General features: G+C 40.9%; 2 protein-coding genes and 1 pseudogene across 6 annotated transcripts; 1 reads left to right on the forward strand and 2 right to left on the reverse strand.

The window, feature by feature from the left end:
* Positions 1-944: 944 nt before the first annotated feature.
* On the forward strand, positions 945-119,139 carry ARRB1 (arrestin beta 1). 5 transcript variants are annotated; one of them, XM_031961384.1, is made up of 17 exons: positions 945-1,091; positions 15,889-16,208; positions 82,389-82,419; positions 83,367-83,427; positions 88,073-88,117; positions 89,620-89,813; positions 93,196-93,255; positions 95,603-95,670; positions 97,687-97,822; positions 100,287-100,371; positions 100,778-100,850; positions 102,545-102,682; positions 103,749-103,835; positions 105,349-105,372; positions 108,774-108,844; positions 110,679-110,730; positions 113,130-119,139. In XM_031961384.1, the coding sequence occupies exons 2-17, from the start codon at positions 16,165-16,167 to the stop codon at positions 113,236-113,238; spliced, it is 1,278 nt and encodes a 425-aa protein (XP_031817244.1). In that variant the 5' UTR covers positions 945-1,091; positions 15,889-16,164; the 3' UTR covers positions 113,239-119,139. The 5 variants fall into 5 exon arrangements, with proteins under 5 accessions (XP_031817244.1, XP_031817246.1, XP_031817248.1 ...); XM_031961386.1 differs by lacking the exon at positions 105,349-105,372; XM_031961388.1 differs by lacking the exon at positions 105,349-105,372 and having other exon boundaries at positions 103,752-103,835.
* Positions 119,140-127,211: 8,072 nt separating this feature from the next.
* LOC116422592 lies at positions 127,212-129,781 on the reverse strand (annotated as a pseudogene).
* Positions 129,782-157,677: 27,896 nt separating this feature from the next.
* TPBGL (trophoblast glycoprotein like) lies at positions 157,678-159,561 on the reverse strand. The gene has a single exon (XM_012545336.2). It carries the CDS (start codon positions 159,490-159,492, stop codon positions 158,143-158,145), a length of 1,350 nt encoding a protein of 449 aa, XP_012400790.1. The 5' UTR covers positions 159,493-159,561; the 3' UTR covers positions 157,678-158,142.
* Between the last annotated feature and the right edge of the window lie 56,470 nt (positions 159,562-216,031).

Consider the following 216,031-nt stretch of genomic DNA (forward strand, 5'->3'; position numbering starts at 1 on the left):
AACCCAAGCCTTTGGACCCCTACCCAATCCAGTGTCTCACTCACCTTTTTTTCTCACAATCCCTCCCCAATCTCGCCCCAGAAAGGGGGGGACCTTAATCCCATTTCTCTCCACCTTTTTTCACACTTTTAGTCTCCCAGGCCCCCTCTTCTCCCAGGTTGTCTCCCGCACACAAACCCTGCCTGGGACGTTATCGAGCTTCGGGGAGCAGACCAGAAAGCGTACTCAGAGAAGTGGGGGGGTTATCTAGGGCGCTCCCCGCTCTGTTGGGCCAAAGGAGGGCGGGGAGGGAGGTGGCCAGGGCGGGAAGAAACTCCGCGCTCTGTCCCCGCCCCCGGCCCCAGCCCCAGCCCCAGCCCCCGCCCTCCTCGGCCGGCCCGGCCGGCAATTGGCCGAGGGGAGGGCAGGGCCGGGGAGTTTGGGCACCGGCCAGGACAGTTGGGTCTCAGATTCTCCAGCTCCCGGTCGCGACCCCTGACTCGGGTTGTCCTGGCTGGCGAGCGAGTGACGGAAGAGCTGGATCACACTCTCTCCCGACATCCCAGGTGTACACACAACAAAACTCTCCGCGGGCGCAGCGTCCACCCAAATGTCCTCCCGAGTCACCCAGCCCGCGCACCCAAATGCCCAAGCGCGAACATCCTCCTGTACACCTGTGTACAACACAGTCTGCACCCCGAGGTGCACACCGCCCCGTGCCCATACGCACGGACTCACGCACAGACAGACACACAGACACGGCGCGCGCGCGCACACACACACACACACCCAGACCAGACACGCACACCCACGCACCCACGCATGCACGCTTCCTGCCTGCCGGCCCCGGGCGGCTCAGAGCCCGAGCCCAAGCTGGGTCTGTGGCGGGGCCGGGCCCCGGGTGCTGGGCGAGGGAGGGGAGCGGGCGGGGGCGGGGCAGGGACGGAGGCGGGGGCGGAGGAGGAAGCGGAGGAGGAGGAGGAGGAGGAGGAGAAGAAGTAGGAGGAGGAGAGCGAGAACAGCGAGTGGCTCCTCCCGGTGCCCGCGCGGGGATTTTCCAGCCGTGGCTCTGACGCCGCCGCTACCGGGATCATGGGCGACCGAGGGACGCGGTGAGTGTGCCACGGCTGACGAGGGGGCCTGCGCTAGCCCGGAGTGGCACTGCGGGGGTGCGGGGGCGTCGGGGCCGGGCGGGGGCAACTGGGCAGCGGACGGGGAGGAGGCGCCCGGCCCTTCCTGGGGATTCCAGGATGCAGCCTGGACATCACCCCGGGCTCCGCTGGGGCTCTGGGCCGTCTGGTCAGCTCCGTTACTGGTGGAATGGAATTGGGGGAGGGGGGCACACATTCCTGCTCACACCTTCCGAACCGTGCATTGATTATAACGCTCCCACACTCGTTGCACACTGACGTGCACACCGCATTCACGAGTATCCCACCCTGCTCCCCCACACCGGGTCTCCGACTTCTCCCACATTTCTCCTATCCTCGGCTCAGATTCTGCCCGGGTTCTCCCCCTCCCCCAGACCGCCTTCCAGCATATGTAGCCCTTTCCGTACTGTGGTTTGCTGGCTAGATAATTAATTGGGTGGAAAGGTCCCATTCTGACTCAATTTCTTCTTCTCCCTCCACTCCCTAGGAGGGAAGCCCCAAGCAAGTGGGTGTCGCAGAGTGACAGTCCCCGATGCACCCCCTTCCCCTTGCTGAGATTGCCAGTGTATGCGGGGCTGGCAGCTTCCACTGCATCCTTCCAATCCCCCTTCTTCCTCGATGTCGCCGGGGGTGCCCTTTCCCTTTCTGGAGGCCCGGAAAAGGGCAGGGCTTGGGACTCAAACGGGGTAACTCGATGTGGGGGTGGGTGGGTCCGGCTTTCGTGACTGGACTTGCTGTCAGGGGAAAGATCTTGCTGTTAGTGGAATTCGAACTGGCCTAGAATCCTGGTCACTTACTACCTGTTTGACCTTGGACAAGACACCTGACATATGGTCTTCAGTGTCTTCATACGTTAAATGAGAGGTTTCATTCCAGGTAATCTCCAAGGTCTCTTCCCGTTCAAAACATAATGGTTCTATTACCCATCCCCTTACTCTTCCACAGAGACGCTGGGGGGGGGGGGGGGATATTATTGATGGGCATGGGGTAGAAAGTCTGGAACTAGGCTGAGCTCTGAGCTTTCCCAGTTCTGTACTGCCTTCTCTCCTTTTTAATAGGAATAATAGTCACATTTTAATGGTGCTTTAATATTTCTAAAGTGTTTTCTTGAAAACACACCTTTAAAGTAGCAGTAGTAATTTAGGATTTAGAGCTGCCTTGGAAATTATCTAGCTCAACCCTGTCATTTTATAGACCAGAATGGGAGTCAAGTGATTTATCTTTCATCTCAATAAAAGCAAATAAACAGACAAACCAAGGTCTACTCTATTACCATCCATATTTTAAGGTGAGGAACCTGAGGCCGAAAGAGTAAAAATAACTAAAATGAGTTGTAGAGCTAGTGTTAGAGTGGATTTGCACCCAAGTTTCCTGTCTGCAAGCAGATGGACTTTTCTAAGTATATTGTATTTCTCTGTTGCCCTTTATACACCTGACACCTACCTCGCTCTATGGTCTTTCAAAGGCCTTTTTCTTGACCTCAATTTCTTAAATCCCTTATCCTCATAAGATCTCTTTGGTCTTTTTCTTCTTATTCTCCCTTTTTTCTTCTCTTCAGTTCCTTCAACAAAACATTGCCTGACTTCTTAGACTTTTCAGGGCCTTGTAATGGAAATTAGAGGCTGCATAGAGATAGGGGATTGTTCAGGGGCCAGAGATAGATGAGATCAGGTTCCTGCTCTTCACTGAACTCACAGTGACAGTGGTGGGGGCCTGATAGCTAAACAATGACTTGTAGCAGCAGCTACAGTGGATCCTAAAATTCTAGGGTCCCTAAGATCCTATCAGGGGCTCCTTGAGGTCAAAATGATTTACCTTATCACAATAAAACATTTTAATTTTAAATACCATAAATATTGATAGACATGACTCATAAGTGAAAGCTCTATGAGAAGGATTTTCAACAATCTTTATGAGTATAAAGGGGCCTTGAGACCAAAATATTTGAGAACTTCGGATATAAAGCCCTTTGTGAGTATCTGGTGTTTTTGTTATTAATCTTTACTAATATTTATTTGTTGGTTATTAATAGTTAATTAGTTTGGATTGTTCTGGCATTGGGGAAAGAGTGCTGGTTTTGGAGTCAGGTAGATCTGAATTCAAATTCCAGTTCTAACACTTATCGTGTGACAATGGGCCAGTTTCTTCCTATCCCTGAAATGTCTGAATTTTAATCTATAAAAGGGAGATAATATCTATAGATATGTGAACTGTGATGGTTAGGGCTGGCATTTTTTTCAAGCACTTTGACTCTTATTGAAGGATTTTCTTAACCACTTTGGAAACAGGTAAGGAAAAGTTATTATTCCTATTTTATAGATGGGGAAAATAAAGCTCTTAAGCAGCTGAAATAAGTTGCTCAAGATAACAGATAAGAGAGCAGGAGGATCTGTGTCTTCTGATTTCAAATCCTGAGCTCTTTTTACCACTATTGAACTGTAACCCAAAGGACTTTGCAGTTGACAAATATCCCTTCATCCATTAGCGCTCACATTTTTCTGGTATTTCTTGGCAGCAGGCAAGTTGGCATGGCATTGCATAATGTAAGCTTGCTATAGTTCTAAGAAGCCCTATCCTTTTTGTATTTTACTGGCTGTAGGATGGTAGGGTAATAGATTTAGAACCACAAGTGATCATTTCTAATTTCTTCATTTACAGATGGGTAAATTGAGATCTGGAAAAATTGAATACTATGACCTTGTTTATATGTCCTTTTAACAAGACTAGAATTTGAATTTAGGTCCTTTGACCCCAAAGCCAGGATTTTCCATGCTTCCCACTTTGCCAAATCTGTTCTAGTCTTCCGTTTTAGAATGAAGAAACTGATACTTGAAGAGGAGACATGATTAGCCCAATGTTTCTCAGCTAGGCAAAGACTAGAAGTGAGGTTTCCTGATTCCCTTGCCCAGGCTCCTCCCTCTGCATTGTGCTATCTCAGACCCTAGCATTCACCATTTCTGAAGTCATGGTCTTTGGAACTGAGGAACTAGATTTTTTAAAATGTGGTCTAGTGGAAAGCACCTGTATTAGGAGCAAAGTTATCTGGGTTTTAGTTCTGGCTCTCTCCATGTTTGACTATATTACCTTCGAGAAGATATTTCCTCTCAGTCACTCAGTCAGCTAACAATTTATTAAAGGCCTACTATGTGCCTAGCATTGTGATGAGTTCTGAGGATGCCCAAAATAAGGGGGTGAAAAAACCCAATTCTTGCTCTTAAGGACCTCACAGCTTAATGATGGAGACAACATACAAACAACCACATACAAGCAAGATATATACAGATTAAATTGGACATAATCATCTGAGGGAAGACACTAAGATGAAGGAGGCCTGGGGTAGGTTTCTTGTAGAAGATGAGAAGTTAGCTGAATCTTGAAGGAAGTTGAGCAAGGAGAGAGTAGCCAGCCTGGCCAGCCTTTCAGTCTGTTTCCCTACTCAAATGAGTGACTATGTTAAAGTTTCCTAGATAGATACCAAATCTGTTATAAGCCTGATGTTCTTTCTGCCAAGGAAAAGGCCAGAGGCCTTGGTGTTTGTTACTATTCAACTCAATTTAGTTCAGTTTTATTGAATTCACTAATCTTGTACCGGGCAATGTTCTAGGTGGTGGGGATAACAAGGAAAAAGACAAAAATGAAACAATCCCTGCTAGGAGAAGACAGTATGTACACAGATAAATATAAAATATATGTACAATAATCTTGGGAGGGGAGAGGCTGGGCCTAGCACTAAGAAGTGGGCCTTATATAGGAAGGGTGCTGTGGACTGACTGGGCTTTGAAGGGAGTTAGGGACTGCAGCTAGCCCAATGGCTAAAGTGCCAAGTCTGGAGTCAGGAATATTCATCTTCCAGAGTTCAAATCTGGCCTCAGACACATAGTAGCTGTGTAACTTGAATAAGTCACTTCACCCTGTTCCTCTTAGTTTCCTCATTTCTTAAAATGAGCTGGAGAGGGAAATGGCAAACCACCAGCCCTGGAGTCAGGAGGACCTGACTGCAAATCTGATCTCAAATACTTACTAGCTATGTGATCCTGGGTAGTAGCTCAATTCTGATTGCCTCCCCCTAGCTTCCTTCAAAAAGGAACCCCTCGTTCTTGAAGTCACATGATTGAAACATCTAAACGACAATAAACAGGAACCACAAGAGGCAGAAGTGAGGAGAGAGAATATTCTAGGCAAGGGGAATAATATGGTTAGCCCAGAGGTGGGAGAATGCCATCTATGGGAAGCAAATAACCCCTTTCAGCAGAAATGTACACTATGTGATGGTCATATCAACAACAATTAATGTTAACAAGCATTTATTAAGTGCCTTCTTTGTGATAGATACTGTCCAAGGCACTAGAGATACAAAAAAGCATAAAACAAATCTTGCTTTCTAAGAGCTAATGGGGAAAACAACATATAAATAACGATGTACAAACAAGATATAGACAGGATCACTTAGAAATAATAAAAATTCAACTTAGAAAGAAAGGTTGAAGTCAGATTGTGAAGGATCTGAAATGTCAAGTGGTGGTTTTGTATTTTATCCCGGAGGCAAGAAGCCATAGGAGACACTTGGGGGAGTATATGTTTAAACTTTTGTTTTTGGAATGTTGATTTGGCAGTGGTCATGAAGTTATATAGAAAAGGGAATAGACAGTCAATAGGAAAACCTGTCGAATGTCTTTCTGTAGTCTAGGGAGATGATGAGGGCCTGAACTAGAGTGGCAGCTGTGTGAGTCCAGAAAACAGGACACATAGGAAAAATATTGAGAAGATGTGATTTGGCGGAGAGAGAGGGAGAGATGATTGAATTTTTGATAATGGGAAAGTTGACAGTGCCCTAGCAGAAGTGGGGAAGTTGGGAATAGGGGAGAGTTTTGGGAAGAAAATGATCAGTTCTGTTTTGGACATAGTGAGGTAGGATATATATCAAGAGAAGAGGCCTGGGGACAGAAAAGTCATGTCTCTAAGAGGGGATTTTTATTCTGGCTAAGTCTAAGAAGAGAATTGTGAACAGAGAGATAGCTCATGTAGGGAGGAGGTACTTTCTAACTCAGGCACCTAGTTGACTCCTTCTATCAAGAGGTGTGAGGGGCTCAGAGTTACTAGAGAAAGATAGGTTGAACTGAGACTTGTTGACTGAGGAGAACTCAACACATATATCTGGGCCATATTTATAAAATTCCAGCAAACAAAAATCCTCTATTGCTTTATTGTGTTGGAATCATTTTTAGATTATTCAATTCAACTAACATGTATTAAGTGCTTACTTTATGCAAGGTACTGTGGTAGATACTAGAGACAAAGACAGAATATAAAATAGTCCTTGGTCCCAAGGAGCTTGTATTCTATTGGAATCCTCTATTCTTTTGCTTTTCTCTTTCCCTCTTCTCTTCTTTCTTTCCCTCTTCTCCTCTTCTTTCTTTCCCTCTTCTCCTCTTCTTTCTTTCCCTCTTCTTTTTTTTCCTCCCTTCGCTCCTTCCTTTCCTTCCTTCCTCCCTCCCTTCTTTCCTCCCTCCTCCCTCCCTTCCTTCTTTCCTTCCTTCCTTTTCTCCCCTTCTTCCCTTCCTTCTTCCTTCCTTCCTTCTTAAAGATAATCTAAACCTATTTCCTCATTTTATAGAGGGAGGAAACTGAGGCTTATAAAGGGTGCATATCATTGGCAAGGGGTACAGATTTGGTATTTTCCAGCTGCTTTTTGCCCAACCTTGTTTTGGGTGCCAGAGAGGAGAGAGATGATGACTATGTTCCATCACATCAAGGCCTAGTAGAAAAAGCCATGGCCTTAGAATCAGAAGGGTGTTTGTGACCTTAATACTCGGTTTCTTTTCCTCCTCCCCCATTTAATATTATTTTATTTTTCCAATTACAAGTAAAGTTAGTTTTCAACATTCATTTTTGTAAGATTTTGAGTTCTATGTTTTTCTCCCTCCATCTCTTCCTTCCCCATTTCCCAAGACAGCAAGCAATCTGATATGTTATACATGTACAATCATGTTAAATTTATTTACACATTAGTGATGTTGTGAAAGAAAAATCAGGACAAAAAGAGAAAAACTGTGAGAAAGAAAAAATAACAAAAAAAACCAAAATGAAAATAGCATGCTATGATCTGCATTTGGACTCTATAATTCTCCCTCTGGATGTTGTCAGCATTTTTCATCATGAGTCTTCTGGAATTGTCTTGGATCATTGTGTTGCTGAGGAGGGCTAATCTGTCACAGCTGATCATTGCATAATGTTGCTATTACTGTGTACAATGTTTTCCTGGTTCTTCTCACTTTGCTCAGCATCAGTTCATGTAGGAGACTCAGTTTCTTTCTCCCTAAAAAGTGGGTGATGACCCTTGGACTCCCTACCTTGCCTAGCTGTTATGAGTTCTTTGCAAATCTCAGGTGTTGTGGGAAAATAAGCTACTTTTATTGGAGAGAGCCATTTTATGGAGCACTTTCAAATTCACTTGCAGTGAACCTCGAGTCAGCTCATGGAGATCTCGAGGCAGGATAGTGATTAATCTCCCTATTTTATAGAAGATGAAGCTGAGAGAGACCCCAATGAGAAGGAGTGACTTGTCCAGGTCACATACTTTGTTAGTGGCAGATTCAGTATTAAGGCCTAGATCTCTTAATCCCTGGAGCCAGCAACTCTTTCCATTACACCCTAAGTTCTTAGGTTTGCTCATGCTTTTCTCAAAACTTATGTCCTGGGACTGCCTATAGTATATGTGTTGCCTTTGACCCATGGTTTCCCCAATCTTGGGAAGGAAAAATGACTTTGTTGTATGATGCATTGAATTACATTTAGGCTACAGGAGGAACTTCTGAGGCTTTTAGGATAAAGTGACCTAAGTAGATGTTGGGGAATTTTTTATAGAATAGGAAACACATCTGTGTGTCAGTAGCCCTGCCTGGAGAATGGATTAGTAAGGAGTGGAGAAGGGGCTTCAAGGGTGGGGGTTTCTTCTGCTACTGATTTTGCTGACATCTTCTGGAGGATCTTCATTGCTAAAAGTTAGCCCAGGATGCAATGCTCCAGGAACCTTGGCTGCTGCTCTCTCCCTTGGCACTAGAGTCCGGTGTGACCTGGCTTGGCCAGGATCATGGGGAAGTCCTGTGGTTTTGGCTGGAGCACATCCCGGGGATGGACAGTGTTGAAGCTCAGAAGCAAAACTAATTTTGTCTGTCTCCACCTTGGGCCAACCAACTTTGGTGCATGACTCCCCACCTCTTCTGTGCTGAATTCTCTTTAGAGTGTCAGAATTGGAAAAGATCTTCCACAGAGAATGTAGAGCTGGAAGGGACTTTAGAATGCAGAATATTGGAGTTGGAAGAGAACTTAGATTAGAGAATGTCAGAGCTAGGAGAGACCTTAGGACACAGTCGGAGGTGGAAGGGAACTTATAACACTCAATGCCAGGTGGGAGGGACCTTAGAACATAGAATGTTAGAACTGGGAGAGGCCTTAGAAACTAGAATTGAAAGAAATCATAGAACATAAAATATCAGAGCTGGAAAGAATCTTGCAAGTTAGATTTTTCAACTTGTTGGAACCTAGAATGTTCATAAAAGGAAAGTGATTGCATCAAGATCACACAGTGTGATAATTACAAGATTCCTAGGTCGGTTCTGTTCCCACTGCACCATATTTTCTCTCCTCCACTTATCAAACTTCTTCATCATTTTCTTTTTCTCTTGACCTTTGTCTTTCTGGGGTGCAAGCCTTAGAGATGGCACAGATGAGACTCTCAAGGTCTCAGGTTCACAATGCCACTTATCAAGCAGAGTATGTCCCCTAAGAGTGCCTGGCTAGAGAAATTTGGGGGAGAAGACCCAAGTCAGTCACTTAGGAAGTGTTGAGTGGTGGTCTCCATTTAGTTCTGATATTTTAGGTTCTTCTGAGTGTCTAGCCATATATATGTTCAGCATTTTGGCAGACAGAAGAGAAGTCCAAGGTTTGGTCCCTGCTCTTACTGTATCACCTTGTAGAAGAGACCTGGACAAGTTGGAGCATGCTCAATTTGATGTGAAATAGTAATATCAGGTCAGTTTTCCATGAGCCTTTAAGCTTTACAAATCTGATAATGTAGGTATATAAGTGTTATTATCTCCACTTTACAGAGAAGAGGCCCAGAAGGTAAGAGGTGGAATCGGGATTGAATTGGATTTTTGACTCTTCCCACTATACCAGCCTGCCCAGTTAATGGAACTGGGGATGTAGCACTCAGAGAATAGATTTGGGGGTGAGACATCTTCTAGATAATGTCTTCAAGTCTTCAAAAGCCTGTCTTGGGGGGGAAAGGAATAGAATTAGTTCACGGTGACTCCAGAAAGAAAGACGATGACAAGTTAGGGAATTTACAGGGAGTTAGATTAAAGTCAATAAAAGGAACAACTTCCTAACAATCAGAGTTTTCTCACATTACACTGGGCTGCCTTGTGTGAGTGAGTTCCCTGTCATCAGAGAGATTCCAGCAAAGATTTCATACCATCTCACTAAGGGAGTTGTGTGGATTGGGACTAGATGACCCTGGAGATGTCTTCTAAGTTTGGGATTCTGAGACTCTCTGCTTCTCTGATCTGAAAGTTCTGTCACTCAGGGTTTGCAGATTCTATAGTTCTATTATCTAATTAGATTGTCTAGGATCAGGGGTCCTCAAACTTTTTAAATAGGGGGCCAGTTCACTGTCCCTCAGACTGTTGGAGGGCCGGACTGTAGTAAAAACAAAAACTTTGTTTTGTGGGCCTTTAAATAAAGAAACTTCATAGCCCTGGGTGAGGGGGATAAACGTCCTCAGCTGCTGCATCTGGCCCATGGGCCGCAGTTTGAGGACCCCTGGCTAGGTGGTGCAGTGGAGAGAGCACCAGGTTTGGAGCTAGGGAGACTCATTTTCCCCAGTTCAAATCTGGACTCAGACACTTACAAGCTGTGTGATCCGGGGCAAGTCACTTAATCTCATTTGCCTCAGTTTCCTCATCTACAAAATGAGCCAGAGAAGGAAATCTAATAACTTTGCCAAAAAAACCCAAATGGGGTTACAAAGAGTCAGACATGATTGAAGATGACTGAATAGCAACAGTAATCTAATTAGATATATGACACATCCACACATATCTTAAACAACCAGAAAATGAGAAACAACTTATTTTCATAAGCAACTTTAGATATCAGTAAAATGAAGTATTAAATCGATGAGTGCAGGCAACCGAAGAATAAACAATAAATAAATAAATAATGAACACCTGTTAGTTAATAAACATTTATTAAATGCTTACTATGTGCCAGACACTATGCTAAATACTGAATAAATTAACATCTAATAGGAGAGGCTGCATGACAATTCTTAGGTCAAATCATTTCAACCCCTCTGAACCTGAGTTTTTTAATTCAGGAAAAATAATGACTGCAGTGTCTACTTCTGAGGGTTGTAGTGAGACCCAAAGGGACTAATAAATAGAAATATATAAAAACTCTTTCAAAATATCAGCTATTAATGAGGGGCTAATTGTCTAAGTTATTTTTGTTGTTGTTGTTGTTGAAGCAATTGGGGTTAAGTGACTTGCCCAGGGTCACACAGCTAGGAAGTATTAAATGTCTGAGACCAGACTTGAATTCAGGTCCTTCAGGAATGGTGCTCTATCCACTGTGCTGCCTACCTGCCCCAATTGTCTAAGTTCTTTAGGAGCCCAGAGGAGGAGCTCAAATTGGTAAGGGATGAAATAGGCAATAGTCAGGCCTTCTGGAGGAGTCCCTGACTGGGGCTTAAAGGATAGGCAGGATTTGTATCAGTAGGGAAAACAACATGGATTGAGTTCTTGAGATTGGGATGAGCTGCGTGGGAAACTTTAGTGGGGAATGAGATAAAAAAGAATCATACAATAATTCAATTTGGGTATTGGAAGGGACCTTACTGATCATTTAGTCCAAAGCTCTCATTTTACAGATGAGGAAACTGAATCTCAGATTGATTTAAGTTAACTTGTAAGACTGAATTTTCATTAGACTAGTGAGTAAGAATGCCAATTTTTTTTTATGCTACAGCTAATATAGTATGCATTAGTAAGTGAATTTTAGAAGAAGAATCTGAGTGTGAGTGTGGAGGGGCATGGGAAATAAGATTGAAGAGGTCTATGATGGTCAGATGATGGAGAGTTGGCCAATCCCAAGGAACCCCTTTAACTTCCTTCAGGATCAAAGCAAGATATCTTTTTAGGGAATAGATAGGGCTGGGGGAGAGGGAAAGAGAAAATTTGGAACACAAAAACATTTTAATGAATGTTAAATAAGTCAGTGAGTCAAGGCAATTTCAATAGACTTGGGATGGAAAATGCCATCTGCAACCAGAGAGAGAACTGTGAAGGCTGAATATGGATTGAAGCATAGTATTTTCATTTGTTTGTTTATTTTTTCTTTCTCACATTTTTCCTCTTTTGGTCTGATTTTTCTTGCATAACATGACAAATATGTAAATATGTTTAAAAGAATTGCACATATTTAACATATATCAGATTACTTGCTATCTTGGGGAGGGGGAGAGAGAAATTTGGAACATAAAATCTTACAAAAATGAATGTTGGAAACTCTTTATATGTATTTAGGAAAAAAAATCATTGAAAACTAAAAAAATGAATGTTTAAAATTATCTTTACATTCCAATTCTTCTTTTCCTTTTCCTTTTACTATTCCAATTTTTTAATTGGAAAAAAACACTATTAAAAAGATCAAAGCAAGAAGCATAAAGATTAGACATAAGAAAGAACTTCCAAATTCTAAGTATTAGAAAATAGAAGAATGGTTTGGTAGTGACCTGGATTTTAAACCTCTTGAGGATGGGACTGTTTCTCCAACTCATTAGAATCATGAATTAGGCAGACAGTAAGTACATAAGACTTGCTAGGTGAATCTGTAGTATGTCAAGGAGCTATTCTTTTATCTTGTCCTGGATCAGGTAGGATCATAACATTTAAGAGTAGATCTGGTAGCGTGGAAGATGCCCTGGATTTGGAATCAGAGAATGTGGATTTCAGTTCTAGTTGCACCACTTCTTTGCTTGACCTTAAACCCAGTGATGCAACATTTTTTGGCTTCAGTTCTTTATCTATAAAATGAGAGGCTTGGACTAGATGGTCTCTGAGGTCCTTTCCAGTCTCAAATCCCTGATCCTATGATTTAGAGTTGGAAAAGGTCTTAGAGGTTATTAAGTCCATCTATCACACCTTACATGAAGAGCTACAGAGTTTTAAATGACATGTTCAAAGTTCCAGTCAAACCAGCAGGCTTTAATTAAGCACCTACTATGTGCTAGACACTGTTAGGTGCTGGAGATACTAAAAAAAGGTAAAAAAACAAACAAACAAACAAAAAAAAAAACAGTGTTCTCACTCTCAAGGAGCTTACAACTTAATGGTTAAGCAACATGAAAACATCTATGTAAAGTCACTTAACCCATTGCCTTGCCAAAAAAATAAAAACAAAAAACGAACAAAAAAACCCAGAAGGAAAAAAAAAAAAAAACTATGTAGAAATCAGCTATAGACAGGATAATTGGAGGTGATCCCTGAGAGAGAACCTTAACAAAGGTTAAGGAGGATTAGAAAGGCTTTTGGCAGAAGGCAGGATTTGAGATTTAAGGAAGCTAGAGTCACAGCTGGGAAGGGGAGAGGGGCAGCCCTCAGTGAAGACCTCCAAAGTTAGGAGATATGATGTGCTGTTCAAGGAATATTGAGGAGACCAGTGTTATTGGATCACAGTTTATATGTAGGGGAGTCAATTGTAAAAAGATTGGAAGGGTGTGGGGTGGGCTAGGCTATGAAGGATTTATAAAACAAAACAGAATTTTGTATTTGGTTCTGGATAGGGAGCCATTAGAGTTATTGAGTAGGTAGTAAGTCATATAGTCTAGAATGGAATCCTCTTTCTTCAAATCCAGTGTTCTTTCCTCTATCCTAACTTGCTCCAAATGAATTAAGATCACTCTATCAGTGAATGGAGAGGCAAAAGGAAGAGGAACAATACATCGTTTCTGCCCCGGGGGACTTACAATTTAGGTAGAGGTAAGATCTCACTCTGTCTCTCTCTCCCTCTTTTTTTTCTTTCATTCCCCCTTTCCTCCATTTTCCTTCTCTCCTTACCCTCCCCATCTCTGTCTCTCCCCGCTTTCTGTCCTTTTTCCTTCCTCCTTTCCTCTTCCCTTCCTCCCTTCCTCCCCTTCCTCCCCTTCCTCCCTTCCTCCCTTCCTCCCCTTCCTCCCCTTCCTCCCCTTCCTCCCCTTCCTCCCCTTCCTCCCCTTCCTCCCCTTCCTCCCCTTCCTCCCTTCCTCCCCTTCCTCCCTTCCTCCCCTTCCTTCCCTTCCTCCCTTCTTCCCTTCCTCCCTTCCTCTATTCCTCCCTTCCTCCCCTTCCTCCCCTTCCTCTTTCCCTTTCCTTCTCTCCCTCCCTCCCCCTTTCTTTCTTCCTTTCTTCCCCCCTCTCCTCTTCCTTCCTTTTCCTTCTCCCTCTCAGTTTCTGTCTTTTTCTCCCCTCTTTCACCACATACTCCCACAACCCATACTGCACAAGCAAGTCATCTCTGATCATAGACAATAAGCCAATGATGAAGACAATAATTATAGTAACTTTTCAGTTCTATATTGCTTTCAAAGCACTTTCCTCACAAAAATCCTGTGAGGTAGGGGATACAAGCATTTTAATATGTTTTTAGATGAAGTATCTGATTTGCCCCAATCAAAGGGATAGAGGACTCTATATTTCCTCTATATTGTGTTGCCTTCTCTCAGGAGCCTGCCCTGGTCACATCCCTCTACCCTCCATTGGCCAGTTCTTCAGCTTGGCATTATCTTGGCTCCATTCTCTTTCTTCAGAATTATTTTTCACTGTTTTTTCTTATATATCCTTCCGTCTAAGCAAACTGGATAACTTATTGTCTCTGAAATATCCCGGCCCTCTGAAATTTTCTTCTTGCCTTGGATGCCCTTTCTCTTTCTCTATTAAAATCTTGTAAATCCCAATACCACCAATGCTTCCTCCTCTAGGAAGCCTTTCCTGATTCCTGGAAGCTGGAAATGACCTTCCTTTCTCTCCTCGGAGTTCCCACAGCTGTGTGCCCTCTTAGGGCTCAGAATGCCATGTACTTTGTTTTCAGGTGTATGGCCCTATTTCTGACTTCCCCTTCTAGTTATGATATAGTTTCTGCCCTCAGGAACTCCCTTCTAGACTGGGAATTCCTGAGGCAGAAACTATATTGTGATCTTTACCCAGCACAGGGCCTTGCAATCAATCAATCAGTTTATCATCTGATATTTATTAAGTACTTACTATGTGCGAAGTGCTGAGGATAAAAAAAATATTAAAAAAAAGACAAACTAGAGCAGTCCCCTTTCTTTGAGGAGTTTACATTCTGTTAGGAGAAACAATAGGTACATCTACAAAATAGATACAAGGTTATTTTTGAGGGGGAGCACTGACAGCTACAAAGAAAGGGAAAAGTTTTTGCTGAACCTTGAAGGAAATAGTGCATTCATTTAAACATAAGTTTTTGTGAGATTTTTGAGTTCTAATTTTTTTCTCCTTCCTTCCCCTCTTCCCAAGATACAGACAATCTGATATTGGTTATATATGTATACTCATTTTAAACATATATCTATATTAATCCGAAAGAAAAGTCTGAACAAAAGGGAAAAAAAACTATGAGAGAATAAGAAAACAAACAAAGGTGAAAACAGTATGCTTCATTCTGCATTCAGTCTCCTTTGTTCTGCTTTCAGTCTCCATAGTTCTTTCTCCAAATGTGTATGGCATTTTCCATCCCAAGTCTATTGGATTTATTTTGGATCACTGTATTGCTGAGAAAAGCTAAGTCTATCATAGTTGATCATCACACAATCTTGCTGTTACTGTGTATAATGTTTTCCTGGTCCTCACTTCACTCAGCATCAATTCATGTAAATCTTTCCAGGCTTTTCTGAAATCAGTCCCTGGCTAGATTTCTCTCCTTACCTCCTCATCTTCATTTTCTGGCTTCCTTTAAGAACTAACTCCCATTCTACCTTCTTCACTAGTCCTTTCCTGTTTCCCAGTCTCCACTGAGATTACCTCCATATACGCTATGTCTTACACATAACTGGATATTTACATGTTGTCTCCCCTCAATATAAGCTCCTTAAAGCTCCCCTCCTTTCTTTGAATTCCTAGGGTTTAGGGCTCTACCTGACATATAGGAAGTACTTCATACATGCTTGTTGACTGACCCACTGATTGAATTGGAGAGTGTTGAGATGAGGCAAGGAGAGCAATTAGGAGACTATTTTATTATCTTAGACAAGAAGTAAGTAAACTTGTCTAGTGGTTGGATAAGTAGAGGGAATAAGGAGCATACAAAAAGTAATTTTACAGATGTTGCAGAAAGGCAAAGGACTGGTCCAAAATCCAGGTATTGGGTGTCAGAGAGAGAATTCTTTGATTCCCAGCTGCCTCCCTAGGCTTCCCATCAGCGCCAAGGCAACACAACAGGTCACTCCAACTCAGCAACTGGTACTCAAACAAACAAGAATTGACCTTGTGGGGGTGGTTCATACCATATTTAGGAAACGGGAAAGGGCAGGGAGGCTTATCTCTCTCCTCTAGAGGATAGAAGTGCAGGTGCTATATTATTTTACCCTGTTTCTAGCTCTTCATTTCCCTCTCTGTGTATTTCCATTTTTTATTCTTTCTTTTTTTCTGTCTTGCTGTATGTTTGTTTCAGTCTCCATCTTCCTGCCTCCTTTCTCTCACAGAATCTCAGAGTTGGAAGGGACCTCGGTGACCATCCTGTCCAAGCCGTACTTGAACAAGAATCCTCCACGATGTCCCTGCCGAGTCACCCAAGCTTTCCTTGAAGATCTTTAATGAGAGAGGAGCCCCCTGCCTCTGAGGGAAGCCCGTTCCACTCTGGGAGGCTCTAATTGTTAGGAAGCTCTTTCTCCTAGCAGCTCAAACCCGTTACTTCATAATTCTTGCCCATTGCTCCTATATCTGTCTTCTGGGTCCAAGCAGAACAAATCTAATCCTACATGGCAGCTTTTCAAGTTCTTGAAAACAGCTCTGCAGCTTCCTTGTAAGTCTGTTTTTTTTCCTCTAGGCTTAATGTCCAGCTCCTTCAACTGATGATCCTTACGGTATAATCTTATGATCCTATCACCATCTTGGTCATCCTCCTTTGGATGCTATCCAGCTTATCAGTATCTCTCTGAAAAAGTGGCCCCTCACACAATACTCCAGATGTGGTCTGACCAGGGCAGAAGATAGCAGGTCTCTGACTTTTTTATTCCTGGAATTTGGGCTCAAGATCATATTGGCTTGGTGGCAGCCATGTCATACTGTGGGCTCTCTGTCACTGTTTTTTTCTCTACATTTTTATCTTCATCTCCACTTCTTCATTTCTCTGACTCTAAATATTTTTCTTCCTTTCTACCTTGGTCTATTTCTTCTTTCTATTACTATCCCTCGCTTCCCCTTTCTCTCCTCTTTCCTTCTCTTCTACTTTCTTCCCTTCTCTTGTATTTTCTTTCCTCTTTCCCCCTCTCTCCATTTTTCCTTATCTCTCCCTCTTTTCCCCATGTCTTCTCTCTCCTTTCCCCTCCCCTTCTCTTCTTCTCTCCTTCCCCTTCTTTGTCTTTCTATCACTATCTGTTTCCCCCTTCTCTTCTGTCTCCTTTTCCCTCCCCTCTTCTTTCTTTTATTCTTCCTTCTCTTTTTGTCACTGTCTCTTCCCCCCATTCTCTCTCCTTTTCCCTCCCTTTTTTCCCCTTGCTCTATCCTTCCTTCTCTGTCTTTCTCCTCTTCCTTCTCTCTCCTTTCTCCTCTCCTCTCTCCCTTCTTTTCTCTTTCTTTCTTTGTCTTTATGTCACTGTCTGTTTTTCCCTCTCCTCCCTCTTCCTCATCTGGGTCAGGGCCATTATATAGATGATCTTTCATGAAAACCTAGCCCTATAAGAAGAGTCATAACACACTCAATAGAAACTGAGGCAGAAGTTCTCAAGAGCCTTCAAGCTGGAGAAGTCTGTAGAGAATAAAGAAAATCATACAGAATTTTAGTATTGAGATCATTCAGGGAAAGCTTTGTAAAAGAGAGAGGATTTATGAGATCATAGGCTTTAGAGGTTAAAAAGTACCTTAGTAATCATCTAGTTCAAAGTTTTACAGTACAGTACAAAGTTTTAATTTTACAGTTGTGGGAAGTAAGACCTAGAGAGAAGAATGGGTCAGTGTCAAAGCCAGGCTTTGACTTTGAACCCAGGCCTTCTGACCCCCAGGGAGGAGTGAGAAGTCAGGACTTCCTCAGTTGGGGTGCTGAGGACATTTCTGATTGTTTAAATGAGAAGCCCAAAGCCTTTAGAAGAAAATGCAGCTCTCTTTGCTTCCACTTTGAGGCTATCTCCACTCTGGCTCACTGTCTCCCTTGGAGTGAGTTAGCTGGGAGTGGGGCTGATGAGTTTCCTTCCCTGGAGACCTGTATGAAAAGAGAGTTATCTGATAACAGCTTGAAGGTTATGTGCTTAGGGAAAGAGGGGAGGGCTTGGAGTGACCTTCCAGGAGGCTTCTGGGCCTTGGGACCAAGGAATCTCTTCAGTTTTTAGGCCTGATATCCCAGCTGCATTTTTCTGAGAAAAGAGTCATGTGGGGACCCTTGATTTCTTTTCTTAGTTTGGCAGTTTTGAGACCTTTTTCTAATTAATTGGACTGCTGTAGGGCTTCTGGGCTTGCTGTTTGCCTGGCTCTCATATGTGTAACCCTTTCTCTGACTTTGACTTTTTCTTTGGGATAGGGAGGCAGGCTCCTATCTTGTCCTCGGACCAGGATCTTCCTGAACACAAGACCTATGTATGTCTCTCCAGTCAGGGATTTCATGAAGGCAGGGGCTGTGACCCCCTCCCCCACCTCCCATCAGCTAGGGGCTCCCTGAGGACAAGGGCCATGCTTCCAGTCCTCTTCCCCCTCCTTTTCTCAGGACAGATCTTTGCCCATGTTGCTCTGGTTAGGGGTTACTGGACTTAAACACTTTCAAGATGAGAACAGTTGGACTCTGTTATTTCTACTCCCTCCTCCCCAGAAAGCTCTGCCTTGGGGTCATCTCCCAGGGAACAGCTGCCTTCTGTCCTCCTGGGTTTTTCTTACCCTCTGTCCTACTCCAGAGAAACTTTTTGTTCTTTTCCAGAGAACACTGGGTGCCAGACAGATGGCCTCATGTGACTGGGTTTGAGGAGGGGGACCAGCTCAGCTGAATCCCTGGGTTCCCATTGGTACTTTTGTCAGTCAGGGCCGGGACCATGACACTAGGTTAGCCAGGAGCCCATCATATGAGCATCAGGTGTCAGAATCACCAGAAGGTCTAATGAAAATGACCTTAGAGATTATCTGTCTAGTCCAACTCTTCATCATTCAGAGGAAAAAACTGAAGCCTTGGGAGAAATGTTGTGATTTATTGAAGGCCACCCAACCAGAGGAAGGATGGAGATCAGGTACCAGATGGTCTGCCTCCAAATTCAGCTCCTTTTCTAACATACCACACTGCTTGTCCTTTGGAAGTGGCCTGAACCCAGGGCACAAGACCCTAAGCTCAGTGTTCTCTCTCTGTATCACCAAGCTTCCTCTTCCCCTCCCACAAACTTGCTGTGGCCCCAGAGACTCACTTACACAAAGATTGCATCTTGGACTTCATTCTCAAGGTTATGCAATGAGACAAGATGAATTAGCTTAAGGGAAAGAAAGGGAGAGAGGTTAGTGTTTCCCTTTATTTGGAGAAAGGGGTGGGATCTGGGAAGAGGAGGAAGAGAGTCCTAGCTTCTTGTGACAGATTATTGGACACTGCATGTGTGGATACATACATGTACATACGTGTGTGTGTGTGAGAGAGTGAGCTCAACTGCATTTCTTTTCAGTGATGAATTTTTAAAAACAACATTATTTTGAAGACGAGTCCATAGGCTTTGCTAGACTGCCACAAAGAATATTAAGAATCCGGGGCTAAATGAAAGCCGAAATGTGTTGTGTATATGTGTATGTGTCCCTTCCCCCCCATCATCTGTACCCTGAACTTCTTATATTCCATTTAGCAGTCACTAAACTGCTTCCTTACTTTCTTGTCTGAATTTGGGGTGGTTCATGAAACACTTCAGCTTTCTTTTAGCCCCTTGTGGCTGTCTAAACTTCTCCTCAAATAATAGTGTGTGTGTGTGTGTGTGTGTGTGTGTGTGTGTGTGTGTTTTAATTCATCATTGAAATGCTAAATTTCATTTACAGTTAAGTGAAAATAATGATGCAGTTTTGTCCCCCATTTAAGTCTTTGGACCTTCTGAAATCTCTCCCTAGACTCAATATTAAGAACCCTAGAGCCCTGGATCTGCAGTTGGGATGAGCTGAGGTCAAATATAGTCTCTGATATTTGTCAGCTATATGACCCTGGGATAGACTGGACAAAACCCTGGGTAACCTGTCTCAGCTACTTCAACTATAAAATAATGGCCCCTACCTCCAAGGTTGTTGTGAGCCTCAAATGAGATAATATTTGTAAAGAGCTTAACGTAGTGTCTAGCATATATAGACCCTACTTGATTCCTTCCTTCCTTCTTTTCCTTCTTTCTTTTCTTCTTTCTTTCTTTTCTTTTTCTCCTTCTTTTCTTGCTCCTCCTATTCTTCTTCCTTCTCCTTCATCATTTCCCTTTTCTTCTTCTTTCTTCTTTTTCTTCCTCTTCCTCCTCCTCTTTCTTCTTCCTCTTTATTCCATCTTATGAGGAAAGGGTGATCATTAAGAGTTATCACTGATTCATCAACAAACAAGACATACTAGAAAGCTTGCTTAATTTCCAGTTTTTTGTTTTTGCTTTTTTATTGCCATATTTACCAGATTACTAAATAGGGAGAATGCTATGTCCATAGAATCTCTGCATTTCAATTTTCTCATGTTATTTCTATGGATCATATGTAGGCTGCTTAAGAAGTAGAGGGTTCGGGAACTAGATGAAGACACAAAGAATATTATTTATAGAGCTATATTATCCTGGAGGAAGAAGCTCTGAGTTTACATTCTTCCATTTTTATCAGTAACTTGAATGAAAACATAGATTGACATAATGATTCAATTTATAGATTACACTAAGCTGGGAGATAACTAATATGATAAATGAGAGTCAAAGTACATATAGTCTAGAATGATAGACAATATCTTTATGACATTTAATAGGGATTACCATAAAGTTCAGTATTTTGGTATAAAAACATCAACTGGGAGGTGGGGTGGGGTGTATCTTGGGACAGTAGTCTGTGGAAAAGACAGAGGTTTTAGTACATTGAAAGGTCAATGTGAACCAATAGTGTTGCATGGTTGCCAAACAAACACACGAAATGTTATCATCCTGTTGTCCTCTGGCCCCAGCAGACCACTTTTAGGCTAGCTTGTTCGATTCTGAATACCTCATTTTAACAAGGACATTAGCAAACTAGTATATCCCAAGGAGGAAAGTGAAGATGGTGAAGGAACTGTAGCTCAATGTCATAAGATGATTGGTTGAAGGATCTGGGAATTTTTAATCTGAAGATTTAGGGGGATGTGATTTCTGTCTTCTAGTATGTGATGGATTGTTTTTGTGGAAGAGACATTATTAATTTTGTGCTGTGTAAGCCTAAAGGGCAAAAGTAGCTGTGGGTGGAAGTTCCATGGAAAGAGATTGGAATTCCATTTATAGCAAAACTTGTAATAATTAGAGCTGCCTACAATGGAAATAGGGAGATAGGAATAATGAGTTCATTCATTTACCAATCTTTTATTTATCAATTACTATATATAAAGCACTGAGCTAGGTGCTGAGCATTCAGTGACAAAAAGTCAAGAAAGTTAGATAAGTGATTAAAAACAAAGAAGAAGAAAAAGAAACAGAGAGAAAGGGAGAAGGGGAGGGAGAGGGGGAGGGAGGCAGGAAGGAAGGGGGAGGAAGGAAGGGAGGGAGGGAGACAGAGAGAGGAAAGAGAGAGACTGAGACAGAAACAGAGAGAGGTGGGGAAATGGAACAGGGAAAAGAAAGACATAAAAGAGGGAGAAGAGACAGAGATAGAGACAGAAACAGACAGATTCAGAGACAAAAAGAGATGGGGATCCAGCACTAATGATTAGTCTGGCATAGGAGGTAGCTCCTGGGTTGTGCTTTGAAGGGATTTAGGGCATCCATGAAGCACAGAAGAGATTACATTTTGGCCAATGGTGAATCTTTTGTGCAAAGTCTGAAGGTAGAGATGGAATGCCCTTCTCTGTAACATGTTGGGAATATTATAAAAGAGCACAGGCTTTGGGCAGTGTTTGAACTAGGTGGCCTCCAAGATGCTATCATTTTCTAATTCTATGATCATCTCTTTAATTTTATTTTCTGTGGCATTCCTTTCTGTAGGCTAAAGTTTCTGTCTTTCTAACCCAGAATGCTGAAATTCTTACCAGAAAGCCAGTCCAAAGCCAATAGTTGAAAGAATTCTGGAGACTTGCTCTTGTTTGAATCCCAGATCTTCCACTTACTGGCTGAGGGATGTTGGCAAATCACTCCCTTGTATGGGCTTCAGTTTCCTTCCCTGTAAAACCAAGGGGCAGGGGTCTATGCCTTCCAATTTCCCTTTCAGTTCTAAGTTTCTGTGACCCGGGGGGCCTCGTATGAGAGGCTCTAAAAAGCAAGAACTAGCTAACCCTGTGCATAATCAGCTAATTAGACCACCCAATAATTAGACCACCCAGTGGGCATGAGAAGGAGACATGGAGATAAAGGAGCATAAAAGAAGGAACAGAGAATGGGAATTAGAGACAGATGGAAGCAGGACCAGGAGAGAAGACAAGGGGCAGAGAGCATGGAGGGGCAGCCATAGAGTGGGCCAGACAAGGAAATGCGGTAGAGGGAAAACCAATGAGCTTGAAATTAGGTCTGGGTTCTAGTGCCAGCAGTGCTCTTGTTCTTGACCTTGGAAAAGTAGTTCACTTTCTCTGAATTTCAGTTTCCTTCTCTCTAATATGAGGGAATCAAGTCAGATGGATGGTAAGGTCTCTCCCAGATCTGGCGTACTTGGACTGAAGGAATGAGGAAATGAGGGAGAGGTTGGGGGCCAGGGGTGGGGTCAAATGGTGAGGAGGAAGAGAGGCTGCAGGGGGGCTGGGCAGGGCTAGCCAGGCTCCAAGATTGCTGATTTAAGGAAGGTGTGGGAGGGCTGGGTTTCAGTTAAAACTAATCTGGCTGGAGTTTTGCATTCCTAAATCCAAAGGTTATTCTGAGGTGAAGATAACAGGCATGAATGTCCCATTGGATTTCCCAAATATCCAAGACTTTAGAACTGAGGGCTCCTTGAACTAGAGAAGGAACAACACTCCATCTTTCATCCCCCTCTGTGTTTATGCGACTGTTACAGAATGGCAGCACTGGAAGGGCCCTTAGAAGAGCCCAGAGGAACCTCAGAAAAGAGAATGCCAAAGCTAGAAAGGACCTTAGAACACGGAACAGAGAACATTAGAGCTAGCAAAGATGATTGCTAGAATCCCTGATTTCCTTCAAATGGACAGGACCGTGGTGCGGTGGATAGAATACTGGGCTTGGAATCAGGAAGACTCAAATTCAGGAATTCAAATCTGACCTCAGACACTTAAATAGCTGTGTGCCCCTAGGTAAATCACTTAATCCTATTTGCCTCAGTTTCCTCATTTGTAAAATAAGCTAGAGAGATAAATGGCAAACAATCCATTATTTTTGCTAAGAAAACCACCGAATGGCATCACAGAGAGTGGAATGCGATTGAAACAACTGCACAGCCACAATTCCCCTCAATGTACAGCTCAAACTCGGCCCAGTGGATGAAACCTCTTTTGATTTTTCATCACCTTTCCATTCCAGCTCCTAGTGTCTGCTCCCCGCAGATACCTCATTTTACAGAACAAATGTTGCTGGAGCTCCCAGGAAGTAAAGCAATTAACCCATGCTCCCACAACTGGACTTTTGAGAGTTGAGATGAACATATTTGGTTTAGTCTTATTTCTGCAGTGCACACCTTGATTTTTCTGGCCTAGCTTTTCCCCCATCTCTCATTTTCTACATGCATTGCTCCCTATTTTCTTCCCCTCACATGGTGAGTTAGCAGAAGCAAGGCCAGATTTTAAAGTCTATTCAATTAAACAAACAATTGGCACTGGAGATTAGAAAAGGAGGAACTAACTCCTTAGGGGATTTATAGTCTAATGGGGAGATGCAGCATACAGCAAAAAGAAAAACAATGGTATGAGGCAGAATATGAGAAGTGTTAGAGAGGGATGAGAGATTTCAGGAAGGAAGAATCACTTCTAGATAGTGTGACCATGGAAGATAACCTGGGCAAAGTAGCACCTTGAGGGAAGGGATGGTTTTCAACAGGTAGAGAAATGGGTGGGGTCCACATGGTGTGTTTCAGGCCAGGCAGTCTATCTGTGCTAATGTTACCAAAATGGGAGGTAACGGGGTGAGACTGTAGAACAGCTAGGAGCCCAGTTTTGTTGAAATAAAGATTGTATAATAATTGTATAAAGATTGTAATAATAATGTAGTTAGCAGTTTTATAGTTTGTAAAACATCATACTATATGTTATTTCTTTTAATCCTCACACTAACCCTGGGAGGGAGGTCTATTATTATTCTCATTTTACAGATGGGGAAACTAAGGCAGGCAGAAGAAGTTACCGTTACTTGTTCTGGATCACATAGCTGGTAAAAATCCTGAGGCTGGATTTGAACTTGATCAAAGGATCAGTTTGATTCCTGACTAACTTGGTGGTGCAGTGAATAGAGAGCCTGGCCTGGAATCAGGAAGTCTCATCTTCTTGAGTTAGAATCTGGCCTTATACACGTAATGTTTGAGCCTGGGTAAGTCATTTAACCCTGCTTGCCTGTTTTCTTATCTATAAAATGAGGAAACCACTCTAGCATCTTTGCTAAGAAAACCTTTCATGGAATGTTCAATGGTACAGTGGATAGAGCACTCGGCTTGGAATCAGGAAGACTCATTTTCTTGACTTCAAATCTAACCTCAGATACTCAAATAGTTGTGTGACCCTAGGTGAGTCACTTAATCCTATTTGCCTCAGTTTCCTCATTTGTAAAATGAGTCAGACATGACTGAGCAAAATTCCTAATTCTAGGTGCAGTGCTCTATCCACTGTGTCCCCTGGCAGCCTATGGATTGGGGCCAGATTGTGGAGGGAGGGCATTGAATGGCAGTCTTCAGACTCCAGACAGAGCAATGCATTAGGAAGATTATTCTGTAATCTGTCAAAAAATAATCTGGAATCAAGAGACAGAGTGATTAAAAAAAACTCACTAGAAGTAAGTTACTTATTGGAAATAATTCATTTTCTTTATTGAATAGTGAAAAAGTATTGCATTTCTAATTGGAACTTGAGTTCAAATTTTAGCATTGCTTCTTCCCACCTTGGACACTTCCCTCGGATCTTAGTCTTTTCATCTATAAATTAAGGGATTGGATCAGATTATCTCTAAATTGGTTGTTGAATTATTGGTAGAGAAGGAAGCCAGAAAAACAGTAGCCAGGAAGGAAATGGAAGTATAGGGAATGGAAAATGAAGGTGGAAATGGTGATTCATTTGTTAGCTTGGGGTTGGACTGTTTCTTTAAGGGAAACTAGGGACATGGATCACTAACTCCCCCTTATCCCCAAGGTTCAGCTCTGGCCCACAGGGTGTGGATCTCAGAACCTTGGGGCTCTGCCAGGGAAGCTGACCGGCTGCTGGTTCACACAGTTGGAAAACAACAGCCAGTTCCCCATTCCCAAGCCCAGGCAGAGGGCTGCCCAGGGAGATGGCAGCCCCATATTCAGGAGCACTCAAGTCTGGGAGAATGATGGTGTATAGTAGTTGTAGGCACATTGTCAGCTTCTTAGTAGCTCTGGTGAAGGAGGGGGGTGGAGGAGAAGGGAACCCTTCTTCTGTGCCTCCTGTAGTCTCTCCCCTCTAGCTGAGAGAAAGGGACAAGCCAAGACTTTTGATTCTTTCTCCCTCCCCGCCCTCTCTATCCCCAATGATTTTCAGTCTGAGAGAGTCTTACTCTCTCTTTTTCCCCCATAATCTGTTGGATAGGTTTGTGTTAGCTTGCATGGGTCTCGGAGGCCCTCAGTGGGGTTGGGGGGTATCTTCCCCCCCAATCCTGAAAATGTTCCAGGCAGACAACATTGTCTATCCTCTCAGTTCCCTCACCCCTGCCAGGCTGAGGGGGAGGGAAGGTTCTTTTCTATCCAGCAGCATCTGTGTTTTGCTGAGCCCCCAAGCGCCCTAAGAACAAGTCTTTGTGTGGCTATAAAAATGAGAATTCTCATTAGAGGAAACAGACCATGGCCTGCATTAAATTGTCTGCAGGCTCCCAGCGCTTTTCTTAGTTACCAGAATCTCTTGGAGGGGAATCATAAAATTAAAGACTGTCAGAGGTGGAAGGGAATCTGACAGCAGAGAATGTCTGCGCCAGAAAGGACCTAAGAGTTAGGAGGGACCTTAGAGACCATCTTTTCCAACTCCCTCATTTTACTGAAGCCCAGAGAGGGAAATCACTTGGCTAAGGTCATACAGCACTAGATGGAAGCTAGGACCCCAGGCTGCCTCCATTACCCTAGAAAGTTTTAAGAATCATTGTCTTCACCTCCCTTTCTCTTATCTTCCAATAAATCTGGAATAGTTTAGGTGAAGGGATCTGGACAAAATATCCCCCCTAAATTTAACTGTCTCCGGGGCTGGAGAACAAACTTGAGGTGAATACCTGGAGAGCATGCTTTTTCCTTGCACCTTGCCTCAAGTTTCTCCTCAGCTTCCATGCTTTTCTCTCAAGCTCTTGCAGGAGTTAAGAGCCAGGCCACTCCTTTCTCTGTCCTGATTATCCTTGTGGTCCTACTGTCCTCAGAAATGCCCTTGCAAAGTTGAACAACTTTGTCTTATGTTAAAAAAAAAAAATTCCTAGTCATGCCTTTGCCCAGCATTTCAGTGGACTAGAAAGCCTGTACCACTGACACTGACTCCAGCCTTAGGGCTGAATAAAACATCAGAGGCTCAGCAGATAAAGCTTTGGACCTGGAGTCAGGAAGACCAGAATTCAAACCCAGCTTTACTAGCTGTGTAATCCCCAGGTAATCACTTAACTTTCTCAGTTTCCTCAACTGTAAAATCAAGATAACAACAGGACCAACCTCACAAAGTTATTGTGAAGATCAAATGAGATAAACTTTGTAAAACATTGAGTAACTGGCTCATTTAATAAATGCTTGTTCCTTGTCCTACTTCCCCTTTTTCTAAGGAATAGTCTGTGACTGAACCATCCCTGCTTTGGGTTTTCTATTTTGGAGGCATTTCCTGGGCGTAAGCCTTGAGTACCCAGCACCATAGGTGGGCAGACCCCTTCCAACATGTGCATCAGCAGCATTAATAACTCTTAGGCCTGAGACACAGGAGCAAGCGGAGTATAAGGTAGAGCTCGTCTCCATCACGCAGCCTCTCCTGACCATTCTAGTTAAAACTAATAAGAATGACGCTGACGTTGAAAAACCCAGGGTCTAATACCATATGTAATCAGATGCGCCACCCCATTCCTTTTTTGACCTGTTTCCTCTTCTGTTAAATGATTAGATTAGGCCCTTCATGGTTTTTAAAGTCCAATCCATCTTCTATGGGTTAAAAACCCTTCTCTGGTGCAGTGGTGCAGTAGACAGAGTGCTGGCCATGGAATCAGGAGGACCTGAATTCAAACTCAACCTCAGACACTCACTAGCTGTGTGATCCCTGGGCAAGTCTCTAGCCCAGCTTGCCTCAGTTTCCTCATCTGTAAAGTGAGCTGGAAAAGAAAATGGCGAACCATTCCAGTGTCTTTCCTAAGAAAACACCAAATGGGGTCATAGAGAGTTAGATATGACTGACTAAAAAAACAAAGGGGTGACAGTCTATGTTAAGGCTCTCTGGCCTTAACATTCTGTATTCTAAGCTTTGTTTACGTTTAACAGTCTGGACAGACTGTTCTCCAATCTAAAGTAGCGCTGCCATTCTGTGTTCTCTGTTCTTGTACTGGCTTAAGGCTACTTCCAGCTCTAACACTTTCAGCTTTATAGCCTAATATTTTATGTGCTAAGGGCCCTTCCAGTACTAACATTGTAGATTAAAAGCAACTGGGGGAGCCATAAATAGAATATTGGTCTTGAAATTAAAAAATGTTGGGGAGGGTTTGCTATTTCCTTTTCCAATTCATTTGACAGATAATGGAAACTGAGGCAAAGGGGGTTAAGTGACTTGGCCAGGGTCACAGCTAATGTCAGAGGCCAGATTTGATTCCAGGAAGAGAGTCTTTCTGATTCCAGGTTGGGCACTCTAGTCACTGTACCGCCTTGCTACTCCAGAAAACCTGAGATCAAATTTTGCCTCTGAAATTTAATAGTTGTGTGCTCTTGAGCACTTAGCTTCAGTTGCCTGCCTTATGTAGTGTTATTATATCAAAAGACGCGTGTAAAGCTTATTGCAAACCTCAAACTACTATATAAATATTAACTATTATTTTCTTCTCTTTTTCAAGCCCCTTCTGGTCCTAATATTTTATTCTTTGTGTTCCAATAATTTATGTTCTAAGAGCCCCTCCAGCTCTGGCATTCTGTGTTCTATGTTCTAAGATTTCCTCCAGCTTTATGATTTTGTATTTCAATACTCTGTGTTCTGAACATTCAGTATTTTAGGACCCCTCCCAACTCTGTCGTTCTCTGGGTCTGAGTTTTTTGTGTGTGCTAAAAAGACACATTATCAGGTTACCTGGCACCGGGGCCAGCAGCTTTGGGCTCCCTGGGTGTGATCCAGCTTCCTCATCTCCCAGAGTCTAGGGCGTTTCTCTGTTTGATTCCACTTTGCCCAGTGGGGAAGGAGGGGGAGCTTGGACTAAACAACGACAATTTGTCTCTTCATCCACCCTGTTCTAAAGTGGATTTGCCAGTTTTAGTTTAGAGTTTCCCCTTGGGGATCCCGTCTGACTTAATCCACCCACCTCAGCTAATCCTGGCTCAGTCAGACAGTGAAGGGGAGAGGCAGACATACTCCTAACTGAGCTGGGGTTGGCTTTGGGGGTAAGGGGGGGAGATCTGGGACTTGCTCCAGTCTGAGGTGGGGAGACACAGCCCTGGCTTTGTAGAATCATAAATTTAGAGTTTGATTGAGCCCACCCAGCTCCTCTCACTTTACAGATTAGTAAACTGAGGCATATGACTTGCCACAACTAGGAATGATTTGAATCTGGGCCAATCTGATTCCCAAGTCCAGTGGAGCATACCAGGCTGCCTCTGATGGGAACAGATTCAGCCTTTGCCCCTGGAAAGTCCCATGCTAACTAGTCAGAATCAAAGATCATAACAGACAGAAATAGAGACAAGGGAAACAAATTCTGAGAGTGACTCCCAGAGTAAATAACATAATAAACACTGGGTGTGGTCAGACCGGGAAGACTTCCTGGAGGAAGTGAGTCTTCAGCAGTTGATCCCCAAAGAGCATGGCTGGAGTCACAGAACTTGGATTTCCTTCCTGGCCCTAGGGACGACAGGAAACTGTTGAAATAGTCTTTGGAAAGGAAAGTAATTAGTAGTTTAACATTGGCCTGGCTGGCAGGCCCTCCTGCTCTGATACGACCCCAAGTTGGGATGCCCTGTGATAGTTCTGTCCAGAGGCAGGGAGATGACTCAATGATCTTTTAATTTAATTCAGTGTACTTTTGTCCAGCCCCTTGTGGGACCTTCAGAGGAGAGGAGAAAAGAATATTTAGGAAGGAGCCTTGGGCTAAGATTCAGGAGACTCAGTTCTGCTCTTAGCTGTGTGTCCTTCAACAAGTCACTTCATATCTCTGAGTAACAGTTTTCTTATCTGTTAAAAAGAAGGGGAAAAAAAGGGAGATGGCTTAGTTGACCATGAAGGTCTCTTCCAGCTTGAAATCCTATGAACTATATAAGGATCTTAACAAAAGTAGCAAATGAGAGGATGCAGTCTGGGGATGAATGATATGTTTATTTGGAACATGGAATAGTGAGAAATAAGGCTGGAAAGATAGAGTCCAGATTGTGGAGGGTCTGGAAGGTCAAGATTAGAAGTTTGGTCATTCCTTTGGGCAGTGGGGAATCAGTTTTTGAGTAGGGGAGTGATGTCATAATGATGCATGAGGGAGATGGCAGCTAGTGGGTAGATGATAGATGGCATCATGGAAGGCTCAAATTCTGACTCAGAACTTGCTAGTTATGTGGCCCCCTGGGCATGACACATAGCTTTGGTTACAGCCCCATCTGTAAAGTGAGGATATTAATAGCACTCATCTCACTGAATTGATGGTGATAATAAAAAGAGGAAAAAGGAAAGCCTGTGCAAATCGTAAGGGGCTATTAAAGTTTGTCATCAGGATCAAAGACTTCAGCTGGCCAGACTGGCCTCCTTAATTTATAGTATCAAACCTCCTACATCTATATTTATACCAATCTATATCTTGTTTCTACATTGTTTGCAGGTTGTCACCCACATTTAGCGATTTGTGGGCAGTGATTGATTTTTGCCTCTCTTTGTATCCCCTAGCACTTAGCACAGTGCCTGGCACATAGTAGGTGCTTTAAGTAAATGTTTATTGACTGAGCATCTTTGTACCAGCTGTCTCTCGTGTCTTTTCCCCTGGAATCTCTAGTTGCTTTAAAAACTCTAATGGGAGCTTTTCTGATCATCCTCTCCCTTTCCTATGATCTTGAATTTATTTTCTATGACTTTAGATGTTCATATTTGTTCCCCCTCTGGCTAGGTTATAAAGCTGTCCTCAAGGGCAGATCCTGTTTCACTTTTTGTCTTGGCAACCTGCTGCCTAGCACTGTGGCTGGCACAATCTAGGTTCTCAATAAAGACTTGTTGATTGATTAATGACTGAAGCTTGTTGTTGGACAGATTGGAGAGGGGAAGGCCTGGAATGTAGAAAGACCTGTTAGGAACCCATTACAATGGCCCAGGTGAGAAGTAGTAAGGGCTTGAACTCAGATATGGCCAGGGAAGGACTGAGTGGAAGTTGTGGAGGTTAGAATCCACTGTACTTCTTTTCCCCTTGAAAGTTGGAGGAGAAGAATTGTAAGGCGACAAAAGGAAGGGAGAGGGGATTCCAAAAACTGCCTGAAAGGAAGGGGGCAGTAGGCTTTCCTTGAAGGAAATCAACATATTAAATCAATAAATATTTGCTGAGACATACTATATGAGCTTCAAATTAAGCATTGGAGTGATGTGAGTTGTGATGATGATATTATTATTGTTAATCAACAATTTGTAAAATGAAAATATTTATCTAGGTAATCTCCAAGGTCCTTTCCAGTTTCACCATCCTATATTCTGTGTTCAAAGGTCCTGCCCAACTCTGACATTCTCTCATCTAAGTTGTAGCTGCTGTTATGGTCGCTATCAGCTTTGTCCCTTCGAGACTGCAGTTATGAATGTATCTCTGAAATAGCAGATAAGTTTTGTCAAGAGTAGAGGGCACAGATGGGAGAGGAGGAGAAATTAATGTAGTGAAGTCACTGTGGGGCCACCTGGGGAAGACTTTGAAGTCAAATGTAAGACCAAAAAAATGTGAGACTTAGAAAGATGAAGGTAGAAGGAAAGAATCTCTTAGTTCTTGAGGAAGGGGGATCCTGGACTTGGAAAAAGAAAGAGGTTTGGGAATAAACCCAAATCTATTCTCTTCCTCAACTAGCACCATCATTCAAATTCACATAGAAGGTCTCAGTAAATGTTTATTAATGTAACATGTTGATTTCCTACAAGGAAAGCCCATTGCCCTTTTCCTTCAAGGTAGTCTTAGAAAGTTCCTCTTTCCCTCCCTTCTATCTAGAGATAGAAATAGGCTCTGAATGGGATTGGTGACTTTTCTATCCTTGGGTTTCTGGGTGGTAGTTGGTTTGGGGTTTTAACCCTTCCCTATGTAGCAAACAATTCAGGCTTAAGATGATATCTAGATCTGAAATCTATCCAGTTCTGCTGCTTACCAGCTGAATGGCCTTGAGTGATCTGTCTGAATCTGTTTTTCTTCTAGCAAAGTGGGAATAATAATTATAACTTGTACAGTGAAGCCGGTAGCCTTGCAAAGAGGTTCTCTTTGCTAGCCTTAAATTAAGTCCTAATGTGAATTATAATTATGATTATTGTTATTTTACCTGGCCCTTTCCTATTACTAATCTTTTTTTAATGTTATGATCCTGTGAAAATGGATTCTTTGCTGTTCCTTGAAAAAGATACATGCTCCTGACTGAGCATTTTCATTGGCTGTTTCCCATGTGTCTTTCCTTCCTCATCTCTGCTCCCTGACTTTCTTCAAGCTCCAGTTAAAAATCTCACCTCCTAAAAGAAACCTTTTGTGAACCTCTTTTCTCTCCAATTACCTCCCATTTATCTTGTGTATATCTTGTATGTACATAGTTGCTTCCCCATTAGATTGAGATCCCCTTGAGGGAACAGCCCATCTTTTGTCATTCTTGTGCACATAGTAGGTGCAAAACCAATGCTTACTGACTTAACTTGGTTTTTATAGTGCCTAGATTTCACTGTGCATCCCTATAGTTATTATGATTGTTAATAATAATTATTAGGTATTGTGGCCCCAACTCTCTCAATCTCTCCAGTAAGCCTTCATAGTCTCAGCTCAGGGCTGAGGAAGTCCTGCTGAAGGGACTGTAGGATCTCAGAGCTGTTCTTTGGGGTGCCAGTTGGGCCACCCCAGGGAGTTCATAATAATGAGGCCACAGCTTTGAGCTTGGGTTTCAGGCTTCAAAGGCCCCTCCTCCTCTTGTCCTCCTGCAGAGATCTGGGAATGCAGGCCATCACTTATTTTCATTTGAGTCACTCATTAGCTGGTAGCTAGACGTGTCTCTCCCTTCCTCCTGTCAAAGGTGGGAGCTTGCTTTTAGAAGCGCCAATTTATGGGATCTTAGAGCGAGAAGGGCCCATCGATGTCAGACTCCCAGGGCAAAAACCTCTTCTAATAGCTGGCATTTGTATAGTGCTTTAAAGCTTACAAAAGCACTTTCCATGTTATTATTCCCCATTTTAATTGCACAGATTGTTCAGCCAAGCCTAAGAGAAGCTAAGTAATTTGCCTAAAGGTCACACAACTACTAAGCAAATAAAGCAAGATTTGAATTCAGGCCCTCCTGATCTGCTGTACCACCTAGCTACTCCTTCAGCCTTTCTGTCAGGAAGTCATCCAGCCGCTGCTGAAGCATCTTTAATTATGCAAAGCTCCCTACCTCCTAATTTTGGATTTAGGACTTGAAGGCACCTTGGAATACATCTTGATCAACTCTCCCTTTTTACCTATGGGTAAACTGAGTTCTAAAGAAGTTAAATGATCTAGATAAGGTCACATAGTAGCAGACTCAGACCCTTGGTCTTTAACTCCAAAATGTATATAAACCAGCCCAAAAGGAGGGAGAACTAGGAGGAGGAGATGAGGCTGTACCAGAATGTGGCGGCTATTAGAATGAGAGAAGGGGAAATATAACAGATTTTAAAATGACAAGGTGTGACAATAGATTGCATATGTGGGGAGAGTGATGGGGAGGAGAAAGCCACAGAGCTTGCAAAAGCTTGGTGGTGATTGAAAGGATTGTGGGGCCCCAGGTACTAGTAGAGAAGTTCAGAGGAGGGGTAGTTTGGTGGTAAGAGGAGAGGGATAGATAACAGGTTCTGCTTCTGAACATGTTGAGTTTAAGATACCTGAGGGCCATCTGTTTTAGAATGTTCAGTAGGTAGTCGGTGGTCTGGATTTTGGAGCTCGGGAGAGAGACTGGGTCTGGATATAGCTTATAATTGAATCCACAGGATCTGATGAAGTCACTCCATGAGAGCTTATAGAGAGAAATGAATTCAAGGCAGATCCTTCAGGAACTTATATTCTGCTGATAAAGAGAACACAGGCAGGAGGGAAGGGGTGCAAAATGTATCCAAGCAAGGAAATACAAAATTTTGATACAAAATAATTTCCCAAGAGAGAGTGCCAAAAGCTGTTTGGAACAGAAATTGCCAAGAGGTAGGCTGCATTGGACCCTAGAAAGCTAGGGGTTCTAGAAGACAGCCCTGATCATTATTCTGGAAATGAGGGACACTTGGGCAGACACAAATGGGTCTTCTGAGTGTCATGTACAAGGGAAGATAATTAGTAGCAACCCAGTGTCTGGAACAGTGCATAAAAGGGAATAATATGAGGCAGATCCTGGAGAGTTTCAAATGCCAGGTTGAGGTTTTTTTATTTTGTCCTAGAGACAATAGAGAGCTATTGAAGATTTTTTAAATGGGAGGTGGGGGGGCTTGTGATGTGGTGGCACATATTTTGGAAATTTCAGTTTGCCAATGATTGTGATTCCGTGGGCCAATGATTGGAAAAATTTTCTTTTACCATGTGGTTAGGCTTTCCTGTGTGATAATAATCATTGTTCTCAGCATGGCAATTAAGGTTTGCAGAATATTTTTATATCTTTTATAGTCTGATTTTAACAACTTTGTGAAGTGTTATTCTTTGTTACCTAAGGACCTCCAGGTTAAGTAGCATAAGTGACTTCAGCCTCCTAGACCCAGGACTCTTAAGTAGGTAACTGAATATGAATATATATATATATATGCATATGTGTGTATGTGTGTGTGTGTGTGTATATATATATATATATATGTGTGTGTGTGTGTGTGTATATATATATATATATATATATATATATATGTATATATGTATGTATATAGTTGCCTCCATTCCTGGAGAAAGTATTCAGAGCCTCACATACTGAGCATCAAATGTGTGTTTATTTTATGTATTCATTCAACAAACACCAGCTTCTGGGCTTAGAGCTGATGGGTTGCCAGATAAAAACTCATCCTGACCACAGGAAGGAGACACAGGGGAGCTAAGCCCTATAGGCTGATTATTGAATTATAAAACAGGGTGTGCTAAGGGTCAGAAAGGAAAGAGGGACACAGGGACCCAGAAGAAGTAAGGATCGGGGTAGGGAGAAATCTGAGATAGTTCCATCAAAAAGAATGATTGGATCATAGAATTTAGTTCTAAAGTAAGAGTTTTCATTGTTTGATAGTGGAAATTGTCTTGAGCTTGGAATCAGATGACTTAGGTGGAGGTACTTGAGTCCCAGCACCATCAATGACTAGATGTGTCTTAGGTAAATCCCTTAATCTTTCTGGGCCTCAATTTCCTTCTCTGTAAAATGGGTATATTGCAAAAAAAAAAAAAAAAAAAGATAAATTACAAAATATGTAGCAATGGAAACCCACCAATAATAATGAGCAGGGCTATTCCAAAAGCCATGAATTTTTCTTTGACTACTGAACTCTGTTATCAGAGATTATTTGTCTTGGGTAAGAGGTTAACATTTATAGTTTCTAAAATGGCTCTCAGCGCGGAGTTTCTGGGATGGGAGTAAGGTTGTGCTCGGAGCAGATCCTGCTTCCTCTTTGCGGGGGGGGGGGGGGGGGGACTCCCTCTGGGCCCGGTTACAAGGCCCTTCCTGAATCACAGGCAGAGAAGATCAGAGCTTAGAGATCTTCTAGGCTTCTCATTCCATTTTACAGAGGAAGAAACCGAGGCCCAGGGAGGGGAAGATTTTTTTTTGTCCATGATCATGTGGCTAGTGGTGGCCAGGTGGACACTTGAACCCTGGTCTTCTTTCCCTACTTCAGTACCCTCTCTCCAAGACCTCCAGGCCAAACCAGATGGAAGCCGGGGCTCTAGGAAGGGGAGAACATTCCATTCTTCAGGGACCCCTACTACTCCCCCATGGGACGCCTGCCCATTTGGAGGCCCATGTACTGTTTATACTTTCCATAGCACTCAGTTTATGGCCTGCCTGCTGCTCCTGCAATTAATTACAACCAAAGCAAATAACTTCTCCCCGGGAGGCTCAACTCCCTATAAACATTTATTTCCAAGGGGGGAGGGAGAGGGGAAAGGCAGAAGACATTTCACTTGAAGCTGGGGACTTTGGGAATGAAGGATTAACCCCCTTAGTGCTGGCAATCTAATTTGGAGGGATATGGAGTCAAGGCTGTCTCCAGGGATAAATAGGGAAAGAAAAAAATTGCTTTAGGAATTCTACAGAGGCTTCGATCATCTCTAGAGGGTGTGAAAGCACCGGGGTAGCCATGGAGAATTTGAAGGATGCAGGTTATTTGGGAGGTAAGGGGTTACAACATTCCCTAATGGTATTGGGAGGAGCCAGCGTATCCTTAGGACTGTGCTTGGATAAAATAATGCATTTTATCTGGTCTGGAAGATTTGGATTTGAATACCTTTTACATCTTTAGTAGGTGTAGGATCCTAAACAAAGCACTGAAAAATAATAGGGATAATAATAGCACCCATTACTCCTGGTCATTGAGAAGATCCAGTGAGCTAATGTATATCCAACACTTTGGTAAGCTTAAAGGACTGTGTGAAGATGAGCTATGATTATTTCCATCATCCTTTCTTCCCCTTCTTGGAAGGGGAGTAGCTTCTTGCCTTCAATTGCATTTATGCTGACTGTGGGGACTTCTTGAGTAGGAGAGAGGAGGAGGGGGAGGATCTGGGCTTTGCAGGGTTGGAGGGGAAACAGGATTTTATGGACTGATTAGTGAATCTGGGACAACCACTGCCCCCTCCCCTCCAGCCATCTCTCTTGTTCTTCACTGGCTGCTTCCCTGGGGCCCCACATTCCCATGGTTGATTCCAACCATCGGAATCAAATTGTCTCTGGTCATCCTCAAGCGCTGGCTGGTTTGCTGTGAGACAGGCTGCCTCTGGGGACTAATGTCTTTTTCATCTCTGGAGGTCTTCAGAGGAGGGCAGAAGGATCACTTGTTGGAACTGGTTGTTGTCTTGTTGGATCCTTGCTCAGGGACGGCTAGGGCTAGATGAGAATCTGTGCTTTATTTCCTGAGCCTGAAAGCCCTTTGCTAGGCAGTGAAGGAAGCAGCAGGAACAGCCCCGCCTGCCCTCCATCCCCAGGGGAACTCACCGTGTGGTCCAGGAGACCAGATTCACCCACAGGAAACAATTACAGACCAATTATTGGCTAAACTGTGTGGCTTCAGGAGCTTCGAGGAGGGAGAGCTCCATCTGTTGTGATCGAGGGTGGACAGGACAGGCTTCTGGAGGGAGAAGAAGGTCACTTCGATATGGGGAACAGCCTGATTGCCAGGCTGGAAAAGGTGAGGATGAAGTCTGTGGGGGGAGACATGGATGAGGGACAGAGAAGACTGGTATAACTCCCGTATCAGTGGCACTTTAAGGCTTGTTTTACATATATTATCTCATTACTAAGAACATCTTGTAAGGTAGCTAAGTACAAATGTGATCATTCCCATTTTACAAATGAAGAAACTGAGGCTTAGAGAGAGGAAGTGATCTGAACACCCTCCCTTACTACTTTGCTTCTTAAATTCCTTAACTTCCTTCAAGGTTCACCTCCTTCAGAAAGCCTTCCCAGATGAACCCAGTGATCAGTGCTCTTTCCTGCTCAAAAGATCTTGTATTTACTTTTCTGTTTAGTAAATAGAGAGTTCTAGGAAGGGGCAGACAGTATTGGAGGTTGTTCCATCTACAGGTACTCCTATTGCTCTCCTGTAGGACACCTGCTCATCTTGATTATTTCAAAAGCCTGACCTAGGTGATAAGTAGTGCTAAGATTCCTGGTAAGTGACCTTTCAAAAGTTCAGTGGAACAGGGGCTAATGGTATTCTATATTTTCCAGAGCATTCAGCATATGGCCTTATTGAATTCTCCCAAAAGAATTCTTTGAGGCCAAAAATTGCTTTTTATTTTTGACTTTGTATTTCTGATATTCAGGGCAGAGCATCTTAGTCATTGAAGTAAATTGAGTTGACTCACTCTGGCTCCACCTGGGACTTGAACTCAGGTCTCCGACTCTTAAGATCCTTTGCCAAGGGAGCCAAAGCAGGTATGTAAAGTAGGAATGTCTACTTCATATAGAGCAGAGGAGATGTATAAAAGAATGATGGGAGATAAGATAAGATAGAGAGGGACGTTGAAGCCTTCTAGACTAGAGAAGTTGAACAAAATGTTGAGGCACTGAACACAAAGATCATAACATCAGAGACTTTAAAGCACGAATTTAGCTAGATGGTTCAGTGGATAGAGCATCAGCCCTGGAGCTGGGAGAACCTGATCTCAAAGAAGCTAGAAAACACCTTAGGACATAGAATGTCAGAGTTGAAATTAATCTGAGACCACAAAATATAGAATAGTAGAGGTAGAAAGGAACTTAATCAATTAGACTAGCTGTGTGATCTTGGGCAAGTCACTTAACAATAATTGTCTCAACCATTCCCTCCTCCTCAAAAAACTAATCCATTAGAGTAAGAAAAACAGACTTTAAGCTGGAAGATTCCTCTGTCATGACTCTTTCTGGTTTTCTAGTGGACATATAATCCAAACAACCACTGCATTAAAATGAATGGAGATCTGTTCATTTAACAGTTGAGAAAAGGACTCTGGATTCCAGACTCTGACAGTGACTAGCATCCCCCTATCCTTGATTTCAGCCTGGCCTGTGACTAAAACTTCAGTAGTTGCCTCTTACTGAGATCATGGGATAATCATAGGATTTAAAGCTTAAAGGGAACATAGAACATAGAACATAGTATATAAAATCTGGAAGTGACCTTACTTTGAACATAGAACATAGTGTTACAGTTGGGAAGAACTTAAACCATTTTGGCTCGTCGTCTTCTCATTTTATAGATGAGGATGTGAGGAATAGTTTTCCAAGATAGGGAGGAGAGTTTTTTACTCCTCTTGTAGTTGATAGTAATATCTATGAAGATAGAAATAATTCTATGTGTTTTTAAAGAGAGAATTCTCTTTTGATGATGTCGTTAGACATTTGGTGGAGATTTATGGCTAGTAATCCCTCAAAAGCATGGTTTAGTGGAATAGAGGGCAGGTAAAGTATCCTATGCCCCAGATTATCTTATTCCTTTCCATGACTGTATGGATAATGGCCCTTCCCCTCATAGGGAGGGATGCAGTGTTATTGGAGGTTAGACTTTGGCAGAAAGTCTGGAATGTCATCCTTCCCTGGTCTCTGCCCTGGAACTGGATTGGACAGACCTTTGTAAGATTAATGGATACTTGCACTTCTTCCAGTTGGATTCGTTGCAAAAGAGGAAATCCTTAGTTCCTTCATTCCACCCACATCAGGGACAGTGCTTCCCTAGGCTTAGAAGCCATGTGAAGAAATATATTGTCCTGTTACTATATATTCAAACTTGTGTATGAATTACTGGGCAGCCCTGGAGTCAGGAGGATCAGAGTTTAAATCTGGCTGTAGACACGCATGCTGGGCAAGTCACTTTACCCTATTTGCCTCAGTTTCTTTATCTGTAAAATGAACTAGAGTAGGAAATGGCTCCCTATCTCTGCCAAGAAAATACCAAATAGGTTCACAGAGAGTTGGACACAATTGAAAAATGACTAGACACCAACAACGCATCTTATTGGACAATAAACCCTATAAGGGCATGGACATTGTTATATAAACTTTCATATTCCATAGTCTAGCACAGTGTTATATACTCTGTAGGCATAATAATAAATATTTCTTGAATTGAATTGATTTGTAGTTGGACTTGGGCCCATGGTAAATTTAGCTGATGATCCCCTTCCTTCAGATCCAGGCAATAGCTTCATGTATTTTGCTAACAGCACTTTGGGTTCAGTTCTCTCATAGATTTATAGAAAATTATAACTAAAAGGACCCCTAAAACATAGAATGTAGAATGTCATGACCCGAAGAGACCTTAAAACACATAATGTTAATACTAGAGGTTAATACTTAGAGTAGAGGTGCCCAACTCACTGCCTACAAAACTCCTGAATGCAATTTGCACCAGACAAAATAAATAAAAATATAAGGTTAATTTGTGTTTTTTGAGTCAATCTATTTGAATTTGACAACTGCCTTAGAACAGAGAATGCCAGAGCCAGAAAGTACCTTAGAACATAAAATGTCAGAGTTGAAATTAATCTGAGAACATAGAATGTAGAATATTAGAGGTAGAAAGGATCTTAATCAATAGTCATCATTATTATTTTATTTTATTTTAATTTTTAAAAATTATTTTATTTAATTTTATTATTATTAATTATTATTTTTAAGTGCCTGCTACATGTCAGACACTGTGCTAAGTGCTGGGGATACAAAGAAAGGCAAAGGACACTTGAGGAGCTCACAGTCTAGTATGACAGACAATATCTGGACAGTTTTGTGCAAAAAAAAAAAAAAAGCTTTAAACAAGATACTTTGGAAATAATCAAGTGAGGCATTAGAATTGAGAGATCAAGAAGGGCTTCTTGTAAAAGAAGAAATTTTAGGTGGGACTTTAAGGAAGTCAGGAGGTAAGAAGAGGAAGCAGAGCATTGTAGATATGGGGGACAGCCAGGAAAAATGTTTATGGGATAGCAAGGAGTCCAGTGTTGCTGTGTCAAAGAGTATGTGTTTGGGGCAGAAAAAAGAGCTTAAGATGTATTCAGCCTCGACATATGGGTTGGGGATCCTAAGTTATGAAAGGCTTTGAACACCAGAGCCTTTTATATTTGATATTGGAGGTCATAGGGAGTTAGAACATAGCATGTCAGACTTATAGGGGGGGGCCTTAGAATACTGACTCTCTGGGCTAGAAAAGGCCTTATTGTAGGCTCTGTGATTAATTGCCACAAAGAGAGGTGTAGATAGTAATGATGGTTGGAACTCAGGTGGAGGGAGGGATTCCTGTGGGCTGGGGTAGCCAGCTTCCCTCAGAAGGAGGGCCTAGAAGGATTGGGATGTCTTGAAGACTGTCCATTGAGGATTGAGGAGGACCTTCTCAGACCTGGGGCAAAGTTCTTTCACTGAGTTCTTCAGAGCAGCAGCTCTTCTGAACCCCACAGTTCCCCTGGTGCCTCTGCAGCTCTGGCTACTAATGAAAATCATTCATCACTTCCCATTTGTCCTGAGCAGATGAAATGGCTTCCTGGGAGGAAGCTGAGACTTGGCTGGGTCTCTGCTCCTGCTGCCTTCCTGACATGGGGCTGGGCCCTTCTTGGTTTCTTCTTCTGATCTCCAGGGCCCTTGGAATATGGGATTGCTTTTTAAACCCCCAAGCAGGACCTGAGACTCGCAGTGGAGGCTCCTGAAGGCCAGGTTGCCTCAGGGCACAGGGCTGTGTACCCCTCAAATTACTGCCTTCTTAGGTTTGGAGGAATGTGTCTCTCCCCACTCAGACCAAGGATAAGGGCAAATTATCTTCCCTATTTCTGTCTTAAGCCTGGGAGCTTTTTGTTGTTGCTATATTTATACAGGGGAAGCAAAAGGGGGTCCAAGGATTTCGAGCAAGGCAGGGAGTGGAGAGAGAGAACAGGGGAAAGATGTAAAACTGGAGAGAGAGCAAGGGAAAAAAGTAAAAGTGCCTCAGATAGTTCTAGCCTGCCTTGTTCCTCGGACTGCCTTTTTGCTTATGTTGAATTTTTAGTTAAAAAAGGAGAAGAGAGAACAAGTTCCTTCCTGGGCTGATATCCTGATCTCTTCCTCCTCCCTCCTCCCTCCCTCCCCCATTAGCAGATGCTTTGATAAAAAAACAGAGAGAAGAACTAAGAAAGTGGAGGATGGGAGCCCTGGGAGATTGAGAGTGTTGGGGAATGAGAGAATGGGGAGAATGAGAGGACTGGAGATGAAGATGTTGGAGGATGAGGATCTTAGGTGTGGGGATGGGAGGAGCATCAAGGCTAGAAGCTGGCTTTGTCATCCAGTTTAGGGTATGCCATTTCCTCCACATTTTCTGCCAATAGAATTTTCTATGGCCTAATGTTCTATAAATGGGGAGGGTGGTCATGAGCGTAGGTGCCCAAATATGGTGATCTCTGGGTCCCACTGGGTTGTATCACTGTCAGGCACCTAGGGACTTTGGGAAAACTAGCTTGGAACAGAAGGCAGGTTCATCTCTTACATGAGCAAAGACACAGTCTGATCTTCAACTGAAGATTCTGTGCTTCCATGTCTAAACTCTGTTATTCTAAAATTATGGTTCTTTCATCCTAAACTCTTGATTCAGAGATTCTGATGCTATGGTTCCCTGGTTATAGGAGTCTACATAGGTAACTACTTGATTTGAGGATTCTCCAGAGCTGTGTTCTAAACTGGAATTTTCTTCCAATCTGAAAGTCCACAGTTCTAGGAACCTAAGGTCTGTGATACTAAAATTCCCTGAGTCTAGGACTATAGTGAATCTAAAATTGAGGGTTCAAAGATTTCCTAGGGCTGTGATTCTCAAGTCTCTGATTCTGTGTGTGTGTGTGTTTTTAAGTTCTTTGAGAAGAGTCAGGGCGGAATCCCACTTGATCCTTGGCTAGCTGAGCTTGGGAGAATTGGAGGGAGGAGAGAGAAATGTGTGGAAGCTATACCACTATCAGCAAAATTGATTAGAGATATGAGCCATTGTCTCTAAGAGGTAATAATAGGGCTGGTGAGGTCTGACTTTACATATCTAGAGGGCTAGTTTGTGGAGAAGAGAAGGCTGGGAGAGGAGGAGGAGCAGAGGTAGAATGGATCATTGAGATGACTTGGTCATTGGCTTTGAGACAAAGAGGATATGAAGAAGATATATTTGAGTAAACATTTATTAAATTCCAAGTACAAGATTTTATGTTAGGAGATACAAAGATGAAAACAATTTAGTACCTTCCCTCAAGGTACTATACTCTAATTGGGAACATTATATGCTTGAACATACTAAGTATTTTATGCATAATAGGTGCTTGAGAAATACTTGCTGAATTGTTCTTGCATGAGGACCCAAGATGGCCATTCCAACAGGGAAAGATTACCTGCTGTTGACTGGGGGTTGGGGAAGATGTTCCAGGGAAGATTATTGAGAAAGACAGTATAAAATGCTATGTCTTGAACAAAGGAAATTATGTCAGCAGATGGAAAATGGGGCTAGGAATTGGGGATTCAATTCAATTTTTGATTCCATTTGGGGTTTTCTTGTCAAAGATACTGGAATAATTTGCTATTTCCTTCTCCAACTCATTTTACAAATGAGGAAACTGAAACAAACATGATTAAGTGACCAGCCCAGGGTCAATTAGGAAATGTCTGAGGCTGAATTTGAACTTGGAAAGATGAGTTTTCCTTAATTTAGGCCCACTGATCTCTGTGCCATCTCACTGCCTTTTAGTTCAATTGAGCCAAGATTTATTTGGTACCTCTTATGGACAATGGCTGAACAACAGTTAATAACAATAACTGGCATTTATATAATACTTTAAGGATTCCAAAGCACTTGCCAATTTTAGCTAATTTTATTCTCATGATAACTCTGGGAGTTAGGTGCTATTGTTACCCCATTTTACAGATGAGGAAATTGAGGCAGACAGAGATTAAGCAACTTGCCCAAAATTGTATCACAGCAGTCGAGGTATTATTATAAAAGTAGTGTATGTAGATCTCCAGGATCCTGAGTCACATTTCAAAAGTCATTGATGCAGTGGAAAGAATCTTGCATTTGGACTCAGATGATTTGCATTCGAATGTTACTTCTGCCACTTGAGTGACAAGGACAGGCCATTAGCCCTATTCTCCTGACCACCCCTAGGCTGGAGATATTTCTCTTCTTCTAAGCCATCCTTCTCTGTTCTTCCCTTTCAGTAATTTTCCATGGGTTTTGCTGGTAGATGGACAGCTACTTCAGACACTCTCAACTCATATGGAGTTTGCATTATTTTATGTTTTTCTAAAATCGTTCAGGTTACTCTTAACAATAAAGGACCCTCATCTTCTATATGACAACCCAAGTTCCAGTTAGAGGAAATAAATGACCTTGGGTCATTCAATTTTTAAAATCAACAAGAAAAAGGAGAGGCCCATTTTCATTATAGGTATCAATTCCCTACCTGGGTTGTTACAAAATTCTTAGAATAAATTAAGATTTGCCTTTTATAATTGTTTTGAAAAACCTTTACATTTTTGTCAGGTAATTTTCCCAAATTGTGGATACTGTCTGTTCAGACACATATGTGTATGTTATTCATTTTGTTTTTAAATTGAAAAAAAGTAAAAAGTGTGTATGAAAAAAATTGTAAATAAAATATTTTTAATCTTAAAAAAATCAGTTCCCTGTCCCAAGGGATAAGACAGAGCAAATAAATGTATTTAGGATAGGCACTAGACTTATGATTTATTGCTATAGGAAACTCTTTTTACCAATTCATGTTGACATCTTTTCTGCCAGTTAATCTTAGAGACTTGCACTGAAAGAGGAGGTGACTTATCCACTATCACCCAGCATGGGTCAGAAGTAACACTCTAGCCTGAGTCCTTCTGAGTTTGGGGGTGGCCCTCTATTCACTGCGTCACTTTTCTAATTCCGTTGAAGACATAGAAGAGGACCTGACATGAGGCTATGGGTATATGAGAGGATAGGAATGGGTAAGTGGGGCTGACTCCAAGGAAGGATTAGAGAAGGCCTTAAATGAGATGATTTATGTAAAGCACTTTGGAAGCCAGGAAACATAATATAAATGTTTGCTATTATTCTTATTCCTGGAGGCAATAGATGGGAAAGTGCTTCATAAGCTCTAAAGTGTGGGGTGTTGATGCTGATGTTGGCTTTTATAGCTGTGCAGTTATTTGATGCTTGGTTTCAATATTTCAACTGTGCCCTCACACCCCTCTTAGGGAGGCAAGAAGAAAACAAGATCTGAGAAGTAATGAGGTCCCCATCATCGGAGGAATTGAAGCAGAGATTAAAAAATGTATTTTTTTCTTCTTGAAAGGAAGCCAAGAAGCTAGGAGATGGAGATGAGGAAGGGTGATATTTTAGGCTTGAGGGCAGCCACAGAAAATGCTCAGTCAGAGGAAGAAGTGTTGAGTGTGGGAAGAACAGCACAAAGACCATTGTCTCTGGATTGTAGAGTAAGGATAGGGGGGAGAGTAAAATCTAAGAAGGCTGTAAGCATAGGAAGGGGGCAGGTATGAAGATTTTTTAAAAAGCCAAACAGAAGATCTCATATTTGTCCTGGAGGTAATAGGGAACCACTGTAGTTTTGATATGATGGGGAGGAAGGCAGTGACATGGTTAGAGCTGGATTTAGGGAGACCACTTTGACAGCTGAGTGGAGGATGGTTCGAGGGTGGTGAGAGACTTGAGGTAAAAAGACCAACCAGCAGGCTACTTACTGCACTAGTCCAGGCATATGGTGATGAGGACCCCCACAAAGATGGTGACAGTGTCAGAGGAGAGAAGGGACTGTTTTCGAGAGAGATCACAATAGAAATGACAGGATTTGGCATCACATCAGAAGTAGAACAGAAAGGGAAAATTGTAAGGGAAGCTGTGAATCTATTACAAAGAGCTTTTCTTTTTAAGTATTTAATACATTTAACCTATAACTTTCAGAGCTGTTCTGCTGGTCTGATGCCTTTTGGTCTTTTTGTTCTCTTCTGGGCATCTAAAAATGCTTCAATCACCCTCTTTTTTTGGGGGGGTGAGGGGGCGACCCTACCACCAGCCTCCCTCTTTCCTTTATTCTCTCCCAATTAAAGGAAAAATACAACCCAAGCCTTTGCAACAAATACATAGGCTCCCACTTCTTGGGGATGTTGTTGAGGGGAATCCTGTGCCATTTATGGTTGGACTGGTACTTCTTGAGGTACTTCTAATTGTGATTTAGAGAGAGGAAGAGATTAGGTCACTTATTGTGTTAGTAATCCCAGGTCACATGACATCCAAGCAAGGCTTCTCTCCCAATCTGTTCCCCCGAAGCAGGCCAGTAATCCTTGCTCAATACTCCATGTCAGTGGAGAGACCCAGTGGAAATGGTTTTCAATTACAGTAGCATGGACTTGAATTAGATTGGAGGAAGCACTGTCTCACAAGGCTCAAGAGAAGGTGAAATCATCTACAAGAGGAGGTTTGAGACTACCTGTACCCTTCTTTACCCAGTAGCTATTTTGACAAGAAAGAAAAGAAATAATTTTATCTTTATATCTTTTCCTGGTCGCCTCCCTTCCTTGCTCAAAAATCACTAGGGCTTTCCTACAATTAACAGGTTGAAGTCCAGATTCTTTAGCTTGGAATTTTCAAGACTCTCTCCATCACTGGCCTTCCCTGCTTCATTCATATTAATCCTTGACACAAACCAGACCTTCCTCTGTACAAGCCTTGTGTTTTCCCACTTCCTTGCCTTTGATCCCATTTTTCTCTCTGTTTGCAATGACTTTCCTTTTTGCCCACTCTCATTCCCCCCTCCTTTGAAGCCAAAATCAAATGCTACCTCCTCTGATAAGTCTGTCTGGATCCCTTCAATCTCCATGTTGAGGTTAACTCTGTCTATGTTATTATTATGCTGCACCTTCACTGTAAACTGAATGGGAAGTAGGATCAACTAATATTTTATGTTTCTATACTACACTATGCTACATTTTTTATATTAAAACATACTAAACTATGTTTCTATGATTTACAAAGTACATTCATTCCTCACTAAAATCTTGAGAGGTAAGTGGTATATATATTATCATTCCCTTTTTGGGGGGCACCCAAATCTGTGAAGGGAAATTCTGGGTGTGAAAAGTATCTATCTCACCATGCTGGTGGGTAACTTCTAGTCTTGGAGTTGCCTGATATCAAGAGATTAAGTGAGGTGCCCAAGTCACCTAGGGTTATGAGCAAGAGGCCAGACTTCAGGCTGAGTCTCCCTGGCTCCCAGATGGCATCTGGCTGCCTTTCCCCAAGTCTGGGGGAGATGGGCACCTACCCAGAATCACCCTAATGTTTGAAGCCAGCCTTCCTGTCTGAAGTCCTCAGACTCTCGCGGCTGCTTTGTACCTACCTCCAGTCTGTTCTGCACTTGGGATGTTCTTAATGTTTGCTGAATAAATGGATGAATTAATGAGTTAGTGAAGTTTTTGAGAGATTGTTCTATTGCCAGAGATTTTAACAGTTTCTCTTCATAGCTTGGAGCCAGGGGCATTGATTAGAGGCTATGAGGGGCAAGAGGGAGGGGAAGAGTTGAGGGAACCAGACTTGTGGAGTTCCTTCAGGGAAGAAGTTGTTTCCCTCTTGTATCAGTGATTCCTTGAGGACAAAAGTCTTATCTCCTCCTCATTCTCTTTTGGCAAGGGGTGATCCCTCCCCCTCAGATAGGGACCCTCTTTTTAGATCTGGGACTCCTTCAAGGTAAGGTATTCCTTCCTAAAGTTCAGAGTTGTGTCTCTCAGACTAGAAGTTCTCCGGAGAGGATCCATATGTGCTCCCCAGATTAGGAACTTCCTGAGTACAGGACTGTATCTGTCCTTCAGCTTTGGTGCTTCATGAAAATAGAGCTATCTCTCCCCCTATCTTTGCAGCATAAATGTTTGTTTTTTTTCTACCCATAGAATCAGCGGTGCTGAGTCTGTATTATTGAACATGACTGGACCCACATTGGCAGACAGTGATCCATACTGTTGCCAACCCCCTCCCCCCAACTGGCCCCAGCTTCTCCTCCCCACTGCCTCTTCCTGCCGTTCTTTGCTACTGTTCCCTTGGGGGACTTTGTTTTGGTTGGAAGGAGAAGGCTGAGGTGTTTCTGTGTCTAGTTCTCTCCCCTTATCCCTCCTCCCCCTTTCCTTTCCTCTCAAGATGCTTCCCTTGCCACTCTGGCTCCCATCCAGTCCAATCTGCTCGGCCAGCTTCACAGAGCACCTGTGGGATGTAAGTTTGTAGAACCCTTACTGTTTGCCAGCCTTGTGGTTCCCTGTTTTCCTTGTGAATTCTTCCACGACCTTCTGTTCCACTCTAGGGTCAGAAGGGCTTGCTGACTTCCATCTTCCATCCTTCAGGCTTCCTCAGGTTTCTGGGAGAGGGAACCCCCGGAGCTCTAGTTCCACCCTGCCATCAACCTTGCCATTGACTTTGGGGAAATAATCTTACCCCGTCTGAGCCCCATTCTCAAATTAGAGACTTAAGGTTCCTCTCAACTCTGATATTCCTATGTTCTAAGGTTCCTTTCAACTGACTTTTAATGTATGGTTCTCTAATTATTGACTGAATTGAACTTCTTGGTCATCAGAGGCTTTGTATAATAGCACTAGGTTGGGAGTCAGGAGACCTAGGTTCCAGCTTCTCCATTTTAGGCACGTCTTATTTCTTCTGTGGGTCTCATTTTTTTCTTCTGTAGAATAGAGATTTGACCCTTGAACTAAGATGATCTAAGATTGTTAGTTTTCCTGAGTGTAGCTGTGCCTGGAGTCCATAACAAGAGGGATTGGCTGGGAATCAGTCCAAGGATGGTGATCTAGTGTGTGCATATCATATTAGATATACAACATGTATCAAATACATATAATACATAAAATATATCTTATGTATATAATATGTATCACAATATGTTGCATACATAATATATATTTTAAAATACATAAAATGTATCTTATGTATGTAATATGTATCACAATATGTTCTATACATAATACATATTTTAAAATACATAAAATGTATCTTATGTATATAATATGTATCACACATATGTTGTATATATAATACATTTTAAAAATACATATATATGTATGTGTCACATATATCAACCAGGTGTGTAGAACAGTGGAAAGAATGCTGACCTGCAGTCAGGAAAATTGAGTTTAAAATTGATCTTACACATATACTAGTTGAGTGAACATGGCCAAGTCGCTTAACCACCATCTGCCTTAGTTTCTATATCTGTAAAATAGGATTAATATATCAGCCTCTCAAAATTATTGTGAGAATCAGATAAGATATTTGCAAAGTGCTTTGTAAATCTTAAATTGCCACAAATGCTATTATTTAAAAATGTATTTAGCATTTTATTTCCCCCCACTTACACGTAAAAATAATTTTTAATATTCGTTTGTAAAACTTTGAATTCCGAATTCTCTCTCTTCTTCCTACCCTATCCCCCTTTCCCCCAACCATTGAAAAGGCAAGTCATTTTATGTAGGTTATACATGTGTAGTCATGTAAAACATTTCCATAATAATCATGTTGTAAAAGAAAACAGACCAAAAAACATCCTCACAAAAAATAAATAAAATTTTAAAAGTATGCTTCAATATGTATTCAGACATCATCAGTTCTTTCTCTGGGCATGGATAGCATTTTTCATTATAAATCCCTCAAAATTGTCTTGGATTATTGTACTGCTGAGAATAGCCACGTCATTCACAGCCTATTATCTTACCCTTTTGTTGTAACTTTGTACATAGTACATTTCATTTTGCATTAGTGCTAGCTCTTGTTATCACAGGCATACCTCTATTAATAAAAGATAGAAAGTAGAAAAAGCCTGGGTTTGGAATTAAATCATCTGTTACTACTTATGTAACTTTGGGCATCTTACTCAACCTTGCAGGCCCTCAATTTCCCCTTCTGTAAAACAAGTACAAGGACTAGAAGTAAATGGTCCTTCCAGCCCTGACTTTCTTTGTTCTTTGTTTTAAGTCCTTTCTAGCTCTAACATTCAGGTTCTAAGATCTTCCAGCTCTAAATCTGATTATGCTGTAATGTGTTCCTGTATCACGTTTGTTGACAGAGGTCAAGGGATGACTTTCAGGAGGATAATTTCCATAAACCAGCCATCATCTATTTGGAGACCTTTCTCTTTTTGGTGAATTCAATGAAAGATGGATCCCAGTGAAAACGCCATTGTCTTCTCTTAGCTAGTCTCTGCTGGTCACATGTTTGACAGGTTTTGAATGGGAACTTATTGGGTATCTAGTCCCAAGATTGAAGTTGTGGGGAGATAGCGAGATATATAAGCTATAGACTTAGGATCTTAGGATCATGGATTTAGAACTCAAAAGAACTTTCAGAGGCCACCTATTTCCATCTTCTTGTTTTATGTTCCTATGTAACATATTTCATTCATTCTCATTCGTTCATTTATTCATTTGGTAAGTGCTTAACTTTCTGTAAGCTACTGTGCCTCCTTCTTCATTGAATCCTTAACTTTATAATTAAGGTTCAGTTTAGATCCCAACTTTTCCCAAAAGTCTTTTCCTGATTCTCTCTTTTTGTTTGGACTCTCTACTTCCTTAAATTATCTTGTATTCACTTCTCTGTGTACAATTGCATCCTCTTATAGAATAGAATTTCCTAGAGGCTAGGGATTGTGATTTGTGTTTTACCTTCCTATTTCCATTGCTTAGCACCAGGTCTTAATTAATGAATGTTCACTTGAATTGAATTCAGATCATGAATTCTCTATGACAAAGAACTGTGTTCTTCACCTTCCCCCAATCACTCTTTTCACTTTAGTACTGTCTTAATCTGCTCCTTCTGCTGAGGTTCCAGGTGTTCTCTGACCTTGGGGCTGGGTCTTGGGCAAAAGATTGAGGAGGCAGGTGGAAGCCTGGATTGAGGCCAGCCCTCTCTTTCCAGCTGTGTTAACAATTCCCTGGTCTGCATCTGCAGATGGTGTCATTAGATCCAGCTAAGGCTGGCTGATTGAAAGGGGAGGCAGGAAGAACAGCCTAGGAAGTGCCCCTGTGGCAGTGAGCAACAGTCCTGGGGCAAGCAGAGAAAACTTTGGGGGCAAGTCTGGCTCTTCTCCCCCTTTACCCAAAGCAGAACAGAGCACAGCAGGGTTGGACAGAGAACTTAGTATAATCTGAACTGATTTGATTTGAATTGAATTGAATCAAATTGACTTGGTTGTAAATACCTTTCCTGGAAACGTTATAGAAAAGGGTAGGGGGAAGGAGGGAGATCTGCTTTCTAGTTTGTGCTCCGCCATGAATTTGGTCAAATCTGAACTTTGGCCAGGTTTCTTTCTGTGTCTTCCTTATTTTCATTATCCATAATATAAAAGAATTGAACTAGATAATCTTCAAAGTCCCTCCTCGCTCAAGGATACTATAGTTTTGAAAGCTAAGATCCTCAAATTTCATGTTCCTGAGACTAAAATTCAAATTTCAGTTTTATTGTGGGACTATGGAAAAAATGTTGGATTTAGAACTGGATGACCTGGTTGTACATGTTGGCTTTGAGATTTACTACCTTGGGGACCTTGTGACTTGACCTCTGTTGGCCTCAGTTTCCTATTCTGTAAAATGAAGGAATTGGACTAGATGACCTTTAAATTCCCTCTAGTTCTAAGTCTGTGATCTGTGAGCCCTTTATTCTGATAGACTAAGATTCTTTGGTTCTTCTGTTCTAGGATTCTAGGATTTCTTACTAGTCAAAGGTCATTATAACACTCTTCCTGCTGCTGCCAGCACCCGCCTTTATGCTTCCTTCCTACAATCCATTTTTCTATCTTTGTGGAAATGAGTTTGGGTTCTTTGAAATTTCTATTCATTCTTCCTCTCTTGGTTTTTAGCATACTAGGACTGCCCTCCCTTCTTCCAGTACACACACACAAATGCATGCATGCACGCAGGCAATACACATGCATGTATACACACCACACACAGGAGGACATAAAGAAGTAAGCTGTGCCCCCACAGTGCCCACATAAGCCTACTTGTGTGATTGAGCTGTTAGGTAAGCTGGACACAATGTCCAACTATTTGTTCAGAGTCTCTGGTGCCAGGATTGCTTAAGTGAATCTCATTTTACCTCCCTGCATATCAAAGACTTGCCTAAAGTCACAGAGACTAGATTCAAGCTAAGGCTCAGGTGTTTCTGATTCTTAGCCTGGGGCTCTTTTCACATAGAATTTCTCAGTTAACATGGTTGTAGTAGAATCAAAGGGTGTGTGTGTGTCTGTCTCTCTCTCTGTGTGTGATCCTTTGGGGTCATTTAGAGTAGACCAAACCCTGTCTTCGAGAATTCATTTGAAGCAGGTGGATCTCTTCGTTTTTTTCTTCCTTGGGCCCCTCTCTAACTGTATTTTGACTTAGCAACATTTCTACTTGTGAGATTTGGATATTTGGGATCCTGGGAAGTGTGGGTTGGTGAAAAGAGATCTGAATCTGAGGACAGAAGACTGGGATTTTAATACTAGGCTAGGGAGAGAGACTGGACCTTTTATATCACTGATGCAGGAATCTCCCCAAGGAAAACCCCCTTACCAATACAGGTTGGCACTTTTCCTTAACTTAATCTTAGACAATTGCCTATCGGAGTGAGAAGTGAGATCACTTGGCCCAGAGCCCTACAGCTAGTATATGTAAGAAGTAGTGAGATCACTAGGCCCAGAGCCCTACACCTAGTATATGTAAGAAGTAATACTTGAACCCAGATTTTCTAAATTTTGTGACCAACTCTCTTATACTTTGCCTTTAATTCTTTTCACTTTGATACTTAATAATAGCTGACACAGATATTAAAGTTCTTTTATATTTAAAAAACACTTTTATGTGTTATCTCTTGATTTTCACAACAAAATCACAGCTATTATCCCCATTTTATGGATGGGAAAACTGAATTTGAAAGAATTGGGACCTTCTTAAGATTATCTAGCTGAACTTTTGTCTTCTATGAATCCAGGTCCAGCACTCTAGCCATGCATTGTGCCATCCACCTGTCTCATCTTCCTACCTTTCTTCTTCCTTCCCATTCCTATCCCTTTGTACGTATGAGTTCATAGATAGAACAGCGAGTTTTATAGTTAGAGAGCTTAATTTCCAGTCATGACTATGTTGCTTAGTACCTTGGACAGGTCCCTTCTCAGATCTCTGGATCTCAATGTTTCCTCATTTATGAAAGGAGGGCTTGGGCTTAGTGATGCCTAAGCTCCTTATTAGTACTAACTCTTTTGATCCCTCTTCCTCAATCAACCAATTAATTAACATTTATTGATCCTTCATCACTATGGTTCTTATTTTTCCTTTTCCTGTTTCCGTTCCCATTCAATCCCCTTCCACATTTATTAAGCATCAATTATGTGAGTGACATCTCCTCTCTTCCCCCATTTTTCCTGCTGTCCTGTTGAGTGCTGAGAATTTCTTTGGTGGACTGTTCTTTGAGCTCTCTGGAGGGAAGGTGAAGAAACTATTTAAATAATAAATAAGATAAACAATAATGGGCGCTTAGGCTCAGACCACAAAGCTAATCCCCTTGTGGGAAGGGCAGGTTTAATGGGGGTGGAAGATCACTGGAGTCAGATTTTTCTGCTTATTGGTATGGGTTTTTTTTTAATAGGGCCTATAGTGGGGGGAAAAGTGTGAGACTAGAAGAGAAGAAAGGATTAGGTAGGAACCCCTAAAGATGACAAAGAGGGAACACTATCCCTCTCACATCCAGTCCCTGCTTTCTTCCTTTGTTCTTATGCCTGTTCTAGATTTATCATCTGTAAAATGAAGAGAATGGTATCTGTATCACTTCCAGCACAGCCTTGATGTGAAGATCAAATGGAATAATAGACATAAAGAGCTTTGGAAAACTTTAAAATGTTTGCTTGTATCAGCAGTCATTAAGAGACAGTTATTGGTAGTGGATAGAATGCTAAGTTTGAATGTAAATTTGGATTTAAGTAATTCTTCAGCTACTCTCTTGACTGGCACAAATCACTTAACCTTGCTTTAGCTCAGTTTCTTCATTTGAAATATGAGGATAATACTGCCTATTGTTCCTACCAAAGGAAATGGATTCAAATCAAGGGTGTACTGAAACCAGCTTATCCAGGCTCCAAACCCATTATTAAATTTTTAGGATGAAAAAACCTAACCTCAAAAATTGGCAAAAGATACAAATCAGGCCTTAATTGACTGTTTGGCGGACTGTCTAGATTTAAGAAAATGTTAATAGTTCAGATTAAACCTGCAAGTTTGTTGTCTGTACATTTCCCCCCTGGAGAGCTGTTTAACATTTAGCATCACATTACCTTGGTTCAGATCTAAGATGTGCTACTGTGAGATCTTGGGTAAGTCACTTCTCCAAAAGTCTAGGTCTTAGTTTCTATACCTGTAAGATGAAGGAGTTCAACCAACTGACGTTTGAGGTCTAGTTATAAATTTCAGTGTGAAATATTTGTGTAACCTCAAGGAATTCACTACCCTCTCTCAGGGCTTCAGTTTTCTTCTCTATTAAATGAGGATTTTACAATAAATGATCTCCAATAATTTATCTACTTCCAGCTCTGAATCTTTGATCTTATGAAAGGGTTACCTTGAAAAGAAGTAAATTCTGCATCCCTGGAAGAGTTCAAGCAAAAACTTGGTGAACACTTGTCAGAGATGTTGTAGAAGATATTCCTGTTTAGGCTACTTCCAAATGTGAAGTCCTGTGGTTTTGGTGTTGGTTATTCTAAAATTCTCTGGAATCTCTTTCCATCAACTCTTCTGTGGCACTGATGAACTCTATATGATGCATGTACTTCCCACTACTCATTCTAGACTTTGCTAATGGTGGCAGATGGGGAGAAAGAGCAAAGAGAGGTGGTAAAGAGAAGGGAATGCTATTTTATGGATCCGGATTAAGGCACAACCATGTCTAGCTACCCTGGGCCCAGGACATTTGAAATAAAGGGAAGGGAAGAGACTGAGAGAAGCTAGGAAGCTTCACTGGAACTGGAGTCTGGGTTTGAGTTTCCTTCTCTGTAACCATGCTAGAGTTTGACATCTGAAGTCAAATCTCAGAACTGAGTTTGAATTCCAGGTCTGCATCTTTCAAGCTCTGTGATCTTATTTTATCTCTCTGTGACTTTATTTTACTTTATATTTTCTTTTTTCTGAAACTCTCCTTCCTCTGGCTTAGGGTTATATCAACAAATACCAATCACTGACTAAATTCCAATAGCACCAAGGCTGGGGGAGGATCAGGAAAGACTGTCAGGAATGAGTGACATTGAGATGGTGAAGCCAAGTGACTGGAAGGATGGTTGTGCTCCAGGCAGCAACAGGAAAGTTTGAGAGAGGGTTGGGTTTTGGGAAAAAATAATGAGCTCTGTTTTGGAATTTGAGTTTGAAATGTTTTCTGGCCATCCCATTTGCCCCTTTAAATCTTTGTGAATAGACTAGTCTTTCAAGAGCAGATTATGGGACTCTGCTAGCTCTAGGACAAGGGAAGGATAAACTGAGAAAAGGATTGTATAAGGAATTCCTTTAGACTGAAGGCTTAGAATAACTTTAAACATTTAAAAAAAATGTCAACCATTTGGAGAGCCAAATTTAGGACTGATTCTCTTTACTATGAAAGTCATCTAAAAGTAGAGTATAGTATCATGGGAGGAGAGTGGGTTTGCCCTCATTGGAGGTATTCCAACCCAAGGGGATTTCAAGTCTGTGGCAGATTAAATAGCCTCTGAAATCCTTTCTAATGCTGAAATTCAGTTGATTCTGTGGGATCTTCCTAAGATGTATTACATACATCTCTGCCTTTTTAAGTGCCAAATTTAGAACATACACATCCTTTTTGTGATGATTCAGAGGAATTGTTATGAATAGAATAGAGTAGTGCCCTCTAGGACACCTAAGATATATGCTACTGTTTTCTGCTTTTGTATTCCATGGCCCAACACTAAATTCTTTTGTGTGCCTCCCCTCCTCCAGATTTTCTCTTTTGCTAACAAAAAATGACAAGAATAACTAACATTCATTTAGAGTTTTAAGAGTTCATAAAATATTTTACATATTTTATCTCATTCAGGTGGTATTACCATCCCCCATTTTACAGAAGAGAAACTAGGCAGATTGAGATTTAGTATCTCATCCAGGATATACCTAATAAATACCTGAGGCAGGATTGGAACTCAAATCTTCCTGACTCCAAATTAAATATTACTATCTACTATACCACCTGTATCTTTTCCCTGTTGTCAGTATTCAGACCTTTCAGGGCCCCTTCCCCTTTTCTAGGTGGTTATGATCTGGTGTGTCAGGGATCATAGTTTTTTAGATTTGCAGTTAATATGAGTCAACCAGTTTCAGTATTGGCTTGTGAATGAATAACTTGCCTGACCTTAGATGCATAAAATTTGCAGTCTCTCTTTTGAATGTTCAGGAAACCTCTCTCACTAGGTTTCTAAGTCTTGGAGTTAGCACCCTAGAGGCTGTGACAGCTCAGTGAGATAGACAAGCATAGCAAGGAGAATCAAGTGGTACCAGCAGTCAGGAAGTTGAGTTCAAGGCCAGATTCGTTGCCAACTGGATGAGGCAGTTTTATGCCTCAGTAAATGGGGCAGTAATATGAACTCAGGATGAAGGGAGAAAATCCTGTTATATAGGTGTTTGATTCAGAAACCCTCAAGAGTTTTAATCAATCAATCAATAAGCATTTATATAGGCTGACTATGTATCAAACATCCTGTTTAGTGTAAAAGGTACAAAGATAAAAGTGAATGGAGAAAATGAACAATATGTATATGTGAATATGTGCAAAATACATAAAAATGAATACCAGGAACATTTGGAAATAACACCATTGGCTGGGGGAGGATCAGGAAAGACTGTCAGGAATGAGTGACATTGAGATGGTGAAGCCAAGTGACTGGAAGGATGGTTGTGCTCCAGGCAGCAACAGGAAAGTTTGAGAGAGGGTTGGGTTTTGGGAAAAAATAATGAGCTCTGTTTTGGAATTTGAGTTTGAAATGTTTTCTGGCCATCCCATTTAAAATGTCTTATACAGCCGGTAATGTAGGACTGGAGCTTGAGATCTAGATTAGGGCTGGAGACATCCATAGATCTTGAACTAATATGCTTAGAGATGATAATTGAACCCATGGGAACTTCTGAGGTCACTAAGTAAGAGAGTATAGGGAGGAAAGAGAAGAGGGCCCAGGACAGAGCTTGAGCTACATCCACGGTTAGAAGGCATCAAATGGCCCATGATCCAGCAAAGGAGATGGAGAAGGACCCTTTAGGCAGGTAGGAGGAGAGCCAGGACAAAGCAGTGTTATGAAAGCTGAGAGAAGAGAAAATCTTGGCAGGGGTACAATGAGGTTGAAGTGTCAGAGAAAAGTCAAGAAAGATGGGATTTGAGGAGTTAAATTTGGTTAGGAAAAGAGTGTTAGTGACTGTTAAAAGAACAGGTTCAGTTGAGTTATGAGTTTAGAATCCAGATGGCAGATGGAATCCAGAAGAGAGTGAGAGGAGAGGAAGTAGAGACAATGTGTGTAGACAGATTTTTCAAGGAGTTTGGAAAAAAAAGAAGAAATGTATAAGATAATAGCTATCAGGGATCATGGAACTTTTAAGGATGAGGGAGATTTGGGTGTGTTTTAGGCAGAAGGAAAGGAACCAGTAGATAAGAAGAGGTCAAGGATTAGAAAAGCAGGGTGCAATCTTCCAAAAAAAGATGGCAGAGTAGAATAGAATGAAGAGTCATATGGCCTTGGAGAGAAGAATTGTCTGTTCATTAGAGATTAAAAGATATTGTGGAGTATAATGTCAAGACTTTTTAAGGTGAGGAGGGGAGAAGAAGCCCCCATTTTCTCTGTAAAGGAAGGTTTGGAACAACTCTTGTGGTAAGTGGAATAGAAATGCAATTAGAGAGGCATGGAAGGCTCGCTTTATTGCAGTGAGTGTCCAGTTGAGATTAGATAACGCAGATTTGTAGAGACTGATCATTCTGGTTGTGTGACTCTCTCCTGTTCCACTTGGTAGCATGAGAGGAGGCAGGAGGGAGTAATCCAGGGCTGAGAATTTAGTGCAAATCAGCAGGAAGACAAAGGGACAAGAGATTTGAGAGTAGAGGATAGTGTAGAATTGAATTGATAAGAGATAGAGATTGGGAAGGGGTGAGAGTATAACCACTATGAAGGTGATAGCTTAGTAAAGAATTGAGGGATGGAGGGTGGAAGATGACTAATAGCTTTAGAAGGTACCATAATTACTTGCTCTCCAGGGGAGAGGGAAGGGAGAGAGGGAGAAAAATTTGGATTTTGCAAAGGTTGAATATTGAAAACTATCTTTGCATGTATTTTGAAAAATAAAAAAATATTATTATAGAAAAGTTTATTAAACTGAAAAACAAGGTACCATAGAGAGTCTATCTCCATAGAAAGAGCTGAAATAATGAGGTTACATTCAGATAAAGGAATTTTAGAGTTCTTGATCATAGGAAGGCAACCCTTGTGAACGATAACAAGATTGAGGGTATAACTGATCATTCTTGTGTATAGCTGAGCTGGCATAAAGTTATGGGAAATGAAATGATTGAGGAGCAAAATTAGAGCATTTGAGGGTGCATTATTACGTATGTTGATCAGTTGGGAGGGCAGGAGGTGGGGAAATTGCTGGAAGCTAAGAAAGAGGTGAAGAGGATAGCAGAGATGAGAGAAACTGATATTTGTCTGCTGAATGATCTTCATATGATCAGTGTTTTAGTTTAAAGATTTGTAGGAGTGTGTGTGTGTGTGTGTGTGACAGAGAGAGAGAGAGAAAGAAAGAGAGATGGAGACAGACACAGAGAGAGAGAGAGGAGAGGGAAGAAAGAAAGAGAGAGACAGAGAAAAACAGACAGACACACCGAGAGAGAGAGAGAGAGAGAGAGAGAGAGATTGAGAGAGAGAGAGAGAGAGAGAGAGAAACAGAGACAGTACTGTGTTGGGTATATACCTGGGCGTGACCATAACTGTATTTGAAAATGTGTGTACCAATGGATGTATGTTTGTGACCCTGTAAGGCTGTGTGACTTTGGGAGTATCTGTACCTGGGTATGTCTGTGAATATGTGTTTCTGTGCAAGAATAATAGTGAATAATAGTAACTTCCATTTTTATGCTACTTGGAGGTTTCTGCCAAATACTTTTTTCCTTGTGACCTGGAAGGGTAAAAAAACGAGAGAGTTAATATCCCTGTTTGACACGGGGAGGAAATGGAACCTGGGACAGATTAAGTGATTTCAGGAGATGAAATCTGAATTTGGGTTTCCTGATTCCAAGATGACTTGGATTGAAATTTTGTTTCAGAGACATAGAATTTCAAAATTTCCTCAATTTCCACATACATAAAATGGAAATCAAAATATGTTTCTTACCTAACTCACTGGGTTGTTGTCATGAAGTGCTTTGTAAACCTTGTAGTGTTTATGTGAATGTGAATTACTGTTAACAAGAGTTCCTGCTAGAACATATTGGACTAGTAGCATTTCTATCTTTGCTTAAAGACCTCAAGGGATGGGAAGTCCATCACTCCCATTCATCTGGGCAGGATAAATCTCTGAGAATTCCTTTTAATTCTGAGATTTTATAATCAGTAACTTTTCTGCACCTGTTACCTTAGGACAGATCTAATTGTCAGTAAGTTTTTCCTTATATCGAATCCAAATTGCCATCCTTGCGTTCCTTGCTAGTGCTTTCAACTGATGTTTTTATGGCATGAACAAAGAAGGGGAGGAAGCCTGGCATAGTGGATGGAGAGCTGGCCTTGCACCCAGGAAGGTCTGGATTTAAGTTTTGCTTCCAATACATCCTCTTCTGTAGCCCCAGGCAAGTTATTTTACCTGCAGGCAATTCTCTGAGACTTTGACTTGAAGAGAAAGTACCTTGTTGCATTAACTAAGAGAAATTCTTCACTGGAAATTCCCCTAACCCAAAGAAATCATGATTTCAGTGCTTTTCGAGTGAATGATTTCCAGGCCTTTCCTTATCTTGGTTCCCTTTAGGAAAGAGAGGTTCAGGAAGGGGTAGAGACTGGGATGGGATGCCAGAATTTCCTGGGGAAATGATTGTTTTCAAGGCCGTTAGGAGTTTTGGTAAGAAGGATGTGCTAATTGCCAGCGATCCTTCTCTGTTCTTCCATAAAGCTGATGAGGCAGGAAGGCCACTTGCCAGCCTCTTGTTAGCCAAGGCTGAGTGTCTGTGTGTTCTTGGAAGTAACGGAAATGTATTTCTTTCTGAGAACCACCTCTTTTCCCATCCATTATCTCATTCTCTCCTTAGGGAAGAATTCAATTCAATTCAGTTCAGCGGTTGTGTATTGAATACCTACTTTGTGGGAAGCAGTGCTCTAGGAGTGGAGGCACTTTATATTTTAAAGGGTCTATGATCCTACTGAGGTGACTCCCCTTCCCCAGCCAAGTCTTCAGACCACAGCCCACCTGTGTCTCCTTATCCAGGGTGACTCTTGTCCTCGTCTTCCCATAAAAGGGTCCTATCAATATTCTACGGGTTATTCTCTCAGTGTCTTACCATTGTATGGATTTCCATGGATACCAGTGGAAAAGAGGGCTGCCTATTGGTTATTCCTTGCTTTGACCCATCTACCTCCTTTATAAGTCATACATTTCTCTGGGAGATTGTGTGAAATAAAGAAAAGGGCACTGCTTTTGGAGTCAGGGACCTGGGTTCAGATTCTCTCTCTGCTATTTACTATCCTATTTGTGTAATTTTGAGCAGTTGAATTCACTTTCTAGTCCTCAATTTTCTTAGTTGTAAAAGGGAGGGAGAAGGGCATGTTTTTCCTTCTAATTTTGAATCTAGGATCTCTTACACAGTTGGGCAATTCTTGACTTAATGAAGTGAAAGGAGCTATCCAGGAGCCTACCTGGGTGCTCATTTCCTTAGAATTGCTCTGATTGATAGGAAAGTTTTCCAAAAAGCCCCACTCTCTCTAGAGCTCCCTAGAGCTAGAGAATTCTTTTCCCTTTATTTCACAGATGAAGAAACTGAGGTCCAGAAACCATAGGTCTAGAGCTAGAAGGACTTCAGTGGCTATTTAGACCTAATTCTTTCATTTTATAGATGAGGTAGTTGAGGTTCAGGAAGGTTAAATGATTTGCCATAAAGTCACATAGGTATGAAATATCAGAAAGGAGATTTGAGTCCAGGTCTTCTAAATCCACTCTTTCCATTAGTTTCCCTTTGGAGTGACATGGAGCAAACCTGCTTTCTCTGTCCCCTGGTATCCCTTCAGATATTTGAAGGAAGCCATCATGTTCTCCATTAAGACTTTGGAACCATAGAGCCTCATTCTCAAAGGGACCTTGGAAACCATCATCTTAGAGTGAAAAAAATAAAATCCACTGGGGACTGATGACTTATCCAATATCACACAGTAAGTAGAAGAGCTGTGTTTCATATTCAGCTCCTCTGATTCTCAATTCAGTACTCTTTCCACTGTGCCATGTTCTCTATCAATTTAGACAACCCCAGTCTCCACAAGCCATTCTCACTGGACATGATTTCCAGCTCTAAGATATGAGTCTCTGACTCTTGCCTGGAGTGATTGATTACAGGACTCAGCTCTTTTTGTCCAGAGGAAGATGGGGAACCTGACCTACTAGGACCTAATTTCTTTGCCCTTGAGAGCAAGAGGAATTGATTTAAAAAAACATATTTGAATCTTTTCAATCAAGTGCCCCTTGAGTATTAATCTTGGTTGTTTGTTTATGCCTCTGCTAAAGCGGGAGTATCATCTCTTAGGCTGCCCAAGGCTGTCTCTAACAGGCCAAGCTGTGGGACTGAACTGCATGGGTTCAGACTCTAGCTGCTTCTTTCCCTGCCTGGATAAGGACCCCCTGGGAATCCTTGCATATCTCATAGCCTCCATCCTGTAGCTCCCTGAGGGGATGTCATCCCTTAAAGGAGATCTGCTGCTTGTTTTCCTTCTGGCTACCTTCTGGGTAGCAGAACTGCTTTCCCTCCTAGGTCAGAAACAGAGCTTCTGTTAGAGATTTAGAAGAGAAAACTGGAGTCCAGCTTCCTTATCTGCAAGATGCTAGAAATGGGGAAGCCCAGAGACATGGGTTCACTTTCCTGGGCCCACGTCATACAAGTAACAAGAGACTGAATTTGAAACCATACTGTTGGACTCGAAGGCAAATTCTCTTTCTACCCTACTGAATGCTCTGCCATGCTCTGTCTGGAAAGCAGAGATCACCTAGCCAAAGTGTTCTGTGCAAAACATCCTGAGCTTGGAGTCTGGAGTCCAGGGTGGAGTCTTGGCTGCATCAGCCCAGCAAGCTGAACTTTGTGTTTTAATTTCCTTTTCTTTGAAATGAGTTTGATAATCCTCGTGGTACTGTCTCCTCCACAGGTTTATTGTGGGAAGCGTACTTTGTAAAACCTGAAAGGGCTATTGTAGGATATTATTATTGTCTGATTCACTCTCTGGCCTCAGACTGCTGACTCCTAACCTCATAGGTGCTATCACCCTCATATTGTTGCAGTTAGGACCAAGAAATACGATATCCTTTGTAAACTGTAGGAACATCAAAAAAGTGTCACTTATTTTTGTTATTCCTCTCTGTAGAAAGAGCTCAAAAGTCTAATAACCCCTTTGATTTATAAGGGACCTTAGAGATTATCCAGGTTAGGGATTCTTAACCCTTCTTGAGTCATGGATTCCTTGCCAGTCTGAGGAAGCCTGCAGATCCTCACTTTGAAAAAATGTTTCTGAATTCATCAAATAAAATACATAGGGATTACAAAGAAAAATAATTATGTTGAAATACATTTATCAAACTATATCAAAAACACAAAAAAATTTCTAGACCCTAAAGTTAAAAACTCTTGACCTAGTCTGACCCTTCCCTTTTACAGAAGAGAATACTAAGAGTTCTAGATGGGAAAAGATGTACTGAGGTCATGGCAGAATGGGATCTACAGTTGAATATTCCTGCTTGGTAGGTCTTTTTGCTTTTCTGTCAATATAGTTCAGAATCTGACCGGAATCTGACTCATGGCAACTAAATTAGGGATGTAGGAGATTGTCAAGATAGGAGATCGTTCTAGTGAGAGAGAATAAAATTCTGAGCTAGGATAGACATTGTGAGTGGAGTCTGGATTCTTAGAATCAATAAACTTTGATCAAGATATGGGAGATGTAGCAGAGGGAAAAATCGAAGTTGACTCTGGGTGACTAAGTGGATGCTTAGATCATCAATAGAAACAGGGAAGCTAGGGAATGGGCCCATTTTGGAGGAGAAAATGAACTCGGTTTTGGACTTGGGAGTCTGAGGTTTGGGTAGCATGCCTTTGTGAAATTTATCTGACTAGTTGTCACTGGAAGAACTGGAATTGAGGTAGGAAGAGCTTGCCATTGGAAATGTAGATCTAAGAATCCCTTACATTGGTTAAATTTCAATTCATCTCAGGAAACATTTAGGGAGAAGCTGGGAAGAAGATAAGCAGCTCATAGTCTAGGGGGACATTATGGCATAATAGAGTTCTGGTTCTGGAATTAAGGAGATGTGAATTCAAATCCCAACCTAGACATTTAGAATTTCTATGTCTCTGGATAGGTCACTTAAATTCTTATCTGCCTCTGCTTATTTATAAAAAAGAAGTAATAATAGCAACTGCTTCACAAAATTATTGTTGAGGCCAAATGAAGATTATGTGTTTGACATGATTTAAAAAGCTGTGAATATTTTATATTTATTTAAGAGATGAGATCTATATGAAATATATAACATATAAAATAATGAAGTGAGACTATCACAGTGCTATATGAAGTTGAGGAGAGGAAGATCATTACCGAGCTGGAGGGCCTGATGAAGCTCCCTGGAGGAGGCAGTATTTGAATTGGGCTTTAAGAGATGGACAGAAAAATGCAATTCAAAACTTCTTGATGCTTATGTAGTAAATATAGCTACGGGGAAGCCCCATTCCGTCCTGTGCCATAGGGACTGCTTGGATCCTTGCCTTAACTGGAAAATTCAACTCTGAGGAAGGGTTCTTATCCTAAAAATCATGAACTTTTTTTTTAAGCAAAAAAAGTAAGTATTATTGATTTCCTTTATAATCCCATGTAATATATGGTCAACTAGGTGGTTCAGTGGATAGAGCACCTGGCCAGGAGACAGATAGACCTGTAGCCTCAGACATTCACTAGCTCTGTGACTCTGGGCAAGTCATTAACCCTACTGGCCTCAGTTTTGATATCTGTAAAATGAGCTAGAGAGGAAAATTGCAAATGCTTTTAGTGTCTTTGCCAAGAAAATCCCAAATGAAGTCGGGAAGAGCTGATCACAACTTCTGATCACATCTTCTGAATCCGAGAAGAGTTACATAGATTTCCTCAAACTGCCAAAAGGGCCCATGATATAAAAAGGTGAGTAATTCCTTTCTACAGGTTATTTTGCTGTGGGTCACAAGAAGACAGACCCTGGTCTGTACCATGGCAACTAGGTGGACAGAGTGCTGACTCCTAGACCTGAGTTCAGATTCTGCCTCAGATTTCTACTAACTATACACAATGAGAGATTTGGATGAGATGGCCTTCGAAGCCCTTCTGGTTCTAAATCTATGATTTGATCTCTTCACCCCTCCCCACTCCTCAGCAAGGTGAGGCAGAATTCATAAAAAGGATGGCAAAGTACTTTGTGGATCAATGCTAAGTCATGGTGGGTCAGCAGGATCATCTTTAGCAGAAGATGCATTTAGCAGTAGCTGCCTGGAATGGGGACTGGGCAAAAAGCCATGGGGATGAGCCTGACCTGGGACGTGGGCCTGGATCTTCTCGAACACAGACTCTGTTTACCAACATCTTAGGGTAGGTTCTGAGTTTCTCAGAAGGGTCGAATCATTGAGTCTAAGCCAAGGCATCTGAGCATCATCATTATCTTGGGGGCTCTGAGCATCATTCTGGGTCCTCAGATGTGGCAGAACCTCGGGAGAGCAGCCATTCTGAGGGTCCCTGAAATGGAGCTAAAGGAGGGAGACCTTGGGCTTCTGGCCCTTAGCCTCTTCAGCTCAAATGAGGGAAGTTAGAGTATTTATTTGGAAAGTTGTATGGCTTTACTAGAGACCCTCAGAGTATGACCAGGATATAATTGGATTGTGGAGAGGGCAGGCTATATAGGGAGGGAAGGATAGATAGAGTACATAAAAGGTCTCTGAGGTCTTTTCTAGTTCTAAAGTTATCAACCTCTGACTTAGTCCAATTCCTTTTTTTTAAAAAAAGATTGTAATTTTTTTCTGTTAAGAAAAGATATTTTTGGCCATCTGATCTCTCCCTTCCCCCAAATTGGGGGGATGACAAAAAGAAAGACAAAGATCTTGAAATAAGTATGCATAATTGAGCAAAGGAATTCCCACTTTGGCCAGGGCCAAAAAGAGCCCATTCTGTAACTTAAGTGGTCAGTCAGCCTGGCAAGTGGTCATTCAGCCTTTTCTTGAAGATAAGGAAGAGGAGCTCTCATTGCCCCCTGGGGCAGCCCAGTCTGCTTTGGAACAATTAGGATATTTTTCCTTTTATGAAACCTCATGATGGCTTCCTCCCACTGTTTCTGGTCCTGGTCTCTGGGGCCAAATTGAACAAGTCGGCTCTCTCTTCCACATGTTGTTGTTCAGTCACATCTGACTCTTTGCGACCCCAATCTTCCACATGACAGCTTTGCAAATAATTTAAGACAGCTATTATGTCACCCAGAGACATCTCTCTTCATCCTTTGCCCCCTTCCCTTCTCCCCTAACAGATGCCTAGGAAAGATGGAATTTTCCCTGCCCTGGAACAGAGCCTCCTCTCCCCTTCCTCTTAGGAAGCAGGATGGGTATCGGCTGTGACACCTTGTAAGCCATGGAGTCAGGGAGGGGGAGTGTCATAGCCAGGTGAGGGAGGCTGGCGCTCTATCCTTTAGGAAGATGTGAGTCAGGTCGGTATGACTGGCTCCCTAGTGATACCCTATCCCCAAGGCTGATGCTTTTGTAGTCACGTTGCCTTTGTCCCCTCACCCGCCTGAAGCCATGGTGGTCAGAAGCAGACTGAGAAAGGTGAGAGGGACCCTGGAAGGGGGAGGCACCCCATTGGAGGGGAGGTAGGATGCTTAGGACCTTCCTGGACTTAAAGGGGACCTCAGAAAAGAATTGACAGCCCACGTGGCAAAGTGGGGCTATTGATGGTTGGCCTTTTGAAGGAAATACTCCATAGCTTAATTGGAGACAGGCAAACTTACAAGGAAGAATTTAGTTCAGTTGTTTTTCAGGTGTGTCTAATGAACTCTTTGTCACTCCTTTGGGGGCTTCTTGGTAAAGATACTGGAGTGGTTTGCCTTTTCCAGCTCGTTTTACAGATGAGAAAACTGAGGCAAACAGTTAAATGACTTGTCTAGAGTCACATGTCTAGTAAGTGCTAGGGTTAAAAAAAATGAACTAATTCTTCCCCTCAAGAAGATTATATTCTATGGAGGGAGACAACATGTATATGCAGATATATACAAAGTAGATACAAGAAGATTTTGGTGGGGAAGGCAATACTAGCTTGTGGGATCAGGAAAGTCCTTAATCAGTTAATCCATTTATAAGCATTTGTACTGTACTAAGCACTGGGAATACAAAGATGAAAAGGACACACAATTCCTGTCCCCAGAGAGCTTATGTTTTGATGGGGCAAACAACATATATATGGATGGAATAGATACAGCAAGCATTTATTAATCACTTACTATGTGCCAGACCAGGTATTCTATCCACTCTGCCACCTAACTGTCCCACAGGGAAGAAGAGACAGGATATATTTGGATCATAGTAAGATGAAAGATATAATTGGAGTATGGAGAGGACAGGCTACATAGAATTGGAGCCTTATGATGTGTGGGAATGATATTTTCAGGTATCTGTGGGAGGGCAGAGTCTATTATGGTACTTCAGGAAGTTCTCCCTGATGTAGCTCATTGAGCCACTGACCTCTCTTTTCTCTCTTTCAATGGTACTCCAGGCATCTGGGCAGCTCAGGAATAGTCCTCAGGTTGTCCTCCTGGGAAGGAGATGGCCTGTCACTCAGACACATGTGATTAGTTTCCTATCTTTCTTGTCCAAAGCATCGAGGAACCAATTCACAACATTATTTGGGGCATAAAAAACTCCAGGAAAGAAAGTGGGTTATAAAGCTGAGAAGCACCAAATCACACAGAATTTGAGAACTGGAAGGTACCTCAGTGGCCATCTGGACCAATTGGTACCTCAAGGGAATTCCCACTACTACATGATGCTCACAAATCATCATGGAGCCTCTGCTAATAGTCCTCTGAGAAAGGGCAATCTACCATTTCCCCATTGGAATGGCTTGAATTGTTAGGAAATTTTTTTCTGCTGTCAAGCCTAAACTGGTTTCTCCTGCTTCTGCCCACTTGGGCCAAATGTGATAAATATAATCCCCCTGTTCCATGATTAAGTGTGTGAAGATAGCAGTTGTTCAGTTAGTGACTCTCTTTAGCTCAATCATTTTTCAGTTGTGTCTAATTAACTCTTTGTGACCCCATTTGGGGTTTTCTTAGCAAATATAGTGGAGTGATTTGCCATTTCTTTCTCCAACTCATTTTACAGATGAGGAAACTAAGGTAAATAGAGTGAAATGACTCCCACAGCTAATAAGTGTCTGAGGCCAGATTTCAACTTAGAAAGATTAGTCTTCCTAATTTCCTTTTCTGATCTTCTGTCCTTCATCTTATTCTCTCCGGATCCTAAATGTCTCCAGAGGTAGTTGGTAGTACAGCCTCAATTGTAAAATGGGGATAATAACAGCACCCATCTTGTTATGAAAATCAAATAAGATAACATTTGTAAGTGCAATGCACAGAGTAAGCACTATAAAAATGCTTATGGACCTGAAAAATCAGAGGGTTTTCTTTTCTTCTGAGTCACCCTAGGAGGAGACATACCTTCTACCTGCAGAGGTGGAGAATGGGTATAAGAAGAAAAGAGAGCTTCAGGAGCGTACAGAGAAAAGCCTGGTACCAGAGAGAAACTGGAATACCCAAGTTCTTAGCACAGTGCCCGGCACATAGAAAGCATTTAATAAATGTTACTGAATTGGATGGAATTGGTGGAAGACATTGGTCTTGTAGACCATAGAAAGTTAAACTACTCTGAGGCTTTGAGTCCAGATGTCAAATCCTCCAGAGCAAATGAACACAGTACCTTCAGAGACCCAGAGAGCTTAGTTTTGATGGGACAAACAACATGTTCATAGATAGAATGGAGACAAGAAACATTTATTATGTGCCAGGTCATATGCTAAGTGTTAGGGATACAGATAAAAGTAAAAAGAAAGGCCCTGCCTGCCCCGAGAGCGTACATTTGAGTGGGGAACAACAACACAGAAAAGGAGCTCATGGGGTCAGGGTGGGAGTGAAGGCCTCAGGTGCAGGGGCCATGGTTTGAAGGCCAGAGAGTCAGAAGCAAGGTTGATACAAGAATGGAGGCTCCTCCACAGACTGGAGGCTCCAGGAGCCCATCGGGGGAGAAGTGGAAGCTTGCAGAAGGATGTTTCAGGCTGAGCAGGCTATAGGCACATAAGCTGTTCCAGGCTGAAGAGATATTTATAAGTGTATACATATGTATATGTACAAGTATGTATATATAGAATGTGCACAATATGAATGCGAGGTGGTTAGTGAAGAGAGGGTTCTAGCAGCTGCACTGAGAAGGATGCCCTTCAGCTCAGTCTGGAAGGGAAGCAGGGATTCCAAGGAGGAGGAAGAGGGGCTGCATTCCTGGCATGGGGGTAGGTGGGAGACAGGGTCATGTGGTCAGAACAGCAGCAGGAAGCCAATATGGCGGGATTGAAGAAAGGGAGGAAGAGAATAATGTCCAAGAAATCTGGAAAGGGAGGGGCCAGAGGATCCTTGAGAAGATGCTCTGAGAATATGGAATTCTTCCTGGTGGTTGGGGGCTAGCCACAATGACCTCCTAAGACACTGGATTCAGAAAGAAAAGGAAGAATTCTGGGTTGGGAAGAAGTAATCCTCCTTTTCTGCTTTTGTGGGATGGGGATCATCCAGACCTGGCCTGTGAGATGAATTTGCAGTTGTGACTCAGCCGCCAACCCACAAAGTAAAAATTTTATAAGACCTTTTGACTCCAGGAGCCTCGAGGGTTTGTGCTTGGCCAGAAAAAAGAAAAGGTTTCTATAAGAAATCCAATTCTTCCCTTTCTGTGTACTTCCTCTACTCCCCCTCCCTAGGCTTTCTCTTTCCTTATTAGCCCCCGAAAATCTTCAGAAATATGGATCGTGGCTTGTGGTAAGTTTGGCCAAAGAAATAATTTAATGACTGAATGAATGGGGGAGAGATTGAGAAGGAGGGATTGTTCTTACTCTTCGATGCCTTAGGGACCATCTAAATCAAGGAAGTTGCCTTGATGTGGAGCCCCTTTCCCTTAGTTTGCAAGGTTTCATGGAAGCTTTGCCCTTTAAAAATAGGATCATACATTGGGATCATCTTTTACTTATATAGGGACGGAGGTTGTTGGGTAGACTTCATATAATTCAAAACTTATATTTTAATTTTTTAAGAATGTAAACATCAACAAACATGAACTTTTCAATATAGCTTTATTATTATTCATAAGCAATCAAATTTCTTCCTTACTCCATACTCCATTCAAGAAACTCTCACTTGGAGGATGATTGGAAGGACTGGGAATCAGGTGACAAAACATCTAGCCATAGATTTTGAGATCATTTTAGATCCACTCCTTTGTTTTACAGATGAGGACCTGAGGCTGCCCTGGGAAGTTTAAGTGATTTATTTCCCCATGGCCACATGATTCTATTCAAACCCAGATCTCTGCTGATTCTGTCTGATATGTTCTCTCCAAAATATCACCCACTCCTATTTGCCAATAACTAGCCGTGTGACCATGAACCACTTCCCTTGTCTGGTTCTGTCACAAAGATCCCCTTTAGATCAGACATTGTATGGACTAAGGACCCTTCTGGGTCTGGCATTCTATTGTTTCATTCTTTGTATTTATCCTGACATCTAGCATACAGTAGGAGCTTAATAAATGCTTATCCATGGATTGATTCTCTAGGCTCTAAAGTCCAGCTCTGACATTCTGTGCTCCAAAGATGTTCCTAGCTCTGAGGTTCTCTGGTCTAAGGCTCCTTTCACCCCTGACATCCCATATTCTCAGGTTCCTCCCCAAGGGTCCTTTCAGCTCTGTCTTGATCTGACCCCCTTGGGTTTCTCTAATTCAGCACCATTTCTATAGGATTTTGTGAGGAAAGCTCCTTACCGTAAACCCTAAAGTCCTGTATAAAAGTGAGTGATGATGATGATGATGGTGTGATTAGGAAGAAGTAATGTTTGTGCCCTCCTTAAAAACCTTATTGCCTCCAATCCAAATTCTGGTATTCAAGGCCCTTTCCTCTATGGCCTAACTGATTCTTCCCCTGAATGCTTGCTCCATTTTGGCCAGGCTGGGCTGACAGGATCCCCAGCATGCACCAGAATCAGTCCCTTCTCCATTGTAGTTACTTGAGGAATTCCTCTGATCTCCATTATTTAATCATCAGAGACTTGCTGAAAACGAACTTTTTTTTTTTTTTATTGGTGGCCTTTGGCCATGTCTTACAACCTCTGAACATCTAGAATTGAGCAATAATTCAATGTGAAGAAAGAAGAACTTTTGCCTAAATAGGTTAGATGCTATGATGGGGGCATGGATTAGGAATTTTTTTTTTTAAGAGGAAGGTGTCTTTCCCTCTAGTGTAGATTAATAATCTCGCTCACATTTATGTAGCACTTTTTTAATTTGCAAAAATAAGCAGTTGTTCAGTTAGTGACTCTATCTCTTTAGTTCAGTCATTTTCCAGTTGCGTCTAACTAACTCTTTGTGATCCCATTTGGGGTTTTCTTGGCAAAGAAAGAATTTGCCATTTCCTTTGCCAGCTCATTTTACAGAGGAGGAAACTGAGGTAGAATGAAATGACTCCCACAGCTAATAAGTGTCTGAGGCTAGATTTCAACTTAGAAAGATGAGTCTTCCTAATTTCAGGCTTGGTGCTCTATCCACTGTGTCCCTAGCTGCCTCCTCCACAAACATCCAAACCCATGCATTTATCTGCATCTAGATATATACCATATAGTCCTGTTCAGTAGCACAGGATTGGTTAAAGACACTAGGGATGGTTAGAGGAAAAAGCTTGTGTTTGGGTGGAGCATAATTGTTGTATTCAAGTCTTCTCTTGTCACGGGACAGCTATTTCTGCCCAGCCTGTCCCCAGAGGGCCACGCTAAGAGCAGCAGGCTGAGCCACAGAGTGCCCTTGTAGGCTTGATGTAAAGAAAAGCTTTCTGCCCCTCGGAGCTGTCTAAATGTGGAATGAATGGCTCGCCTTAGGAGGTCATGGGTTCTGTTTGCTGAAACTCAAGGGGAGCCCAGGAAGCTGCTTGATGGGAAGGTCACGGTGGGCGTTCCTGCTCACACAGGGGTTGGTCAAGGTGAAGTCCCTTTAATTCTGAAATTACCAGATACTGAGAGAAGAATAGATGTGAGCAAAAATAGCCTCAACAAGCATGTACTGAATTTCTACTCTGTGTGGGGCCCTAGGTTTTGGGAGGTACACAGATACCAAAAAAGTCATGACTTTTGCAAGAAAATTATATTCGAGCGGCAGACACTAGCACAAGGCAGGCTGGGCAATGGCTTGAATTCAGAAGATTTCAGGCCCAGGTCTAGGCTCCTTAGCTGTATAGTCTCTAAGTGAAGAGAATGTTGGACCTTGGAGTTTAGAAGACCTATATTAAAGTCCAGCCTCAGCCATTTACTGGCTGTGTGACCTTGGGCACATTTCACTGCTGTCTGCCTCAGTTTCCACATCTATAAAGTGGGGATAAATAATAGCACTCCCCCTCTGAGTTGTTGTGAGGATCAAATGTGATAATATCTGCAAAGTACTTTCTTTTTTAATTTATTTTTTTAGCATATGCAATTCTTCCATGCATATTTCCACATTTATCCTGCTGCTCAAGAAAAATCAGATCAAAAAGGAAAAAAAGGGAGGAAAGAAAAAAACATGAAGCAAATAACAACAAAAAAGGTGAAAGTACTGTGTTAATGTCTTCTCTGTGGAGGCAGAAGGCTCTCCCCATCACAAGTCTATTGGAATTGGCCTGAATCACTTTGTTTTTGAAAAGAATCGCATTCATCACAGCATCATATAATCTCGTTTCTGTGTACAATGTTCTCTTGATTCTGCTCATTTTACTTAACATCAGTTCATGTAAGTCTCCAGGCTTTTCTGAAATCATCCTGCTGATTCTTTCTTATAGAACAATAATATTTTATAATATTCATAAAACATAAATTATTCTTCAATTGGTAGGCACCCCCTCACTTTCCAATTCCTTCCACTAAAACGGGGGCTGCTACAAACATTTTTGCACAAGGATCCTTTTTCTTCTTTTATGATCTTTTTGAAATACAGACCCTCTAGAGATGCAAAATACTTTCAAAATCTCTTAGGAATTATAGACTTTTAAAGCAATTATGAAATGGAGACAATTTATACATGCCCCCCACTTTCTGTTGTGAGAAAAGCACTTGAAAACTTTCAAATGCTCTGGAAATATGGCTTTCTTCATCTTGATTAAAAACTTAGAAACCTCTTCCTATTGGACCTTCAGGCTAGTCTCTTCCCTCTGCTGATTATCTCCAATTAAGTCTGTTTCTATCTTTTTTTATATGTGGTTGTTTGCGGATTGTCTCACCCCATTAGACTGGGAATTCCTTGAGAGCAAGGGGGCATCTTTTAGCTTTCTTTGCATCATCATCGATTAGCATTGCGTCTTGCATACAGAAGGCATAAAATAAATGTTTGTGGACTGGCTGAGTTCTTAAGGAGGAGAGGTGACATTCTTTTTTTTTTTTTTTTGGTAATTTTTTTTTCTGGTTATACATGTACATTCATTTTTTAAAATACATTTCTTAAGAATCACATTGGGAGAGAAAAATCAGAACAAAAGAGAAAAACCACGAGAGGAAAAAACCAAAACCAAAGAAAAAGGAAAAAAAGTGAACCTAATATATTGATTTATATTAAGTCTTTATAGTTCTCTCTCTGGATGTAGATGGTGTTTTACATCCAAAGTTTATTGGGATTGCCTTGGATCACTGAATTGCTGAGAAGAACCAAGTCTTTCATACTTGATCATCGCACAATTTTGCTGTTACTGTGTATACTGTATTTCTGGTTCTGCTTGTTTCACTTAGCATCAGTTCATATAAATCTTTCCAGGCCTTTCTAAAACCAGCTTGTTCATCATTTTTATAGACCAATGATATTTCATTCATATTCCATATACTATAACTTATTCAGCCATTCCCCAATTGATGGACATCTACTCATTTTCCAATTCCTTGCCATTACAAAAAGGGCTGCTATAAATATTTTTGCACATGTGGGCCCCTTTCCCTTCTTAAACTCTCGTTGAGATATAAGCCCAGTAGAAACACTGCTGGATCAAAGGAGATACACAGTTTGATAACCCTTCGGGCATAATTTCAGATTGCTCTCCAGAATGGTTGGACCCGTTCACAATTCCACCAACAATGCCTCAGTGTCCCAGTTTTCCCACATCCCTAACATTTGTCCTTATCGTTTCCTGTCATCTTACTGGCTGGAGATTTCAAGGAAGGCTTCATGGAAGAGAGGTAGCCCCTAATCCAGGCCTGGCTAGATAGGTAGGGAGTCAGCAATTCTGGAATTGGAGGGCCTAAATGCAAATCTTGGTTTTGCTGCTACTTAGCTTTGTCACTTCTTCTCTCTGAGTCTCGGCTTTCTCCTCTCATCAAATAAGGGAATTTATACAAGGGGATTCCCAGGGTTTCTCCTAGCTATAGACCCTGAAATTGGTCAGAGATTGGATATGGTGGTGGGCAGGTAATGAATTGCAGGTATGGGAAATACCCAGCCTGGTTCTAGAAGGTGGAATGGAGAGTCATGAGTTACCCATTTGGTCATGAGCAGAGACCCTGGGTGTTGGTGGAGAATGATAATGACATCATCTCTTTATCAAAATGAGATTTACAAGGTGCCCTTCCCACTATAACCCCTCAGGGTAGCTCTGCACAAGGATTGTTATCTCCATTTCACAGAGGGGGAAACTGAGTCTCTAAGATATCAGTTGAAATAGTGGTGGGGCCATAGTTTGGAGGCCCTTGAGGGACATGTTGGAGAGTTAGTTTCTCGAAATCCCTTCCTGAAAGAGCATTATGGGACATTGGAGATGAAAATAGAAGATAGTTTAGAAGCTCCACTCAGGGTAGAATATATAGAGTTTGGCAGCTCAGAACTGAAAGGGATTTTAAAGATCAGGAATTCCCCTCACAACTTCCTAGATAAGATAGAACAGGGATATTTGCTGACATTTTTATACTACCTTGCTTTACAAAGTGCTTTACAAATATTATCCCAGGTGATCTTTACAACAAGCCTGGGAAGGTGATAGATTCTGTTATTATCTGCATTTTACAGTTGAGGAAACTGAGTCAGATCAAGGTGAATTGAGTGCCCAGGGTCACATTATCTAGCAGGCGTCTGAAGCTGAATTTAAGCAAACACTTCTTGACTCCAGGTCCTCTCTGTCACCCAGCTACCTATAATCCCTGTCTGAATTTTCACTTGCAAATGGTGAAATGTGGTAGTATAAAGTGCATTTCAAGACATGGGGAAATACGCAAAAAAAAAAAAAAAAAAAATGCCTCTAATTTTTGCTTTAACTGCATAGGAACTAGCTCATATTCCTATAAAGTTTTATAGTGGTTATTAAAACTTTTTTCCTCATTTGGTCCTGTGATCATCACACTATCCTGGTGAAGGATGCGGGGCAGGAAATCAGGGAATCTCAGAGCTGGAGGGGACCAGCTAGTACAGGAATCTCTTGGACTCTCCTCCTGGAATCTCCCCAGTGAAAGTTTTCTCCAGCCTGGACTTGAAGACCTCCGGTGCTGGGCCATCCATTACCTTATTAGGCTATTCCCCAGCTCAGAAACTGTCAATGGTCTCCCCATTGCCAACTACTGGAGTTTAACTCCTGACTGTGACATTCAAGGTCTTTCACAAACCTCCCCAAGCTCATCTCAGAACACTCTTCTCAGCATTTTAATCCAAGGGAGTTACTTTCTGCCCCAATCTACTGTCTCTGGTCCTCTGAGATGGACTTTTCTTAGAAGATACCTTTCTTCCTTCAAACTTTAATTCTGATGCGACCCCCTTCACTTGTTGGTTGGGGACTGGAACTGTGTTAGCCCAGAAGATAGAAGGCCAGACTTGGAGTTCTAATCCTGTCCCAGAATTTACTGGCTGTGGGATCCTGGGAAAGTCATGTAATTTCTTTCAACATCTGTGAAATGGGGATAATTATAGCCCTTACCTTCCAGGTTGGTGTGAAGATCAATGAGATAATACATGTAAAGTACTTTGCATACTATAAAGCATTATATAAATGTTCATTATTATTATTGTTATTGAATTTTTCCCTTATTGATCCTCTAAGTGAAAAGTTTCTTTCTCTTCCTATTCAAGTTTCTCTGGATCTCTACTTATCCTCTGCAGATTTTATAGCATTTTACAGTGAAAAAATGCCTCTGGAGTCAGAGGATGTGGTTCAAATGCTACTTCCTCCTCTGTGACTCTGGGTAATTGATTGTACCCCTGCCTGCCTCAGTTTCCTCATCTGTAAAATGAGGGGGTTAGACTAGATTACCTCTGAGGTCCCTTCCATCCTGTTAAGTCTATGACTGTCATACTTATCTGTGTACATGTCATTTCTTTCCTTTTGGAATATAAACATGAAGTGGTCCCCTCCTTGGATTTAGGAATTATGTGATAACTTTCCAGCTCTCTCTCCCCAGCCCCATGCACACAATTGGTATTCAAAGAATAAACGTTTCACTGAGTTGAATTAATTTTACAGACGAAGGCACTGAGGTTCAGAAGGGGTGGGACAGGTCAGAGTCACTATCACACCTGAGCTGAGGTCCCAGGCTATGGAGGCAATCACCCCTCCCTCCTTCCTTTTTTCTCCTCCCTCCTCCCTCCCCGGTTCTTCTCTCTGGCTAAGAGAAAGCAGGTCAAGTCTCACCCCTCTCCCTAAGTGGGGCACCCTAGGGGGTTAACACCAATCCCTGTTTGTTCCAGGCAGTGTTTCCAAAGCTACCACCTCCTTCGGATGCCTTCACTATTCTCTCCCTCCTGGAGAACTAGGTCAGAATCTAGGGCAACAAGTCCCCATAGAGAAAGAACCTGGAGGCCCAGGGGTGTCGGAGCCCGCAGCCGAAGTCTGAGGACCAGGGGACCCTGGGGGAGCAATGGGGTGACCATCTTCTTCCACAGGGCCTTCTGTTTGCCCTGCTTCTTATGGGGTTGGACTCCGACACGGTGGGCTTTCATGGGAAGATTCACAAGACTCCTAGTTTCTAGGCCTGGCTCTGCCACTGATTATCTGGGTGACCCCTCAAAGCTATGATCTCCTCTCTACAAAATGGGCATGTGTGTTTTAGACCAGAATATTTATTTCTAAGTTTTCTTAGAAAAATCTGTTTATCTTAGAGTTGTAGAAAATGAACAATAGGATTCTCTAGAATTATAGAACAGTAGGGTGCTGAAAATCAGCCTGGAATCAGGAATACCATCTTCCTGAGATCAAATTTGGACTCAGACATTTACTAGCTGTATGGCTCTGGTCAAGTTGCTTACTCTTGTTAGCCTCAGTTTCCTCATCTGTAAAATGAGTTGGGGAAGGAAATGGCAAACTATTTTTAGTATCTTTAGATCATGGCTGAAAAACAACCGAGTAACCACAAGAGATTTGTAGAAACTAGAAAATTGGATCCAAGGACCTTAGAATCAGAATCCTAAAGGACTTGATGACTACTCCCTACCTCAAACTCCTGACATGGGAGTCTCCTCCACAATTTCCTTGATGGGGAAATCATCCAGACTTGGCTCTGCCCAAAGTCTCACAGTTATAAATGCCAGAGGAACCTTCCTGGCTGCAAAGCCAGGGTTCTCCCTACTTACTATACCACATTTGTCTCAGACATTATAGGGTCAGATAATAAGGGGACCCTAAGCCCCGTTTCCCAGCATCAGTAGAGAAAGTGAGGGGGCACCCTAGTGAATTTGAGAAAAAACTTCACTATGGTGATTATGTTGATTCTTATCCTCAGAATATCAAAATTGGGAAGGACTCTGGAAAAGCTAAAGTCCTAGCTGCTGGACCCAGACATGGGGAAAGACCCCGCTGAAGGGCTTCTCAGCCAGTTCTCCTAGTTCCTAGCCCTGACAGGAATCTCTGGCTTCCTCCTAGGCAGAAGGCTGCATTCGTGCGCAGTGCAGGCTGCAGAAGCCCCTTGCCAGGCCCAGAGCCAGCTCTGGAGCCGTCTCTCCTAAGGGATTCACACATCCTCTCTTTGTTTCTCACTTTCAGTGACGATCTCGCCAGCTTACCTCGCCAGGGCATCTTCTCGGCCCAAACAGGATATTAATAAATATTTATGCGGAGATGGAAGTACCGAGATTATTCGGGGGGGGGGGGAAGGGAGCAGTGTTTGTCTCTTACACAGAGAGTTCCCGAGACCCCCTTTACCTCCTGTGTGGTGTGTGCAGGTGCCTGTGCACTTGCATGGTACCTCTATGGGCCCATGTGTATTGTGAGGGAACATACGTATGCATGTGTGTGGTTTTTGGTGTGCGCTGGGCCTGCAGCTTCCCTGACGGGAGGAGGTGCAGGTGAGGGACCTGTTCTCATGAGGAGATCAGTATGGTTCTGCAACATTTACATTATGGCTGATGGAGAACAAACCTTATTTTGTGGAAATAGATGATCCCCTATCTGTTCTCTGCTGTTGGTCCTTATATTCCAAGAATGATTCTGGGACTTGGATCACCTTGTCCAGCCTTCCCATTCAACAAATAAACAACCTGGGACTAAGAGAAGGTGAAGGTCTTGTCCAGCCAGTGGGTACCCAGATCTCCCTTCTTGGAAACCAATTCTCCACTACAGGCAGTGTGCTTATTCACAGGAGTCATGTGTAGGATTTAGAACCAAAAATGAACCTTAGACACCAGCCCCCCTTCTTGGATTAATTTAAAAATTTTGGGGTTTTTTTGGAGGCAAAAGGCATAAAATGACTTGTTCAGTAAGTGTCTGAGGCCGATTCCAGGCCTGTGGCCCCTAACTGCCCCTTCTTGCTTTTATTATTACCACAGCTTTCTAACTAGGTTCCTGGCTTCCTATTTTGCCTTTCCCTAAAGTACCTTTCACACAGCTGCCAAAATCACAGGAGACAGAGCACTGGACCTGCAGTAGGAAGACGAGAGTTCTAATAGGGCCTTGGACAAGTGTCACACTAGCTGTGTGACCTGGGACAAATACCTGTCCTCTTAATGTCTCAGTTTCCTTATTTATAAAATGGGGATAATAATAATAATATCTGCTTCCCAGGGATAGTATAAAGATAAAATATTTATCGAGTGCTTTGCAAACTCTAAAGCATTTTTTATATATGCTGTGCCTTTGTTGCTGTTGTTATTAATTAGTATGGTACTCCAGCTCAAAAGCCTGTATATCCCTCTACCTCTGGGATAAAGTATAAGCCCCTCAGCTTCCCAGTATGTCTGACTCCAGGCTAGCTCTCTAAGGTTATTTCACTTGTTTCATGGATTTAGAACTGGAAGGGCCATTAAAGGCATCAAATCCAACCCCTTATTTATAGAGGAGGAAACCGAGGCTTAGGTTAAGTGACTTGCCTCTGACTAGTGTCTCTGGTGGGATTTGGGCTCTCGAGGAGTCAGTGCCATGCTCCCTTATCTTGTAGTTGAGCCATCTCCTCCCCGCGGGCTTTGAGCTGCTCACTGCATCTCCCTTTGCCCAGGCAGCCCCCACAGCCAGGGCACACTCGCCACCTCTGCAAGCCAGGCTCATGGAGCACCTCCAGTAGAGACCCCGTCCTCGTCCCCTCCTGGTCGGTCTGGCTCCTATCTTGTAAAATGATCTCTTTACGAGTTCATGCTCCCAGATGCTCCTCCTCACACAATGAGAGCACTTTGAGGGAAGGGGAGGAAGGAGAAGGAGTTCTCTCAGAAGTAGATGAGGTCTTGGAGATGACCCAGCCAAACCCACAAGGGACAGGGATCCTATCTTCTCTATTCCCCTTGATCCGTCATGGAGGTGGGACTGGGTGAAGGGCTGAGGGGATGAGAGTGGGGGGTTGTGGGGGCATCCTTCAGGTAACTAGGGGGTTTCAGTTTTTAAACAGGCTGTTACAGAGTCCATGCATTTACTGAGTGCCCACAATGTACTTAGTGTCAGCATTGAAACAGGATTCTTCCCAAGCCCTGAGCTTGGATTTCTGGGCCAGGAATCCAGAAGAACTGAGTTCAGATTCTATGTCAGACTCTTACTAGCTAATTGGGTGGCTCTGTGTATGTCACTTTACCTCTGTCTGCCTCAGTTTCTTTAACTCTGAAGTGGGGATGATTATAACACCTACTTCCAAGGGTGGTTGTGAGAATGGAATGAGATAATATTTGGGGGCACTTAGCACAGTACCTGCATATAGTAGGCACTTAATAACTATGCTCATTTCCTTCCTCCCTTTCCCCCTCTGCTTGAAGCTCTCTAGTGATCAGGATCTCACAACACAGCCCATTCCTGTAGGAAAAGCTCATTTTCTCGATTGCTAGGGAAGAGCCTTCCACTGCTGAAAGGCTCGCTCTTTTCCTCTCTGCCTCCTGGGCTTCCTGCAAGTCTCAGCTAAAATTGCACCTTTTACAGAAGCCTTTCCCACTTCCTTTTAATTATAGGGCCTTCCCTCTGTTAGCTCTTTCCTATCAGTCTTGTATGGAACTCGTTTGTACATGTTTGCTTGCTTTCTGTTGCTTTGTAAGCTCCTGGAGGACAGAAACCGATTTTGCCTTCCTTTGTATCCCAGTGCTTAGCACTTAGTAGGTGCTTAATAAATGTTTGCTAAATTGGAGTAATTTGAAAAGTGAATTCCATGAGTCCATGCTAGGAGAGAGATGGCAGATAGAAGTTGGTGTGAAAAGTCCCCAAGGATTGTCAGTGGATGGCATTTGCCCTTGCCATCGGTTTAAGTGGGGCACTGACAGAACAAAAGCTAATCTTATCCTCAGCTGAATGAACAAAGTCCTAGTGTCCAAAACAAGAGGGGCATCAGTTCCCTTATCCCGTGCCTGAGTCGGGGCTTGTCTGGGGGCCAGCTCGGTGGCCACTTTTTGGGAAGGACATTGACAAACTTCAGCCTAGTAAAAGGAGGGAGATGAGGAGGGGAGGGGGGATTGGAGACCTGCCACCCCTAGGAGAGCTGGGGAAGTTAGTCTGAAAAGAGAAGATTTGGGGCCAGAGGGTGAAGGACAAATTAATACATATGTGAGAGCTGTTTTCAACTATCCAATCAATCAACTAATAACATTTATTAAGCATCCAGTGTGTACCAGGCATCTCAGAACCTCCTGAGGGAGAAAACAGCATGTATGCAGAGAAGCATATGAACAGGATAAATTGGAAATAATTAACAGAGGACATCAGAGAGTGGCTTAAGGGTGGCCCTGTCAAAGAAGGGTTAGACTTGTTCTGTTTGGTCCCAGGAGGCAGAAATGGGAGGGAGAGGGCAGTCAGGAATCTGAATTCTTCTCAGGAAAGGACCCAAGCCTTTCTAGCAAGCCGCCTAGAGGAAGTGAGGGGCTCCCCTTATTGGACTTGTCCAAGCAGGCTGCTGGGGGATTCCTGCACCGCGTGGGAGGTGAGCCCATGTGCTCCAAGCATCCTCAGAACCTGCCATGGCATGAAACTCAAGGAACTGGAGACTTGTGTATTGCGTGGGCTTCTGGAGTTTCATGTCACTCAGATGTTTCTCTGGTGACATCAGGGCTTTTCTGGAATCATATGGAGGAGAAATCCAAGACAAGAAACAGCTAGTGCAGGCTTCTCTCTGTCTCTGTTCTTGTCTCTCTGTGTCTGTCTCTCCCTCCTTGCTCCCATATCTGTCTCTGTTTCTTTATCTTTGTCTCTTTCTCTGTTTCTGTCTCTCTCTTTCTGTCTCTATATATCTGTCTCTCTCCCTCTTCTTCTCTCCCTCCTTCTCTTTCTCCCTTCCCCTCTCTCCTGCTCGCTCCCTCCCTCTCTCTCTCTTCTCTCTCTCTTTCCCTCTATCTCATCCTTGTCCCTTTCTCTTTTTCTCCCTTTCTTTCCCTCTCCCTCCCTCCCTCCCTTCCTCCTTCCTTCTCTCCTTACCCCCTCTTTCTCTCTCTTTCCCTCGATCTCTCTCCCTCACTTTCTCTCTCTTGCTCTCTTCCTCACTCTCTCTTCACTCTCCCTTTTCCTCTTTCTCTCCCCTCTCCCTCTCTCTTTCCCTCCTCTTTCTCTGGCTCTCTGGCTCTCTCTCTTCTCTCTCCTTTTTCCTGCTTTTCTTCTCTTCTTTTTCTATATTTCTCCTTTGTTGTTCACTTTCTTTGTACCTTCCTTCCAGTTTGTTTCATGCCATTGGCCATTTAATCCAGCTTTTTAAAGTTTTATTGATTCTTGTAGGTACACTGAATAGCGACCTAGACCTCAAGAAGACTTGAGTTCAAATCTAGACTCAGATACTTATTAGCTGTATGATCGGGGGCATGTCCCTTACCCACTCCTAGCCCCACTTTCCTCATTTGGAAAGAGAGGATAATAATGGCACCCACTTCTTAAGAATTGTGAGGATCAAATGAGATATTTGTATCTTGAAGTGCTATATAAATAAATGCTAGTCATTATTGTTGTTGTTGCTGTTGTTATTTTACTGAAGTCATTTCCTGGAATAGGGCTGCCCCTGGCGCACTGCCCCCCCCCCTTTACTCCCCAGTCTCTTTCCAGTGACAAAGAAAGATAATTAAACAATATTGTCTGGAAACAAACTGATAGTGTAAGCAACTTTGTTCAGCTGTAGTTCATCACTTCTGCTGAGAGGAGTGGAATAGGTTTCAACATCTGTTTTTGAAAACCATAATTGGTCCTTGTATTTAAGTTGCATCCTCTCAGATTGCCTCTAGTGTTTTCATGTATGTTATCGTCTATGGAAGCAGCCTCTGAGCCCAGTAGATCACTGAGTGCTGACCTTGGAGCCAGGAAGATTTGGATTCAGATCCTGCCTCCAATACTTCCTTAGCTCTAGGACCCTCTCAGCCTTGATGTCCTCATCTGTAAAATGGGGCTAATAATAATTCCTGCCAAACAAGGTTATTGTTGAAAATCAAATTGGATAATATATATAAAAGTGCTCTTTAAACCTCAAAGCATTACATAAATGCTAGTTGCTATTGTTATTAGACAGCATATATATTGTTCTCCAAGTTCTTTCTGCTCTCTATGCCTGTTCATATTTTTCTGAGTTGCTCCTATTTATAAATTCTCACCATTCAATACTGTTCTATTATATTTACATACTATGATTTGTTTAGCCATTTCTTAGTTGATGGGCAGTCAACTGTGTTTTCATTTTGTTACTACTGCAAAAAGTGTCTCTTTGTGTATCCTGGTAGATTTAGAAATTTCCTTTCTGTCTTTGACCGCCTTGGGTTTATGCCCAGTTGTGGGATGGCGAGGTCCTGGCGCATAAAACCTTGGAGGGACTTCTCAAATAATTACAAGTTGTTTTCCAAATGGTCTGACCAGTTTACTGCTCTTCCCACAGCACATTAGTGTTTGCATCTTCTCACATTCCCCTCCAGCGTTGACTATTTCTGCCTTTCATCATCTTTGCCAATTTGCTGGGTGTGAGGAGAAACCTCAGTTGTTTTAATCTGTATTTCATCATTCCATTCAATCCAGTTCAACAAACATCTGTTCATTTCATGAAATGGTCTGGGCCCTGTGCCTGAAGCAGGAGGCAGAAAGGACCTTTTGGGTGGGAAAGGAAGGCCTTCAGGGCTGTTGAGTAGAAACATCCTGGACCCAGGAAACAGAAGATTAAGGGCTGACCTACCCAGCCTCAACCACTGACGGGCTGTGTGATTGATTACTGCACCTCTTCTGACCTCAGTTTACTTCTCTTGTCAAATGAGGAGACAATTCTCTAAATAGGGGAACAAGAATTTTCTAACTCTTGGACAATCTGTTTTGCTTGACTATGCATTTTGTTATAAGAGTTTTTTGTTTTTCTGTAGTAGGGGAGGTAAGAAAGAAAGAAAAGAGTTTTTGTTAAAAGAAAAAAGAAATGAAACAAAAGAAAAGAAAAACATAATAATATTTATATAAAAAATTTATAAGCAATTCAATTTCATTTTAGAACACTTGACACATGTTCTCTTATTTTACTTTCATAACAATCCTGGGATATAGGTACTATTATTAATCCCATTTTTCAAGTGAGGAAACTGAGTTTCAGAGTGATTAAGTATCTGCCCAGGGTTACACAGCTAGCAAGTGTCTGAAGCAAGATTTATTTTCATGCCCTTCTGACTCCTGGAACAGGACTGTATTTTCTGGGCCACCTACCTACCTAAATACCTTTTCAACAAGCCTATGTCCTCCTTCCTTCAGGTAGGCAGGGCTGCCCTTCACTTCCTTCATGCCCTGCTAACATATTATCCTTCTTTTCCCCTTTCTTACAGAGTGTTCAAGAAGGCAAGTCCAAATGGGAAGGTGAGTATAGTATATTAATCACCCTTTTCTCTCCTCTTCCTCACTGAAAAATAATAATAAAATTTCCCTTCCCTCTCTATCTCTCTCTCCCCACTGCCCTTAGCTTCTACCTGATTCCTATAAACTAGAAACAAATCTACATAGTAACCCATCTGAGAAAAAGGGTAGACTAGGGCTGGAAGAGGGAATTATATCCCCTGTTCTCAGGGACAGTCTCCAGTCCAGGGGGATACTGATAAATGTTTAACAACTAGTTTTCTGAGGGGAAAAAATGTAACCCCAATATACTTTTAAGTGTGACCTGCTTTATTAACATTTTCTCCATCAATTTCTTAAGTCAAGATAATCAGTAAAATAAGTCTTATTCCCGATGTACAGCATTTCCCTCTTTGTCTTCCCCCCGCCCAAGCCAGGCTACAGCTCACTACTGTCTTAGTCTGAGAGAAGGCTGAACAGAGTAGAGAGCTCTGTTCAGAAGGTTGAAGATCTCGTCCCAAGGGTCTCAAGGAGTGGATACACTCAAGGAGTGGAAGCTCCATCCCCAACGGTTCTGCCCTTCAGAATCTCCATCTATTTCTTTCCCTGTTTCCTGGACAGCTACACTGCTTGCTAGTCTACAGTTGTCCACTCCTAGGCTTGGGAGAGGGACAGCGAGGGTAGAGTTGGGCAGGAGAGTTGGGGGAGAGGGAAGAATGGGCTAGAAGATTCAGAAGGAGCCGTGAATGGGGGGGTCTGGGATTTAGTCCTAGTTTTCCCTCTAACTTTGGGAGGGTCACTGTTCTCAGTTGTAAAACAAGGGGCTTGGGTGGAGGAATCTCCAAGTTTTCTTTCAGCTCCAAGTGCTGAGAGCCAAAGGGATTCCACAGCTGGTTTAGGATTTGGTGAGGACCCCCAGGAAGCTGCCCTTCTTGGCCCGCCTCTAACTGTCCCATTGTCTTTTCCCCTAGCTCACAGTCTACTTGGGAAAGCGAGACTTTGTCGACCACATCGATATCGTCGACCCTGTCGGTAAATCCCTGTTGGTTGGGGTTGGGGGATGGAGACATGAGCAGGGAGGAAGTAGTCACTCCCAAAAAGATGAAGGTCAGAGACAGTAGGTGGTCATCCTTAGACTCTCTGAGGCCTCCATGTCAGGCTCGGACTCTGCTGAGCCCAACGTAGGAGAAAAGGAAGGGTCTCGTGCAGCTGAGGGCAGGCAACAGAAAAGACTCCCTGGGAGCACGGGGCTTCATGACAGCTGCCTAAGCCCAAGTGCACAGTATGGTGGAAAGAGTCTCCAATCTGCAGGTCTCTCCTGACCTGCCGTATAAACCTCGGCAAAACACTCCCCTTCTCTGAATTTGATTCTCATATAGGATTGAATTTGATGGGCAGTAGTAAGGTCCAATGGTGAGGACACTGGCTCTGGAGTCAGAAAATCAGGATTGAATCCATAGGACCTTGGAGATGATGGAGGTAACCCTCTGACGTTACCTGTGAGGAAACTCAGATCCTGGCAGGTTGTGGTCTGCCCTGGGTGGGAAGCTTCAGAGGTGGAATATGAACTCATCCCCCATGTTCCTCACTTTGGGGTGATTTCTGATATCTCTCTTTCCCAGACCTCTTTATCTGCAGTGCTACACAATATGTACATCTCCACGCCATCTCTTGCTGTAATAATGCTGAGGTGACAAGCAAAGGGTCCTGAAGCAAATTTGACTTCATAGGTATCATTAAGGCTTGGGAGGCTAAGCCACATAACATGCACCTTATTGAAAAGAAATAGGGTATATTAAAAGGGAGAGGGACAGGGAGTATAGCATAAAGTAGTATATTAAGAAGGCACTCTCAAGTAGTCATCTTTTTTAATTATATTGTGTTGTGGAAATGCTTATTTTATTCCACAAATTAAAAATAAATTTAATTAATTTTAAAAGAAAGACATGCTCAAATAATGAAAGCTAGGAATCGGACTGGGGAGAAGCATAAGGGGGAGAGTATGTAACTAAAGGTCAAAGGAGGGAGATAGAGAAGTTATTTTGTCATTGGAGCATATAATAAACCAGAGCCTTCCCTCTGATGCTTATTACTTGTATAGGCTTGAGAAAACCACTTATCTCCTCAAAGTTAGTTTCTTCAGCTGAAGAATCAGGAGTCCAAAAGACATGGCCTTGCTTCCAGCTCTAGGATCCTTCCATCCCTAAGGTTCTTTTCATCTCTGTGACCTTCTGTAAGGGTCTGTGACCGTGACAGAGATAGTGAGGAATAAAGGGATGGAATATGTGCATTGTGCACACACACATGCAGAGATAGAGGTTTAGACAGGAAAAGATTTGCATTTAATTTTTATTAATATGTAATAACATTTATACAGTAGTATTAACATATTGAAGGCAAATTTAGACAGAAAAAGTCTGAGGGAGATGTGGATGGGGAGAGAGAGAAAATATTACAAAAAGAAAGATGGTGACTAGGAGAGGACAGAGGGAGAGAAAGAAACAAGAACTATGAAGATGGATTCTCTCTCCCCCCCTCTTCTCTCCCCCACTTTCTTCCCTTTCTCTTTCCCCTTTCCTCCCTGCCTCTTTTTCTCTTTCCCTCTCTCTCTCTTCTTCTCTCCCCTCCCTCCCTCCCTCCCTCTCTCTCTCTCTCCCTCTCTCTCTTTTTGTTTCTCCGTCTCTGTCTCATTCTTCTCTCTTTCTCTTTCCCTCAGTCCATATGTCTATCTCCCCCTTTCTATTTCCCCCTATTTCTCTCTCTGTCTGTCTGTCTCTGTTTCTCTCTTCTCCCTCTTTCCCTCTCTCTGTCTCTTGCTCTCTCTACTCTTTCCCTCTGTCTCCCCCTACTTTCTCTCTCTTCCCCTCTTTTCCTCTCTCTTTCCCCCCTCTTTCTCTCCTTCTTCCCCCCTATTTATTTCTTTTTTCCTCTACTCTTTTTCTTTCCCTCCGTATATCCCCTTTCTCTCTCTCTGTTTCTCCATCTCTCTTTCTCTCCTACTCTCTTTCTCTCTCCTTTTGTTTCTCTCTTTTCTCTCTTCCTTTTTCCCTCCTTGCATAAACACACACACACACACACACACACACACACACACACACACACACTCACACTCACACACATCTATCTATAAGGCAGAGAGAAGAGAAGAGAGAACAGATAGAGTGACATACAGAGAAAAGGAAGACAAAGACAGGGTACATACCAAGGGAAAAGAAGGGGAGGGGAGGGACCTTGCTGCTGTATTATTTTCTGTCCCTGGGGATGTTTTGGAAACATATTTAATTACAAATTCTGCTGATTATACTTCTGCAAAAAGCTTTTCATTCTCTAATTTCTCTCCCTTGCAAGAGAAAGAGAGGCTGCTGCTGGCATGGAAGGAGCCTCAGCCTGGGGATCCTGAGTCAAGGTCCCAGGTTGACTGTGATCTCAGACAAGCCTCTTCCCCTTTCTGGACCCCAGTTTCCTCCTCTGTAAATTGAGATGATCTCGAAGGTTTCTTCTGGCCTTGAGACTTTGTGTGTTTTGTTCTAAGGCCTTCTTTCTCTCAGCCCTGACTTTCTGGGGTCAGCCCTAGTAGATCGGCTGCTATTTTTTGGTGTGGCAGAACTTGTCGTTCAGCCCACCGGTGACACATTCTGTTAGGTGGCATGGGGTGGATCTCTGTGAGACACATAGATGTAAAATGGGGATATTACTGTCTGTAGGGGTCACTATGAGAGCCTAATGAGATAATCACATACTTTGTAAACTTCCAGACCCTCCCGGAATGCCAGCTCTGATGCTCCCGTACCGTACAAATATTTTGGTGTCTCTCTCATGTCATGATCTTGATACTAAAGTGCATGCCTTTTGGAAGCTCCAAAGCTGGAGCCTCCCTGGGATGCACTAGATGGGGAAGCTGGCTTAGCCCAGGGAGCCAGAGAAAGCAGGCTGGGAGTACTGGAGAATGGCAGCCTTTCCTCCACACTCCCACTTCCCTTTCCCTGTGGGTTCTCTTGGCTGTGGCACTGTGGTTTCTGGGGAGCTCACTAGAGAGGCTCAGGGCTTGAGCATCAAGACGGGGAATTCTGCCATTAAGGAGAAAGGGTCCTGTCCATTCGGAGAGGTAGGGCAACACATGGAGGACCTCTCTGGGCTTTTAAGGATGCCCCAGGTAGTAAGCCCCAGGGTTGGGCTGAGAGTATGGGAGTCAGGCTGGTAGGTTCACGGTCCATTTGCTCATTCATTCATTCATTCATCCAACAAACATTCACTAAACATCTGCTCTGTGCATGGTCCCATGCTCACGGCCGGGGGACGTACTGAGATAAATGAGAAACCATCTGGTAGGGGGAGATAATACACATTCAGAAAAATAGAATGTGAATTAGAAAAGGACAGACACCTCAGGAGGGCTGTGAAATCCTATGAAAGCTGAAAGGGAGAGATTACTCGCTTATTGGAGAAGAGAGATGCTGGGAGACCTTCTGGAGGAGGTTACATCCAAGGTGGGCCTCGAGAGATGTCAGCAGGATCAAGGAAGGGTTTACTGATCCAGGGTAGCTTTGGTGGGGTTGGGGGGGGTACAGTTTTCAGGGTAGGATTGGAATAAAGTATAAAAAACAACCACAAGTTCTGGGTTGGAGTCTCGGGTCTTCCTGACGGCAGTTTAATTTCTTCTTTTCCAACACAGGATAGGGCTGCCCCACATGATCTCTTCAGAGCCCTCCTAGCTCTAGCATTCTGGGGTTCTGATGGTTTTAGGGTAAAGTTAGCAGGAGGGCAGGAATCAGTGTAAAATGAGAGGTTTGAGGCGAGAGGATGGAATGGAAGATTAATGGGTTGAAGTTTAGAGTAGAGATGATGGGTTTGTTATGGGGATTGAGCTCATGATGGGCTGGATGAGGTGTTTGTGATGGAATAGGTTTATGGGAATTGCATTTGGATGAGGATTGATGAGTTTAAAACTTTCTGGCTGTGTGACCCTGGGCAAGTCACTTAACCCCAATTGCCTCAGCAAAACAAACAAAAAGGATTGATGCATTTATGATGATATTGGTAGGATTGGGATGACTGGAATTTGTACCAGGGATGGTGGGCACAAGATGGGGTTGAGGTGGCTTTAGGATTGGGAGAAGGATTGGTGGAGTTTATTATTATTATTATTATTATTATTATTATTTAAAGATAGAATCGGTGAAGATGTAGTTATAGTCATATTGGTGAGAGTTCATCATTGGGTTAATAGGTTTTGGACCCAGAGTTGGATTGTTAGGTTTTTGGTAGAAGTGGCGAATGTAGGGTTAAATTAATTTTGGTGTAGATGGTATATTCAATTCAATGTAATTAAATATTTATGAATTATTTACCAAGTTATGTTCTAGGAATACAGAGGCAAGAATTAAGTCTTTGATGTCAAGGAGCTTTTATTATATGAGTTTGGGATTCAGCTAGTGGGATTGGGACCCAAATATAGACTGGTATTGATGAGTTAAAAATGAGGGTGATGGGTTTGGAGTTTGAATGAGTTCAGATTGGGGGTGATGAGTTTGGATTTTGAATGGTGAATTCAGGTTTGGAACGTTGTGCATGTAATTTTGGTAGTAGGTTTGGATTACAGAGTAGAGTTTGAAGGTTAGGGAGCACTTGGCTCTATAGTCTTCCCTCTTTCTCCTCTTCACTGTGTTATTTCTCTCAGATGGTGTGGTTCTGGTGGATCCTGAGTACCTCAAGGAGAGGAGAGGTGAGTCCCCTGCCCAGCCCTCCCCAAACCGATCATATGTGGATTCTTGTCTCTTCCTTCATTCCTTGGTCTGGCCCCACTCTTAGCCTTCTTCACGCTCTCCTTCTCTGTCTCAGGGAGACCACAGTATCAATCTGTCCCAATTCTTTTTCTCCTCTTTTCTTCCCTGCTCCTTGCTCCCATCCAGCTCCACAAATGAAGGAGAAAACAATCTTTATTATTACCTATTCTAGCCTTACCTCCCTTGGATCAGCCTATCTCCCCCTATCCTTTCTCTCTTAGCCTTTTTCAATCTCTCTCATTCAAGCTCAACCAAGAACTGCCCCTCAAACTAGCCTACCTCTCCTCCATTTTTTTAGCCCTTCCATCCCCATTCTTCCCTGAGGACCATCCAACTTCCTTTAAATGCAATCAAATCTCCTGAACAAACCCCACTTCCCTCAGGCTAACTAGTCTCCCACTTGATTCTTTTTTTTTTTTTTTTTTAAATTTAATAGCCTTTTATTTACAGGTTATATGCATGGGTAACTTTACAGCATTAACAATTGCCAAACCTCTTGTTCATGTTTTTCACCTCTTACCCCCACCCCCTCCCCCAAATGGCAGGATGACCAGTAGATGTTAAATATATTAAAATATAAATTAGGTACACAATAAGTATACATGACCAAACTGTTATTTTGCTGTACAAAAAGAATCAGACTCTGAAATATTGTACAATTAGCTTGTCCCACTTGATTCTACTAACCCTTCCTACCCCCCTTGGACTGTCCCAGAAGCTTCTAGCTTCTTGTAGCTTCAACCTTCCCAAACTCAGGCCCATTGTCTAGCTTTAGCCAGCTCACAAAAGCCCTCTAAATCTCTTCCCTCCTTAATTCTCATTAAAACCTTATGGATTCTCCACCTTTTTTTTTTTTTTTTAAGCTTGTAACCCCTTACTGAGGGACTCTCCCCAACTTCTCCCTGGATAAATAGACTTCATTTCCTCATCTGTAAAACGGTGATATTACTTTCTTTCAGCTGCCTGATCTCAGAAAAGTTCCATAAGCCTTCTCCAGATTAGATTGGTCCCGCTAACTCAGATTCCTTCACTCTCTGGGTCTCCCATTATTTCTGGTCTCCTTCATTCTCTACAAGAGCTCAGCTACTTCCCACTCCTGAACTCCCCTGTCCCTGTTATCTCAGGCTAGCTTTTAGGAGGGGAAAAAAGATCCTGTGTATAGGATATTAAGAGGACCCTTTACTCCCCCCCCCTCCCCCAGGAGCTCAGGCCTGGGCTGCTTTCCATTTTGGAAAGGACTAGGCTGTCTCCCCTGCCTCCCTCCTAACCTCCCTGCAGAGAAGGGCACCCTTAGGATGTGGCAGGGCGTGGGCACCCTTTGCTGGATCTCTTGCTGTGGTCTGCCAGGGAAGGGGCTGAGGGCTTTTATGGAAATGTGATGGCTGCTTTTTGAGAGAATCCACTCACTCTTTGACTCCTGACATTTCCTTTCCCCCCACAGTGTACGTAACTCTGACCTGCGCCTTCCGCTACGGCCGGGAGGACCTGGACGTGCTGGGCCTGACCTTCCGCAAGGACCTGTTTGTGGCCAACATCCAGTCCTTCCCACCTGCCCCTGAAGACAGGCCCCTCACACGGCTTCAAGAACGGCTCATCAGGAAACTGGGGGAGCATGCTTACCCCTTCACCTTTGAGGTGAGGGATCCCCAGGCCCTCTCATTTTTGCACTTTACCGTCTCCATGAATTTGTCCATTATTAATCCTACCCAGCCCATTGAAGAATAATTTTCAGATCTGGACTCTGTCTCCTTCAAACAAAGCGATATAAGCAATTACAGGGTCACCCCAACAAAGAGCTGTCCAGCTTTAGCTGCTGCTGTTACTTAATACTCAGAAGACTGTCTCTTTCATTTAAACATTTGGAAAGAAAGCAGTGATTTTGAAGCGACAACATGGTTTCCTCAAGAACAGATTATACCAGACTAACTACATTTTTTGTTCTGAAATAGGGTTACTAGACTGGGAGATCAGAGAAGTGTCTTAGATGTCTTATGTCCAGATTTCAGCAAGATATTCCACAAGGTTTCTCACAATGCCTTAGAATGTGAGGTTCCTGATTCTGTTTCATCTCTATCACGTGGCACAATTCTAGGCAGATATTAAGTGCTTAATATATGCTTGTTTATTAATTGGTTAGGTAAGGTAAAAAGCTGAGGTCTGAATGTTTATATACACATGTCCTCCTAGGGAGAGAGATGATGGATTGTGGGTGAGAAATATGGTAATTGGGAGGAGATAAGGGAAAAACAAGGAAGAAAACACCGTGCCTAATACATAGTTAGCAGTTAATAAATGCTTGTTTGCCAAGTGTTGAAGACAAAAATATAGGCAAAAAAGAAAAATATTACTTGCCCTCAATTTGAGGAGTTTACATTTTTTAAAACTTTAATTTTATTTTTATATTCACATTTTTCCCCATCTTCATCCTCAGATGAGAAAGCAAAAAAAAAACAACAAAATCACTGTTATAAATATGTACAGTCATGTAAAACAAATTCTTACATTGGCCATGTTCAAAGATATATCTTAATCTACACTATGAGTTTGTCACCTTTCTATCCTAAGATAAGTCATATTTCTTCTTAGTCCTTGAGTCAATTGGGCTTGGTTGTTGTATGTTATAGTTTTTAAGTCTTTCACAGGTGTTTGTCCTTTTAATATTGCTGTTACTACATAAATCGTTCTCCTGGTTCTGCTCACTTGCTTCATGTATGAACCATTAATTCATCCAAATTTAAGTTACTTACATTCTAATAAATTGTGGACAATCCACAAAGGGAACTACGTAGTGAGCAGGGATATGGTTTTAAAACACAGAGAAAGTCAGGACAGGGTTGAGAAGGGAATGAAAGCAGGTTAGTCTGGTAATTGTTGTCTGACTCTGTGACTTCACTTGGGGTTTTCTTGGGAAAAATACTGGAGTGATTTGTCGTTCCTTCTGTAACTCATTTTATAGACGGGAAACTGAGACAAACAGGGTTAAGTGACTTGCCCGAGATTACACAGCCAGTAAGTGTCTGAGGCCGGACTTGGACTCAAGAAATGACTTGCTCCAGGTCTGACACTATTCACTGAACCACCGAACTCCCCTCGGTTTGGCTCTCACAAAATGGCGGCTCTCACTAGTGGTAGGAGGGGGCAGGCCTTGTGGGGAGCTCTACCAGGATGAGCTGGCCACAGGAATGGGAGCCTTTTCCAGGGTGAGGAGGCCCCAAAGACTCCAGGAGAAACCAGCAGTAGAAGGGACATGATTTTAAAGTGTAAAGAAAACCATGAATAGAGCTGATGAGGAAATGAAGGTGAAGGAGAAGCAAGAGGAGGGAAGATGCAGTCTGGATGATTCAGTCAGCAAGGGGTATTGGAAGGGAGCACATTGAGGAAGCCCTGCATTTGAGTGCAGATGACCAACTCCATTATTATCTGTGTGAGGGCCAGATCCTTTCTCAGGACCTCATTTATCTGATCTGTAAAATAAAGTTTTAAAATGTTAAACCTGATGCTCTCTGAGGTCTCTTCTAGCTCTAACCCCCAGGGTGCTAGGAAGGCGAGCTCAGCTTGGGGCTGCTCACCATTTTTGGTTAGTGATTTGCCCGAAGATAAAAATGGCACCCAGGGCAGATTTGCAGATGATGCATCACTGAAAGGGAGCAGCTGATGATTTGGGTCGCTGAATTGTAATCTAGAAAGATCTTGATCAGCTGGAAGAGTAACCCAAGCTAACAGAAACGGGCACAAAGGCTGTACAGGGAGGAGGAAGCATGTCTGGACTACTAGAAGTTCATGTAAGAAAACCCTGGGGTTTTTCTGTTGGCCACAGACTCGAGATGAGTCACCAGTGCGGCTGGTATGATGGCTCTAAAAGCTAATGATCTTGTGCTGTGTGCTCAGATGCAGATTCGGGTCATAGATACAGAGAAGGGGCTAGATCAGAGAGATCCAGTCCTACTCTGCCTTTCTACAAGAGAGAGAACAAGAGTCCCAAGGAGCTTCCTCACCTGGATCGCTAGAACCATAGATTTAGAGCTAGAGAAAAAAATCAGACCATTTAGACCGTGACTTCATCTCACTGATGCTCAGGAGTTGGAAAGGACTTTAAAACATGGACTATAGAATGTTAGTCTTGGAAGGGATCTTAGGAATTGCTCCACAGTGTCTCAGTTACGAGAGTATATATAATATAGAGTATGTATTGTACTATATTATATATAGTATTTATATATAGTTTCATAATATATATATATTTATATGATACATATATATCATAATATATAGTTTCATAATAGAAAAAAGATATTAGAGACTAAGTAGAAAAACCCCATTTCATAGATGAGGAAACTGAGGCATTAGAGGGAAAAGTCAGGTCCATGTTAAACATGGTATCTTGGGGAGAGCCAGAAAGGTTTTATGGGTACATGACACTTTCCTAATTCACAGCCTGATTTCAGGGTCCTGTGGATGAGGGAAGCAGAGCAAGGGGAAAGGAAGAAAACAACTTTTAGCTCTGTGTTAGGCAGCTTTGCTGCCTAAAATTCGCCCCAGGGCCATCAACACCTTTCCTCCTGCTACCCTGGGGGCAAGCTGGTACCTCCTGAGGAATAGCTCCCTCCTGGGACCCAGCTATTCGCCACTTACAGAGCCCTCCTCCCAGCTGTGAGACCGAGCCCTATTCGCTCGGCAGGCCCCGCCGGCCAGTCAGGATGGGGAAAGGTCTGGAGGCAACTTCTCAGGAATTCAGGGAGTTGGGGGTGTTTAGCTAAGGGGACTGGGGAGAGATGTCTGTGTCCCCATCCTCCTCCCGCCAGTTTTTGTTCCCTGATGCTGGCTGGCCCCGGTGGGGGCATTCTGGAGTGAGCCACTGTCTGTTGGAGCACAGATGCTGTATGTTGTTCCCTCTCTCAGAAAGCACCTGGAGGGAGGGATGCAGCCCTCATTCTCAGACAGACCCAGGCGAGCCCTAGTCCGATGTGAGAGTTTGTGCTTCTAAACCCTTGCTGACCCTGAGCTCTTTTCTCTGCAGATCCCTCCCAACTTGCCCTGCTCAGTGACACTGCAGCCGGGGCCTGAGGACACGGGGAAGGTGAGTCTGGTTTTGCTCATTGCCTCCGGGTCTGACTTCTTCCCCTCTCCCACAAGGGGATGACGGGGAGTGAGATGGCCATGTCTGGGCAGAACAGTGTGGGAGTAATTCAGGCAGCCCCCAGCACCTTCAGAAGGGTGAAATATTCAGACAGATAGAGAGAAGTGAATCCCAGGGAGCATAGAACTAGCTCCTCGGGCTCCATCACTGAGGGCTGCAGGAGGAGGCTGGATGGACATTTGTTGGGGAGGTGGAGAAGTTTTCTTTTCTCATATCGGATGGAACTTTCTGAACCTTTCGGGCACAGAAATTCTAGGATCCTAGGAAGCAGAGGATCTTGAAAGCCTTTTCTTCCTCCACCACTCCACAATTCTGCGAAACATTTACAAAATGCTCTCTTGATTACGTTTGTTATCTTAAAATCAATTGCCCAAGGAAAAGATCAGTGAGGCATGAGTAGGCAACCATCCATGTGAGAAAGATCTGGCGTGTTTGGGGTATGGAAGCCCATACTGGGTGTGAGTCAACAGGCGAAGCCAAAAACGAAACAGCCCCCAAGCCCCTCATGAGAAAACGAACCCCAGAGAACCGGGTGCTAGAGAAAAGAAATAGAAAGCCAGTGTCCAGAGCAAGGTGAGTGATGGCCCCGTTGCCTTCTGGGCCAGAGTGAGGAAGGCTGCTGACATGCTAAAGTGTGTTTCTGGGCCGGCCAGTCAGGATGGGGAAGGGTCTGGAGGCAACTTCTCAGGAATTCAGGGCATTGGGGGTGGGTAGAGCCTTGGAGGGACTGGCCCAGGAAGAAGAGGATTTATCTCCCTCTGCCTCAGGAACAACGGAGAAAGGAGGGAGACATATATGAAGAGACATGGGATCTGAGCTGCCCACAGAAGAGACTGGCAAGAGGGTGGGTCTTCATCATTGGGAAAAGGGGAAGATTCTTTGAGCACAGGCTGGATGAGGGATTGTTTGTTGAGGATGTTGCAGGAGAAATTTCTATTCATTCGATTGTGTCCCCTTCTGACATTGAGGGCCTGTGGCTGAAGTTTTGGAAGAGTGGCTCCATAACTGTAGTACAGAAAAGGGTAGGAGCTATGTAGATTGAGGTGGTCAAGGAAGAGTTCTGAACCTTGAGGATTGGCAGGCTGGAGTATTTAGAAGGAAGGAAGAGAGGAAATCTTCAACATTTCTATCTTCCAAGAAATGATTGGGGAAGGCAGATTCATTCTGATGTGAGCCCAAGCCTGACAAAGTCAGGATGTGCTGTAAGCAAAAATTATTATAATCCATTCAAAAGTTAATAGACCTGATTTCACTTTTATTTATCAAGTGGTTTGTATTATTTGGGCTATTGTTCCCTTCCCTGCCTTTGGAGAACCAAGAGTATATGCAATTGTAGAAAGGAACCTGCTTTTAATTGGGCGACCTCCCTCTCCCCCACCTCAGTTTTTTCAGCTGTGAAATGAAGATGTCATATTCTAACTTTGCTTCGAGTTCTGACTTATATAGTTTCAAGTCTCTTCCAGGTGTAACATTTTGTGCCCAAGGGTCCCTTGTAATGATATCCTATGGTTCACAGTCTCATCTAACTCTGGCATTCTATATTCTTTGTTCCAACATTCAATGCCCTAATGTCTCTCCCAACTCAGATGTTTTGTGTTTCTAGGGTTCCTCCTGACTCTGACATTCTATGGTTCTGTAACTTGACCTTACATTTCCTGAAGTCCCTGGGAATAAAGGAAAGCAATGTCTTTTTTCCCCCCTTCTGATCTGTCACTTTCTTCATCTGTCAAATAACTACCAGCCTTCTTTTCTCCTAGCGGTAATGAAATAGCTTCTATATTTTCCAGCACATTAGAGCCGATTTTTGTAGCCTGAAATATGTTTCACGAAATTTCTGTGTCTAAAACAGCAGAATGAAATTAGGCAGTAAGTCTGGTCTCAGCTTGGGTGAACCCCGGGTTCTCTGAGGGGTAGAATTGGCATGAATATTGTCCATATGGAGATTACCTGCTCAGAGTTAACCCTGTGAGGGATCTTGGTTAAAAGAATAGGAATTCTTTTTATGGAACATAGGATGTCAAAACTGGAAGGAACCTTAGAACGTAGAATGTTAAACCCAGAAAGGAGCTCAGAGATGATCTTTTCTTTACAAATGAGGACATTGAGTCTCAGAGAGTGAATAGATACACATTGGACTAGAAACCAGTCCAGTCCAGTTCAGGACTGGAACTCTCGATTTTTCCCCTTTGAGTTCTTTGTGCTTTCTTTTCCTGTCTTTCCAATTCTTCCCATGTGGGAGGGATCTTTGTACCTATAGCTTGAGACACTGTACCCCATCTTCTTGCAGGCCTGTGGTGTGGATTATGAAGTCAAAGCCTTCTGTGCAGAAAATCTGGAGGAGAAAACTCACAAACGGTAACCAGAACTGAGTCCTCTTTGTTAGTCCTGCCTGGGGGAGGGAGAATGGGACATGGAGCAGAGCTCAGAACATTGTGAACATGGAGGTAATGGTGGTGGTGTAAAAATCCTGGGAAGGAGATAAGAGCAATAGGTTCTAATTTATCAATCACGGAAATGATTGTGGCTTTAAAGAGAACATTAGAAACTCAGTTTTCCCAATCTGTAACATGAGACTCTAAAGAGGAAATGAGAATATACATGATGGAAGCTCTCTAGTGGATTCTAGAGTGGATTTGCTATTCAGTTTATCTTTCAGATACCACCTAAATCTAGGGGGTGGTAGATACATTCCCAGCACTTTGGAAGCCTCTGATTTGAGGGAAAATACTTAGAGTCAGCCCTAAGGGTTTATCTGAGGAAGTGCAACATGGCCCTTTTCCTCAGGGAATGAAAAAGCCAGTGCTTAGGGTAGGTGGGGACTAAGCAGGGAAGAAACTTCTAATAGGAATCCTCCCATACATAATAAACAATATGGATAGAGAGGAAGTGGGACAGATGTGAACTCCATGCTAGAAATTACATTGTTAGTGAAAGGGTCAAGTAATGGGACCCGGAAGACAAAATAAAGTAAGGTTTGGGCAGTGAGGGAGGTCTTGTATTCTGAAGTTGTGAACCCCAAATAGGAGCAATTGGGTAACATTCCTGTGCAGCCCAGGTGGGTGGATGAGGGTGACATAAGTAAGGAAGCTGGAGACCCAGATGGGCTGGCTTTGCCATCTGGTGGACAATTCCCATACTGCAGGCAATTCTGTTGCCAGTATTAGTTGGAAAGAGCCAATTATTGACCCTCAGTTTCTTACTGAGCAGTTGACCCCTCACTGAGCACTTGTCTCTCTGACTGAGCGATCCTTCATCCCTGCTCATTAAGCCCTCATACTTGGCACTAAGTCACTCATATTTTCCTTGAGTTTTCACTTCCTTACAAGTACCCTATATCCTCTGCCAGCCTAAACCCCTCCCCCTTAATTAGTTCATCCATAACTGACCTCTCTATCCCCTTAAAAATCACAGAATCATAGACTTAGAGCTGAAAGGGGTGTTAAAGGGTTAATTATCCCAACCTCCTTATTTTTCGGATGAGGAAACGGTCCAGAGCAAGGTAAATTAATTAAACTACGATTATGTTGGAAAGAAGTGGTAGAACTGAAATTTCAACCCAGGATATCAGTATTCTTTCCAGTGTTCCTCTTCACTCACCCCCTCATTGAACCCTGTTTTCCTTCAGTGATTCCCCATTGTCACTCTTTTCCCCATATCCTTCCCTTTACTGAATTCTCACTCCACTCTCTTATTGAGACTCATCCCCTCAGCCACTAGTGCTGAATCCCCATGTCCTCCCTGAGACTACATCCCCTGTTCCTAATCCTGCATCTTCCACATGGAGCCTTCAACTCTCCCCACTCACTGAGCCATCAGCATCATCACCATCACTAGCAGTGTGTTCTTAGCCCTATGCTGGAGGGAATTCCCGCAGGAGAGAAGATTAGCTCCAGGGCAGATCATAGAGATCCAACTCCCTGGAATAAATGAGGGAAATGATTCCTATACTTTGTAGTAGGGATTGTCAGGACTGGAAAGGCCTGGAGTAGGGAGCTAGGTGATCCAGGAGAGAACTTCTTTGAGAAGACAGACCTTGAGTTGGGCCTAAAAAGACTACTGGGATTTGGAGAATTGGAAAGTGGGAATGTCCTGGGCAAGGGATTGTTATGATCAAAAGGACAGAAGGAGGAAGGGATGGTATATGTTCTGGGAAGCCCTAAGTTCCTAGAACAAAGGGAACATGGAGAGGAGCTAAAGTTGGAAAGTTAAGGAGGGTTCAGATCCTGGAAGGTCTTTAAACTAGACTGAGTTATTTGGTCTTGATCCTATGAGTAAGGGGGAGCTAGAAAGTGTCCTGGAGCAGAATTGGGGAAGGAGCCTGGGCTGTCTGTCCCCAATGACATTGTCTCTTCCTCTTGCTGACTTGTTCAGGAATTCTGTGCGCCTGGTTATCCGGAAGGTCCAGTATGCCCCAGAGAGACCTGGTCCCCAGCCCACAGCTGAGACAACTCGTCATTTCCTGATGTCTGACAAACCCCTGCATTTGGAGGCCTCTTTGGATAAGGAGGTAAGGGAGTGCTCCTAGCAGAGTTAGGATTTTTCCATAATCCTTTAGGGTTTTAAACTTAAGAATAAAAGATGATTTTTGTAGGGACAGAATGTTTGCCTTCAAATATCTGAAGCTTTGTTGCAAAGAAGAAAGCTTAGTTTTGTTTCGCTTGACTCCAGGAAACCCAACTAGAACCAGTTGGGGATGAAGGGGTATGGGGAGAGAGTGTAAACTCCTTAAGGGTGAGGATTATTTTCTTATGTGTATCTCTAGGGTCTAGCACCTGCTTAATAAAAACTTGTTGATTGGTTCAGTTCAATGTAGGGAACCAATGTGGAAACAGTGAGAGCTATCCATGGTACTATGCTGTGTTGGGGGAATAAACTCTCCATCACTGAAGGTCTTTAAATGAAGGGTAGATGACCATTTGTTAAGGATGTTGAAGAGAAGGGTCCTATATTCTGGCTGAAGGTGGATTAGCTGACCTCTCAATTCTCTTCCAAATCTTAGATTCTCAGCTTTGTCTGAGTGTGGGGTCTTGTTCCCTTCCTCTCTGCCCTTCATTTCCCTGTATGTAACAATCTCTCCAAAAGAGTATTGAGAATTTCCTCCTTAGACTGTATAGTTCAGAATAATCCACTGATGAAAGAAAGACTGCATCTCCCCTCATAGCCTTACGCTAGTAGCTAATTAGGACAACAAACTATGCTGAAGGATTGTAAGCTTCCCCCCCCCCCCCAACAGTAAGAGCAGCACAGCACATTCCACTGAAAATAGTTGCTTAGGGATTTCTGGGAGTCATTGGTAGCGCCACTCCATACTCCCCAACTTGTCAATTTTGGTTTTGATTTCCCTTTAACTTTGGAGCTAATACAAACAAATGGATGGCCAGGGATATCCCTCGAGTCAGAAAACATTGAATTCATTCAGTGCAAATCAGCATATGTCTATTATGAGCCGACCATTCATTCAACAAAAAAAGGAATCACTTACTATGTGTAGAGTACCATACTGGAAACTGGGATGTGTGTGTGGGGAGAGAAGATGATAGGAGGAGCATTAGCCATAATTTCTGCCTGCTTGAAGCTTATAGAGGGGAAGGGTGGCAATGGCACACCATATATATGGATAATAATGATACGGTGTGGAACGAGAGAGATATCTAAGAGAGGAGAATCCAAGTCCTGTCTGGGGTCTGTGGAAGACTCCTTTCTGACTGTGGGATGAGGGAATGCATCCTGCAGGAGTGGCATTTGAGTCTGACCTTGAAGATTTTAACTTGCAGACAATTCAACTCTAGCACATACTAGTCAACTATCCACTCCATCAGCCTCCAGACCCAACCTCCTGCAGTTTGTGTTTATGTAATGATTAGACCACATGCTCCCTGATGGAGCACTGGGTCTGGTGTCAGAAAAACCTGAGTTCAAATCTAGCTTCAGACAGTGATTAGGTGTGCAACTGTGAGCAAGTCACTTAATTGCAGTCTGCCTCACTTTCCCCATCTGCAAAATGGGGGGGGAGAGGCATTTGCTCATGAGGGTTTGGAGAGCAAGTTTTAGGTGATGTTGGTAGGCAGAGCTCTGCCCTCTTCATCGTGTTCCTGGATGTCCATAGGCTGTCCATATTAGCCTTTCAGACAGTGGTCTTGTTCAGTGGTCCAAGGGAAGGCATCGGGCATTCAGGGGAAGGAACAGTTAAGGCTGTGTGGACTGATAATGTGGACTGCTTCTTTCTAAAGTTCTGTTTAGTAGAGTGGAGTATCTCAGCCAGCATTCTGAATGGAGTTTGGCTTCCTCCAAGGGTCAAGGGAAATTAGAAGGGGTTGTGGGATGCTTCTGTGCATTTGTTAATATGATAGCTGATCAAGTGAGATAACATCTATAAAGTGTTTTGCAGTCTTGAAGCGCTGTACAGATGCTTTTGTTAGTATTGTTATTATGATTGTCAGGGGAAGAAATAGCCCCACTTCTTGGTGGATTCAGCACTATTTCATTGCTTGTAGGAAAATCTCTCTGGAGGTGTCTGTGGCTGATTCTGGGGAGAGAGGTGCCCCATGAGGGCATGAAATCATTATCAGATGTGGTATTCAGGAGAGAAAGGCGGGACTGTTGTGCATCCGAGGCAAGACATTATTCAATTGGAGGGAGTCTAGAAAGAGGGTTGTCCCATCTCCATTTCCTGCTTCTGGCTTAGTGAGATCATGGTGTAAAGTGCTTCTCCTTTCTGATTAGGACAGTTTTCTTGACTGAAAGAGACAGGAGCAAAGACAGTTATCAGAAAAGTAGTGAGTATACCATCCATGAGAATGCACTCACTTGGAGTCCAGACATGGGGTCTGATGTACCCCCCTGAGGTTTCAGTGAGATAATATTTGTCAGATATTAGTCAAAATTAGTCATATCAAAGTCAATAAATGCTTGTTCCCTACTGACTACAATGGAAACCTCCACCTTTCTCTCTCCACTCCTTCTTCTTCCAGATCTACTACCATGGGGAACCCATCAGTGTTAATGTCCATGTCACCAACAATACCAACAAGACGGTGAAGAAGATAAAAATTTCAGGTACTGGGGGGATGGGGCAGTGGGGGGAGATTTGGGGGTTTGGAGAGCAAATTTTGGGGGAAGTCGGTGGGCAGAGCTCTGCCTTCTTCATCCTCTTCTGGAGTTGCTCCTGGTTTAAGGGCTCTCCCTCTAAGCCTTTCATAGAGTGGTCTTGTTTAATGGTCCAAGGGGAGGTACCAGGCATTCAGAGCAAGGAATGGTTAGGGCTGGTAACATGGACTGCTTCTCTGCAAAGGGCTGTGAACTCCACAGGCTTAGTGAAGGGAGGCTCTCAGCCAGTGTTCTGGATGGAGTGGAGCTTCCTCCAAGGGCCAAGGAGAACTAAGAGTTGTGGATGCTTGTGGGCATTCCCCCTCTGGAGTCCTGGGATTTCTCCTTACATGGTGTGTTATCTTTCTGCCCGTAGTACGCCAATATGCTGATATCTGCCTGTTCAATACGGCACAGTACAAATGTCCCGTGGCTGTGGAGGAGGCTGAGTAAGTTATCCCTGTGGAATCTGGGATGGGTAGGAAGCGTTTGGTTCTGATGTCTAGCCTTGACCTCAGTGCCAATGGTGTGTGTGTGTGTGTGGGGGGGTGGTCCTGAAATCCAAAAAGCCAGGGATCAGCACAAATTCTCCCAACTCCCCATTCACACATACAAGTCAGATAATAAAAGCAGTAGATAATCCTCACGGCATAAATAATTAAAAAAATCAAACAGTGGGTAATCTCTTAAATAACCAATGGATAATAATAGATAATAAGATATTCAAGGCACAATGTCTTAAAAGCAGGTAATCCCAGAGTGAATAATTTTTTTTAAAAAAATGGTTAACCTCCTAATAATAAACAATTCAAAGTTTTTGGTAATTAAAAAAATAAATGTTGCAAAAAATGGTTTTCTTTGTCTTAAGCATAAGGTATCACCTGGTGTGAAAATTCTCTCCTCAGGTGTAGTTTTGTTACTCACCTACTATTTCTAGTCTTGATGAGTTGCTTGGGTCATTGTGAGGACAGCCAGGCAAAACAGTGGATAGAGTGTTGGGCCTAGAGTTAGGAAGACTAATCCAAAACAGCAAATGGTTAATGGAAAAAAAAATGTGGATAATTTTCTTAAAACCCTGAGCCGATAATATTAAAGAGCAAATGATAAAAAGTGTGGCTCATATTTGATCAGCATAATCCAAACAATGGATTTAAAAAACCCCAGCAAGCAACAGATGACTTATTTGAAAAGCAGATAATACAAAACCGGATATAATTTGGAAGAGCTGATAGCCTTAAAGCCCTGTCTTCAAGATTGTTTCTTTCACCTGTGGCAGCAAGTTTCCTTTCCCTGCCCGGTGGGTCCCAGGAGGGTTATACCGTGTGTGTTGGTTCCCTGAATGTCACCAAAGTGACCTCGGGCTAGGAGAGGCAGGGAAAGGCCATCTTGGCACTGTGGGGGAAAAAACTCATTTTTTCTGATTTCTAATTCAAGAGAACCTGGGCTCAAAGTTCCAATTCTGCCTGTGTGATTTTTTAGCAAATCTCTTATATCTCTGGGCTTCAGTTTCTTTATCTGTAAAATGGGGGTGGTTGGATTAGATGGCTTCTGAGTTATCTTCCAGCTCTGACTCAATCATTTGTTTAGAGCAATTCAATTCAATTAAAAACATTTGTTAAAGACCTACTGTGTGCTACTGTGCTAAGCACATCTATTCCCCCAAGACAGGGGTCACACAGGATGATTTAATAGTTAGAATGATATTCTTAGAATTTAAAGGTAGTGTGGTCCAACCTTTTCATTTTACAGATGACATCAAGGCTCAGAGAAATTAAGGGATTTACCCAATGTCACACAGGAAATAATTAGCAGAGTCTGAACTCAGTAGCCTTTTCACTGTCCCAGCTGGCCCCTCTTTCAAAATCTCTCTCCCTTTCTCCAATTAGTCTGAGAGGTAGAGTGTGATTGTGTATGTGTTATAGACAAACACAGACAGAGACACAGAGAGTTGGAGAGGGGGAGGGATAGAGGGAGGGAGGAAGGAAAACAGAGAGGAAGAAAGGGAGAGAGGAGAAGAGAAGAAGAGGGAGAGAGGGAGAGAGGAAAAAGGAGAGAGGAAGAGGGAGAGAAGAAAAAATGAGACTGTCTCTGCCTGTCTGCTTGGACTGTGGGAATCTTTTCTATTGCCCTCTGTTTTCTCCAGCGACATGGTGGCTCCAAGTTCAACATTCTGCAAAGTCTACACCCTCACCCCATTCCTGGCCAACAACCGGGAGAAGCGAGGCCTGGCTTTGGATGGCAAGCTGAAGCATGAAGACACCAACTTGGCTTCCAGCACCCTGTGAGGATACCCCCGATTGCCCCGCCCCATAGTTTCCCAGTCCCCAGACTTTCTCTGGGTGTACCCCTCCCCCTCCTTGGCCCAGGCTGCTAGTTTTTTGCCCTTCCCAGGCTTGCATCTCCTCTAAGCATCCTTCAGTCGGGACCTTGGTCCACACTTCCTCCTTACTCCTTCCCTCACACTCCTCTCCAAACTTGAACAGAAACTCCTTTTCTAGTGTCAAAAAAGAGGCAGAGGAAGGGTAGCCATGGCATCTGTCCTGGGGGACCCTGATGTGAGTGGGGAGAGACATAGCTCTGCCCTCTGGGGGCCTCAGTGCGAGGAGGAGAGGTCACTAATGCCAGTCACCAGGGAAATTAGTTAAGGTGGTGAAGGTCCCAGAGACCCCTTTCTAAAGAGACTATCATCCTTCTATAGAAGGAGAAAGAGAAGAGGGACGGGAGAGACAAGCCTAGAATGTTAGTGCAGCCTTCCTGACATCATGATGTTTCTAAGAGAAACTCCCTCATAGTTAGAGCTATCCAGAGGGAAAAGATTACTTCATTCAAGGGAAGGTTTCCTCTCTATCTGGTGGATGGTCCCTTCTTGGGGCAGCTGGATAGCACAGTCAATAGAGCTCACGACCTTCCCCAAGATTCAACTTCAGATACTTAACTGCCTGGGTGATCATGTGTCACTTATTCTCTGTCTGTCTCAGTTTCCTTACCTGTAAAATGAGAATAGTATTAGTTCCTAGCTCTTGTTTAGAGGATTCAAACAACAAAGCCCAATTATAGGTGTGAAGGAGGAAGAGGAGGAAGGCAGTTGTAGAAGGCAATCTTGTTTGGGGCAGGTTAGGCTTGATGGACTTTCTGATCCCTTTTGACTCTGAGATACTCCATTCTTAGCCAAGGTTGCACAGAGGCAGAAAAGACCCTTGTCCCCAAGTGAAGGGCTCATTCCTCCATCCTGATGCTTGCACTTCCTCCTCTCGGTCTTCCCCATTTATCCACTGTTGCTCCCTACTGCAGGGTCTTCCTTCCCATACCTCTTGTCTTTATGACTTGTTTTTTTTCCCCAAACACTGCAGGTTGAGGGATGGCACAAATAAAGAGATCTTGGGAATCATCGTGTCCTACAAAGTCAAAGTGAAGCTTGTCGTTTCCCGAGGAGGGTGAGTGGGTCCTACTTCCTTCTCCCCTGTTACCCTCTCCCTCCATTTTCCATCTCCTGCCACAAAATCAAGCCCTTCCCAACTGCCCCTGGGGCATCCTCCTCCAGCTGGAGGCTTGCTGAGGAGGTGGAGGGAGGAAAGAGTCAGCCTCAGCTTGGGTCCATTCCACAAACGCTCCCTCCTCCCATCCCCCTTTGGTTGGACATCTTCTGGGATATCTTTAATAGCTCTGGCCCAGGGTTGGGTTCACCTAGGGAGAGTGTAAGGGGTGTGGACTCTTGCTCCTCCATCTTCTCTTTCTTCCCTTGTCCTTCTCCTTCCTCCTACTTCTCTCCATCTTCTTCTCCAAGCATTTTCCATTCTTCTTTGATCCCTCCTTTTCTACTTTCATCCTCTTATTTTCCTCTTCCTCTTCCTATCTCATTTTTTTGTCCTTCTGTACACTGCTGCCTCATGCACATTCCTCCTGCTCCTCCAAGCTCCTCATCTCCTACCTTCCAGTACTTTCTTTTCCTTCTTTTCTTAATTCTGCTCCTTTCTTCTCTATTCATCTTGGCTACTGCTTTCTCTTTGTTTCTCCTCTCTTCTCTCTTCTTCCTTTTTCTTCCCTTGTAGCTCTGTTTTATCCTTGTCTCCTTCCTCTTCCCTTATTCCTTCTCTCACTGTCTTCTCCTTCCTTCCTTCCTTCTTCATAGCCTACCTTCCTTCCTCTCTCTTCTTCTTACCTACCTTCTCCTCCTCTACATCTTCTGTCTCCTCCTCCTCTTCCTCTTCTGTCTTCTCCTCCTTCTCCTCCTCTTCCTCCTTGTCTTCCTCCTCCTCCTCCTTTCTTCATGTTCCTCTTCCTTCATCTCAGACCTCACGGAGCCTTTCTCTGCTCAGGGCATGAAGTTTACCAAGTGAGTAATATGGTCTTACATCTTGCCCTCAGAGGCTAGGACAGTGCTAGGTGGGAGGGATCCCAAGCCAGAGATTCCTCAAGGGGTTCTCCTCCATCCAGGTGTGAGACAGGTCCATCCTGCCCCCTCTGGATTTTTCCTTTCCTTAGAATATTAGAGCTGGGAGGGACCTTGGGACTCTGAATGTTAGAAAACAAAATTTGGAAAGGACTTTACATCAGAGAATGTCAGAGCTGGGAGGGATCTTAGAATACAGAACATCAGAGCTGGAAGAGACCTCAGATCATAGAATGTCAGAGCTGGGAGGCATCTTAGAGATCATTTAGTCTAACCTGATTTTATAGCTTTAGAGGTAAATTGAGGTAAAATTTGTCCAAGGATCCATTGGGAGTCATTGTCAGAGCCAGGAATCCAAAGAGTTGAGGACTCTTTGTACTCCCAATTTTATTATCAATATCACGATTCCATCTCTAACATAGAGAGCTAGCAGTCCAGGATGGTCTCAACTCCCTCATATATCCCCTCTGGGGACCACAGATATTGCATGGATGACTTTGTTGGTCTCTCCCACTCTGAACTCTGCCTTCTTCTTTGCCTCCTCTGATGTGCGCCAGCCTGTTGGGAGACCTCGCATCCAGGTAACTCAACTTCTTGTGACCCAGTTGTTTCTGAGTTCTGGCCCATTCTGCCTCAGTGGCAGGACACCCAAGGGCGCCTTACATTTCTCAGAAGTGCAGGGCTAGTCAAGGTAGGGGGTCAGTCTGTGGTCCAGGTTAGAGACAGAGTTGTAGCTCATGACTCCTTAGCTTGGGACTCATTTCATTACCCTGTGATTATGAAATAGATTTCAACTTGATTATATTTTTTATCTATCCATTGAGGTCCAGCTTAAATGCTATATATACATATATATATATATATATATATATATATATATATATATATATCCTGTTTTTCCCCAGATAAAAGTAGACTATTGATGTTTTTAATTTTTAGATCACAATCATATCCTATATTCTCCCCTCCCACTCTCAAACTGATCCTTTTAACAAAAATAGTTTTAAAAAATTACCTGACCTTATTTATAATAATATTTATAATAATAATTTATAATAAAGACTAGTATTCTCTGTCTTCGAAGCTTTTTTCTCTGAAGGTTTTTCTCTTTTCTGGGATCAATGTTTAGGTTTTCATTTACATTATTGTAAACCTGTATATTATTTTCCTGGGAGTGTTTTCCTCATTCTGTATCAGTTCATGCAAATCTTTCCATGCTTCTCTGAATTCTTCATATTGTTTCTTATGATGTAAAAATATCCCATCACCTTTAAAACCACAATTTGTTTGGCCATTTCCCAATTAAAGGCATTTGCTTTATTTTCATTTCATTGCTATTGTTAAGTTAGTCAGTTTGCAAACATTAAGTATTTACTGTGTGCTAAATGCTGGCTGCATAAATAAATAGCATTTATATAGCACTTTACAAATACGGAAAGCAGCCCTTGCCCTCAAGAAACTTACACCCTAGTGAGGAGATGATAGATTAAGAAATTGGTATTTACAAGATATTTACAGAATAGATGGAAAGCAATGTTAGAGAGGAAAGAGCTAGCAAAGCAACTGGAAATACACATGGTGGAGGTGATATTTGAGCTGATTATTGGAGGAAGCCAAGGATTCTGGGAATTGGAGTCCCAGGAGGAGGGAGAGCATTCCATGCATGGAACTACAAGGAGCTATTGGAGTTTATGAATAGGAAGGTGACATGGTCAGAGCTGGTCTATATGAAACATTTGGCAGCCAGATAGAAAATAGATTGATCCCAGTGATAGAGAGTGAGAGCCTGAACTAGTATTGATTATGGGAGTAGGTGGTGAGAAGAAAATGACAAATTTTGTCAATTGACTGGCTATGTGGGGTGAGTGAGGGGATAGTCTGAGCAAATTGCAGAGCTGGGAGACTGAGAAGATGGCAGAGCCCTTGGCCATTGCAGGGGATTTTGGAAGAGGAGAGGTGGGTTTTGGGGAGGGGGGAACTGGACATGTTGGGTTTGAGGTGTTTATGACACATCCTTTTTGATATGTCCAGTAGGCAGTTGGTGATGTGGGATTTGTGCTCAGGAAATAGACCAGGGCTAGGCATGTGACTGTGGGAATAACATACAGTGTCCTTGAACCCATGGAACTGGTGGAGATGATCAAAAGTGGAATGTTGAAAGGAAATCAAAAAGGGCTCTGGAGGGAGCTGTAGGGGTCAGGGTGGTCCTATCTGCAGCTGGCAGGTGTGATATAGATGAAGGTCTGGTAAAGCAGATTGAGAATTGGTCAAACGGAAAGGCTTTTATCCTGTTTTTGTTAATTATATTTATATAACAATAATAAATAATTCATTTCTATAATCATATACTATAGTACATAAGCAATATATTACATGGCAATAAGTATAATAAATGCAATTCTTGCAACTGCATTTATTTTGTTTTGCAAGACCATTTTGAGTTTATATAATCAAAATTATCTAATGTTGACTTTTGTGATCTACTCTGTTCCTTGTTTGGTTATGAATTCTGTCCCCTATTCTAGACTTGAAAAATACCTTCTTCTTTTTTTTAATTTTTAAAAATTATATAATCATATATATTACGTTCATTTTCTATTTGGAAACTTATTTGTGGTATGTGGTGTAAGATGACTATTTCTTGCCAAAATGCTTTCTAGTTTTTTCAGCATGTTTGTTAAATACAGAACCCTTTACCCAGTAGAGTCGAATCTTGTATTTACCAAACATTTGGATACTCTGTTTAATTACTTCTAAATATGGATTACTTAGTTTTTTGCCCATTGATCTACTTTTTAAACTTTTAAAATCAGTACCAAAGAGTTGAGATTATTGCTGCTTTGTAATATAGTTTAAAATCTGGTAATTCTAGCCTCCTTTCATTCTTTTTTTCCTTCACTTCCATTATAAATCTAATTTTATCTAATTATCCAAAGTAACCCCTTGGCAGTTGGATTAGTATGATACTAAATCTGCATATTAATTTAGGTGGTAACTTTATTTTTATCATGTTGGCACAATGAATATCTCTCCAATTATTGGAATCTTTCTTTATCCTTTATAATAACATTTTTCCTGGAGGTCACCTTTACTTTTATTTTCCCTCTCCTCTCATTGTTATTTTTGTAGTTGTCTCCCATCTCCCCATCTTTGCTCCATTACCCATATTGTCTAGTTGTTCAGTCATGTCCATTTAGAGTTTTCTTGGCAGAGACACTGGAATGGTTTGCCGTTTCCTTCTCTAGCTCATTTTACAGATGAGGAAACTGAGGCAAACAGGGGACTTGGCCAGGCTCACACAGCTAGAGAGTGTCTGAGACCAGATTTGAACTTAGGAAGATGAGTCTCCCCTTCTCCAGGTCTGACACTATCCCTAGTGCCCCCATAACTGCTCTGCCCCCACTTAACTATAAACCCCTTGAGAGCAGAATCCATGACATATCTACCTTTGCATGCCCAGCCCTAGTTATAAGACCTTGTATAAAGTAGGGGCTTCACAAATGTTGATTGATTAATTATGTGATGATTATGTACTAATTATATACATAATTATAGTTATGTACTAATCTCTCTGTCTCTCTCTCTCTCACACACACACACACACACACACACATACACACACACACACATATATATCCCTCCACATATTATAGACTTTTCCCCTCACTTATGACCTCATTTATTTTTCGCAGCAGCCTTGGAAAGGAGACAGGGAAGGGTCTTTCCCCTCCATTGTACAGAGGAAGAAATTGAGGGCCAGTCCTGGGGAGAAGGGAGGAAATGACTTTCCCCGAGGTCATAAAGCAAGGCAGAGCTGATACTCAGACCCATAATGTCTGCCTTCCAGCTGATTTCTTAATGTTGAACCCAGAAATGCTCCCTCCTATCACCTAGCCCCCAGTTTCAGAGAAAGGCCAGAAGGAGGGCTAGACCAGGAAAGTCTGGGGCCCTTGAGCTCAGCTCATTTCTGTATCTGTTTTAGTGATGTGGCTGTCGAACTGCCCTTCACCTTGATGCACCCGAAGCCCAGGGAGGAACCTGTGCGTCGAGAAGGTGAGTACATTTGTATCTGCCCCAAAGAAATCAATTCCCTTTCTGTAGTGCTTAAGGTTTCCAAAATTCTTTCCTGACAGTAACCCTGTGAAGTGCAGAGGGTAGAAGTTTCCCCATTTTATAGATAAGGAAACAAAGTTCATAGGAGTTAAGTGTTTTTCCCAGGGACACACAGCTAAAAACTATTAGAATCAATACTCTATAGCTCCAGCACCTCGGACTTATTAGTGGGAAGGCTCATCGAGATGGAGACTTCTATTTCCTCTTTGGGGGGTCAGCCTAGTTATTACCTTGGCTCCATCTTTCACAAACAAATCTGACCTGTGATAGGACTGGGGGTGAAGGTTACAGAAAATGACACTGGGTGAGCCACTATAACTGGGAGGTTAGATTGTTACAGAATGTTAGAACCTAAGAACCACAGTTAGAATCAGAGCATAAGAACTGGAAGGGACTTTAGAACATGAAAAAACAGAATGTTAGTGTGGGAAGGAAGCTTAGAGACCAGAGGGATAAACTGAGGCCCAGAAGTGGCAAGCATCTCGCCAGAAGTCCTTAGTGAGTCACTAGTATCTCCTATTTCTGGGTGCATTTTTAAGCACAGACTGCTACTTCCCCGTCTTTCCCTTCTAATTTAATAGGATCATGGAATTTGAGCTGGGAGGAATGTTAAAATCCATCTACTTTAGCATTCCCTATCCTATCTTAAAGATGAGGAAACTGAGTTTCATTGAAGTAATTTGATGAAGGAAATAGAATCACATTTAAATCTAATTCCTCTTACCTCCAAATTCAGGCAATTTTTCCCTGTTCTCTTCTGGGCTCCTTGAACTGAGTTTAGAACATAGACTCCTTTGGAAGTCTAATGAAGGAATCTAGGAAGAATCTAGACTTTCTTTAGGAGCAATTAAAATTTAATGACCTGCCCAGGCTATCTGCCCAGCTAGTATATGAGGCTGGATTTGAACTCAGGTCTTCCTGACTCCATATTTGGTGCACTATCACCACATAGTGATGGAACCTCCATGAAGCTGCTTTTTATTTCATTCATTCATTTATTTTTGACTTTATTTTTTAAATTTAAAATTATTTTTATTTTATTTTTTAATACACATTTCTTTATAAATCATGTTGGGAGAGAAAAATCAGAACAAAAGGGAAAAACCACAGGAGAGGGAAAAAAACCAGAAAAAAGAAGTGAACATAGTATGTTGATTTACATTCAAACTCCATAGTTCTTTTTCTGGAGCAGATGGTGCTTTCTATCCAAAGTTTATTGGAATTGTCTTGAATAGAAAAGGCATTTAAAAGTTTTTCCCATGGACACATAGTTAAAAACTAATAGAATCAATACTCTAAAGCTCTTTTAATGTAATATATTATATTATACATTTTTTAAATAATCAAAGGAAATACTAATTTTCAGATGGAGATTAGTGAAAATAAAGATGCACTTTTTTTCCCCTGTCCAAGTTAAAAGACCCCCTGATATCTATCTTTATAGATCTCTCGGGTCCAGGGATTCCTCAGTAAGAGCCCCTGAGTTAGGCCTTCATTTTGAGCCTTCAATGAGCCTTCATTTTGTGGGAGGATGGAGTCCTACAGCTATTAAATAATAGCATCAGAACTAGAACCCAAACCTTCTCACTTCAAATGCAGTGTTCTTTTCACTAAATTGTGCCTTCAATAGACAAGCTATAAACTAGTTCATGCTTAGTTCCACTAGCCTCCCTTCCTGTTTCCTTTTTTGTGCATGGTGATTGTTGCTGTGACATGGGTAGTTGATCCTTCATTGTAAACTCACTAACCCCTTGTTCTAACTCCCTGTGTTTAGTTCCAGAGAATGAAGCGCCCATAGATACCAATCTCATAGAACTTGATACAAAGTAAGCTGGACCCTGACTTTGGATATCTGGGTGGGGAGGGGAGTGTGTGTGTGTATGTGTATGTATGTGTGTGTGTGTGTGTGTGTGTGTCTCAATGGCATATTGACCTGGCTCATTGGTATTTTACTACATTTAATGAGTCAGGCTCATCCACAGCCAATTTAGTGTTTCCCAAACCACTTGGCCCCAGGAGACTTTGGACGCTGAGATACCATATTGATCTAAATATAGGCTGCTCCTCTAAAATAACGACTTTCATTTACACAGTGCTTTAATTTACAAAGCGCTTTCCTCATATTAAGTCTACATAGTAGGTGTTTAATAAGTGCTTATTAAATCAAATTGAAAGGCAATTTAATGTAGGGGTAGTGGGGGTGGAGGAGGTTTTGGTCAATGATTTCATGCAGAGGTGAATGTCTAGTATAAAAACTCTCTCCATCCCAATGCTAGATAAAGTCTTCATCAAGCACCTTCTGTGTCACCATTGTGATATAGCTTGGGGATACAAATATATGCCCCTGAAAAATACAAATTCTAACCCCTGAGGAGCTTATAAGAGGAGAGGTCATCCCATAATATATTCCTAAAGAGTTATCTTGGGACAATGAAAGGTTAAATGACTTGCTGAACTTTGGTTACTTAACCCTCAGCAGAAGCATGCAGAAGCCCAGTGTTCCCTTACTCTGAGATCAGCTCCCTGGGCTTGTTACCACAGTGTCTTTTACATGAAATTCCAGAGAAGGAAATGAATAAATAAAAGTTCTAGATAAACAGTGAAGAATAATAGCTGTTATGGGTTTTGTACAAGTCAGGTCAGGGGGAAATGTAGCCTACCTTTAGATCAATATTGTATATATTGATGGAACCTATAAATGGTGAGCGGGAGAATCAGGGCAGGGGAAATTTTAGAGCATATTTTCAGATTGCTGTTTTGTGTTTTTAGTCCATAGTTTCAAACTTCATATTTTAAGGCGGGGAGAATATATCTCAGTATTGAAATTTTCTTGTTTCAAAATCCCAGGGTTCCAGTGGACACGGTTTGGGAAATGCTTGACCTAACACATCAGCAAGGAATCCTGCCTGGCCTGGCATGTCCAGGAACAAGCTTGGCTGCTTGAAACCCTTAGCATGCAAACTCTCCTTATGTCATCCTATCCTGCTACTCCACCCTTCATCCCCAAGAGGTGTCCCTGAGCTAGGAAAGCTGCAAGGAGACATCTGCTCCCACCCCTGAAGCCCTGCGCCTTGCCTGCTCTGCCCTGCTTGGTTCTTGCTGGTACCGGTGCCTTTTAAGCCATGCTTTGGGATGGTTTGGGGTTTTTCATTTCTCCCTGGCTCTCAAGAATCAGCTCCTTATTTCCTAGGAGTCACAGAATCTCAAGGGGTATAAGGCACTTCACAGAATCTCTAATCCAACCTATATCCAAGGAGAAATCTCTCTGCTAATATCCCTGACAATATCCCTGTCTCACCTTCACCTGAAGACCTGCAATATTGAAAAATTCACTGGTCAGTGGTTGAACTTCCAGGATAGATGAACAGCAAATGGTGAGAGGAAGATGATCACACTGGTGAGAGATGTTTGGGTCTATCCCTTGACAGCTTTTATTGTTAGGAGGTTTCCCCCTTATGTTGAAATGAAACCTACTTCTCTTTAACTTCCACCCATTGTGCTAAGTTTTGCCCATTGGGGCCAAACAGAATGAGTCTAATCCCTTTTCTGGATTTGTGGCCTTTTGATACCCAAAATAGCTGTAACTGTACCCTTCAATTCAACCACATGCGGCAAGGTTTCCAGTCACCTTCTCATCCTCTGGATGGTCCCCTTCTCCTTGATATGCTCCAGTTGGCCACTGTTATCCTTAAAATACTGTGCTCTGCACCAAACACGGTTCTCTCAAAGGAGTATGTCGAGGGCAGAGGGCAGCAGAACTACCGTTTCTGGATTCTGCACTCTTTTAAAGGAGCTTTTTGGCTGGCAGGTTACATTGTGAAGTTTGTGGTCTACTAAAAGCCCCAGAACTTTTTCATGTGAAATGCTTCCTAGTTACAATGCATCCTATAGCCTGTGGAATGCACATTGTCATTTCAGGTAGGGTTTGAATTACTTGCCCCCTGGGGTCCCTTCTGCCTCAAAGATTTTGTGATTCTTTCCTCCTACCTTTTTTTTCCATAACAATTTGCAACTGGTTGTGAATTCCCTGGCTTTCCTTATAGAAAGCAGTGTCTGTTTCTGACCCACCTGGAGCTAACTTGGAGCTGTAGGTGTGCTGGCTTAGGCCGGGTCAGCTGGGGAGCCTATTTCATGTCTTGCTCTCTTAGTGGCCCTGGCTTCTGCCCCTCTGTGTGGATGTTCCTTCCCCTACTGACAGCTCCTTTCCCCTTCTCTCTCCTGACAGTGATGACGACATTGTCTTTGAGGACTTTGCTCGACAGAGACTGAAAGGTATGAAGGACGACCAAGAAGAGGAGGAAGTCCCAAACTCGCCACATTTGAACAACACATAAGACTGGACTCCTCTTGGATCTTCTTCTCGGGTGGTTCCTGGTTAACTCTTGTGAATTAGGCTGCTTGTTATCATTTCTTCTTTTCCTTCTCCTCCCTCTTTTTCTGCTATTTCTTTCCCCTTCTGTTTTTCTACTTCTACCAGGGGACTCCAAAGGACTTATGTAGTTATCATCAGGGATCCTCACCATCTGGCTTTGATGCACTTGTCACCATATCCCTGATCCTTCCTGGTGGATCCCTTATTTCTGCCCTGGGAAAGAACGGATGACTTACTACCTTTCCTACCTTATTCCATCCCAAGCTCTGTTTCCACCTCACCTTTGATCCCCTCCAGCCAGCCAGCCTTGAGTACTCTCCATATGGCCAGTCTCTAGGAGCTTCCCAATCCACAATCTTTGTATTGTGTCTCTTCTGCACACACTGGGTGGAATCCATCCAATGGAAGTGAGTGTATGAAAGTGGAGTCTGCCGAAGGATAGGGGAAAGGATTGCCACATGTGTGTATGTTTGGGGGTGAGAGCAGGGGGATGGTCCTAGGCATACTTGTCGGTGGTGGGAAGGTGATAAGAGGAGGATGAGGGGGCTGTCCATAGTTCTAGTCAGCAGCATGTTCAGAACAGCTCATGAGACCACCTGACTGAGCTACCTTGAGACCGAGAGATTGGGGTAACAAGTAGGGAGCCAAGCAGTGGAGAGGGTGGGAAAGAACCAGCAGCTGGAATTTGTCCTTTCACTCCCCTCCTAATATTTCTCTCTTCTTGCCACCTCCCGTCCCAATATTTGGTATTTTGGGCAGTAATGATATTATAACAGTTCAAAAGCAGTCAATTGATGTTCTTACCAGCAATTACCAAGTTGAATACAGGTCACAAGAATTAGCACAAGCATTTTAATATTGTCAGATCTTAATCTCTTAAATGATATGTATCTTCTATGTATTAGAGACAGAGGAAGAAAGGGAGGGCTGGAAGTAAAATTTCTCTATTAGAATGGGCATTGTCCATGGTCCTGAAGAAAAAAGGACCCTGTGATAGAGGTGAGGAGAGGAAGCATGTCTTGCTCCAGAGTCTCTGGTAACAAAATTTTCAGTATCTCTGGGGAAGATTCCCAGAGAGACCCTTCTTTCCTGAGTGAGCTGTTTGTCTACCCTAGAACTGGCAGAGTTTTACTATTCCATTCAGCAATGCAACACAATGCAATAAATGCCTACTATGTACAAGGGATATAAAGATAAAGGGAAGCATCCCTTGCCTTTAAAAAAAACCTTATATTCTAGTTGGGGGAAGGGAGTAGAACTTACATTCTTCCATTTGGTGTGCTAGTTACTGAATTGCCCTCAGATGATACATGGGGGCTGAGGAAAGTCCAGATATATGGTAAGTTCTGAGAAATCTCTACCTGTGATTTCTGCTGTGGCAGACATTTATGGGGACACACAAATGAAGAGAACATAGCTGGTTCTCAGAAGAAAAGCTAGTACTATGCTTCAAATGTTGGTTTCATTTACCTCTTCAGAAATGGAAGAAAGAGATGTGGAACGACAGATTTATTGCCTAGGATTTAGGAAGTAAAAACAACCTCAGAGATCATGTAGTTTAAATGAGTCCCTTCATTTTGCAGATTGGGGCAATGGGGGCCTAGGTGGTTAAGTGGCTTGCCCCAAAGTCACACAAAGTAATAAAATAGAACCAGGATCCAAAGCCAGGGCCTCTGATTCCTAATCACAGTATTCTGGACAGGGAGCTGCCTTCCAAAATCTTTCTCTTTGACTCCCTTGGATCCAGACCAAAAACTTATTTCAGATTCCCTGAGGTCATCACCTTGTCAGAAATTGGTTGTATTCTTCTGGGTTTCTTCTCTGAAAGGAAAGTAATTTCATTAGGAAGAAAACAAATAGATTCTTGTGAAATCATCTATATCTATAGATTCAAGCTCGGCAGATCATCTTTTTTGCTCTTGGATCTTGGAAACCATGAAGAGCTGCAGAGGGAGAGAGGACGAGATTTATCTCAGTTGATCTAGACATTGTAGAGAAAAACCTTTGATTCTAATACATGGAGTCCTTCCCAATGGAAGAAACCTAAGAATCATCTAGTTCAACCTCTCACCTAGTTTGAGACTCTTTCTCCACAATCTTCATGATAAGGTCATCTGATATGCTGGAAATGATGGAAATGGCCCTGAATCTGGAAACAGAGGAGCTCAGATTTGAACCCATAAGAGTTTGAATATTCAGGATAAGGGATGAATCCCATATTTGGAGCAATAACTGAGAATTTTGCACCTGGAAAAAAGAAATGGGGAAAAAGTAGGGATAAGAGCTCACCAAGGATATAATTGCCAGGGGGTGGGATAGGGACAAAAAATACTACCTTAAATGGTATTGGCAGCATCCATAAATTTTGGTACCTAAATTATATCACCCAGTTATATTTCTTATCATATGTTGATTGATATAAGGTGTGAATTGGAATATAAGACCCCTGACCTTATCCAGTAGGCATTGATTGCCACAGACAATTCTGTTTCTAAGTAGCATTTTAGATTCCTGGACCAGTGCATGTTGTAACGTAGCAGACATATTGTTTTTTCACCTCCTCATTATCAAGGATAGCAAGGTTAAGGGACAAAGAGTTTCCCCCCACTCTGATTCCTTTCTGCTCCCACCTGTGACATCCTCAGTAGAGAGTAAGGAGCAACCATCTGCCAGACAGGTTCCTCCAGTAGCCAGAAGGACAAGGAACCTGGAGGTCTCGCTTTGTTCCTGCCAGTCCTGACATTTTCATGTGCCAACACACCTTTGGGAAAATCCTTGGCTGTCTACTCTAGACCTCTTCAGGAAATTGGCATCATGTTTATAGCCTGAGAACTGAGCATAGGAAGTAAGGGCAGACAAACTAGATGTCCACTGACAGCTTCCAAATCTCTTGCTCAGCTTCAAATTATAAGCAACAGTAATAGCGTTCTCAGAGTTCCTGACTTTCAACATTTGTTATGTTATTATGTATTAGGCACAATTCTGGGTGCTGGGGATAAAAAAAATTAAACTGCCCTCAAGGAGCTTACATTCTATCAGATTTGGAAAGTAATTCAAATGTCAACTAGCCCAGCCTGTACCTCTGCAAGAATTTTTTATCTTCTCTTCTGTTTTGCAGAAGCTACTCTGCTAACTTCTACATGAAGGTCTCTAGTAAATGGGAATCTAACACCAAAATTCCATTTCACTTTTGGATAGCTCTCCTTGTTAGGAAGTAATAGCTATTTCAGATACCGAAGGAAGCTATGTATTCTACGTATTCTACCAGAGATAGAGTACATTTTAGCAAAGGCATGGCAATGAGAGATCCCATATATTAAAAACAACTACGAGTTTAGCTTAGTTGAAACAAAACGTGAAGGATGATTACATGAAATCATTATAAAAAGGTAGGTTGGAGCAAGACTGAAAGAATTTAAATGCCAGGATGAAGTGTTTTCATTTTATTTAGGAACAATAGAAGGCTGCTGAAGACTTTGTGATGTCTTAGTTTTTGGCAGCTTTGGAGCATGGAATCAAAAGAGGAGAGACTCAGAGCAGAGAGATTAGTTAGGAGAACTGCCTCAAGAAAAATGCCTCTGGGAAAACAGAATATGAGATTTGGAGGCAGATAACTCTAAAACAAGGTTGCCCTCCATGATCTAAGAGATCATCTGGCTTCCAGCCTACCACCATGTGAGGGAATAACTATATTCACTGATAAACTTCTCATTGTAATAATTTGGTACATGCTTCTCTCTGACTAGATCTGTTTTACCTCCATATGTGCAAAGAGGGAGGCAGGGTTTTGCCAACCTGTGTTTTAGGAGGTAAACTTTGGGCCTAGTCCCAGAATAACTCTAAGATGATGTGAAACTAGGGCCTATTTCTGGTCTGGCATTCTGTCCCTTGGACCACACCATTCATCCCTCTGAGTCAGATTCAACAAGAGATCAAATGAACACAACTTGATTTATCCTCAAAGAAAAACAGGTCATGAAAGAGTTAATCAAGTGCTTCTAAATATATATTAATGATAGAATTGAAAAGGATCTGAAGGGCCCTCTGGTCAAATTCCTACCGAGATCCCATCAACAGCATTTTTGACAGATTTTCATTTTGAAGAACACAAGTGATGGGGAACTTATAATAGCTAACATTTACATAACTCTTTAATGTTTGCAAAGAGTTTTACCTACAATATTTTGGTTGATGCTCACAATAACCCTATGAGGCAGGTGCTATTATTATCCCCATTTTATAGTTAAGGATATTAATGTGGAGAAAATGACTTGCCTACAATAATACAGCTAGTAATTATCTACGGCAGGATTCAAACTAAGTTCTTCCTGATTCCAGATTCAGTGCTCTATCCACTAGGCTATCTCATTATGCATTATCTTGTACAGTAATCCACTCCATTGTTGGACAATTCTAATTGTTAGGTGCTTTTCTCTTATATGGGGAAAAAATCTTTCTCTGATTTCTCCTATTGCTCCTAGTTTTATCTCCTGAGTCAAAGTAGGACAAATAAAATCCTTTTTCTCCATGACAGCTCTTCAAATATTTGAAGACAACCATCATGTGTTCCTTCAATCTTCTAAGCATTTCCAATTTTTTCTAATAATCCTTTTGTGGAATTATTTTTGTTCTTTGGTGATGCTGTTCATTCTGGACAAGACCCAGTTTTGTTATTGTCTGCTAAAATGTAGTTCTAGGGATGGTTGGTATTGGCAGTAATCAATTGCTATCAGTGAGAGGCCCATCTCAGATACCATCTGGAATTTGGACTTGAAAATATCAGAATGATAAGATGGAATACTTTGGCCACAAAGTGTTGTTCTAGGGATATCTGTCACTTGCTGATCCTGCCTAATTTACATTACCTCTGACATTCTGCACACTCTACCCCACTGTGCACATTATATTGTAAACTCATTAGAAAGACAATACAGCTTTTTAAGGTTTCAGTCTTTGCCATTGTTGGAAGCAGTTGAGAAAGGATTTTGCCAAAAGCCCTATTTTCTCCCACTGATTTCCAATCTACTTTGAACATGAGCCGCCTCCTTCAGTTTTTCATTAGGTCCAGCACCAACAAGTCTCCCAGCCATTCAATCAAACAATCAAGTGCTTTCTATGTGCCAGGAATAGTGATAAATGATAAGGATACAAGAGAGAGACAACAGGCAAACAGTCACATACAAACAAGATTTTATACACATGCACAACAGTGAATCAATGAATGAAATGTAATCTCAGAGGAAAGGTAGTAGGGGCAAGAGGGGCAAGAGAAGATCTGCAGAAGGTAGGATTTGAGCTGAATCTTGACATTATTTTCTGTTCTCTTATCCTGGCCCCTATCCTAGAGGAGAATTGGGACTTCAAAGAAACATGCTATTAAATGGCAGGATAGCAAAGGTTGATGGCCAGGAAAGCTGAGGTCTTGTGTTCCTGAACAACAAGAAGCTCAATGGAAAGCTTACCCATTTCCTAGAGAGAAGTCATGTTGGTATTCTTAGTATACTTTGTTCCCATCAGGGAGTTGGGTACTGAAAATTCCCAACTCATCTAAAAGGAAGATTTGGATTTGAGTCCTGAAATATGCCTTCAATAATTCTGCTTTGATATTTGTGTGTGTTTTGTTAAATTTACTCAGATAAACAATTGTCCGTTGCTTTACACATACCCACCTAATGGAAGGTTTATTTCACTACTCAAAGACATTCTCTGCTTCCATTATCCATGATCTCTGACATAGCCACATTTGGGAGACTGGTCTAAGGATGTTGTCCTGGATGCAGCTCTCACTGATGGTTTGAGAGACTGAGGATTCCTTGGCATTCTTTTGCTCAAAACCCAGGCACTTCACAATATGACTTAGAACCCAAGACTTCCCCCACGTAACACAGGGAGACATAGGAAGCAAGACTATTCAGCCCTTTGACATTCCCTTTGGACAGAACCTCAGGCAGTTCATTGCCCAGCCCAGGACAAGACTCATGTTAAAATAAAGGAATGTGGCAAAAACTCCCCTACAAGACTCCCTAGTATCTAGAGAACTTTTCTCTTATTTTCCTTCTTTCAAAGCAATGCTGAAACCATGGTATAATGGGCTACTGGCTGAAAGCAAACTTAGACTGAAAGGTGGTGCTCTCCTCAGACTACTGGTAGCAGAACTGCTTTCCTGCTCCCACAGGACCCTCTTCCTGACATGCTGTAAGAGCCCACATTGGGACCTGCTCATAGACTCTTGAAGGAGGCCCTGCTGGAGGGACATTTTCTGCATTCCACTTCAAAGACCAGTTAATATAACTCATGATCTCTGTCTCTCTAAACCCAAGTCCAAGAGGCTTCCTTAGCTTTAGACCTTCCAGGGGGGACCAAATCCAAGGCAAAGTTTTCTCATTCAATTTTCTGGTTTGCTTGTTGGAAGACAGGGACTATTGTTCTTCAGAAGTCTTTGCACCTCTGTCTCATGCTCAAGGATGGGCAGGCACATGGCATTCAGCAATGTAGTCCCTTAATGCCTTGTGACCGTGGGCAAAGGATAGCCTCTCTGTGTTGGTTCCCTCACCTCCAAAAGAAGGGGTTGGTGACCCTGGGCAAGGTTGGACTAGATGATCCCTGAAGTCTCTTCCATCTTTAAGGCTTGGAGCTTAGGAAGGACTTAGTCATTAACTTTAGAGGTACATGCATGAACAGACATGGTCCTAAACTCATAAACTGGAATGTATATCCCAGCTGGTTATAATCACATACCAATTGTTTGGTTCACACAAATGCAACCAAATGCATAATCTCACGTGTTCACATGTAATCTTAGAACATCGATCGGTTTATTTGTAACGTGTTTTCATACACCATACCTACAAAATGAAATGAAGCAGCATGCACAGTGTATACATATAAAATCATGCACAAATCTGTTGGGTGATTGTGGCCAGTCTGCCCAGAAGTTTAGATTTTTTGTCTTGGGGGTACAGCTTAGCTCAGCTCTCTTTGGGTCTCTGAAATTCCTGGCAAGTCTTGAATTGTGTGGAGCAAAGTGAGGGGTGGGAGGAAGCTCTTGGCTTTAATTGACGATTCCTGCTGGGTCTTCCTGACTGACTGGGGCCTCGGAGATGACACTTCTCTGACCTAAAAGATGGAGATATTTCCTCTTAGCTACCCATTTGTACCCTTTTGGGGGTAGAGAAAATACTAGGGGAACATAAAACTCAATTTAACAACCAAGAAATATATTATGGTCAAGATCCCACTGCTAGGTTCCATGGACAGAATTGTGAATAGATCCTGTCCAGGAGATTTCTCTGGGAAAAAAAGTGTGATTGCTGTCCAAGGGATAATTGGACTCTGTCCTTATGGAATCTCTGACCTGAGGAAGATTTACTGCCATTCTCAGTAATTTCTGACCTGACAGTAAACTATAGGGGAGGTGATGTCCTTGCTTTTAAGTAGTCTCATGAGAGATGTGATGTCCCCATCTTCAAAAAGCTGATCTGAGGGAGTAGAAAAAATAGGCAGATATTAATTTAAGTAAGATTACAGATTTACATAAAAGAGAAATTGAGAATAACCGTCTTACAGATTTCCTCACCTGTTCTTATCCCCATTCCTTTAATAGCATAAATTCAATTTGGACATGAATTGTGGTGTAGCTGAAGTAGTGAATTTGGAGTCAGCCTGGGTCTAAATCCTAGCTCTGGTACTTAGCCATATGCAAAGTTTGGGGAAAATTCTTTCCTTTTATGGGCTTCGGTTTCTTCCCCTGCAAAAAAAAGGGGATTGGACTCAGAGTGGTCTCTGAGATCTCTTTCAGTTTTAAACTTAAAGTTCAATAGCCTTACCATTCTTGAGATCTGCTTGAGGCTGATTTGGATTTTACTCTAGCCTGAGTTCCTGTCAATTAAGGAGGCCTGAAATCTGACTGACTGAGGCATCCTCTCCAAGGGGCCCCAGAGCCTTGCTTCTGAACTGGTTGAAATCTCTGGCCCTGACAAACAAGGAAGAAACTAGCCAGCATAAACTCTGTTATGATAGTGCAGCACTGCTGTGCAGTTTCTTAGACCCAGATGGAGGGGATTTGTGATACCATGGAAAGGGCTCCATATGGGGAATCAGAAGACCTGGCTCCCAGTTCCATCTCATCATTGGCTCAGCAGGTGACCTTGGGCTCAACCCTTTACCTCTCTGGGCCATATTGACAATGATAATACCCTCTGCCCACCTAGAGTCCATCAAAAGGTCATTATAAAGATCAGTTTAAAAAGTCAAGCATGAATAAGAGCTTTTTTTTTTTTTTTTTGATGGGGGACAGTGTCTGAAAGTATGTTCATCTAGCTGAATCATGTTGGGAGTAATATCCAGTTGGGAAGCCACATCAGGTGCAGGGCTCTGGCTGGCCACCACCCTGCCCTTCATATCCTGCTCCCTGTTCCACAATGAGACTGTGGCTCTCTACTCACCCCAGATTTCCTCCATCCTTTGCTTCTACTTTTGAGATTGGTGTTTGAAGATGAGTGTTCCAGAGATTCTCTGTATATACATGTAAAGAGATTGAGAGATGGAAGAAGGAAACGGGAGGGAAAAGAGATGACCCCCTGAGGACCATGGTCATCTTCAGGGCCTTGAAAAAGGATCTCTTTGCACCCATCATGGGCCCTGCCTGCTCAGATTCTTTGTTTTACTGTTTCTGTGTCTGTCACATAAATTATTATAGTTTATTAAACAACAAAACAATCTGCACAAATCTGGCCTATTAAATTTTTGCTTTGGGGGAATGGAGGGGTTGGTTGCATTAATTCTTCCTGTTGGCAGAATGTGGATGGACCTGGGCAAAAATGCTATTGATTCTAGACCCCTCTTGCATGGCATAACAGACAAGCCCCAGTGTACCCACCCCTAAGAAATTTAGTAAGATGTGGTGAGTAGACAAGTAAAATTTTTCATGGGACAGAGTTTCTGGGTAAGTTAAAATCAATTTAATCAACTACAGCTAACAAGCAGTCAACAAAAAGGGCTCGTTTGTCCACCTTATGATCAAAAAGACCTAATATGTGAAATCTTCAATACTTTTTAAGTCTTTGGAAAAAGGGTGCACCTGAAGGTGGAAATCAACTCTGATTAACAGATAATGAGAAAATGAACATTATGAAAAGAAATAAACTTATTGTAATGGAGGGGGTGACTGATCATTCAGTCATGGTTGAAGAGTCTTATTTATACCCATATCATCCCATTTAGGATAATCTAGACAAATGGTAAATCCACTTTTACCCACATCTGTCTGAGTGAAATACAATTGGCTAGAATCCATCAATTCACTTTACCATTTGAATAATCTGATCTGAGTTTCCCCTCTTGTCATCAGGTATATACTTCAAATGACTCATGGGACTGACTTCTGAATGAGGAAATAAAAAGGAGAAAAACCTTAGTTCTAATTAAATAACTGATCATTAATATAAAAGAAATAATAATTTCTCTTACATGTAACCCTTAGGCTGAACCTGTTGTGCTTTCCTGGAGGCTGGCCTGGTTGAAATTCCCTATCCTTCCAATTTATCTTCCCTATGTTCCTAGTCCAACTAGGTCTTTTCCCTTCAGATCTATTAATAGTGTCTAACTAGGACCTGATACAGATGCAGAGATCTGAGCTCTTAATTCCATTTTCCTTCAAAGGATAGTCATGCCAGATAGTTTAACGTTTCTAGCTGATCAAGAAGTGACACATGGAATAAAATCATTAGAGGACATGTGGCAAGTGTTGGGGGAATCTAAAATTCCAATAAGTTAAACAAGACTAGTACCAACTCCCGAACCATGAACCTCCACTTAAACACTCTATGACTCATTACTTATAGAAGAAAGACCAAACTCCTATCTGGCATTCTGTTTCATTCCCTCTGCTTCCCCTCACATATCCTAGGCTTCAGTGAAATTACATGAACTTATGGCACACTGGACTCTTCCTGATTTCCCAATCTTTTCTAATGACTGTAGTTCCTTTTTTTTTTTTTTTAATTTAAAAGCCTTTTATTTACAGGATATATGCATGGGTAACTTTACAGCATTAACAATTGTCAAACCTCTTGTTCCAATTTTTCATCTCTTACCCCCCACCCCCTCCCCCAGATGGCAGGATGACCAGTAGATGTTAAGTACATTAAAATATAAATTAGATACACAATAAGTATACATGACTAAAACGTTATTTTGCTGTACAAAAAGAATCAGACTCTGAAATATTGTACAATTAGCTTGTGAAGGAAATCAAAAATGCAGGTGGGCATAAATATAGGGATTGGGAATTCAATGTAATGGTTTTTAGTCATCTCCCAGAGTTCTTTTTCTGGGTATAGCTAGTTCAGTTCATTACTGCTCCATTAGAAATGATTTGGTTGATCTCGTTGCTGAGGATGGCCAGGTCCATCAGAACTGGTCATCATATAGTATTGTTGTTGAAGTATATAATGATCTCCTGGTCCTGCTCATTTCACTCAGCATCAGTTCGTGTAAGTCTCTCCAGGCCTTTCTGAAATCATCCTGTTGGTCATTTCTTACAGAACAGTAATATTCCATAATTTTCATATACCACAATTTATTCAGCCATTCTCCAACTGATGGACATCCATTCAGTTTCCAGTTTCTAGCCACTACAAAAAGGGCTGCCACAAACATTCGTGCACATACAGGTCCCTTTCCCTTCTTTATAATCTCTTTGGGATATAATCCCAGTAGTAACACTGCTGGATCAAAGGGTATGCACAGTTTGATAACTTTTTGAGCATAGTTCCAAACTACTCTCCAAAATGGTTGGATTCGTTCACAACTCCACCAACAATGCATCAATGTCCCAGTTTTCCCACATCCCCTCCAACAATCATCATTATTTTTTCCTGTCATCTTAGCCAATCTGACAGGTGTGTAGTGGTATCTTAGAGTTGTCTTAATTTGCATTTCTCTGATTAATAATGACTTGGAGCATCTTTTCATATGACTAGAAATAGTTTCAATTTCTTCATCTGAGAATTGTCTGTTCATATCCTTTGACCATTTTTCAATTGGAGAATGGCTTGATTTTTTATAAATTAGAGTTAATTCTCTATATATTTTGGAAATGAGGCCTTTATCAGAACCTTTGACTGTAAAAATATTTTCCCAGTTTATTGCTTCCCTTCTAATCTTGTCTGCATTAGTTTTGTTTGTACAAAAACTTTTCAGTTTGGTATAATCGAAATTTTCTATTTTGTGATCAGTAATGATCTCTAGTTCTGCTTTGGTCATAAAGACCTTCCCCTTCCACAGGTCTGAGAGGTAAACTATCCTATTGTTCCTCTAATTTATTAATAATTTCATTCTTTATGCCTAGGTCATGAACCCATTTTGACCTTATCTTGGTGTATGGTGTTAAGTATGGATCAATGCCTAGTTTCTGCCATATTAGTTTCCAATTTTCCCAGCAATTTTTATCAAACAGTAAGTTCTTATCCCAAAACCTGGGGTCTTTGGGTTTGTCAAAGACTAGGTTGCTATATTTGTTGACTGTTTTATCCCTTGAACCTAACCTATTCCACTAATCAACTAATCTATTCCTTAGCCAATACCAAATGGTTTTGGTAACTGCTGCTCTATAATATAATTTTAGATCTGGTACAGCTAAGCCACCTTCATTTGATTTTTTTTTCATTAATTCCCTTGAAATTCTTGACCTTTTGTTTTTCCATATGAATTTTGTTGTTATTTTTTTCTAGGTCATTAAAATAGTTTTTTGGGATGACTCTAGTTCCTTATAAAAGTTCCCCACCCCTAACTTGAGGCAATGACCAGCTTCTCCAGGAATTTTTCTAGCCACAAGTGATCCATTTCTTCTCCTGTCCCCCATCTCCCCACTTCGCTTTGTATTGTGAGTTCCTGAAGAACAATGACTGTCTTCCCATTTCTGCCTTGTCCAAATCCTACATACAAAGGACTCTGCATGTAGAAAAGACTTCAATGAATTAGAAGCAAAAGAGGGTCCAGTTATGCAGTGAAGTAAGCTTTTCCCTTTATGATTTTCCTGGAGTTCATATGTCCTGCCTCCCATCCCCCATGACCTTTTTGAGCTTAATCCTTTAGCCACTTCAATAGGTTTTTAGTTTTCTCATTTATAAAATGAGGTTAGATCAAATGATCCTTAAGTTCCTTCCCAATTTTAACATTCTGTGCTTTAAGACCCTTTCCAGCATTGATATTCTGTACTCTAAGACTTATCCCAGTTCAGATATTCTATGTTCTAAAACCTCTCCCTGCTCTAACATTCCATGTTTTAAGGCTCTTTCTAGCTCCGAAATTCTATGCTTTAAAGATCCTTCCAGTTCTGATCCCATTCTATGTCTAAGTCCTTTTGAGACCTGCCATACTGTTCTTAGTTCTAATATTCTATCACTGCTCCCAATGCCATCTTCCACATCTTCCTTTCATTGTCTTCATCCTCATTTTTCCCTCTTCAGGCATAACAATACCTTTAATTCCATCCAAAACATCTGAAGAAAAAAACATTTCCTAAACTCTTAGCTAAGAACAACATTAAAGTGCCTGCCAGTACAAGGAGCTCTCCTAGGTACTTAGAGCGAATATAGCTAAGACCAAGTCTCTGCAGGCTAGAAAAGGTGATAGCACCAGTGGACATATAACTAACTATACCACGGTAAAGTCTCCACTGAGTAAGAAATTTCTTACTCATTTCTTATATAGTATATAGTAAGAATCTATAGTTATGGGATTTTAAGAACCCTAGTTATAGAATCTCTACAGTGGAAAAGACCTTGAAGTTGGATCTAGTATAACCCTCCTTCCCCATTTTGACTATGGGAAAACTAAATCCTAGAAAGACACACAGATAATGAGTTACTGAATGAAAATGAAATCTACAGGCAAGGTCGTGTTGTGTAAAGATCATAAAACTGGGAGTCAGGAACCTAGGATTCTTTAATATAAGCTTCCCCATTTGTGAAATAAGTGGTTTAGACAAGGTCATCTCTAACACTCTAATCTGAAAGGTCATATGACCATTACTGTGTAACTAAGGGGTGGGTAGGTGGGCCCCAAGGTGCCAAACTTTAGAGATTGTGGGTGAAACTTGCAACCCTTTAGTAGCGCAAAACACCCTAGTGTAGTACCTAGCTGGTAAGAATAGTTAAAATAAGAAACTTCTGGAAAAACTGGAAAACACTGGCAGAAATTAGCTTTAAGTCAGCTTCTCTATACTGTAATAGTCTTCATATGAACACATGACTTAGCTATAAAAGCTTACATCATGAAAAATTTAGAGGAGCAAGGGAGAAAATAATTCTTGGAGCTCTGGACAGGGAAGAATTCATAACTAGATAAGGGATAGATATCATAGAAGATGAAATGCACAATTCTGATTGCATAAAATTGAAACATTTTGTTGCACAGATAAAATCAATGCAGTTAAAATCAGAAGGGAAATAGTTATCGAGGAAAAACATCTGTGTGGCAAGTTTTTCTGTTAAAGGTTTGATACCCAGGATACATGTGAAACTGATTCAAATGTGTCATAATTATAACTATTCTCCAGTGGACAGTCAAAAATTTAGATAGATAGTTCTCAAAAGCTAAATCCAAGCTAACAAAAACCATAAAAATGCTTCAAAATATTAGTAATTAGATAAATGCAAATTAAAAATTTGTGAGGTTCAACTTCTTACTTGTTAGATTAGCAAAGATGTAAAAAATATGGAACATGAAAATTGCTGAAGGAGCTATAGAAAGATAGACACCCTGGTGCTCAGTTGATTTATCTGTGACTTAGTCCAATCTTTCTAGAAAGCAATTTGGAATTATAGTTACATAGACAAAATATTAATTAAGTGCCTACTATGTACCAGACATAGTTTTAAGCACTGCAGTTACAATTGAAAACAAGCAAAACCATCCCTGACCTCTAAGAGCTTACACTGTAATGGAGGAAGGTAATATACAAAAGGGACATGAAAAGGAGAGTACATACCTAGGAAGCAGTGTGGAAACCTGGTACCCAGCAAGATGAGGCAAAAACTGACCTATCAGAGGCAAAAAATCCAGAGGGCAGAGACCAGATTTGCAGTGGGGAGAAGTTAGAGATGATGGTTCAAGCTGAGGTAACATGGTATAGAGAGGGCTGGAAAGTGCCCTAAATTATACCTCCCAAGTCATCAAGCTGTTGATACTCTCTGATCCAGTTACATCACTAGTAGAGATTAAATAAAGAGAAAAAATTCCATACTTAGAAATATATAACAGCTTCTTATTATAGCAAAGAAGTCAAGTCAAATAAATAAGCATTTATTAAGTGCTTACTATGTGTCTGGCATCATGCTAAATGCTGGGGGTTAGTGGTACATAAATATAATGGAAAAAATTATGAAAGGGGTGATTTTAGGAAAACTGAGAAATATTTGTAATAGCATTTGCATGGCCCTTTAAAGTTTGCAAAGTGTTTATCTTTCATTTGATCTTCATGATCCCTTAAGAGATATTGTTCCAATTTTACAGATGAAAAATTGAGGTTGAAAGAGGTTAAATGACTTGCTTAGGATTACACAACTAGTAAATTCTCTGAGGCAAGATTTGGTCTAAATCTTTCTGACTAACTCCAACAATTGAATGAAATTATGTAGTGTGAGCTAAACAAAGTCAGGAGAACAATATATATAGTAACAACAATATGATAAAGAAAATTGAAAGACTTGAGATCTTGAACCAATACAATGAATTACCACGCATGACTTCATATAATTAATGATGAAGCATATTACCTGTTCCTTGACAGAAGGATGATAAACTCAAAAAGCATAATAAACAATATATTCATCAATATGGACAATGAGGAATTTGTTTAGATTAATTATGCTTATTTGTTATCCCCCAAAAGTAATATTACATAATCAAAAAGATAATGGGAGATATAGGAAGCTATAACTTTCCTCCACTATTTGGAGGAGGGCCACTTGGAAAATAGGATTATATTTTTTTTCTCCTCCTTCTCCTTTTCTTCTTTCCTTCTCTCCTTCCTCCCTCCCTCTCTTCCTCCCTCTCTCCTTTCCTTTTTTCCTTCCTTCCTTCCTTCCTTCCTTCCTTCCTTCCTTCCTTCCTTCCTTCCTTCCTTCCTTCCTTCCTTCCTTCCTTCCTCCCTCCTTTCCTTCTTTCCCATTCTCTTCCTCCTCCTCCTCCTCCTCCTCCTCCTCCTCCTGAAAGCAGAAAGCTAATAGACCAAAGAGGATATATGGTGGGTTAAAATTAAAAATGTTGGTAACTCTAAAAATGTAGTGAAGTGGCTTCAAGAGTAAGAGGATGGTTTTCTTACTGAGAAAGTTAGGGGGTTCTTTGTGGAAAAAAAGGGTCTTTCTCAGGCCATTTAGAACTATCCAGACTAGCTCTTCATAATTTATACAACCATTGCTGTCTTCATGCCCTGACTCTTACTACTTCTACTTCTTCCTCTGGCATCTTCTCATCCAGGGTGATGAGGATGTGTCATATTTCAACCCTCATGATTGTCCCATTTCTTTCTTATAAAATATTCAAAGCCTCTCTACATGGTCTTCATATGTGCCCTGGTCCTTATTCTTTGCTACAGTCTGCAGTATTGGCAGAAAATGTTCAAAGTTTGGCACCTTCACATTCATCTCATCACTCTTGGGATTTTTTAAGAGCTTGAGCACCTGAGTTTTGGTAAAGTTCTGGCCCAGGACTCATATCAAATCTCCACACTGGCTGTTTAGGAACTTTCCATTACCTGTTTGGTCAAACAGCTGAAAGGGCTCCTTGAATGCTTCCATCTTATTCCCCTTAAAGTCACACATCTTGGTCATGCAGCTCAGTCTTACTCATGATTATACTTCTTGAACCCAAAGAGCAGATCCAGGAGCAAAATGAGAAAAAAGAGGCAGATTTAGGCTCAACCTAAGGAAAAACTTCCTCACTAAGAGAGTGAAATAGATTGTCTCAGGAGTTATTGTTCTCTGCTAATAAAGGTCTTCAAGAAGATGTTGGCTGAGTTATTCAAGTAAAAGTCGGACAAGTTATCCTCCAAGGTCCATGCCAACTCAAAATGCCATGGTTTTTAAAAAAACAGAGCAACACATTGCCCTTTCCTTTGCCCTTCTGATTCTCAGGCACAGTTGTTCTCCCTTCCTTTTTTATATTACAAAGCTATATATCCAAAGCTTATTTCTACATGTTATAAGTAAAGACACCCATTTCATTAAATACCCCCACCTCCATTTTTGACAAGCTTATAAAGTTAGAGGAGATTATTTTCTCAATGTCTTTCTTTTGTGTTGACTCCCCCATTAGAGAATGTAAGCTTCTTGAGTGCAAGAATTGCCTATATAGTATAGTATATGCTATAAACATGTTTATTGATTAGAACAGCACTTGGTACCTAATAAGCATATAAGAAATTCCATTCATTTATTCATTAATACATTAATTCTCCCCATCAGTGGTGGTCATTCCCTTTCCCTGCCCTCAGGGCTCAAATGATGTTTTTTTTTTTTTTTTTTTTTTTTTTTTTGCCCTATTGTCTTTATCTAGGAAACTTGCTCTCAGGAAAAGATCTGAAAGTCCTTTGAGGTGAGGGACAGATTCAGCATCTCAGAGCTAGAATGGATTTCGGAGGTCACTTCACCTTTCCCTGAATGGAATCCCCTCCATAATATTACTGAGAAGTAGACATCCAATTTATGCCAAAATTGTTCACTTCCTTCCTTATGGAAAACTCACTGCTTTCTCATTTAGCCAATTCCAGTTTGGGACACCTTTAGCTTCTTCCCTTTTACTCTCTTTCCAGGTTTTTGTTATTTCACCCTTCCCCTCCCTCATCATTCATTGCCATAGAGGAGTGGGCCGTTCAGTGGCCAGGGGAGCTCGACTAGGACACCTCCTTAGCGTTTTCAGCTTTCAATAACTCTGGAACCGAATCTATGAGGTGTTCCATTCCAAGCCAGGAGAGACAGTCTCCGGCAGCCACCTAGAGTGGCCACTAGGCGTCCTCCTGCCACCTTTCGTTTTCATGCACAGCTATGCTTTTGGAGCTCAAGTGGGATGGGGACCCTCTCTGAGCCTGGGAATCTTAGGGCAGGAATCTCACACCACTTTAAAGTCTAGAAATAGGGCCCAGTATATCTGCATATGTCTCTGAGAATGTGCAGTCCTATAGAATGAATCTGTTGTGTTCATGCGTCTCTGTGTTAAAGTGTATGTAATCGCTGGGCTGGTGGATCCCACCTGTGATTCCTGCTACTGGGGCGGCGGAATCTGGGGACTCCATTAAGCTCGAGAGTTCTCAGTGGCCGCGGGCTAAAATCCGTGGGGCGTCGGCCGTGTATGGCACTGAGTCCCTGGATCTGCGGGGCTCGAGCTACTACCTGAAGAGGGAGGAGCCTGCTCAGAACAGAAAACCCAGCGGGTTAAAAACCCTGAGCCGATCAATAAAGGAAATTGACAGTGACTGGTTGCTGTATTTCCAGCCTTGGTGAGACAGGATGTTCCAGGGTCAATAAATAAGTGAATAAACAAGCACTTAAGTAAAAATGTGGGTGTGCTTCTAAGTTTGTGAACGTGGATATGTGTGATCTCTGTTTTTGGCAGGTGTGATTATCAAGGCAATTTAAGTCAACAAATATTTATCAAGCACCTACCAAATGCCAGACAGTATACTAACTAAGCCCTGGGGATATAAAGAAAGGCAAAAGATAGTCCCGTTCTCAAGGAGCCCACAGTTTAATAGGAAAAGAGGAGACATGCAAACAATTATAAATAAAGAAGATAAAAACAAAATGTTTTGGAGATAAATCAACAGAGAGATAACACTAGCATTAAGGTAGACCAAAAAAGATTTCCTTGTAGAAAGTTAAATTTTAGCTTAAATTTGAAGGAAGCCTAGGAAGTTAGAAGGTAGAGATGAGGAAAAAACATTCCCAATATATAAGTGAAAATGTCTGGAGTCAATTGTGTATGTGTGAAAGACAGCAAAAAGACCAGTGCCATGGGATTCTAGAATATATGGAGGGGAGTAAGATGCAAGGAGACTGGAAGGGGATATGTGTGTATGGCAGGGCAGATTATGAAAGGATTTAAAAGCCAAACTAAAGAAAGTAACAGGGAGCCACTGGCTAGAAGTCATGGAGAGGTTGGGGCTGGATAAATAGATCAGGGAATTATTTGCATAAGGATGATAATTAAATCCATGGGAGTTGATGAGATTAAGTGAAGTAACATAGACAAAGAAGGGAGAAAGGTCCAGGAAAGAGTTTGGGGGAACAGTTATGGTTAGTAGGTATGGTCTAAATGAAGATCCAGCAAAGAAGATTGAAAGTAGAGAACAATATAATGAAATCTTAAAGTAAAGAATATCAAGGAGATAGGATTATGAATTGTCAAAGGTTTCAGAGAAGTCAAGAAGTGTGAAGACTGAAAAAAGGAAATTAGATTTGTCAACTAAGAGATAATTGGCAACTTGAGAAAAACCCGTTTTGGTTAAATAATCAGGTCATAAACAAGAAGATAGGAAGTTGAAAAGAAGATGCACCCATTGTGTTTGGCCCTTATGGAGGAGTTTAGCCATGAGAAGAGATTAGCTAAAATGAATGGATCAAGTGAGAAATTTTGGAGGAGTAAAGAGAGACACATAGGTATGTTTGCAGACAGTAGAGAAAGATTGAAAACTCATCGGATAATAGGGATAATAGAAGGGGCAATCTGCAGGAGAATGTCAGATGGAATGGAATCGTTTTTTCAGATAAAGAGTTTTACCTTAGTAAGGTAAGAGTTACTTCTTCATGTGAGAGGAATGAAGGAACATATAGTTGCAAAAAGCATCTGAGGGATGTGAGATAAATAGAAAGCAGGAAGAAGTTCTCAGCCAATGAAACCAAGTTTTTTTTTAGTGAAATATGAGGTGAAATTTTCAGGTGTGTGGTTGGGGAGAAATTAATTGGTTTGGAAAAGACACTTTAGGTGAGTTAAATAGTAAATAAGTAAAAAATGTTCTTCTTGTTGTTACCCCATTTGAAGTTGTCTTGACAAAGATACTGGAATGCTTTGCCATTTCCTTCTCCAGCTCATTTTACAGATAAGGAAACTGAGGCAGGCAGGCAGGGTTAAGTGACTTGCTTACGGTCACACAGCTAATAAGCATCTGAGGCTGGATTTGGACTCAAGTCTCCTCCATCCCCCAGGACCAACTCTATCCACTGTGCCACCTGGCTGCCCTAGGGAAAAAATAGTAACATTATGGAGCATTTTAAGATTTGCAAAGGGCTTTACAAATATTGTTTTATTTGACTGACACAGTGCCACAATCACTGTGAGGATTTTGTTGCTGTTGTTCAGTCATTTTTCAGAGATGTCCAAATGTTTGTGACCCCATTTGGGGTCTTCTTGGCAAAGAGACTGGAGTGATTTGTCATTTTCTTCTCCCTGGATCACACAGGTAATCTGAGGCTGGATTTGAACTTAGGTACTATGGTAGATAGAACAGATCCAGAGTCAATAGGACCCAATTACCAATGCCCAAATTACCTTGATGTAAATGAAATTAAAAAAAAAAATATTTGCAGTAGATTGAGTCAGCATGTTTTCTGATTTTCTCTGGTTTCACTCATATAAATAGGAGTGAAAGAAATGGAGAGTAGGAGTTATCTAAGCCCTAGGATTGGCAGGACAAGACTGTTGTTGTTGCTTGCCCTTTGTTCTTAAAGAGAGCTAGGAGATCACGGAGGAGATGCTATGACATGCAGGTGAATTGGATTTAAGTAAGGAAGGGCTGTGCAAGGTCACCTGCCTCACTTTCCCGTCCAGAACCATCTGGGTGCAGTGGCCAGATATAAATCAGGATTGCTACAGATGTCTCTGGATGTAGTAGGAGTCCTTGGTCTTTTTAAGCTAAGGTTCTTCAACAAGTAAAACTTGTTGACTTTGACTAAGTTTTTGACTTTGACTTAAACCTTGACTAAGATAATGCGGATTCAGTGATTATGGCTAGGTAAAAATTGAGACAAAGAATTGAGTAAAAAAAATTATTGGGTGTCTCTTTTCAACAATGAGGTGATTCAGGCCAGTTCCAATGGACTTGTGATGGGGAGAGCCATCTACATCCAGAGAGAGAACTATGGGGACTGAATGTGGATCACAACATTGTATTTTCATTCTTTTTGTTGTTGTTTGCTTGCTTTTTGTATTTTTTTTTATCATTTTTTCCTTTTTGATCTGATTTACTACATTTACTATATTACTCATTTACTACAGGACTATCACAACCACATTCCTAAAAATTAGGATTCTGTATTAATGTAGTACACCATTAAATTAGCTTTTCTATATCACCATTCATGTTGAACTTATTGTCCACTAAAAAAAAAAACGATTTTTTTCCAGATAAGGCTGAAGACCATCTCATCCACATCTTATACTATTGAGATCATTTTTTGAAGCAAAGTATATGATTTTACACTTATTCCCATTAAATATTATTTTCTTAGATTCAGCCCAACATTTTACCGTAGTAGTAGTAGTAGAGGTAGTAGAGCTAGTAGTAGTGGTAGTAACAAAGAGTCAGTATGTTCTTTATGAAGATCAATCAGGTCAACATGACCTGTTGGGGAAGCTAGTTGGTGTAGTGTATAGAGCACCAGCCATGAAGTCAGGAAGACCAGAGTTCAAATCTGATCTCAGATACTTAACCCTTCCTAGCTGTGTGACCCTGGGCAAGTCACTTAACCCCAATTGCCTCAGGGGGAAAAAAAGATCAGGTCATGTCAGAATAACATTATTTCCTTTTTGAACAAAGTCAGACCTCAAAAAGGTTTTTGAGGAGGTAACATGTTGGGCTGAATCTAAAAAGATAGTATTTAATGGGGATGATTATGAGCTCCAAACAGGACTTTGAAGTAATACATCCTCATTCATTGGAGATTTTCCAATAAAGGCTGCTTATTATCATAAGAGTTAATATTCTTTCCATTCATTCATTCATCCATCTATTCAATAAATGTCTGCTAAGTGTTTATTAAATTCAAGGTGTAATGTCAAGTTCCTTGATGACAGGGACTGTTTAATTTTTGTCTTTATATCTCCAATGTTTAGTACAGTTCATGGCATTTAATAAATGTTTGATGGTTGATTGATTCATACAAAGATAAAATATGACACAATCCCCAATGTGGACACCTCATTTTATTATCTGGGTAGAGTACAATATAAACAAGAGAAATATAATATAGAGAAGAAAGGGGTAAAGGAGAAGCCAGAGGGCTTTAGAGTAAATCTGAAGAGGGAGAATAAAATTCCCTGTTCTACTTATCATCTTCATTATCCTCAGAATTATAGATTTTTGGATTTTCACAAATGGAAGTTGCTTTAGAGGTCACCTCATCCAATCTGCACCTGAACAAAGATCTTTATATCTGATGGTTGGCCATTCAGCCTTTGCGGGAAAGTCTCCAATGAGTGGAGATGTATTACCTCAGAGTCCTATTTGGGGTGGATAATCATCAATACAGTTGTAGGATTATAGAATTAGATTTTGAAGGGACATTAGAGATGATCAAATTCAATTTGACTTCATTTGACTGAAGTAAGAACTTGAAACCTAGAGAAATTGATTTACTTCCAAGTTTACATTGGTACTAAATGATCAACTTTGTATTTAAAACTGGGTCATCTGGCTCCAAATATAACTATCTTTCCATTGTACCATACTGTCAAAAGCACCACCACCATCATCACCAGGAGAAGGGCAACGTGGTAGAGTGGAATCCTAGTTTTGGAATAAGAGAATGTTGTTTCTGGACTAGCTCTTCACTGGACTTCACTCCTCTTCCAAGACCAAGGACTCAGGCTGGTACTGAGATCCTCCAGAGAGCTAGTCTGGACTTAACAAGAGAACCTAAGTTTAAATCTTAGTTCTACCACTTATTACTCATATTACTTTAGTGAAGTCACTTCACTTCCTTGTGCCCTGGTTTTCTAATTTGTCAAATGAGGAGGTTGGACTATCAGAGGTGTTAAATTCCTGCTACATGGGCAGTAATTGGCAAAAAAATTCCCCAAAATAAAACAAAACAAAAGCAAAGGCAAAACCTCTTCAACCTCTTGAAGGCATGGGAACCAGATTAAAATATAACTGGAAAATATTTAACAAGATAAATGAAAATACATTACAATATAGATAACATTAATGTATAGTTTTCTAAGACAAGACACAGCCTCCAGGGATCAATTTTTCTTTGAGTTTGGCAACACTAGAGTAAATGACTTAAAACTTCCCTTCCAACTCTATATCTATGATCCAAAGATCCATCACCACTCTCAAGATTATGTCACATGACATTGCCACATACTAACCATCACAATAATCAATATAAAGAAATACTTCAAGAACCAGATTAATCCTACCATAAAATGGGCTGTCTTAATAGGGATCAAGGACCTTATCATAGGAGGTATTCAGTAGGAGATGGATCACTTCTCTGTCAGAGAGGCTATTAGGGGATTGTCATTGTCATAATCAAAATAATATTATCATCTTCATTGCTATATGTGTTTATATATCACATAGATATATTATTATATATACATATACACATATGACAACATTGACAACAGAAAAAGCTGGCCTTGGTGCTAGGAAGATCAGGGTTAAAAGTCCTTCCTCAGGCATATTATCCTAAGCAAGTATCTTAACCTATCAGTGTTCCCAGACAACTTTCTAAGACTATAAATTGATGAACAGATGCTACTGAAGGGAGTTTCTCTCCAGGAGTTCCCTGTACCAAGGAGATCACAAGTATAGGAGAAAAAAAAATCTGTGAGGTATGTAGGTATGTACATATGGCATATGTTGTTGTTCAATTGTTTTTCAGTCATGAATAACTCTTAGTGACCTATTTTGAGGGTATTCTTGCAAACATACTGGACTAGTTTGCCATTTTCTTCTCCAGTTCATTTTACGATATGGAAATTGAGGCAAACAGGATTAATTATGACTTGCCCAGGGTCACAGCTCATAAGTGTCTGAGGCTGGATTGGATCTTCTTGACTTCAGGCCCATCACTGAGTCTACTGTGTTAAGGTCAGACAAACCCACCTTTAACTTGTGGGTAGCCAGAGAGGAACAGAGCAGGCTAGAGATGGGAGTCAGGAATCAAACAGAAGTTTAATTTTTTTTCTTTATTATTATTATTATTAAAGCTTTTTATTTACAAGATATATGCATGGGTAATTTTTCAACATTGACCTTGGCAAAGCCTTCTGTTCCAACTTTCCCCTCCTTCCCCCCCCCCCCACCTCCCCCAGATGGCAGGTAGTCCCATACATGTTAAATATGTTAAAGTTAAATCCAATATATGTATACATATTTATACAGTTATCTTACTGCATGAGGAAAATTGGATCTAGAAAGAAAGAAAAAAAACCTGAGAAGAAAAACAAAAATGCAAACAAACAATAACAGAAAGAGTGGAAATGCTATGTTATGGTCCACACTCAGTTCCCACAATTCTCTCTCTGGGTGTAGCTGATTCTCTTCTTTACTGAACAATTGAAAGTGGTTTGGATCCTCTCAGTGTTGAAGAGAGCCACGTGTATAATAATCTCCTGGTTCTGCTCATTTCACTCAGCATCAGTACACGTAAGTCTCTCCAGGCCTCTCTGAAATCATCCTGCTGGTCATTTCTTACCGAACAATAATACAGAAGTTTAATTTTAAAGTGAGGGAAACAACTCACAAGCAATGACACGTGGCCGGAGCCCTGCTCCTGGGGGAGGGGGGTTCCCCGAGGCAGTGAGGGGAGATCTCAATATTTATACCAACACTTGTGTAATGAGTGGGAGCCTTGACACTGAACGTCAATAGCAGCAATATGACAAGTTAGATTCATTGATTCTTGACCAGGACCTGTCCGAGCTCAGAGAACACCTAGTGCTGGGCAGAGCAGTACAATCATTAGATGATTTTGCCAGAGGATGAGATCATCCAGAAGGTGAGTGCAAAGCATTGTTGTTATACCAAGCCCAGGGCACAGCTTGTTTGTTGGGTCTTAACTCTGGAAAACTGGGTGTCTCCTCACATCCTGACATCACTTAGCTACTTTGTGTGACACACATTTATACAAACTTATATAATCATGCATATGGGCCTATTTGTCATATAGATCCATATATATATATGTCTACAAAATCACACATATACACCATAGATTTATAAATATATGTATATATATACACACACACACACATATATATGCAGGTATATACACATAAATTCCCATATATACAGAACACCTTATGAATATATGATCAACAGATAGACTATCTCAAAACTGGAAGAGACCTCAGTCATCATCTAATTCAACTTCTTTCCCAGTGTAGTATAGGAATCCCTTATGCATCCTCTCTGACAGAGAGATGAACACTTCCTGCAGTAGAATACTTGATCCTTATACCTTTTTTTAAAAAAGTAGTTAATTTTTTCCCCTATTACATGTCACCGGAGGAGCAGAGCTGGTGAGGGCTTGCAAGAGGAATGATCCTTGGGCTCCTACATTCTGGCTTTGAGAGACAGGACAGGAGATATTCTGAGAAGAAGTCTATACCATCTAGGTGCACTTCTTCTGCGTGCTTCACCATTCATTCTCAGGAATCATGGTTGGTCTTTCAAAGTTGTTTGTTTTTACAATGTTATGATTGCTGTGAAAATTTTTCTCCTGGTTCTACTAACCTCAGTCTGGATCAATTTATACAAATCTTTCCAACTTCCTCTAAAAACACTGCTGTTGTCATTTCTTAGGGCACAATAATATTCCATCACATTCATATATCATCATATTTTCAGCCATTGTCCAATTGATGGGCAATTCTTTATTCTAGTTCTTTGGTAAAATAAATATAAATATTTTTTGTACCTATGAGTCCTTTTTCTATCTTTAATCTCTTTGGGCCAGGTTTTTGAGTTCCAAACCATTTAAGCTAATGTGCTATTTTCACTGTATTTTCATTCAAGGGAAGTTTTTTAAAATTAATTTCATTGTTTGTGATTCTTCGTTGAGTCAATGCTTGTGTTTTTCAAAAAATTAACTTAATTGATTCTTAATTCAGTAAGGTTCTTTTAAATTCACTTCTTTTTTTTCATGTCCTTCCTTTAGTCATTCTCAGCACTGGGATGGATTCCATCCACCATGTTGCTGGTGATGAGTCCTTCTATTTGCCTATTTGGCCTTTCATTTCCATTATGTAATTGGATCACTACAACAGCCCTTGGTAGAAGGAAGGGAAGAAGAAAAGGATGAAGAATGATTCTGTCCATATTACAGAAGGAAAGTGATTTGCCCACTCATAGCAGAAATTAAAGGTAGAACTAGACCCAGAAACTAGTCTTTAAACTTTCAGACCAGGTCTCTCTTTAATCAGCCTACCTCAAAAAGTAGGTCAAGGGAGGAGACAGTAAAAAAAAAAAAAACTCTTGATGGTGGTGATGGTGATGGGTAGTAAAGTTTTCTGGTAAATGTATCACAACTGACTCTGGGGAAAAAATTTACACAGGATACTTTTAAGCTTAAACTATGTTATTAACATTTTCTCCCTCACTTTATTAAACCTAGATGATCACCCACACAATAAATCAAACCCTAATTTGATAGCCATGCTGATTTCCCAGGTGTAAATGCTCACACCAGAACAATTGACTTTCTCTAGCTAGTTTTTGTTGGCTCTAGCAAACCCAGGGGAGTTGGGGTATGGTGGTGAGTCAAATAGAAAGAGCCCTAAAGTAAGAATCAGGAGACTCAGGTTTAGTCCTGACTCTGACTCCCCATGAGACCTTTAACAAGTCACTTCAAAGAGCTGAAAGGGGAAGTCCCCAGAAATCCTCTAGTTCAATCTCAAACTGATTAGTAATTGCCTTTGCAACATCCTTGACAAGCAATCATTTACTTTTGTTTAAAGCCATTCTTCTCACCATCCCCTATCCCACTCAAAAAATGTGCCACCCATTACTTCCCAAAGCAATTCTCTGAGTAGCTCTAATTGTTTTTGTTGCTTCAAACAGAACTGCAACTTCAGCCCTTTACTTACAATGCTATCTTATAAGTCTAGCCCATTTTCTACATGAAAATCATGACCACTAGGGTTACTCTACTTCTCCAGTTCTTTCAGACAATTCTCAAATTACAGAGTTCATGGTTCCTTTCCTCATTCTGGTTTCCTTTCCTGAAGATGCTTTAGTTTGTCAATATACTTGGTAAGCTGTGGATGAGAACTGAACATGATCTCTTGATTTAGTCTCTCTCGACCTCAGTTTTTTTGTAATTCTCTAATTTTTGTTGTATGACTTTTAAAACATCATTCTGAGAAGACATCTAGGGGCTCTCCAGAGATCCTCATGATGGCCAAAAAAGATTGAGAATCCCTGGATTGGATGATCTCTAATGTATATTCCAGATCTGAATGGGTGGAGACCTGGGTGACTATCGGTCAAGATGACCCGTTTAATCTATCCTCTACTCAAGTCTCTAATCAGTCCAGGTAGGTGTCCTGGAATAGGAAGCTCTCAGAAGACACACTATAGTGGGATCATTGTTAGAAGTCCAGGAAGGAGAGGGAGGGAGGTGATATTGGAGAAATAGCAGACTGAAAATTTTGGTCAGGAAGAGGCAAGAAGTAATGAGGTGAGCATAGCAGAATGGAACCTCTGAGTGAAGGATTGTGCAGTTCAAAAAGAAGGCTTCTACTTCTACTGTAGTAAGAAACTTTAAGCTTATTTTGAGATGCATTTTATTTTTCATAACTTTGTTCTCAGAGTGATTGCTGCTGAATAAAAATATGTCATTTGATTGTTTTATTGGCTTGTTGACTAGATAATCGATTCATTAGATAATAAGCTCCATGAGGGCAGGGCTTGAATCTTATTTTAAATTTGTTTCCATCTCATTTCTTCAGCTAACTAGGTAGCACTGGGCCTGGAGTCAGGAAAACCTGAATTCCAATGTAGCAGCAGACACTTTATTGGCTGTTTGACTCTGGAAAAGCCACTTAACCTCAGTCTGTCTTAATTTCCTCCACTGTAAAACAGTGATAATAATAGCACCTACCTGAAAGAGTATTGTGAAGATCAAAAAAGATAATATTTGTAAAGTGTTTAACACACTTTTTGACACACACTAGTTTTTTTTTTGTTTTTTTTTTTAATAAATACTCATTTCCTTCCTTCTTACTACATGCAAGACCCTGAGGACCGAACTTTGCATATGGTTCACACCATATCTATTTGTTGAAATTAGTTCATTTATCCATTTGGCCACCATTTCTTTTTTGCCTACTAGAATTTCAGAAAAATAGCAAGACAAAAAGGCCTATGAGGAACTGGCCTTAGAGTCAGGAAGATCTGAGATTAAGTCCTGTTTCTGACAAAGACTGGCTGTTTCACCAGTGCAAGTAACATAACTGGCCCACTAAATGGCATATAATGAGTGATTAATAAATGCTTGTCCAATAACTCATTGATTTCACTTTGGATGGGCAAACAATTCTTTAAAGAGGGCCTGTACTGATAGAAGTTTCCTTACTGAAAGTTCTCTACACCAATGAAGTCACAGATATTAGCTGAAAAAGAATCGCAGAGTCATGGGAGAGGATGGTCTGAGAAGCATCCGGCCAGCTTTCATTTGAAGACCTCTTTTGCAGGGGAGCTCACTCCCCATTAGGAAGCTCATTTCATTTTTGGACAACTCTAGTTATTAGGAGGTTTTTCCCCCCTCCATCAAGCCAAAAATTGACTCTGAGATTTCCCTTAATTGCTTCTACTTCTTTTCTCTGGAGCCAAGTAGAATAAATTTAATCTTTCTTCCATGCCAGTTCTTCAGAGATACTCTCCTAAGTATTTTCTTCTCCTGATTAAGCATTCCTAGTTTCTCAAATTGAATCTTTCCTGAATGTTTCCAAATTTCAACAGACCTTTAGTAAGCACCTATTATGTGTAGGCAGTAGAAGGAAACAGATTTTGGGAGTAAGATACACATTTTAAAAAATGTGTATCTTTAAAGTCTGTGACTTCATAGAATTCGGTCGATTAGGGGTACAATAATACAATAATTGAATGCAGAATAGATTATAATAAGGGCAAGAAAAAGAGTCATTTGTGAGGTCCAACAGGAAAACTGATTGTTTGCAAAACAAAATGATCAGGGAAGGTTTATTGCAGGGGGGCACCATTTGAGCTGAGCTTTGAAAGACAGTTAACTTCAAGTATTTGGCTCAACATCTCTCTGTAGCTCCAATCTCTAACCTAAAGTTAGTGCTGTCAGGCAAAGACAAAGATTATATCTATCCTGCTGATTTCTATTGCTGAGAGCTACAGAAAGAAGATAGGAACTTATCTCAGTTGCTAAAAACCAGGAGGGGCCAATTATTTAACCTTCAAAGGATCCTTGGAGAGATTTCTGGGGGGAGGGGTGGTCCATGAACTTGGATAGAAAAAAAAAAGATTAACTTCACACTAATTTGTGTTTCTTTGCAATTGTTGAATGCAGGCAACAAATATGGTCCTGAGAAGGGTCTCTCTAGGCTTTCCCAGGCAGCAAGGGGGTCCCATGATACAGAAAAGGCTAAGGACCCCACAAGATTCTAGTGCATTGGGAATATGATGAAACAATTGGAGAAAATAGGAGGACAGGTGGAAGACTTAGGGTTTCTCCATTTGGGAAGTACACATTAGGCAAAGTGTATCATGTAGAAAAGAAGTAAAAATGCACAAAATTTAAAGAGAATACTATTTATATTTTTAGATCATTGTATTGTACTACTACATTTTAAAAGAAGTTAATAATAATAATTGCTAAGATTTGTATGTTGTTTTTAGGTTTGTCAAGAACTGTACATAGATGATCTCATTTGATTTTTTTCTGTTTTTTCCCAGAAGAAAGAACCAAGAAGAATGTGGGAATGTTGCAAAATAACAGATTTAGGCTTGATTCAAGAAAAAACTTTCTAATATTAGAGCTTTTTGAAAGAGGAATAAGGCTGCTTCAGGAGGTAGGGGTTCCTCTTTCCTGGAGGTCTATCAGCAGAGGCTAGATAAGCATTATCATTTTCTTTGGTCTAAGAGGCCTCTGGGAGTCCTTTCCAACTCTGAAACTCTGATGTCCAACACTCCTCTCTAATGAATAAGCTGAAGACATGTGGGTCTCATCAAAATTAGTGGAGTTGTGTTCCTGGGCTATTAACTTCAGGAGATAAGAGAGAGTGGCTGAGGGCTGACCGGATCCCCGGGTAATAGGAAGGCAGCCCAGTCTAGCACCTCAGCTTGAGGTTTGCATCTCTGTGGTGAGATGCTCTTCTCTTGAAGACATCCAAACACCAGCTCCAGAGATGCCTTCATCCTCCTGCAGCCAGGTTAATCTACTCATTGCAGTTCAAACATAGAAAATTTGCAGTTTCCTTTGTTGGCAGGTCTGGAGAGATCTTAATTTAGCGTTCAAAGCACAGAATAAGGCTCAATATATGATCCCAGGGCAGGGCTCCTTCTGGAACTATTTGAGTTTAAGAATATGTCGTGGATCGGTCATGAATCTGTCGGGGACTAAGGTCAAGGTTTATACTGTCTAGACTGACTGTTTAGAATTCATTCTGGAACTGGAGTTGGGACTTATGTTTTATGGTCCCTTTCTCTAGCTTCTTACAGGATTTGACTTCTTATCTTCCTTCAACAAGGCAACTCTAAGGTTAATCAAAAGCAAAGTTTCCTGTAAAAGGTAAAAAAGTGAAGTTTACCAATGATGGGACTCCCTATACAGTGATTCCTCATCTTCTGCTCCCTCTCATACCATCCTAAATCTGCATCTTGCTCTGCAGATCCCAGACATAGTTCCCATAACATTTCCTTTCCTCACCTTTCTGCAGGAAATTATTTTTTTGCTGGAGGAAGCAGTAGAGACACCTTCCCTCCCCCAACTTTTACATAAAACATCTTTGGGTGACCAGGTCCCCAGGACTTTGTGTTGTGAACTTTCTTGAGGTCTGAATGAGTGCTGAGGTGAAGTCATTAGGATCATAGTCTCGGGTTAGGAGTTTTGGCCTGATCATAGACTGTACTCTGACCTCAACCCCACTCTGACACCAAACTCTAGGCAATTGTCTCAAATGTTTGTATTGCTTACCAGGTGGACCAGGCTAGAAGTAATGGATGGCACATTGAAAATCCATTCCCAGTCCTGGAAAAGTCAATTAGTATTTGCCGAATGTTCAGCCATGTGCTTCCTATCTCAGGTGCAATGATTGCAACGAGTAGACACATTTGATTGATATCTTCAGAATTATAAGATTGGACTAGATTACTTCTGAAATGCCTTGCAGTTCTGAAACTATATTTCTATGACTTCCCATATTATCTTTACCTGAATAGATAGGAACAGAATGGAGGGAAACCAACTGTAACAAAAATTTGTCTGGGTCCCAGTCTCCCCTCTGTGAAATGAATCAGTTGGATTAGATGGTTTCTGAAGTCCTTACCACTTTTGATATCCTAATTTCTAAGGTCCCTTCTAGTTCTGACATTCTATGTTTCAAAGTTCCCAAATTAAAAAATTTTGACATTCTATTTTCCAAGGCTCCTCCTGGCTTTGACTTGCCACATTTTATGGCCCTTCCCAATTTAGACATTCCAACTTTTATGGCCCCTCCTAGCTCCAACATCCCATGTTCTAAGGGTCCCCTTAGCTCCAACATCCCATGTTCTAAAGGTCCCCTTAGCTCCAGCATTCTATGTTCAAAGGGTCCTCTTAGCTCCAACATTCTATGTTCTAGGGGCCCTCTCAGGTCTGACATTCTATGATCCAAAGTCTCTTCCTTAGAAATCTTAGAAAGTTAGCATAGATAGTAGATGTTGTGTTTGCTTTGGGGTAGGAAGACCTGAATTTGAGTCCCCTCTCTGATTCATCCCAGTTATGTGATTTTGAGCACAAGTCACTTAACCTCATGTCCTCTAGGCAACTCTTTAAGAATATAAACTGCAGAGAAGTTCACCTTCTCTGAATTGCATCAGCAGGGGGGTTTCTTATGCTAATCACTGGTACTGTCCATACTCTAGACATCCCTTCTAGCTCTGATGCTCCATGTCCCCAATCTCTGCCAGCTCCGACATTTTGTTCTGAGGTCTCTTTTAGCACTGACATTCTATTTGTCCAGGAGGCTTTCTGACCCTCATGTTCTGTTCTCTATGCCCAAGATCCCTTTCCATCCCTAGTGTTCCTCCCAGGAAATTTCCTCTTTGCTAAGTGGATGGTCAAAGCTCTACCTTCATTCAGGTGAGTGATTTGTTGGTCCAGTTGCTGGGGTATGAAGGACTCAGCACTAGTTCTATAGAAAAATTAATGGAACCAGTCATTCTTCCCAGAGGATGGGAAAGGTCATGTGTATAAAATTACAGCTTCAAAAGAATCACCCACCCTACAAGTTAATAAAAAAAGGATTTAGGCTTATAGAATGATAGAGCTAAAAGAAACCTTAAAGAGTGATGACATCTGTAACTACATATGTTACAGTTTTAAATTTTACAAATCATTGTCCTTATCCCAGCCCTGGGAGATAAATAGAACATTATTATTATTCTCATTTAATTGAAAAGACTGAATTTCAGAAAGGGGAAGAGACTTGTCAGGATCTGAACCCAGAAGTCCAGGTTTAAAGTACTAAACCATGCTGCAGAAAATACATAGAACATGTTAAGAAATAAGAGAGATTTTAGTTATTGTTCAATCCAATGCCCTCATTTAAAGAGTGAAAATGACTTGTCCTTTATTATAAAGGCTTGTGTTAAACCCAGAAAGGGAAACAAAAAAGGAAATCAAGAAGCAATTATACTGAATAGCTTAGAGGACAAGTCATTTTCACTCTTTAAATCTTAAACTATTATAAGGTGAGAGCTTTGTTGAAATATAAAATGGATAAATTTGATTATTTTTAATTAAAATTTTCTTATATAAATAAAACTAAGAATAGAAAGAATGCAGAAAATTGGGGGGGGGCTTTTATATACAATCTCTCAGATAGAAGATGATTGTGTTGAAATGAGGCTATGATATAAGAAATAATGAGCTGGTTGATTTAGAAAATTATGTAAAGTCTTGGACTTATGAAGGAATATGTTGCTTGAGAGCAAAAGAAAACCAACAAGGAAGCAAATAAAAGCTGGGTAGCTTTGAAAACAATGTATAGTATTTATTATGTAAGTTCTCTTAAAATGAATATTTATTGTTTTATATTGAATCTTCTATTATGTTCAGCTATGTACATGGCACTTTTCTTTTCCCTCCCCTCATTTTGTATTTAAATTTAAAGTGAATAAAAAATTTACTAAAAAATGTAAACTTCCTGAAGGCTTAATACAGTGCCTGGCATATAAGAGACACTAAGTAATTACTTGTTGACTGACATCTATCAATACAAACAAATAATGCTAGAGACGAGGGCTCCCCCAAAACATCCACAAGTTGACAGGCACAGGGCAGATATCACAGGATGATTTATTACCTCCTTCCAATGCAAGTTCAAGACTTACTTCTTCCATAAAATTTCATGAGTAATCCCTTCTAGCTCGAAGGAGGTCAGAATAAATGGCAGCTGAAGTTTCTAAGGTCTATGATTTTTTGATTTATGGATTTTTTTCCTCAGGAGCAAAACAGATTTTTAAAAATCAGAACAGCAATGAAAGAAAAAGGGGCTAGGGTGAGGAAGCCTCACAATGGAAGAATGTTGGCACATGGGGGCCAGAAAGGTGACAGTCCAACTCCAAGAGGGGTCCTGGGTGATAGTTTATTAAGAATCACATCTCTGTGCCATCTGGGAGCCTCTGGTCTGAGAGCAGAGACAGGACACACACACATATAGATCATTAACAGGATAATATCCTAATAGGCTAAATTAACACCAGCAGGGGGGATAAATGCTTGGCTATTGGACCACCATTGTCTTTCCTGGCAGATCCTGGAAGGAATACTAGAGCATGAATACACATAGAATTAGAATCACAAAATGTCAGAGCTAGGAGGCTTCCTAGAACATTAGCAAGAAGCATTAGAGTGAGAAGCTGCCTTGGAACAGAGTTGGAAGAAAATGTAGAGATGTTGTCTCATTTCTTTCCTTTAGAGGAGAGAAAACTGAATTAGAGGATGGACTTCCCTTACATGAAGAGTTGGTGTTAGACATGTGGGTGAGACCCAAATAAAACTATCTCTGGGTTCTTTCTACTCTACTAGACTGTGTCTCCTTTCTATCACTTCTTTTTAAGCATACTTTAGTCTCAATATCCTGGAAGTTTTCCAGATTTGGCTAAATCATAGAGGAAAGGAGATTTGAACTGGGTCTTTATGGTTGGCTTGGGCTCTTAACTCTGTGGAGGCCACTTGAGGAGAGGAGCATTGGGTCAAAACTAAACCCAGGACTGGGGATCTGTTCTCTGTGCCCAGTGGATCAATTCTCTGTATCCTCTATTAGATATCCCAGAGAAGAAACAGGAGCAGTTAGACATGGAAATCCCAGGCTGAACCGAGACCTGTAATTGGCTGATGAGTGGGGAAGGACCACTATACTGGCTCCACTCTCTCCATCCACCCTGGTGATCTCATTTTCATCTATCAGCCATATCAAGATAAGAAATTCCAGGTTCAGCCTAGCTTCCTCTGGAACATCCTTTAGAGACTTTAGAGACTATTCACCTGTCTCTATTACCCCTATGATTTCTCCCTTTTTTCTCCATGTTGCTCTACTAATCAATACTAGAAAACAATACTCATCCCCCTTCTCCTATTTTCCCATCTCCATCCTCCTTAACCCAATCCCACTCATGTCCCACTTTCAGCCTGCACTCCCTTTCCATTGTGCCCTCTCCAAGTCCTGTTCCATAATGAAAGAAATCCCTTCATCTTGGATCTTTCCCCCTCATACTCTTGTATCTATTATTCCTCAATTAAACTTTACTTGCCTCTGATGACACTGTATCCATGGCTATTCCATCCAGCACCGTACCTTCTTTCTTGCTCCACTCCTCCCCAATCTCCTCAAACTGGTCCTGGAGGACAAGTTGTAATAATCCTTGCTCAACATTGGCCCTCTTTCACTCAGCAAACTTTACTCCTTTTCTGAATTCCACTGAATAGAAAATTTCCAGTCAGTATAAATTATGATGACACGAATATACTTACTCCAGATCATTCTCTCCCTTTTCAAGGAGTTCAGTCCCTGGCATACCATCTTTCCTTCTGCCAAAAGTCCTGTCCTTAGTAATTAGAAGTTTTGACTAATTATATGGATGCTTCCTTGAACTGCCTAACCTTCCTATTCCTCAGCTTCCTTAAGTCCCATGACCTATTCCAGTCTTCCACTTCAGCCTTGGATGCTCTGAAATTCTCCTACCTTATAACATCTTATCATTTCACCTCTTCTTGTGTCTTATACCTTCTAAGGCTGGTCTTTATCCTAATTAACCTTCATTTCCTTCACCCCACATTACTTTCTCAGGCCTCTGCCTGCCTTACTTTCACTTTTCTCCCTCTCTAATATCAACCCAATAATTAGACATTTCACCCCAATACTATCCTTTATTCCCTTGTCCAGCTGGCCCACATCTATTGCCAAATCTCAACTTTGAATTACTTCCATCATCTGCCTCTTCTACTCCAAATCATGTACTGATGAATTCATCTAGAGGGATTTCACAATTATGTTGACTATGTTAGAAATTTATGTTTTCCAAAATTAAGACCAAAACCAAGATTAGAAGGAAAGCAGAAAGTTGGGGGGTGATTATAACCAGTGTTTCTGATAAAGACCTCATCTCTAAATTATGTAGAGAATTAACTCAAACTTGTAAGACTACAAGCCATAATTAGGACCAGGTGTTTTGCCATCCAAGAGGAGCCAAATGGCATTCAAAGACTCTTCTTCAATTGGTTTATCCACCACATTTCTTAAAGCTTCCTGCTCCTTTTCTGCTCCACTGTTGCCAGCTGTGGCTGCCTCAGCTTTCTCTCCAAGTTAGCAACAAACTGTTCCATCTCAAACTGTAATCTGTTGACATTAAGTCTTCTGGTAGTTGTCTTGTCTTAAGACCACTACTTTTGTTAAATACAAAAACTTATTGCGAAAAGGATATATCTATGATCAGTCCAGCCCTCTGTGCCATGTCACCTTCTTTCCTCTCATATCTTGTCTTCTCCTTAAAATGACATAATCTAATAAATGCCAATGTTTACTACAAAAAAAGAATACATGCCATTCCCCAACTGATAAATGGTCAAAGGATATGAAAAGACAATTACCAGATGAAGAATTTAAAGCCATTTCTAGTTATATGAAGAAATGCTCTAAACCACTAAATACAAGTTAAGATAACTCTGAGGTACCAATACACACCTGTCAGATTAGCTAAGATGACAGGAAAAGATAATGGTAAAAGTTGGAGGGGATGTAGGAAAACTGAGACACTAATGCATTGTTGGTGGAACTGTGAACTGAAACAACCCTTCTGGAGAGCAATTTGGAACTGGGCCCAAAGGGCTATCAAATTGTGTTTACCCTTTGATCTAGCAGTATCTCTACTAGATCTGTAATCCAAATATATCATAAAAAAGAAAAAAGGACCCACATGTGCAAAAATGTTTGTAGCAGCCTTTTTTGTTGTGGCAAGGAACTGGAAATTGAGTGGATGCTCATCAATTGGGAAATGGCTGAATAAATTATGGTATTTGAATGTAATGGAATATTATTGCTCTGTAAAAAATTTCTGATTTCAAAAAAGCCTGGAAAGACTTGCTTGAACTTATACTGAAATGAGCAAAACCAAGAGAATATTGTATTCAGTAATGACAAAATTGTGTGATGGTCAACTGTCATAGACTTGGTTCTTTTCAACAATGTATTAATTCAGGGCAATTTCAATAAACTTATGATTGAAAGAACCATCTGCATCCAAAGAACTATGAAGACTGAATGTGAATCAAAGCATAGTATTTTCACCTTTTGTTGTTGTTGTTTATTTGTTTGCTTTTTTCTTTCTTTCTTTTCTTTCTTTCTTTTTTGATCTTATTTTTCTTGTTCAGCAGTTTAGAAGAATTGTATATGTTTAACCTATATTGGATTGCTTACTGTCTTGGGAAGGGAGAGAGAGAAATATGGAACACAAGCTTGTGAAAGATGAATGTTGAAAACTATCTTTGATATATTTGGAAAAAATAAAATACTATTAAAATAACAAAATGTTAGAAAATATAAAAATAAAAAGAAGATGAAAATTTTTTTTAAAATTTTTTAAAGAAATTTATGTTTTTCATTCTTAACTGGGCCTTCAGTGCAATAAGGCATTTTTTTATTCTTCTCTAAATGATTTCTCTTAATCTTCAGAAAAATGATGACATACCATTTCTTCTCTCAGGAAATTTATCATACCTTTTTTCCTTACTCCCTAACTAAATTTGGGAAAATTTCTATTATTTAACTGAGAAAATAGAGACCTCTCTTTTCTCGTTCTCTTCCTAAAAAATTCTGTGATATACTACTCCCTTCTCCTTACTTCCAGTCTTTGACAAAGAGTTGGTTCTTCTTTTTATCAAGGTCAATCCCTCTACATATGTCCTTGATCCCAACCTCTCGTCTTCTCCAGAAGAGTGAATCTTCAAACAAAATCCTCCAATATCTTCAATGTCTCTCTATCCACTGGTTCCTTAAAGTGGTTGCCTTAAACTAAAAGCCTTCACTAGATCCAATTCTTACTTCAAGCTGTTGTCTGATACCTTTCCTCTCTTTTTCACTAAAACTGAAAAAGCTGTCTATGATCACTGATTCCACTTCCTCTTTTCTCCCTTGATTCTCAATTCTTTGCAATTTGTCTTCAATCTTATCACCTAATTTAAATTTTTCTCCCCATAGTTGCCAATAATCTCTTTCTCTAATACCGTCACTCCTTGGACCTAATAGTCCTTGACTTATCTGCCTCATTTGACTACCCTTTTCTCCTGGATACTCTCAACTTTTGTGGTCCTCCTCTGTACTGATTCTTTTCCTTCCTTTCTGAGCACTTCTTCTCATCTCCTTTGTTGTTTCATCATCACCCCTAACTGTGGTTGTATCCCCAAGCTAATCTGTAAGAACAGAGGAGACTTCTATTATCCCTCTATTAACTCTCATCAGAACCCATGAGTTTAACTCTCATCTCTACATAGATGTGTTATGTGGTGTGTGTATGTGTTTAGGTCTGACATGTGCATGAAACACTTTTGATACTACTCTATTACGCAATACATGGAAAAGACTAGGGATCCTACTTCTGGGGCCATCATGATAATATATAATAGAACTGTCTTACAGAGAAATTTGTTTATGTGTTGAGCTATTGAATGGGATGCTCTTTAACTGGCTGTAGAGACACAGAGAAAAGCTTAGTAACCAGAATCTTAACCATTTTTCTGCTTACTCTTGATTTGGCTTCTTCCTTAATGGCATGGGAAAATGTTTTGTACAGTCTTGTACAGTCTCCTCCCTGAGTTTGACATGTTGCCCTTTAGGGGGAAAAAACCTCGTACTGTGTTGGTTTCCATTAAGTGAAGGGAGTGGAAATTCCAACCTTATGAGATGAGAAAGGTCAGGAGAGCATCTAAGCTTTGCAACTAGCTCATATATAAATATATAGGAAAGCAAGCAATGATCTTTGGCTCCCACATTAGTTGAGGTCCTCATCACTTCTCAAATAGATTATTGCAATAGCCTCCTAACTGATCTCCTGCCTCAAGTTTGTCCCTGTACCAGTATATCCTACATATAGGTTCCAAAGTAATTTTCCTTGATGGTAAATCTGACCATGTGACCCTCCTACTCAGTAAACTCCATTAGTTTCCTACTATATAAAAAATAAACTCTGTTTGATTTTTGATGCCCTATAAAAGTTGATTCCAATCTACGTTCCAACTTCATTGGACATTACTCCGCTTTCACTTTAGGATCTAGCCAAAATGGCTTTCTTTTTTGTTCCTTTTATACAACACACCATTTCCCCCTCTCCATGTATTTGAACCAGCCTAGGATGTATTCCCTTTCTTTCTTTCCTCTGCAGTCTTTCTTTTCATTTAAGATGAAGCTCATTTTCTGCATGAAGCTTTTTGTGATTCTTTGAACTGTTTGATTCAACAGTGGACAGCACTCTGGGTTTGGAATCAAGAAGACTCATCTTCATGAATTCAAATCCAGCCTCAGACATTAGCTGTGGGACCGTGGACAAGTCATTTAATCCTGTTTGCCTCAGTTCCTAATCTATAAAATGAGCTGGAGAAAAATTTTTTTGCTAAAAAGACCCCAAATAGGATCACAAAGGACATGAGTAAAAATCAACTAAAAAAAATAACAACTGCTAGAACCATTCCTCTGGAACTGCCTTGCATTTAATTTCTTTGCATATTTTTGTATCCATTTTATATATATATAACATATGTAATTAAATAAATATGTCCATATCCCATTAGAATATAAATTTCTTGCAGATAAGGATTGTTGTTATTTTTTTTTTTGTACATGTAGATGCTATATATAGAATAGTGCCTGCCACACATAGAAAAGTTCTTAATAAATATTTATTGATTGTGTAATTAAATAGAATTCTGTCTCCAGGCTCCGAGATGCCATGGGCACCAATCACTCCATTCCTCCAGTTTTTAAAATTATGGATCAAAACTTGTGTCCTCCAAGGACCCTTTCTTGGTTGGCCTCCATCAGTTAGCATCTATTTGGCCATTATGTTCACAGTGGATTCTGGCTCTCTGAACTGAGATGAGCCATCATTAAGAGATTACTTCTTACAATCTTGCCAAGACTGAATCATGGGGAAGCAGTGGGCTGAGATTTCAGGGCTCAGAGAAAATGGAATCTAGGCTGCTCTGGGTGATGCCTCATAGATCAATAAAACAAAACTGCCTTTCTTGAAATGAAAGAGAGATTGATGAACCAAAGGGAAGGAGAAGGAGGAAGACTCAGTGTTCCTTAAAAAAAACATACACCCACAACCAAAAAACCACAACTCCCATATTTATGTCACTGTGTCTACATCTGGACCTTCCTTTTATGGTCTGTTTCCCTAATGTTCCTCATCCGAGGAAACATATTTGACTTCAGGAAGTCCCATGTTTGAAAGAGGGAATTTAGTCCTTGGTCTCAGCAAGCTATGTCTTAAGGAGACAAGAACATGCCCTTTGAGAGCCCCTGGTCAGAATGGGCAAGCCCAGCCCTCGGAGAACCCTCATTTTGGGGAGTGAGGACTAGGGGGATATGGAAGGAGAGGGAGGAGGGTGTATTCCTATGGTAACAGATGTTGAACACTGACCTCAGCAGAGAAGGAAAGAACACTGATGAGGTTAGGGCTTCTAAGCTATGGAGAAAAAGTATCAGAGCTAAGATTTGTAAATGACTTTAACTCTTGCTGGCCAATTTTCAGCAGTTGGAATGTGCCTAGGTATATGTGGGTGTGAGTGTGTATGTGTATACATGAGTATATATATTCAGTGTGTGCATATGGATGTGTATGTAGAAGGGTATCTGAGAACCTATGGCTATGGATGAGTGTTTATCTATGGGTATATGAGTATAGGTGTTTGATAAGTATGAGAATTATGTATACTCATTACTTATGAGGGTATATATGTATGTGGGAGGGTATATGTGTGGGGTGTGTGGTGCATATGAGGAGGCTGCTTTGTTTTCTGAGGAGTCTCTGTGAATGAAAAAAACAACCCCAGCCCCAGCATCTCAGAAGCCCCAAACAGTAGATACTTGGAAAGGCTGGAAAGTCAAGGATACCTTGAGACATCATTTGGGTGAATAACAAATTTTGGGGGGATCAGACATAATCTCATTGATTTAGGACACTGCCAATGAAGCAGTTCCTCTGCAAATACATCTGGTCCAATTTCTAAAGCCTTACAATGACCTTGGAAACCAAGAGATTCAAAGATTTCCCTGGGTTTACATTCACACACACACACACACACACACACACACACACACAACACGCCTTAGAGGCAGGATTTGAATCCAGACCACTGGGATTCCAAGGCTGTCTCACTGATGTTTACACGGTGCTTTATGTCTCAGTTATGTGATTCTAGAACAAAAACTAATTAGGTATCAAAAATGACATAGTCACATTGAAATTCACTGGATTTCAGTGAAGTATTCTAATATATTATGGCAATGTTGTGTATAAGATAGAGATGGAACTGAATGATAGATGGCTTTGGAACTAATTCAGTGACTGGATCCAAAGAGCAGCCATTAATAGGTTGATGTTAACTTGGAGGGGAAACCTTAATGGAGTTTCTCAGGAATCCGTCTTCAACACTTTACATTTATAAAAAAAATATTTGGATAAAAACACAGATGGTAAATACATCAAATTTCCAGGTGATGCTAAGATGAGAAATAGTTAATATGTTGAAGGATGCAGTTAGAATCCAAAAAGATTTCAACAGCCTATAAAGGTGAGCTTAACAAGATGAAATGAATAAATGAAAAGTCCTATGCTTGAGAGTTCAACAAATAAATAACATAAATGGGAAATATGAAACTCACTTGAAATTTTTGGTGGGTTGTATGCTTAATATAAATCCACAATATGAAATGATAACCAAAAAAGCCCCTAATTAAATCTGCAGTATTGTGTTCATTTCAGGACATCATATTTTCAGAAAGAGACTGACATCCAAAAAGAATTCAGAGAAGTATGGACAGTTTGGAGAAAGAACCAGAGACCATAGCATAGGAAATTGAATTATGAAATTAAGGGTATTTATTCTAGAAAAGAAAAGAATTCTTCTTGGTCCAAGGGGGGAAAAAACAACAGATGATTTCAATTTAAGGAAGAAAATTTTAATGAGATTTTCCCATGATAAAACTGGCTTCCAAGGTAGAGGGTGAATTTCCCATCAGTAGAGAGGGATAACTAGCATTGAACAATATTTCTGAGGTTTGGGAATGCATAATTTCAGACTTATAAAACTAGTATTGACCTTGCCCAGTGGAACTATAGAATCCATTTTCCTGCAACCCTGGAGTCTTTAATTTACTTTGGATCTGTATGCTTTTCACCTCCAATCATAGAACCTTAGAACTACAAGGGAAATCAGACGGCCTCTGCTCCAACTTCTACTTAAGCAAGAATCTTTCTTTTAAAATAAGGTTATTCCACTTTGGGGCAGTAAGTATGAATTAGTTACAGAATCATGCCATCTCAAAATTAGAAAGGATTTCAGAGGACATGGAATCCAGCCTGTATCCCAAACAGCAATCCTTTCTGCAATATCCTTGATAGGCGTTCATACACCTTCCTCCCCAAAATCTTTAGCACTAAAGAACTCACCATTTCCTGAGAGATCCTGTTCCACTTGGGGATAGCTGTAAGTCAACTCTTCATTATTTGCATTAGTTAGAGACAACAATGCCTCTAATCATCAAAAGGAAACAATCATTGCAATATTGAAGGTAACTCGGAGACATGAGGCACATACATGTATTTTCACTCTAATCAGTCAAATAGTTACACACCTACCCATCCATTTGCTGTTTCTATCATATCTATATTAGGCTTAATTAAATGCTTTATTGAAATACAATTAAACAATATCATGGGCATTTCTAAGTGAAGTTACTCTGGGATGACCTGATCTTAAGTGAATTTACCTTTGGTCTTATAGATCACTCTTCCCTTTTCAGAATGTTCATAAGTATTCATTCCAGATTTTCCCCAAGAATCAAAATCAAGCTATTAGACTTATAGTCTGAAAAACTCACATTTTTCCTTTTTTTTTTTCCAAAGTAGGACATTGGCCCATCTTTAGTCAGCATACTGTCTTTAAGTTATATCTGTGACATTCTCCTGATCAACTTAATTCTATATCTTAGAACCACCAAATTCTATAATTCTTAAATCAAAAATCTTATTGCCTATCAGAGGAAGCTTGATTTTGCAAGGACTGTTTTTGCCTTTCCTCTAGTATTGATGGGAGAATGAAGAGTCTGAGGAGAATCAGATGCAACCAGCCTGAGATTTAACATTAATAATCCACTTATTTCTCTCTCACTTGAAATGTCTTTCCCCCTTTTCATGAAAAATAGAATGTTAGAACTAAAAAGGACCCTAGAGATCCTTTCACTTTAGCGGTCCTGATACTTTAGAGTCTTAAAAGTGCTTTTGTGATGTGTGAATATTGCCACAGATAAGAAAAATGAGGCTCAATGAAGGGAAATGACAGCTAAGATCACATAGCTAATGAATAGTGGAGCACCACTCTGATCCTCTGATTTCCAAATCTGATGCTCTGCTAATAGCAGTAGCCAATGGAGCACTATCTGTTTTGTTGTTGTTCAATTATGTCTGATTCTTTGTAACTCCATTTGGGGCTATCTTGAAATCCCCAAATGGATTTACAAAGAATAACTTTGCCTCAGGAAACTGAGGCAAATAGAGTTAAGTAACTTAACCAGAGTCACACAGCTACTAAATGTCTGATTTCTGAGTCGAGAAGATATCTTTATGATTCTAGGCCCAGTACTCTATCCATTTTATCATGTAGTTAATTAAGGGAATATACAACTTGCCTCCCTTATTTTGAATTCCCACAACTTCTATTTCTCATAAAGTCTTTTCTCGTACCAACTTTACTTAATACTTTGCATTGTAGCACCACAATCCTAATTTAATACTCTTTGGGTTTAATAGTCTTTGGGTTTGAGGAAATGGAGAAAGGGCACATAGAGTCATTTTCCTATCTCATGAGTCCCATCTCTGCCACTTATTTGAGTTCTTTTTGTCCCTCTCTGAGCTTCAATTGTCTCTAAAATAAAGGGTATGAACACACTTTCTCTAATGTACCTTCTAGTTCTGACTTCTTATCATTCCATGGCTGTATGACTTTGGGCAAGTGTTTTCTCAGGGTACCAGTTTTCCTATTTGTAAAATGTTGAGATTCAATTATACATTTGAGGCCCCTTCTACCTTTTTATTCTCTCTCTCTCTCTCTCTCTCTCTCTCTCTCTCTCTCTCTCTCTCTCTCTTTCTGTGTGTGTGTGTGTGTGTGTGTGTGTGTGTGACTCCCATTCCTTGCCTGTGAGCTGTCCAACCCGGGGTTCCTTCAAGATCGAATGAAGAATGACACAGGCACTTCCAAGAGAAAACTAGAGGGTCCAGAAAATATTGCAAGCTTTATAGAAAAACTGACCACTCAAGAGACTGAACAAGTAAAGGGAGGCTTGAATCTTAAGGGATGGGGATGGGGCAGCTCCCTGTTCCATAGTGTGGACATAGTCTGTTGTCACAGCCTGACCTATGGAAGGAGGAAATCCCAGGGAGAGGGGATTCCAGGATTAGGCAGTACCCCTCCCCACAATGGGTGTGCTTTGAGATCATGCAAGTGGCTGACAGACAGACCCCATATTTTTAAACAGGTTCACTGGGGCCAGTGAGGAGGGAGCAGGGGAATTTGTGCCTGAGAAAAGAGGGGAAACTTGTCAGGTTGACCAAGGTCCCCTAGAGGAGGAAGGAGTTTGAAGAGGGGAGAATCCTTGGAGGGGTGAGAAAGAGGAGGGGACTGATCCAAGTTTGCTTAGTAGGTAGGAGTGGAAGTAAAGGGGGTTCAAGGAGGAGGCATATTGGAAGAGGAAGAGGTAGAAAAAGGAGAAAGAGGAGAGAGAATCAGAGAGAAGAGGAAAGAAGGGTCAAGAAAAGTTTGGCTTAGATAACCTCTAAGGACCTTTCTAGTGCTAATATTCTATTTTCCATGAAAGGTAGGAAGGAGATTTTAAGTGAGGGAGAAGTGGGAAGAAAATAGGAAGAGAAAAGGAAAGGAGGAAAGAGAGGAAAGCTGGAAGGAGGCATATTGAGAGTACAGAAAGAAAAGGAATAAGTGGGAGTGGGAAAGGAATAAACATTTGTATAGCGCCTACTATGTGCCAGACAGTGTGCTAAGGGCTCCACAAATATCTCATTTGATGAGAAGAAAGAAAAGGAAAGAGAATTGGGTGGGTAAAGGAGAGGGGAATAGGTGGGATGGAGTGGAGGCACCGGTTTTAGCAGCAATGGGCCCTGAGATCAGTCTGGCTGTATATTCAGGGAGTGCCAAACCTCAAGATAATCTTTTCCTCATCTTTTCCTCCTTCCCAGTTAGAATTATAATGACTTTTCCCTAGCTCAAAACCAAAGGAGGAGAGAAGTGGGAGTAGGGTGGAAGATGAGGGTATTTGCATAAAGAAGGGGAGAAAACAAGGAAAAGAGGAAAGAGGAGGAGCAGAGGTGAAAAAAGGAAAAGGGAAGGTGAAGGGAAAGAAAGGAGAAGACTGAGAAGCAGAGGAAGAATACAAAGACGAAGATGAGAAAGAAGAGAAGGAAGGGAGAAAGTATAGAAGAGGAGGAAGAGCTTTATGTATTAGAGGCTGAGTCCTCATTTCCCCAGGCCTGGGGGGGGGGAGGGGAAATAATGTAGAGGGGAGTAATAAGGGGGAATATTAAGTGCCTAAAACTTGAGAAAGGGCCCAAGCGTCTGGGGGAGGAACTAAGAGTCTAGAAATAGGCGGGGACTAAATAACAGGTTTACAAGGTAGAGCAAAGTGCTTACATTTTAACAGGAGGGTTAAGAGCCAAGGATCAGTTGCCGGGGGAAGGGGGGAAGGGGGAAAGGGAGAGAGGGAAAGGGGACGAGGAAGGTTGGAGACTAAATGCTTAAAATGGGAAGGGCCGAAGAGCCAAAGGTTAGGTTGGGAGGGGGGCTAAGTTCCCCTCTTCTCCCTAGCAGTCCAGTTTGCCTGACCGAGAGCGTCGTGCTCAGAGGGTGCCGGACGAGCTGGCGGTACCAGACCTGCGGGGATCCGCGTCCTGTTCATAGCGGTAGTGGTAGCCTTCCATCTGGTCCCGGCACGCCTCGCGCAGGTTGCGCGTCCAGCGCTTGATGCCCCGCCGGTTCAGGTAGAGGACCATAAGGAAGACTACTCCAATGAGAGCCAGAACGATGCCGAAGAAGACGTAGGACGCCTCCAATTCCTCCCCAGTGCCCGTCTCCCCTTTCTCACCCCTTCCCTCTGTTCCCTCTTCCTCGTTCCCTTCCATCTCCGCCTCCTCTTTTCCCTTTCCTTTCCCTTCCTCATTCACCTCGTCCTTCCCTTGGGGACCCTGGGCACAGGTTAGCGTTGATTCGTTCAAGGCCAGTAAAGAGACACCTTGGAGCGCCTGGGGTGCGGCGCAGCGCAGACTGCGCGCATCCGGCACCTGCCTGGGGGTCTTGTAGAGCAGGGTCAGAAGCGCGCGGGCCCCGCAGTCACAGAGCAGCGGGTTTTTTGCTAGGCACACGCGCAGCCTTCTAGGTCCCGGGGCTGTTGGGGTCGTCGGGGTCCCCTGGGTCTCCCCGCCCAGTGCGCGTAGTTCAGCCGGCGCCAGTCCGGTCAGCGCGTTGCTTTGCACGTCCAGCAGCTCTAGTTGAGCTAACTCCAGGGCAGAGGGTGGCAGGTGGGTCAGCTCATTGGCTTGCAGCTCGAGGCGGCGCAGGGTGGCCAGGCCATGGAGGGCGGCGTCCAGCTGATTACCCAACCCTTGCACAGCGGCATTGAGCCTGAGGACACTCAGGGCCGGCAGCGGATGGAAGGCAGAGGCACCCAGGGTGCCCAATGGGTTATGACTGAGGTCCAGGGAGGCCAGGTGGGGCAGACCCCAGAAGGCTCCGTCCTCCACCACTTGGATGTTGTCTTGATTGAGCCGTAAGGATGTGAGATTGGCCAGGCGTACTGCCCAGCCCCCGCTGCTGTTGTTGCTGCTATTGCCCTCTGCTGTGGGCAGCTCCTCTCCGGCGAAGGCAGCGGAGTGCAGGACAGTCAGGTTGGAGCCCACGATGCTGAGGTTGTGCACGTTGGTGGGTAGGTCGTGGGGCAGTTCTTGGAGGACAACGTGGCTGCAGCTTATCGTCTCCCGGCTTCCAAAACAGTAGCATTGGAAGGGGCATGGAGCCCCTGGCGTGCTCAGAAGGAGGAGAAGCAGCAGGAGCAGGAGCAGTGGCGGAGGTGCGAGAAGCAGAGGCGGGAGTCCGTGCGTAGGCTGTGGTGGTGGAGGAAGACCCAGGACTCCGGGCAGCCCCGAGCCCCGGGTGGTGGCCGGAGCCCTAGGCGGCGGAGGGTGCAGGACCATAGCTTCCGCCTCCACATCCAGGCCCCCCCAGGAAGGAAGCTTGGATGAGATGGGGTGGGGGAGAGTATAAAGGTTGCAGTTCTTCTCAGAAAGTGAGTTGGATCAAGAAGGGAGGAGCCCGGCAGGGCTGGGCTGGCTTGTTTCTCTGCAGCTGGAAGCCCCAACTGCCCCTTTGGGGAATTGGGTGGGGAGGGATGGTTAGGCTGTGGACTGGAGATCGGTATCCCAGAAAGCTGTGAAGCATGCCAGAGCTTCCTCTCTACCCCTTAACGTGACAGGACAGCCCCACCGGGGGGAGGACTTTACTACTGGACCACTCTGCCCTCCCTCCCCTCCCTCCTGGGAATCCAGGACACGCCTTCTTCCTGAGGTCCCGGTAGGGAGGGGAAATAGAGGAGGTGACCCAGACTCAGGAATCTCTAGAGTTCTCCATTTTCCCCTCCCCTCTTACCCCCTTCTTTTTCTTTCACTTCTTTTCCCCCATCCCCCATGTACCCTCCTCAGCACATCTGTGGAATTGCTCTCCTCCACCCTTCAATCATTTTTTCCTGTTTCTTTAAATCTTTTTGCTCTCTTTCAACCGTGGGTACAGGAGGCAGTCTGGGAGCCCTCAAGGTAGAAGATTCTTCCAGGGGTTAGGGATTTGAGAGACTCTCTTCTCCCTTTCTCTTACCTCCAACCAAGAACTGACCTCCCCAAACTAGGGCAGTTCCAACAGGAAAGAGGGAAGGCAAATTTGGAAAGTTACCTTCCTGATATCAGCCATGATTTTTTTCGTGGTTCCATTTGGGATAGGGATAAGTGAGGGTTCTGATATTTCTTTTACCCCCATGCCTTTGTGTTTGCCCTGGATCTACAACCTAATTTACGGATAACCTTGGACAAGTCCTTTCTCATTCCATCTAAAAGGTGGAAAGTTTGAACTAGAAGACGTTTTGGAACTTCTAGCTCTGATGGTCTGAGTCTGTCTTTCAGGTATCTCCCTAATCCCACTTCTGGGAAGCATTTCTTTGCCACTTCACCAATCCGCACTGATCTCTCACAGCATTACTGTCCCTCCTTACATTTTTTATTGTCAATATCTTTTTTCCCCTTCCCCAGCCAGACTACGGGCTTAGGTGGCTATGTTCTCCAGTGAGCTCTTGTGTTTTGCCTTCCTCTTGTCCTTTCCTTGGCACAGGACTTGGCATACCAGAGGAGCTCAAAGAAAGATTGGGTGGCTAGTCAGTGACTCAGCTTTAACTGTTTTAAAACTTCCTTAATCAGTTTCTTGGTCTGGGTTTATTAGATTGATAACTCCACTGAGCCTGGGAATTTCCCCACAATATTGCTGAATTGCCTTTAGATTAATAACATACTAATACCAGTAATTAATAAGTTTCTATTTTGGTAGAGGAAAAAGTCCTAGTCTGTAAGTCTAGGGATGAAGGGGAGGGTGGGAGGTGGTTTTAGTCCCAGCTCTGCAACTAACTTGCTATCTTGGACAAATCAATTCCAATTTGTAGTTCTCAAATTTTTTTTTGATCTAAAAAATGAGTGTCGTAATGCTTGCCCTGCCTCCCTCTCAGGAATGTTGAGGATCCAGTAAAATAAGTAGGCTCATAGAATGTCAGATCCGGGAAGATCCTTATTACATAAAGCTTGGGAAGGGACCATCTGGTTCAACCTTCTCATTTTACAGATGTGGAAAATTAGAGAATGAATTTTAAGGAACTCTTTTGTATGTAGGCCAGAGGAGACAGATATCTAAGCATATCAAAGTTGGAGTGATCAGCATAGGTTTGGCTGAGTCCCAGAATCCCATGGGGAATTCATAGAACTTGAATCCTAGAACGCCAGGATTAGAATATACCCTAGAAATCACTGGGACTGCTGCTTTTACAAAGGAAGGAAATGAGGCTCAGAGAAGTGAAATGATTTCCAAAGTGACCCAATGAGTCTGTCAGAACTGAGATTAGAATCTAAGTCTGCTAACTCCCAGCCAGGGCTCTCTCTGTTCATTCACTCTGTGTCATTTATATGCTATATGCAAGTTTTATATAAACTGTCGAGTTCCATGGAAAGGAATGCTATGCTGGTTGGTTTAATTTTTTCCCCCAGTCATAGAAACTCAAGAAACCATCTACACATTGTAGAGGGGCTGGGGTCTATGTGAATTCAGAGAGGAGAGATGCACAGTGAAGAAATCAACGGACCTTGGGAGAATGGGGTCGTCCTTCTGCATAGACAGCTCCAGGTAGAGACTTTGGGCTTTCCAGCTTCCTGACACCTGGGTATAGGTAAGATGAGGTGGGGGAGCAGGAAAAAGAAAAGAATATTTCTCACAGGATCCTGTAATGGGGAAGAGCAGAGGACTGAGGAGCAGATTGAAGCAGCAGTGAACAGGGGTGGGTTGGGGGAAAGTTTCTTTCTTTTGCAGAGCTCAGAAGGGCTGCCCACCACCTTATCCTCCTCAACAATTGATTTAAGGAGACAGAAAATAAGCCCCAAGGAGGCTAGGACTTCACTCTCTCCCTGACTCAGCTATGAATTATTCAGGCTTCGGCAGATATCTGATCCCAGTCCAACATTGGAAACTGGGGCTGAGATGGTGGAGGCTCCCACCTTCTCTTTCTTCTCTCCCCTCCTCTCTCCCCACCCCTAGCAGCTCAGGAGTAGAGCATACAGCACTTGGGGGCATTCAATTCCGGCCCTCCTAGGGATGGAGATGCTTAGTGGCCTTGATTCTTTGCTTGTGGTTATATTTAATGGATCAATAACACTTAAGAAGGAGAGACTGACCCTGTGGTTGCCCAGGGTCACCCTCCCCCATCCCCAAATGGCCTGCATTAAGCCCTGGTGATACTGCCTTAGAACCAGGCTAGATGCCTAGGCTTTATTCTGCTCTTAGGGAGAGAGGATTTTTCTGGTCCACCTCCTAGAGTTACTGGGGGGACTGGTCATTTAGCCTGAGGAATTCACATAGAGAGGAACACATCATTTACTCCAGGAAGGTGAATCTTGTGGAAGATGCTGAATTAGAACTCCTTGTTCCAATTTTAGGGGACAGCTATTTCTCCTTCCTCCCTCTGTGCAAGTCCCCAACAGTGATTGGCCCACAGGGTCACCTACTTCCTTGTGCTAGATCCTTCTTTCTCCTGGGCTAACTATTCTCCCAGGTCTGCTCCCTCCATCACAACTTCTTGCCACAGTAGTAATGCTCCCACCCACCCCCAATTCCAACTACTTTATCTCCTCTCTTCTCTCCCAACTCATTGGTCATGGGAATGTTAACCACCCCAGGCCCAAGACAGCTCTGAAATTGATTTGAGAAGATAATGCTATGTTTAGTAACATCTGGGAACGGGCAAACAAAAGGCTAACAAAGGAAAATAAAAAACCTTAAGCCAACCCAATTTTAAAAACCAGAGTTCTGGGCTTGCCATTTTTCTAGGTGACTTTGGATAATTCAAAGTTTTTGAGTCTGTGTTCGTTCCCTTAGATAAAATGGGGATAAACATATTTATCCCATTATAAAACTGCCTGATGATATTTGTTTATTTTTTTTAAGATCTAAAAGAAGCCCAATTTATGTAGACAGCAGAGCTGGGATTTGATTGTATGTCTTTGCACTTCAGTGTTTAATATCCTATCATTCTTCTAGGCTTAAGGAAGTGGTACTAGTGATTTTTGGGTGGCTGAGGGAGATGGAGGAAAAATGCTGCAAAGGAGACTGAGATTGAAAAAAATGAATAAGGACCACATTCAAGAGATTTCTGTTCTCTGAACTCTAGCTAGCAGCTTCAAATATTCATATGCTCTAATAGCTATTTTTGAAAAGAATGATTGGTTGTCATTTTCCATATCTTGCCTTGCTATAGGGAAACTTATCTAAAAGGGGGGAAAAGATTAGTTGAGACTTCCAGGGACAGCTTTTTTAAGAGATATGGGCTATACACATTATCTTTCTAAAAGTATTTACAAATTCTAAGAAAGGAATTAAAATGGTGAGTGAAATGCTTACTACATGCTCATCTACTACTAAAGTGTTGTATAAACATAGAGTTCTATATATCATTTTCAGTCATGTCCAACTCTTCCTGACCATATTTTATGTTTTCTTGGAAGAAATACTAGAGTGGTTTGCCATTTCCTTCTTCAGCTTATTTTATAGGTGAGGAAACTGAGGCAAACAGGATGAAGTGATTTGCTCAGGGTCAATAAGCCATTAAGTGGCTAAGGTTGAATGAGTGCTACATACATGATAGATACTATATGTTATAGGCAATGCATTAATTATAGATAAACCAAATATTCTTATGTGGGGTGGGTGGGCTGCTGTGTGTAAACTCTATAGTACTTGGAGGAGACTTGCTTAATTTTGTTGATTATTCCATTATATCCTTCTTATAACTATATAAAAATATCATTTATGAGTCACCTCCCCCATTGGACTATGAATTCCTTGAGAATCAGAATTTTTTTTGTCTTTCTTTGTGCCTCTAGTACTTAGCACAGTGCCTGGCATAGAATATGTCCTTAATATATATGATTGTGGAATGATTGTAGAGCCAGTACTAGATCTAGAAATTTAGAAAAAATATAATCCTATCTTTATGGTTCTCATAGTCCAAGGGGGTAAAATACATATTCAGACTGCCATAATAGAGCCTATTTCTCTAATGTTTCCAGATCTCCTTAATAAGTGTTGGCAAACAAAGATCCATATGAGTCATTCAGTGGAGTGGGATTGTGGGTGGGTGGGGGAGAAGGTCTTTATTGACCGGTTGGATCAGATAATGTTTCTTTAAAGGACTTGAAGGGGGCATTAAGGAATGAGGATGAATTTATAAGGTAATAACAAGGAGGATGTTCCAGATAAAGTAGAGATTGGCAAGTGTAGCCTGGGAAGAAAGGTGTACATTTGATCGCAGATGAGATGAGAGAGTTGGCAGATTGTGGAGGAACTTGAATGCCATGAGAAAAGTTTGACCTTTACTTAGTAGGGAAAATTGAAATCCATTGAATAGCAGCAGAACCCTAAATCTAAAACTGGCAAAGACCTTAGAGGCTATTGAATCCCACTCCTCCATTCTGTCCTTTTCCTCCTGCCAATTTCATAGATGAGGAAACTGAGTCCCAAAGAAGTGATGTGCCTAAGGTTATACAAGCAGTTAAGCCTCACCAGTAGGAGTTGAATTCTTGTCCTCCAACTTTAGAGGCACTTTTCTCATTTTATTGTGATACCTTTTTAATTTTTTAATATTTAAGACACAAAGTACAGTTATTTTTGAAATGAAAATTTGTAAAATCATTCATTTAAAATTGGAAGATACTTTAACTGACATCTAATATAGTTTCTTTATTTTAGAGAAAAGAAAACTGAGGCCCATAGTGGGGAGATGGCTTTCCTAAAGTGTCAGAGTCAAGATTTGATTTCAGATCAGGGCTTCTTTTCATAGAAACTTAGTTTATGAATGATGGAGCTTTGTACCTATAGCATACTGTAAGAACATTTGGATGAAGGTCAAGTCCTGCGTTAGGAATGAACTCCTTGAGTATAGCATTGTTCCTATGGGAATTTAGGATTTCTTTTTTTCCATGAACAAAAAAGGGAACTGTCCATGGTCTTAGTTTGTTCTCCAAGTCATGGCTATTAGACTACTCTTCTGGACTGCAGAATCCGGGATTCAAGTCTAGTTGTGAGACCATGAGCAAGTTATCTTCTATGAGATGAGCCATTCTTCATCGAAAAAATTGGAATAATGATACTTGGATTATCTGTGTCATGGGTTTATTGTGAAAAAACTGACAAGTAGATCTTAAAGCATTAGAGAAATATAAGCTGGGAATGTTTTTAAAGGTTCAATCAATGACTTCTAAATAAATGTATCAATCACTAGAGGATGGGACCTTCTATTAGTGATGTTCCATAAATAACCTCTATAATTTTGAATTGTGTCCCTTTATCTCTCTGGTTCTCAGTTTTCTCATCTATAAGCAAATAATCTACCTAACATAATTGTCAAGAAAGTGCTTTGAAATCAATCAAATAGCATTGTTTAAGGATCTGTTATGTGCCAAGCACTGTGCTGGGTACTGAGAATACAGATAAAAAAGATAGTCTTTGCCTTTAAGGAGCTTATGTTCTATCCAAAGAAAAATAAACACATAAAAACCTTTTTGAAGCTCAGTGTACTATAGTGATTTGACTTATGATTTTTGAGTCCTCAGAGTAGGAAGAGGGCTCCTCTTTAAGCTTTTTAAGACCCAAATTTTTCCTCAGTGAGACCACCAAAATGACCAAAAGAGAGCAGAATGAGGTTGGAAGTGGTTAGGGATTTACCGTGATGAAAATTTTGCTTGAAATCTAACCAAAGGTTGAAAAGTAAGGGGTGAAGTTTCCACAGTTGCTATTACTGGGTCTTCCTGCCACTTACCACTTGAGACACAGTATAGCAGTGGTTCTCAAGCATTTTGTTTTCAGAACTCCTTTACTTCCTGCTCTCATGATTCTCACCTTCTAGTGGATTCTCAAGGTCAAAACTATCTTCATATTATTAAAACATTATTTGTTGATTAAAACTCTCCTATCTTTTTCAACTACATATCTTCAGGAGGCCAGATTTTCTTTTTGTTGTTGTTAGTGTTGTGCAGTCATTTTAATCATATCTGACTCTGTGACCTCGTTTTTTTTTTGGTGAAGCTACTGGGTAGTTTGCCATTTCCTTCTCCAGTTCATATTACATATGAGGAAACTGAGACAAATGGGGTTAAGTGACCTGCCCAGGATCACAAAGCTGGTAAGTATCAGGCTAGATTTTAATTCCTGTGTTCTTGACTCTAGGCCTAGTGCTCTAGCCACTATGCTACCTAGCTGCCCTTTCTTCATATACTTTAACCAAAATAACATATCCCAAGATATGCTGCCCAATAAACATGGTTACACCAAATGTGATATGTCTTTTGGAGCTGTCATCAGTACCTGAGGGAAGGTTTAGTCTGTTTATTTAAGCAGAGCAGATCACTCCAGGCTTACCTCACTGAATCTCTCTTAGAGACCTTTGTTTGCCAGTACTAAAGATCAGTAAGTACTACAGAAATGGGAGTATTATCTGTGCATAAATTTTATTCCCCCTGCACTTGCTTCATCCTCTGGAGCTATATGGATGTCCTGGGTTTTTGCTAACATAACTCACTTCTTTAGGCAGACACAATTTCAGATCTGCCCTTGGATACTTACTAGCTATGTGATACTGGGAAAGTCACTTAACTCTCTTTCCCTCAGTTTTCTTATCTGCAAAATGAGCTGGAGAAGGAAATGGCAAACTGCTCTGATGTCTTTGCCAAGAAAACCCCAAATGGAGTCATGAAGAATTAGACATAACTAAACAATAACAACATAACTCACTCCTTGCCCTAACCTTCCCTCTTTTTGGGTGCCCTGATTCTGGCTTGCCTTCCCCACTTTGCTTCACAACTTAGTTCTGATCTTTGGTGCCTAGATATTCACCCCTCTTCTTCTTCTCTGACTCCCTAATCCCAGACTTCTCCATGAAATGCAGGTAATAATCCTTGTACTCCCTGACTTCTAGGGCTGTTTTAGGTAGGAGACATGCTTTGTAACCATTAAAGCCATTTGTAAATGAGAATTATTATTTTTATCAAGGGATAAGTCACTGTTTAAGTATGAATAAGTAAATCTCTAAAAGAGCTGTGCCCGCCATGGATGAGGCTCCATAAAAGAATTCTAGATCTAAAGTCAGAGTTGGAATTCCAACAGATCCTAAAAAACAGCCAGGTTTGAATTCCCACTAATACACTTTGGTTGGGTAACATTGGACAAGTGATATTAGCATAATGCCAGGTGCCATGAATTCTAGCCAGAGGTTCTGGGAAATCCCAATTCTTATGCTTTCTTCCTGTGTGATCATTCTTTGTTATTCGTTTATTTCAGTCATGTCTGATTCTTCATGATTCCATTTGGGGTTTTATTGTCAAAGATCCTGGAGTACTTTGCCGTTTCCTTCTTCACCCCATTTTACAGATGAGGAAACTGAGGCAGACAGGATTAGGTGACTTGCCCAGGATCACACAATTAGTAAGTGTTCAATTAAACACAGGGGGATGAGTTTTCCTGATTCCACACCCAGTGCTTTATTCATTGTGCCACCTCACTCTCCCCAGTCACTGTATCTGCTCTCCTGTATATGTCTAGTTATCTTCCCCACTAGAATATGAACTACTTGAGATCCGGGGCTGGGTTTTCGCCTTTGTCTGTATCCCCCAGGTTTAGGTCAGGAGATGGCACATGTTAAGCATTTAATAGTCACTTATTGACTGACTTCTTTGGACCTCTGCTTCATAATCTATAAAAAGAGACAGAGATGATAGTGGCCTAGATGAATCCAAGGAAACTTTCAAACTCTGGATCCTGTGATCCAGTAAATGCTCAATACAAATTTGGTTGAATTGATTCTTTTATCTGCAGCTACCTCTAGGGAAATGAGGAGGATAGAACCAGTGCCCTCAAGGTAGAATATCCCTTTGGGGACCTTATCATTTGTGTAATGGAAACAGTCTGGAGATGTAAATAGACTCTTAAAGCAAAAGCTGGATGACCACTAATCAGGGAGATGGAGTCAGGGATATAGTAGAAAGAGTGAATTAGAAGTCAGAGGATCTGACTTCAAGTCCTGTATCTATGTGCTACTATATACTACAGGCAAATCATCTCATTTTTTAGGGCTTTGGTTTTCTTTCCTTTGAAATTAAGTTGGATGAAATACCCATCAAGTTCCCTTCCACCTTCCAATCTACGATCCCAAGGTGGTATGGAGGAAATTCTTGATCAGATACAAGTTGAACTAAGTGGGTTCTTTACAACTCTAAAATCTAGGGTTAGTAGTGTCTAAATTGCAAAAGCAATTGTCCTTTGCCCTGGTCAGACTATGGCAGATGTTTCACATTTATTTTTTCAGTCACACTGATAAACAAGAGAAAAGATAGAGGAGTTAATCAGGATGATCATGCAGACTAGGGTGGTAAAGAAACAGGGGACCATATTATAAAGAGATCGATGAAAGAAATTAGGAATGTTTAGCCTGAAGAAGAAAAGACTTGGGTAGGGGATGGGTAAGGTAGAGATACAACAACTTTGCTTAAATATCTGAAGGCTTGTCACGTGGACGAAGAAGGGAAATTAGATTGGGCACAACTGGGCATGCTAAGCTTCACTTTATCCTTAAAACTACAAACATATCTTCAAATCAATATTAAAGGAGATGGCCTTGCCCTACTCACTATCCTCAAGGACCATCAGAACCATATTAAGGGCATAGAATCATGAAATTTTAGAGCCAGGAGAGAGTAACTTTAAGAAGAGTATCTAGTCTAATTGTTAGCTGAGCAGAAATTTATCAACAACAGCAGTGATATCACTAATAGGGTGATTCTTGGATCTCTGGAGGTTGTGGAGCTTAGCTGGGTAGGAAAGTCAGAGTTAGGGAATCCAAAAAGAAGGACTATCAGGTCAAGAAGTGAAATATACCAGCATGAGCCCAGGACACACACATGCCAGAGGATGGATCAAGGATGTTAATCAACAATCCAGGCAAGAATCAGGGCCTTGTGAGTGACCAATAACCAGGAAGGACTTTGTTGACTAGAACAAATATCAAGACACCACAGTGTGAAGCACCCTGTTCTTGAGCAGCTGAAGAGAAAAAAAATATTTTTAAAATAAAATTCAATTAATAAGAGTTTTTTTCTCTTTCCATCTTCCCTGGTAAAAAGAAAATCCTTATAACATATATTTATATGTATGTATATTTATATGTATATATACATATATGTGTATATATCTATGCATATACAAGAAAAAAACAAAATTTCCACAATGACCACATCCAAAAATGTATATCTCATTGTGCATCCTGAGTTCATCTACTCTCTGCCAGTACATAGAAAATATACTTTATCATTGGTTCTGTAGAATTATGGATGGTCATATGATTAAATTATATTTCTATGTCATAATTTGCTCAGTCATTAAACACTAGATGGGAATTCAATCAGTTTCCAATTATTGGCCACCATAATAAAAACCAAAACTACTCTAAATATTTTGTTACATAACAGTTTTTTTTCTCTTTTTTTGATCTCTTTGGAGACATAGTCCTAGAAATGGTATTGATACTACATAGAGTCTATGTAGTATCAATACCATTTCTAGGTGCTTAGTTTAATGACTTTTGGGTCATAGTTCCAAATTGCTTCCCACAATGGCTAGATCAAACTCCTCCAACAGTGCACTAATTTGCCTGTTTGCCTATAGCCCTTCTAGCAGTTGTCATTTCCTTTTTTGGGGGGGGAAAGTTGGGGGGACAGGATATGGGTCAATTTTGCCAATCTGGTGAGTGTGAGATAGAACCACAGAGCTTCTTTAATTTGAATTTGAGAGACAGTATTTAGACAAGATACCATTCCTCTCCTCACAACTTGCAATCTAATAGGAGATGAGATACAGACATAGATAACTAAGTGTGTGTGTGTATATGTGTGTGTGTGTGTGTGTGTGTGTGTGTGTGAGAGAGAGAGAGAGAGAGAGAGAGAGAGATCTGAGAGATGAAGCAAAGGGCACTGAAAGGTCCTAGGGATAAGGTCATTATGGGATAGATAGGTGGCCCTGAGGGAGACTTCATGGAAGAGGCGATATTGGTTCAGAGCTTTAAAGAATAGGTAGAAATTCAGCAGGCTGAAGACAGGGATAAGGCACTTCAGTTTAATGTAATAGCATGAATAAAGACAGACAAGAAAGTGCATCAAATATTCAAGAAGATAGAGCATCATCTGATTTGCATAATAGTATATGTAGGGGAAACCATGAAAGAAGATTGGCAAGATAGGATGACATTTGCTTGTGGAGAGGCTTAAATACCAGGTTTAGACATCTGAATGATAACTGATAAAAGACTTTTTGAGTGATTAAATTTTGGATTTAAGAATGATTCTTGGTAAAGCTATAAAGGATGGTTGAAGTAGGGAGAGAGTGATAGCAGGAAGCCTTGTCCAGAGTCTCTCACAGTGGTCTAGGAGAGTGATAATTAGGACTTTCATTAGGGGAGTGGTACCAGGAATAAAGGAAAGTGTGGATGGAAAAGATGGTGGAGAAGTGGAACTGACAGGAACTAGCAACTGAATGGATTTAGAGTGAAAAAAAAGGAGATAAAGACATAGACAAACAGAGAGAGCCAGAGAGAGAAAAAAAGAGACACGGAGAGAGACAGAACTGTCTTAGTCAGGGGTCTTTTACATGCTCCTTATTTGAGTCAAAGAATCAGACTGAGAGTTGGGGAGGACTTCCAGCTGCATCTATTTCAATCTCTGTCTTTAATCAATGGTCTCCAGCTACTGCTCAAAGACCTCCAGTTATGGGAAACACAAGTCTATCTTGATTCTGGACAACTCTGATTATTAAAGTTTTCCTTAGACTGAACTTAAATCTGTCTTTCTGTAATTCCCTAATTTTACCCTCTGGGACCAAGTAAAACCTGCATTCTTTTTTCCCACATGGCAACCCTTCAAAATATTGAAAACAGCTATCTAGAGGGAGTGAGAAGGTATGAGGAAGGCAATCCTCTCTTCTCTCCCTTTGTATACATCTTCCTCTCTCCTTCCAGTTCTTACTTCCTTCTTTCCTTATATTCTGTGTAACTTTTTATGTCTCGTCTGTCTGTTTTCTACCTCCTTCTCCTTTCCATTATTCTCCTCCTCCTTCTCCTCCTCCCCTTATCTCCTCTCTTGCCTTCCCTCCCCCATCCCTAACAGTGTGTTTAGTCTGATGGGCTTTAAACAGGATCATCACTGAACAGAGGCTGTAGTTGCTACAGGGAAATCTCTGTGGATAGGGAGCCTGGATGCCCAAGGGCATTTCAGCAGGATTCAGTTCCTATTGTGAGTGTCCCCAGTCTTGATTTGGATGGGGGTGGAGTGAGATGTCAGATCAGCCCAGGATCCAAAGGGAATCCTGAGTTAAATTCATCACTACACCTAGGATTCCCATCTCACTGACAGCCCAATCTCTCCTTAGTGAGCTGGTGCTGTTTCCCTTTCCTATCCCCCAAAAGCAGACAAGATAGCAAGGCAAGCACTTGGGCCGTTTAATATTTCTTTCCTCCCTCCCCTTCCTTGGCATTAGAATCCTGCTGTAAATCAGCCGCACGAACTCATTCCTGGGCCACCAACAGAGCCTTTTCTCCCTGGCGTCATCACTCACCCTCCCCTTTCTCCCCCCTCCTCCCTTCCCAATATTCCTCCCTCTCATCCTTCTCCAGCTTTATAACTCACAACAACAACAAGAGACTAATTTTCTCCTTTAGCTTAGTCCCCACAACTCTGCCTTGAAGATGACTTGGATTTGGCCCCAGATTGCAATATACTATTCAGACTCTGCTAAAGATTCAGCCATAGTACAGCTGTAAGAAGTGGGGATAGAGAGCTAGCAGACCAGGGTTCCATTAAACTTTGCCACTGGTTCCCTGTTCATCCTTAGTCAAATCACTTTTTGCAAGCTCTAACATCCTAACTTTCCCTTCCATCTATGTTCAAACAGACTGTGTTCTAAGGTCATTTCCATCTTTGATATTCTATATTCTAATGCTTTTTCTAGGTGTGACATTTCAAAGAAATAAAGGTCTAAGCCTCCTCCCTCCTGCCTAATGACTTTCACATCAGTCAGTGATGAAGGAAGCCTTCCAGAAACCTCTTCAGATCAGAGAAGAATGGACCACTTCTTCCCATCCAGGGACTGTCTCCTCCTTCCTCCCCATCCTCTCATCTTCTCTTAATGTCAGTCTCTCCATCCTCTAATATCCTGGGCTCCCAGGACGTGGAAATGATTGTTGAATTAAAATGGAAGGAAAGGAAACTGTGTATTTGACATACTTATTGTTCAATAAATACTGATGGTTATTTTGCAGCAGCTGAGTGGGAACTTACTGTGTTTGAAAAACACACCCAAAGACATACACAGACACAAAGCTGCACTTTACTTTAGATATCAAGGCCAGTACAGTGGAACTCTCCCATATAGCACAACTAAATCCAACAGATTGGGCTCGTTTGTGCATTGGATCATTGGAAAAGTCTCTATCGTAAGCATTAGCCTCATCTTCCTGAGACCAGAGATTATCCTCATCACTTGACAGCAGCTTTAACCCAGCCTTATGCTAGGTAGATACTGTGACGTTACATACATGCCATAATGGGGTTACTTCTGCCCTGATGCCAGAGTTATGATAAATCAAAGGATCATAGGGTTAAGAGTTAAAAGGGGACTTAGAGGTAGATTTCGATACACTCATTTTGCAGATAGGGAAACTGAGATCTGGAGATGGGGGATAATTTGCTTAAGGACACACAAAAAAGCAAATAGCAAGTCAGGGTTGGAATCCTAATGCCTTAATTCCAATTTCAGTGCAGTTTCTACAATGACCTTGGAAAATATCCTCATAATTGGGTTATCTCTCTATCCTCCTCAACAGTAGTATTACATGCACATAATGGAGTTATCTTTGTTTCTCTAGCATCATTCTGGGAATAGTTCTGTCCCTGCCACCAGGGTTATACTGTGTGTGTGTGTGTGTGTGTGTGTGTGTGTGTGTGTGTGTAGCACAATAGCCTCTGACAATAATGTTATAATGTGTTATAGTAGGGCTATCTATTATATTGTGGCTATCTCAATTGCTCTCACAAAGATGGTACTCGAGGTATCTCTGTCCTTTGATACTTGAGTTCTATCTCTTGCTGCTGGTATAATAGTGGCGTAATCTTTTCCCCTCACACTAGCTTATGTGGGGATATTTTCCTTTTTCACACTAAGATTATACTGTGGTCTCTGTTTCACACCAAGATAATGGGCTAAATTCCAGAAGCCAATGACTTCCCCCCTCCAAGACCGATATTATGAGGTTCAATTTTCTCTATCTATCCCATGCAGCAAAGTTTAAAGAAGGAAAGGGGTGTTGTGTTTGTGTTGTATTGTGTTGCATTGTTGGGAACTAGAGAAGTATCTTTGAGGACATCTAACCTGGGAGGACACACCTGGGAAAACTCATTAACTTAAAGACTCTGGTGAATCTCCAGGTGAGAGCCGTGATGGGAACATTTGGCAACTCCAGTGGCTTATGCCCCGTTGTCCTGACAGCTGGACGCTGGGTATTTAGGTCTCTGCAGATTTTTAACTTAAAGACTTTCTGAGCTGAAATAGGTTTTAGAGGATGTTGAATCTAAATATGCTTGAAACATGGATTTTCTTCATGGTGTTTGAAACAAATGCTCTCTATTTCCCCAAAGATTTTGGGGAAATAATTTTATTTTCTTGGTCCTTAGTTTCTCTATTTGTGAAATGAGGATGTTAGTAGATCAGATGGCTTTTGAGGTCCTTTGCAGCTCTTGATCTATGACCCTATGATGCTATGATCTTCAGCAAAAGGGGAAGTGTCATAGGGATATGATTCATTATCTTCAAAGGAATATCATCCTACTTTTTAATTTAAAGAAAGAAAATAGGCAATATGGAAGTTGAGGTTGCAAGTATAGACAGGTTTTCCATTCAGCAAATTCAATAAATATTTTTAAAATCACCTATTATATAAAGAGAGAAAAGAGAAAAGGCCCTGAGACAAATACACGAGAGTTTCATGCCTAGAGGTTGGGCCAATTATAATGGAACCATTTAAGGAACAGTCAGTCTAGTAGGAGGAGAACTGAGAGAATAGTATCAGGAAAACTAAGAGAACTGACTCTCTGGAAGGAGAGTATGTGGCTAATAAATAAACTTTAATTAAGTGTCTGTTGTCTGCTTGACACTGTGTCAAATTCAGAAGAAGAATCAAGAAGCAAAAGGGAATAGCCATTGGATTTTTTCTTCTTTTTTTATTATAGCTTTTTATTGACAAAACATATGCATGGGTAATTTTTCAACATTGACCCTTGCAAAAACTTCTGTTCCAACTTTTCTCCTTCTTCCCTCCACCCCTCCCTTAGATTAGCCATTGGATTTTGCAATTAAGAGATTTCACTGATGACCTTTAAGATAGCAGGTTCAGTAGAAAGGTGGGATCAGAAGCCAGACTGCAAGCTTATAGTGAAATATTTAACTCTTTGCAGGAATTTTTCAGGAAAGAGAGAAGAAAATGACAATTTGAGGGGAGGTGATAGCACCAAGAAGAAGCTTCTTTTTAAAGGTTGGAAGAGCTAAGAATTTTTGTTACAAACCAGTAGATTGGAAAAAGACAAGCTAAGAAAGGGAGAATGATTGATGAGAAATATTCACAAAGGAAATGAGAAGTGATTCACAAGTTGGAGAGGTATTAGCTTTGACAAGGAGGTCTTCTCTCTGAGTCTAGAGTAAAGGAGCAGAAAGATGATGATGTAGAGAGGTTTTGAAGAATGGAGGAAGAAATGAGGGAACTCTGGATGGATGGCTTGATTTTCTCAGTAACGTTGGAGTCAGGTTCATTTGTTAGGGATGGGGCAGATCAAGTAGAATTGTAGCTTTGAAGAAAGAGGACGAGATTTGGGATAGCTGTTTTGAGGAGTATGATGGGAGAGATGAATCAGAAAATTGCCTGTAGCAATGAAAGCCCAGTTGAGATTACATTCCATGAATTTGTAGTGGATTTATCCAAAACAATTTTATGACTCCCTCTGGTAGTATTCAACAGTTTCAGAGTGAGAACGAGGAAAGTAGATAGTGGGAGTGACCCAGAGTTTAGGATTAGTAGGATAAGAACAATGGAAAAACAAGGATTAAAGGAAAAAATGACAGTGCTTATTAACTGGTTGATTCTAGGGTCAAAACTAGGATGAGAACAAACAGACCGGTGCAGGGATGATAGAATGGGAGAACAAGAGGAACAGATACTAGAGGTAGAAGTGAAGAGGAAAGGTAAGTTGAAAAGAAGTGAATTTGACCCTGAAGAGGAGGAGGAACATGGGTTGAGAAAGGAGAGGCAGTCGAGTGAAGGGTTTTTTAGATTAGAGAGATCAATGCGGGGGACAAGGAGGAATGGAGACATGGAAAGAGGGGGAAGTTAGAAGAATAGAGAGAGAAAGAGCCAGGACAAATACAGGCAGACAGAGAGAGAAGAATTGAGAAGGCGAGATGAAGGAACATACTGATGGTCTCCATATGTTCAGTGAAGTGAGTGTTAAGGTCACTATCTGGAAAGAGAATTGGGGCTCAAGTTGGGGGCTTAATGAGACAATGAAAAGCTTGGAATAGCAACTGTGGGAAGTGTGACAAAATCAATAAAATTTGATTATAATCTCACTTGCTACTTGTAAGTCCATTGTTGAGTCAATTAATCTCTCCCAGCCTTAGTTTGCTTATCTGTAAAATGAGAGACTTGGACTAGCTGATCTCTGATGTCCTTTTTCTAGTTTTAATTCCTATGTCATCTCCTATGCTTTGAATGCATAATTCCTTTCCTCTCACCCCATCTGTTGGAATTCCTCCCTTCCTTTAAGGTGCTAGATCAAATGTCATTGATGCTGTTCCATCCCCAGATTTCTTATATCACTTTTGATGGATCTCAACTTTCATTTTTATCTCTTTCTCTTGTACCATAATTATTTTTGTAGTTATCTTCCCCACCCATTTCATTTGATTGTCTGTTCTTTGAAAGTAGGCCCTGTGTCCCATCTACCAGGCCCAACAGAGGTTTAAAAATATTTATTCAATTGAATTGAATCTCCATTCCAGACAAAACTATTATTCATCACATACTGGGAATTCCTTTTCTATATCAAAGTGAGCTCTGCCCTCAGCCCCAGTCTCATATTGACTTCTTAATCCAGACCCAGCCTGAGCTCTCTGATCTTGGCCACTATTTGATCCCTGAATCCAGTCCTGTATTGAGCCCTGATCTTGACCCTTGTCTGATCCATGAAACTACCTCCAGATTGGAACCAACATTGGCCTTGACCCTGGACCTCATTAGATCTCTGATTCTTGCCTGAGATTGAGCCCTGAACCCATTCCCATGTTGAACTTGGGCATCACATTGAACTGTAACCCCACCAGCTTCCTCATAACCATTCTGGAGAGCAATTTATCAAACTGTGCACACCCTTTGACCCAGCAGTGCCATTACTGGGTCTGTATCCCAAGGAAATCATAAAGGAGGCAAAAGAATCTGCAAAATAGCAAAAAATGTTTATAGCAGCTCTTTTTATGGTAGCAAAGAATTGGAAAATGAGTAGATGCCCATCAACTGGGGAATGGCTGAACAAGTTGTGGTATATGAAGGTAAAAGAATATTATTGTTCTATAAAAATGATGAACAAGCTGATTATAGAAAGGCCTGGAAAGATTTCCATGAACTAATGTTGAGGGAAACAAGCAGAACCAGGAATATATTTATTGTACACAATAACAGCAAGAATGTGTGATGATCAACTATGAAAGACATGGTTCTTCTCAGTGGTTCAGTGATCCAAGGCAATCCCAATAGACTTTGGACAGAAAATGCCATCTGCATCCAGAAAAAGAACTATGGAAACTGAATGCAAATCAACACATACTATGTTCACTTCTTTTTCTGTTTTTTTACTCTCTCATGGTTTTTCCCTTTTGTTCTGATTTTTTCTTCTCCCAACATGATTCATAAAACAATGGGTATTAAAATAAATTAATAATTAAGAAAAAAATAAATGGATGTATATTGATCAGGAGTTGGGAGAAAGATTATAAATGGTTCAATGCTGATTCTCCCCTTTTTCTCCTACTTGAGACTGCTTTGCATGCCAAACTTCAGCACACACCAGCACATGGCATTCCCATTTGGTTGTTCTGGTATCTTAGCTCTTGTCTCCCCAACTCCATGAAAACCCATGTGATCTGAACCCTTGGAAAGAGTGGACCAAAATCCAGGGAGTCCCTGAGGACAAAAGAGAGATGCTATAATTTTTATCCATATGCAGCAGATTCAGAGTAATAGTTCTAAGTATAACTCTATAAGCAACATGATCAGTCTCACCATCCTAGGTAGAGCATGTGGTCACACCCTTAATACTGAGTGTCCTTGAACTTGCGTTCTTAGTTCTTGCTCTGTTTTTAACCTGTTGTATAACTTTGAGTCAGCAAACATGTATTAAGTGCTTGTTTATATGCCAGGTACCTGGCATTTCTGCCCTCAAAGACTTTACATTCTAATGAAGCAGACATATCTATCTATCTATCTATCTATCTATCTATCTATCTATCTATCTATATGGGACATGCAGAGGGATAGAAATAATCTTAGAGTGAAGATTGTAACCACTGGAGAGACTATGAACAGCCTCCTGTAGAAGGCAAAATTCAAACTGACTTTTTGATTCTTCACCCTTGAGGGGTAGAGATGAGAAGGGAGAGCATTCCAGGTATGGGGAACAGCAAATTCAAAAGCATAGTGGTAGAAGTTGGAGCATTGTGTGTATGACATAGCAAATAGTCCATAAAGACTTGAAGTAAGAGCTCTTGGAAGAAACTAATTAGGAGGTAAAGACTAGAAAGTTAAGGAGGACCAAGTTTTTTAAAAAAAGTTTTATTAAAGCTTTTTATTTTTCAAAACATATGGACAATTCTTCAGCATTAGTCCTTGCAAAACCATGTTCCAATTTTCCCTCCCTTCCCCCACACCCTCCCCAAGATGGCAAGTAGTCCAATATATGTTAAACATGGTAGAAATACATGTTAAATCCAATATATGTGTACATATTTATAAAATTATCATGTTCACAAGAAAAAAGAGAAGCAAAATAAAATGCAAGCAAACAACAACAAAGAGAGTGAAATGTTATGTTGTGAACCACACTCAGTTCCCACAGTCCTTCCTGTGGGTGTAGATGGCTCTCTTCACTGAACAATTGGAATTGGTTTGAAGCGTCTCGTTGAAGAGAGCCACGTCCATCAGAATTGATCATCGAATAATCTTGTTGTTGTTGTCTACAATGATCTCCTGGTCCTGCTCATTTCACTCAGCATCAATTCATGTAATTCTCTTCAAGCCTCTTGAAATCATCCTGCTGATCGTTTCTTACAAAACAATAATATTCCATAACATAACATAATTTATTCAGCCATTCTCCAGTTGATAGGCATCCACTCAGTTTCCAGTTTCTGGCCACTAATAACAGGGCTGCCACAACATTCTTGCACATACAGGACCTTTTCCCTTCTTTAAGATCTCTTTGGGGTATAAGCCCAGTAATAACACTTCTGGATCAAAGGGTATGTACAGTTTGATAATGTTTTGGGCATAATTCCAGATTGCTCTCCAGAATGGTTGGATTTGTTCACAACTCCACCAACAATGCATCAGTGTCCCAGTTTTCCCGCATCCCCTCCAACATTAGTCATTATTTTTTCCTGTCATCTTAGCCATTCTGACAGGTGTGTAGTGGTATCTCAGAGTTGTCTTAATTTGCATTTCTCTGATCAGTGGTGATTTAGAGCACCTTTTCATATGACTAGAAATAGTTTTATCTGAAAATTATCTGTTCATATTCTTTAACCATGTATCAATTGGAGAATGGCTTGAATTCTTATAAATTTGAGTCAATTGCCTCTATATGTTATAAATAAAGCCTTTATCAGTACCTTTGAATGTAAAAATGTTTCCCCAATTTATTGTTTCCAGAAGGGCCAAGTTTTAAGAAATTTTAAATGCTAAACAAAAAAATTAAAATTTGGTCCTGGGGTTAGTTGGGAGCCTCTGGGATTTATTGAGTGTGTGTGTGGGGGGGTTATGTATGTATGTGTGTAAGGGGTGGGAGGATAATATAGTCAAATCAATGCTTTAGAAAAACTACTTTGTCAGCTGATAGGAGAATCAATTGGAGTGAAAAGAGTATTGATGAAGGAGAGACCATTTAGGAAGCTACTATAATAATCCAGACAAATGGTGAATAGGACCTCACCTAAAATGAGAGTAAACATTTTCTTAATCATTGTGTATCTCAATTTCCTCTTCTGTAAAATGAAGAACTTTGAACATAGATGAATACCAAGATCCTTCTTGGCTCTGTATTTTGATGTTTATGGAATTTAAAGCTTAAAACACTTTAGAGATAAATTTATTCATTCATAGTCATTTAATCCTGTCATTTAACACATGAGTAAACTGAGGCCCAGAGATAGAAGGTGAGTTATCCAGTATCACATATATAGACCTGGACTCAAATCCAGAACTTTTGCCACTACATCCCACCCTTCCTAGTATCTGCCTTACCCTCCATCATTGGTTGTAGCTCTACTCTGGGGCTGGGGATAGGAAAAGGGCATCTTTGCTTTCTCTGCCCAGGGATAGCCCTTCTGATATTGGAAGGTAGTAACATGTCTCTAGAAGTCTTTTTTCCTAAGATAACCATCCCCACTTCTTTCAACTGAAATTCCTGGAGTGAGATAGTCCTTCTTTTGGCCTGGGATAGCCAGAAAAAAGATTTAAAAAGTACTATTTTTTGTTCTTTCTTTGTATCCTTAGGGCCTAGCACAAGATGTGGCACATTGTAGACATTTAATAAATGTTTGTTAACTTGATTAGAAGAAGGAAGACATCTGGACACTTTTTGCTGGACTCTCTCCTTTTTTCCCCCTTCCTCAATCTTAAGGTCTTACTTCATCCAGGAAGCTCTGTCTACTTATACTACTCCATGGTCAGAACAATCAATCAATCGATTAGCATTTATTAAACATCTATTAATCTACAATATGACTGACACTATGCTAAGTACTAAGAATACAAAAAAAAGTAATCCCTACTCTCAAGGAACTCTTATTTTAATAGGGAGACAACATGTACAAACATACATACATATATATATATATATATATATATATGATATTCACAGAATACATACTTTTTAAGGTAATTTTATAAAGGAAGGTATCAGGAACTGGACTTAAGACTCGGGAGATCTGGATTTGAATTTGAGCTCTCACACTTAGTATTGTGAAATCCTGGACAAGTCACTTAAGAAACACAGAATCTCTAAGCTGGAAGGAAGCTGTCTAAATCAGGGATTCTTAACCTTTTTGTGTATGTGTCTTCGATCCCTTGAGCAATCAGGTAAAACTTAGGGGATTCTTCTCAAATTATATTTTTGAACATATAAAATACAATCTACAGGATTACAAAGAAAACCAAAAATTCTAATACAATGATAAAATGTAAAAAATTCCAAGTTCACCTTCTTCTGGTTAAAAACCCAAGCTCTAGGGGTAACCAGGATAGAGTACCAATCTTTGAATCAGGAGGGTCTGAGTCTAAATTCACCCTCAGATACTTACTGGGTGACCTTGAGTAAGTCACTTAACCCCAATTTCCTCAAAAAAAAAATCCCTACTTTACTCAAACCTGTAACTCATAAGAATTATTCCTAACAAGTGCTCATCCAACTTCTGCTGTCCATTCCACTCTGGGACACATTTGGTTATTAGGAAAGGTTTGAAACTTGCCTCCCCTCACCAGCCCTGAAGTCAGGAGAATCTGAGTTTGAATTTGGCCTCAGACACTTAACACTTCCTAGCTGTGTGACCCTGGGCAAGTCACTCAACCCCAATTGTCTCAGCAATAATAATAATAATAATAATAATAAAAAGAAACTCGCCTCCCTGTAACTTTTGCCCATTTCTCCCAATACTATCATCTCCAGTCAGGAGGAATAAATCGGATCGCTCTTTCACATAACAGGCTTACAAATACTTGAAGATAGATATCATATTCTCTTGAGTCTTCTTGTTGCTCAACAGTCCCAGCTGCTTTGACAGATTTTCAAATGGCATATTCTCTAGTCTTTTTCCCATCTTGTTTGTAGCTTGAATGTCTTTGTTCCAGTTCTCCAGTTGTGATCTGAGTGGGGCAGAGGAGAATAGGACAGTGGGCTATTAGATTGGATTTTTGTTCAGATATGTGGTAGAGTAATTGACCTCAAGGCTCCTTCCAACTCTGAAATTTTGTACTGTGATAATTGGCTCCCTCCTTCTAGTCATCATGGTCCTCAAAGATTGCTCTTGTTTCCCTTCTCAAGTTGTGGCAGCTTTTGGAATGCAAAACACAGTTTAGGTTTTAAACCTATCTTACTGTGCTCTATAATTGCTTAATTGCATGATTCTTGTCTCTTTAACCAGAATTCCCCAAGGAAGGACCAATGTAGCCACAAAGTGGTCAAGCCCAGAGGCTAGGTACATGCTTGGCACTCAGCATAGATAGGTTGATGAACAAATTGATGGCTGGCATTTCCACCAAAGAATTCTCTGGGATGGGGGGTCTTTTCTGACTTATAGGAAATGGAGCATGAACAAATTCAATATTTCAGAATTATTGGGGCCTTAAATGGATTTCCTGGATTTATGTCAAATGACACTGGGTCCTAGAATTGGCCAATTGCTGCCTTACAGGATGAAGTGGGAGAAAAAAAGAAAGGGGAAGGGAGAGAGACAGAGACAGAGAGATAGAGAAAGACAAAAAGTCAGAGAGAGAGAGAGAGAGAGAGAGAGAACAACAGAGAGAGACAGAGAAAGACAGAGAGGCAGACAGAGACAAAGACACACACACCACAGACAGAGACAGACAGAGAGAGAGAGAGAGAGAGAGAGAGAGAGAGAGAGAGAGAGAGAGAGAGAGAGAGAGAGTTTGCTTTATAATTTCCTGAAAATAATTATGCTTCCAATTGAGGTGACCTCTTCTCACTGTCTCTTAATTGGTTCTCCTTAAAAAACAATTTGGTGAATAGAAAACAGAATGCTGTAGAGGGAAAGACCCTTAGAACATAGAATATCAGAGAGGGAGGGATCTTTGATCAGAGAATGTCAGAGTTAGAAGGGGCTTTAGAGCATATAATGTCACAGCTGGAAGGGGTCTTAGAACACAGACTGTCCCAACTACCTTCTGGATATTTCCACCTGGATGACATTTCACTAATTAGAGCACAATATGTCCAAAACGGAACTTATCATCTCCCTCCCTACATCTTCCCCTCCTTCCAATTTCCCTATTTCTAATAGCCCTTCTCTGGCACTAAGGTTTGAAAACCCTGCACTTCCTCCTTTTCTCTCATAGTCCACATGCAATTGATTGCAAAGTCAGTAGATTATGGGTGACTTTGAATGCCAGAAAAAGGAGTCTGCACTTTCTCTTTTAGGTAATGGGGAACTCTTGAAGATATTTGAGCAGAGGACTGATGAGCTCAGAGTTGAGCTCTGGAAAGGTTACTTTGGCAATGTGTGCAAGAGGATTAGAAGGGCAGATACTTTAGGTAAGGAGGGGAAAAATAGGGATTCAGTAAGAAAACAAGGGCTCTGGGAAGGGAACAAGAAGTTAGTGTTACAGTGTCAGCTTCCTCACTACTCTGCAGTCTTCTCCCTCTGGATTCTACCATCTCTTTTCAAGATCGACACATCTCATCTCCCAGGAAAGGGAGACAGGAATCTTCAATCGCTACATTGTTAGTTTTTCTCCTTTCTTTCTGATTCACAGAATCAGGCTGTGGTGAGACTCAGGATTCTTGATTTTGGCTTTTGCTTTGGTGGAACACATCACAGCTATCCATAGACATATACAGACAAGGAGACCCATGGACAAGTCCTAGTCACACACACACACACACACACACACACACACACACACACATATGGGATAGCTAGGTGGCTCAGTGGATAGAGCACCAGCCCTGAAGTCAGGAGGACATGAGTTCAAACCTGGTCTCAGACACTTAACACTTCCTAACTGTATGACCCTGGGCAAGTCACTTAACCCCAATTACCTCAGCAAAAAAAAAAAAATACACATGCTTAGATACACACACAGAGACTACTCCCTCCCCACCCAATCACAGACACACACAGAGACACAGATACACAGACCTACACCTTTCACTCCTCCCTTTTCAATTTTCCAAGCCAATTTGAAGATGAATTCTGTCCAGCAGGAAGTACAAATCCTTTAGGATAAATTCCTGGAATAGTAAACCCATCTACAGTAAGTAATTGCGGCCATTGTTCCCAGGTATCTGAAGGGCAGTCATGGGGATGGAACGAACATTCCCCACTTGTTTATTCCACTGTGTCCCATAGGATAGAACTAGAAACCATAGGGAAAAGTTGCTCAGATCTCTCCTTGATATAAGACAAAAGCTTCCTAAACAAGCTGTCTGCCAAGGGGAAATGGGAGATGGCGAGTTTCCATCCTGGAGGTCTTCAAGAGGAGCCTGGAAGACCCTTCTGGAGTCTGTTTCAACCTTGAGGTTCTAGGAGCCTTGGATTCAAAATGCCTGCTTTTCATGTAATCGAGCAACAAAGCTGACACAGCCCCTGAGATGAGCAGGAGTGAGGAGCCCGGGCTTTAGGCCAGGGAACAGTCAGGGCCACAGCTAGGTTATTATTTATCATTCTGCGACAAAGACACCAACCTTTACTGATTTAACTTTTTGTGTGACTTTAGGCAAGGTACTTACCCCATCTGGGCCTTAGTTCCTTCCTTTGGAAAATATGGGGCACATACGAGGTGGTCTCTAAGGTTCCTTCCTTCCCTAAAATTCCATATTCTAGAGTCCATTTCACCTTTTATATTCTAATTTTGGACGATCTGGTGTTTTATGTTTTAAGTTTCTTTTGTCCTATAGTTTCTGTTTCATGACTGAAAGTCAACCCCATCTTCTCTAGTCCCACATGCTTCTCTGACTTTGGGTGAAAGGAGATGATTACTATATAGAACTTTTAAAATGGTAAAAGTTTTACAAATGTGTTGTTGCTTAGTCATTGTTTTAATCATGGTCTACTCTTTGTGCAATATGTTGGGGTCTTCTTGGTAAAGATATTGGAATGATTTGCTATTGCCTTCTCCAGATGATTTTACAGATAAGGAACTGAGGCAGATGGGGTTAAATTACTTGCCCAGGGTCACAGCAAGTCTTCCTGGCTCTAGGCTCCCTGCTCTATCCTCCTTGTAGGCAATTTTATCTTTGAAGAATCATAGAACCTGAAAGCAGAAAGGGACCTTAGGAGTCACCAGTCTTCCTTCTCAAGTGGTTGGTTGATATTAAAGCTCGAAGTAGGACTGAGGGAGATTTAAATCTAAGAGCAGAGTAGGGGTTCATTCTGGGGCATAGTGCCTGGCACATAGTAGGTATGTGTAATAAATGCTTGTTGACTGACTTAACTGGGGATAGTGTCAGGGCTCAGGGGAGGATCGGGTACTAATTATGATCAGGAAGAAGAGTCAGGGTCAAGACTCAGTCTGGGTCCGGGAGTTAAGGCTACTTGACCTTGTCTAAAATGGAAACTTATCCTCATTAGGAATGCACTCTAATGACTGAGCTCACCAACTCAGCAATGGCCTCTTACTGGAAGGACATCAGATGAATCAATGACTTGGAATTTCTCCAGTATTGACCTCAAGGAAACCAGTATTCCTTTGGGGAAATGAATTATTTGGTCCCTTTTTCTGTCCTATGAGCAAAGTCCTATAAAGAGAAAATATAGTCCTGACCTTAAGAGGTCCCTGGTCTGAGAGAAGAGATATGACCTGCTGTGGTCAGATTCACTAATGTGGACACTTATAGCATGCATGAAAAGTAGAATAAACAAATAGCCACATGACTGGTGTTATTTATTTTCTCCATATGACAAAGGAAAACCCAGTTTATGAGATCAACAGAGAGGGAAACCTGTCAAATCTCATAGACAAGAAAGCTTCTAGGGACATAAGGTCTTTCATCAATGCTGATGATTATTCTGAGCAGAGGATCATTAGGAAATGGAACACATTTGAATCTTGGAGCAAGGGGCAATTTTTGGTAAGATGACAATGATGATGGTGGTGGTGGTGGCTAGCAGTTACATCGCATTTTCTATGTGCCAGACATTGTGATAAGTACTTTCATAAATATCTCATTTGAACCTTCCAAAAACCTGGGGAAGCTGAGTGCTATTATCATATCCATTTTACATATGAGGAAACTAAGACAAAGATTAAATGATTTGCCCCTGGTCACACAGCTAATAAGTGTCTGAGACCAGATTTTGAAATTAAGTCTTCCTTACTCCAAGCGCCATTCTCTATGCACTGCCTTTCCTAGCTGCCTTAAGACTGAGTCAAGAGTGAAGGGGAAGCTCCCCAATATGGGCCCTCTACTAATTTCCAGGCTTTCTGTGGTTACTACCCTTAGGAACAAGGAGGAGGGATTTCCCCTTATGGATCAGACCTTTTCCCCCATTCTTCTGCTTTGGAGGGAGTCCTGTCCCTCCTTCCTATCCACTGTCATTCAGCCTATAAAGAGATAGTTCAAGAACAAATCTATACTATCTCATCCGGAGAAGATACAAAATTTGCAACTGAGGCAACTCCTATTCAAAGTCTAGAGTTATTCCAATGACTTGGCATAAGTGAAATGTCACAAAACCTCAGAATTTTAGAGTTTGGAAAGACCTTGTTGGGCCATCTACTCCATTCCATCAGAAATCTGGACTCCACTTCTGGGTGCTCTCATGGGATGTGCTGGTAAATGTTTAAACAAAAGAGTTGTCTAGAGGAGGGGATGTATGCTCCCCCTTTTATGTCTAATCTGAATTATCAGCATGTTTTTAAGGCCAGGCAATTAACAAAACAATAAACCAGGTCTAGATTGATTGTGATTGTCATTTTCTGAGGTAAAATGCTCACAATGAAAATTTAACATCGAGATCAGCTGTGTGACCCTGGGCAAATCACTTAACCCTGTGTGCCTCAGTTTCCTCAACTGTAAAATGAGCTTGAGAAAGAAATAGCAAACCATTCCATCATCTTTGCCAAGATAACCCCAAACGAGGTCAAAAAGAATTGGATAAGACTGAAACAACTCAACAGCAGTGGAAAGTTCCCAGTCACTGGTAGGTGAACTTTTGTTTTCTCTTATCAAGACTCAGACTTCCACACTATTTCCTACTCAAATCCAGAATACTCGGGTGAAGGTAAGGGTGAATCCAGCTCCCCTTTCAATATTCCTTTAGTGCTATTCTTGCCTTTTAGAAAGTAAGCTCCCTGAGGGCAAGGGTTGTCTTGCTCCTTTGGATTTCTATTCCCAGCATTTAGCACTCTGGAAGGAGCCAGTACTTAATAAAAGCTGTTTATCTATCTCCCTCTTCCTTTTACTCTCCTTTTTTCTTTTTTACTTTCTCTTTCTCTCCCCTCCCCTCTCCGTGTCTCTATCTGCCTGTCTGTCTCTGTTTCTATTTCTGTCTGTCTGTCTGTGTCTCTCCCAGTAGTCCTGCGAGATTAAGAAAACAAGTATTATCCTCCCCATTTTATAGTTGAGACACTTGAGGCTTGCAGAGATGAAGTCACTTTCTCAGAATTGCTACAGTTGGTGACAGCAGAACTGGAGCTGAAACCCAAGCTTCTTGACTCAAAATATAGGACTCTTCCCCCTTTCCTTTGTTGCTTCTTTCTTCATCCTCCCTCTAAGTTCGCCTTTATGGTAGTTGTTCCTTGTAACCAGTTCTATTTATTTCCCGGTGGAGTTCTTTGCTTTTAATTCCCTTCCAATTCTCAAGGGAACCCATTTCTCTTCCTGTCCAGACCACAAGCATCTTGATACATTGGGCAAGTTCCTTCCTCTCTTGGGGCCTCAGTTTCCTCCTTTGTCAATACAGAGGTGATGGTCGATGGTGATTTTGAGTTCTAACAATCAATGATCTAAGACATCTTCCCTTTCTGAACCTTTGAGCCTTCATACCCATCTTCAGTCTCCAGACCTTATCTTGCGTGTGGTTAGCTCAGTTCGCCCTACCTGGGGTCAGCACATTCTTGGAGCAGCCTGGCACTTACAGCTCATATTCCTTTAGGGCTTTGTGATGGCAGATGTTTTGCAATGAGGCTCTTACCAGACCTCACAGCAGCTCTGAGAGGACATGGACAAGGGAACGTTATTACGCTCATTTTGCAGATGAGGAAACTGAGCAAATGCATGAGCGACATTTTTGGCGTATGAATGCCCATATTTGTGTGTGTGTATGCATGTAAGTGTGTGTATCCACACATGGTATGGATATTATATAGGACTGTTAGAGCCTGAAGAAACGTGGGAAAAATTCAACCTAATCTCCTCATTGTAAAAAAGTGGACATTTTAGTCAGTTAAGCAGCATGTGGATAGAGCCTCAGACTCTAGAGTCAGGAAAACTCAGAGTCTAGCCTCTGGAAAACTCAAGTTCAAATCCTTCCTCAGATACCTACTAGCAGTGTGACTCTGGGCAAGCCACTTGACCTCTGTTTGCCTCACTTTTCCTTATCTATAAAATGGGAATAATAATAGTATCCACTCTCCAAGTGGTTGTGTAGATCAAATGAGATAGCCTACATAATTGCTTTGCGAACTTTAAAATGTGTGTAAATAGTAGCTAATAGTGGCCCAATGGAGTCTAAATCCAAGTCTCCTGCCTCTAGATGAATTATATGTGTGTATATAACAATAGTGATGGCCACCATTTCTGTAACTCCTTAAAACTTACAACTTGTTTCTCTAACAATTTTGTGAGGTAAAGAATACAAGCGCTATGCTCCCCATTTAACAAATGAGGAAACTGAGACTTAGAATGGGGACATGATATGTCTTGTGTTACGTAGCCCATATTTGAACCCGATATCTCTGATCCCAGTTTTGCAATCTTTTCACCATGCCCTGCAGCTTTCCTACATAAATAATACAGTTATATATGTATATACAAATTGTCCCAAAAATTCTTGTACAGTTGTAAGCCTCAAAAACATAAAGCCTCACTAAGACTTTTGGGAAAAATTTAAATTCAAAATTTTAAATTTAAATTCTTTTTTTATATTATGGACTTTACAAACATTGGTAAACATGAATATTTCAATTGACAAAGAAGAACAGAAAAAGGGTGATATATGAAATTTTGACATTCTCTTACCTTAGTTTGTTTTAAAGTATTAAATTTAATGTGATAGTGATAAAATTTCTTTAAGGAATTTCTCATCTTTAAATTTTTAATGCTCTGGTGAAGATTTTTTCTTTCTTTTCTTTCTTCCTTTTTATTTTTATTTCTATTTTATTATTTCTATTCATGACCTCCAGTTCAACAGCTGCCCAGAGAAGTCCTTCCTTATAACAGATACTATGTATGATCCAAAAAAAGTTTATTAAGCATATTCATATCACCTGGTTTCTAATCTACATGAAACAGACTATATTAGCCAGACTTTGGCTGTCCCCCAGCATTGACCATTGTACTATGTACCTTTAAGTAATTGCTTAATAAATGTTTGCTAAATTGTTGTCAATAATAATTATAACAATTCACATTTACATACCCTTTTGGACAGCTACCAAGTACTTTAAAAAAAAAACTCTGTAAGAGAAATAGGGCAAGGATTTCCATCATTTTAAAGAGGAGGAAACTGAAGCTTTGTGGGAGAGTATGATTTGTCTAAAGTCACACAGCTAGAGCTGGAACTCTACCTTAGATCTAGATTCTAATCTAAGGCCATCAGTCTTAATGGTCATATTTGGGGAGGGGTCAGGTAAATGATGGCACGTAACTCATGCATTTGCTCAATTCCCCTTCTATTCCCTGCCGAATTCTAGCTTCAGTTCCAGTTACCCAGTTCTGTTCTTCTTCCTTCCCTTTCCCAGGACTTCTTTCTCCAGCCCCAGATGGTTAAGCTGTAAATTATACACAAAGGTCTTTAGCCTTCTCTGGAAAGATGCCATGAAGCTGCTCCAGCCAGGGACAGATCAAGGGCAAGCCCAGCTGCCTTCGTGTCCATCAGCCCATCTGTCAGGCAGGGGGGAACCCACACCCATCTGGGTCCCAGTTGGGGGGGTAGTCATTATTGATGAGAAAAATTGGGCGGAGGGAAGTTGAGATAAGATGATGGGACTTCAAGGGAAGGGGAATGGATTATTCTCAGAAATAGGCCCTCTCTGTGGCTTGTAAATGCATAGGTCAAACATCCTTTGAGGAGGTGAACGGATGCCTTCCTTATCCCCACAGCCAGGTGTGATCATGCCCCCCCTCCAATTTGCTTTGCTTTATTGAGTTATATTAGGGAAAGAACACTAGACTCCAGACATTGGATCACAGAACTAGACCTTGAAGAGACCTCAAACTCCATATAATCCAATCCCCTTTGCTTATAGAAGAGGAAGCTATGACCATGACAAGTCAGGTGATTTACTCAGACTTTCATAAGAAGTTAGCTTCACAAGTGAGATTTCAAAGAAATTGAAATTGATTGGGGTATTATTTTTAATGTACTTAGCAAACCTTTAAATGCTATCTGAAAGCTAGTGATTATTATTGTTTTCATTAAATAGAGATGATACCATAGACAGAGCTATTAGGGACTTCAGAGACCAACTAGTCTAGTATTTTCATTTTACAGATGAGGAAACTGAGACCCAGCTAGGTTAAGTGACTTGCTTAAGAGCACAAAGCTAAATAAGCATTGGAGCTAAAATTTGAACCCGGTGGAGTCCCCTGACTCCACTGTCAAGTGTTCTTTTCACTTTATCGCTGTGCTGGGTTCATGTCCCAGTTCTGTCCTTTACTGGGTGGGAAACCCTGACTGAATCATTCAACTTCTATAAGTTTCCCTTCTTTCATCTGTGTAAGAAAAATACTCTCACAAGAATATTAAGAGGAGCAAATTAGATAAAAGTAGCTAATTACTTAGCAAATTAAGAAGTTGTAATGTTATGCAATAATAATAGTAATAGTGAACATTTTATATAGCATTGTAAGGTTGATTGTCACAACAATCTTGGGACAAAGGATCTATGATTTGCCTTCTTTTAAAGATGAGAATACCAAAGTCCAGAGAACTATTTTGTTTGCTCAGGAGCTTGCTCAGTTTCACACATCTAGTGTCTGAGGCAGATTCTGCAATCAGCTTCTCCTAGCTCTAAGAAATATTCTTTCCATTGCTCTACCTGTCACTGATGCATGTACATAAATGAACAGACTTCATGTCTTTGAATATACACTTATATTTATACTCTAATAATCACCAACCTGAGTATTCCCTTCAGTAATGCAGGTTTCAATTAATGAATATCTTTTCATTCATGTCCGCTCATGGGTTTTAAACAGCAAGACCCACATAATAGAACAGGGACATCTTCCTGTTTTCTGGACATTTTGAGGATGTTAGTGAACATCAGATGAGTGGATCCTTCAATTAATAAGCATCTATGTGGGTGATAGTGAAGAAAACAAAGATTACATTAGAAATTTACATAGTCAAGGAAATCAAATTCTCATCTTGGGCATTTCCAAAAACATGGGTCTCATTCTGCATTTTTAGTTCATTATTATCTCAGAAAGTCATTTTTTTTTCTCTCAAGGGATTCAGTACCAGGCTTACAGTAATCCTTTCCATCTAAATTTCTGCCATAATAGTTTTTGTTGTTCAATTATTTTCAGTCAAGTTGGATTCTTCACAAACCCATTTGGAGTTTTCTTGGCAAAGATACTAGAATAGTTTGCTGTTTCCTTCTCTAGTTCATTTTCCAGATGAGGAAACTGAGGCAAACATAATTAAGTGGTTAAGTCCAGGGTCACACAGCTACTAAAGTGTTGGAGACCAGATTTGAATCAGGAAGATGAGCCTTCTGACTCCACATCTGGTCTTTTTTTCATTGCCCCATCATAATATTTAGAGATTTCAATTTACATATGGATGTTCCTCCCCTCAAATACCCTGACTTTCCAGATCATCATTCTTTTCAACTCCCATGATTTCAGCCCCACATAAAGATAATTACATTTCTGATCCCATCACTACTCATAAGTGTATCACCTCCGCAATCCACAATTTGGAAATTCCTCTCTAGAGCTTCCTGTCCTCCCATCTCTGCCTGTGTTTCATCCTCTAAAGCCTAATTTTCTACCTCACTGCCACCTCTTCACATTTTACTCCTCTCTACTTTTGCAGCTTATTACTTGTGCCCTGACTTCACTTTGCTCCCTTAAATATTTCAACCTATTCATTAATCAGTTTAACCTCACACTGCTCTGTACCCTTGGATTCCTTGTCTCATTGTCTTACTGTTGTTCATCCCTTTTAAACCTTGACCTTGTCTTCTCTGCTCCCTCTTAGGTAAGGCTGAATACCCCTGCAGAAAATCATGTAACCATGTTGACAGTACACATTTATGTTATGCAATCTTATCAGGATCCTGACTGTTCCACACTAATTCGATTACTCTTTCCTGATTCTCTCTCCTTTCCTTTCACCCCCGCCTGTACTCTCTCTCTCTCTCTCTCTCTCTCTCTCTCTCTCTCTCTCTCTCTCTCTGTCTCTCTCTCTCTCTGTGTCTTTCTCTGTCTCTGTCTCTCTCTTCTTCCCTCCTTCCCTCTCTCCCTCCTTGCTCCTTCCCCCAGTCTGTTTCTGTCTCTTGGTCTCTCAGTCGGTCCCTCTCTAATGCATATGCTTTATCTTTACATTACCAACATTTCCTGATTACCTCTACCCAGGAGAGTTCTTTTGTAACAAAGACAATTAGATAAAATTAACATTATAGTGCTTCATCTGAAAGTACACATTCCATACCTGTAGCATCTCCCAACCTCTCTCTCTTTTCAGTGTTTTTTTTTAATTAGTAGAAATCCATTTTATTTCCTTCCTATTCTTCATCTCCTTGAAAAAAAATGAGAAAAAGAAAACAAATTCCTTGACTATATGCATAGTCAAGCAAAACAAATTTACTTGTTAGCTGTATATAAAATGACTATCATATTTCATACAGGGACTGTTGCTAACCTTTTTTTCTCTTTTAAAGCTACCTCCATCACCTTTCTCTCCTCCTCAGGAGAGGATTTTGTGTCATACTTTACTAAAAGAAAAAAAAACCTGGAGACTTTCTGTTGGGGATTTGCTTTCCTTCTCAACTGCATATTTCAAACCACTACAGCATAATTCCTCATTCTTTCTTCAACGTATTTAGTCTTGGAGAACTAAGTGGCTTTTCTGCTTGAGTTCTTTGCCAATGCCAACCCCTTGTGTCCTTGATCCAGCCCCTTCTATTCCTTCGGGCAGCTTGCCCCTTTGGTCACAGCCCCTCCTTAATAGTTATCTCCTTCCCTACTGCCTTCCCAAATTTTCTTCATCCTTAAAAACTTATTATCTGTCAGGTTTCATCTTATATCTTCCCTCATACAGGCTAACTTTATTTTTCTTCACTTTTCTCCATGATCTCATCTCCCACTTAGCTCCTTATAATTGACCATTTTCCCCCAGCAGTTGAGTGTTGATCGCAAGCAGAATTTTTGTATGAATTTTTAAGGCATGGTTTTGTTAGCTCTTGGAAATCAGTCCTTGTGATCACTAGGAACTAGAATGAGTTCATCAAAAACCAGGTCATTCCAAACTAACCTAATTTCCTTTTTTTGACAGGATTACTAGAATCCTATGGGGCTGTCACAGACAGTGTACATGAAGGCATATGAAAAAGATTCTCATGATAAAGTGGTGAATAAAATGGTGTAAGAAGAACTAAATGGTATTATAGTTACTTGAATTGCTTGAAAGACTGGACTCAAAACCAAACAAGTCAGCAAGGAAACAACAATTTATTAAGCACCTTCTATGTTATAGACAATATGTTAAGCCATGGGGATACAAAGAAAGGCAGAAATATCATTCCCAGCTCTCAAGGATCTTACAGGCTATTGGGGAATATGGATGATGATACAGAATTGAAAGAGAGAGTTAACACACTTGATGAAAGAGCCAAGATCCAAAAAACTAACAGGCTAGTACAATGGACTAGATCAAATAAATGAAAAGGAATAGGGATAAAGTTAAAATCTTGTATTTGGCTTAAAAAAAAACCCACCAACTGTCCAAGTACAGCATGGGGGCAAATCTACTTAATAATTCATGTGAGTAAGATCTTAGGGTTTAGTGAACAAAAACTGTGGGCAGCTAAATGGCACAGTGGGTAGAATGCAGGGTCTGGAATCAGGAAGATTCATTTTCCTGGCTTCAAATATGATGTCAGACCCTTACTACCTATGTGAACCTGGGCAAGTTACTTAATCCTATTTGCCTCAGTTTCCTCATCTGTAAAATGAGCTGGAGAAGGAAATGGCAAATCACTCCAATATCTTTGCTAAGAAAACTCTAATGGGGTCACAAAGAGTAGGACATGAGTCAACAACTGAATGATAACAAACTCTATATGGGTCAGCATCGTGATATCAAAGACAATAAAGTAAACATCTTAGGCTGTGTGAAGCACAATGTTTACAAACCAAGGATGGTATCAGTCCTGTGTTTCTCTGCCCTGCCTAGGCCACACCAGGAGTACTGTAACCAATGCTGCACATCACATTTAAGCAGGAATATTGAGAAGGAGAAGCACATCTGGCTTGGGCCACAAGAATGGTGAAAGGGCTAAAAACCATACCATTCAAGTATTGGCTGGAGAAATTAGGAATATTTGTCCTGCAGAAGAAAAGACATGGGAGGGTGGGGACATAATCACTGCCATAAAATATCTGAATGGCTATCCTGGAGAAGAGGAGGCAGACTTTTGTGTGACCCTGGAGAGCAGAAGTAGAATCAATGGGCTTGAAAGATGCAGAAAGTTACAGAGGAGTAATTTCAACTTAGTATAAGGAACAAAATTCTAATGGTAAAAAGCTCTCTCACAATGGAATGGGAGATCTGGGAAGGGAGGGTACTCCCTGTCTCTAGAGGTGTCTAAGCAGAGGCTGGAGAATATGTTGTCAGGGAGTATCACAATGGGTGGGAAATTGGGATAGTTCTCTGAAGTTCCTTCTAGCTCTGAGTCAGACATTTTCACTTTCTTCTAATTAATTTTAATTTTTATTCTGAATTTAAGAAATACCATATAGAATGGACATTTGCACATACATAGTAGAACAGAATGAATTTTACATGAAACTTCAGGTCTCTTGCTTAAAGCCAACCTTGCCTTCCCAGTGAAGATATCTTCTTCATCTTTCCTTATTCTTTCCTCTTCTCATCTTGCTTCTTTCCTGGCTGATTCCTGGAGCCTCCCTCTGCCCTACCCCACCCCCTTTTTTTTATTATAGCTTTTTATTTACAAGATGTATGCATGGATAATTTTTCAGCATTGACAATTGTGAGTCCTTTTGTTCCAATTTTTCCCCTCCTTCTCTCCATCCCCTCCCCCAGATGGTAGGTTGACCAATACGTGTTAAATATGTTAAAGTATATGTTAAATACAATATATGCATATTTGTCCATAGAGTTATTTTGCTGTACAAAAAGAATCAATCTTTGAAATAGTGTACAATTAACCTGTGAAGGAAATCAAAAATGCAGGCAGACAAAAATAGAGGGATTGCCACCCCCTTTTCTCTATCCCTTGTTTCCTCTTCTTTCCTCCTTTCTAAATCCTTCCCTTTTTCCTCCTTTTTCCTCATCCACAACCTCATATCTCCTTCTTCTCTTCCTCATACCTTCAATCCTTTTATCTGAATTCTTTTTCTCTCTATCCCTGGCCCCATCTCCCATCCTCCTCTTCCTTTTCCCTTTCCCTTCTTTCTTCTCTTCTTGGTTATCTCCTTCTCTTTCTCTTTTCCTCCCTCATCTTCTTTTCAGCTCTTCCCTTATTGTCTCTGACCTCAAATTCCTTAAGCCAAGTAGATCTCTGACCTAGGATCCTTAAGACAATCAGAGATATGATGACTTGGACCGAAATGGGCCAGGAGGAAGGAGGTAAGCAGGACAAAGCAGAAAGGTGCAGTGATTCTTCCAGCCAGGCCAATCACTAAGTTCCCTCCAAATTCCCACCACAAGCAATCCTCCACTTGGGTGGCAGGACTTGACTTGGCTGGACTCTGAACCCTGGCTCAGGAGGAGCCCTGTCAGCATCTGCTCAGGAAAGGGATGAATGGATGGGCAAGGGGGATCTTTCTGCTGAGGTCAGTCAGTACTGCCTCCATTCGCAGCCCTGGCCACATCACCAGAGCTTTAATACACTGTGTGCCCAGCCCCAGCTGGCCAGAGACTTGGCTTTGGAGAACAGAGACATTCCTCACCCCAGGGCCATGGCCCCCACTTTTTCCTTTCTTGCTGTCTCTGACTGGGGACTCCTTGAGTACAGGGACTGTCTCTTCATCATTCTAGGGGCTTACTAAACATAAGGATTTATGGACTAGGAGCTCCCTGAAAGCAGGATTCTTGGCTGTCCTTAAAGTAACTTTCCTTCCAAACCACAGTCTGGAAGTACATTCTGATCAATGAAATGAGGTCAGAATTTGAATCTGTAGAATCTCTACCAAGAGTCATACCAAGGGAGAAGTACTAGTTCTGAAGCTAAAAGACCCATATCTCCATTTATCTACCCATATCTATCAATATTTATCACTGATAAATGGTCCTGGACAAGTCACATAAAGTTCCTAAGTCTTAGATTTTTCATCTATGTAATGAAGCATTAATAGATAGGACCCCTTCTCTGATCCACTACTATTAAACCAAAGACGCAGTTTGGCTTGGCAAAGGCAGAGATTTGTTGTGAGAGGTTTGGGGGAAGATGGTAGAGTAGATCAGTAAATTTCAAGTTTTCTAGATTTTCTCCACAAACAAAATAAAATTTGCACCTTATATTACTGTGAGTGCCTTTTCATTGATCTAAGTTCCACTCTCTTTGGACTTTATAATTATATATGTGTACTACATATATATAATTATAATTTATCATTCTGAGAATGTCCATAGTTGAAAAAAAATCAAACTGAGGCCAAAATGGTAATAAGGATGCTGGAATTCCAATTTATTCCTTAGTGATATTATAGCCTATGAAGTCTAATAGGCATGATTATTGCTAGAAAAAAATTCCTCCTCTAAAATGGGAAAAATCATTTCTGTACTGTCTCCCAGGAATGGAATCTGTGAATGTGAAAGGACTCTAGGGAGTAATAATGCCATAGAATGAATAGGCTCTTTAAACTCTAACAGGCCACAAAGTCAGATTCCTTGTTGCTATGGCATTATTGCTTGCCACCCATGTAACTTAGGCAAGTTACTTCCTGTCTTGGGTCCCCAATTTCCCAGAGGGTGTAGGATGAAGATAATATCAGTTATTATTTATATGTGTTATTTTAAGAGATAGTAATTCTGACCATTGCTTGATCTTGGATCTGATTCTTTTCATTGTGATGAAATTTTTACTTGAGTTGAAAGGTAACTTGTCTTGTAGTTGGTACTCTTATAACCTCTGTACTGGATGGTTATGGTTCCCTGTTAGGTCCCTACTCCTACTGACTGAAGAGAAGAAATGACTCCTACTTTAAGGAAGAGGGTCTTTGATAGGGTGGGGAGTGAGTTACACAGCCCCTACCTCCAGGGAGTACCTGGTCTGAGAGAAAAGGCATGGCTTCTGTCCTCAAGGAGTTCTTGGTTTAATGTGGCAGACAAATAACATTCTTTGGAAGGACTTTTAAAAGAAGGAGTGCCTAGTACAATAGTTCTGGGATCAGAGAAAGTGGATTCAAATCCTACTTCTGCTACCTATCACCTATGAGGCTTCTGGCAAAGCACTGAACTACTTGGGTCTTAATTTCTTCATCCATACAATGAGACAATTAGGCTAAATGACTTCTGAGATCACTTCTAGCCCTAGATCCATTATCCTCTCAGAGTCTGGGGCCTTGAATATTGTCTTTTGCAGGAAACTGAGTATGGTATGGAGAGAAGTGCTGATTTAAATCAAAATTCATGAATATGAATCCTAACTGACATTGCTTCATTATGTGATCTTGGGCAAGTCACTTCCTCAGTTTGAACATCAGTTCAACCTGCTAAGTGGCAGGATGCATAAAGTTTTGGGCCTTGAGTTAGGAAGACTTATCTGCATAAGTTCCAATCTGACACTTACTAAGTGTGTGACCCTAAGCAAGTTACTTAACGCCATTGCCCTGAGTTTCCTCATCTGTAAAATGAACTGAAGAAGGAAATAGCAAACCACTCCAGTATCTTTGCCAAGAAAACCCCAGAGGGGGTCACACAGAGTTGTATATGACTGAACAACAATAACAAGAAAATTGTTCATAACAATATGATCCTAGGATCATAGTGTTATAGCAATAATTTTACCACTTACTTTCATAGTGTTATTGTGAGGCAGTCTCTTTGTAGGTCTTTAGATGTTATAGAAATGAAAGCTATATATCAACAGGCAATGGCACCAAAATGCTCCATAATTTCTAGGAGGGCCGTGGCAAGACTAGTTTCTGTGAATTAAGACAATGTTCTTATTTTAACACACATTTAATATATTCTGAACCATCTTGTTCCTGATTTAACCTAAATCACCCACCCATCACCACCACCACTATCACCGCCATACTCCTTACCCAAAAGGTTATTGTCAAAGGCTCTTCTTTGATTCCCTAAAGACTTCCTGTAATAGGGCAGGACCTTAGACAGTGAAGATTAAATGAAATAATTCAAGGACTCTGGTGATCATCCTTACCAAAGAACTGGGGGAATATGACATCTAAGGAAAGTCTCAAATATACTCAGAAGACTTGGTGTTACCCACAGATCCAGACACTGATATCTTCTAGACAGGTTACTTCCTCTTTCTTGGGCTGTTTCTTCTAATGTAATGGTCAGGCTGGTGGATTCATAAACTAGAAATTTTATTTGCAATTCCAGCTCTGATACATATTTTTCTGTGATTTTGGGTAAGCCATTCACCTCTCTGGATCTCATTTAACTAAGCTATTGTGGGGTCAATGATTTGTAAAGATTCTAGATATCATAATTTTTATTAACACAGTTAACTTGATATTTTAAAGTTCCTCATCAGAGGAATATGAGACTTTGGGTAAGAGTTACCTCAGATATAAATAACTTGACTGCTAAGTTCCTTCACACATAGAGGTGACTTGTGTGTCTAAACCAGAGGTTCTTAACTTTTTGTATGTTATAGACAACTATGGCAGTTTGGTGAAGCCTATGAACCCCTCTCAGGATAATGACTTTTAAAAGATCTTAATTAAAGGAAATGCTAAATTTCAGTTAATTGTTTGTGGAAAGAAATATTTAATTTTTTTCAACCAATTTCATAGACTCCCTGGAATCTAGATCCCACATTAAGAAACTCTGCTGTATGCCATCTGTATATGCTAGTTAACAGTGTTTTTGATGGGGGGATTATAAAAGAAAATGTTTGTGATGTTAAAGAGGTTCAGATGAGGAAGAGTTGGAAGTAGTATTTTGGAATGAAGTCTTGGAGTCATGAGATCATAGGGTTAGAGTTAGTAGAGACACAAGAGATATTTAGTCTAATCTCCTCATTTTACAGATAAACAAACTGAGATCCAGAGATTCTGAAGATCATAGAGTGTTACAAACATGTGTGATATCATCATCATCATCATCATCATTACCATCCCCATCCTTTTCCTCATTCATCTCTTAAAATCTTCTTCCACTGCATGGAAGTGACCCTGATTTTTCAAGAGCAGCTCCAATGAAATGCAAGCTCTGACAGGGCTTCCAAAACTGTTAAGACTTTGAGAATGGGCCTACTAAGGGACTGTGTATCTATATTTTAAAAACAAGTACAACTAAGCACAGAGACAGATAGCCACTAGAGTATAACTTTTCCTGCCCACCACAATCATTAAGCCATCTACCAAGATAGAATTAGTGTCAGCATAGGGAATATACTCCTTGATGAAATTTTAGATTTTTAAATTATTGAAGAAACACCACTGTTATCATTATTAATAATATCACTCTAGTTCCAAATTTTATGATAAATCTTGTCTCTGATATTTATTAGTTGTGTGACCATGGACAAATTACAGCTTCCTGAGTCTAGTTTCATCATCAGTGTAATGGAGATAATCACATCCAGGGTTAATGAGGAGATATCTTTTCCCACCAACACATATTGGCAATTATTATGCAATTTATAGTCTTAGAAAATAGAATGGGGGCACTGAGAGGCCAATAATTTACTTAGCCAGTATTTGTTGGAGGCAGGACTTGAACCCAAGTCTTTTGGGTTATGAAGCCACTTTTCTAGCCACTGCACTTTTCTGTTTCTCTCAGATGTTGTCATCATTAATAATGAAAGGGGTTGGGAATGGTAGTTTAGATGTTACCTAAGATCCCTTCCAATTCTCTTATACTATTACTTTATGAATATATGCATTGACTGATCATGGCTCTTTCAGGTTGAGTAGTGTCTATCTTACTGAGACAGAGCTGGCCTTGTATGCCAGGAGTTTTTTCCAATTTGTTTCAGAAGTCTATCCCTAAGATCTGCCCATGGTGATTTTTTTTTCCTATTACAGTCTTTCCTGGAAACTACTTGTTGCCTAAATCAGATCCTCGCTTCCTTGAAAACTATAGTTCTGATCTCAGTTCTTGGCTTCTGTGAGAACTTTCCATGGTTCTGGCCCTTTGGCCCTATCTTTCATTGGGAGCTCTTTTTTCATCATGCTGGCCCAATTCATGTTTTCCTTGGGAGTTCTTTAAAGTTCTGATCTCAAACCAGTCTCACTGGAAGCTCTCCATGGTGCTGATCATAAACCTGACTCCTTATAACTCTCCATGATGATGATCTCAGACACTTAGCTTCACCCAGAATTCTGGTACTGCTGCACTTAGGTGGTGAAAAAGAACACTTTCTTACCCTTGTTAAAATCAGATCACATAAGATCAGATCAAACACCCTCCCCATAATCTTTGGGAATAGAAGGACTGGCAAATATGATTATTTAGTCATTATCAATTATATTGGACTTTAGAGATTGGGAGAAGTGCTACAACATTGGAGAACAGCAAATGTGTCATTAAAAAAAGGGGGGGGTAAGAATAAAGTTTAAAATATAGGCCAATGGGTGTGAACAAATTCTGAGAAAATAATAGAATGTATTTTTAAACAAATGATTGGTAAATCTCTAGAAAAGGAAGTGGAGATCATAGAGACAACATGGCTTCATCAAGACCAAATAGTGCCACACTAACTTTATTTCCTTTTCTGATGGGGCTACTAAAATAGTAAGACCTCATAGTTAGATAGAAAATTGTTTTTTAAAAAGAGGTTATGGGTCCCACTCCACCCTGGAGGTCTTCAGAAGAAGCTTGATAACCACTTGTCAGTTAGTTTTACTAGGAATTCCTTTTATATGTGGATTGAACTAGATGACTACCAAAGTCCATTCCAGTTCTCAAATTCTGTGACCTTAGCAGATGAAGGGCATAGTGTAAGACATAGTCTACTTAGAATTCAAGAAATCTTTTGATAAAATATCTTATTCTCTTCTTGTGGAGAAGATGAAGAAATGTGCACTTGATAATAAAGCAGTTGAATTGCTTTAGAACTAGTTGAATGGCTAGACTCAAAATGTAGTCATGATTCAATGTCAAAATGATGAGGTCACTAGTGGAGTATTCAGGAATCTATGTGTGGCTTGAAGGTATGAATGATATGTTCATAAGATTTGTAGATGGTATTAAGTTTTCAATGGATAAGGAGCCAGGTCCAAAACAGATTTTGACAATCTAAAAATTAGGCTGAATCTAATAAGAAGAAATTCAACAGGGATCTGTTGTAAAAATCTTGGTTAAAAAATACACTTTTGCACGTGCAGATCCAGAAAGCATGGTTAGACAGCATTTTGCTTGAAAAAGATTTAAAGTTTTTAGAGGTGTGTGAAATCAACATGAGTCAGAAGTGTGATACAGTAGCCAAAAAGGCTAATGTAATCTTGAGATGCATAAGGGAAAATACAGTTTCCAGAAGTTAAGAAGAGGTAGTCCTTTAGTTCTCTGTCCTCATTAGACCCAATCTGATGTATTAAGTTTGGTTCTGGGTACCAGAAAAATTGATTGGTTGAAAAGTATCCAGAGGAGGTAACTGGAATAGCAAAGGGGTTTGATTTAATATCTTATAAGGAGAGGTTAAATGTTTAACATATATGAGACTGCTTGCCATCTAGGGGAGGGGGTGGAGAGAGGGAAGGGAAAAGTTGGAACAGAAGTGAGTGCAAGGGACAATGCTGCAAAAATTACCCATGCATATGTCCTGTCAATAAAAAGCTATAATAAAAATTTTAAGAGACTTAAACACTTAATACTAACAGAAATAATAAAATGTTGATACAATTAAAACAAAAAAAGGAGAGGTTAAAATAACTTAGGATATTTAGTTTGGAGAAGAGAAGACTAAGGCTGGAAATGAAAATTCTATTCAAGTTTTTGGAAGACTATCATTTGAAAGAGTGATTAGACTTGTCCTATCTAGTCCCAGAGGAAAGTACCAGAAGCAATATTTGGAAAGTTCCATGGAAACAAATTTAGACTTGTTGTCAAGAAAATTTGACTAAGAAAACTTCCTAACAATTAGAGATGTCTTAGAGTGGAATGGGGTTTTTTCAAGAGATGGTAAAATCAGAAGCTGTATAACTGCTTGTCTGATACATAATGATAGGGATTCCTTTTGTATATAGGTTGGACAAGATGTTTTGGGATTCTTTTCCATTATTCATATTCTGAGAGTCTGATGTGTTATGTTTACCCTTCCTGAGCTTACTCAGCTATTACACAGCTGAACTTCTTTTACTCTGGATAAGCTTTCCCTGCAAATCCCCATCAGTTTCAACCACACCTATGTTGCAGAACTTTAAGGTTTATCAGCTCTTTCCTCACAATAGCCTTGTGAAGTTCAAACAACATATCCAATTTATAGGTGTGTAAACTAAACCTTTAATGGGGTAGATGACTTTCCAGGGTCATCAGAGAGTTTACTATCAGTCCACCAAAACTGTGACTTATATCATTTTAGTACCACTATCTATTTTTACCCTTATCTAGCCACCTTTTTACCTTTTATACTCAGGATCCTACCAATATGTAGCCCATCCAATTTAGCTTCTGTTTGAGATCTATTTCCACCTAGACGTGCTACCATTCTGAAAGTGATTTTCTGGTATCCCCAAATTGGGTACTTCCAGGTTTTCTGTGTGAAGGAATAACTCAATTTCCTTTAAGACCTTAGACTACTGATTTTGCCACAAAAGAGCAGGTCTACTAGTGATACTCCCATCCTATTGAAAACTTTGGAAAATTCTGACAAGATGAAATTGGGAAAGATCTGGGAACATGGTTGTGGCATGAAATTTTCAGCTGTGTTAAATAAGACTTCAAGAGCTAAAGGTAGTATTACAAATTGGGAAAGAATCTTTATATTGGGTATTTTTATAAGGATTTAATACCTGAAATATATAGAAAACTAACAAAAATATCTAAGGTTTAAGAGGCATGACCCAATGGATATGAACTAACAGAAGAATATGAACTAATAGACCTCAGCTGTTCACAAAATGAAAACTTGTTCCAAAGGTTTGCTGCAGCCAGCTCATGCTCCCTCCCAAGTGCTGATTGTTAAATTTTCAGCACAAGCATTTTTACTTAAGAAATTGAAAAATGCTATAAATCAAGACTTGATTTATTGTTTTGTTTATTGCCTAGATTTAAAAAAACTATAAACTAAATGCTAATGCATATTATATATAAAAGTGTATTGTATGTACTTTAAAATTTTTTTCCTGAAATCTGTTAAACATTTGCTAGTACATTTACACCTTTAGATTGCTCCAACACAACAATAAAAGAAATGCAAATCAGAATAATTTAGTGATCTTATATCATATTCAGCAACTTGGTAAACATGGCAAAAAAAAGAAAATAGTCAATTATTGTAAGAGAAGTACATTAAAACATTGTTGTTAGAACTATGAGTTGGCTTACTAATTCTGAAAATCAGTAGGAATAATGCTAAAAAGGTAACTAAATATTAAATTAATAATAAATTAAGTATTAATAGTATTTGACCCAGAAATCCCACTTGTCTATATTTTAAGAGAGTTGAGGATAGAAAAAAAGATCCAATGTATACCAAAATATGTATAGCAGCACTTTTTGTGGTAGTAAAGAATGAAAAAAAGAGGTGCCCATTGACTGGGTAATGAGCTAAACAAATTGTGGTACCTGAATGTAATGGAACATTGCTGCCCCATTAGAAATGGGAATATGAATAATGAAGAGAAATATAGGAAGATTTATATGAACCGATGTAGAGTGAAATAAACAGAAATAGGAAAACAATATACAAAATGACTCCAAAATGGCAATGGGAAGAAGAGCAACAATTTGAAAATCAAAGCTGTGGAATGGCAAAGATCATACTTGATCTCACAGAATAAATGAAAAATGTACCTTTTCCCCTACTTTTCAGAAATAGATATGGAACATTGCTTATAATGTCAGAATTTATTAGTGTTCTGGTGTTTAGTTTTTATGAACTACTTTTTTGGTTTCTTTTTAAAAAATGATTATAAGGGATAGTTCTCTGGGCAGATGAGAAGTATAGATATATTTGGAAATGAGAATGATTAAAGATAAAAGTTATCAATAAAAATTGATAGATATGTTTTAGGACATGCTTCTCTCAATTACTCAATTAGATTGAGTTTTTAAAAATAAGTAGAATAGCTCCACTTACAGCGTTCTCACTGTCTCTCAAGAAAAGCAACATTACCTTGCCAATAATAAAATTGCCAAGTTTATATCAAATTGAAATCTGCATACCTATAATTTTCTTCTGATAGTTAAAAAACGGCCTTGAAGAGGTGGCAATTAAGGTAAATGAAGTATGGGGGCAAGAATCTAGTCGGGGGTATTACAGAATCATAGAATTCCCAAATTAGAAGAAATCTCAGAAACATTGCATGCAACCACCATTCAACATATGAATTTCATTTTTAACACTTATAGCAAGTCGTCTGTCTGGAGAACTCCAATGATAGGAAACTCATTCCATCCCGAGGCAGCCCAAGAAAGGTACTTGTTCATTTTTTAATGGTGTTTTATTTTTATACCTGAACACTAGAAGGTTTTTCCTTTTATTATAAAATCTACTCCCATGTAACTTTTCCCTATTGGTTCTAATTCTGCCCTGTGGGACTGAACAAAACAATCCTAATTCTTTTTCTTCCAAGCAACATTTCAGAGATTAGAAAAGAGTGATTATTTTCTCTCCCTTCTCCATCCCATCATCTTTTAAGGGGTTAAATATCACTATATTTTTCAGCCAATTTATTTGGATAATATAGTTTTGATTTCCTCAGTGTCATGGCTGCTTTTAGCTTGTTTCTTCAGATTGTGGCCTGAGAATTGAATATAACACTTCAGAATTTGTTCCTTCAGGGAAGAGTTTAGTGGGACCATTATAACTCTTACTTTAGACACTAGATTCCTATTCATACAATCTCAGATATTATTATTCATGTTATTACAATATTTGCAAAAGGGTTCAAGTGGAAACTTTCCAGACATCTTAAAAAGTCTGAGACCAAACTAGATTGTATTTGGGGAAACAGTGAAAGAATGATGGAGATATTGGCAGAAAATCACAAATGACTTGAATACCAGATTTAAAGGTTTAAATTTTGTTTTATGGTCCATATGAAGTCATGAGAAAGAGAAGAAATGTGGTCATGTTTGGACTTTAGGAATAACAATGAATGTTGACATTTATATAGCACCTTGTATATATTACCATATCTGATCATTATTACAACCTCCTGAAGTAAGTTCTGTTATTATCACCTCTATTTATAGAAAAAGAAATGTAGATTTATGAGGGTAAGTGACTTGCTTTTGACCACATAATTAGTAAGTATAGAAGATGAAGTGATGATATTTGAACATAGCTCAATACTCTGTTCAATACACTCTGCTATCCTTCACTAAGACTTTTTGAATACCCTACATAAGAAGAGGGACATTACTTGCCTAGGAAAAGTTGAAAGCAGTCTGGCAAAAAAAAAAAATAAGTTTAAATCAACATCTTATGCCATATATTACAATTAACTTCAAATAAATAAATTTTATAACTAGTGAAATGCTTATATAATTGAGGGAAAAAGAGGACCAGGGTCACAGCCCAATCTGGGACCAGGATCAAGGGTTGGTGTAGGATGAATTCAAAAAACTTAAAAATAAAACACCATTAAAAAAAATGAACAAGTACCTTTCACAGCTTTGACCAGGAAAGAATTCTTACCTAATTGAAAAAAGTCTGCACAAAAGAAAAATCAATTATAATCAGAAGGGCAACAATTAATTGGAGGGAAATCATTACTATAAATTTATCCAATAAAGTTATGATATTGAAGATATAAATGAATAGATTATATGCATATAGGTTATATTTATATGTATACACGCAAATATGATGTGTGTGTGATTTCCCAATATACTAGTGGTTAAGGGATACTAGCAGACAGTTCTCAGGTGAAAAAATACAAACTATGAACAACTTTATGAAAAAATGCTTCAGATCTCTAACAATAAGAAATATGCAGCTAAAACAGGTGGAGGTTCCATTTCACACCTATCAGTTTAATAAAGATTAGAAAAAAAGAATAATAGCAATGAATTGAGAGATTATAGAAAGACAGGCAGCACCATTGATAGAACTGTGAATTAATTCAACTATTCTGGAAAAAAAATTGGAACTCTATGCCAAAAATTACTAAAATGAATATACCCTTTAAACCAACACTATTACTATTATTTACATCCCAAGGAGCTCAAGAACTGAGGGAAAGGACCCCTATTTATAGCAGAAATTTTTGTTGCAGTAAAAAAAAATGAGAAGCAAAGCAGGTGAATATCAATCAATAAATACACACACATATAAATCATGAGATTTTATTGCACCCTAAGAAATGATAAATATGAAGAAGTCAGAGAAATATGGAATAATTTATAGAAACTGATGCAGACTGAATAGAACAGAACCAAGAGAATTTGTGTAAGAACCACAATATTTACAGGGGGCAAGTGACTTTGAAAGTCATCAGAACTCTGATTAAAACAGCAACAGATCAAGACTTCAGAAGACTGACAACAAAACACACCTTCTCTCTCCTTGCAGAGTGGTGATAGACTAGCGGAACAGAATGAAATGTGCCTTCACAGACATGCCCAATGTGTTGATTTGTTTCACTTGACTATATATATTTGTTGCAAGGGAAGGCTTTCTCCTAGAAATGGGATGGGGTTTGGGATGGAGATAAGGTAGGTTAATGGATAGTAGTAGATATGAAAAAAAGAACAAAAATAAGACATTTTAAAAATGCACAAAAATAAAACAAAAAGGGAAAGAAACAGCAATTTTGTTGCCACTTCACTTAAAACTGTCTCTGTCTCTGTTTGTCTCTGTCTTTCTCTGTCTCTGTCTCTGTCTCTGTCTCTGTCTCTCTGTCTCTCTCTCTCTCTCTCTCTCTCTCTCTCTCACACACACACACATACACACACACACACACACACACACACACACACACACACAGTTCTTTCCTGTTCTTTGAATTTGTAAATCATTGCATTTGTTGATTCTTAAGGTCAAAAGAAAAAGATAATATAAAATGTAACTGACAGTATGAATGATACAGGAAGAGATTGGAAGCAAGAAGGACTGTTAGTAGGCTGTGGAATTATTCAAGGCAAGAGGCAGCAAGATCAGGAAGGATGGTGGCCGGGTAGATGGGAGATGGCAGAAGTGGGGATGATTGATGTCAAAGTAGCTGACATTGTCAACTACAATAAGTCAGAGAATAAAAATTGAAAAGTTAGAAGGGACATTGGGGGTGTCTAGTTTAACTCATATTTAAGCAGAAATTTCCTCTCTTACCCCTACCAAATGGTCATCAGGCCTCTCCCAGCATATTTCCAATAGTATGGAACTCACTCATACCTAGTTGGTGAGACATTTTTCCTTATATGGAGCTGTTATCTGTCTCTGCATTCATTCATTGCTCCTTGGTTCCTCTCTCAAGAACTAAGAGGACAAATTCTCCCTTGAGAAGCAATCGGGTATAGTGGAAATAACTTTGGATTTAGAGTCGGAAACTGCAGCTCTTACTAGTGGCTATTTCTTTCTGAGCTTTAGTTTCTATAGCTATAAAATGGGTACAATCTATCTCATGACACTGTTGTGAGGAAAGCATTTTGTTAATCTTAACTCACCAAATAAACATAATTCATTATTATTCTTTATCACAATAATTTAAATATTTATAAGTAACTATTTTAATCGTCTTTCCCGCACCCCAATCCTAATTTTTCTAAATCTTTTCTCCTCCAGTCTCATATTCCTGATCCCTTTGCCTAATCCTCAAATGACAGTCTCCAAAATTTCTCTCTTCTGAATGCACTATCCTTTTCCCAAGTACCTTCCAAAATATGGTCCTAGAACAGAATCCCATAGTCTAGATGGCGTCGGATTCAGGCAGAGGAGAGTTAGACTGTCAACTCTCATGCTCTAGACATTATAATTTCCTTGATGTGGCCTAGGAGAGTGGAAACTTCTTTGACTGCTACATCCCACTGTTAATTGCTTTTCAGCTTACATTTACTAAGATGCTCAGGTATTTCTTTTTTCAGTTTTATTACCTGTGCTAACATGCACAAGTGTGACCTAAATCCTAGCCTTAAGATTAGATACTTATGAGAGATACCCTTAAGTGATCTTTGGCTCATTCACCATTTTGTGAAATTATAGTGAAGTTATGAAGCAACCAGACCCAAAGCCTCTTAGCCCACCTTTCTGAGGATGAATTTGGCCAGCTCAGAAGGTTTCCCTAGAGAACAAGTTCATGCTTTGATTATGATGTCACCTTGCCTGTTCCCCAGACAGCAGAGGATTTGCAATGAATGATACTGTCCCAAGGCTTCCAGGAAGAGCTTTGCCACTCCTGACTTTGGGTGGAAGCAACTTTAGGATTCCTGTTGTCTCTTGATATGCCAGGGAGCACATGGCTGTGTGCTTGTCTCTTGCCCTCAGTTGGATGCTGATCTGGATGGAAGGATGATTAGAATGGCATATCCTGAGAACCAGGAGGCAAATCTTATCTGTTCTTCTTTCCTCTTCCTCTCCCATCCCATCACAGCCCCCTTCTTAAATACTAGACAAATGCTCTGAGCTGTAATTTTATAACTAGTGCTTATATAATCGAGGGAAAAAGAGGACCAGGGTCACAGCCCAATCTGGGACCAGGATCAGGGGTTGGTGTAGGATGAATTCAAAGCTCAACTGGGACTGGAATCAGGGCTTAGTCTGCTGGAAAGGGTAGAGTTCAGTCAGGGATTGCATAGCTCCATCCGGGACCATATCAGAACTCAGGCTGGGGTATAAGTCTCAGTGTGTAGCAAAATCATCGCTCAATTTTGGCCAAAAGTAACGACTCATACTGAGACCACAGTTATGGCTTGATCTGGAAGTAGGTCCAAGATTCAGCCAAGGCATTATTATATGTGTATTATATTACCTTACATTTTATTATATTATATTCAGACATGGAAATTGCTATGCAGAGATTGGAAATGAGGACTCTAAGAAACTTTAAGAAGGACTGATGAGACAAAGGAGAAGACATGATAAAAGAATCATTTGAATGACTAAGGATAGAACATAGCCCAGTTCACACTTTCTCAATGTTTGACTAATGAAGCAACGTTTATTAAGCATCAGCTATATTCCAGGTGCTGTGCTAAGTTCTGGAGGCACTATTTATTGCCCCATTCATGATAGTATGACACCTTGAGGGTAGAGATACTTTTGGGGTTATTGTATTCCCAACATCAAGGATAATTTCATTCAGCAGGGATTTAATAAATGTGTAACTGAATTTTTTGACAACAGATCTGCATGGTAATGTTTTTGAATGACCATTTGATTTCCCCCTTCACTCTCTCCAGTCTTTCTCACCCACATGGAGGAATCAACAACAAGCTCCCAAAGCCAAGCTCATCTCCCTTCTCTCCCTGGGAGTTTTCAGTGCCTGAGAGGGCCCTGTCTGCCAAGCACAAACCCCAATCCCTGGTTACATAAGTGAATTATTCCCTAACTCCTTTCTCTGGTCAGACAGACCCCCTCCTTTTCCTCTACTTAATTAATTTAATCTTCTCCTCCTGAGTCAAGTCCAAGCTGGGGAGACAGGGCTGAGCAGGCCCCAGCTCATTGGTGATTTGAGTTCCTCATTCATTACAAGAAATCCAGCTTGTGCTTCTGAGTCCCAGGGGCTGGCCCCTCCTCACCACTCCTTCTCAAATGCCTCCTTGTGCCTTTTGATGACAAGGGGTCTTTGAGGGACACTCTTTTTTATTTTACAAATAGAAGCATTACAACAAGCAGATTTGCATTCTTGGATGATGGGTTGTTTCCCTGTTCTAAATCTTTTTCCCTGCTGCCTGCCTTCATATTTGCAACTGAACTCTAAATCACCCTGGTCAAAACTGATTTTCCTGACTGTAGCTCAGAACTGAATATGTGTATGGTTACTGAAAGGAAAGGAAAAGGAATAAGCATTTCTATAGCACTTACTATGTGCCAAGTGCTGTGCTAAGAACTCTGACAATTATTATCTCATTTGATCCTTATAACAATCCTAAGAGATAAATACTATTTTAAATTCCATTTTACTGATGAAGAAAGTGAAACAAACACACATTAAGTGTACTGACCAAGTTCAAATAGCTAGTAAGTTCAGATTTGAATTTAGGATTGATTCTAGGCTGAGCACTCTATTCATTATCTCCCTGATTATAGGGAAAAGAAAGGGAACAGCATTTATTAAGCACCTAACATGTGCCAAGTGCCTCACAAATATCTCGTTTGAGACTCACAACAACTGTGAGTTGTTCTCACAGTTGAGAGTCTCACAGCTGTGAGAGACTCACAACAACAACAATTATTATAATACCCATTTTACAGATGAGGAAACTGAGGAGAGGATAAGTGATTTGCCCAATCACATAGCCAGTGTCAAAGGCCAGATTTGAATTCCTAACTCCAGGCCCAGATCTTTATCCACTGTAATTTGCCCAGGTACAAGAGATTTATGAGTTGCACCATAAAGCCCTGGATTATAGTTTGGATTGCTATTATAGTAGATTAGGGACAAAAAGAATGAGTATTGGTAAGAGCACTGGCCTTGGAATAAGAAAAACTGGGATTAATCTTAATTCCAACATCTGTTAACCATCTCACCATAGGCAAGTCATTTCCCTTCCCTCTGCCTGGTGCCACACTTGCAAAATGGGATTAATAATTCTTATATTACCCATTTCATTGGATTGTTGTGGGAAGTTTACTTTGTAAGACTTAAAGTAATATAGACACAATGTTGCTATTTGGTTCATTCATTCATCCATTTTTGCATATCACTAACTAAATGAGTACTAGTTAGGTACTTGTAATGTCTCTTTCTTTAAGATCTTACTTGGTCTAACCTAGCCCTGTCCAGCTTTGATTCCAGCCTCTTGTAAAGACAGATGTAACACAGTAAGTTCTAAGAACTGGCTGGAAAAGGGTCTCTTTTATCTGAGAATAAGTTGGTTAAGTGTAGAAAGACTTGTCAGCAGAGGGTTACCCAGTCTGATTTAGATGCTTTTCACAGAAGCTTAAGAAGATTAAGACTGGGATCTATGACCATGATTGATGAAACCCTAGATTTCTGGAGTCCATTTATGGTCAAAAGAGAAGTTGGGAAAGAAATAGCTGGATGCCTGGGCTACTTCATTGCTGCTCTTGAAATATTAAATGAAGGCCAGAGAAGGCCACCACTATATTAGGTCAATCTCCACTGGGGAAGATATAGAAAGACATTGAGAAGAATTGTCCAAAGTGGGCTATGGAAAAGTGCACTATTAGGGTTAAAGTGATTTGCCTAGCGTTATATAGCTAATAAGTGCCTGAGGTTAAACTTCAGAGTCGATATTCTATTCACAGAATCACCCAGTTTTCCCTGGGAGAGTGTAGTTTGAACTGCACTGGTGAAAGGAAAGTCCATAGTGATAAGTTCATAAATCACAAAATCTTCTATTTTCTATTTTCTATTAAAATTTTCTATTAAATTTTCTATTAAAATGCAGCTCAAGTATTTTCTGCATGAAACCTTTCATAACCAGCACTTCCTTTCCTCCTGGTACTGGTGTTCTTTTCCCCAAACTACAGCGTATTGAATTACTTTGCATATATTTGTACTTATTTTAAAATTGTTCTGTTTGAGTATTTGTTGTCTCATCCTTAGGAAAGGAGATCCTCATGAATGCTAATTTAGGTCCACCTAAGCATTCAACAAGTTCCTGTCATATGTAAAATAGTCCTAGAGATATAAGGACAAGCACAAAATAATTTTTGTCATTAGGGAACTAGTATTCTTCTGGGTATAGATTCTCAACATTTACATGGGTAAGCAAATATTCTCTAGCTTCTCCTTTATGGAGGAGATGGAAACCAAGGTGAGTTTTAAAGGAAGACAAAGGATTCTAAGAAGTCAAAATGATAAAGGACTGAGTTCCAGACAGGTTGCAGGGGAGGGTGTAGTTTGTAGTAATTCAAAGAGATATGGAAGAGAGAATGTTGAGTCTGGAAATATCGAGTAGTCTGAGTTGCCTGGGATTTAGAATATATGGAGTGGGATAATGAAAAGTAAAGCTGGAAATATGGGTGAAGGTGACTAGAGGTTGTAAAATACCAGATGAGGGAATTTTCATTTTATTCTAAAGGCAATAGGGAGCCATCAGTAGTAGATAGTTTAGAGTGGAGAAGGTGCATAGACTGAGCTATGCCATAGGAAACTATGGTCATGTGTGATAGAGGAGAGACTGGAAGAAGGAAGACTAATTATAAAATGATTACAGTAGTATCAATGAGAGGTGATGAGAACACAATCTAAGATAGTGGCCATATGAATAGAGAAAAAAGTATCAGTTTAAGAGATATTATGGATATAGAATCAATAAGATGTGACAACTAATTGCATATGGGGGCAGTATGAGATATAAGAATCAAAAAATAACTCCTATACTGTGACACTGATGGGGTAAGAGGATAATGGTGTCCTTAACAGATATAATAGAGATTGGTATTGGAGAAGGGCTGGGTTTGGAGGAAAGGTTCTGAACTCAGATCCATGAATATTGTGTAGTTTAAAAATGTGATAATGATTTGCCAGTGTAATTGATTTCCTTTATAATCCTCTGTTTTATTTTGTGTACTTAAAAACCTTATTCTATAAATGGAGTTTTCCTTAAAATGATTAATAGCATCTATTTAAAACCATAAGCAAGCATTATATGTGATGGGAATAAATTAGAACCATTCCCAATAAGATCAGGGGTGAAACAAGGTTGCCCACTATCACCATTACTATTCAATATTGTATTAGAAATATTAGCTTTGGCAATAAGAGAAGAAAAAGAAATTAAAGGAATTAGAGTAGGTAATGAGGAAACCAAATTATCATTCTTTGCAGACAATATGATGATATATTTACAGAATCCTAGAGAATCAGCTGAAAACTACTAGAAACAATTCACAATTTTAGCAAAGTTGTAGGACACAAAGTAAGTCCACAAAATCATCAGCATTTTTATATATTACCAACAAAATCCAGTAGCAAGAGATATAAAAAGAAATTCTGAAATAAAATAACTGTAGATAATATAAAATATTTGGGAGTCTACCTAATAAGACAAAGTCAGGAACTATATGAACACAGTTACAAAACACTTTCAACACAAATAAAGTCAGAACTAATCAATTGGAAAAATAAAAAAAGACTCATGGGTAGGCCAAGTTAATATGATAAAAATGGCAATACTACCTAAATTAATCTTCTTATTCAGTGTAATAGTAATCAAACTTCCAAGAAATTATTTTACAGAGCTAGGAAAAATAATAACAAAGTTCATCTGGAAGAATAAAAGGTCAAGAATTTCAAGGGAATTAATGAAAAAATGCAAATGAAGGTAGTCTAGTTGTGCCAGATCTAAAACTATGTTATAAAGCAGTGGTCATCAAAACCATTTGGTACTGGCTAAGAAATAGAATAGTAGATCAGTGGAATATGTTAGGTTTGCAAGACACAATAGTCAATGATTAATCTAGTGTCTGATAATCCAAATACCCCAGCTTCTGGGATAAGAACTCACTGTTTGACAAAAATTGCTGGGAAAATTGGTAATTAGTATGGCAGAAACTAGGCATTGACCCACACCTAACACCCTATACCAAGATAAGGTCAAAATTATCTCATTATTTAGACATAAAGACTGATATTATAAGCAAATTAGAAGAACAAAGGATAGCATACCTCTCAGATATGTGGAGAAGAAAGGAATTTGTGGCCAAAGAAGAACTGGTATACATTATGGAATACAAAATAGATAATTTTGATTATATTAAGTAAAATGTTTTTGCACAAATAAAATTAATGTAGGCAAGATTAGAAAGAAAGCAATAAACTGGGGGAAATGTTTACATTCAAGGATTTTGATAAAGGCTTCATTTTTTTTTTGTTAAAGATTTAGGATATCTTTATTATATGTTTAAAAGGAATAGCACATTATACACAATAAATTTACAGTTTCATGTGCAATCATTTTTTCATAAAGTTCTACTGTTAAGGAAATGTTTATTTTATTTCATAATTTCAAATAAAATAAAAATATTGCTAATGTGAAAGACTGTTTTGCTTAACTAAAGTATATTTTTAACAAGAGCTTTATTTTTCTTCCTGCTTTCTTTTTTTTTTTATTATAGTAACTTTTTATTGACATAACCCATGCCAGGGTAATTTTTTTTACAACATTATCCCTTGCACTCACTTCTGTTCTGATTTTTCCCTCCCACCCTCCACCCTCCCCGCTACATGGCAAGCAGTCCTATATATGTTGAATATGTCGTAGTATATCCTAGATACAATGTATGTGTGCAGAGCGAAACAGTTCTTAAAGGCCTCATTTCTAAAATACATAGAGAATTGACTGAAATTTATAAGAATTCAATCCATTATCCAATTGATAAATGGTCAAAGGATATGAACAGATAATTTTCAGATAAAGAAATTGAAATAATTTTCAGTCATATGAAAAGGTATTAAATCACTATTGATCAGAGAAATACAAATTAAGACAACTCTGAGGTTGTCCAATACATCTCTCAGATTGGCTAAGATGACAGGAAAAGATAATGATGAATATTGGAGGGGATGTGAGAAAACTGGAACAATACATTGTTGGTGAAGTTGGGAACTGATTCAACCATTCTTGAGAGTAATTTGGAATTATGCCCAAAGGGCTATCAAAATATGCATACCCTTTGATCCAGCAGGGTCTCTTCTGGGCCTATATCTTAAAAGGATAAGGAGGGAAAGGGATCCACATATGCAAAAATGTTTGCAGCAGCCCTTTTTGTAGTAGCAAGAAACTGGAAACTTAGTGGAAACCCATCAATTGGAGAATGGCTGAATAAGTTATGGTATATGAATGTTATGGAATATTATTTTTCTATAAAATCATTTTCTATAAGAAATGGTCAGTAGGATGACTTCAGAAGACCTAGAGAGACTTACATGAAGTGATACTAAGTGAAGAGAGTAGAATCAGGAGATCATTGTACAAGGCAACAACAAGATTATCACAATAATTAATTCTGATAGTTTGACTCTTTTCAACAGCAAGGTGATTTAAACCAGTCCCAATGGTCTTGTGATGAACAGAGCCATCTGCACCCAGATAGAGGACTATGGGGACTGAGTGTGGATCACAACATAGTATTTTCACTCTTTTTGTTGTTGTTTGCTTGCATTTTGTTTTCTTTCTCATTTTTCCCTTTTTGATCTGATTTTTCTTGTGCAGCATGATATTTGTGGAAATATGAATAGAAGAACTGCATTTTTAACATATATTGAATTACTTGCTGTCTAGGGGAGGCAGTAGAGGGAAGAAAGGAAAAAAAATTGGAATAAAGGTTTTGCAAAGGTGAATGTTGAAAATTATCTATGCATATGTTTTGAAAATAAAAAGCTTTAATTATAAGAATAAGCCTTATTTTGAAAAAGGTTCTATAGACTAGACTGTCAAAGTGATCCATCATACAAAAATTTAAGAATCACACCTAGTTTAAGAGAAAGAAATTGGTTACATTTGATTGGACATTAGATGTACTGAATTTGAGATGCTGACTGGACATCCCAGTGGAAATGTTCAATAGACTGTTAGTACTATCGGAACAGAGCAAGGATGTGATAGATCAGTATCTTAGAAAGACTGATTTGTCCACTGTACGAGGATAAAAGAGAAGAGACAAGAAGCAGGAAGACCAATTATATAGAAGGCTATTGCAATAGTCCAGGAAAGAGGCCTGGACTTGGGAGGTGGTCATGGCAATGAAAAGAAGAAAATAGATTCTAGAAATGTTATAAAGATATAATTGACAAAATTTGGCCATTGAATGGAATTGGGTGGGAAGGGGAGGGATAATTAAGAGTAAAATATGACCCTGAGGTTATGAACTTGGGTGACTAAAAGGATGGTAACATACTCAATAGAATAAGACATTCAAAGAAATGTTTGAGGGAAGATAAACACATCATATTATGGACATAAAGAATGTGAGGTTTAAAAAAAAGGTCTAGGACAGGT

This window comes from Sarcophilus harrisii, chromosome 3 (assembly GCF_902635505.1).
Source record: "Sarcophilus harrisii chromosome 3, mSarHar1.11, whole genome shotgun sequence".
NCBI classification, from domain to species: Eukaryota; Metazoa; Chordata; class Mammalia; order Dasyuromorphia; family Dasyuridae; genus Sarcophilus; species Sarcophilus harrisii.

Coding starts and splice junctions, on each gene's coding strand:
- ARRB1 (XM_031961384.1), top strand. CDS start 16,165: ATGGCAGCTTTTCAAGTTCTTGAAAACAGCTCTGCAGCTTCCTT. Junction 82,420..83,366: donor AGGCAAGTCCAAATGGGAAG/GTGAGTATAGTA, acceptor CTTTTCCCCTAG/CTCACAGTCTACTTGGGAAA. Junction 102,683..103,748: donor AACTTGGCTTCCAGCACCCT/GTGAGGATACCC, acceptor CCCCAAACACTG/CAGGTTGAGGGATGGCACAA.
- TPBGL (XM_012545336.2), bottom strand. CDS start 159,492: ATGGTCCTGCACCCTCCGCCGCCTAGGGCTCCGGCCACCACCCGGGGC.